We start from the raw sequence: 288,358 nt of genomic DNA, 5'->3' as shown, positions 1-288,358 counted from the left end.
GAGAACGGCCTGCACAGGTGTTCTTATGTGGGAAAGAGCCTGACATGTGTGAGGAGCCAAGAGAAGCCACTGCTCCGGACTCAGCAAGAGGTGGGAGAGGAGAGTAAAGAGGACAGAGAGGTCATATCAAGCTGCTCTTGACTCTATAAAATGGACTCACTCTAGCAGTTTATACATACAAAAACTCTATCTCAAGTTATTAATGTTTTGATGAAGAACAAAAGGCAGAGTATAGATAAGTGATATATATTTGGCGTTTCACAACATGCTGCCTCACACTTTCTCTCATTTGCTCTAACAACATACTCAGAGAAACTGTATTAAGTTCAGTTATCACGTGAAGAAAATGACACACAGAAAGCTAAATTGTCTTGCCCATATTGACACAGCTAGCAATGACTTTCATTTTATGAACAAATCCTCCCCATTTTTCAAACATCTGGTTTACCAAAATCCAGATCACCAATACCCTGTTTCAATTCTCTATCACAGCATAACAAACCTCCCCAAAATTTAGTAGACTAAAACAACCCTTAATACTGCTCAGCAATCTATGGGACAGCTCGGTGACTCTGCTGATCTGGAGCAGACTCACCTTGTCACACTGGACTTGCTCATGCATCTGCAGTCACCTGGCTGGTCAGCAGGGATCCAGTTAGTCTAGGATGACTTCACTAATATGCTGGGCAATTGGATGACTGGTGGCTGGGGCAGAAAACATGATTGGGCCACATGTCTTTTATTATCCAATAAGTTTATCCGAGGTTTTACACACAGCAACAGTAAGGTTCCAAGAAAGCAAGTGGAAAGATGCTATGCTTCTTGAAGCCTCAGCTTAGAACTGCTACCCACCTCTGTTGCTGCATTTCACTGGCCAAAGCAAGTGACAAGGCCACCCCAGAATCAAGGAGAAGGGAAATAGATTCTACCTCATGGTGGTAAGAGGTACAAAGACACATTGCAAGGCCCCTAATACAGGGAGCAGTAAAGGATTGTTATCATATTTACAATCTACTAAAACCCTATTCCTGCAAATAGCAAGAAGTAAATTGCCTCTAAAGGACTAATCATCAGGAATTATTCCCAGACTCCCACTGTCCCCTCTGGTCACTGCCAGGGACTCATAGACACCTCTGGTTGCTGTTCCATCTGTTTACCAATTTACCTGCCCCTCCCTACACCTCTTTCTTAGAGAGTCTTCTTCAGGGCCTCTGGCCCAACCTCTCCACACTGGGCACAGCTTACAGATAGGGTTGCCACTTGACCAGCTGGGCCAGAAACATGATACTCATTTCCTAGGGCTACATAGCAAAGTACCACAACTGGGTGGCTGGAACCAACAGAAACGTATTCTCCAATAGTTCTGGGAACTAGAAGTCAAAAATCAAGGTGTCAGCAGGGTTGATTCCTACTGGAGGCTCTAGGGAAAGCTCTTGCCATTCTCCCCTAGCTTCAGGTGGCTCTGGCAGGCCCTGGCATCCCTTGGCTTGTGGCAGCACAACTCCAGTCTTTGCTTCTGCCCTCACATGGTGTTCCCCCCTACTTTGCCTTCCTATAGAAGCTCCAGTCATTGGATTAGAGCCCACCTCAGTCCAGTATGACCTCACTTTAATGAACTTAATCAGCAAAGACCCTATATTCAAATAAGATCATATTCTGAGGTTCCAGATGGACGTGCATTTTGAAGGGATTCTATTCAACCTAGTAAAGGGATTCTCTGTCCCAGAGAATATACCTCTGTCTTCTCTGGTTCTTGAACAGAAAGGACACATAAGGAGCTAGAATGGCCATTTCTGCCATGTATGTGAAAGCAGAGAAAGTCAGCCTACAGAGAGGAAAAGAATGAGGCAGACATTTAGAGACAAGAAGAGATGACAAATCATACAAAGCATGCTGATACAGACAGAAGGACAGACAGAGAGACAGAGACACTCTGCCTCAGTTTCTGAGGGCTTTCAGAGCCCTGGCTCAGTCCCTCATGGGACCTGATTGCACTTCCTACCCTTGAATTCCAAGATATACCTCTGTATCCTTGCAATACATTTCCCTCTTTGGTATAAGTTAGTTTGAGTAGATTCTGTTTATTGTAATCTAAAAATTTCCATAAAGCCACAAATGACTTCATTATCCTGCCAAGATGAATCTTGTGGCCAACCTGCCTAGGGCTGCAACAGGAAGATGTCAATTATGAGTACAAAGTCTTGTCTTGGATGTTGCCCCTGTATTCGTTCAGTGCACAGTGCTACACATTGATGGTTAGGTTCTGAGGCCAGCCCACAAAAGCCTCTTTAATCTTACATTGCTGTTAGCATGCTAACTCAGTTACAGAGCACATACTTAGGTAAATGTATAAAACAGCACACAAGTCAAATAAACTCATACAATCTCTTAAAGCCTGCCAAAATTACAGATGTCTCCCCTATTTAAACCATTCTTTGTTTTGCTTTTAATTTTCAAAGAAACAAAGAGACAAATTCGTCAAAGGTTTTTCACTCTCCTTTTAATCTCAATTCACTGCAGTGCTTAGTAAAGTCATAATATGTAATGGACATTTTGGCCCCTCACTATCTTGTAAAGGTGTTATAAGCTCATCCTCTCCAAAGAAGTAGCCAGAATTCACTTACCCACCCTCCCTTGCAGCTCAAGTCTAAGCATGTGATGAAGCTCTGCCAATCAAATATAAGCTACCTTTAATCTGGAAATGAACTACATACATAAGGAAGCAGGCACTATGCTTGCCAAATTCATATTTTAGTAAGTGAAATAAATAATGAAAGAATCTAGATTAGGGGGCAGAACTAGCAGAGCTTCTGTAGTCCAGTCCATAGCATTACCAGTGAGAGTGCCGGTAATTATGCTGAGCAGTAGTGCTGCCCTCATTGTAATGCACACAGTGTGATTCGGGCTTTGTTTCTGAAGGAAGAGCCGGCTTCATTTCTGGCCTTCCCTGACTGAGATTCTGTGAGCCTCCTATTAATGAATCCTTCCTTGATAAACAAACAAAAGTAGATTCTGTTGCTTACAACTAAAAACTCTGATGGATAGAAAGATATTTCTGGCATTGCTCCTAATTTCTGCCTGAAGGTAGGATTCCTCAACCATTTAGACTATCCTGGGTACTTGAGTTGGCTTAGCTCACATATAGCCACAAATGCAGGTAATAAGACTGTTACAACCCCTTTCATTGTTTGCCTCTTGAAAGCAATTAGAACCCATGGTAGCACCCCTCATCAAAACTGGAAGACATGTTTTTCATAATATATTTTAAAGACATAAAAGCAAATCAGCATAATTTCTGAATAATAGGGCTTTAAAGATTGATTTTTTTTTTTTTAGAAAATGTGTAATTTGTCCCCTATTGCAAAAAATGCAGCCTATCTTTTATGAGAGGTACCAAAATCTTAGCATATCTTGCTTGTCAACAGTCACCATATGTAGTCTTTTAAACTCATCTGCTCTCATCTGTTCTCCTGTGACAGGTATCTGAGATTCCATAAAGAGTATCTTTCCAGGGGTCTTGCACAGTTCAATCCATTTCTATGTATAAAGTAGGCTAGGCTCCTTTTATTCTGTGAATTTTATCATATCCCTTCACTGAATAGTACTCAAATCATTCTGTACTCACTTTGGAAAAAATCCAAATGCCTTAAAGTGATACGTGAGGCTAGCAATGATGGTCTCTCCAGGCCCATGTCTTCCTATGTTTTAAAATTATATTCCTTGCCTCTGACACCCCATTCTCAGCTACACTCCTCTACTTATGGTTTATTCATTGAATGAAACATACTGTTCCTTATTCCTGTAGCTTTACTCACACTGCTCAATCTACCTTCTATACTTGATCCAAAAGATGAATGCTTAACCTTTGATCAATTCCAACACCAATGTCAATTACTCTAGAGTATCTGCATATTCACATATGGATTATGTTTAATCAAAATTCTTTTCATTTGCAAACTACAAATCATTCAAACTGACTTTAAATGGGCAAACAATTTGAACAGACATTTTACAGAAGATTTACAAGTGACCAGTAAGCACATGAAAATGTGCTCAGTATCATTAGGCATAAGAGAAATGCAAATAAATCCAAAGTGAGTTACAATTTCACATCCATCAGAATGGTTAAAATTACAAAAGTAGATAATAACAAATGTTGGCTAGAATATGGAACAACTGGAACTCTTATACATTGCTGGTGGGAGTGTAAAATGGTATAGATAATTTGAAAAACTGTTTGCCAGTTTCTTCTAAAATTAAGCATATATCTACCAAATGCCTAGCAATTCCATCCCTGGATATTTACCCATGAAAAATGAAAACAGGTCCACAAAAGATTCATACAAGTATATCATGGCATACCTCATTCATAATAGTGTAAAATGGGAATAATCCAAATACCCATCATTAGGAGAATGATAATCAAATTGTTGTATATTCATACAACTGAATACTACTCATCCATATAAAGGAACCAACTAATATGCACAACAGCACAGATGAACCTCAAAAACACTGTACAAAGCAAAAAAAGCTGCACCGAAAAGTAAAGACTGTATAATTCCATTCATGTGAAATTCTGTAACAGGAAAACCTAATCTGTGGTGACAGAAATTAGTAAGTGATTGCCAGGAAGGGGGACAAGGGAAGATTAGCTGAAAAAGGAAATAAAGGATGCCCTTCTGAAGTGATAAAAATGTTTTATATCCTGTATTGGATGGTGGTTGCTGTATTTGTGGAAACTCATGAAATTGAACACTTGATCTGCACATTTTCAAATGTAAATTATACCTCAACACAAAATAGACTGGCTTTAAAAGTGGATTCTCTCTATAGAGTCATATTTGTACATACACACATTAACCCTATAATTTCGGTGTGTTCCAGACCCCAGAAGTTCACACAATCCAGATTAAAAACTCCTGGACTAAATGACTTTATAAAGACCTCCCAACATACCACACATTCGCTGAATTCTCTAAAGAAAAAAACAGGTCTGGAATCACAAGGCAATCACAAGGTCAATGGGGAAAAATGAGTCCCCCAAATGCCATTCATTTGCATTTTATAGCAAAAAAAAATCAAGAAACACACACATCTTTCTTGGAAATTAACTGCAAAAGTCAGTGTCTTTATTCTGGCCCTGTGGAGCAAAGGTAGAATCAGAGGACCATCACAAAGAACCTGGACTGGAGATGGCTGCGAACCAGGTGTCATTGAGACAGAAGCCCTGGTTTGGGGCCTTGGCTTTACCACCACAAGCTGAAGAACCCTAGAAAGAATCTTGGAATCAATCAGGCTGCCTAATTTCAAAGATAAGCACACTGAATCCCAGAGAAGGGGATTGATTGGCTCCAGTTCAAACAGCACGTAAGCGGTAGAGCCGGGATTAGAGTCCTGTCTTAGCTAACCCAATTATGGACCCTGTTGGGGTTTTTTTGCCCCATGTTTGTTTTCTAGGATATTATTCTTTATCCCATTATGCACAGAGCTGTAGTAGATGCTGCTATATTCCTTCAAAGTAATCTACACTACCTGGCCTACAGTTTATGGATCTAGATGTGGGCATCTGATTCATGTAATTTGTCATTTCCAGAGAAAGAAAGAGAGACAGTGACAGAGGGGGAGAATGGGAGAGAAAGAGGGAGAGAGGAAGGAGGAGGAGAAGGGCAGAGAGGAAGATCCCACCTGTCAGTAGATGCCTGCAAGCATAGGAGCTGCTGGCCAATATTTGCCCCATGGTCTGGAAAATCCACAAATCAGAGGTGCCCAAGGACTAGGGTTGCTAATCAGACTCCAGATTCTTTCTGTGGAACTTCTGAGAGTTAAGAGATAATTCAAGAAGATGTTCAGTCCAGAAACCATGAAAAAATTAAACCAAATGGTGGCAACTAAGTGTTGGTATAAAAAAGGAACACCTCTGAAGCTGAGATTCCTTATTCCACGGAAAGGATGTGTGAAAAGATATGACCGTTCACACAGTTATTCATATTAGCAAAAATTAGAAATCACCTAAATATCCAAAATAGGAGAAGTGTTAAATTTTGATGTAGCGCTGAGATATAATATTACATAGACATTAAATATGTTGTCCCAGAAGAATATTTAATCATTTGCCTATTGCTTTCAACATGATGTTAAGTTTAAACAGCATAATACATAGTAATTTATATTATTATATAAAATATAACAATTTCAATTTTATAAAAATATGAATATTTATATTTATATGCATAGAAAAAAAACTGGAAGGAAAAAAATAGCTAACAGACTTCATCCACAGTTACCAGATTGTTTTATTCCAACTGGTCCTTAGTTACCTAACAGAATTAAGGACAGGGAAAACAATTTTCTCCAGTCACCCAATCCACCCAATCAACCTCAACACACTAAACGCCAGATTTCTATAAATAAAAAAGGAACTTATTAGCATTGTAGACAAATAGGGAAGAATTGGCATCAACCCTATGTTTTTGTAAATGCTCTACACTTGGACCCAGGCAGGATGTTTTTAAGATCTTAAGCATCATTTTTAAGCTAATGTGGCTAGCACAGGTTGTTGATCACCCCTTGTGACTCCAGTGATAAGGAACGCTTGCTGCCAGGTTCCTGCCAAAGATGCTTGCTCTGAGGAAACCAAAGTGGTCAAGGTAGCCTCAAGGTGCCATCTGATAAAATGGATGTGACCCACAGCACCCAGCCCATTGCCTGGGCTTTGTCTTCTCATATGCCCATCGTACTCCTACCCTCACTGGACTTCCTGTCACACTATCTCTGCAAGAGTAAGGGCAGTTTTCATTGGTTATTTAATTATAAGCAGGGGTAAGAGTCAAAATATTTAACAACTGCTTAGCACATCAACCATCTCAATCAGAACAGCTGCAGGCAATAGTTCATGGAACATGTTTTGGAGGCCTTCACTATGCCTGGCATTAACCTTTCAGTTTTGGATCATGCAAAGGGCCAGGGAGGTGATCTGATGAGGGCCAGGCAGGAGTCCTGGGGAGGGATCACTCGGGTGTCAGAGCAGCATCTATTACCTACCATGTGGATGTAACTCAGTATTTTAACAACCAGTATGGTCACACCAGTAACCATAGGCCTGCACAAAGAGGGGTTTCTTTTCTGGCCCCCACACTTCAGAAGGTCTCACATATCACAAAAATGTATTTATTAAGAACACATGGACACGCTTGCCTGTGAGTATTCAACACTAGCAAGGCCCATTCCCTAAACACCTGCTCTCAAGACCAACAGGGAGGCAGTTCTGCTCACTCTTGCCCTATGTCCTCAGATGACTGAATCCAAATGCCATGAAGGTTTATGGGTTTTGCCTCTGCTGACATCAAAGACAGACAGTATTCAGTCTGAGGAGGATTTGTGTGCTCAGGATAAAGAAAAGACTAATTAATTTGTCAAATCCTTCCACAAAGTAGAGTAAATGTGTGAGATGCTTACATAATGAAGTATTATTTCCCAGTAGTGCCAAGTGTCCATTTTTTTGCTTCTCTTTTTATTCCAGAATGCTATTCCAGAGGTATTCACAATTTAGCATGGTATTCATAAGTGCACATGGAATGAATAATTAAATAATTCATCTGTATGTACTATGACAGAAAGATGAAAGAAATTTATTAAGTAAAAAAATAATGGTCAGAATAGTATTTACATTATATTCCTGTTTGTGTTTTTTTAAGTTCAGATACATACAGATATACATTTGTATTGTCATGGTAAATTTCTGGAATTTTCTGTCTTTCTGGGAGTTCAGTGAGGAGGGAGCTTACTCTATTTCATGCCCTTCTGAAGTGCTTGAATATTTTTTTTGGCTCATAGATTACTTTTTCAATTTAAAAAATGAATAATAAAAATGAAATTATTTTTACACAGAGTAGATTTCATTTTCTTTTTTGTTTGGATCTCTATTTTCTAATCTTTCTATGTTGCATAAATTTAGTAACTTCTAAATAAATCACTTCTAGTGAATTTATTAAAGTTATAAAACTTAGGGTCACCAGTCACTTTCCCTCATTTATTAGCCCAGTGTACTTCCAATAGAAATTTCTCTGTCTCTGAAGCTGAGAATGTTATGCTGAGAAATGAAGCTGCTGTGCAGTGTGTGCATGTGTGTGTGTGTGTGTGTGTGTGTGTGTGTGTGTGTGTGCGCGTGACAGAGAGATTTAGAGACAGAGAGAGACAGACAGACAGAGTCTAATCATAACAGCTGCCTCACTCTCCCTGGGAGAGAAAACCCAGGAAAGCAGCAGAGGCAACCATGAGAAGCATGCTTCCTCCCGGGGGTGTCCAGAGAATCTTCCCAGCATCATTCTCCTCTAGGAACCACAAGCTCTGGACCCTTGGACAGCATGGAGCTTGCTAACAGCAGCTGGGGCAGAGAAATAATGCAGTCCCATGTCAGCCCTTCAGTCCACACAGCCGCCACCTGCCAACCTTGCCAAGGCCTAAGCTTCCCCGTCATTCCAGCATGCACTGTGGGCCCTCCAGCTTTGTGCACAAGGAGTCCAAAACTCTGAAACCAAAGCCAGGAAGTCTGAGCAGTCCTGTGCTTCATATCTCTAGTTCCTAATCCCTCACTCAGCCTTCTCTTTAAAAAACGCCTATTAGTTCCATTGCATTTCTTCTCATTCTAAAATCCACTATTGCAGCTGGGGAACTAGACTCTTTTGATCTCTGATTGCCTGACCATTCATAACTGATGACCTGCCTTGAGGAAAAAAGAGTCACCATTAGGTGTTCCATTTGATATGCCCCAGAGTTTCAATTATGGAAGCCCCACTAGTGGAACAGAACTTTATTTCAATGAGGTGGATCAATAAGGGATGTAGAGCAAGAGAAAGAGAGACAGAGAGAAATAGACACAGACCAAGGGTCTGACCAACAGACATGGAGAGGGAGGAGAGGGAAACACAGGGGATGAAATCTTCAAACTCCAGGAGCGACAGTGTTGCTCAGGGAGGTTTTCAGCACAATCCTAGATGTTTTCCAAACCCAGACACTTCTTACTTTCTTTACCACATAAATTCCCCTGACACTTCTTTACCACATATGAAAATAGGAAGCAGTGTCCCCTTCTGACAGCTCTGCACCCCTCTGGCATCAGTGACCTTTCCAGCAGCAAACCTAGTACCTTAAAGGCCTTGGCATCTGGCAACCCTCAGGGCAGGCAATAATGGGGAGTCACTGCACACTTAAGGATGCTTACATCAGCAAAGCTTAAGTGTAAGCAGATGAGATCAGAGAAAGAGCGTGGGGGATGGTTCATGGGGTGTGAGGGAGAAACCTGGGAATGAATTCAAAGGAAATATGCTTTACTATGAAGAACTTTGTAGTAGTCAGCTCTTCATTAAAAAAATGTTCTGGTACTATGATCATTTATATGCACCTTGGGTGCAGTTTCACTATTCAAGAAGTAAGTGTTCAGTGTCTAATCACGTCAGTTCTAGTGGCAGTGGAATGCTTAAAATATCTGAGCAGAAAGCCTTTCCTGGAATATTCTATCACAATGCAGAACACCACACACACACATCCAGTGGCCTAACCCCAAGATAGGCACCCCAAAAGCCCCAACAAGGTACCTGAACATACCAAATCCTGCGTACAGAGGCTCAGTAGGGAAGAAAGTTGGAATTCAGCACCCACAAAAAAGACAGCTAGCAAATCACTGCTGCAGTGTTTACTTAATTCTTATCAATTTGTTTTGAAGAGCCCAACACAGGCATTTTTGAGCCCTAAATGGGAGTGCCTGCAGCTCTCAGAAAATTTGATCAGCAAGCTAGTTGCTCAACTCAAAGTCCAAACTTAATCATGGGTAACATGGTTTCAAATAATGATACTACCTAGAAATCGTATAGCACTTTATATTTCAAAGTGCCTTCACCAACACAGTCAGTGCTGGCAGCCAGGGAGGGCAGGGAAGAGGAGGCTGCCAGAGGCAGTGATGTGCCCAAAGCTGCACCCATGGGAAGTGACATCCCAACTGTACACAGTGAGTGAGTCAGGGGTAAAGCCCCAAGTCCAGGGATCTTTCTGCAATGCCCGGAAAACTTTGTACATTACAGAAACTCACATTTTTTTTGAGAGGGCATCTCTCATATTTATTGATCAAATGGTTGTTAACAACAATAAAATTCTGTATAGAGGACTCAATGCTCAATGCACAATCATTAATCCACCCCAAGCCTAGTTCTCATCCGTCTCCGATCTTCTGAAGCACAACGAACAAGTTCTTACATGGTGAACAAATTCTTACCTAGTGAATAAGTTCTTACATGGTGAACAGTGCAAGGGCAGTCATCACAGAAACTTTCGGTTTTGATCACGCATTATGAACTATAAACAATCAGGTCAAATATGAATATTCGTTTGATTTTTATACTTGATTTATATGTGAATCCCACATTTCTCCCTTATTATTATTATTTTTTTAATAAAATGCTGAAGTGGTAGGTAGATGCAAGATAAAGGTAGAAAACATAGTTTAGTGCTGTAAGAGAACAAATGTAGATGATCAGGTGTGTGCCTGTAGACTAAGTGTTAATCCAAGCTAGACAAGGGCAATAAAAAATCCACGGATGCAGAAGATTTCTCTCAAAACAGTGGGGGTGAGGTTCTAAGCCTCACCTCTGTTGATCCCCAATTTCTCACCTGATGGCCCCCCTACGACTGTGCCTGTCTTAGGTTGTTCCTCCCTTGAGGAATCTTACCCGTCTCTGGCTAACCAGTCATCTTCCGGGGCCATACAGGGAAATGTAAAGTTGGTAAGTGAGAGAGAGGCAATATTGAGAAACTCACATTTTAAATATTATTGCACTGCTGGCTCAAGTGAGAATTCACACTATCTCCCCACTCAGGGCCTTTGCTCCTCCCTCTGCCTGGAATACTCTTCCATTGAGAATGATGATTTCTTTCTCATTATTCACATCTTGGCTCAAATGTCACCTCCTCAAAGAGGTCTTCCCTCACTGCCCTTCCTAGGAGGTACGCCTTCACTATCACATCCCTTGCTTTACAATCCACGTAGAACTTAGTACTTCCTGAAATTATTTTCTGTGTTGGTGATCTTGCTAATCACCCATTCCCCCACCAGAGCCACGAAGACAGGAAGCTTGCCCAGCTTGTTCAACACTGCACCTCACATATATACTAGAACAGTGCCTGGTATACAGTAGGAACCCCAAAATATTTTCTGAAAGAATAAACAATTTCATTAATATTAATAAGAAACCTTGCAAGACAAATAGGAAAGCATTGTTACTCCCATTTTACAGATGAGGAAACTGAGGCCCAGAGTGATTAAATGACTTGCTCAGGACCACACAGATAGAAAGTGACAGAGCTTGGAAAAGAACCTTGACATCAAGAGCGTTGATACTAAGTCCAATGCGACCCGTACTATATAGCATTCTTACACCAAAAGTGTAGGAAATGAGAAATTCTTATTAATCAACAATTACTTTATATACCACTCATTTATTCAACAAAAAATTTTGAACATTTAATAAGTCCAAAAAGTATATCAAACACTATGGGAGATAAAAGGATATAAGGTAAAGGAGCAATTGTCAGTGTGACGACTATATGGCCTTCATACTCATTCTGTTTCCCCATCTCTAAAATGAGGCAACTAAACTATGTGATTTGTAAGGGCCTCTTCATCACAGCTATTTTGGAAGTCTGTGAAAGACACGTTAGCCCTGACCCAGAGTTAAATAATTTTCATCCTGGGGGTATTATCTCCCTAGCCAACAGGCCAGACCCACACATTTGAACATAATTATTAAACACCTGGCAAGAAGTGCCACCTCACATACAGTTTAATAACTCACATTCCAATCTAATTACTGCAAGTTTCATAAACAAGTGCTTATTAGAATACAGTCGTTTCCTCTGAACAAGCAGGGTTCTTAGAAAGGAAATTACAATGATTATCTTCAAGATACAGGCATGAATAATATAATCATTCCTCCTCGCTCCTTGTTTTTATCACTTCCCTTCCATGCTGCCTCAGACAGGAGGCCTCTGGCCAGCAGCTGCTCAGTGCAGCCACCTCCCCCACTCTGGATCTTTCAACCCCTTGATATAAGGTCCTCCATGTCTCTTCATCCCTAGCGGAGCTTAGGGATTTGCTTAGGGCCCTACTTATTATTTATTCATCTCTGACTTATATTTGCATGTGAAGTTGAAGGGAATTGGCTGGAAGATGAGCAGCAGACTGACAGTCAAGTGACTGAATGACTTTGCGCATTTGTGACCTCTTTCTGGGTCTCTGAATTCCCATTTTAAAAATAAGGGGATTGATTGGTTTAGACCAGGAATTCCTAACCTGGAGTACAAGGGCAAGCTTTAGATAATTTAAGAATAAGCCTAAATTACATGCAGGAAGTTGTGTATGTATGGGACATCTGTGTCCCCAATTTCTATTTAGGGAATAATTGGTCTCAGGGACACTAACCCCATGGACACTAGCTCCATGGCAGAGCAAGCAATCTCGTTAAGGCAATCAATCCTATTTCCTGAGGTGGATCATATGCCTAAACTTTACAATCAGATCGAATCTTAAAGACCTTTGCTGCAAATGCTGAAACAGAGATACTCTATCCTGCTAGACATAAACAAGTAAGAATGAAGTACCTGGAGCTTCCACTAGCCATCTTGGAACCCACAGGGAGTCAGCCTCGGGATAAAGCTGACATTGTAAGAGGCTGAGCAGGGAAACTAAAGAAATGTGAGTCTTGGTGAAATTGTTGAAGTGCTGGATCAAGGATCACCTGATACCCCCCAAGTTTTAGTTACATGAACTAGTTTCCTCCACTGTTTAAGCTGCTTTGAGAAAGGCTTCCTGTAACTTGAAACTAAAAGCAACTTAAATGACATATTTACATGTGAGATATTCTGAAGAGTTAGAAGCCATAGTTTCCAGGAGAGCTTCAAAGGGATCTGTGACCCCCAAAAAGATTTAAAATCCTTAAACTAGGAAAATCTCAGTACCGGGAACTAGGAAAACTCAATACTATGAATACTATTAGCATTCTGTAGTCTTATAAATCTATGAAGTTCTAAATTGTTGGTTTGACTGATAATGTATAACCCTCACCATTGCAAAAACTATTTTTAAATAAAGTTGAATTTTTCAATACACAAAAATACATGCTTATTGCAGAAAATGTGTAAAATATACAAAAAAAATAAGCAGAATGACAATCACTATTAATAGTTTGGAAATTTCCTTTTTCATTTTTCCATGCATGATCTAAGGAAAATTATAATACAGCTGAGTTCATACTATATGTACAATTTTGGGTCACACTTTTTTCACTTGACATTATCACATAATTCCCACATCATTACAAACCCTTTGTAAATAGCCTTTTTAAATGGCTTAATGTTCTGTTGAATGAATATTGTATAATTTACTTGATCATTCCCCAAATGTTAGACAAAATGAGGCTGTTCCCAAGTTTTGTTTTTTGTTCATTTGCTTGGTTTTTTTTTTTTTTTTGCTATTCTACTTCATTTTGCAACAAAGGACTCCTTGCTGAATGCAAAGGAATCAGGTACTAGCCATGTCCATCACTATATCACACCATGTGAGGAGGGAGGTGGGAGCGCCATCCAGACATCAGGGAAGCCCCAGCCCCACCACGGAGACAATTCATGGTGCCCATATAAGTCCAGTGTTATGCCACCTCAGTCCTTTTCATGACTTCTATTTCCACTAGTGGTGCCCTTGGCCTCTCTCCACCTTTAGGCTGAGTTCCTGCCCTAACTGGTGGGCTTGGAAAGGAGCCCCGCTCACTGCGTGCTTGTGCACCCCTCTGTTCTTCCTGCTGTAAGTCTGGCAGTGGCAGGTGTCTGGGCAACTCAGCAGTGACCCAGCTTTGTCTATGACAGGGTGAGAAGTCTCATTCTGGGGCTCAGAGATAAGAAGTCCCTTCAATCTCCAAAATCAGTTTGATTTGTACAGAGGTGATATTTTGGTCATCTATCTCCTTAGGCTTTGCCTTATTTTTCTGGTTCAGGACTCAGACAAGAAAGAATGATGGTATTTATCCAAGCCCTTCAAAACCATGACTAAGACAATAATATCCTCCACTGTTGGTGAATTTCTTCTCTCCACATCCCAATGTAGGCTATTGGAGTTTGTGATTATTTAGAGGACCTGGCTGAAGGCAAAACTTCTCGTTAGCTCCAGATCTTGGCAATCAACACTATGCTCAGGCAGATATAGCAGGTAATAGAATTATTATCTGTAACACCCATTGGTCTTTACTGAGTGGTAAAAACGCACCCTGAACTGTTAAAATGCTTTACACACTTAGCTCATGCTAACAAAAACCTTATGAGGTAGATGCTGTCACCTACATTTTCAGGTGAGGAAACTGAGGCTCAGAGAGGCCCTGTAATATGTGGATTCACACTGTCAGTAGTGGCCAGGTCAGGATTCACACTTAGATTAAGGTACCTGAAAGCTACCCTCTTAACCTCTCAGTGTTTATGCAGACAGCCCTGTGGGCTCCTCTGAGGCGGCGAACAGAGGCACAGGCCAGAGGGAGTGAGGATCCCTACATTCCCACAACATTCAGTCCAGGTAATCTCACCAGGCTCGGAGCCTGGCCAGAACTTTTATCTTTCCAGAGGACATCTCAACAGCATCAAGATAGTTTTAAACGACCTGAGGGAGTAGGGGGTGGGCATTGGGCAAGCGGGGGTGGGGGGTGTAAGAGGGCGAGTGAGCAGAGAGTGGGAGTGGGGAGGTGAGGAAGTTGTTCTTTTGGGCTTCTATGGGGCATCTGGTTTTTTAGGTAAAATTCACATAGTAGCATAAACTCACCATGTTAACTTGTATAATTCAGTGGCATTTGGTGTGTTCATGATGTTGTACAAACCCCTGTTAATTCCAGAGCATGTTTATCACCCCAGAAGGAAACTCTGTTATGCAGTCTCTCCCCATTTCCCCTGTCCCCAGCCTCTGGGAATCACTGTTCTGCTTTCTATCTATATGGATTTATCTATTGAGTATTTCATAAAAATGGAATCATCTCTGGATTTCTCATGATTCAGAGCAACTCACAGAGCCAATTCATTCTGGAGGTAGAGAAGCAGTTGTCAAAGCAGAGGGCAGAGAGAATTCTCCTCTGGCCTCCCACCCCGACTTCCTGCACTGCCCTTGGCTACTCTCTGACTAGCCACTACCCGCTGCCAGACCTCCTCCTTCCCAGGCACTCTAGAAACTCTTCCCACTCCATGAGCCAGGGATCATGCCTCCTCCTGAGGATGACCTCAGAAATCCAACGATTCACCCCTTTTTCTCTTTGCTCAAGAGGGTTAAGACCAAAATGGCACTGATTTTGACTGGAGTTCAGCAGTCTGAACAGTGACCTACAGGAGTCCTCAGCCCACAGGCACACAGTTGAACTTCTGCCTCCACCTCCACCCCGCTAGTCCTCACCACAGGCATAGGAGCCCTGAAAACGACATACACTGTTCAATGTTCTCTTATTTTGAATTGAATTCTAGTAATTCCTACAGTAGCTGTGACAGTGAGCAGTGAGACTGATTTATCGTTCCTGTCTGGGAATACTATCCCCTCTGGCTGGAGAAGTCAGAGAACTTCAGGACTGACCAAAATCATATGCTAAGAGTGCAGAGTGGGAGAGGCAGAGAAGAAAAAAGTGACAGGGAGGCAGGCCCAGTGAGGTTGGCAGGGTTTGGAAGGATTCTGCACTGGAAAAGGACTTCCACATCTTTCAGTATCATACTGCAGAAACGAATTAAGACAGAGACCACCTGGCTCTCTTTGGGAAATATGCACATGGCATATTCCTCAGAATATTCTCCTGGTCCTCACCTGACTCAAAGGAAGAGGAAGTCACCAAAAGCTTATAAATCCCAACAATTTCCCAAGTCTGTTCCAATTTCTCTGCATCTCAACTCAACAGGAAAACTACCTGCATTCATGTGACAGGGAAGAGGAAGAGGAGAGACTTAGGAGAACTGGAACAAATAAGACACAGCAGCCTTTGCTTTTTCCCTACTGTGCCCCCTCCGTCTTTCCCAAGTGTGCTCTTGGCATTCTGCGATCTTGAACATCAGCCTGTGGTCGTGAGGATGCATGGCTTTCATCAATCATGGTACTCATTTTGCCCACCCATGCCACCCGCTGACACACACATGCCCCTCCAGCATCACTAGGTCAGTAGGCAAATGCTCAGGGTATCTTTAGGAATTATTACTCAGTGGTACTATTCATAAGAAAATGAAGGTTCTGCAGGTAACAACCACAACCCCAGATGTTAAAATGGGAACCCACAATACCCCTCTCCACTGATAGCCTCTATTAGTCCCTAGAGCTGCCAATAACAAACTACCACAAACTGGGAGGCTTAGAGCAACATAAACTTCTTGTCTCACAGTTCTAAAAGCTAGAAATCCAAAATCAAGCTGTTGGATGGGCCACACTTCCTCTGAGGCTCTGGGGAAGTAATCCTTCTTTGTCTCTTCTCGCTCCTGGTGGTTACCAGTAACCCTTGACATTCCTTCGTTTGTGGTAGCATCACTCCAATCTCTGCCTCTGTGTGTCTATGTCTACAAATTTCCCTCTTCTCATAAAGACACCAGTCACTGTGTTAGGGTTCACCATAATCCGGTATGACCTTATCTTAACTTGATTATATCTGGGAAGACCCTATTTCCAAATAAGGTCATGTTCACAGGTACTAGAAGTTAATATTTGAACATACAATATGAACATATCTTTGGGGTAACACAATTCAACTTACCACATCCTCTAATAACGACCAAACCAGAGGCCTGTGACACGTTAACAATAGATTTGTTTATTGTCAACTCCTAGGACCCCAAAAATACATCACCATCAACACCACAAAATACTAATATTTACTGAGCACTCACATGCTGCGGGGAAGTTGGGGTTCCTATGACCAGGATCCTCACTGAACTTAAACCGCCTGGTTTATTACGCTATATAGAGAGCTCAGCCCAGTGCTCTGGGAGAGGCAGAGACACTAGTGCTCAACCTACCGCCGGGAGAACAAGCCGGGTAATAAACCCTTTCACCCCAAAGAACGTTTTGCTGTCAATTTCTTTGGTCACATTGAATCCATAGCGAACTTGCCTGGGGCTGAAACCCATTGGCAAGACACCTGGATTTTCTTTTTAACACAAATATTCACCCAATGAAGTAGGAACTATTATTAGCCCTATTTTACAAGTGAGGAAATCAAAACTTTAGTGTCTTGCCTCTGCCTCTGGGGCCCTCTGTCCAAACAGCTGTCCTCTGGGCCTCTCTGCATAGTCATCCTGCACAGCCATCCTCTGGGCCTCTGTCCTCGGCTCTGCCACCACTCCAGCCTCTGCTCTGCTCTCCTGCAGCCTTGCAGCCCTGCCACCGTGTCATCCAGAGCACTGGGCAGAGCTCTTTTTAAAGAGTCAACAGCCATGTATTGCCCACAGGTGTACAGTGAGCTAGTCAACCAGGGCCAGGTGAGAATCCTGGCCACATTTAGCAAATTGAGTAACCTAATCAAGGAATAAATTATCCACATTTAGCAAATTAAGTAACCTAACCAAGGAATATATCAATAGATTCAGGATTTGAACCCAATGCTCTCTGACCCCAATGCCCACCAAAGTTCTTCCATATGTTGCTTACAACCTAAGCTGCGTGACTTTGGACAACTAAGCACCTGTCTTGCCAATGGGTTTCAGCCCCGGGCAAGTTCGCTATGGATTCAGTGTGACCAAAGAAAATGACAGCAAAACGTTCTTGGGGTGAAAGGGTTATACCCAACTTTTATTTCCAGGTGGCAGGTCAGTCACTAGAATCCCATTCACTCAGAGCGAGTCTGCATGCAGCAAGCCGGTCTCTGCCTCTGGGCCCCTCTGTCCTCACAGCCGTCCTCTGGGCCTCTGTCCTCAGCACTGCCACCACTACAGCCTGTGCTCTGCTCTCCCACAGCCTTGCAGCCCTGTCACTGTGTCGCACCCAGAGCACTGGGCAGAGCTCTTTTTATAGAGTCAACAGCCATGTATTGCCCACAGGTGTGCAGTGAGCTAGTCAACCAGGGCTGGGTGAGAATCCTGGCCACAGGAACTCTCATTTTATCCACAGCACCCCTCTCTAGGCTCAGTATCTTTATCTGTTGGTGGGGGGAACAGTTCCCTGAAACTTCTAAGGGCGCTTCCTGCTACAAGTCTAAGTTCTGAGTCTTTTCCTCCAGGACAACCAATCACTCAGGCCAGCTGAGCTACATTTGAAATCCACTGCAGAAAAATCTTCTCCCTGCCACCCCCTACCCAGCAGCAGCTGGAAATCCTTCCAGATTCTGATTCCTGGCTCTGAGCCTGCTCAGAAGCAGCAGTCATTTGCATCTGCACTTATGCTTCAGGGAGAGCCTACCTCATGCACAGGGAAAGACCATCTCCACTGGCCACACACATCTTTACAGCACTTGGGGGAAAACTTGGATTTCTAACTTGTTTCTTAGCAGCAGTGTGCTTCTGAAACTAAGGGAGGACATCAAGCTGGCAAAGTCTTTCACTTAATTTAAATGAATATTTCATGTTCCAATTCTAGAGAACAGGTTAATGTAAAGGCCTTCCATATTTCCCAACCCCATTCTCCTGGCATTTTTCCTCTACCTTTCATTCTATTTTCTAAATAGGCCACATTATGTGGGGCTCTAGGCCTCATGACAGAATAGAAGCAAGTAAGGGAAGGGGGTAGGGAATGATGAAAATATCACAGTCAGTAAGGGAACTGATGGAAAGATAAAAAACAGTGTTAAGAGCAAGCTGGAGCCAAAATGATCACAAAATCATAAAATGAATCACATTTGTTGGATGAAACTAGTTTCCAGCACATTTTGTTTTTTAATATTCTCAGCAATTAGTAGAACAGCTGTGTTATGGTCCCACTTTGCAGATGCAAAAAAGCAAGTCTCAACTGGTAATTGAGATTCAGGACCAGGTGTGACTAATTCAAAAACCTCTTTCTTCTACAACCAGGGGCCCAAGGATCACAAAGAATAAAACGGTCACTTCCCTTTCCTTACAGTTTATACTGCTATCAGCTGCCAACTTCCAAGAGCAGGTACCTTCGTGTATTTTTCATGGAGAAGGAGACAAGATGGCCTCTAATGAAGCCAATAACAAATAAGACTACCTTAGATCAGGAGTCTCAGGCACAATCAGTGCTTGGGGAGAATGCAGGCGGAAGGGGAGAAATGTTCATCATCCTGGGTTCTCCTCCCTCTTGCTCCTGATGCAATGTCAGAATCAAGGGCTAAATGATTCCTGTGGTCTCTTGGAGCTCTAATACTGTTCTCCCCTGAGCTGCACTCCACACCTCCTCCCCGTGGAGCACTCAGTCACACAGACCTAGATTCCAGCCCTGGCTTGCTGAGCCTCCCTCATCTCTAAGAAGAGGGCATTAGGGCCTACTTCCTAGAAATCCCAGATCCCACCACTCTCACTCCCTTTACCCTCCAACCCTATCCAAGCCCAGTCCCCTCCAATTGCCACCTAACTATTCTCTCTTCTTCTATTCATGCTCCCTACAGCCACACTGTCTACCCAGCAGGTGCAGTGATCTTTTTAAAATGTAAATTAAATCAAGAAATTGTCTTGCTCAAAATCCATCAGTGGCACTTTAGCATTTCCAGAATTTATAAAATTATTTGTCATGGCTCTCACAGCCCTCCATGACCATCCCCGCCCTTTTGATTGCCCCATGCCAACCACATGGGCATTCTTCTAGCTCCTGAAACACACCAAGGTCATTGTTGCCTTTATATTAACTGGTCCTTCTGGCTGGTGTGCTCTTTCCCAGAGTTTCATACACTTCCTCCCTCACTTCAGTCAGGTATCTACACAAATGTCCTTTCTCCAAAGAACCTGCCCCTAATGTTCCCATTTAAAAAGCAGCTTCCCCACAAGTAGTGACCCTATAGCATCTTACTAAGCTAATGGACAGTGACTGCAGTGGGGGTGGAGGGGGCTTGATAATATGGGTGAATGTAGTAACCACAATGTTGTTCATGTGAACCCTTCATAAAATTGTATATCTATGATACCTCATAAAAATAAGATAAAATAAAATATGAAAAAATAAAAAGCAGGTTCCCCATCAAACTCTAGAATCTTATTTGCCTCATTTTTCTTCAGAACATTCAAGAGCTACTTGAAATTCTACGTGTGTTTAAATTGCTTGTCTCTTTCACAAAAACAATTTCTGTGATACCTGGAGTCTTGTCTATCTTGTTTATCTAATTTTGTCATATAGTAGGTGATTAATAAATATTAGTAGAATGAATGAATGAATGAATGAGACCATGTAAGTTTGGCAAAGATTGATTGTTGTCCCCAATATCCACTCTCCACATCTTCCTTTTAGTAATTAAAACCCCAGGGTGCAGTTGGCCACATTATCAGCCACCTGAAGGCTAGGTTTTCTAGACTCTTTCGCAGCTCAGTGTGTCTACATGACTAGGCTCTGGCCAATTAGGTTTGCCAGATAAAATACAGGATGCCCACTTAAATTTGAACATCTGATTAATAACCAATATTTTTTTAGTAAAGTATACCACAAAGGAAAAGTCCAATAATTGTTTTAGTATAAGTATGCCCTATTCATTAAAAAAAAGTATTGGTTGTTTCAGTATCAAACACAAATGGAGACTAGACTTGAAAATTCCATGAGCAAAACTAGTTTAGTCAAACCACCAAAATTTAATTTACCTTATTTTGCAAGACAAGCAAGGCTAACTTGACCTGGGTCACTTTTTGTTTATACATCTGAAAGTCATAAGCAACACTTAAACTGTTCCCCTAAGTTGATGGGAGGTAACCATTAATCAATTCCCTTTCATTTTAAGACAATTCTAATATTGTAACCAATCACTGTGAAAAATAAATAGTTACTGTCTCCATACTTTATAAGCTGCATTACAACAATACACCTCTGAGCCTCATTCCATGTATTTGGTTTGAGTGCCCCCAGTTTGCAAACTGTTTTTTTGGTATGTGTACAATAAACTTTTACTAAGTACTACTTTAGTGATTCATTGGTATTACTACTGATATTTTTCTTCTGTTCTTTTGGCAATTATCTGAAATTCAAATTTCTCTGGGTGTCCTGTATTTTTGTTGCTAAATCTGGCAACCCTATGGCTGATGGAAAATAAGAGGAAGTCGTGTCTGCTACTCCAAGGTCACGCCCTTAAAACTAGGAAGATTCCTCACTTCCCTTTCCCCTTCCTGCTGGCCACAAAACAACTATTAAGGGTGGTGTCAGTCATCACTGACCCTGTGAACCAGAGCAGCATTCTAGGACATGGCGGAGCAAGAAAATGACTAAGGAGCCCAGGCCTTGGGCTGGTGTGATAGCAAGTGTCACTCTACTTCCTAGGCCCACTTCCTAGCTAAGATTCTTGGATGAGAGAAAAACTACTTTACACCTCATTAAGGCCTCTGTTATTTTATTCTCCATTAAAGCAGTGTCTTGCCAGTGGATTTCAGCCCCAGGCAAGTTCGCTATGGATTCAATGTGACCAAAGAAATGGACAGCAAAACGTTCTTTGGGGTGAAAGAGTTTATTACCCGGCTTGTTCTCCCAGTGGCAGGTCAAGCACTAGGGTCTCTGCCTCCGCCCAGAGCACTGGGCCAAGCTCTCTATATAGCACAATATTAGCTAAAGGTGTGGAAGCAGTAGACAAGCACAAGGCCAGTTACATCATACAGTGGTTTAAGTTCAGTGAGGATCCTGCCATAGGAACCCCAACTTCCCCACACTCCACCCCTCCAGGATTCTTGCCTTAAAACCTACAGGCTTTCAATCTTCCGCAATGGTCCCTGTGTGAGAAACGTAGAGCACTGTAACCATATTCCACAACAGCAATAGAGGATAACAACAAAAATTAAGATACAACAAGATTTTGATACAGGTACCAAAAATTGTAATAATCCTCAAGTCAGAGGAAGTTCCTAATCCACAGAGACCTTAGGGGTGATAAGACACATTTTAATGACACCAACATAGGCATCTCTTGTCCATCAGGTAAGATGCATGCAAGAGAGTGGTCCTGTGATAGGACAGTAGCAGGAAGGGGGTCCCTTGCAAGTCAGTATACCATACTTTTACTCCTTTCCCCATGGGGGTTACTGAAGGGTCCATATTTAGTGCTACTGGAGGTGCATGCACTGGCCATAATGATAAAATGAAACTCCCCGTTAAGATACTCCTACCTTCTGCCTGTTCAGGATATACTACTGTGACCCTTGGGGGACACTCTGCTGTTATTCCAAGAAAACACAGGACAGCCAACATCGTTGTTCTGTGTGTCAAAAGGTCCAAGGCCACGTCCACTCAATGGAGTCTTCAGAATTCAGTGCAGTTGGTGCTGGCAGCAAGATATTATTTGGTGGTCGAACCTCAGCTTCAGTGATTCTTCCTTGGTTTGTACTTGCAGTTGTATAGGGGATGCAGCCATATGTGTCAACATATCTATAGGGCTCAGGGCTCCCTTTTGGGGTCTCTCGTACAAACACCATAGCACAGTCCAGAAGCAGACTGATCATCCCCACAGACTATTGGTATCTGACTTTAGTCCGTATTGTAACAAGCCATAGTGCCTCTCTATCACGCCTGCTGCGGTAGGATTCTTTGGCACATGAAACTTACATTTGATTCCCAGCTATCACACCCATTCTTTTCTTTTTTTTTTTTTGTAGATAATTATTTTTTATTGAAGGGTAGTTGACACACAGTATTACATTCGTTTCAGGTGTACAACATAGTGATTCAACATTTATATACATGACAATTCTAGGTACCAGCTATCACCATACCAAGCTGTTACAATATCTTGACTATATTCATTACATCCTGGTTACTTACTATTTTACCATTGGAAGTGTATACTTTTTTTTTTTTTTTGTGAGGGCATCTCTCATATTTATTGATCAAATGGTTGTTAACAACAATAAAATTCTGTATAGGGGAGTCAATGCTCAATGCACAATCATTAATACACCCCAAGCCTAATTTTCGTCAGTCTCCAATCTTCTGAGGCATAACAAACAAGTTCTTACATGGAGAACAAATTCTTACATAGTGAATAAGTTCTTACATGGTGAACAGTACAAGGGCAGCCATCACAGAAACCTTCGGTTTTGCTCATGCATTATGAACTATAAACAGTCAGTTCAAAAATGAATACTCATTTGATTTTTATACTTGATTTATATGTGGATACCACATTTCTCTCTTTATTATTATTATTTTTAATAAAATGCTGAAGTGGTAGGTAGATACAAGATAAAGGTAGAAAACATAGTTTAGTGTTGTAAGAGAGCAAATGTAGATGATCAGGTGTGTGCCTGTAGACTATGTGTTAATCCAAGCTAGACAAGGGCAATAAAACATCCACGTATGCAGAAGATTTCTCTCAGAACAGGGGGGGTGAGGTTCTAAGCCTCACCTCTGTTGATCCCCAATTTCTCACCTGATGACCCCCCTGCGATTGTGCCTGTCTTAGGTTTTTCCTCCCTTGAGGAATCTTACCCATCTCTGGCTAACCAGTCATCTTCCGGGGCCATACAGGGAAATGTAAAGTTGGTAAGTGAGAGAGAAGCCTTATTGTTTGAAATGGTTAGCTTTTTATTTCTTTGCATATTTGTGCCCTGTAGCTTCTATGCCCAGCATTTGTCTTGAGGTATCTTTACCACTTGGAAGGATTATGATACTTGGTAAATTTGATATGAGGCACGAATTCTATTTAAGGGTTGTAATTAGGAAGGAAGAAGAAAAGCTATAGAAGTAGCAGGCGGCAGAAAACATGGGAAGATTGATTGTTTCTTTGACATATCTTCTTGTACAGTAACTTCAGCATGTATAGGTTTTAAGCTACTACTTAAATTGCGCACACACATTAACATAATAGGAGTATAGTTACATAACCAAAGCATACCTGTAATTATCAGCCATCTCCAGTGAAACCAAGAAAACCAGTTAGGCACCTTAGGCATTTGTGAAAACTTATCTATGATATGGTGGATATTGTCCAACTGAACTTGAACAGTCTGAGAGAAATCAGACAAATTAAAACAACCCATTCCTGGGGACTGTTCACACCCCATATATTCATTTAACAGTAAATAGTCTGTAGTTGTAAGATTTTGGAGCGCTACAATTTGCACTTCTCCTAATTCTTGATTGAGTTCCAACAGTATAGATCCAGTCAAATTTGTTGTTTTACTGTATGCACAGGCCAGCTTAGATATCTCCTTCCTCATTCCCATGGCAAGTCCAGGAACTGGTGGGATGAGTGCATCTACAGCTGTAGCAGTGCGCGGATCTTTGTTGGGTCACACCCATTCTTGTACAGTATGTCCAGTAAAAAGGGTGCCCTGATCACTCAATTACCTGTGGTAGGCCATAGGTGGCAGAGAGACACTCCAGGCATCATTTGATCATCTGCTGGTCTGCAGAAAGGGTAGGAAAAGCAACCAGAAGTCCAGTACTGTGTCCACACAAGTCATGGCATACCAATATCCTTCTGACACAGGTAGAGGCCCAATATAGTCTATGTGCCACCTGAAGAGGGGTATCGGCCCCTTAGCTATTGCCCCATGTTGCTGTGGAACTCATTGTAATTCCCTTTTGGAGCACACGACACAGTGCTGCTGAGCTCTACTAACTTCTTCGAAGGTCAAAGGCAAGCCCCACCAACAGGCTACAGCCCACATTGTCTTTTGCCCTGCATGCAACAAATGCTGATGTAACCATTGGGCTACATCAGAGGCAGGCTTTCCTTCTAACCAATGTATCTGGGCCAATTTATCTGCTTCATCATTTCCTGGGGATGCCAGTAGCAAATGACCTGTCACATGGTATACTGTAATTATTTTAGTCTGACCACAGGCCTATAAGTCTTGCCACAATTCTTGCCCCCAAAGGGGTCAGTGACCAACCAGCCAGTTGGCATGGTACCAGGTTGGTAGCCACAGGGTCAAGCCCCAATAGACAGCCCAGCTGTCAGTGAAGACAACTATAGGGGAGGGCTCCTGGCTGATCACAAGCCACATAGCCCACAACTCTGCCCATTGGCTGCTCTTCCCCTCACCATCTTCCATCCATATTGTCTCAGTCTTAGGATGGAAAGCTATGGCCCTCCATTTTGGAGGCTGCCCAAGGCTGGAGCCATCTGTGTACCATGCATCTTCGGGTAGAGGGGCTCTTCCCTCCCAATAGGGACTCTCTGCTACTAATGGTTCAAAAGTAAGTTCTTTCTGCTTTTCACTAGTATATGTTACTGGCTCCAATAAGTGTGGGAGTTCTTCACTCAAGGGGCTACTAGAGAGGGCACTACGCTGCTGTAGGAAAGCACCCCACTTGGCTAGTGTGGGTGTTTGTGCCACACCACTCCTTGGCTTTTGGGTCCAGTCTCGTACCCACCCCAAAATGGGATAGGTGTTTATTACCTTTATCAGGGCCATTCCAGTGATGGGTTCTGTACCCAGCAAGTCACGATACACAGCAGCCAGTTGCTTTTCCATCAAAGTGTATCATACCTCTGCTCCTTTCCAGAGTTGTGACCAGAATCCAATAGGTTAGCAAGTTCATTCAAGCCGCTGCCAGAGACCCCAGCCATAACTGTCTTCAGTCACATGAACGTCCAGCTCACAGGGCCTTGATGGGTCTATGACACTCAAGGCCTACATGGCCTTGACTTCCCATTTTGCTGTAGTAAAGGCAGATGCACATGTCTCAACCCAGTCCCACCTGACACGCTTTCGTACCAACCAGTATAAGGGCTTCAAAATTTGTGCCATGTGTGGGATAAACACTCTCCAGTAGCCTAGAAGACCCAGAAACTCCTGTAGTGATGCTACAGTTTGTAGCGGTAGGAAAGGCCTGGACTTTATCTATAACTGTTTCTAGTATAACTTTAGTTTCACCCAACCAGATGACCCCCAATAATTTCACAGAAAAACCAGGTCTCTGAACCTTGATACTGTTTACAGCCCATCTTTTCTCCTGTAAACATTGCAGCAGTCTAGGTGCTGTACCTTCTAGATCTGAAAGAGGATCGAATGTGAGCATGACATAATCAATATAATGGTACAGACACACCATTGGAGGTTTCTTCCGTGTAGCCATGTCCTGGGCTACAAGTCCATGACAGATGGTGGGGCTGTGGAGGTATCCCTGTGGAAGGACGGTGAAAGTCCATTGCCAATTTGGGCTTGTTTCACTCTGATAACCTTACCCCCATATCCATCTATGATAGTAGGGGTCCTGGGGAACTGCTCAGGGTTACCATGAATCAGTGAATATTCAGCCCCTTTGTCCACCAGAGCCAGGATATGTTGTATGTTCACTAGGGACCAATGGATAGCTATTTCAACATGTGGCCTCCGGTCCTCTCCTGGTCCCTCAGGATAGATACCTCGACCTTCCCCTCAGTCAAACTGTGTTCCCCAATCACCTTCATGTGTAGGCTCAAGTGAGGTTGGCTCACTCTCCAGCATGAAGTCTTGCAAGCAAACAGGCCAGACTTGTGACTCTGTGTCTGACCTCTGCCACTTTGGTCTTAATGGCTGGAACTGCTGCTCTGACTTCAGTTGTTGTCATAGCTCTAGTAAGATCCTATTTGACTTCCCATCTAATTTCCCTCCATCTGCTCCTGCCCGTATTAAATCAACCCACATCTGGGCCCTTGTAACCTTCATGAGGCCCTTTAAATTCTTCTTGAGAGTAGCAGACCTTATTTCTTTCTGGGTTCTCATTGCTTCAGCCTCTTCTCACTTTGCTACTGTGTCACCTTGCTTATGGGATGCCCTAAGTAAGGGGAAAGAATGGCCACTAGAGACCCAAAGAGGGATGTGGGAGCCATTTGAAGCACAGTATTTCTCATCCCAGTAGTGAAAATCTCTTCATCTGGGCCATAATTCTCTGGACTATAGATGGCATTTTTTATGCCTAGCTCTCATAACACCTGTTGGGGCTTAGTATACATCTGCCATCTAACAGGAAAGGATGGTAGATCACCCTGATTGGGCCACACAGCATGAAGTGCAGCCATAAGCCAATCAAGGAGTGACTCCCTGGGGTCTGATGTGCATTTTGTAATCGCTCCCTCAGGGCACTCTGTCTCTCAAAAGACCTACTTACTATACCAATGGCTATCCATACTGCCTCAAATATCAACACCACTTGCCTCTGGTCCTGGGGTGGGGCCCAGTCCTCTAGGAGGCGAACTACTTCAAAACACATACCCACTGGGGGACAATCCACTGTCTCCCCATTCACAGGGGCAGCCCCCTGTAGCACCCCTCCCATAAGGGCAGCCTGTCTTTCTCCTTGGTCAACAACGAACCCTGCCGACTTCACCAATTGTCTTGCCCCAGGCTAGTTCATTACGGATTCAATGTGACCAAAGAAAATGACAGCAAATGTTCTTTGGGGTGAAAGGGTTTATTACTTGGCTTGTTCTCCCAGTGGTAAGTTGAGCACTAGCATCTCTGCCTCCATCCAAGCACTGGGCTGAGCTCTCTATATAGTGCAATAATAGCTTATTGCCTACAGTTGTGGAAGCGGTAGCCTGGCAACAGGCCAGTTACATCATCAGGTGGTTTAAGTTCAGTGAGGATCCTGGCCATAGGAACCCCAACTTCCCCACAAGCTGTGAAACCAATATCTGAACAAATGCAAAATTATAAATGAATTAATGTAATTTGGGTGTCTGGTACATTAGAAAGCCTCAATAACTGTTTGTTTCCCCTTCTCCTCACCAACAGGGTTGTCCCCTCTACCAAATTTCCCAGCCCTAGGAAACTGAATTTTGAGGGACTGCGGCATCTTCATCCCTCAGCAGCAGCTGTCACAAGCCCGGGTTGTTTTAGTGCACTGAGCTGGGGCTGAATTCAGCTGTCAGCAGAGGCTATGCACCCTCTTGGCCCAAGGAGAGGGCTCAAAATGAGGCATACTCACAGGGTAAAGTTAAGCAAAAGGACCAGTAAAGTTAAGACTTTTGTTTCTCCCAACATTGATTCCCAGGATTTAAGAAACTTCTTTTTTCCTTAACACATATCTCTGAGTCTTGAGGTAGTCCATCTATTGAAACCCAGGGAGAAGAGAAGGAAGCTGGAATCCCCACCCCCGACCCCACCCCGACACAGGGCCACACTGGCTCAGCCAGAGTCAGCGTCAGCGCACAGGGAGGAGCCTCTGCGGCCTCCGTGGGAAGTTCTTCCCACCACACCTGCCTGGAGCACTCTCCCCCACCCTCCCATGCCTCTCCCTTCAGTCAGGTCTCTGCTCCAGTCACCTCGTTAGAGAGGCCTTCCATGACCACTCCATCTAGTGAAGCCTCTGTCATCTCCGGCTCCTGCTTTCTTTACAGCACCTATCACTTCCCACTTGTTATCCTGCGTCTACTGGTTTACTGTCTGCCTTCCCCACTGAGAGGTAAGTTCCACCAGGGTATTTGTCTTTCTTACTCACTGCTCTATTCCCAGCACCTCAAACTGCCCAGCGATGAGGCGGCACTGGGTATTTTTGAATAAATAAAAAAAGAAGATAGGTATAGATGTGGCTATGAATACAGACATAGGCATAAAGATATATTGGGGTCACCAACACATCAGACTTTGCCAATGGCTTCCTTTCATACGGTGGCAAGAAAAGTAACAGAACTACTGTGTGCGTGATGACACTGCTCTTTCACTAGAGATAATGCAGACTTTAGTTTAAGGCTACACTCCCTATTGATGTGTAGGGACCTGAAGTCCAAGCTCCTAATGGGTAAACTTCCCAGAGGAGATGGAGCCATGCTTACTGCAGCACTGATATCTGCAAAGCACTTTTTAGTTCAGGAAGCATCTTCACATCCTTTTTTCTCATTTGATCCTCAACCAATTCTTCTGGGCAAGTGATGCTAACATTGGCAGTACTACAATTATGTTGAAATAAAATTTATTAGCCTCCTGAACTGTGTACTTAAAAATGGTTAAGATGATAGATTCTACACAGAACTCAAGAATGGACTAACAGGTACCAAAGGGAAAGGGACTGGGGAGGATGGGTGGGTAGGGAGGGATAAGGGGGGTGCAGAAAAGGGGGGGTATTAAGATTAGCATCCATAGGGGGGGTGGGAGAAAGGGGAGGGCTGTACAACACAGAGAAGACAAGTAGTGATTCTACAACATTTTGCTACGCTGATGGACAGTGACTGTAAAGGGGTCTATAGGGGGGACCTGGTATAGGGGTGAGCCTAGTAAACAAAGTATTCGTCATGTAAGTGTAGATTAATGTTAAAAAAAAAAAAAAAGCAGTTCCTGTGTGATGGCCTCCAATGAGCTCTACACAATGATATAAAGGGCATATAAAAGTGTAGGCAAAGGGTCTGTTTGTGTTTATACAGAGGATCAAAGCCTAATTGGGCTACCCCGAAAATGAACTAAGATATGATATGAAAAAGAACTTTCAACATCAGCACTCTCTGGAAGACTCATGCCAGAAGATGATCATCAAAAAAAACCCAACAAAGATCCACACACTGCTACAGGTGTAGATGCACTCATCCCACCAGCTCCTGGACTTGCCATGGGAATGAGGAAGGAGATATCTAAGCTGGCCTGTGCATACAGTAAAACAACAAATTTGACTGGATCTATACTGTTGGAACTCAATCAAGAATTAGGAGAAATGCAAATTGTAGCGCTCCAAAATCTTACAACTACAGACTATTTACTGTTAAAAGAATATATGGGGTGTGAACAGTCCCCAGGAATGGGTTGTTTTAATTTATCTGAATTCTCTCAGACTGTTCAAGTTCAGTTGGACATTATCCACCATATCATAGATAAGTTTTCACAAATGCCTAAGGTGCCTAACTGGTTTTCTTGGTTTCACTGGAGATGGCTGGTAATTACAGGTATGCTTTGGTTATGTAACTGTACTCCTATTATGTTAATGTGTGTGCACAATTTACTTAGTAGTTTAAAAACTAGACATGCTGAAGTTACTCTACAAGAAGATATGTCAAAGAAATAATCAATCTCCCCAGGTTTTCTTCCGCCTGCTACTTCTATAGCTTTTCTTCTTCCTTTCTAATTACAACCCTTAAATAGAATTCATGCCATATATCGAATTTACCGAGTATCATAATTCTTTCAAGTGGTAAAGACACCTCAAGACAAATACTGGGCATAGAAGCCACAGGGCATAAATATGCAAAGAAGTAAAAAGCTAACCTTTTCAAACAATATGGCATCTCTCTCACTTACCAACTTTACATTTCCCTGTCTGGCCCCGGAAGATGACTGGTTAGCCAGAGACGGGTAAGATTCCTCAAGGGAGGAACAACCTAAGACAGGCACAGTCGCAGGGGGGCCATCAGGTGAGAAATTGGGGACCAACAGAGGTGAGGCTTAGAACCTCACCCCCCCTGTTCTGAGAGAAATCTTCCGCATACGTGGATGTTTTATTGCCTGTGTCTAGCGTGGATTAACACATAGGCTACAGGCACACACCTGATCATCTACATTTGCTCTCTTACAACACTAAACTATGTTTTCTACCTTTATCTTGTATCTACCTACCACTTCAGCATTTTATTAAAAATAATAATAATAGAGAAATGTGGTATCCACATATAAATCAAGTATAAAAATCAAATGAATATTCATATTTGAACTGTTTAGAGTTCATAATGCATGAGCAAAACCGACAGTTTCTGTGATGACTGCCCTTGTACTGTTCACTATGTAACTTATTCACTATGTAAGAATTTGTACTCCATGTAAGAACTTGTTCGTTAAGCTTCAAAAGATTGGAGACTGACAAAAATTAGGCTTGGGGTGGATTAATGATTGTGCATTGAGCATTGACCCCCCTATACAGAATTTTATTGTTGTCAACAACCATTTGATCAATAAATATGAGAGATGCCCTCACACACACACAATATATATATATATATATATATATATATATATACACGCACTTCCAATTGTAAAATAAATAAGTAACCGGGATGTAATGTATAGCATAAGGAATATAGTCAAAATATTGTAACAACTTGGTATGGTGATAGCTGGTACCTAGAATTATCATGTATAGAAATGTTGAATCACTGTGTTGTACACCTGAAACTAATGTAATACTGTGTGTCAACTACCCTTCAATAAAAAAATAAAAAATAAATAAATAAATAAAAAGATGATAGATTCTATGTTATACATATTTTACCACAATTAAAAATAAAAAGTTTATATATAATTATTAGCTACAACTGTATTTTGCACATGAACCAAATAGAACTTAGAGAGGCTGTCACTTATAAAAGCCACACAGCTAGGGATTAGAGAAGCTAGCCTCTACATCAGGACTTCTCAGTCCAGCTCTGGGCCTCCTCCGCAAGGGAGAGAGAACCTTCACCCCACAAACATGCCAAGAACCAACCTAAAGCTAGAAGACCAGTACCATGAGTTTTCCAAGGAGCCTTCTTTGTTTAATCCAGCACAGTGAATCATGCAACTCAGCTGCAGAGGCCTGCCTTTTATGATACCATGCAAAGGGTAGCTGATCCAACAGACAACAGCTCAATACAGACTATGCATCCTCTACTCTCATTTTGTGACAATTAATTTGTTTGGAAACCAAGGGAATTCGGTGGTTACATTAACATGAAAAGAAAAATTAAGCATTTATGCATCCTTTATTTCTTTGTTTCCAGATGGGTAAGTCCTGCAGTGTCTGCAAGATATTCTTGTTGACATTGATTATCTGTTTCACTTGACTTCAAATTACACTTGAGAAACAAGAACTAACACACCGAAGTATTTTTATACAGAAGTGGTGACTACAGGGGGCCTAATATTAAAGGAAAGATATCTAGCCTGAAGATGCTGGTACAGCATAATCTCAGTGCAATATGACACAAAGAATCAGGTCCAAATAGGTAGGAGCTCAATAAAACCTTCTTAGAAAATCCATCTGTGTTTCTTGAATCCCTGATTAACAAGCAGCATGTGCCAGGGATGCAGAAGGGTTTCATGTCATGAGCCAGTTCTGCTTTAATGTCATATCACTGTGTTGAGAAAGAGTCTGAGGCCTAATTAGAAGAGTTACAGTCATAGCGGAGAGCAAATTATGGTCGCCCGTTTTCTTGTCTTCCAGCAGCCCCTCCCACTTCACATAGAACACGCTTCTTTCTTTCATATGGAATGCCAGGTCTCGATTCAATGTTGGGCTTTTCCAGAAAGAGCAGCACAAAGGTTAAGTTTGGAACCAAAGAGACCTGCACTAGAATGACCTGCATTTTTTAAATGACCTTGGCAAGTTACCTAATGTCACTGATCTTTTCTCAAGAAAGGGGATAATGAGAGTGTCTACCTCAACGGATTGTTGCATGAATTAAATGATATTATGTGCAGAGCACTGAGTGCAGTGCCCAGTGGCCACAAAAGTTCAATAAATGGGCTATTAATAGATGGCCCACAATGACTAGCACTGTGTAATCACATAGCAAACACTTTCAGTAAGTACTAGCAGTTGTTTCAGGGCCATGAGAATGAGTGACCTCTTAGGGGTTTTTTACTGTATTTTAGTAAATACTAGTTAGTATTTATTGAGCATGTATAATGTGCTAGCCCTGTTGCAAGTGTTTTCTGTGTCTTGACTAGTCTACTTTCTATACAGTCCAATCATTCCACTGGTCGGGAAAGCAGGACTGTGCACAAAGGCAATCTGGCTCCGGCACCGGCCCTCCTAACCACGACCTTCACTTTTATTGCCAAGGACCAGCTGTTCCTTCTTTTATAATCATAAAAATCAAATCTTATCTTAAAATTATTCAAGATGTTAAACACACATTTGTTGAATGACCATCAACTCCCATCTGAATCTGTAAGAACCTCAAGGTTGACAGACTGACACTTCTTTTCATTCAGACAAAAATTTTTATTGAGAGCAGGATGTTAGGCATTGGGCAAGATGCTATGGGATATATAATGAAAGAAATGATGCCTCACCTTCAGAGTCTTGTAAATGTGGAAGGTGAATTATTATTGCTAAGAGCTGCTGTTCATTTAGTAGTGTCCTAAAAGCTTTGTCTTCATTATCTCATTTAATTCTCATAACAAATGCATGAGATAATACAATTAATACCCCCATTGTACAAATATGGAAACCAAACCCTTCAAATGTTAGTAACTTGTGCAGGGTTCCAAGAGGGAAAATGGCTAACTGCCACGGGGCTGCCACTGGCAATGATTTCTGCCCATCTTTCTTTTCACCACTGTGTCTTAAAACGCAGGCCACGGGAGAGGAGCTTGAAGCATTCCTGGCAAAGAGAATACCTCCAATCTCTAGAAATCAGTGCCTTTATCAGACATTAAACTTAACACAGAGACACTTACAGAGCTAGTGAGTGAAGAATTCCACTCTCTGTTTATGGACCTCTTCTTACATCCTTCCCACCAGCACCTCTTTTCCCACCTTCAGCATTTGGAGATGGGCCTGAAATGGAGAAGATACTGCTGTCTCCCTGCTTTCGCTGACTAATTCTCAATTTCAAGATGTTCTATTACACCTGATGTATGGCTTGACAGGGCTCATTATAGCTCACAACCTTGAGCTTGTAAAATGCACAGGGGAAAATTTACTAACAACCATGTTCATCTTAATGCATTATAGGGGACTTTTTAAGTGAAAAATGCTCAAAGAAGCAGGGACGTTTCAAACAGCTAATTATGAATAACCATCATTCAATGGCCAAGCACAGTAGATCTTCTAGCTCATTCAGTTTTCACCTAATTAAATCTTTCATTTCCATGGGCAGCATGGACAAGCTTATGTTTGCCTTTGTTGGCAGGAGATAATCAATAGGAGAAATGTGGATATATTTCAGCATTTATTAGCAGCTCAATTGGAAGCTGTTTTATTTTAATAACATCCTTGCCTTCATTCTGCTCAGGGTAAATCGACAGCTTTGATGAATAACAGAGGATAGAAAACTGACTTACATTATCCCATTAAGAGTAAAGAAATCAGAGAATGAAAGGGATCTGAGAAATTGAAAAACACTTTAAAGCTGCATTTTCTTTGTCACAAAAAAGAAAAACAAAAATGCTTCCCATTCACTCTAAAAGATCATCAAACCTATTTGATTTTGTCTAGGTATAACCTTCCAAGAACATGACAACAAATTTTTTTTCTGAAGCTATCCACTACTTTTACTTGCATTACTTGCAGCTCATTTTTAGTAATTCTTGGTTAATTTCCACTGGACCTGCAATGTGGATTAGAAAAGGAGAACAGGTACAAAAGGTCACCTGTTCACCAGAAGTGAATCCAAATGCTCACATCCTCAAAAGCACGCTGGCAGGGGTAGTTGCCTGAAGAACAAACAGAAGAAGTCTGCCACAGCGAGGCATTTCTAAACAACCACAACACACCTTGGTCAGAGATGTAAACTGATCTGTGGGCCAGAAGCCCTCTCTTTGGAAATCCCAGCTGGCTGGTGAAGCCAGCCACGTACCTGACAATGCCACGTGACTGTCTCTCATCTAACAATCTCAAAGTTTCACCACAATGAGATACCATTTCATTCCCATCAGGACGGCAACTATCAACTAAGTAAGTAACAAGTGTTAGTGAGAATGTGAAATGGTGCAGCCAACCTGGAAAACAGTTTGGTAGGTCCTCAAAAAATTAAACCCAGGCTTACTACATGACCCAGCAATCCCACCTCTGGGTACACACCCAAAGGAAAGTGAGAGCAGGGACTCTAACAGGTATTTTTGTAGGATGGTGGTTGTCAGAAGCTGGGGTAAGGGGGGATGTGGAGTTAGTGTTTAATGGGTACAGAGCTGCAGATGGGGAGGATGAAAAAATTCTGGGACAGGGAATGGTTTTGGTGGCAGAATGAAAATGTTTTTAATGCCACAGAAGTATACATTTAAAAATGCTTAAAATGGTAAATTTTATGTTATATGTATTTTGCCACAATAAAAAAATCTGAATACTTTAATCCCCAGAAATAGTTGTCCTCTGATATTTCCCACCTGAGTATCCATTCACCCAGCTGCCCAGCCAGAGACCTGGGAAACAGCCTGCCTGGTACCTCCCTTCCCCAGAGCACCCCCTCAACCCTACTGCCTGCATGAGTGCCTAGTCTGTCTACCTCTTGTCATGCCCTACCATCACCCAGAGTGACTGTCCCCTCTCACCTGAATTCTCAGATGACCTTCTACCTGGTTTCTCCAGTATCAGCTCAGGCCCTGTGCCTACCAGACCTCTGTCCACCAGCCACCAGGCTGAGCTTTTACAGACATGAACCAGGTGCTGTCACTCCTTGGCCTTGAAGATTCCTGTTGCGCTTAGAATCAAATCTAGACTCCTTTCCAAACCTACACAGCTCTGAAGCTGGCTGACTTCTCCAATTTCTCTTTGTGCCACATCCACCCCACCTCTGTATTTCTGTGCTTCTCTGCACACTCTTTACTTCTGTTAGTTCCTCAGACTAACCAGGTTCTGTCATCAGGCAGGGTCATCCCATGGCACCCCCTTACCTGGAATATTCTCCCCTCATTGTTTGCCTGCCCAAACATTCCTTTGACTTCAGGCTCTGCATAAATGGCACTTCCTCAAGGGTCCTTCACAGAGGTCCTGTTGCAAAGAATGCCCTGCTGTCCTCACAAGCACTCTCTTTCTCTTCTCCCAAGGCACTTTTATATTTGTATCTTTCTCCCCACCCAGCACACTCTCAGATCCCTGACGTCAGCAACTCATGTCTGCCTTGATCAGTATCCCCAGCACCTCATATAACATTTGGCACATAGTGGACACTCATTTGTTGGATGACTGACTAAACAAAAGAATGCATGTTCTTTTAGGTCACATAACAATGAGAAGCAGAAATCCTGCATGCCATTTTACTCTCTTAGATACCTGGGTAGCCCTTTGCACCTTGATCTGAAACCTGCTCCATCTACACTACCCCACATTCCCACTCATAACCACTTACACACCCAAAGGCCCTCTTGCTTTTCCTGAGAGGGATAACAGTGACACTTATCAAAGACAACGTGATTGCTTGAGTTGTTTCCTGCAATTATAAAAATTCACTGACAAGAGCCACACGATTGTCCCTGTTCCTCGGACTTCAATGGCATGCTGCCTGCTGTCTTGGTGAACAAATTCCTTGAAACAACATGAGATTGGCAATAGAGATGGGATGTAAACTTCGGTCTGCAGCTGCCAAGCACCCCAAAGCAGTCCTGATTCATTCCTTACATCAGCAGCAATGATGAAGCCCTGGGCCCTCTTGTGGTGCTCCCTCCCTTTGGCAAACCATCTTCCTTTGGGTAACGCTCCAACAAACAGTAACTTGGGTAATGACCAATGCTACAGTGATTATTATTGTTATTATGGACTCTATTTTATTCTCATTTAATTAGTAATTATTTTAAATTACATGGCTGAAGAATTGTTACAACGGGTATTTCCTGGCAGTCAGGAGCTAATTCTCCATCAATGCAGAAATATGGGCTATTCTGAGTTCAGCTGTTAGACGCGCTGTAGTGATGAATGCCTCTCAGTGCCATATGGTGTTGTCTAAACCTAGTGTCTTTTTACAACAATAGTTTCACTTTTATTACCATTAAAGAGAAATATGTAAAAACTGTTTTCTCTCTAATCAGAGCTCCGATGCTGGCAGGCCCTGGAGTGTCTGAAAGGAGGCAAACAGCCCTACAGCACAAATCTCTGTTAGTTCCCATCTCTGCCCCTGTCAGGGATGCTCACATTTATGGCTAATATTTAACTGGCTATAAAATGCACACATCTTCTCTGGGGTTCACAACTATCAAAACCGGTAACAAACTGGGAGTAAAATCTCAGACCCACATGGCTAGAAGGGAGTGGATACACATGAAGCAGACTGGCTAGCACTCTGATTTTACATTTTAAACGTTTAGGAGCAGCCTTATTTCTACAAATAAATATGCTCTCTTCATATCACTAAATCCAGGGAAAAAATAAGATGAATCTGGGCTATGTCTTATGTTTTAAAGGAAGGAAGTGCTCAAACAATGACAAAGAAATATCAAAGGGGAAGGGGGCGGAAGATGGCGGCGTGAGTAGAGCAGCGGAAATCTCCTCCCAAAACAACATATATCTATGAAAATATAACAAAGACAACCCTTCCTAGAATAAAGACCAGAGGACACAGGACAATATCCAGACCACATCCACACCTGAGAGAACCCAGCGCCTCGCGAAGGGGGTAAGATACAAGCCCCGGCCCCGCGGGAGACGAGCGCCCCTCCCCCCAGCTCCCGGCGGGAGAAGAGCAGGCAGAGCGGGAGGGAGACGGAGCCCAGGACGGCCGAGCACCCAGCCCCAGCCATCCGGGCCAGAGTGCAGGGCCCTTGATACTGGGAAAACAGGGCAGCAAGAACAGTGAGCAGGCACTGGAGGCTGGGCGACAGAGGACATAAGAAAAGCGCGCGACCAATTTTTTTTTTTTTGCTTTTTTGCTGCTTTGTTTTGGCGAGCGCTTTTTGGAAGTCTTAAAGGGACAGGGACCCCAATACTAGGGAAACAGGGCACAAAGACCGGTGAGCAGAGGCCTGAGGCTGGCACCGGAGAATAAAGAAAAACGAACGACCACCTTTTTTTTTTAATTAAAAAAATTTTTTTTTTTTTAAATTAAAAAAATTTTTTTTCTTGTTTTTTTTTGTGGTCGTTGTTTTGTTTTGGCGGGTGCTTTTTGGAAGTCTTAAAGGGGAGGGGGGGTCACTTAATCCAGAGGTAGGGAATCCGGGATCTCTGGGCACCCTAACCCCTGGGCTGCAGGGAGCAGGGAGGCCCCTTACGGAGATAAATAGCCTCCCAGCAGCTCCTGCTCCAACGCGACTCCACCATTTTGGAGCAGCTGCCCAAGCCAGACCACGCCCACAGCAACAGCGGAGATTAACTCCATAGCAGACGGGCAGGAAGCAGAAACCCTGTCTGCGCGCAGCTGCGCAGCACAAGCCACTAGAGGCCGCTGTTCTCCCAGGAGAGGAGGGCCACAAACCAACAAGAAAGGAAGTCCTTCCAGCCGTCACTCGTCCCAGTTCTGCAGACTATTCCTATCACCATGAAAAGGCAAAGCTACAGGCAGACAAAGATCACAGAGACAACACCAGAGAAGGAGACAGACCTAACCAGTCTTCCTGAAAAAGAATTCAAAATAAGAATCATAAACATGCTGACAGAGATGCAGAGAAATACGCAAGAAAAATGGGATGAAGTCCGGAAAGAGATCACAGATGCCAGAAAGGAGATCGCAGAAATGAAACAAACTCTGGAAGGGTTTATAAGCAGAATGGATAGAATGCAAGAGGCCATTGATGGAATTGAAATCAGAGAACAGGAACGCATAGAAGCTGACATAGAGAGAGACAAAAGGATCTCCAGGAATGAAACAATATTAAGAGAACTGTGTGACCAATCCAAAAAGAACAATATCCGTATTATAGGGGTCCCAGAAGAAGAAGAGAGAGGAAAAGAGATGGAAAGTATCTTAGAAGAAATAATTGCTGAAAACTTCCCCACACTGGGGGAGGAAGTAATCAAACAGACCACGGAAATACACAGAACCCCCAACAGAAAGGATCCAAGAAGGGCAACACCAAGACACATAATAATTAAAATGGCAAAGATCAAGGACAAGGAAAGAGTGTTAAAGGCAGCTAGAGAGAAAAAGGTCACCTATAAAGGAAAACCCATCAGGCTAACGTCAGATTTCTCAACAGAAACCCTACAGGCCAGAAGAGAATGGCATGATATATTTAATACAATGAAACAGAAGGGCCTTGAACCAAGGATACTGTATCCAGCACGACTATCATTCAAATATGACGGTGGGATTAAACAATTCCCAGACAAACAAAAGCTGAGGGAATTTGCTTTCCACAAACTACCTCTACAGAACATCTTACAGGGACTGCTCTAGATGGGAGAACTCCTAGAAAGAGCACAGCACAAAACACCCAACATATGAAGAATCGAGGAGGAGGAACAAGAAGGGAGAGAAGAAAAGAATCTCCAGACAGTGTATATAACAGCTCAATAAGCGAGCTAAGTTAGGCAGTAAGATACTAAAGAGGCTAACCTTGAACCTTTGGTAACCACGAATTTAAAGCCTGCAATGGCAATAAGTACATATCTTTCAATAGTCACCCTAAATGTTAATGGGTTGAATGCACCAATCAAAAGACACAGAGTAACAGAATGGATAAAAAAGCAAGACCCATCTATATGCTGCTTACAAGAAACTCACCTCAAACCCAAAGACATGTACAGACTAAAAGTCAAGGGATGGAAAAACATATTTCAAGCAAACAACAGTGAGAAGAAAGCAGGGGTTGCAGTACTAATATCAGAAAAAATAGACTTCAAAACAAAGAAAGTAACAAGAGATAAAGAAGGACACTACATAATGATAAAGGGCTCAGTCAAACAAGAGGATATAACCATTCTAAATATATATGCACCCAACACAGGAGCACCAGCATATGTGAAACAAATACTAACAGAACTAAAGGGGGATATAGACTGCAATGCATTCATTCTAGGAGACTTCAACACACCACTCACCCCAAAGGATAGATCCACTGGGCAGAAAATAAGGAAGGACACGGAAGCACTGAACAACACAGTAGAGCAGATGGACCTAATAGACATCTATAGAACTCTACATCCAAAAGCAGCGGGATATACATTCTTCTCAAGTGCACATGGAACATTCTCCAGAATAGACCACATACTAGGCCACAAAAAGAGCCTCAGAAAATTCCAAAAGATTGAAATCCTACCAACCAACTTTTCAGACCACAAAGGCATAAAACTAGAAATAAACTGTACAAAGAAAGCAAAGAGGCTCACAAACACATGGAGGCTTAACAACACGCTCATAAATAATCAATGGATCAATGACCAAATAAAAATGGAGATCCAGCAATATATGGAAACAAATGACAACAACAACACTAAGCCCCAACTGCTGTGGGACACAGCAAAAGCAGTCTTAAGAGGAAAGTATATAGCAATCCAAGCATATTTTAAAAAGGAAGAGCAATCCCAAATGAATGGTCTAATGTCACAATTATCGAAATTGGAAAAAGAAGAACAGATGAGGTCTAAGGTCAGCAGAAGGAGGGACATAATAAAGATCAGAGAAGAAATAAATAAAATTGAGAAGAATAAAACAATAGCAAAAATCAATGAAACCAAGAGCTGGTTCTTCGAGAAAATAAACAAAATAGATAAGCCTCTAGCCAGACTTATTAAGAAGAAAAGAGAGTCAACACAAATCAACAGTATCAGAAACGAGAAAGGAAAAATCACGACGGACCCCACGGAAATGCAAAGAATTATTGGAGAATACTATGAAAACCTATATGCTAACAAGCTGGGAAACCTAGGAGAAATGGACAACTTCCTAGAAAAATATAACCTTCCAAGATTGACCCAGGAAGAAACAGAAAATCTAAACAGACCAATTACCAGCAACGAAATTGAAGAGGTAATCAAAAAACTACCAAAGAACAAAACCCCCGGGCCAGATGGATTTACCTCGGAATTTTATCAGACATACAGGGAAGACATAATACCCATTCTCTTTAAAGTTTTCCAAAAAATAGAGGAGGAGGGGATACTCCCAAACTCATTCTATGAAGCTAACATCACCCTAATACCAAAACCAGGCAAAGACCCCACCAAAAAAGAAAACTACAGACCAATATCCCTGATGAACGTAGATGCAAAAGTACTCAACAAAATATTAGCAAACCGAATTCAAAAATACATCAAAAGGATCATACACGATGACCAAGTGGGATTCATCCCAGGGATGCAAGGATGGTACAACATTCGAAAGTCCATCAACATCATCCACCACATCAACAAAAAGAAAGACAAAAACCACATGATCATCTCCATAGATGCTGAAAAAGCATTTGACAAAGTTCAACATCCATTCATGTTAAAAACTCTCAGCAAAATGGGAATAGAGGGCAAGTACCTCAACATAATAAAGGCCATCTATGATAAACCCACAGCCAACATTATACTGAACAGCGAGAAGCTGAAAGCATTTCCTCTGAGATCGGGAACTAGACAGGGATGCCCACTCTCCCCACTGTTATTTAACATCGTACTGGAGGTCCTAGCCACGGCAATCAGACAAAATAAAGAAATACAAGGAATCCACATTGGTAAAGAAGAAGTTAAACTGTCACTATTTGCAGATGACATGATACTGTACATAAAAAACCCTAAAGACTCCACCCCAAAACTACTAGAACTGATATCAGAATACAGCAAAGTTGCAGGATACAAAATCAACACACAGAAATCTGTGGCTTTCCTATATACCAACAATGAACCAACAGAAAGAGAAATCAGGAAAACAACTCCATTCACAATTGCATCCAAAAAAATAAAATACCTAGGAATAAACCTAACCAAAGAAGTGAAAGACTTATACTCTGAAAACTACAAGTCACTCTTAAGAGAAATTAAAGGGGACACTAACAGATGGAAACTCACCCCATGCTCGTGGCTAGGAAGAATCAATATCGACAAAATGGCCATCCTGCCCAAAGCAATATACAGATTTGATGCAATCCCTATGAAACTACCAGCAACATTCTTCAATGAACTGGAACAAATAATTGAAAAATTCATATGGAAACACCAAAGACCCCGAATAGCCAAAGCAATCCTGAGAAAGAAGAATAAAGTAGGGGGGATCTCACTCCCCAACTTCAAGCTCTACTATAAAGCCATAGTAATCAAGACAATTTGGTACTGGCACAAGAGCAGAGCCACAGACCAATGGAACAGACTAGAGAATCCAGACATTAACCCAGACATATATGGTCAATTAATATTTGATAAAGGAGCCATGGACATACAATGGCAAAATGACAGTCTCTTCAACAGGTGGTGCTGGCAAAACTGGACAGCTACATGTAGGAGAATGAAACTGGACCATTGTCTAACCCCATATACAAAAGTAAACTCAAAATGGATCAAAGACCTGAATGTAAGCCATGAAACCATTAAACTCTTGGAAGAAAACATAGGCAAAAACCTCTTAGACATAAACATGAGTGACCTCTTCTTGAACATATCTCCTCGGGCAAGGAAAACAACAGCAAAAATGAGTAAGTGAGACTATATTAAGCTGAAAAGCTTCTGTACAGCAAAAGACACCATCAATAGAACAAGAAGGATCCCTACAGTATGGGAGAATATATTTGAAAATGACACATCCGATAAAGGCTTGACGTCCAGAATATATAAGGAGCTCTCATGCCTCAACAAACAAAAAACAAATAACCCAATTAAAAAATGGGCAGAGGAACTGAACAGACAGTTCTCCAAAAAAGAAATACAGATGGCCAACAGACACATGAAAAGATGCTCCACATCGCTAATTATCAGAGAAATGCAAATTACAACTACAATGAGGTATCACCTCACACCAGTAAGGATGGCTGCCATCCAAAAGACAAACAACAACAAATGTTGGCGAGGCTGTGGAGAAAGGGGAACCCTCCTACACTGCTGGTGGGAATGTAAGTTAGTTCAACCATTGTGGAAAGCAGTATGGAGGTATATCAAAATGCTCAAAACAGACTTACCATTTGACCCAGGAATTCCACTCCTAGGAATTTACCCTAAGAACGCAGCAATCAAGTTTGAGAAAGACAGATGCACCCCTATGTTTATTGCAGCACTATTTACAATAGCCAAGAATTGGAAGCAACCTAAATGTCCATCGATAGATGAATGGATAAAGAAGATGTGGTACATATACACAATGGAATACTACTCAGCCATAAGAAAAGGGCAAATCCAATCATTTGCAGCAACATGGATGGAGCTGGAGGGTATTATGCTCAGTGAAACAAGCCAAGCGGAGAAAGAGAAATACCAAATGATTTCACTTATCTGTGGAATATAAGAACAAAGGAAAAACTGAAGGAACAAAACAGCAGCAGAATCACAGAACTCAAGAACGGACTAACAGGTACCAAAGGGAAAGGGACTGGGGAGGATGGGTGGGTAGGGAGGGATAAGGGGGGGATAAGTAGGGGGGTATTAAGATTAACATGCATGGGGGGGGTAGGAGAAAAGGGAGGGCTGTACAACACAGAGAAGGCAAGTAGTGATTCTACAACATTTTGCTATGCTGATGGACAGTGACTGTAAAGGGGTTTATAGGGGAGACCTGGTATAGGGGAGAGCCTAGTAAACATAATATTCGTCATGTAAGTGTAGATTAGTGATAGCAAAAAAAAAAAAAAAAAAGGGCAGTTCCTGTGTGGTAACCTCCAACGAGTTCTACACAAGGGTATAAAGGGCATATAAAAGTGTAGGCAAAGGGTCTGTTTGTGTTTATACAGAGGATCAAAGCCTAATTGGGCTACCCCGAAAATGAACTAAGATACGATATGAAAAAGAACTTCCAACATCTGCACTCTCTGGAAGACTCATGCCAGAAGATGATCATCAAAAAACCCCAACAAAGATCCACGCACTGCTACAGCTGTAGATGCACTCATCCCACCAGTTCCTGGACTTGCCATGGGAATGAGGAAGGAGATATCTAAGCTGGCCTGTGCATACAGTAAAACAACAAAATTGGACTGGATCTATACTGTTGGAACTCAACCAAGAATTTGGAGAAGTGCAAATTGTAGCGCTCCAAAGTCTTACAACTACAAACTATTTACTGTTAAAAGAACATATGGCATGTGAACAGTCCCCAGGAATGGGTTGTTTTAATTTGTCTGATTTCTCTCAGACTGTTCAAGTTCAGTTGGACAATATCCACCATATCATAGATAAGTTTTCACAAATGCCTAAGGTGCCTAACTGGTTTTCTTGGTTTCACTGCAGATGGCTGGTAATTACAGATATGCTTTGGTTATGTAACTATACTCCTATTATGTTAATGTGTGTGTGCAATTTAAGTAGTAGCTTAAAACCTATACATGCTGAAGTTACTCTACAAGAAGATATATCAAAGAAATAATCAATCTTCCCATGTTTTCTTCCGCCTGCTACTCCTATAGCTTTTCTTCTTCCTTCCTAATTACAACCCTTAAATAGAATTCGTGCCTCATATCAAATTTACCGAGTATCATAATTCTTCCAAGTGGTAAAGATACCTCAAGACAAATGCTGGGCATAGAAGCCACAGGGCATAAATATGCAAAGAAGTAAAAAGCTAACTTTTTCAAACAATAAGGCTTCTCTCTCCCTTACCAACTTCACATTTCCCTGTATGGCCCCGGAAGATGACTGGTTAGCCAGAGACGGGTAAGATTCCTCAAGGGAGGGACAACCTAAGACAGGCACAGTCGCAGGGGGGCCATCAGGTGAGAAATTGGGGATCAACAGAGGTGAGGCTTAGAACCTCACCCCACCGTTCTCAGAGAAATCTTCTGCATACGTGGATGTTTTATTGCCCTGGTCTAGCTTGGATTAACACATAGTCTACAGGCACACACCTGATCATCTACATGTGCTCTCTTACAACACTAAGCTATGTTTTCTACCTTTATCTTGTATCTACCTACCACTTCAGCATTTTATTAAAAATAATAATAATAAAGAGAGAAATGTGGTATCCACATATAAATCAAGTATAAAAACCAAATGAGTATTCATATTTGAACTGACTGTTTATAGTTCATAATGCATGAGCAAAACCGAAAGTTTCTGTGATGACTGCCCTTGCACTGTTCACTATGTAACTTATTCACTATGTAAGAATTTGTTCTACATGTAAAAACTTGTTTGTTATGCCTCAGAAGATTGGAGACTGACAAAAATTAGGCTTGGGGTGGAATAATGATTGTGCATTGAGCACTGACTCCCCTATACAGAATTTTATTGTCGTTAACAACCATTTGATCAATAAATATGAGAGATGCCCTCACAAAAAAAAAAAAAAAAAAAAAAGGACAGACTTCCAATGGTAAAATAAATTAGTAACCGGGATGTAATGTATAGCATAAGGAATATAGTCAAGATATTGTAACAGCCTGGTAGTGTGATAGCTGGAACCTAGAATTATGTATATAAATGTTCTACCACTGTGTTGTACACTTGAAACTCATGTAATGTAATACTGTGTGTCAACTACCCTTCAATAAAAAATAATTATTTTAAAAAAAAAAAAAAAAAAAGAAATATCAAAGGGACACAGGATCCAACTTGCAGTGGTGCCCACTGGCCAAACTTGGGAAATTTTGAACATTAAAACAAGTAATGAATGATAGAAACAGATTATAATCCATTGAATAAAGTAAATATCCATGAATCCATTCTCATAGAAATAAGTGAAAAAAATTTTTTTAATGAGAAGAGAAAGCTCTTCTTTAACAGAAGACAACTTTGTAGGAAGACAACTAGTAAGTGCAGAAGAAATGTTAATGGTACTAGAAAATAACTACTTGGTAACCCTCACGGTAATAATTCAGTCAGGAAGCATCAGTGGATGCTAAACTCTTGTGTGAGAGTTTGATGAGGAAAGAGACATTTACATAGTCTCAAAGTATCTCCACACAAGATACTTACTAATAACAAAGAGACTTTTATGGTAACTTTACAACAGAGATACTGTGGCAGACACCAGCATAATAAGCAATCAACCAAACTGGTTACAAATACCGTTAACAAATAGTCATCATGTGCCATCTCATAGGTTGTGATGAAAAAAAATACATCTGTGACATGGCAACCAAAACACATATTCTGAATCTAACCATGAGGAAACAAGTCTAGACCAAACTGAGGGAGACTCTAAAAAATGACTAGCCTACAAACTTCCACCATGTCCATATCACAAACCAGAATTATCATATGGCCCAGCAATTTCACTTCTGTGTAAATACTCAACAGAAGTGAAAGCAGGGACTCAAACAGGTATCTGTACATGTTCACTGCAGCAATGTTACAACAGCCGAAAGGTAGAAGCAACCTAGGTGTCCATTAATAGGTGAACGGATAAACAAAATGTAGTATATGTACAATGGAATATTATTCAGCCATAAATAGGAAAGAAATTTTGACACATGCTATAGCATGGATGGACCTTTAAGGCATTATGCTAAATTAAATAAACCAATCACAAAAGAACAAAGACTTTAAGACTGTACTTATATGAGGTACCTAGAGTGGTTAAATTCACAGAGACAGAAAGAATGATGGCAGTCAAAGCCTTGGGGAGGGAGAACTGGAAGTTATTATTGTTTAATGGGTATAACCTCAATTGGGAAAGATGAAAAAATTCTAAAAAGGAGTAGTAATGATGCTTTACAACAATTAATAAATGGACCTAATGCCATAGAAGCGTACACTTAGAAATAGTTAAAATGGTTAAACCTTGTATTGTCTGTATTTTAACACAATAAAAAAGAGAGGGAGAGAGGGAGAGAGGGAGAAAGAGAAAGAGGAGGAGAGAAAATTCAAACTTTGGAGTCAAAACTGGAGTCAAAGGAGGCAGGAGGAGTTTCTGGGGGTGATAGAAAAGATCATGGCACTGACACTGATGATAGTTTCACAGGCATATAGTTACCTCCAAATGCATCAACTTATACACATTAAATTTCCACCACTTTTTGTATGTCAATCACACCTTAATAAAGCGGCTTAAAAAAAAAGAAACCTGGGTTCAAATTGTGGCTCTGCCACTTACTTGCTAGTGACTCTAGGAAAATTAAATTTATTTTAAACTCAGGTTTCTCATTTATAAATGATGACAATATTCAAAACTACAAGATAGGATTGTTATGGGGAAGGAGATACTATATTTAGCACAGGGCCTGGCCTATAATGTGCATTTGATAATATAGCAAGACTATAAATGCCCAGAGACATGAAATTGTATGTCATATGTGTTTAGAGAACCAAGGCTAGTTTGGTATTGTTAGAATACGTGGATTAGCAATGATGCTAGAGTGAAAAGGTCTTTCATGCCAAGATGCAGTTTAAACTGAAGCCTGTGAAGTGTGACTGGAGGGTTGTGAACAGTGGAGGAAAACAGAGTAGAAAAGATGGAGAAAAGAGGGGAGTAACACTAAGAGCTGGTTTTAGGGACATAGGCATCTGCGTGTTCCACTCACTCATGGGCGTTCTTCTCTCCATTAATACAGATAATTAACACCATTGGCTTAAGGGAGAACAAATCATTAAGGGAAATGCCACTTAAAACACTCTCACTTTGCACCCAACACCTTATCAGAAAAGGGAACTCAGATATAGAGAAGTAACTAACCACATAATAAAGTCAATTTAGGCTTACACATAAACTACAAAAAGTCTGCTCTCTCCTTATCTCCCACTTTGATCACTAAGTGGAGGGTGCAGGGGCTCCCCCTGCTTCTGTGACTTAACCAAGGCTGCCTGCTGTGTTCTCCACCTGTCCCCCACCCTATGCCGAGCTTTCTGTGGATGCTTAACATCTGTGAAGAGCAGGGCTGGGTCAAAAGACAGTTTTGCTCAGGTTACAACCTGCACGTCAAGGATGGCCTGTCACACAACCTCATCTCACTTTTACATTCTAATATGGTTATTTTCACCATCATTATTGAATGTCCTTCTAAACTGCTGCTCTCCACTGATTTTTCTCTCCACCTATAATGTTTAAGCTTCTATGTGAAAACTCAAGGTAATGAAAGAAGCCAAAAGTACCCATTCCCCCTGGGTAAGCTGCATTCTGGACCTTGGTCTGCTCAGTCCTCTAAATGAGATTTTTTTTTTATTTTACTATTTTTTTCTAACTACCTTATATAATACACAATTCACATAGAAAGTATCAAAAGTATAGAAAAACACAAAAAGTAAAAATGAGTTACCTATAATTAGCCAGATGTGATACTTTTAAAATATTGGTATATATCCTTCTAGTCTTTTTTTTTTTCCTTGCTTTCTATGATTATATTGCTCTTTTTAAAATTGGGCTTATGTTGCACACACTTAAAAGCTTATCTTTTAAATAATAGCTATTACTACAGGCTAGAAACTATTCTTAGCACTGCATGTTTCAGGCAATAAATAGCATATTGGGAGCATACCCCCATGTCATTCAAAATTATTCAGAAACATGTCTTAATGGCTACATACATCACATGTGTGTATCACAGCCATGGTGTCGTATGTACAAGTTGTTGCCTACACAGCTGTGGGCCTGACCTGGGGGTCTCCCTGGAGTAAAAGGAGCCTTCTTTTCTAAGTCACGCAATGGTGCCATTTGGGCTAGAAAATGCCAAGTATACAAAGGTAACATAACCTGGCCAATTCCCTGTCACTAGAATGTTTTAGGTCATTTCCAATCATCACTACTGTAAATATCCTTGTGCGTATCTTGTTAAGTCAGAGCATACGCATTTTTGAGGCTCCTTGTTAATGGTGCTGAACCACTCTCCTACCAAGTGCTTCAGAGTGTTCTTTTTCCCTAAAACTTCCCAATACTAGAAGTTCCCATTCTTTTCAACCCCAGACAACTGGATGTGTGGTATGTGAACACTTTTAATATGCAACTATTCAATTACTAGATAGAATATTTTTAAATGCTTAATAATAGTATGTATTTCTTCCATTAAAAAATGGTCTATCCAGATTCCTTGTGTTTCACTATTAGGATATTGATCTTATTAATCATAAGAGCTTTTTTTTTTTTTTTTTTAATTTTATTTTTTTATTGAAGGGTAGTTGACAACAGTATTGCATTACATTAGTTTCAGGTGTACAACACAGTGATTCAACATTTATATACATGATAATTCTAGGTACCAGGTATCACCATACCAAGTTGTTACAATATTTTGACTATATTCCTTATGCTATACATTACATCCCGGTTACTTATTTATTTTACAATTGGAAGTGTGTATATACATATATATATATATTTTTTTTTTTGTGAGGGCATCTCTCATATTTATTGATCAAATAGTTGTTAACCACAATAAATTTCTGTATAGGGGGGTCAATACTCAATGCACAATCATTAATCCACCCCAAGCCTAATTTTCGTCAGTCTCCAATCTTCTGATGCATAACGAACAGATTCTTACATGTAGAACAAATTCTTACATAGTGAATAAGTTACATGGTGAACAGTGCAAGGGCAGTCATCACAGAAGCTTTCGGTTTTGTTCATGCATTATGAACTATACACAGTTCAAATATGAATATTCATTTGATTTTTAAACTTGATTTATATGTGGATACCACATTTCTCTATTATTATTATTTTTAATAAAATGCTGAAGTGGTAGGTAGATACGAGATAAAGGTAGAAAACAGAGTTTAGTGTTGTAAGAGAGCAAATGTAGATGATCAGGTGTGTGCCTGTAGACTATGTGTTAATCCGAGCTAGACGAGGGCAATAAACATCCATGTATGCAGAAGATTTCTCTCAGAACATGAGGGGGGAGGTTCTAAGCCTCACCTCTGCTGCTCCCCATTTTCTCACCAGATGGCCCCCTGCGACTGTGCCTGTCTTAGGTTGTTCCTCCCTTGAGGAATCTTACCCGTCTCTGGCTAACCAGTCATCTTCCGGGGCCATACAGGGAAATGTTAAGTTGGTAAGTGAGAGAGAAGCCTTATTGTTTGAAAAGGTTAGCTTTTTACTTCTTTGCATATTTATGCCCTGTGGCTTCTATGCCCAGCATTTGTCTTGAGGTGTCTTTACCACTTGGAAGAATTATGATACTCGGTAAATTCGACATGTGGCACGAGTTCTATTTAAAGGTTGTGATTAGGTAGGAAGAAGAAAAGCTATAGAAGAAGCAGGAAGAAGAAAACCTGGGAAGATTGACTATTTCTTTGACATATCTTCTTGTAGAGTAACTTCAGCATGGATAGGTTTTAAACTACTAATTAAATTGCGCACACACATTAACATGATAGGAATATAGTTACCTAACCAAAGCATACCTGTAATTACCAGCCATCTCCAGTGAAACCAAGAAAACCAGTTAGGCACCTTAGGCATTTGTGAAAACTTATCTATGATATGGTGGATATTGTCCGACTGAACTTAAACAGTCTGAGAGAATTCAGATAAACTAGAACAACCCATTCCTGGGGACTGTTCACATCCCATATGTTCTTTTAACGATAAATAGTCTGTGGTTGTAAGATTTTGGAGTGCTACAATTTGCACTTCTCCTAATTCTTGGTTGAGTTCCAACAGTATAGATCCAGTCAAATTTTTGTTTTACTGTATGCACAGGCCAGCTTAGATATCTCCTTCATCATTCCCATGGCAAGTCCAGGAACTGGTGGGATGAGTGCATCTACACCTGTGACAGTGCGTGGATCTTTGTTGGAGTTTTTTTTTGCTGATCATCTTCTGTCATGAGTCTTCCCGAGAGTGCTGATGTTGGAAGTTCTTTTTCATATCGTATCTTAGTTCATTTTCGGGGCATAAGAGCTTTTTGTATTTCAAGAATGTTAACCCTTTATCTGCCATATATTTTAAAAACATTTTCCTCAATTAAATATTGTCTTTCAATTCTGCTTTGACATTTTTAAATTTGTCTATCATTTTTTAACTTGAAAGTAGCCAAATTTATAATCATTTCTTTTATGACTTCTGCCTTTATTTTGATGTTCAAAAAGGCTCTCTCCATTCCAAGTCAGATTTCTCTGATATTTGCTTTTTCTATTAAACATCTCACAGTTGCAACCTAGGTTATTTTAAACTAGCTGTAGTTTGTAAGGTTCAGAGTCTGTTAACTTGTGCCAAATCATGTGGCTGCTTTGGCTGGCACAGCATTGGATAGGGAAAGGAGAGTCAGACCAGTAAATGGAAAAAATTAATTTTCACCAATAGCCTGTCTGTGCCTAAATCCTCTGTATGTACCATGTAGGAAATTACATTTGGACCCCAATTTTACCTTTTTCTTCTATCATAAAATATGGCACAGATACAGAGGGCTGCACGGTAATGAAAAATCATAAAGCAAATGTCCATGGAAATGTCAACAATATTGGGAGAAGGAAGGGAGAGGCAGAGAACTGAGCATGTGCTCCACCACCATTCCAGCTATTCCAGATTTACACACTAGCCCACACGTGGATTTCAATACTATGTTACAATTCAGTCAGTTTCCTCTCACCTGCTTGGATAATGGCAGTGCCTCTACTTGTGCTCTGCCAGGGTGGAGATAGTTTGTGAAGCCCATTCTCTCCTCGGAGGGACTTGTCTCTCTTGGTTGCCTCACAACCTCATCTTTCTCATCAGCCCAACAAAAGTAATGATTTTGTAGTTTGTCTGTCACTTTCTCATTACTATGAGAGGAGCAATGTGCTTACATTAGCAGCTTTGTTTATCTTAAGCAGGAGGGTAAGGACATTTAAATTCCACCTTTATCCTATACCAAATGTATATACTCGAGCCTCTTTGGAAGGCTATTTTAATTCTTACATAGAAATCATGTTGCTTGGATAATAAATCTTTCTTTCTAGAAGTATAAGTCACCCCTTAATCTTCCAAAAATTCTTCAGCCTTTTATTAAGCTTCCCAGGTGACCTTAGAATTATATTGTCTAGTTAAAAAAAAATACTTTTGACATTTTTATTAGAATTGAAATGGCTGAATTATTGAGTTATGCCATCCAAGAATGTGGTGTGCCATACCATTTATTTAAGTCTTCAAGTCTTCCAGTAAAGTTTTAGAGTTTTATTTATATGGGTCCTGCATACTTTTATGTCAAATTTATTTCTAGATATTCTACATTTTAGTCTCTATTTTAATGCCTTTTTAAAAGGGTATTTTCTATCTGATGATTGTTGACTTAAAGGGTAAGCACTGACTTTTGGATACTGATTTTATACTACCTTACTGACCTCTCCTTGTAATAATTTTTCAGTTCATTTTCTTGGGTTCCTAGGTGGGTAGTTACATGGAAGTAATAATTTGTCTCAAGGATTTTTTTCTTATTCATTTTGTCTTAATCCTTTGACTAAAGTCTCAAGAATTACTATATGACCACAGGTAGTAGGCATACTTGACTCATACCTGACTTTGGTGGGAAACACCACAGCTTCACTATTAAGTATAATGATACCTGAGGAAGATACACTAAATTCACTTACTTAACAGCCAAATCAATCCCCTTTTGGTTGTGCTTAAGAAAGAAAAGAGCAGCCCCTGACACTGGGAAGCTGGCCAGACATTCAACATTAGGCCATACTGTTCTCCTGTTGGATATAAACTATCTCACAGAATACCAACTTAGACAAGGTCACTCTGTGCCCATGATTAAATGAGATAAAGCAAATCCACACCATAATTTTGTCCAAATACAGACAAAAATCAAGTCACTGTGCCACCCACAAAATATCAAAGTGTGCCTTTTTTCTCAGTCTAGTTTGCCTTCCCTATATATAAAATTTATTGAGATACTCAATCATAGAATTACACACACACACACACTTTCTGATGGCATCCAGTCTAGAGGGAACCCTTCCGTAGACACTCCACAAATCACCCAAAGCCCAGATTCTGTAATAGGTTTTCTAAAACCCCCTTGTTGAAGGTTCCCCATGGTGTGTGTTCTCCATTACTGCAGCAAGTAGTAAACCCAACTTGTTCAATTACAGTTTTGTTTATGGTGGTCTCTGGCTGGAGGACACTGACATGCTTTAAGAGGCTAGAAAACAAAAAAGTACCTTTCTAGACACCCTTATAGTTAAGGTTTAAGTCATATGACATTTCTGCCAATCATTTTTACCCAATCCAGATTCAGATAAGGAAGAGAACAATGGGAAGAGGTGGTCACAGACTGGGAGAGCATGCATTCTAGCAAGGACACTGCACAGGTAACTGGCCCTTTCAGAGCAGCCATGGTGGAATCCTGGTGTCAGATCCATAGCACCATGGGTGGCCCTTCCACTGAACAGTCCTGTTGTGGTGAAGGGAATTTTCCTCTGGCTGTGTCACCCAGTTGCATTGTTTCTGGCTATGTGGCTTAAAATTATAGCTCTTGGGCCCACTTAGAAAGCCTTTGAGCTGTCTAGTATTCTTTAGTTGTTCCCTTTTGCTTAGTCTTACAAGATGTTGGAATGGGATGCTTGCTGCATTAGCATGGTGTCTTAGACTGAGGCACTACTGTGATAGATATGAGGAGGCAATAATAATTATGAGAACATCATTTCCAACTCCCAAATATTACTCAAGTTCATCTTCTGGCCAATTCTAATGCAGACCCTATAGAAAGGGGGATTCTGGGAAATGTAGTTCCAGGTCAATTAAGCAGACAATAGGATGACCTGGCACATTCCTACACAGGATTCCTAATTTTCTCTGTATGTTTTATGTCTTTTTCTCATACCTAATTGTTTTTATTTTTATTTCTTGATTAGATGCACAGGATCTGTCCATTTCAATGATTTTTGTCTTTTCAAAGAACAAGAGTTACTTCTATTATGAAGTAGACTGTTTAAACTTTCTTAAAGAACAACACATTTCCAGCTGTAGGGCAGTACAATTTTAAAAAGTGGTCTATACATTTGGGAGAATCTACTGAGATCTTCTTTGTGATAAGCCTAGAATTAATTTTACAAATTCTTATAGTCATTTGAAAAGGATAAGTATTGTCTGTATGGTACAACGTTTGAAATATTTATAACAGCTACTGTGAAACAAACCACCTTAAGTTTCAGTGGCTTAAACTGTAAGAACTTACTATTCTTCATGACGTCAGTTGGTGGTGATTTTGTTAGTCTCATCCAGGTCCATTCATGCTTATGTGAGCATCTGTGGGTGGGTGAACAGCTGTACCAATGGAGGCTGGGCTCTCACCAATTAGTGGTTGGCTGGCTGAAAGCTGGGGGCACACAACTCTCCTCACATGGTCCAAGAAAGAAAGAAGAAGTGAGCAAGTCCTAGGCTGAAAACTGCAAACTGTCACTTCTGCCACATTGTGTTGGCTAAAGAAATCACATAGCCCAAATTGAAGAAGTCAGAAGAGATGCCTCCTATTAATAAAAGAACTGCAGTCATAATGCAAAGAGCACGGGTATAGGGAAAGAGCAAATGACTGTGGCGAGACAGATAAACGAACTTACACCATTTAAATCAGGATTTCTTATCCTGGGGTCACTATGAATACCTGGAACTTGCAGAGGACCTTCTGCAGACTTAAAAATTTTCTCAAGTTGACTATAGAATGTGTTCCTCCGTATGCACATTAAACAACCCTATTAGGTTCACTTAGGTGCCTTTTCCTTAAATTCCACTCTGATACTAATATTGCCATCCCTTAGTTGCCAGGAGAATTTTAATGAGGCTCCTTGGCCTGTAAGTAAAAGTAATAATTCATTCAAGTTCCTACTGGACAAGCATAAAAAATATTTTACTTGGGTGTACAAGTATAATTCACCTACCAATATTTCCTCTCTTCTATCCAATGTATTTGTGATTCCATAACAGATATATCCTAAACAATAAACAGAATTCACAGTAGGCTGGTTTAAGAATAAGGGCTAGAACTTTGATGCTCTCATGTAGAGGTTTGACCCTAGACAGTGATATAGGAGACAGCAGCTAAAGAAGAGACGACTACTCCTAGAAGTGTTAATAATGTCACCTAAGCAACTTTCCCCTGCTTTGGAATCTGTTGGGAGCTCACCAACTCCAAAAACATTTCCTGTTTTAAACCCACATATATGACTGTACCCCCTCTTAATCAACTAAAATTGTTACTACAATTTTTTATTTTTAGTTTTAATCTTAATACTCTGTATTTAAGTGAAATGCATGCAAAAACTCTTGATTATTTTTCATCACTTACAGAAAACCACATACATTTTATTTTGCAATGTTTGCAGTATACTTCACGTTTCTTAGCCCTCAGGCATAGCCGGAGCCTAATAAAGTTTGGTAAATCTGAATCAGCTCCAAAGACAATATATTCCCCATTGCATCCCACATCTCACATACATCTTAACTTGTGGAAGGATGTAGTGGCGCTCATGTGCATACTGTTAAAAACAAAACACAAGTTGGTATTCTGATATAACTCTCTGCTGATTCATATGACTTTGCCATATTTACACTTTTTCCCTCATTTTATCTCTAAGGAAATAAACTTTCCAAAAAAACAGTAACTATTTTTCAGAGGGCCCTGATTTCTGTCCCCACAGCCCCATCCCTCTATTTTCATATACTCAGCCAGGTAAACACTTGCAATTACTGATTTACAATGTCTCTCCCATCAGACTGTGAGCTTCATGGGGCAGGGGCTGTTTCCTCTTTCACTGCCTGTATCCTTAGCACCACACATTTAATGGCTGGCCAATAAATTATACTGAGTTGACAAAAAGCAAAAGCTAACCTTTTTTTTTTTTAATCTATCATGTTAGAAGTCCAGATAAGGGCTACCTTTGGGGAAGAGAGGTAGATAGTGACTGGCACAGGGCATGAAAGCGACTTCAGGGCTGCTGTCATGTTCTATTTCTTCACCTGGTTACTTGGGCATATCCATCAGTTGATCATTTATTGAGCTACACAAATGTGATGGTTACACTTTCTGAATGTGCACCCCAACAAGAAGTTTAAGTTCATCATCATTCTCTGACAAAGAAGGAAATTACAATCATTCAGAGATTGCCATTAAAGAATAATTATTTGACATTCATTCCTGAATATTAAAGTTAAACTTTAAATGGGGACCACAATGATCATTTATGTTATGTACTCTCAGCCGTGGAAATTAAGCAGATGTACTCTGCACCAGTCACAGAGGGAAAGATTCATCGAGATAACGTATATAAAGTACTTAAAACAGTTTGAGGCACATAGTGCCATGTTAGTACTACACAGTGTAGCTATTACTACACTTTGTAACACACCAGAAGCAATTTTAAATGAAGTATCAACCATAGATCACAAGCATACTTTCCCCACTAGAATCCAAGCTCTGTTTTGTCCTTAACTCTTTCAGAATAGCTCTAACAGCCTGACTGAAGCAGCACCTTCATTTATGTAATTTATAGTTATGGAGCCCACATTATTGCCTGCTTGTCTTAGTTGCACCCAAAAAGTAGGAACTCCGAGGCTAAAAATCATGGAGCATCTGCACTGAAAGACAGCAGAGACCCTCTGACCAATGATTCTCCAGCAAGCACATCAAGGGGCATTTGTAAAAAGCTCAAGTCCCCTAGTCTCCCACACCAGATTCTGATTCACTTAACCCCAAAGTAAGGCCCAGAAGTTTGCATTTTTTAACAAGTTCTTCAAGCAATTCTGAAGAAGGTGGTCTACAGAGAACACTGAACAACTTGTTTTGGAGATGAATGAAATGGGGGCCCAGGAGAGAACAGACCTGCGTAAAGTCTTCTTTCTGGTTAACGAGCAGGCCAGGACTATAATGAAGGTCACCTTTTACCATTCCAGCATTATTTACATGATTCCATGCTACAGTAGCTTAGGACCCAGAATGAATCTGTCCTAAATCTGTGGCTTATTCCTTCTACTCAGACCTTTGCCTTTTTACCCACACACTAGTTACCTGGAGAGGCATGAAACCCACCTGTATATTCGTTATCTAAGCAGGTAGTTTACAAACCTCCTTTAAATCATAGCTCCAATATTTACACACTAGGTGACCCTAAGATACTTTTTCAAATTTTGAGTGCTTTGATTTCTTCTTTTATGAAATAGCAAAACAGTACCTATGCTTGCAGGATGTTGTGAAGAGTTCTGTAAAATACTATACTGAGCTTGGCAAATAAAGTGGTCCCAGTAAATTGTCACTATATTGGTGCCATCATAAAACATGGCACTAAAACTACATTCTTCATTTGGTCAGAGGAGTGTTCTCAAAGCGTGGTCTGTAAATGCTTGTTTAAAACACAGATTTCTGGAACAGGCCTTTCATAAGACCTAGTGAATAGGAATTACTTGGGCAAGATCCATAAGTCTGCATTAACAAGTAAGTACCCACGTTCTTCTGCATACAAAATGTTTGAGTAACACCAGACTAGGGCTGAGAACAGAGTGCTTTTTGTCAATGAAAATACATGTATGAGTGAGAGCCAGGGAGTGCTGAACACTCTAATTTAATACTGACAATTTTCTGTTAACAAGTGATAAGTGCCACCTACTGCCTTATTTTAGAATGCAGTACTGAGATTGGTTCAATTACTCACTTGGGAATTGAATACACTCTGAAAAATGAATCAATCCTAAACAAGATACCCAGGCAATGTAAAGCATTGTTGGCAGCAGACCCGATAGCAGTCTTTATTTAACTAGAAGAAAACTAAGTTAAAGCATTTTTAGAGTTTTAGATTAAGATATCTAGTAAACTCCTGTAATTTCACATTACTGCTAAAATAGTAAAGAAAAATATAATCCCTCACCCACTGGCCTATGCCAACAATGGAAAGAAATAAAAAAAAGAAATACAAATGCCCTGAAACACTGCAATGAAACAACATTCAGCTACACTCACCTCCATCACCCCTTCGCAATACCAAAGGAAATCAAGTGAAATAATGTAATGACAAGCTTTCTTATCCCATAACATTCTAATCAAGTCCAGTATCAAAACTGCTAGCTGCAGGACACTAGTTGGAGAATTACATTCCTTTTAAAGAGTACTCAGAAAAGCCTTCTGAATTATAGCCTATTATGTTTGAAACTGATTTATTTCCCTTTCCAAGTTGCAAATGCATAAATATACCCAGAGGCTCAAGAGAGATGGGCAAAGTCTTATAAATACTCATATAAGCTAGTAGCTGTACTTGGTATTGCAATAAGTCAATGGCAAATCATAAAAAGCATTTGTCTTTAATTTTTGTTTGTTTCTAGGAAATAAATGGCAAAATATTTACAATGTAGAATCTGAATTCCCCCACTATAGGGTGTGAATGATGGTCCGGTTGCGAAGCTCCTGAATGTACTCTTTGGCGTGCACAACTGCTGTCTTTGGTGCCTCAAGGGGAGGTGGGGGGCCTTCCACCAACTTCACAAAGTAATGGCAAAAAACCTTCTCCATGAGCCCAAAGCGACCTCTGCCGTGGTATCGGATGCGTTTCAGGTACTGGCCTCGCCCTGAGGTAGACTCAGCTAGACAGGGAAGAAAAAGAGAATTACAGGAAATGGTGGTATCCACAAGAAGACTGCAGCCTGGTCAGCAGAGCAATCCTTCCTTCAACTGTATCACACGACGTGAGCTCACTGGCCGGGCAAAGCAAGCTGTCTCAAAACAAGTATCTCCTAAGTACTTACTAAGAGCCAGACTATTCTAGGTTTTGGAGGAAAGAGAGTAAACAAGACTAGCAAGGGCCCTGCCTGTATACATTCTAGAGGCAACAGAAAATAAACATGATCATTGTTACAAGTGCTCGAATAAAAACAGTGATGTGACAGAGACTGACGGGGTGCTGCAGGGCAGCTTTAGATTGGGGGGTGAGGTAGGGGCTATCGAGAGGCATCCTTCAGGAAGAAGCATTTGGTCTAAGATCAGAATAAATCACTCATGCAAATATCTAGGGGCAGGGTATTCCAGGACGAGGGAACAGCAAGTGCAACACCCAGTGGTGGAAATGTTGGCTTGTTTTAAGCATAGAAAGAAAACCAGCTGCTGAAGCATAGTAAGCAAAAGGAAGAGTGGTACAAATGAGGGAAAGAGATCAGAGATCAAGGTAAGATTACACAGAGCCCTGTAGGCTGAGGTAAAGAGTGGTAAAGAAGTGATATCTAAGTGTATAAGAAGCCACTGGAAGCAATGGTTCCCAAATGCTGGTACTCAGGCTAGCTATGTCTGGCTAACCTAGGAAACGTATCTAAAATGTAGTTGTTGAGACCCCATCTCTGGAGAATCAAATTTAATATATTTGGGGTGGGCCTTGGAAATTATATTCTAAGCAAACACCACCACACACCCACTACCCCCAGTAATTCTGATTCACAGCCTGTTTCAGGAACTCCCACATCATGACAGCCTCCTCCTTTCTTCTCTCCCATTCTGTGTATCAGACTGATAACGTAAAATTTGAAGAAATCTTTTAAATGGTACATAAGAAGAAATCTGTTCAGCTGTTCACCCACAGTTAATCAAAGCAGTAACCAACTTCTAGTATTTTCTGAATTTATTTAACATTAGAGTTAATTCAATAATCCCTTTAAAAAGGCAAAAATCTATATAATATATATCAAATCAATCCACGTCAATGCTCACCATTCTTATATACTTACTGTGATATAACTTTATAAGTACAGGGACTATATCCAAGTACATACTTGACTATGATTCTCTCATGAGTGCGAACAGAAGCAGCACAGCTCAACCAAAGAGAAAGTAAGAATAAAAGTGATGATGAAAACTGCCCGGGGTCTCAGTGAGATAAGGAAAGTGCTACTGTCCTTATATCAACTTCATCAACTGGGTACTAAAGAAATGTGTTTAAGAATTTCCAAAGAGAAAGCAGAATTACACAAATCACTTTATAACAGTGCACCACTAAGCTCCCTGGATACCCATCAGGAAACCTACAAATAAGAATGGTGACACTGGGAAAAATACAGAAAACTTCTACAGTGCATTTTATAAACATGATGGCTGCTTCTAGCCAATATGGTGACTCTATTCAACTTGAGCACCAATTTCCAAATACCTGGATGATAAGAAATACTACTCCAGTGAAGTAAGTATCAAAATCAACTAACTGTGCAGTACTACATAACCTTATCAAAATACAATGATCAATTGCATCAGGGTCAGGGTCTATAACCATTTTCCTTTCATCTCCCCCAAAATAGATGCCCAGTATCTGCTAATGCCAGTTGTGATTTCATCTTAAAGCTATAAAATTTCACCTATCTTACATCATATAATGCCATCATTTTTTTATTACGTCAAAATGAAAACATTAATTCTTCTGAACCAGGGTACTTTAATACATTGTAATGGGAATACACAACACAGCCACTTTGAGGTCCAGAAATCAGGACCTAAACTATAGATTCCAAATTGGTTTCTGGTCTCCCCTCCACTAATTCTATATATTGGGGGTTTCAAACTACTTATGTAGGGAACCATTCCAATTAAAGTGAAACAATACATAGATGCCCACTGTCATATGGATCTGTTCCATCTCACACATGGGTGGGGAGACATCCAAAGCTGTGCCATTTATTCACTTAACTAGTATTTCTGATTTCCTACTGAGTGCCAGACTATCCTGGGCTCCAAGGACACAGCAGTGACCAAGACATCAGAGAGCCCTTGTTATGCCCAGGACTCCCAAACCTGAGACCCCACAGCACAATTTCAAAACCAAAGTTTATAGTTAACAGTCTTAAAACAATGCCTTAATAACCTCAATTTCTCACTCAGAAACTTCCTGTGGTTCCTCTTAGGTAGTTTGAACTAAATGTTACAGCCTGCCATGTTCAGCCCTCTAGAATCTAGGCCCAGTCTACCCTTCCAATTTTATCTAATCTAAGTCAACACTCTACTTCCTTCACACTATTCTATTCATTGTACCACACAATTACTGCTTACTCCAACTATGTGCCTTAGTTTATGTACTTACCCCACTTAGGAAATCTTTATTCCTGGATTCTCCTTTGGATACCCAAAAGCCTATCCTCCAAAGGCAGATTTTTCTAGAAAATCCCCATAACTATTCCAACCCCTACTGACCTCCTCTTCTGGACTCCAACAATACCATTTACCTGTATTACTCTTTTTGGTCTCAAACCATATACTTTCTAGGTAAGTCCTCTGTTTCATCTGTAAAAGTCAGTTCCTCAACCAAACTTACATTCCTTTTGTATTGCCCCCAAAGTTCATTCTCAACAAGGAGTAAAAATGACTTTGAAATACATCCTCTGATAATTAGTAACATTTTTTCAATAAAGACATCTCTGTAAAAATTTGCTCAACTTCTAAAATAAGAATCAAAGCTTTCCAAGTATATATATATTAGTAATAGTATATTACTAATTCCAACTCAAAGGATAATTTATGTATTCTTCCAAGGACTACTACTGTAGTTTTATGTTTTAAACTGCTTTAAGAAATATATGATCACTCAACCAAGAATTAGGAAAAGTGCAAGTTGCAGCGCTCCAAAATCGTGCGACTATAGACTATCTACTATTAAAAGAACATATGGGATGTGAACAGTTCCCAGTAATGTGTTGTTTTAAGTTGTCTGATTTTTCTCAAAATATTCAAATTCAGTTAGACAATATCCATCATATTATTGATAAGTTTTCACAAATGCCTAGGGTGCCTAACTGGTTTTCTTGGTTTCACTGGATATGGCTGGTAATTGCAGGTCTGCTTTTGTTATGTATCTGTATTCCTATTCTGTTAATGTTAATTCCTATTCTGTTATGTATCTGTATTCCTATTCTGTTAATTCACATTAACAGAAAATTCCTATTCTGTTAATAATTAGTAGTTTGTTAAAACCTATACATGCTTATATTACTCTACAAGAAGTTATGTCAAAGAAGTAATCAATCTTCCCATGTTTTCTTCCGTCTGCTTTGGTACGTTACCGTGTTCCATGAGGTCTGTTTTTATCTCCAGGTGTATGCAGTCTGGTGTTTTTTCCTGTTGCTCTTTCCTGATTAGTTGTATTGATTATATTTTCGAATTATATGTGGTTTTGGGAGCAGTCCTCTGTCTTACCTCTCATGCCACCATCTTTAATCTCCTAGGTCATGATTTTCAATTGAAATATCTTATTTTAAATCTCAATCTTGTATAACTGATTACATTCTGATACATTTCATAGATGCCGAGGGAAATCAGAATGGCAGCTCAGAAGATACAGGGCCATCGAAGTTGATCATAAACATTTTGTTCTCACAGCAGCATGAATAAATAATTTAAGGGCCTAGAATCACTGGAAAAGTATAAAAGGATGAAGAGAAGACCATTTGCTTAAAACCTTTTGATGACCTTTCATGCTCTGAATATCAAATCAAAGTTAATCAATTTTATTCAGTTTCATAGGAATATGGGCTTCCAGCTGACAGACAAAACTTTGTGTGGAATTCAGATACAAATAAAATATAATTTACTTTTAAATCCTTTTCAGTAATTGTAGTAAAGAGAGAGAGGGTGAGAAAAGAGCAGGAGTTGCAGTACTTGTATCAGACAAAATAGACTTCAAAACAAAGAAAGTAACAAGAGATAAAGAATGACATTACATAATGATAAAGGGCTCAGTCCAACAAGAGGATATAACCATTCTAAATATATATGCACCCAATACAGGAGCACCTACATATGTGAAACAAATACTAACAGAATTAAAGGAGGAAATAGAATGTAATTCATTCATTTTAGAAGACTTCAACATACCACTCACTCCAAAGGACAGATCAACAAGACACAAAATAAGTAAGGAGACAGAGGCACTGAACAACACATTAAAAGAGATGAACCTAACAGACATCTATAGAACTCTACATGCAAAAGCAACAGTATACACATTCTTCTCAAGTGCACACGGAACATTTTCCAGAATAGACCACGTACTAGGCCACAAAAAGAGCCTCAGTAAATTCAAAAAGATTGAAATTCTACCAACCAACTTTTCAGACCACAAAGGTATAAAACTAGAAATAAATTTTACAAAGAAAACAAAAAGGCTCATAAACACATGGAGGCTTAACAACAGACTCCTAAATAATCAATGGATCAATGAACAAATTAAGACAGAGATCAAGCAATAATGGAGACAACTAAAAACAACAGAACAATGCCTCAACATCTGGGGGATGCAGCAAAGGCAGTTCTAAGAGGAAAGTCTATACCAATCCAGGCCTATTTAAAGAAGGAAGAACAATCCCAAATGAATAGTCCAAATTCACACTTATTAAAACTGGAAAAAGAAGAACAAATGAGGCCCAAAGTCTGCAGAAGGAGGGACATAATAAAGATCATAGAAGAAATAAATAAAATTGAGAATAATAAAACAATAGAAAAAATTAATGAAACCAAGAGCTGGTTCTTTGAGAAAATAAACAAAATAGATAAACCCTTAGCCAAACTTATTAAGAGAAAAAGAGAATCTACACACATAAACAGAATCAGAAATGAGAAAGGAAAAATCAAAATGGACACCACAGAAATACAAAAAAATATTAGAGGTTATGAAAATCTATGTGTTAACAAACTGGATAACCTAAAAGAAATGGAAACCTTTCTAGAAAAATACAACCTTCCAAGGCTGACCCAGGAAGAAACAGAAAATCTAAACAGACCAATTACCAGCAATGAAATTGACTCGCTAATCAAAAAACTACCCAAGAACAAAACGCCCAGACCAGATGGATTCACTGCTGAATTTTATCAGACATCAAGAGAAGACATAATACCCATTCTTTTTAAAGTTTTCCAAAGAATAGAAGAGGAAGGAATACTTTCAAACACATTCTATGTGGCCAACATCACTCTAATACCAAAACCAGACAAAGATACCACAAAAAAAGAAAACTACAGACCAAAATCCCTGATGAACATAGATGCAAAAATACTCAACAAAATATCAGCAAACTAAATTCAAAACACACATCAAGATCATACACCATGATCAAGTGGGATTCATCCCAGGGATGCAAGGATAGTACAACATTAGAAAATCCATCAAATTCATCCATCACATCAAAAAGAAGGACAGAAACCACTTGATCATTTCCATAGTTGCTGAAAAAGCATTCGACAAAATTCAACATCCATTCATGATAAAAACTCTCAACAAAATGGGTATACAGGGCAAGTACCTCAACATAATAAAGGCAATATACGATAAACCCACAGCCAACATCATACTGAACAGCGAGAAGCTGAAAGTTATTCCTCTAAGATAGGGAACCAGACAAGGATGCCCCCTCTCCCCGCTTTTATTCAACATGACACTGGAAGTCCTAGTCACAGCAATAAGACGATGCAAAGAAATAAAAGGCATCCAGATGGGTAAGGAAGGAGTCAAACTGTCCCTGTTTGCAGATGACATGATATTGTACATAAAAAGCCCTAAAGAATCCACTCCAAAAACACTAGAATATCTGAATTCAGCAAAGTTACAGGATGCAAAAGTAATACACAGAAATTCATTGCATTCCTATACACTAATGATGAACTAGCAGAAAGAGAAATCAGGAAAAGAATTCCATTCACAACTGCATCAAAAAGAATAAAATACCTAGGGATAAACCTAACCAAGGAAGTGAAAGACCTATACCCTGAAAACTACAAGACACTCCTAGGAGAAATTAAAGAGGACACTAATAAATGTAAATTCATCCCATGCTCTTGGGTAGGAAGAATTAATATCGTCAAAATGGCCATCCTGCCTAAAGCAATCTACAGATTCAATGCAATCCCTATCAAAATGCCAACAGCATTCTTCAACGAACTGGAGAAAATAGTTCCAAAATTCACATAGAACCACAAAAAACCCTGAATAGCCAAAGCAATCCTGAGAAGGAAGCATAAAGCATGGGGTATCTCACTTCCCAACTTCAAGCTCTACTACAAAGCCACAGTAATCAAGACAATTTGGTACTGGCAGAAGAACAGACTCACAGACCAGTGGAACAAAATAGAGACTCGAGATTAACCCAAGCATATATGGTCAATTAATATATGATAAAGGAGCCATGGATATATAGTGGGGAAATGACAGCCTCTTGAACAACTGGTGTTGGCAACACTGGACAGCTACATGCAAGAGAATGAAACTGGATTATTGCTTAATCCCACCCAAAAGTAAACTCAAAATGGATCAAAGACCTGAATGCTAGTCATGAAACCATAAAACTCTTAGAAGACAACATTGGCAAAAATCTCCTGAATATAAACATGAGCAACTTTTTCCTGAACGCATCTCCTTGGCCAAAGGAAATAAAAGCAAAAATGAACAAATGGGACTACATCAAGCTAAAAAGCTTCTGTACAGCTAAGGACACCATCAGCAGAACAAAAAGGCATCCTACAGCATGGGAGAATATATCTGTAAATGACATATCTGACAAAAGGTTAACATTGAAAATATATAAAGAACTCACATGCCTCAAGAACCAAAAGCAAATAACCCAATTAAAAAATGGGCAGAGGATATGAACAGACAGTTCTCCAAAGAAGAAATTCAGATGGCCAACAAGCACATGAAAAAATGCTCCACGTTACTAATCATCAGGGAAGTGCAAATTAAAACCACAATGAGATATCACCTCACACCAGTTAGGATGGCCAGCATAGAAAAGACTAACAACAAATGCTGGGAAGGATGAGGAGAAAGGTGAACCCTCCTACACTGCTGGTGGGAATATAAACTAGTTCAACCATTATGGAAAGCAGTATGGAGGTTCCTCAAAAAACTAAAAATAGAAATACCATTTGACCCAGGAATTCCACTCCTAGGAACTTACCCAAAGAATACAAGATCTCAGATTCAAAAAGATATATGTACCCCTATGTTTAGTGCAGTACTATTTACAATAGCCAAGATATGGAAGCAACCTAAGTGTCCATCAGTAGAAGAATGGATAAAGAAGAGGTGGTACATATACACAATGGAACACTATTCAGTCATAAGAAAGAAATCCTACTATTTGCAACAACATGGATGAGGTTGGAGGGTATTATGCTCAATGAAATAAACCAGGCAGAGAAAGACAAGTAACAAATGATTTCCCTCATTTGTGGAATATAACAACGAAGCAAAACTGAAGGAACAAAACAACAGCAGACTCACCAACTCCAAGAAGGGACTAGTGGTTACCAAAGGGGATGGGCAGGGGCGGGTGAGTGGGGAGGGAGGGAGAAGGGGATTGAGGGGTATTATGATTAATACACATGGTGTGGGGGGATCATGGGGAAGACAGTGTAGCACAGAGAAGACAAGCAGTGACTCTGTGGCATCTTAGTATACTGATGGACAGTGACTGCAATAGGCTTTGGGGGGAACTCAATAATATGGATAAAAGTAGTAACCACATTGTTTTTCATGTGAAACCTTCATAAGAGTGTATATCAATAATACCTTAATAAAAAAATTGTATAAGAAAAAGAAATAAAATCATAATCTACTTCAATTTCAGAAATAGGTGTGGTTAACCACCATCAATTCCAGGAGAGTTGAGGTGAGATTTTTAACTCAGCCAGAATAAATATCTCCAGCAGGGCAGAGGTTATGAGACAAAGTGAAATTTAGTTATATTTTTTCTTACTCTGTTGAAAAAAAATCATAAAGCACAACTAATTTCCCCCATAATTATTCGGCCTTTTTCCCTCCATTCAGAGAGTAGCAATTCCCCATACCTTGAATTTAAAGTATCTTTGGATAAAAGTCCTTTTTCTATGTAGGTTTAGCAAACTGGGAAAATTTTACTTCATCAACATCTTTGATTACAAAACTGCTGAGGTTAGGAGTAACTGCTGCTGAAGTGAGAGGAAAACATTAACTCCAACTTGTGATCTACTTTACTGTGGTATTGGGAGGGGTAAGAGAGCTTTGCAATAAACATCGACCTTTCTGGAAAAGAGCTGTGTGAAGGTACGCTACAAAAAAAATCCCTTACATTTGTACAGTGTATCATGCTTCCCAAAGCATTTTCACTTACATTAATTTAATTTGTTGTGGAACAAGCATATAAAAGCAGAGATAATGCCTCAGGATGTAATAACAAAGGGGAACAAGCACATCTGGGTCATCTGAGACTTCTAAACCCCTCGGCTTTTACAATTTAACAGACTTTCCATTCTGACAATTAGAAGATTACATTAAAGGACACCTTTATGGATCAGGCACCTGGCTTGGCACATTACAAATAAAGATTTTTTTAAGTCCATTTATGATCCATTATTTACTTCAAGTTGACAAAAAATTATTATAAAAAATGAGTTATGTTCTTCCTCAGTTTTATTATAATTAAAAGGCTACTCTATGTACCGTCTTGATATCCATTATTAAATAATTATTGGCAACAGATTTCATGATCTCAGCCTCATTATAGAACAGGTAAAGCATTACAGACTAACAGCATGCTGAAAGCTGCAACAAGCTGTTACCGGCAATCTGCACTGGCAAACCCAGTTAGGTATCAAAGACTTATTAGATAAAGAACTTAGCATCCCTATTGGAAGACATTTTCCAATGCTAAGAATATTAAATACCTTACCTATATATAAATTGGATCTGAATTCCACATTGTGGTCTCTCACTGCCATATCCTGTGCTTCTAAGAGAACCTTTAGCAAGGAAAAGAAAGGCATTCAGAAAGACCCTGAACAGAAATGGATTTAAATTTCTCATTTCTTGTTGTTACCTCAAAAATATGACTGCTAATCACAAGCCTCCATTTTAGAGTGAATTTTTAAAAGAGAATATCAAATGACAATGGTACCAAGGAGAAGGGATACAGTGAGCTTCCTTCCTCAGACAATAATTGCAGGTGCAAGGAACACAGCCCATCTTGCCAAGTTTTAAATGGCCTGTGTAAGCTGTAGAGGAGGAGACAGCAGCGCTGGTAGCTATACCCCTGGTAATGAACATTACGCCTCTGAGTCAGAGACTTGTCGGAAGTTCAAGAAGCTCAAGAGCTAAACCTTACTAAAAAGTTTAAACTTTGGGTCCAAAATAACGGTTAACAACATATGACAAGTAAAGAAAATCATACTTGAAAATTTCCTTTAAGAATTATTAAATTTATACTCTATACATATTTTGAATTAACTTCCTCCAGAACACATTTTTTAAAATAGGATAATTTGTTTTCAGAAATTAAAAAAAATCAGATCACTCCTTGGAAGACAAAGAACGTAGTAGTACAAAGCTGGGCACACAATAGATACTTAGTAATTGCATTGTTAATTGAATTAAATATAGGCACTCCAATGCAACCTCTTAGAAGTCTGAATACAACAATCTCAACTGTTCAACTACCAAACCGAAAACATAAGATCTGACTTTAGGTGACAACTGATTGAAGTATAGAAAATAATGCTGATATCCCCAGGTGTCCTCAACCCAGAACACTCATGTGCCTAGAATGAGTCAGCACGAATACCTTTAGCACAATTGTACATAATGAATCAGCTACCTTTACAGGTACCAGGGTCTTCATCTAATCAGTCCCATCTGGTTTGCAAATACGAAAAATGGAACCAAACAGGTTAAGTGTCTGCCCATACAATTGCAATAGAAATTGCCAAAGAAAGGACTAGACTCCAAGTCTCCTGAGTCTCAGTCTAGTGTTCTTTCCACTCAATTAGTTATCAAATTACAAGCTCTCAGTTGTGGAAGTGACAAAAGGAAAAAAAAAAAAAAATTTTCTAAAAAGTGTATCAAGCCCCAAATCACTAAAAATAAGGTTTATCACTTCATAGACAGACAGTGAATAAATAAACACATAGATGTCTGGTGCAAATAAAGGCATCTCAGAAAAAAAAATAGTTAAAGCATATAATATTCCTAAGGTATAAAGATATTAATAAAATTGAGTGCCCTAAATCATTATTATATAAAGTATGCATTTATACCAGGAATTCACAGAATTCAGGATTTAGGCTGAGCTTACTAATACCTACAAGACAGCTATGTGCTCCCTCCCTCTACATCTTGGTTCACCTCTTTAATTATTTGGGCCCCTTTTTTGTCACTGAATTCCAACTGAGCCAAAGCCTGGTCAATGGACATTCCTCGGATCTAGAATTAAAGAGTAACAGACAAGAAAAAATAAACAAATTAGTTTACAAGATTATGTTCCTTTTTCAATGAAAAGTAAAAGCTTTACATAATCCAAATAACTTCTAAAAATTGCTAATTAGTTATATGTCAATTATATCTCAATAAAACCGGGTAAGGGGGAGAGATTTTCATAAATCAAAAAAACTAACACAGGCAAAGGAGAAGAAAACAAGTTGATAACAGATATCTTCCTTTTTAAGCCAAAATCAAATTTAACCATAAGACACACAGTATAATAATTTCAGTAAACTTAAAAGAGAGCGGGCATGATAGGCTGACAAGGACCACACTAGGCATTAAAGGCATCTCCTCTTCCTTTAGGACAACTGTATTACATAAAGGTTGGCTTCTTTCATCAACTCTCATATATAAATTTCATTTTCTAGGGAGAAAACTTAAAAAGCAACAATTTTGAAATAGTTTGAACCAACTTTTACAGATAAGTAAGTTTGCTTCCTGGATTCTCTGGTTACAACCAGATTCCTGATGCCTTTGTTCTAAGTATCAATATATCCAACATGTTTTAGTTTCTCAGAAAAAAGGTAAAAATTACACAAAAAAACTCACTTCTGAGCAACCATTTTTGGGTTATCTGCCAATTATCTGAATAGATAATTATATTACTCACTTTGTGGGAAATTTTTTCATTTTTTCAAATCCTGGGGGAATACTCAAAGCTTCCTTTCTTAAGTATTATATGTAATAGTAATTTTAACTTACCAGTTTTGCCAAATACCACATCTTGTCTTTGCTGTATTTTATTTGCCTTCGACAATGGTAGATTTCCTTACAGATGAGGGGGGAAAAATGTTATCAAGTTTATCAAAATGACAATAACATACTGTTAATAAAATTTTTACTTTCTATGCCTAAAGAAGATGCTACCACAAGAAATAAAAACATTAAGAATTTGGAGATCTTTTTTCCCTTTACAAAGCTGTATTTTTCCAAAATCTCACTGTTAAAAATATTACTAAGGGATAAGTAGAAACCATAAAATAGCTAATTTGTGACAAAATTTACAACATTTCTATCAAGAGGGATAAATAGATTTAAATGAAAATATTTGAAAACATTTAGCTGGCTAAAAGAACAGAAAAAAGGGTAAAAAAAAGCTTTCTTGTGAGGAGAACAATGGTGAAATGGACAAATATTGTAGGTGTATGGTCAAGAGCATAGGTCCTAGAATCAGACTGCCTGGGTTTGAATCCCAGCTATACCATTTACTAGCTACAGAAGCCAAGCTACTTAACCTTTCTCTGCCTACATTTCCTCTTCTTTAAAATAAAGATAATAGTACCTATCTCATAAAACTAGAATAAGGAGTAAATGAAATAACCTATGTAAAGAAAGCACTTTACTATCCCTAGCACATGGTAAGATACCTTAGTAAATGTTAGCTTTTATTATCTTCTATTTATAGTGGCATTTATATTTAATTTTTTAATCATCATCCATTAAACAATTTATAGTTCACAAGGCACTTTTCAAGCTCATTATTTCATTCGATCTTAACTCTTATGAGTTGGGAGAGGGAACATTTTATCATCATGTTACAAAGAAAAAATCAGAGAAATCAAATGACTTGTCCAGGACTGCAAAGCCTTTGAGACAAAGCTAGAAGTCAAAGTGCCATACAGGGAAGTATGTGACAGGCCTAATACAACATCTGGTACAATGTCTGGCAGGTGTATCTTTATTAAAGTTCCCATGACTCTAAAACCCACGTTCCTTTCACTATTATACTGCCACTTAAAAAAATCAGAAAACATTTGTCAAGGTAAATAATAGCAAGGAGATTGCCTTCAAATGTTTTAGCAACAGCAGAGTTTTCTCAAGTGGCCATCTTTTAATATATAACAGATTTCATTTCAGTTGCAATAGAAGCTGACAGGCTAAGAACTGTAGCAAGGGCCTAATTACATTTCTAGCAATAAAGCATCCTGGGGAGCACAGGGAAGAACAACTGTCATGACTGATAATATTCATCTGCAGAATTAATACACTCAATAAAATCTTTTATATAGAAACCTTTCAATTCTTGCTTTCCCATGGTGGGCTATCTCTAACCCTGAATTGTATATGATTATCTACAAATTAAGAAAAAAAGATAGTGTAATCCTGGCAAGAGCATGGGAAGAAAGGATCAAGTATTTACAAAAAGAGGGGGGAAGTTATTCAATCATGCTCTTCTAAAACTAAAAAGCTCAACATTTACATTACACAGGTGCAACGTCTAAGAGCATTTTCTAAAGATAAGCCAGACAAAATTCTCAGTAAATAAACCTATCACAACAAATACATAAGGCAGCAAAGTTGGAGGTCAGAAGGCCTGGTTAAATGTCACTGCTATTAACCAACCTATACAGTAAGTTAGGTAAAAGTTAATTGAAGATATAATGTACAAAATAGTTATTCAAATGAAGTAAGCATAAATTATCAAATGTCTAAACCAATAACTTTTAAAGAAGTTAATTTATATTACAAGAAATGAAAGCATTAAGAGTTGAGAAATTCTTTTCCCTTCACAAAGTTGTATTCAAACAACAAAAAGTGTCATCTAATAAAAGTCCTTACTAGAGCCTATGGAACCCCCATTAATGACTTCTAAGCATCACTTACTATCAGTTTATCAAGTAATCCATAAATTAAAAATACATCTCTTATAAAAATGGTTGTTCAAATAGTTTTATTATATCCTCACTACACTTTTAATTTAACAGCTTTCTTCAAAGATATTCAAAAGTAAACTCAAGCCCAAGTTAACAAGGTATGACTTTTATGAAGAAAACCTTAATTTCTCTCTGGTTTATTTTCTTTACCATGAAGAAGCCACATGTAAGATAAAGTCTACATAGGAATCTATATTTTTTGGAAACTGGTGCTAGCTGAATTAGGATGGTAGTCTTAAAAATAATAAGAGTGGCCTAAAACATGCCTAAATTGGTGATATTGATTTTAACTTACTGCTACAGGATTTATTCACTACCCCATACACTGTTATTTGTTTAACTACATACTTCAGTGCTGAAGATTGGAATAAGCTAGAATGGCAAATACTACCTGGGTCTCTTTTAAACTAGAGATACAAATAATTTTTAAAACATTTGCAGCTAGCAGATTGGCAAGTGTAGCAGTTATTGCACATTATGGCACAGTGTGTGAACTATGTGGGCAGGTGAGCAAATTATTCCTGCTAATAAACTAGGCACTTACAAAGGGCATTAATATTTCAGTCATAACAGACATAACTGATACATCACTTTGCCAAATGCCAATTTACCAAATATTACTTAAAGTCAGAAAATGCTAAGGTATTTTCTAAAAGTCATGATTTGTCCTAAAAAGGATTATTCACTCAAAAAAAATCCGTGATTTATTGTTAACTATTTGAATTCTGCCATTTGTTATGTCTCCTGAACTACATCTGTCTTAACATCCAAAAAGACTGGTACTATAAAACAAAATTTTGCTTTTAGATTCTAGACCTGACAAATATCATTAGATTTCTTTACTTCCAATTAATATATCTAAGTTCAAAGAGCTGAAGTAAGAAATAAAGTTCATTAATTATAATAAATATTAGTTTATGAAATTTGTACAAATGTGTAATTTCTTCTATATTTTGGTTAATTACAAAATGGAGTCAATTTTTAATAGCACAGATTCTGTGACAAATCTAAATTTTAAGTTCTGATGGCATGATAAAATGCGAAAGTTATAGTTACTTGCTTGAACAATTAGCATCTCTTTTTCCTCTTATTTCCCAGTCAGGTTGGAGCTCCTTAAATTAACAAATTAACTTCCCTAAATCAGAAAATAACAGAAAACATAAAACTGTCTTAATTCAGAACAATATGTAGAAAGCAAATGAATCTTAATAAAATGTATACTGTCAAGTTCATATCAAAATTAAGCAAATGACATTCTTTAAAGGTATAAATTACACCATAGCCTTAAATCCCACAGACCTTTAACAGATGTTTGCTAAATTGAATGATTTATAATTAACACAGCAATTCTGTTTCTAAGTACTTATCACAGTTTATTTTCTTAAGGATTCAAATGTTCCAATCTTGTTTATGCTATTACTTGCTTTAAATTTTTAAACAGATGTGTATATATTCCACAGCAAATTCACATTAAGCTGAAAATCAGTCTCCTACCTCAGACTAGAGCAATCTCTACCAGTTTAGAGAGAGTAAAAGAAATCGGAGTAACTAAAGGTAAAACTCCTTATCACTGGAAGGAATCCAATGATTAAACTAAAACCTTAGTCCAAAGGTTTATGAATTAAAAAATACACACAGTGTGCCTATGTTCAAATATAAAACACTGGAAAAAAATGTATTTGATTTAAATATTGGCCAATGGTTGAAGTCATTCTTGCCAACTCCTCATGTACCATTATCAAGAATCCATTGGCGAAAAAGAGGGGACGTGGGGGCGGAAGATGGCGGCGTGAGTAGAGCAGCGGAAATCTCCTCCCAAAACAACATATATCTATGAAAATATAACAAAGACAACCCTTCCTAGAATAAAGACCAGAGGACACAGGACAATATCCAGACCACATCCGCACCTGAGAGAACCCAGCGGCTCGCAAAGGGGGTAAGATACAAGCCCCGGCCCGGCGGGAGCCGAGCGCCCATCCCCCCAACTCCCGGCCGGAGAAGAGCAGGCAGAGCGGGAGGGAGACGGAGCCCAGGGCTGCCGAACACCCAGCCCCCGCCATCCGGACCAGAGTGCAGGGCCCTCGATACTGGGAAAACAGGGCAGCAAGAACAGTGAGCGGGCACTGGAGGCTGGGCGCCAGAGGACATAAGAAAAGCGCGCGACCATTTTTTTTTTGCTTTTTTGCTGTTTTGTTTCGGCGAGCGCTTTTTGGAAGTCTTAAAGGGATAGGGACCCCAATACTAGGGAAACAGGGCAGAAAGACCGGTGAGCAGAGGCCTGAGGCTGGCACTGGAGAATAAAGAAAAACGAACGACCACCTTTTTTTTTTTTTTTAATTAAAAAATTTTTTTTGGTGGTCGTTGTTTTGTTTTGGCGGGTGCTTTTTGGAAGTCTTAAAGGGGCAGGACGGGTCACTTAATCCAGAGGTAGGGAATCCGGGATCTCTGGGCACCCTAACCCCTGGGCTGCAGGGAGCAGGGAGGCCCCTTACGGAGATAAATAGCCTCCCAGCAGCTCCTGCTCCAACGCGACTCCACCATTTTGGAGCAGCTGCCCGAGCCAGGCCACGCCCACAGCAACAGCGGAGATTAACTCCATAGCAGCCGGGCAGGAAGCAGAAACCCTGTCTGCGCGCAGCTGCGCAGCACAAGCCACTAGAGGTCGCTGTTCCCCCAGGAGAGGAGGGCCACAAACCAACAAGAAAGGAAGTCCTTCCAGCCGTCACTCGTCCCAGTTCTGCAGACTATTCCTATCACCATGAAAAGGCAAAGCTACAGGCAGACAAAGATCACAGAGACAACACCAGAGAAGGAGACAGACCTAACCAGTCTCCCTGAAAAAGAATTCAAAATAAGAATCATAAACATGCTGACAGAGATGCAGAGAAATACGCAAGAGAAATGGGATGAAGTCCGGAAGGAGATCACAGATGCCAGAAAGGAGATCGCAGAAATGAAACAAACTCTGGAAGGGTTTATAAGCAGAATGGATAGAATGCAAGAGGCCATTGATGGAATTGAAATCAGAGAACAGGAACGCATAGAAGCTGACATAGAGAGAGACAAAAGGATCTCCAGAAATGAAACAATATTAAGAGAACTGTGTGACCAATCCAAAAAGAACAATATCCGTATTATAGGGGTCCCAGAAGAAGAAGAGAGAGGAAAAGAGATGGAAAGTATCGTAGAAGAAATAATTGCTGAAAACTTCCCCACACTGGGGGAGGAAGTAATCAAACAGACCACGGAAATACACAGAACCCCCAACAGAAAGGATCCAAGAAGGGCAACACCAAGACACATAATAATTAAAATGGCAAAGATCAAGGACAAGGAAAGAGTGTTAAAGGCAGCTAGAGAGAAAAAGGTCACCTATAAAGGAAAACCCATCAGGCTAACGTCAGATTTCTCAACAGAAACCCTACAGGCCAGAAGAGAATGGCATGATATATTTAATACAATGAAACAGAAGGGCCTTGAACCAAGGATACTGTATCTAGCACGACTATCATTCAAATATGACGGTGGGATTAAACAATTCCCAGACAAACAAAAGCTGAGGGAATTTGCTTTCCACAAACCACCTCTACAGAACATCTTACAGGGACTGCTCTAGATGGGAGAACTCCTAGAAAGAGCACAGCACAAAACACCCAACATATGAAGAATCGAGGAGGAGGAACAAGAAGGGAGAGAAGAAAAGAATCTCCAGACAGTGTATATAACAGCTCAATAAGCGAGCTAAGTTAGGCAGTAAGATACTAAAGAGGCTAACCTTGAACCTTTGGTAACCACGAATTTAAAGCCTGCAATGGCAATAAGTACATATCTTTCAATAGTCACCCTAAATGTTAATGGGTTGAATGCACCAATCAAAAGACACAGAGTAACAGAATGGATAAAAAAGCAAGACCCATCTATATGCTGCTTACAAGAAACTCACCTCAAACCCAAAGACATGTACAGACTAAAAGTCAAGGGATGGAAAAACATATTTCAAGCAAACAACACTGAGAAGAAAGCAGGGGTTGCAGTACTAATATCAGACAAAATAGACTTCAAAACAAAGAAAGTAACAAGAGATAAAGAAGGACACTACATAATGATAAAGGGCTCAGTCAAACAAGAGGATATAACCAATCTAAATATATATGCACCCAACACAGGAGCACCAGCATATGTGAAACAAATACTAACAGAACTAAAGGGGGATATAGACTGCAATGCATTCATTCTAGGAGACTTCAACACACCACTCACCCCAAAGGATAGATCCACTGGGCAGAAAATAAGGAAGGACACGGAAGCACTGAACAACACAGTAGAGCAGATGGACCTAATAGACATCTATAGAACTCTACATCCAAAAGCAGCGGGATACACATTCTTTTCAAGTGCACATGGAACATTCTCCAGAATAGACCACATACTAGGCCACAAAAAGAGCCTCAGAAAATTCCAAAAGATTGAAATCCTACCAACCAACTTTTCAGACCACAAAGGCATAAAACTAGAAATAAACTGTACAAAGAAAGCAAAGAGGCTCACAAACACATGGAGGCTTAACAACACGCTCATAAATAATCAATGGATCAATGACCAAATCAAAATGGAGATCCAGCAATATATGGAAACAAATGACAACAACAACACTAAGCCCCAACTGCTGTGGGACACAGCAAAAGCAGTCTTAAGAGGAAAGTATGTAGCAATCCAAGCATATTTAAAAAAGGAAGAGCAATCCCAAATGAATGGTCTAATGTCACAATTATCGAAATTGGAAAAAGAAGAACAGATGAGGCCTGAGGTCAGCAGAAGGAGGGACATAATAAAGATCAGAGAAGAAATAAATAAAATTGAGAAGAATAAAACAATAGCAAAAATCAATGAAACCAAGAGCTGGTTCTTCGAGAAAATAAACAAAATAGATAAGCCTCTAGCCAGACTTATTAAGAAGAAAAGAGAGTCAACACAAATCAACAGTATCAGAAACGAGAAAGGAAAAATCACGACGGACCCCACGGAAATGCAAAGAATTATTGGAGAATACTATGAAAACCTATATGCTAACAAGCTGGGAAACCTAGGAGAAATGGACAACTTCCTAGAAAAATATAACCTTCCAAGATTGACCCAGAAAGAAACAGAAAATCTAAACAGACCAATTACCAGCAACGAAATTGAAGCGGTAATCAAAAAACTACCAAAGAACAAAACCCCCAGGCCAGATGGATTTACCTCGGAATTTTATCAGACATACAGGGAAGACATAATACCCATTCTCCTTAAAGTTTTCCAAAAAATAGAGGAGGAGGGGATACTCCCAAACTCATTCTATGAAGCTAACATCACCCTAATACCAAAACCAGGCAAAGACCCCACCAAAAAAGAAAACTACAGACCAAGATCCCTGATGAACGTAGATGCAAAAATACTCAACAAAATATTAGCAAACCGAATTCAAAAATACATCAAAAGGATCATACACCATGACCAAGTGGGATTCATCCCAGGGATGCAAGGATGGTACAACATTCGAAAGTCCATCAACATCATCCACCACATCACCAAAAAGAAAGACAAAAACCACATGATCATCTTCATAGATGCTGAAAAAGCATTTGACAAAGTTAAACATCCATTCATGTTAAAAACTCTCAGCAAAATGGGAATAGAGGGCAAGTACCTCAACATAATAAAGGCCATCTATGATAAACCCACAGCCAACATTATATTGAACAGCGAGAAGCTGAAAGCATTTCCTCTGAGATCGGGAACTAGACAGGGATGCCCACTCTCTCCACTGTTATTTAACATAGTACTGGAGGTCCTAGCCACTGCAATTAGACAAAACAAAGAAATACAAGAAATCCAGATTGGTAAAGAAGAAGTTAAACTGTCACTATTTGCAGATGACATGATACTGTACATAAAAAACCCCAAAGACTCCACCCCAAAACTACTAGAACTGATATCAGAATACAGCAAAGTTGCAGGATACAAAATCAACACACAGAAATCTGTGGCTTTCCTATATACTAACAATGAACCAACAGAAAGAGAAATCAGGAAAACAACTCCATTCACAATTGCATCAAAAAAAATAAAATACCTAGGAATAAACCTAACCAAAGAAGTGAAAGACTTATACTCTGAAAACTACAAGTCACTCTTAAGAGAAATTAAAGGGGACACTAACAGATGGAAACTCATCCCATGCTCGTGGCTAGGAAGAATTAATATCGTCAAAATGGCCATCCTGCCCAAAGCAATATACAGATTTGATGCAATCCCTATGAAACTACCAGCAACATTCTTCAATGAACTGGAACAAATAATTGAAAAATTCATATGGAAACACCAAAGACCCCGAATAGCCAAAGCAATCCTGAGAAAGAAGAATAAAGTAGGGGGGATCTCACTCCCCAACTTCAAGCTCTACTATAAAGCCATAGTAATCAAGACAATTTGGTACTGGCACAAGAGCAGAGCCACAGACCAATGGAACAGACTAGAGAATCCAGACATTAACCCAGACATATATGGTCAATTAATATTTGATAAAGGAGCCATGGACATACAATGGCAAAATGACAGTCTCTTCAACAGGTGGTGCTGGCAAAACTGGACAGCTACATGTAGGAGAATGAAACTGGACCATTGTCTAACCCCATATACAAAAGTAAACTCAAAATGGATCAAAGACCTGAATGTAAGCCATGAAACCATTAAAGTCTTGGAAGAAAACATAGGCGAAAACCTCTTAGACATAAACATGAGTGACCTCTTCTTCAACATATCTCCCCGGGCAAGGAAAACAACAGCAAAAATGAGTAAGTGGGACTATATTAAGCTGAAAAGCTTCTGTACAGCAAAAGACACCATCAATAGAACAAGAAGGATCCCTACAGTATGGGAGAATATATTTGAAAATGACACATCCGATAAAGGCTTGACGTCCAGAATATATAAAGAGCTCACACGCCTCAACAAACAAAAAACAAATAACCCAATTAAAAAATGGGCAGAGGAACTGAACAGACAGTTCTCTAAAAGAGAAATACAGATGGCCAACAGACACATGAAAAGATGCTCCACATCGCTAATTATCAGAGAAATGCAAATTAAAACTACAATGAGGTATCAACTCACACCAGTAAGGATGGCTGCCATCCAAAAGACAAACAACAACAAATGTTGGCGAGGCTGTGGAGAAAGGGGAACCCTCCTACACTGCTGGTGGGAATGTAAGTTAGTTCAACCATTGTGGAAAGCAGTATGGAGGTACATCAAAATGCTCAAAACAGACTTACCATTTGACCCAGGAATTCCACTCCTAGGAATTTACCCTAAGAATGCAGCAATCAAGTTTGAGAAAGACAGATGCACCCCTATGTTTATCACAGCACTATTTACAATAGCCAAGAATTGGAAGCAACCTAAATGTCCATCGATAGATGAATGGATAAAGAAGATGTGGTACATATACACAATGGAATACTACTCAGCCATAAGAAAAGGGCAAATCCAATCATTTGCAGCAACATGGATGGAGCTGGAGGGTATTATGCTCAGTGAAACAAGCCAAGCGGAGAAAGAGAAATACCAAATGATTTCACTTATCTTTGGAATATAAGAACAAAGGAAAAACTGAAGGAACAAAACAGCAGCAGAATCACAGAACTCAAGAATGGACTAACAGGTACCAAAGGGAAAGGGACTGGGGAGGATGGGTGGGTAGGGAGGGATAAGGGGGTGAGAAGTAGGGGGGTATTAAGATTAATATGCATGGGGGGGTAGGAGAAAAGGGAGGGCTGTACAACACAGAGAAGGCAAGTAGTGATTCTACAACATTTTGCTATGCTGATGGACAGTGACTGTAAAGGGGTTTATAGGGGAGACCTGGTATAGGGGAGAGCCTAGTAAACATAACATTCGTCATGTAAGTGTAGATTAGTGATACCAAAAACAAAGCAAAAAAAAAAAAAAAAGGGCAGTGCCTGTGTGGTAACCTCCAACAAGTTCTACACAAGGGTATAAAGGGCATATAAAAGTGTAGGCAAAGGGTCTGTTTGTGTTTATACAGAGGATCAAAGCCTAATTGGGCTACCCCGAAAATGAACTAAGATACGATATGAAAAAGAACTTCCAACATCAGCACTCTCTGGAAGACTCATGCCAGAAGATGATCATCAAAAAACCCCAACAAAGATCCACGCACTGCTACAGCTGTAGATGCACTCATCCCACCAGTTCCTGGACTTGCCATGGGAATGAGGAAGGAGATATCTAAGCTGGCCTGTGCATACAGTAAAACAACAAATTTGACTGGATCTATACTGTTGGAACTCAATCAAGAATTAGGAGAAGTGCAAATTGTAGCGCTCCAAAATCTTACAACTACAGACTATTTACTGTTAAAAGAACATAAGGGAGGTGAACATTCCTCAGGAATGGGTTGTTTTAATTTGTCTGATTTGTCTCAGACGGTTCAAGTTCAGTTGGACAATATCCACCATATCATAGATAAGTTTTCACAAATGCCTAAGGTGCCTAACTGGTTTTCTTGGTTTCACTGGAGATGGCTGGTAATTACAGGTATGCTTTGGTTATGTAACTATACTCCTATTATGTTAATGTGTGTGCGCAATTTAAGTAGTAGCTTAAAACCTATCCATGCTGAAGTTACTCTACAAGAAGATATGTCAAAGAAATAATCAATCTTCCCATGTTTTCTTCCGCCTGCTACTTCTATAGCTTTTCTTCTCCGTTCCTAATTACAACCCTTAAATAGAATTCGTGCCTCATGTCAAATTTACCGAGTATCATAATTCTTCCAAGTGGTAAAGATACCTCAAGACAAATGCTGGGCATTAATTCTTCCAAGTGGTAAAGATACCTCAAGACAAATGCTGGGCATAGAAGCCACAGGGCATAAATATGCAAAGAAGTAAAAAGCTAACCTTTTCAAACAATAAGGCTTCTCTCTCACTTACCAACTTCACATTTCCCTGTATGGCCCCGGAAGATGACTGGTTAGCCAGAGACGGGTAAGATTCCTCAAGGGAGGAACAACCTAAGACAGGCACAGTCGCAGGGGGGCCATCAGGTGAGAAATTGGGGATCAACAGAGGTGAGGCTTAGAACCTCACCCCCCCTGTTCTGAGAGAAATCTGCATACGTGGATGTTTTATTGCTCTGGTCTAGCTTGGATTAACACATAGTCTACAGGCACACACCTGATCATCTACATTTGCTCTCTTACAACACTAAACTATGTTTTCTACCTTTATCTTGTATCTACCTACCACTTCAGCATTTTATTAAAAATAATCATAATAAAGAGAGAAATGTGGTATCCACATATAAATCAAGTATAAAAACCAAATGAGTATTCATATTTGAACTGACTGTTTATAGTTCATAATGCATGAGCAAAACTGAAAGCTTCTGTGATGACTGCCCTTGTACTGTTCACCATGTAACTTATTCATTATGTAAGAATTTGTTCTCCATGTAAGAACTTGTTTGTTATGCCTCAGAAGATTGGAGACTGACGAAAATTAGGCTTGGGGTGGATTAATGATTGTGCATTGAGCATTGACTCCCCTATACAGAATTTTATTGTCGTTAACAACCATTTGATCAATAAATATGAGAGATATTGTAACAGCTTGGTAGGGTGATAGCTGGAACCTAGAATTATGTATATAAATGTTTTACCACTCTGTTGTACACTTTAAACTAATGTAATGTAATACTGTGCGTCAACTACCCTTCAATAAAAAATAATAATTTAAAAAAAAAAAAAAAAAGAATCCATTGGCAAGCCTCTTGTGATCACAAATCAATAGGTCTTAAACTGTTAGCTTAGTTTAGAGTTAAGGCCTTAAAGAGGAAGATAAGTCAAAGCAAACAATTAAGTAAAACAAAGATTTTTTTAAACTTCCAAAAAGATAAATCTAGAACATTTTCTTTATCAATTAAAGGATTGTGCAAATTGCTGTATAATTTCTCATTTTCTTAACATGGAACAGTAAGTCACTGCTAGCCATACAAGAGTAAGAGTTCTTTATCAAAATTAAGAGATACTCTACCCACAAACTTACCGCTGGTCTCCGAGGTTCTCCAGGCAGTTGTGGAGGGTAAACAATTTTATTCTTCTTCTCCCATTTTCGAGAAATGTCAAGAGAAACACTTGTGTGGATATGTGACTGGTATAAAACATTGTGAGACGAAAGAAGCCTGTAAAACAACAGAGACTTAGAAATCTTTCCTAGCATGAAGGACATATCTGGCACATGAATACTGAATAAGTATTTAATCCAAACTTAAATACTCAGTTGTACACTGGCAGATTCTCACACAATATAGGCAGTTGGATGATACACTTGGCAAAGCCTTCAGGCTAAAGAATTTTAAAAATATATTCTCCTAGTGGCTCACCACCCCTACTCTACCTCAAGTTCACCATCTACATCCTCATACTAAGTTCAGTGCCGACAAAATACTTGACATAATCTGTACGTTTGCTATCCACATTTAGGTTTCAACATTTTAACTGAAAAGCACAAAATTAAGATGCACAATGTTAGAGGGCAGGATTTCCTAATAAAACTATAAGCCAGGCATTAAGGGCAGAGACTATGGAGTCAAATAGACAAGAGTCTAAATCTCAACTCTAATACAAGGTAAATGGCCTGTGGAAGTCACATAACTTTCTAGATCTGTTTTCCCATCAGTAAATGGAGTAATAATAGTAATTACCATATAGGCATCTTAAGGAGCTCAAATAAGATACTGTAAGTAAAATACTTAACCTGGCACTTAGCAGGAGTCAATAAATTTTAGGTATTACTACTTTTCATATGAGGAGAATAATATCTACTTCATTCTGTTGCTGGTGGATAAATAACATGCCACACCCTGCAGTGTCTAGTACATGGTAAACACTGATGGCTGGTATTAATTTTAAAATAGGCACTCTTAAAGTTCATCTCTCCTGTTTTCCAAAAAAATAAAAATAAACACTGTGAATTATAAACTTCATGTACACAGTTGCAAACCTTCTCATGTTTATAATCATTATTGTTCATTTCTACAAAGTTGTAAATAGTGGACACCCTAAGTCTGTCACCTCTTTGGGCCTCAATTTCTTTCTCTATGAAAAGAGGAATTGGAGTACTTCATCTCCAGGGTCTCTCCAAACTTTAATTCTATCTCTGATCTCATTGTTGACAGCATAATTACAGAAACACAAATCCCTTGGCTTCTATTTAACTCTTCTTCAAAGAAACTACTACAACACTAACCAGTCTGAAAAACTGCTTGCAGGTGAGGACCATGCCTTCTGTATCCCCCACATCTAGCACAGTGCCCCTATAGTCCTCAAAACAAATGAATACCTTTAGTGAATTAATAAATTAAACACATTATGAGTTAAAAATGGCAAAGCTTTCTTTCAAAACCTACAACACTTTCATGGCTCAAATGGTTCAGAAAATAAATTATCAAGCAAATACTAAACTGTAATAAAATTAAATTAAAATATATTCCAAACAGGGTACTTGATTCAGAATTATACTTAATCAAAAGTTCTTATGCACCCTCTCCTGGCCAACCATTGGAAGAACACTGAATTAAAGTAGAAAATGAAGTAACCATAAGGTAAAATTGAAAATAAAACTAATTTAAAACTTAAGGCTTTTATGAAAACTTTTTAAACAAACTCAAGAAAAGGAAGCTGGTGGAATTAACACATATTAGCATGGATTATAATAATATGGCTAATAGTACCCATTTCCTTCTATAAAACTGCTTTCCAACAAATACTAAATTTTAAGTCTGCTTAAAGCTCTAGCTTATTGTTAGCATTCTAAAGAACCGAAGTAAGTTAAAACTTAAAAACAGTAAAATAAACAAACACTGAAAGGCAACCAGGATCAACTTTTATCACTTAGAAATTTGAAATGTTATAAAATATCATTAATAGGAAACCCAAATCCCTTCACCTTCACCAGCTCTGTAAACTGGGTGAGGGAAGGTGGGCATGAACCAGTTCCCCACAGGGCCCGTACAGACAGCATCCACATAAGTCCCCACAGAACAGCAATACTGCCAGAGCTCAAGCAGAGAGCAGGTGGTACACTGTAACTAGCTTATGAATCCCCTTCCTCTCAGTATTCTGCTCCTTTCTATCTACCACTACTTCAGGATTAAGTTTAAGAATCACTTTTCAGATTCTGCCCATAGTCACTGGCACTGAAGAGTAGCAGAGATAAGCCAAATTTTAGGATTAAGAGGTAATTCAAATAAAAGAGGGTATTTGAAATTGTCTAAAGTCACAATGTGAGAAAACCAACACTTCCTATTTATTCCTCATAGTTCATTTTGAAATATGGTGTACACCCAAGGCCCAGGTGAAGGTAGCACTGGCCTCAGGCTCAGTCTTGAGAAAATCATATCATATGCATCAAAGTGAAAAACTCTTTTCCCAAATTTACTTCTGTTAACATTAAGTTAACCCCACCTTGAGACTGAATAAAAGAACATCCTCTGTTTTGCTTCAGTTAAAATCTAAAATAGAGGGCTGAAGCATATATTCCCATAACTCAGTATAATTTTACTTTGTGAAAGTCAAGGACAATCAAACAAGAAAAAGAGTTTAGCAAACAAAAAAACAATGAATTCCAGCAATTTTGGACCATAATGAGTTTCTCAACCTTTGCACTGCTGACGTTTGGGACCAAATCATTCTTTACTGTTCTGCCCTGTACCTTGTATGATGTTTACTAAGGTTCCTCATCACTTCCCACTGGATGCCAGTTGCACCCCCTGCCCAAGCTGTGACCACAATATCTCAGATATTGCCAAATGTCCTATGGAGCAGGGGAAGCAAAACTGCCCCCAGGTGAACATCACTAACTAGCTCAAGGGTGAGTGAAAAAACAAAGAAACAGAAACAGTGCTAGTTTTTGTAAACTAGAGAACATGATCCTCTCTTCCAAAAGGTTTCTGTTACCATGCCATACACATGTGAATGGTTAACAAGCCAGATTTTCTCATTTCTCACTACATAAGCCAAGGATGACTGAAAGCATAAATTTTACATTCTTATTCATAAGCCCCAAGTGGGCCCTTACGTCTGCTTGGCTTTCCTACTACATTCCCTAGTCTATTTACTCTCCTAGTCTCTATAGACAAACTTCATACCTCTTCTTGCTAGTCAAACTTTCCATATCTCTTCCCCCAAACTAAGTCTCAGCTGAAAGCCATGCTTATTTCACTAAGAAAATGAAACAGAAGAGAAAGTCCACAAGCTCCCACCACCTAATGTGTATCCCCACCTGCATCCATGTCCACACATACTACCTTCTCTTGTCATTACAAATGAACTGCCCATGCCCTAGCTAGTACCAATCTCATCCCTTGCTCCCTGGATCCCATTCCTTCTCACTTACTCAGTGACATTGTTCCGGAAAGTCTTTCCTCCCTCTTTCCATCACTTTTTTCCTCTTTACTGGCTCACTCCCATCATTAAACAAATAAACTTTAATATCTCCCAACTTAAACAAACCGTCCCCTGACCAAGACCATCCATCTACTGCCACAAAACTCCTGGTTTCCTAAACTCCCCATCTCTAATTCCACACATCCATTCACCCTTTACCCTCCCCAATCAGGCTTTTGCCTCCATCACTCCACCAAAACTGCTTTATCAAGGTCATCAAAGATATCTGTGTTGTAAAATCCAATGGTCAATGACAGTCCTCATCTGAGAATGATCTAAGTATCTCTAGTAAAAGGGGTCTGACCACCCAACAATTTTAATGTCAGGTAGGGAGGAAGGTTCCTCATATCACCAACAAGCAAGTCTCCAACACCAGCTGGATATCCTACAATTCAACTTAATTCTGACACTATTACCTGTTACCTGTTGCTTCTGGCTGGCTGGCTATAAATCAGAGGTTGTCTTGTCAAGCCTCTCTCCTTGGATGTGGTTAGTATGCTAGGGAAGCTGCCAGAACTTGGGAAACCCATTTATTCACTAATTACCAACTTATTACAGGAGATATTAAAGGATATAAATACACAGTGTGGGACGCCAAACAGAAAGGAGCGTCTGGCCTCATGGAGCTTGGGGCTCCAGCACAGTGGCATTTGGAAGCTCTTTGAACCTCTTCCTTTGGATTTTTATGGCAGCTTCATTACATAGGCATGACTAATTAAATCATTGGCTACGAGTCATTGATTTAACTCCAGCCCCTCTCCCCTCCCTAAATCTGGGGGTAGGTCTGAAAGTTCCACCCGTCTGATCAAGGCTGGTTCCCCTAGCAACCAGCCCCCATTCCTAAGTGCTGCCCAAAAGCCACCTCGATAACACAAACCCAACTGCAATGAAAAGGAGTTGTTATGAATAACGGAACACCCATTTCATCTTTATGGATCTGAAGCAATTTCAGGAACTGAGGACAAGAGACCAAATGTGATGACGAAAGATGCTCTCATTGCTCTTATTGCTCAGAAACTCCCAAGGGTTTTGGGAACTGTGCCAGGACCATGGACAAAGACCAAATATATATGAGAAATATATTTTGGTCATATGAATGACCAAGTACATATATTTCTTACAAACCACAGTATTGCATCTTCCTGAGACTCGTTCTTCCTTGAGACACTTTCTTTACTTGGGTTCCGGGACACCACACTCTGGGTTTTCCTCTCACCTCTCTGGCCACTCTTCCACACTCTTCTTCATTGTTTCCTCACCTCCCTGATCTGTAAATGTTGGCTGCCTCAGGTAAGGAATCAGTGCTTGTAGTCTTGTGCTTTCTATCTGCCCTCACTCTCATGGTGAAGTCAACCAATCTAACAGCTTTAAATACTTTTCATGTACGGATGACTCCCAAATTTACATGCCTTTCCCAAACACTAAACTCATATACACAATTGCCTAATCATGTCTTTACTTAGAAGCTCAGTGGACATCTCAAACCTAACAAGCCCCAAACTGAATTTCTGATATTCACCCCAAAACTGGATCTTCTGGAAATCTTCTTATCTCAGTAAATGGCAACTCCATCCTTCCAGCTGCTCAGGTCATAAGCAAACCCTGATGTCACCCTTCTTTCTCACAACCCACATTCAATTCATCAGCAGGTTCTGTCAGCTGTCATTAAAATTCTGCCAGAATCCACCATTCACCCACCTTCATAGCCACCCAAATCCAAGCCATCATAATCTCTTACCTGTAATATTCAATGACCTCTACTTCCATCCTTACTCCCCACCCCCACTCTGGTCTATTCACTACACAGCAGCCGAAAGAACCACTCATAACCATAAGTCAGATGATGTCATTCCCATACTCAAAACCATCAATGGTTTCCCATCTCACTCTGAATAGAAGTCAAAGTACTTACACTGACCCATAAGGTATCTACATGATCTCCTACTTCTTCCTCCTCTCTGACTTCATCTTCTACTACTATCTCCCTCCTTCCACTCACTGTTTTTGACCATATGAGTATGTTCCCTCCCCAGAGACTTTGCACTTCCCATTCCATCTGTTCAGAATGCTGTTTTCTCAAATGTTGGCACAGCTTGGTAGCTTGCTCCTCATTTCCTTAAGAACTCAAATGTAATCCTCTTGGTGAACCCCCACACTCCCAAATACACACAATTCCTATTCCCATTTTTCTTTCATTTTCTCCTAAGTACTTGTCACTATCTAATGCACTCTATATTGCACAATTTTCCTTATTTGCCTCCCTCACTAGACTCCACTCGATGAGGGCAGAGACTACAGGCCTACCTCACAGATACTGCAGGAGCAGTTCCAGGCCACCACAATAAAGCAAAGAGCCCAACAAAAGAAGCCAAATGAACTTTATGATTTCCCAGTGAATATAAAAGTTATGTTTACACTATATTGTAGCCAATTAAGTATATGATAGCATTATGTCAAAAAACAATGTACATACCTTAATTTAAAAATATTTTACTGCTAGAAATTGCTAACCCTCATTTGAGCTTTCAGCAAGTTGTAATCTTTTTGCTAGTGGAGGGTCTTACCTTCATGCTGGTGGCAGCTGATTGATCAGAGTAGGGGTGGCTGAGGCTGGGGTGGCTGTGGCAATTTCTTAAAATCAAACAATTCCTAAGATTTTACATGGTTACCATATTATTTATACTCTACTTTGTTTTTATATGATCATTTCTCTATTAGAAAATCTAGAATAGGGATTCATAAAATTATACAACTTCAGAACTAGAAAGTCTTAGAGATTATGTAACAAAATCTAGCTCTCTGGTATTACAATGATGAAAAGACTGAAGTCACACTGCTAAGTTACCTGCTCAGAGCTTTCTAGTATAAGTCAGTGCAGAGCAATTTAAACAAACATCAACAAAATATTCACTATGTGCAGGACCCTAGGCTGAAAATAGAATGAGAAACAAAAACTGTCTCCACTTGTCCAACATACACAAGCTAGTAAAGGGCCCAGACACATATACATGAAGCCACTACTGAAGGCACACATGCTAAAGGAAGAAGAAATTAATTTCTATCATTTTTAGTGAGATTTGAGAAAACTTCCTAAGGGGGAAACATTTGAACAGGAGTTTAAATAATTAACACAACTGCTGTTGTAGATAGGAAGTGGGAGCACAGCAGAAAAAAGCCAAGAAGCAAAAGCATATTCAGAAAAAGTCAGTGTGGCTGGGATGGAGTGACAGAAGATTATCTAACGAAGCAAAGTGTGGACAAATCTAACAGCCATTGTCTTCTATTTTATTCTTTAGCCCACTTCTTCATTCCCCCGACCCAAGAACCTAGGACAGAGTTAAATATAATGGGAACTCAGTTCCCATTACTTTCATGTCGTATAGGAGAAGTGAAATTTATAAAGAATAAGTAACTTTTCCAAAATCAGAGTCAAAAAGTTATTTACACACAACTTATCTGTCTCCAATACCTATGAACTAAACCACAAAAAAAGCTAACAAACGCACCAATCAAAAAACTTACAATGATTATTGATCTCCAAATACCAACAGCTCTACTGCAGAAGAGGGACAATGAGAAGAGAACAAGGAAAGGCTTCTTGTCAGTCCTGACTCAATTGCATTTCCTAATCTTAAAGAATGTTTTGTCCTGAGATCGAAGGATGCTCTGGAGACTACAGTATAAAGTTTAAAATTTCCTATAACTGGGATACCTCAGGCAATTAATTTTACTACGACACAGTCCATATTCATGTAAGCAAGTAACTAGAGAGGTAAATAGTAAAGCTGAAGGCTCCCAACATGGTTGGGAGAGTAACATATTCAGAGGGATCAGAAGATTGTTCAGAAAAGGTATTTACAATGTCCGTTGGGTAATAGTTAATCCTGATCTTCTCAGGGTTATGCAATACACTGGCAGAAAGGTGGGAGGACAAAGCAGAGACTCTGGCTATCCCGCTCGCCGCCACAATCCCCGAGCGTAAAGCAGAGTCTGGCACAGAGGCACTTAATAATTGACAGACTGGCAAGGAGGACTTGTGCCCTTCTGCAACTCCGAGCAAAGAAACTTACCCCGAGGCCAACGTCCCCCTCAGATTCTGCATCCATAGCGCGCCTGAAATATCAATACAGTCATTCAATAGACGCCCACCTCCACTCCCTCTACCACTCCTTTACCACTAAGAAATTCTTACCCAAACGTTCTAGCATTGCCGCCATCTTTCTCCCTCCCTCTACGGAAGCCTCCTACCTCACGTGACATCTGGGCAAGACACATGCGCAGTCCTCTGAACTTCTTAGCCCGCAACCTAGTGGTGTTGTCATGGAGACGGCAAAACGCAGCCCAAGTTCAACGTGTGGTCAGGTCAGCCCTGCCTGGAAATGAATGACTTAACAAAGGCCGAAAACTACTTAGTTTCCGGAAATTCACCGGGATCCAGAAAAATTGGAAAACCTCACCACACAAATGGTTTGAAAGGATTAGAAAAACAGAGTCCTTAAACAAACCAAGCTAACCTGAGTGGGCCTCCGTTTTCTCGTCAGAAATAACTATCCCTAGGCCCAGGCTTGTAAAGATCACTAGAAATCGTGTGCGAAGCTCTTGTAAAAAACAAACAGTTAAAGTACAAAGTAAGATGTTCTAATCCCTGTTAATTTGCAGGTTGGCCTCAAGATTTAATATTCATCGGACACTTGCTACCACACATGCCCAGCAGCATTTCACTAAATCTCATGTATTCCTCCCAGCAATCTTGGATTATCATCTTCCTTCTTCAAATCAAGACATAGACTTAGGATAGGTTAAAGTCTCTTAAATAGCTGGCAAAACCAGTAGTCAATCTTGGATTTGATGCCTCCAAAAATAGTGCTTCTACCCACATCCAAATATGTATGTTTGACCTCTCTATATTAGGATATATATTTCAGGTTTCATTTTCTACATGCGGAGTGCCAGGTACCCAGTGCAAACAAGCAGTACAGGAGTAGTAGACTGAAGGCGCAGAATCTGAGCATTTTAGCATGCTTGTGTTGAAAGGAAATTTCCATTCTTTTTCCTCCAAAGCATTTACCATGTACAGTTGGTGCTCAAATCAATGAAATCAAAAGAGAAACTTTATTCTGCTTCTCCTTGAATACCAAGAATCCAGAGCCAGAATTTCCACCCAGTTGCAGAAACTCTTCCTTTCCTTTTTGATTTCCGATTTGAACTTTTACCTTTTTAAGTAGCTCCTTGTAGGTATCTTTAAAACATCTCCAAATGAGACAGGGACTGTGGGTTTAGACAGAGTAGGGTGAGGGCCTCTGGGAAAAGACCCCTATCAAAACTCCGTATTAAACAATTAAGCAAAAGCAGAGTCACATTAATTCTCTAAAGTAATATAAGCATTCTTCTGTGAGATTAATTAAAACTAAAAAGCCAGGAGTAACTTGGCCTGGAATATTTGAATATCCCCCAGATAAGAAAGTATCTCAGCATAGCCTATGTTTTCACTGTGTCAATTAAATCATGCCATTGTAAGATTTACTTTAGCCTGCTAAAAAGCCCAGCCTATTCTTTAACTTAACCTGTATGTTGTTTTTTTCCTCCTCCAGCCCCTAATCAGGTAATTTGCAACCTGGGCAATTAATATGGCAAGCAAGCCCAGTCATGAACAACATAGTAAAAACAGGAAGGACTCCATCTTAAAGGTAAGATTGCATTTTAAAATCCAAGAAGTCAAAAAGTAAGTTTCTTAACATAACAGATAATAACTCAGCCCACCTTGGGAACAGGACAGGCAGTCTTGATTGATATGCTCCCAGACCAAGAAGCTGCTATTCTGGGAAAGAATCGAAGCAGTAAATTTGTGTTAACTTTGCAAAATAATCTGTAAGACTGATAAGAAACTTAGGGTCTCTTCAAAAATAAACATTTGGGGACCATTTAGCGGGTCTGTATCACTAGCCCTTTGTCTCTCAACCGCCTATAAAACCCCTAGACAATGCACAACTACGGAGTCTCTTGTCCCCTCCTGGTGCAAGGCAGGAGCGCTTTCCTCTTATTTATCTCTAAATAAAACCCTCTCACTTGCTCGCCTACTTTGAGTGTTTGTGAAGTTCATCCTTCGACTCCGTGAACAAGAACACCGGCATCACAAAGCTGGTGCATAGCGTTCCAGAAATACTTGGTGGGACAGTGGTTGAACAGATCCAAAGAATGAACCTGTAGTACAGGGAGACGACTCCACCCGTCTAACTCCTTAATTACACAGTTCCTTGTTGCAGGAAGTGAGAACGCCTAACCGCGGGGCTGGGATCTAGCCTCACCAGATCCTACCGCCGCGGGTGAAGTCGGGAGGCCCAGTGCGCTGCCCAGCCCAGCCCTTCCGAGCCCCGCGACAACGGGCGCGAGCAGCGCGGTGCAGCCTGGGCCTCTGCGCGCGCCGTAGCGGCGGGCCGAGGAGGCGGAGTCCCGCACTAGCTCCACCCCCTTCCCGGCTGCGGCATGAGGTTCTGAACAGTCTGCGGCGGAGGTTGCTTTTCTCGCCCTTCTTGGCCGGTGGTCATGGGACCGGAGCCGTGTACGCTGCCGCCCTCCCCTAACTGGTACTGCGCCCGATGCAGCGATGCCGTGCCCGGGGGCCTCTTCGGCTTCGCAGCGCGGACCTCTGTCTTCCTTGTCCGCGTGGGCCCCGGCGCAGGCGCGATTCCTGGGACGCCCCCATTTCGAGGTAATTCTCTACCTCTGGGCCCCGCCTTCCTGCAGTCCTTGCGTTCACTGGAGGTGCCAAGTGGGCTTCTCTAGCCATTCCTCTCTCTCTCTCAGATGGGGAAACTGAGGCCCAGGCCAGCGAAGGGTTTGCTCAGTCAGTTAAATCGCTGTCCAGGTCTCCAAGATTGAGCTACACCACGCTTTGCTGAGCGGTCCCGCCTCCTGGCGCTCTCACGTGGCGCCGTTCACTCACTGAAAAGTTATCCTGGTCTAGACCAAGGCATTTACAACATCTATGGACGCCCTCCCCTACCCAGCGGCGGGCCCCCTAGGAGCCCTCCTGCGGTTGGGGGCTGCTTACAGCTCCAGGCCCTAAGCAGGTTCTGCAAATATGATACTTATCTCTGTAAGATGATTGAGTTTACCCAGATGCTCTCAGGCCCCAAACTTTAGGTTTTGATTATGCGTTGAGATACAGCATGCCAGATATTTATTCGATTCCAGTCGACCTCTGGCCGGATCTAAGTAAGAATCACTTTACATTCTTCATTTGAGCTGCTCCTCAGCCTGTGAACTAGGCACATCAAAGAATATGGACAGCATTTTACAGTTGAGAAGACCGAGGCTCAAAGAGATAAAATGACTTGTCTGAAGTCATGTGGCAGAGCCAGTACCAGCATTTGGGGTTTCTGATTGTTCTGAGTCCCTGAATGTTTTTGTTACACCGTGGGATAAGTGAGATTCCACCCATCTAACAACAGTATGATTCTGCCAGGAATCCTTGGTAGATCTTTAACCTGGAGTCTGGTTTTCCTTGAAGTCATAGGAGAATTGGTGGGACACATGGAAAGGGTCTCTGGCTTCACATTTTCTCATCATCCCGGTCAGTACAACCTCTGTGCCACCAGCTCTGACGATGGGACTGTGAAAATCTGGGATGTAGAGACAAAAAAAGTTGTGACAGAACATGCACTCCATCAGGTACCACAGCTTACTGGTTTCTCTGATCGTTTTTTTACATCTGTGCTAATGGTTCTTTTGCTTCCAATATGGCTTTTCTAGCTCATATGTGCAAGGTGACTTTTATAATGTTGTCCATTAATTAGATAAGAAGCTCTGTATTACAAGGTGCTTCAGAACTTTTTTGGAAAGAGTTACGAATAAACCAGAGGTCAGCAAACAGCACTGCTGCCTGTTTTTGTAAATCATTTCATTGGGATACAGCCACCGTCATTCATTTAAATATTGTCTACAATTTAAGTATAGGCTGCCTGCATACTACAGCAAGAGTTGATGAGTTGCACCAGAGACAGTATGGCCCACAAAACCTAAAATATTTACTATCTGGTTCTTTACATAAAATAAACTGTAAATGAGTGAACAAAACTTGTTTCTAAACCAGATGATGATTTAGTATACCTGCCTTTTGAGAGAATGTAGGAAAGGAAAAGACTCACTTAATCTTAGTAAAAACTGCATTACAGTATTAAAGAAAAAATTTAAATGACTAATTGATCCTCAGTAGCTTTCATTCTCTTTCGTTAATGTAATCTTGCTATACAAGTGGTACGATTTATTACTTACAATGTTTCTGGTATTATACAGGTTAAAAACTAAAAATTCAGCATTGACAAATTAGAAGCAAATATATTTTTGTTTTGTCTTAAAGCACACAATATCAGCCCTGCATTGGTCTCCTCAAATAAAGGATTTAATAATATCTGGAGATGAGAAAGGAGTAGTTTTCTGTTACTGGCTTAACAGGAGTGATAGCCAGCACCTCTTTATAGAACCCAGGGCAATTTTTTGTCTTACTTGCTCACCTCATCATGAAGATATAGTAGCCATTGGGTAAGTACTGAACATCTGCATTTGTAATTTATTTTTGTTTATGATCATATTTTACATTAGCTTTATCTTCTCCTGTCCCTTTACTCCTCAAAGGAAACCATTTACAAGTGTTAACCACTCTCCCTGAACCCATGGTATCATTTATTCCTGTGACTCTAAGGCTTACTCTCTCTCCTACTGTTTTTGTTCCCTTGGTTTCCATGATACTCTGCTTTACTCATTCTTCATATCTAGTTTCTTTAATCAACCTCCAAATGTAAGGAATGTCCTCATTCACCCGTTTCTCCCACTGTACTTGCCCTTGGATATAACATTTACTCCAAGAGTGTCATGACCCAGCTCTGTCTCTCAGGTTCTCAGCACCTCATCTAGAATGGCAAGTGATCTGGCATTGGGATCTGTCCTCTCATTGATCACCAGGATTGTTTCACACGAGCTACCTGGGTGTGCATCCCCCTTTCCTTCACCAGTCCATTTACTTCTCTCCCAAAGCTGTCCCTTTACTCTAGTTTGGAGACTTGACATAAGCACTGCAGTGCTGGAGAAGAAAGTCTGACTGGAATGGAGTCAAGAGATTGTGGGGGGTAAGGTAGTAAAGAAACACATGAAGACAATTTTTTCACAAAGGCTGTTGTAAAACTGTGCATAGACTTGAAGCCAGAGGAGGTATATGGGGGTCAAAGGAGTATTAAATGGAAGATAACAAGGCATGTTTTGATGTTGATGGAAATAAGGAAGAAGAGAGAGTTTGCTGCAGAGTAAACAGTGATAAATGCAGGAGAGATGTTGGGAAGTCAGGAGGACTGGATCCACGTCACAAGTAGGAAAGTGAGAATATGGAAATAGATGCAGGTAGGTTTGTAGATCTGGTTGGAAGAGGAGGGTGTTTCATTCTGATGGCTTCTCATTTGTCAGTGAAGCATAAGTCAAAGAGGTGGAGTCAAGTTCAGGGTAGGGATGGAACTGGATGTCAGTCCAGTAGTCAGAAATAAGGATATGGTCATGAATTTAAAGTAATCTACTCAAACTGATAAAGGAGATGGTTGGATTCATCCAGGTTTGGTGTTTTGTGGAATAAATGTCCCTGAGATATACAGAGGAGATAAGGGTGTTTTTAAAGGAGTCATTATAATGATAGATCCTGAAATCTGTGCTGCATGGGAGGAAGGATAGGAAGACAGGAGTGGTAAATAGTGAAAATGGAAGGGGTCTGTGATGGGTGGTCTAGTAGGAGTGTTGTTGCAGTGAGGATACTAGAGACAGAGCAGTTCTAGGTACAGAGCAGAAAGGGTGGTAAACAGGGGTCAAAGAAGGTTGAGTCAAACTGACCTTCAAAGATTAGCAGGAATTCACAAGAAGATGATTTGTTTTTAGAGGATCTTCAAAACAGTGATTATCCCTGAAGGCTTGATTGAAATTGCAAAACAGCTTGATCAATCACAACCATGTGAGGTTGCACAACTCAGTGGTCTTCAAAGTCCATGTCTTCAAAGATTCATATTATATGATCTCATTTTTTAAATAAAGCAGTAATGGGGAAAGAATTTTAGTAAAAGAAAAATAAATAAAGCCATAATGGTGTTTTTCCCTATAAGACTGTCTAATATGCAGGAAATGTAAAATAGGTGCACCCATTGTGGAGAGCAATTTTGCACTTTCTAGTAAAACAAAGATGTGGGTATCATCCATCCTAGCAGTTCTGTTACTAGACATCAAACCTAAAATTGTCTTAGGCATATATAAGTTTATTAATAGCATTTTTTGTTTGTAATAGCAAAAAAAAATGGAAGCCTTTCAAAAGGAAAGTGAATAAATAACTTGTGGTATCATACAGTAGTGTAAATGATCAGGAACTGGAGTTCCACATGTCAATATGGATGACTTACAAATAGAATGTGAAAAAAGTGAGCTACAGAAAAATACTGTTTGATACCACTCTGTATCTCATTTAGGAATATATGCAAAGAAAAGCTAGGAATGATGTAACACAAAATTCACAAATAGCAACTTATCTCTAGGGAAGAAAGGGAGAGAGGTTTGGTTGGAATGGGTTTTGCAGAGGATTGCAACCATACTGATGGTTTTTTTTTTCTTAAGATGGGTAGTAGATACCTCCTTATGTGTCTGAAATACTTCATAATTTAAAATTTAAAAAAAGACTTATTAGGATTCCTCAGTTTCTTCAGAATTCAAAAAATGACAGCCCTGGAATGTCCACATCTAGAAATTACAGTTCTGTAGCTTTTGTTAAAAGTCCATAGTTAAAACAATAGGATTGCTTGTGAAGCGGAGTTTTTTTTTAGTGTGTTAGGGTAAAATCTTCTCTAATTAGAGGAATTGCTAGGCCTCTAAAATAACTATTTTTCTGTAAATTCTCAAGCAAGCTCAACTGTTCAAGCTTTGTGACAAGAACAAGAGTTTAATCATTGGGATGGGTGTTTTAAAAGCTAGGAAGCACAATAAGCACTTTGGAAAAAGGACAAAACAAGATTGTTTCTTGTTCTCTTCCCTTCTCCCCCACCCAAATGTACTTTTAGAAATGCACAATAAAAATTGCTAAGCCAAATGTTTATTAGAGAGACTGTTGTGTCTTCAATTTTCAATAATATTTCTAACTCTTGTGTTTTAGCTACAAGGATGGTATAGTGGTTATAACTGACATCAGTAAGAAGGGAGAAATTATTCACAGACTTCGAGGCCATGATGATGAGATCCACTCTATAGTCTGGTGTCCCCTGCCAAGTGAAGAATGTTTATCCATAAATCAAGAGGAGAATTCAGGTAGCGATGATTTAAGAGGGTTCAGTACTTCAGACCTAAAGAATAAAGTGGGTAAAATTGTATACTTTGAATTATATTTAAACTGTAGGTTTTACAGATCAGATCTATGCTTTCATAGATCTGAACACTGGCAAACTAATTTTTCTTTGATAAGTGCAAGTTTCATGCAAATTCAAAACAAAATTACCATCTCTATCCTAGAAGAACCTGAAATTCCCAATGGGAAAGTTATAGCACAAACTCCAGTAACAAAAGGCTGCTACTTAGCTACTGGAAGCAAAGATCAAACCATTCGAATCTGGAGCTGTTCTAGAGGCCGAGGTAAGATTATCTGATGTTGCTTTTGTAATATATTCTCTGTTTATGTGGTAGAAAGAGCAGTGTTTTTATTCTTTCTTGTTTAAGGGTGTGTCATCTGTCAGAAAGCAATTCTTTCCCTTCTCTCCAGAAAGTTGCTTCCCCAGGGTAGCCCGGACTAGAACTCTCTAAGCTCTGAACATCTGGCTTTGGTGTTGGAGCAGAGAGTTTCCAATGCATTCATATAGAATGGTCACTCTTTGGCAGGAAGGTAAGATGTTTGTTATGAGAATGAGGAATGGAAAAGATTTCTAGACAGCTAGAGCTTTTAATGCACAAATGCAGAATAAATAATATACTCCCAATGTAGGTGGATGTTTTAAATGTTAAAGCTCAGTTTATCCAAATTAAAGAGACCCTTAGTCATTTATTTAGCTTTCCCAGGTTTCTCTTTTACCTTAAGCTTATAAGTAAAGACGAACTCCAAGCAGAGTGGATGTTTTAATTACATTAAAAATCTAGCCTTTCTCTTTACAAGTCTTCTTTCTCTACTATTTAAAACCATGAAATTTTTTTCATCTTTATCTAAATGCACTAGTGCATGTAAAGCAGATAGCATAATGCTTGACACATAGTTATGGCTTAGTCAACGATAACTAGTAGTATAATTTTGGGAAACAATTTTTTAAAGATCTGTGGACCACTTTTGCGTATGCTACAGCTGATAATTTCCAAGTAGGAACAACATCCGGCTAAGAATTCCTCCAGAAGGATAATCTTTAAGCTTATGGGTGTCTAGTACAGTGGTCTTTAATTCTGATTGTTCAGCAAAATCAGCTAGAGAGGTTTTGGAAAATATGGGTGCCTAAACCCCATCTCAAATCTACTGAATCAAAATCCCTAGGAGTTGGTCCCTGGTAAATGTATGCTTATAAGCTTCACTGGTGATTCTGATACACAGTTGGAAGTAAAAACCACTGGTTAGCAGCATGTCATGGGTAGAGGGACTTCCCTGCTACTGTATGTTGACTGGCTTTGTTGGATTTCTTGCTAACTAGAAAAAGGAATCCCACCCTCTGTCTTCCAACTTCGGAGAATTCTGGGTTATGTTACCACCTGAGTTCTTGATTCTACTTGAAAACTAGTGTTCTATAACAATATTCTTAATGTGTATAAGTTGTCAAGACAGCCTTTAAAAGCTAAATTAGCTGGATTAGTATTAACCACTATTTGTAATAACATTTCCATGAGAAAATGAGGTCTGAATCCTAAGTAACCAAAGAAACTCTTAAACCACAAATTATATAGTGAAATGGTGGGGGCCTCATGCCTGTAGTCTCACTCTCATGAGTGCCCACTGACCTTCTTTCAATGTGCAGGAGTGATGACTTTGAAATTGCCCTTTCTGAAGAGAAGAGGAGGGGGTGTAGACCCAACTGTTAAAGAGCGACTTTGGTTGGCACTCCATTGGCCCAAGGAGCAGCCAACACAGCTGGTATCTAGCTGTTTTGGGTAAGTTTTTTTCTTTCTCGTCATGCTCTCTGACATATTTTATTGTCCTCTCTAGGCTCAAGAATTCCTAAGTTTCTGTGTCTAGACACAGAAGGTGCAGAAAGCAGTAATAACTAAGGCTTGTTTTATCATGGGCCATTTGTAATGGAAAAATCAGGGGACTAATACCTATACTGTCTAGTAACAGAGTTGTGGGAGGATAAGTATAGCCTGGTGGTTGAGTGTAGACTCTGAGTCAGGCAGTAATGAATTGTAGAATTAGTCGGTTATTTACTTGCAGTGTTCATGAGCAAGACCCTTCACTTTTCTGAGCGTCATTTACTTCATGTGTAAAAAGGGGAAGTTATAGTATTCCTGTCTCTCGATGATTCTAGCCATTCATTAAGCCAAATTTAGTGAGTACCAGCTTCCAGTTGCTTGTCTATTAAATGAATTTAAAATGTTAATTCAATTTAAAATGAATTAAACAGACAAGATCCCTGCTTTTAAATGAGGGTAAAGCACATAAAAATCCCCCAAAACATTAGTTAAGGCCCTACTCCCCCCACTGCCTCAAGCAAGAGATATTATGTCTTAAAGCCTTTGGTGCTTTGCAAATTATGATGGCATTTTATAATTAAAGCTATTAGGAAAATCTGTTCAAAAGGTAGTCCAGTACATTAACATGATTAAAAAAGATTGAAAGTATATAATAAAGTATTGCTTCCACTCTGTCTTCTGGAGGAACATTGTTCTCCTCCCAATAGGCAATGACTCCTTGTTTTTATGAGTGTTCTTCCAAGAGATATTTTGTGTATGTTTCAGAATATGCAATTTTTGTCTCCTTAAAGGAACAATTAACAGAAATTATTCTGTACCTGAGGGCCACTCTCTGGCCCACAATCACATATTTTCAGATTGCTTGTGAAAGAGGACTAACGTTTATTTTTCCGTACAGAGGTGAACTGCTTTTATGGGATCTCACTCAGTCTTGGAGACGGAAATATTCCCTCTTTAGTGCTTCATCAGAAGGCCTGAATCATTCAAGAATTGTGTTTAATTTATGTCCTTTACAAACTGAAGATGGCAAGCAGCTGCTGCTTTCCACATCAATGGACAGAGATGTAAGAACTGCTTATTTTGTGTTCAGCATTGTAGAGCAGTGGTTTATGACTTAGATGGGATTACTCGGCTTTTTCAAACCATCCATCAGCTCTCGCACCCCACTTTGCCCCTAGTTCCAATATCAGAGTAACAGTTACTGACGGTCACTGAACACATTAACAGGAGGTAGAGAAAATGAGAGATGACCAAGATGCCTTTTTGTTAAAGCAGGTATGGTAAGAGTAGATGTGTCCAGGGAAAGATGCATGAGATTACTGTACATCATACAGCTTTAAAATATCCTTGGCTGTAGTTTAAGTAGCAGACTCATCTACTCTTCATGAAATCAAAGAGAGAACTGACTTTAAGAGTCTATGACATCACTATTTTTAGTAAAACTCAGCTTATCTGATACTGTTTTCTCCCAAGCCCCTCTGTTAAATAAGTGATGATTAAAAACTTAGCATTCCTCTTCCTTCAGGTATTAGAAGGTATTCTGCTCTTTTTGAAATAGCAACTCTGATATTTCCACTGTCCTGAGGCCATCTTCATTCTTATTTGGAATTTGCCAGATGATATTACCAATGCAGTAATACAGTAGAGTGGAAAGGCCACTGAACTCTGGGAGATGGGAGATCTGGGTTCTGGTTTATTAATTGTGTGACCCTAAATTTACTTGATATTTCTGGGAATAAATGTATTCTAAGGTCCCTTTGAGCTCTACTATTTATTACTGATTTTTCTAAGAGACGCTTTATTCAACTCCTACTGGAGTAGTTATATTACATTAACATTACCTACTCTTTAAGTGCATCCTGTTTGAAATGTTGGTTGTTTTTCTGTTTCTCTGATCTTATTTATATTTAGTCCCTAACCCTTAATTTTTTCAGGTAAAATGTTGGGACATGGCCACTCTGGAGTGCTGCTGGACCCTGCCTTCCCTTGGTGGCTTTGCCTACAGTCTGGCTTTCTCTTCTGTAGACATGGGCTGTTTGGCCATAGGCGTTGGGGATGGCATGATCCGAGTATGGAATACACTCTCCATAAAGAACAACTACGATGTAAAACATTTTTGGCAAGGTGTCAAGTCCAAGGTTACAGCAGTAAGGATGCTTTGTGAACTTTTTTCAAATACGTATTCTTCTAGAGAATACTAGTTCACTTCAGTAAACTGGTGGGATCAAAGGTTTGTTCACGGGTTCTTTCCGTGGAGATTGAAACTGGGAAAGCAGAAGACCCTCTCTAACCAAACCCATCATCTCCAAATTCAGAATTTAAAATTAAAGCTTACTTCAAGTATGTTTTCTAATAGTAAAAAATTAGAAATAACTTAGATGTGCATTCATAGAAGACACATTGTTATAGCCACATGTTGGAATGGTACTCAACTATTAGAAATGATAATGTAGATCTTTCTTTGTGAAAAGGTATTAATGATTCATGAAAAATGCCAATTACAAAACATGAAATGCAGATTACATGGAATGCAGAAAACAGGATGACTTTTTTGTTTTTCAGTAAAGTGATACCTCTGTTACGGCTTTTAGTCTACAATATATGTTGTAGTTTAAAAAGAAAACCAAAACAGTACAGAAATGGAGAAAGCAAAAATTTTTTCCTGCCGTCCACTCCATTCTCCCACTTATACAATCCAGAGAACCACTGTTGATAATTTGTGGTGTGCCTTTCCACATTTTGTTAATTAGTAATAGAATCATATTTTTTTAATTGTTCTGGAATCTTCTGTCCACCATTGAACAGTGTATCATGCAAATCATTTAAATGCTTGAACCTTTTTTTTTTTTTGTAATTGTATGTATCAACTTTATGCACACAAAATGTCTGGAAAGATGCAAAATTGGCAATGGTTTCGGATGGTGAGATTTGGGTGATTTTTACCTTGTTTTTAATACTTCTTTGTTTCTCTCTCTTAAATAATGAGAATGTGTTAACTTTTAAAATTAGAAGCCACCAAGAGCAGTAGGTTTTCCATTTGAATGCTTGAAGGATGACCTAAGGATTCCCCTAACAAGATGCCCCTTTCCTCATATATTTTGTAGCTGTGCTGGCACCCAACCAAAGAAGGCTGCTTAGCTTTTGGAACTGATGATGGAAAAGTGGGATTGTATGACACATACTCCAACAAGTAAGAAATAGATGATTCTTATTTAGCCCACTGACCAAAATGTCAGCGACTGAGATGAATTCATAAACCTAGATATACATCCCATTTGGCCTGGGACACATCTTGAAGATTCTGGCTCTGAAACTGGGTTATGACTTGGAATTTTATTTTTTTTAATTTTTTCAAATGATGGTGGTTCAGCCCATCTGACCTCTGGGAACCACTTAAATAAGCCATTTGTTTTTGTTTTCCCTCAACTTTGTTTAAAACAGGTACTGTCAAGCATCCATGAATGTTGAAAGCCTATTACAAAGAACATCTCCATATCTTTCATCTAGGCTCACCAGTTTTAACCTTTTGCCATACTTGCTTTACCTGTGTACACTTAGGAAAATAAACAATAATTCCATAATGTAGTCAAATATTCAGCCCAGTGGGCTAGAATTGTTTTTCTTAGCTGTTTTGTGTTTGGTTTTTTTTTTCAAATCGGTTTTCAGTTAAGGTTCAGATGTTTCATTTTATGTCTCTTTAGTCTCATTTCAGAATAGTACCCCCACTTCTTTACACAGCATTGCCTTTTCAATTTGAAGATTTCAGATAATATTTTGTAGAATATTCTATATTTTGGACTTGTCTAGTTATCTTTTTGTAGTGACTTCTACCTGTTCCACTAGTCACTGTATTTCCTATAAACTTGAAGTTTTGTCTAGAGCTACATTATTTAAGTCTACTTTTTTTCTTTGAAGATTTTTTTTTAATTAAGGTATCATTGATATACAATCTTATGAAGGTTTCACATGAACAACATTGTGGTTTCAACATTCACCCATATTATCAAGTCCCCACCACCACCCCATTGCAGTCACTGTCCATCAGCATAGTAAGATGCTATAGAGTCATTACTTGTCTTCTCTGTGCTATACTGCCTTCCCGTGGCCTACCTATATTGTGTGTGCTAATTATAGTGCCCCTTAATCCCCTTCTCCCTCCCAACCCCTTCTCTTTGGTAACCACTAGTCCCTTGGAATCTGTGAGTCTGCTGCTGTTTTGTTCCTTCAGTTTTGCTTTGTTGTTATACTCCACAAATGTGTGAAATCATTTGGTATTTGTCTTTCTCTGCCTGGCTTATTTCTTAAGTGTACATTATTAAGTACAAACTACTGAGAATGCTGTAAGTGTAAAACATACTTTTGAGTTCAAAGATTTAGTTCCAAAAAATGTAATTTCAACAATTATTTATTTTGATTATATTTTAAACTATAATACTTTTTAGATAGTAAACTAAATAAAATATACTATTTGGATTTTACTTGCTGCTTTTAATTCTGTTAATGTGGTTATTAGAAAACTTTTAAGTTGCCTATGTGGCTCTTATTTATGGCTCACATTATAAATCTATTGGACATAGCTATTCTAGGTGTTTATTTAGATTCCAGGCCTGCACTGTTAAGTATGGTAGCCATTAGCCACATGTGACTATTTATACTTAAAGTAATTAAAATTAAATGAAAATAGAAATTCAGTTCCTACATCCCGTGAGCCACATTTCAAATGCACAATGTGGCTAAGGGCTACCTTACTGCTCCCCTGTTCTAGGTCATTGGCTTCTAAGTGAGAATCATTTATTATACTGTAGAGCTAACCTTCTTAAATGCAGTTCTTTAAATACTTAGGTATAATCTACATGCATGTAGTTAACAATTTTTCTCCATTTTTAATTCTCAAAAAAAAACACTTTCAAAGAGGCATTTAAGAGAATAAAAATCGATAGAAATAGTCCTGTGTCACACAAAACTGTCAACTAATTCTGCTAAATTACAATCTTCCGGTTGTTATAAACTGAATATTCAAACAAACACTAGAAAAAGTATGTAGTAAGAGGAAGGAAGTAGACATAGACATATTATTAGGCATTCAGCCAGAACTGCTTATTCTATTTCTTTTAGCCAAAGAAATTCTGGTTTATTGTCTAGAATGACAATGATAAACATGTCAGATATATGGAAGTGAATAAGTCAACAGCTAGTTTGGTCATAGGTTCTAGAATTCTGAAATTCTAAAATTATACAAAGAATATGGTCTACATTAAAGGTAATAACCACACTGCCCTTAACTGACACATCACACATCATTAATTACCACAACAGCTTTAAAAAATAGTGAGCAAGTTTTCTTTAAAAAAACAGAAACTTTAAAATCTGTCTCCTCTAAAATCTTGTCTTAGTTTAAGAATGTGATGTTAATGACAGGATAAGCCGAAAATCATTTCCAAACTTACTGCAATATGAGGTGGATACATTTCCGTGGTGATAATATATGCTCCGCACTAACCTTGGTTTTGGACAGTTTGCATTTTCTATCCTGTCATATTTTTTTTCTAGTTGTAATAGTCTTTATAGTGGTATACAGCTACAATAATATTAAAATATTTGACATTTGGTGAAGTGGGCAACTCAGAGAGAGAGAGAGATGGAAAATGATCCCAAACTGACAAGATGAGTTGGGTATATAACATTTTTTTCTGGTTAATGTTTCGAACTTAATTATTTTGGTAGTAGACATCATTACATGGTATGTTTTTAAAAATTACTTGCTTTTTTACAATAGCCATTTGTAGAAAGGTACTATTCAATTGTGTTTCTCTAGTATCAGCAATTAAGTTTATTAATAGGGACCTTTTAGGAAAAGCTGGTCTGTTTTACACTATGCCTTTTGTTTAAATCTTTCTGTTTGTACCTTCCCCCACAGACCTCCACAGATTTCTAGCACATATCATAAGAAGACTGTGTACACTTTAGCCTGGGGGCCACCAATACCCGCCTTGTCATTCGGTAAGTGTCTGAGCCATTCTCTAATGAACACTGAAGGTATTCTGTATCTTTCAGTTTGATCCTAGTATTCAAGCTGGAAAGAGTCATAAATACTCTAGTGCAATGACTGCTTCTGGGGATACTATTCTCCAGGGTCCATGAGGGCAGACCTGGTAAGCTGGAAACTTCCCCCTATAAGAAGCTTCCTCAAACTCTAAAGCATTATTTAGTGTCTTTGAGCTGAATTTTGTCATTGTGCATATAGTTACATCATGTTGGGTCCTGATACCACCTCTCATGTTTTCACTAAAATTTGTTACCACCTCTTAGTTTTATCAAAATTAGAATGTTACTTCACTACATTACTGGAGTAATATCATCTGTTTTCACCTGCAGTTAAAGCAAACAATTTTTCAAATGATTTCTTCTTGGCTTCAATTGTATTCTGACCATTTCCCTCTTCTAGCCCCTTGGCTTGTCTTTCTCTTTCTTATCCCTAAAAGCAGTAAGTCTTTCAGAATACCTTTATAATCAGTGTGTTCAGCACTAATCTTTTGTAAACTTTTCTTAACCTTCTATAATGAAACACCTGTAAGTTTCCATAGTGATTGCATTACACAGAGAGGATAGTGTGAATCACCAGAACTCAGGCAGCATTATACTTGTAGTTCATTCATTCATTCATTCAACAAATGTCTTAGATCTTTGATTTGTGTCAGGCATAGTTCATCAGTTGTGAAAATAAAACTTGCCCTTGCAGAGACCCACCAGAACCACTGTTTGCATCTTAAAAACCAACAAGAGGATTACTATAATACTAAAGAAATCATTGTTCTGAGGACAGCTCCTTATAGTCAGTCATAGGAAGTCCTGCAGCTCCATATATCTAAATGCCCAAAGAGTACAGTTTTCATTTCTAGAAGGAAAGGTAAATTCTCAAAAACTTTGAGAGCATGTTTTCGGATCCCAGGTTTGGTACCCCTACTGTTTTGAACAGTGGAAGAATGTTTAAAGTAAATATGTTGCCTTATAAATATTAATGTAGAATTAACACCTTTTTTACTTCTCCCAACAGCTGTGTTCAGATGCAGACAATGTGACTGTTCCAATGTATTAATAAAATTATTTTTAAAACAACTCATAGTATGGTATGGTTGTACTACAGCAGCAAATAATTAAGCTGGTAACAAACAAAACTGATAAACTTTCCTTTCTTCCTCATGTAGGAGGAGAAGGAGACAGACCTTCCCTTACTTTGTACAGCTGTGGAGGGGAAGGGATTGTCTTACAGCATAATCCCTGGAAGTTTAGTGGAGAGGCCTTTGACATCAATAAACTCATCAGGGACACCAATTCAATCAAAGTGAGTCCTTGTGGTCTAATAAAGTCTGGATCTCTACAACTGTCCTGGTTTCCCATTCTTGCATAATAAATGCCATTATGAGAGATACCTATTATGCTCAGTCAGATTTCTTAGATCCAAATGGCACTTTGTCTCAATTGCAATGGTGATTTATTATAAACTTTCAGGTCTTAGATATAAAGCGATCTTTTCAGGCTAGCCACTTCCTCCAAAGTGAGTCCTTGGCAAAAATAACTATAATATGATGTCCTAGTACAGCTGCAAGGTATTTTGCTTAAGACTGAACTGTCATTTTGTTCTTAATTTTCTAGTGAAAAAGTTACAGGTTTACACAAAAGCTGCAAAAATAATAAAAATAATCCCTTTGTATCCCTGACCGAGATTCCCATAATCACATTTGCTTTACTATTCTATCAATATATCAGAACTGTCTTTTGAAGTAAAACCATAAATGTCGAGAATTCCTTACTCTTTCAAATGAGTATTTTTTATTACTTTTGTATGGCTAGCATAAAAATAACACTTAATCATAAATAGAATTACTCTTATTGACTATATTCCTTCATTGTCTTAAATGTTATTGAACGCTAACTTTGAGCAATGAATAAGACAAAATTCCTGTCCCTAATGAGCTGTTAATTTTGTGGCAGTTGAGTATATGGATCAGATGCTCATACAAGTAGTTTGAGCTGGAAATAGAAATTTGTGAATTTCTATTTCATGTGAATACTAGCTGAAGAAACTGGGGGTCACATATGAGTTGATCTAAAAAAGACAAGAAAAGAAGAGGGCCCAGACAGCATTGAGGAACAAAAACACATAGAATGGTTTGAAAAAGAAATTATTCTGGAAAAGAAACAGAAGGGATTAGAAGAGAAGAAGGACAGTGTACATAGCTTTTGTTAAAGACTTTGACCCCCATCTATTGTCAAAGCCAACAGACACATTTCATTCTTTACCAGAGAATAAAAATCATTTTAATGAAGTTCATTTCACAGAGTTAGACACTGTAGACATTTAGCATTTGCTGGCCTCTTTTTTTTTGTCCAAATTAGGAAATATAATTAGAGTACTTTTCATAACTGTTTGGCTGATTAAGTAGATTATTTACAAAAATAGCTATTGTATAATTAGAACATTTTTTAACTCTAGGGACTTTTTTTTCTCATGCTGTCACCATTGATTGTTAAGATGCCTGGAGAGAAGAACAATGCTTTTAGTCAGGATTGGTTTGTTTTGCTTTCTAGTACAAATTGCCTGTACACACGGAGATCAGCTGGAAAGCAGATGGCAAAATCATGGCTCTTGGCAATGAAGATGGGTATGTGTTTGTTTCTTTAAAAAAACTTTATAATTGCATATATATTTGATCACAAGCTGCTAATGCCATCTGTAATATTAGTTGAGGAAGCCCAGTTGTATTTGATATTCTGGTTTTTCCTTAATATCCTTGAATGATCCAGGAGCTCTCTGTATCTTTGAAAACTGCAGTTAGATATTTTCAGTCCAAAGAGAGTGTTTGCCTACTCTGTGTTTTGACTGTGTAATGTTTCACAAAATGCTTGTCTCCTGCATTGAACTGCCTAAATCCTCCTTCATTTTTTTAAAGTAAGCCTAAGCAGAAATGCTTTTTTGGCCTCACTGTGCCCTTTCCAATGCTGATCATAGCAGCAGCATCCTAATTCAGCCATTGGTTCATTAATTCTTTTACCCCCTGTTCCATTTATTACAGGAGCCTGATAAACACAACTTTCCAGAGATTGTTAGGATTCTTTTGAAGCCAAATGTTTGAGAGAACCACCTTTTCTACCTGGTTCTTTGTAAGAGAGAGTGAGCTTTGCAGTGATAGATAGGGTTCTCCTATTCCACTTCACCTTTCCTTGACTGATGGAATGAGGGAGATACCTGTTAGCACTGGATTATAATTTGATCATCCTTCTTTCTTGTCTTGGTGTGTTTCTTGTTCTAGATCAATAGAAATATTTCAGGTTCCCAACTTGAAACTGATCTGCACCATCCAGCAGCATCACAAACTTGTGAATGCCATTAGCTGGCATCACAAGCATGGCAGCCAGCCAGAGCTGAGCTATCTGATGGCGTCTGGGTCCAACAATGCAGTCATTTATGTGCACAACCTGAAGACTGTCATAGGTAAGTCTTACCTACAGTTTCTTACATACTGGGGGTGGCAGCATGTGTTCAGCTACTTGACATCCCAATCTTGGTACCTTTTTACTTTGTTTTTGGTATTAAAATAAATGTTCTTGTCTTTTTCTGCTTTCAAAGTAATACATTTATCTGATTTAAAAATAAGACTAAATTTTCAAACATGACAAAAACATTAACTTAAAAGGTGAACTTACACCCATAATCCCATCCTTGGGTAATAACCAGTGTTATTAGTTTGGTGAACTTTTTCTCCAGATATTTTAAACTGCAGTCATTGCTAAGTAGCTCTCCAAAAAAACTGGGCCAGTTTATATCCTCTTCCCACAGTGCTCCAGTACCAGGCACTCTTACCCTCTAAACAATATTGCCTGCTGAAAATTACGTAGAAAAGCACATGGTGAACTTTGACTCAAACTTTGGTGTCTTTTTGTTGTTATTAGTAGAAATTATATCTTCCACAAGTAATGAGAGCATCTTACTATGCCGATAGACAGTGACTGCAATTGGGGGGAGGACGGGGAGGACTGGATGATATGGGTGAATGGTGAAACCACAATGTAGTTCATATGAAACCTTCAGAAGGTTGTATATCAATGATACGTTAATTAAAGAAAAAAAGAAATGACATCTTCCCCCTGTGTTTTAGAGAGCAATCCTGAATCTCCAGTGACCATTACAGAGCCCTACCGGACCCTCTCAGGGCACACAGCCAAGATTACCAGTCTGGCATGGAGCCCACATCATGATGGAAGGCTGGTATCTGCTTCCTACGATGGAACAGCTCAGGTACTGTTCTCCATTCTGTGGGTTCTTCACTGTGTACTCCAACTTAAACTCTCTTCTTTTCCCCAGTTGTGTACATTTTTCTTCCCTCACCATTACCTTCTACAGAAAGGGATGTTACTGAGCTCTAGAAGGCATTTTAGTATATTCCATATATCTGGGCCCTTGGCTGGCTAAAGCTGAGGCTTTTTTACTTAGATGAAAGGGAAAGTGTTGGTAGGAACTGGCTAAATCCTACTATTTGTTAAGATTTCATTCAACTTACTGTCAATATGATGGACAAAATTCAGTGAGAAGTGCTCTCTCCTGTTCAAACACAGACATAGTGGCTATATATCACGTAAATAATTTTTAATAAATTGGTAAGTCAGAAATCACCAGGTTCTAAGAAGTAAAGATGAGATACCAAGCCAGAGCTTGTAGGTAGGAATTCTGGATATCAGAACCAGAGCAGACATTAGGAACTGGGAAGCTACCGTCTAATGTGGATGTTTGTTCAGTGTTGAGTTATAATTGAGCTCTGCACAAAGCTGAGAGCCATGAAGGGCTGCCCTCTGTGAAACGGAGACTGGAGTAATTCAAGAAGCAGCAAGGAAATTGATCATTAGTCCAAAGATTTGGGGACAGAGAGTCACCTGTGAGAAATTAGAACCCTCAACATGCACCACAAATGCAGGTGTAGGCTCTGAATTAAAATCCTCTTCAAGATATCAGAATCCCCACACCAAAAAGTAACATACAGTTGTGGTTCAGGACAGTGAAATCCACAGAGCAGCATTAGATGCTCGCTCAAAATCAACCCCATAGGAATGTCTACCTCCCAGAGCACATAAGCCTCCTGCAGGAAATAGCACTCTATGAAACGGAACTCGTGAAAAACTGTTACTCATCACAAAAGGAAATAATTACACAAAAAAACTTCTTTAAAAACTTACACCCTCCAAAACAATAGAATAACCAGAAATTGTCTATGCTTTTGGTTTCAGGTGTGGGATACTCTCAGGGAAGAACCTCTGTGCAATTTCCGAGGACACCGAGGTCGACTGCTTTGTGTGTCATGGTCCCCATTGGATCCAGACTGCATCTACTCAGGGGCAGATGACTTCTGTGTGTACAAATGGCTCATTTCCATGCAAGAACATTCCCGGCCTCCCCAAGGTCAGTCAGAACCTGGAGCCCATAAAGGCTTGTCCAACTCTTCCTCCCATTCTCAATAATTGAGTTGATCAGGATCAAGCAAGGAAGACATTAGTGCAGAGTGGCAGTGACAACACTGCAGGGGTTTGGAGCCTAAGCAAGGAAGGCAGCCATGAGGGACCCAAGGACAACACCCAAATAGTAATGAGTACACCCAGCACCTAGATCTTGATATCTAAGTATCATTCCACATTAAAAGGGACCAACCAGTTTCTTGGAGAATGGCTAATTCCATGTTGAGAAAGGAATACATACAAGATGAGCCTCTGTGTATATCATGGAAGGAATTGCTCAAAAAAGTGAGATACAACAAAGACAATTTGAACCTGAAATGATTAACAGAATTCCATTTCTGGCTATGAAAGATTAACTGGTACCAGACTTGTCCACCTGCCACAGACAGCTAGAAAACCAGACAGAATATATTAGGTAATTGGAAATGTAGCCGCAGAAATGAAACACTACCTACATAAAGACTTGGGAAGGAATGCCCACAGTGGCTTTATCTGTAATGGCGACTAACTGGAATCAACCCAAATGTCCATCAGCTGGTAAATAAACGGCTGTGTCCCTAAAGTGGAATACTACTCAGCAATAAAAAGGAACCACTGTAAAAACAACAAAATGGGTGAATCTCAAAAAACAGTATGCTGAGCAAAAAAAAAAAAAAAAAAAATCAGGCACAAAAGACTACATACTCTATAATTCTAATACATAGTGTGAAATAGAATTATATATAATATGAAATTCTAAAACAGGCAAAACTAAACTATAATAATAGATCAGTGATTCAGCCTCGGGAAAGGGATGCATCTTAGAACAAAGAGGCATGAGGGAACATTTTGACATGGAAATATTTTATATTTATGATGGTTGATAACATGACTATACATCTATCAAAAACTCATCAAAGTATTAAAAAGTGGGTATGTTTTATTGTATTAAAACCTCAAAAGTAACTTTAAAAAAAGCAAAGGATAAAAACTTTAAAACAAGACAAGTAAATAAGTGACAGTAAATATAAAATAAGAATCCATGAGTCCATACTAATAAAAATAAATGAATGTCTGAAGAAATGGAGAGAAGCAAAAGCTCTTCTCTATTAGAATGCTAATAAATTAGAATGAATGATGGAATTAGAAAACTGCCATTTGGCAATAATCAGAGTAACAGTTTTTAGTCAAGAAACATCAATGAATACTAAAACTACTGGATGCAAATACTTAGTAATTACAAAGGAAAAACCATTTTTCAGGGAGAAACCTGCAAGATACCTCCTTAAGTGGTCAAAGTAAACAAATGAGACAAATAGAAATTATTTGCCATCTATAGGTTGCACTGAGAGGAATACAGTATCACTTCTGTGTATTCCAGCTGAAAATGCATAACCTAAACCTAATGAAAACTCAGGCAGACCTAAACTGAGGGAAGTTCAACAAGATGACAGTCCTATAATCTTCAAAAGTTTCAAGTTATGAAGTCAGAAAACAGGCTTTCCAGGCTGAAGGAAACCAGAGAGACATAACAAGCAAGGCAGTGTGTCCTGGACTGAGTCTTTTTGCCAGAGAAGACATTCTTGGTGCAACGGCAGAACTTGAATGAAGCGTGTGGAGTAGACATTAATGTGTCGGTATTTCCTGGTTTTAATGATTGTGCTGTGGTGATGTAAGAGAATGTCCCTGTTTGCAGGATACACACTAAAGTATTTAGGGACAATTGGGCATTGTATTTATGCTTTAATGAAATCCCAAAAGGGCTCCATTTGGTTTGGTTAACATTTTGGTAACGTAACAATTTGGTACTTATAACTTCATTGGGAAAGAAGGGAAAGGTTAAGGATGCAATCAAAAAAATGAGTCACAGAATTTTGGAGATTTCCTTGAGTGCTTTTAACGAAGAATGTATATTTTGGTCTATCCTTTTCTTAATTGTGATTCCTGTAGGCAAGAAAAGTATTGAATTAGAGAGAAAAAGACTCTCTCAACCCAAGCCAAAGCCCAAAAAGAAGAAAAAGCCCACCTCAAGAGTGCCTGTAAAGCAGGAATTGTATGACGGAAATGAAGAAGAGAGCATAAGGGAGGGCTCAGGACCTGTTGAGAATGGTGTGTCAGACCAGGAGCGTGAGGAGGAAGCCCAGGAGCCAGAGGTGCCCTGTGGTGTCGCCCCATTGGGTATGTGGCCGAACTCTGAATCACCAACTCTAGGAATTCATAGTCATCACCAGAAAACTAAGCCACGTCCTTATTTTTCTTACTTGGTTTGAAATTTTCTGCCTCTGACCTATTTACTTGATAAACTTTATAACTTAGGTTGTATCTTTGGTGCCCTTACAAACTTATGTTCATCTTTTTAAAAGTTTTTTTTTTTTAAGACTCCAGTCACCTTTGAAGTGTTAAAGGGGATCTAGCAGACTATTGGAATGGAAAAAAGTTCTGTAGAGAAAACTTGTAAACAACTTGGGCAGGGTAAGACCATGGGACAAAGTGAAGCTAGGGTAGTGTATACACAGAAACATGGGGAATGTTTTCACAACATGACAGCATCAACCATGCATATTTAAAGAGACCACTGTCTCGTACAAATGTCTGACGGAAAAGCTACCACCACTCCAGGAACCTGCAAGTTCTCATCCTTTTACGTGGGTTTCTACCTGGGCTTTTTTGGGGGGGAGGGGCAGGGGTTCTCTCTGAAAATAATTTATGAATTACATTTTTCTGGTCTGTTAAGCTATACTGGAAGTTAACAGACTTCTCCCAAAACAGTTTTTCAGGGTTTCATCACTGATTTCTAATAATGCATTATATTTCTAATTTGAAGAGAAAAAGCTCATTACTAGATAAGAATTTACAGCTTTAATTCCTTTCTATGTTTACCTTAAAGCTATGGTGACTGTTACCTTTAAAATGCACTATTAAATAGCAAACAATATAAATAGAAGCAGTGGTTCATGTTTAATTCTAAAACAGTATTTTGATGTGACAGAATTAAAATGGCCAAGATATATGATACAGAGGCATCTCTGACCCTCTCCATCCCAAGAGATGGCTATTAGACCATAATTTGGGTAAATAAAAAGCTAAAAGTTTAATGGATTTTTTTTTTGGCCCATCAAAATACCTTTTAATCACAAAATGGCCACACAGAATGTCCTTTACCCTGTATTTCAACAGCTATCTTGTTTTACAGTTCACGGTTGTGTATGCTCAGGATTGTGACTATGTATCACATACTAATATTTTTTATTAGCAAAGTTGTTCCTTATTTGTTTAATTAAACATGCAGTTAGTAAACTTTGTCACTTAAATATGTAAAAAGTATAAGCAAAATTTGGGAACTCCTGGGCCTATGGTATAAAATTGTGGAGGTGAGAAACTTATAACTTCTTAGTCAGTCAGTGAAAGTTCTAAGTAATAAACTTACAGATTCCTGGAACACAGACTATTTGTGTTGTGAGGAAGAAGAAACTACCCATGCTTCCTTTCCAAACTATTTTATCTCTTATTTTGGTTAACAGATAAAATCCAATATTAATTTTTAAAAAAGAACTAGACTCTACATTGATCTTATTCACACTTATTTTCTTTTTCCCCATGATATAGTTGCTAACGAGCCAGTTATCTGCACTCCAGTTTCCTTAGGCTTGGAAAAGGCAAAAGCCACCGTTAATAACAAAGTCACTTTACTGAAAAAGGACCCACCTAAAGAGAAGACAGGTTGGTATCTAGTGATTAAAATGTTTTGTTAAAGCATCCTTGGATATTACATGCAACTAAAAACCCAAAAGTGTATATTCTTTGTTTTTTTAGGGCTTAAATACTTGTTTTGATTATGTTTCAATTTTGGGTCATGCTCTTAAACATTTTTTTTAGCACTTGATGAAGTATCATTGTGTACTTGTTGATGCTGCTTCAACAGTGTTCACAGGGACATGTGTGTCTGTTGTGAACACCGCCTCCAGCTAATTTAATTTGAAAGCTTCTTTACAAGGATAGGAACTTTATGCCCATCAGTATCACCTCCAGTAAGTTACATTCACCCAGTGGCATTCAGTTTTGTGTTTCTGACCAGCTCTTCCTCAGACAGTCTTTACTTTCATTACATTCCAGATACCTTAATCAAGAAGCGAAAAGCCCGCTCCATGCTTCCACTGAGTACAAGCCTGGACCACAGGTCTAAAGAGGAGCTTCATCAGGACTGTTTAGTATTAGCAACTGCAAAACACTCCAAAGGTACAAAAAAGGCACTCTCTTGGCCCATCCATAGTCTTCTGGGGGACTGGCATAGAAGAGGTGCTAGTTTACTCGTTGGTGAATGAGCAAACAAATGTCCAAAATTGTTTGTATCCTTACATTCTTTCCCAGCCTTCCCCTACCCAGCTGCCATGCTCCTCATTCTGACCCATTGTCAGCACTCCCCAGTGCCTTCAAGATACAGTGCTGTGCCTTTATTATTCTCAGTCAAGTGGTTACCAGCCACCTGTATGCTGGAATTGATATGACAGCCTACGAATCTCAGCATGGTTAACTCTGTCAACTGTTTTTCCCCAAGTAACTATCTCATGTAGAAAAAAATTATTTCTTATTGGAAATATACACATAGTATGGCAGCTCCTTTTTTAAAAATAATACAAGTTTTTGTTTATAGGTTTTTTTGGTTTTAATTTTTCAAAACTTTCATCTAACACCTGTTATTTGATATGTGACCAACTGTATTTTTCTTAATTTTGAATTTTAAGTGTTGAGAAGGGATGCACATGATAAAATGAAATTCAAATAGTATTAAAAAATAGTAAATCTCCCTCCCACCCTGACACCCTCCCCTCCACTTCTTCCCCAAGGCCATAATATTATCAGTTTCTTCTCTCTCCAGAGATATTTTATGTTCTTATTATACACGTAGCCCTCTTTTTGGGACTGTGGGGTGAATTCCTCTAATTTATACAATTAACCATATAGTTTTAATTATTCCCCTTATTGGAAAACTACTCAACTCACTTTTAAAAACAGTGAATAATGGATGAATCCCTTATTAATGTGGTAGATGTGGTAGATCCTAGCTAACATTAGGACATTTCTTGTTAATTTTTTTGTTTTGTGTTTTTTATTTTGTTTTTTTACTGCATTTAAATGCATGTTGAATTTTGAGATGGCTTTTTACATTCTTTTTTTGCCAAATCTTTAATTGAGCGAACTATAAACTAAATTGTGCTGTTGGATTTTGCCAAGACTAAACTCAACACACTTTTAAGTATTTTCCTATTTTGCTCCCTTTGTAACCAGCAGTGGTGTCTGTTAGAGTAAACAAAGGGCACAGGGCTTTTTTTTTTTCACTGTCTGAAATGGGGTTCTGAACATACATTTGGAAGTAATTAGACAGAAAATGGTAACCTCTGTAATCACTTCATTTGACTTTTTTTTTTTTGGTCTTTTTGAATTAGCAGAGCTTAAGGAGGATGTGTCTGCTGATCTTGAGGAAAGATTTCATCTGGGGCTTTTCACAGACAGGGTTGCCCTGTACAGAATGATTGAGGTTGAAGGTGAGGCAAGTCCAGTCAACATAATCCCTTCTGTCTTTGTGCTTCCCTAATATTTTGTACAAAGCTCTTTTATGGCTGCCATCGTGGGGCATCATAATGGTTAGTTTTATGTGTCAGCTAAGCAGGTTTTACGCTCTCCATTTGCATATTGGCATACACCCATTGGGTCTGTCATAGGACCCTAAACATAACCATGTTCACTGAGTACACGTGAAAGCAAGTGGCTGGATACATGCCCAAGTGGGCTTCAAGCCCTATTATGAACACTGGGTGGTGATTTATCCATCAGCCAGGGACTACACAATCTAGGAGTTTGTTCCTCTCTTTCATCCTGCCTTTTTTTCCCTAGAAGTCAGGCAAACAGATGTTTCTGAAACATCTTTGAAACATTATCTCTTCTCCAAACAGGAAAAGGTCACTTGGAAAATGGCCACCCTGACTTATTTCACCAGCTCATGCTTTGGAAAGGAGATGTAAAAGGTGTTCTCCAGACTGCAGCAGAAAGAGGGGAGCTGACAGACAATCTTGTGGCTATGGCACCAGTTGGTATGTTCTTATCAACAAAAGCTCTGTCATCTCAAGGATATATCCACTAAAGGTGGCCACTGTCTTATTAAAGGACAATTTGGCCATGTCTACTACAATTTAAAATGTATATGCCTTTTGACTCAGCAATTCTAATTTTAGGAATTTAACTGCACTTACACATGCACAGTGACAAAAATACATACACTTTCATTGCAGCAGTATTTGTAATTGCAAAAGATCACATCTTTGCCCAATAGCTCTTTGCCCATCAGTTAAAAGACTGGTAAATCTTATACATCTATACAGTAGAAATTCCTACAGATAACAAAAGAATTGGGCAGCTCTGTGCATTCTGACAGGAATGCAGCTCCAGAGTGTAGTAAGTAAAAAGAATCAGGGTGTACATGCACAATAGAATATTTACTACTCTGTTATTTATATTTATACAATGTAGTTGTGTATTCATAGATTATTTCAAAAAGGTTTCAAAAGAAACTAGTAATAATGGTTGGCTCCAGGGACAGAAATTCGGATGAGTTTGGATGGGAGGGTGCCAGGATAACAAAGAAACCTTTTATGCCATGCCCAGTGTCTTAGCTTTTAATTCAAGCATGCTTATAGACAGAGTAGTATAAAGGTCATGAGTGTACAATGAATTTCATAAACTGAATACTGTAAACAGGCATCCGTATCAAGAAATATAACATCACTAGCACCTGGAAGCTTCTCTCATGCACTCTTTCATTCAGTCTTCACACATCCCAACAATAGTAATTACTGTCCTGACTTATATATTCCTTTGTGCCTTTTGAATTGTGTACTATTTTGTATGTAGTACATGATCAAAGAAATAATTTACATTTCAAAATGTGGGTAAAAGGGAAGCAGATGTAGACTATCTATAATGGCAATTGGATTAGTAACTAAATGTTCTGCTTAATGTAATAACTAAAACAAGGCATTTCCACCCAAATGTATGTGCTTTTTTTTCTTAAATCTGCTTTTATTCAACCACCATCCTTCTTTTCTGTTTTTTTTTTTTTTTTTAAGCTGGCTACCATGTATGGCTGTGGGCTGTGGAAGCTTTTGCCAAACAGCTGTGTTTTCAGGATCAGTATGTCAAGGCTGCCTCTCACCTACTTTCTATCCACAAAATATATGAAGCTGTGGAGCTGCTCAAGTCAAACCATTTCTATAGGTCTGTATGCCCCTATACAGTAGTTGGAGATATGAAATTAATCTGCTTAACAGCTCTCCTTCTGATAACCAGCATAAAAACTTTATTGTAACTAAATATCTCAAGTATACAGAAATATATGTATACTAGGCTTAACAAACATCAGGGCACCTACCACCTATTAATAAAAGTTGTCCTATCAGTTTTTGCCACTTACCTTTTTTAAAAGCTCTTTACAATAAGTTAAAGTGAATTAAAGTAACACAAATAGAGAAAACATAAGACAAAAGAGACAGTATCTGATGGCCACCCCAAAAGCTCTCTATGTGCCCCCAGTTGTTTTTGTTTAACATTCCAGCTTAGTTGAATTGCCTTTCCACAAGTCTGTCTTCATCCCTCCTGTAGAAGTAACCACTCTCTTGAAATTGGTATGAACCTTTCCTTTCCAAGTTATTCTTCCACTACAAAACATACTTAAGTACTTATGTATGTGTGTATTGTAGACAGCTTACAATTAGTTCTTGTTTTTTAATCCAGTCTAATAGTCTCTGCCTTTTACTTGGAATTTTAGACCATTTACATTTAATATAAATGTTGGTATGATTATTTTAAATCTACCATCTTCCTATTGTCCCATCTGTTATTTCTTTACTTCTTTTCCTGCTTTAATTTTGGTGAACTGAATTTTTTTATCTCCAATACTGGCTTATTAGCTACACTCCTTTGTTTTTTTGTTTTTGTTTTTTTATGTAGCTTTAGAGTTTACAGTGAGCATTTATAGTTTTATCACAGTTTACCTCAAATTATGTACCACTTCTTGAATACAACATGTTTCTTTCCTTTCTCCTAGCCTTTCTGCTATTGTTTTCATACATGTTTGACTTGTTTAACCCCTTATTATACCATTAGAATTTTTACTCTAAACACTTGTTTTAAATTTTTTTCCTAAGTAATTTTAAGATATTTTTCTATTTGCCCTCCTACTTACATTTCTAGCACTTTTCATTCTCTTATGTAGATCCAAGTACTTCAATTTTTTTTGTTATGTGGTTTTGCTGGTGACAAATTCCATCAACTTTTAGAGACAAAACTAATTTTGCCTCCATATTAAAGGATCTTTCACTGGATGTAGAAATCTGGATTGGCAGTTTTTGTCATTCAGCACTTCAGAAATGTCATTCTGTGTTCTCTTGGTTTGCATTGTGTTTGACTTGACTGCTGCATTTATTCTTATCTTTGTTACATAAGAACTGTCTTTTTTCTCTTGACTATTTTTAGGACTTTCTCCATCACTGGTTTTCAATCATTTGCTATGATGACTTTGGTGAGACTTCTTGTTTATCCTGTTTAGTTTGTCTTCCTTTAGCGAATGTTGGACTCTGTTTTGACAAGCAGTTAATGCTGCTTGTAGATCAGCTTGATCATTTCTTAGCTTGTTTTTAAGCTTTCTTAGGGCAGGTTTAGAGAAATCCGTACTCTCTAGTTAGTTTGCCCTCCCATCTTCTGGTGTCTTTACTAAATGCCTTGTGTATCAACAAATCAGAACTCAGTATTTGGCTGGTCAAAACTCAACAGTCCCCAAGCCCTGAGTGAGCTCTAGGAATTGTTCAGCCTGTAGTTCCCTGATTTCTTCATCCAGCCTTAAGGAGTTCTTCACACATGCATGGCAACATATTAGCAAAGACTCAGTGGGCTCCCAAAGCAGCGTTCTGGAGTTCTTTCTCCGGACAGTTTCTTCCTTCCTGCCATCCTGCCCCTGAAATTCCAATTGCTCCTTCTGTCAACTCAGTGAGTCTGCTGAGGCTCTCCTTGGGTTACCTATAGGAAAATGACTTTAGGAGGGCCCTGATAGGGCTCACATCATTGGTTCCCTTGTCTTTGGGGTGACAGTCCTACACTGCCTGGTGTCTAGTGTCTGAAGACTATTGCTTCCTTTGTATTTTGTCCAGTTTTTTAGTTTTCTTGCAAGAGAGTAAGTCTGCTCACCATTATTCCCATCGTGGCTAGAAATTGGGGTCTCAAAATACTTCTTAAATATTGCTCTGTCTAGATCATGTTAATCTAAAATGCTTTTATTCCAGCAACAACTTTATGATGGCTGCAACTCAGAAATTCTATGTCATTTGGAAAATATTGTTTCAGGGATATGTAGATCTTCCAAAATATTAACACATTTCATTATAAAATATCAAAAAAAAATTACATTCCTCAATACCACCATCAATCTCATGAGAAATGTCTTTTAACTTCTGGGAAGCTGTCAAGCCTGCAGTGAAAGACAAGTTTTCTAAAATTCTAATTTTCCCATGAAAGCTCAAATTATTGGCAACAATACTTGTTGGTTTTCTGCAAAGTGGCAGACTTTGTTCATTTTTGAGAAAACATCTGCCAAATACCCAGTGCTGAATAAGTGTCATTAGTCATTCTTTCAAAAAGTAATGAGTTTCCTTGAAAAAAAAAGCAGCTAATTCAGCCTGCAATTCTTTCATCCAAGTTTTTCCTAGAGACCACCATCATATTTTGGAATACAGCAAAGAACACAAAAAATGTTCTTCCTATCTTGTCATACAGGGTATTAAAAAGACATGGACTTGAGGAATTTAGTAAAATTAATTATTTTTACTGCTTCATCAAGGGCATTTACCCTTTTGTTTTTTTCTGACTACAAGAGCTACTACCTTGATTTGTGCACAGATGGCAAAAGTTTACTCACCATTGCTTTAAGTCAGTGCAAACATCAAAACAGTAAGAAAAGGCAAATAACCTCTTAGCATTATTATGAAAGTAATTTCAACCTCATGAACCCCCTGAAAGGGCTTAGGGGGATCCCAGGGAATCCACAGATCACACTTTAAGAACTGATGACCTATGTGAAGAACTGAGCTCAGCATGTAGTTTTTACTTCCCATGTAATGCAGAAATACAGTTTTTTATGGGAAGCTGGAACAATATAAATGGCACAAAAAGGATAGTTTCTGTCTTTCAGCCCCTTCCAGGGCCTCTTAGAGAAAAGCCTTTTCAAATTAGCTAATAATCTGTTCTTGCCTCTAGGGAGGCTATCGCAATTGCCAAGGCCCGGCTTCGCCCAGAGGACCCCATCCTGAAAGACCTGTACCTCAGCTGGGGAGCGATCCTTGAAAAAGATGGCCATTATGCCCTGGCAGCCAAATGGTAAGCCTGAGAGGAACAGGAGTGTACCCAAACACAGAGGAGCTATGACACAGAAGGGGAGGACAAGAATAAAGGGGATAAATTTACATGTGAAGGTAAAGTGACTAGGGAAAAAAGGCCTATGTGTATTAAACCCAGCTTCATAAGACTCATCAATGTCTACTTCCTTGATATTTTTATAAATCACATAACTGTTGAAAAACCTTGGTAGGAGACTCAGAAATTACACCTTCTTCGAATGTCTTACACCATCAAATGAGGGAAATAGAGGGAATGACTCCTCTGCTTGGGTTTAGTTCAGCAAGTATTGAAATTCCTTTATGTCCCTATCCACATGATGTTGTCTCTTGTTCCCTGTGCTGTGATGTCCTCGGCCTTAACAGGAACAGCCAGGGGCAGTGACACACTTCGTACCACAGGAAGAAACAGGAGGCGAAGTAGAAGTGATTTGACCCTCTGGGGAGTGCGAGTAGAAGGTCTGTTTATGACACTTTTGGGTTTTCTTTGTATTACAGCTACTTAGGGGCCACGTCCGCTTATGATGCAGCCAAAGTTTTGGCCAAAAAGGGGGACGCAACATCACTTAGGACAGCTGCAGAGTTGGCTCTAATTGTAGGAGAGAACGACTTGTCTGCTTCCCTGGCTTTCAGATGTGCCCAAGAACTGCTTCTAGTCAGGAACTGGGTAGGAGCCCAGGATGCCCTGCAGCTCCACGAAAGTCTAAAGGTCAGCCTGTTATTGCATCTCCTGCTTTTTAAGAGGGAAGGACCCCAAATCCTTTTCTAGTCAAATTCCAAGTGAATAACCCAGTTGCACAAGCTGTACCAATTTTTCAATTATCGTTAGAAGTGTCCAGCAAGCCCAGGCCATAGTGTCTCACTAAAGTACTGTGACTTGTCAGTTGCTGTATGCAGAGTAAAATAATGTGGTCACTCAGTAATTCTCACTGTTTATCAATTTGTGTACAACATCTGTGAACAGATGTTAGTAAGTGCAGCCCCCAGGCTGGCAATCTACTTTTTTCATTGTTACCATCAGCATGGGCTTAGAAACCCTGGTGCTCTACCTGTAGCACCCCCTCTTCAGCTGTAAGCTGTAACTATGTGTGGTGAAATCAACATTTTGTTAAGTGTACTCCAAAAAAAGTAAACTACTAATAGCCTGCTGTTGACTGGAAGCCTTACTGATAACATAAACAGACTATTAACACATATTTTGTATATGTATTATATATAGAATTCTTACAGAAAAGTGAGCTAGACAAAAGAAAATGTTCTTTTCAAAGTGCTGCAATCTATAAAAAGTTTTCCAATACATTGAAAAAAACTTGCATATTAAGCAGACCTGCACAGTTCAAACCTATTTTTGTAGGGTCAGCTGTACTTAAATTTTTTTTTTTAAGGTATCATTCATTGACACACAATCTTATGAAGGTTTCACATGAACAACACTGGTTACACCATTCACCCATATTATCAAGTCCCCCTCACACAACCCATTGCAGTCACTGTCCATCAGCGTAGTAAGATGCTATAGAGTCACTGCTCATCTTCTCTGTGCTACACTGCCTTCCCATGACCCCCCTACATTATATGTACTGATCATAATACTCCTTAATCCCGTTCTCCTTCCCTCCATTCCCACCCTCCCAACCCCTTCCCTTCGGTAACTGCTAGTCCCTTCTTGGATCTGTGAGTCTACTGGTGTTTTGTTCCTTCAGTTTTGCTTTCTTGTTATACTCCACAGATGAGTGAAATCATTTGGTATTTCTCTTTCTCCGCTTGGCTTATTTCACTGAGCATAATACCCTCTAGCTCCATCCATGTTGTTGCCCATGGTAGGATTTGTTTTCTTCTTATGGCTGAATAATGTTCTATTGTGTATATGTACCACATCTTCTTTATCCATTCATCTATTGATGGACACTTAGGTTGCTTCTGTATCTTGGCTATTATAAATAGTGCTGTGATAAACAGGGGTGCATATGTCTTTTTGAATCAGGGATCTTGTTTTCTTTGGGTAAGTTCCTAGGAGTGGAATTTCTAGATCAAATGGTATTTCTATTTTTGGTTTTTTGAGGAACCTCCATACTGCTTTCCACAGTGGTTACACCAATTTACATTCCCACCAATAATGTAGGATGGTTCCCCTTTGTTCGCATCCTCACCAGCATTTGTTGTTCCTTGTCTTTTTGATATTGGCCATCCTAACTGATGTGAGGTGATACCTCAATGTGGTTTTACTTTGCATTTCCCTGATGATTAGCGATGTGGAGCATCTTTTCATGTGCCTGTTGTCCATCTGAATTTCTTCTTTGGAGAAGTGACTGTTCATATCCTCTGCCTATTTTTTAATTGGGTTATTTGCTTTTTGGGTGTTGAGGCATATGAGCTCTTTATGTATTTTGGATGTTAACCCCTTACATTTGGGGTCATATGTATAGGTCTGATCTACACATATGTATATTCTCCCATAATGTAGGATGCCTTTTGGTTGTACTGATGGTGTCCTTTGCTGTACAGAAGCTTTTTAGCATACTGATCTATAGGTCTGTTCTTGTGCCAGTACCAAATTGTTTTGATTACTATGGCTTTGTAGTAGAGCTTGAAATTGGGGAGCATAATTCCCCTACCTTTATTCTTTCTCCGTAGGATTGCTTTGGCTGTTCAGGGTCTTATGTGGTTCCATATGAATTTTAGAACTATTTGTTCTAGTTCATTGAAGAATGCTGTTGGTATTTTAATAGGGATTGCATTGAATCTGTATATTGCTTTAGACAGGATGGCTTGACAATTCTTCCTATCCATGAGCATAGGATGTATTTCCATTTATTGGTGTCTTCTTTAATTTCTCTTAGGAGTGTCTTATAGATTTCAGGGTATAGGTCTTTCACCTCCTTGGTTAGATTTATTCCTAGGTATTTTATTCTTTTTGATGCAATTGTAAATGGAATTGTTTTCCTGATTTCTCTTTCTGCTAGTTCATCGTGTAGTATCATCTGCTAGTATCAAATGTGTATAGGAATGCAACCTATTTCTGTGTATTACTTTTGTATCCTGCAACTTTGCTGAATTCAGGTATTATATCTAGTACTTGTGGAGTGGATTCTTTTGGTTTTTTATGTACGATATCATGTCATCTGCAAACAGTGACAATTTGACTTCTTGCTTAACCAATCTGGATGCCTTTTAATTCTTTGTGCTGTCTGATTGCCGTGGCGAGGACCTCCAGTACTATGTTGAATATAAGTAGGGAGAGTGGGCATCTCCTTGTCTTGTTTCCAATCTTAGAGTGAAAGCTTTCAGCTTTTCAGGTCAGCTGTACTTTAAAAGCATCAGCATTCTCATTTAGTTCCTAAAACACATAAATACTTGGTCCATTTTAGACAACTTTGCTGGTGGGATACTAACATTAAGTTTTAAGTTCCTCTTTCCCTAGTAGAGTAACTGTGCCTAAAGACAGTTCCTAGCTAAATATTCAAAGCCCAAGAAAAATCCTAGGTGAGGAGGCAGTGTTATTAGGACTGCAAGATAAAAATGGAAGCAAAAATAGGACACTCTCAAACACAGCATCACTTGGTGTATTATTTGTAAAATGACCAGATCTAGAGAGGTTTTCATTTTTCCCACCAGAAAAAAGTTTCCAGAATGGTTATTTAGCATTTCTTTTTTCTCTGAACCAACATCCTTATCAAAGCAAGAAAAACTATAAGTTTATGCTAAGTGTTGTTCTGATAAGTATCAGGCCATTTTGCCTGTATGGAACAGAGCCCATTCCAGGCTTAACTGAGAAAATACTATCATAGGGGTACATAGGAATCTCATGGCAACTAAGTACCCAGCAAAAATTAAGATTTCTTCCAGGCCTCTTCTCTGTGCTTCTGTTCTCTTCTCTTTAGCTAACTCCCTCTGTTAAACCTCTTGGACATGGCCCGGAACTCCTGTCCCAGATCTCAGATCTACACAGCTTGTCTGCTCCAGCATCTTCTACCCATTATGCTTTACTTCCATATTCCTTAATCAGAAGTTTGGGCAGGAGGCAAGAATGGATGAGCCCAGCCCATCTTTTCTCAAACTGGGCACACACAAGTCTTAGGTGGCTGGCCTGGATGTGGCTTAAATTGTAGTGCAAAGGGCTGTAGTTGGGTTCTGTGTCACAAGATGGTTGTTTGGGCTCCAAGCTATGGGTGGGAATTCCTTAACATCTGGAAAAACAGTTATTACTCACCTCTTTTCCCCCTCACACAGGACTCACATTGGGTAGAGGCAGCCCACCAAGGGGGTTTGGTTGCTGCAAATGCAAAGGGGAACACTGACAAACTGGGGAAAGCTCTCAGAATAATCGAGCACTTTCCCTATTAATAGTTCCTCTCTTTTGTTGTTGGTTTCCAGGGTCAGAGATTGGTGTTTTGCCTTCTGGAGCTGCTGACCAAGCATCTGGAGGAAAGGCAGCTTTCAGAGGGCAAAAGCTCCTCTTACAACACGTGGACTGCAGGTGCCAAAGGGCCCTTTGTGGAGAAGGTGACTGCCATATGGAAGAGTGCCTTCAGCCTGGAGACCCCAGAGCAGTGTCAGGCAGCATGTCAGCAGCTGCAAAATATCAAGTACCCATCTGCTACAAGTAACACTCCCTCCACACAGGTGCTCTGTCTGCCCCAGCTTTTAGTTTTAAGCACTCTAGTAAGGGCCCCTTAGTCCATGTCTAGTGTAATAAGGAAACAAGCAGAATGTCAGTTTGAATTTCAGGAAAGATTAAAGCAGGTTCAGGCAACCTGGAAAACTCCCTTTCACACTAATTAAAAGCCTTTAGCTTTTAAGTTAGTCTTAGCTCAGCATTCCCTTTTAAAGGGAAGAAAGTCTAAAAATATAGAAAAGCACAGAGAATAATATAAATGCCCATCAACCAGAATTAACATTTTGTCATTTTGCTTTATAGTTTTGTGGGTTTTATATTCTTTTGGGGTTTTTTTTGGTAAAGGAAATACAGTCACATTGAAGTCTCTGGTGTTCCCTTCCTCAGTCCCATTCCCTTTCCCAGCCCCTGTGTCAAACAATATGTATTATTTTGTGTCTTGCTTATTTTAGTGACCATTGTAAAATCTATCCACATTGATGCAAAGAGATCAAGTTGATTGATTATAACCACTATACTCATCCTATGAATATACCTCAGTTAATCTACTTTTTCTTTTGAAAATGGGGGAGCAATATCTTATTTTTGAGGCACGAGACTTCCTCAAATGGTATATACACTTCAGAAAAGTTTAGCAGTTTCTTATAGTTAAAACATTCACATGCCCAGTGATCCAGTAGTTCCACTCCCTAAATATTTCACTAAAGAAAAGAGTTGTATAATGATGTTCCTAGCATCTTAGTTAACAAAAGCTGAAAACTAGAAACAACCCAGATGTCCACCTATACACAAACTGTGGCTTATCCACACAGTGGGGCACTCTACTCTGCAATAATAAAAAGCAACAGACAGCTAAGACACAGGTAATGCCACTGACTCTTGAAAGCATTAGGATAAGCAAAAGAACCAAGACATAGAAGACTACATGCTCTACAGTTCTGTTGATATGAATTCTAAAAAAGACAACATTATAGTGGCCAAAACCAGATCAGTGGTTGCCAGCGGGTGGAGAGAGGGAAGTGACTGTAAAGCGGCACATGGGAATATAGTTCATGATGAAAATGTTCTATGTCTTAATTTTGGTGGTAGTTACAGCATATGTATCTATGTAGATAAATAAATGTATCAAAACAGATCAAATAGCTTAAAATTGCTAAATTTCTTAGTTATACTCCAGGGTGCTTTTTTGTTTTTTAATTACAGCTTTTAGTCCCAGAAACTCACCTTTTGTTTTAATTAAATACAAATGTCAAGGCATTTTCTTAGCATGAGCAGACTTTAACACCAGACAAGTTTATGTTGCTGTGAAACTAGATCAGAGTTTCAGACAGGGAAGCAAATATGGGTGATGGAGATAAGCTGGCCTTTCTTAAATGTGGACTATGTACACTTCTTTCCAAATGCAGCTAATAATGGTATCATGCCAGTGCTCACTGAGAGAGGTTTAACAGAAATTCTGGTTCCTTCCTCCAGCTCCTGCTTCACATTTGTCATGATCTGACTTTGGCGGTGCTGGGCCAGCTGGTGGCCTCCTGGGACACGGCTGTGGAAGCACTGCTTCGGGCTGTGGTCCGGAGCTATGACGCAGGAAACTTCACCATCATGCAGGAAGTGTACTCAGCCTTTCTTCCTGAGGGTAAATGACCCCCACCTCTGCTGAGGCATGCCTATTAATGGATAAGAAAAACACCACCAATGTGTGGCACCAGGAGTGCATCAGTTATTGAAACACAGAGAAAGTTTGAATTCTCTTACCCAAGCTCCTGAGAAGTAGCCAGAATGACTGAGCTGTTTTCTTTCACCTAGCCCTTCCTTCCTTACTGCCTTCTGTAAGCTTTCCTACACAGTTTCAGAGAGAAATAGCAATGTGCTCACAAAGTAGTAAGAATGCAAAAGCACAGCAGAAGACATTGCTTGAGCTGCAGTAGTCACTAAACTAGATGTGATTTTTCAGAGACACAGTGGAATCTTACCCCCAGAGCCTTCAGGTGGACAGATGGAATACTTTTTCTGTCATTCTCTAAATGACTCATAGCCTATAGCAACAAGAACATTGTCCTAGGCCAAGAAATGTTTAGCCCTGGGTGGCTTTGGAGGAAGGCATGTGGTCCCTTGGATCACTCTCCTTTTCCTTGAGGTCCACCTCTTGGTGATAGGAAACAACATGCAGGCAGGAAATCAGATTAATGGCAAATAAAGAAATGCATAATTCTAAACCTTTAATTCTTCTTCCAGGCTGTGACCACCTAAAAGACAAGCTGGGTGCCCAGTGCCCCACCACACCAGCTTTCAAAAGTTTGGAGGCCTTTTTTATTTATGGACATCTGTATGAATTCTGGTGGTCTCTCTCTAGGCCTTGCCCCAAATCCAGTTTCTGGGTAAAGGCTACTCACAGAAAGACGACCTCTATTGAGCAAAGCCAGCAGTTAGACAATGCCAGCCCTGAAGAAAATGACATCAAAGCTTCTCAGCCAGAGCCAAATAGGCCTGTAGAACTAGATGTGAGACTCACCGAAGAAAGTGAACAAATACTGAATGCTTGTAAGGAGCTCTTTTCAGAAAAGCATGCTAGTCTCCAAAACTCACAGAGAACTGTTGCTGAAGTCCAAGAGACCTTGGCAGAAATGATCCGCCAACACCAGAGGAGTCAACTGTGTAAATCCACAGCTAATGGTCCGGATAAGAATGAGCCTGAACAGGAAGCAGAACAGTCCCTCTCTAGTCCTCAGAGCCAGTGGTAAGTACTGAGTCAATACAAGATGGAATTTAAAATACCCTGTGGAATTCTCATGTGACCAGATAAAAATCAGTATATGATGATGCTGATTAAGTCACAGCAAGATAATCTAGTAATTAAGACACAAGCTTTGGAGTCAGATGTGGGGTTTTAATCCTGGCCCTGCTGAGTGACTTCAGGCAAGATTCTTAGTGTGTCTGAGCTTTAGCTCCCTCACTGATAAATGAAGTTACCAACTCCTACCTTGCTTTTTTGAGAACTAAACAGTATCACAAATATTGCTAATAACAATAGTACAATAAAATCCTACCTTTGAGGAGTAAGTTCCCAAAAAAAATCAGTCATGTAAAATGAGAAGTTGTATTGCATCATTAATGAAAACCATTGTGTTGTTCTGTACTAGCTCAAAATTACACAAGCGTAGTGTACAAAACTGCACACTGAACTGAGAAAATCCACATGATAGGAATCCTGTAGCATCCTAATCACTTGCATTGAAAATCGAGGCCAGGTGGATGGCAGGAACCAGTCACCAATCACTCAGGGGCTCATCTGCATTATCACAAGATACTTTTCCAGGGACACTTGCAGTGATTAGCAATTACTGATAGGTTATTATGCTGAGTGCCTTTTACCTTGATTAAGTCCCCCAGCAGAGGACTTAGCAGATAGTAACCAGTACATTAATAAACTTGTAGCTATTAGTACTAACTTTAAAAAATTAAGAAGTTTTGAAGCCCTTATATTTATTGCTGTAAAAATACTTCAACTGAAATCCTGAGTCAGAGTTTTGAGTCACTTCTCCAATAAGCTATCACATTCTAGACAGCTTTAGGTTTGGTTTTACTAAAAAGAAAAACAATAGTGCTCTAACCAGTGGCTTTTAACTTTGAATCACAGGACCCTATTGAGCTTGACACTCTTCCCAGAAAAATGTGTGCCTGTACACGTACAGAGCCCCAGCTCTAACTATCCCCCAAAGGAAGTCTAGGCTCTCTGCCCTTGGTTCAAGACTGAATCCCCTAAAGGTCCTAAATTCTCATTAAAGCTGTGTGTCTAAGAAGTAGGGGTTTTGGAAAATGGTGAGGAATAATAATGCATTTTAGAAACTTTGTATTACCACATCACATTAAATTCCCTTCTCTTGATCTATTGAAAGCTGAGATAAAAACCCAGGTAACTGAGGAATTTTTAATAGGTTAATAGACTTAAAAGTTACACAGGACAAGACATACTTCTACTTTTTTACTATTATTAATTTATTATTTTATTATTATTACTAGCAAAGAAGAGAAAAATGAGACAGTGTCTCTGCCTGAATTAACCAAAAGGCTTACAGAGGCGAATGAGAGAATAGCTAAGTTTCCTGAGAGTGTTAAGGTAAGAATTTTAGCAGTTCATTTAGTAAAATGCTAAAATTACTATTCTTTAAGGTCATCTACTCTGTTCAGTTTCTGAAATCTCTACACATTTATGTGTGCTTAAAATTTTAGGATCCATGTCTTTGGTTGGCTAAAATATTTTGTGAAAATAAACAACACAAGTAATTTTATACCTTAGTCTGAAGATAAATCTAACATTTTATAATTGGGAAGTAAAATTAAAATTGGTATCATGTATAATGATAGTTAGGTATATTTGGATGTGACCCTGGTAGTAACAGAAGCATCATGTTTTGAATTAATCTGAGTAGGGCTCTAGAAAAAGATTCTATCATTTGAGGACATCCCAGCAGCCATCCCAGTTTTGAGTATCATCTCTCCTTAAAGTAAACTGATGAAGAACCTTATAAGGGAAATGGCTCAACATGCCGGAGAAGTATCAGTAGATGAGGCGTTGAGTTACTGATGCCTTTTGTACAGGTATTCATGGCTCTTTTGCAAATGCTTCCTTGTTCATTCCTGTGTCATCTTTCAGAACTGGCCCTTCCCAGATGTGCTGGAATGCTGCCTCGTCCTGTTCCACATCAGGTCCCAGCATCCTGGCTTCATGACCCAGGAGATGCAGCAACAGGCCCAAGAGCTTCTTCAGAAATACAGCAACACAAAAGTTTACAGAAGACACTTCCAGACCTTCTTCACATGAACTTTCAAGGGCCTTGAAGAAATTATGCCAAATTCAAAACGTTTGACACCTTTCACCTCTGCAGTTACACCTCACCAGATAATTTTTGATCCCAAGATATCTTTGCAGTAATACAAATGAGGGTCAAGTTTGAATCAGCTCCACCCTTAAACACAATGGAATCTGACTTTGGACTCAGTTTTCCTACTAGAGGAAAGATCGTGAAAAACCAGTAGTTATTTAGAACAAATACCTGCAGAGTGATTGTTGGTCCATCTCTAAAGCCTTACACAGGTTTCACCCAAAGAGAAACTTTTAATCACCCAAAATATTATGTTCTTAAACACAAGCTACCTTTATAAATGCTTCATCTGATCATTGTGTCATTTTTGTTCAAGATAGAACTGCTGCATTTTCTATTGGTATCATTTTTTAAATTCTATGTTAACTAGGGCTCTCCCTTTCTATTCTTTCAAAGACTTAAGTTTGTGAAATAGGCCTTACCCATCATGTTGACTCTTTACCCTCTCTGGTCAAAAATCTGGTTTTATTGTTTCATGTAATTGCTTATTTGAACAAGTTACTTACTAAAGCTTTAGAAGAACAACTAAAATGTGTCATATCTCTTCAGTATTAGAAGAAATTACTGTGATCACATAGCTCAGAAATAAATCACTATTTCAGTGGTTCTTGATCTTGGATCACAGGGCCCTTTGAGAATCACATTACAACCACAGATGATCTTTGAAGAAAAAGGCATACTCCTAATTTTGCATATGTAATTTCTGGATCAGTGGACTCCAACTTTCAACATGATGGGACCCTACATACTGTTTAATTATAAATCCTTGTTGTTTTTGTTGTTTTCATTTATGAGCATTCTCTTGAGGTCTGTTCTCTCTGAACAATGTCAGAAACAGATGTTTTTGTAATATCCCAGATGCTACGACATAAAAATCAGACAGTCTGTGGTGGGGTTGGAAGGGAGCACTCTTCCCCAATAACTGAACTGTTTTCTTATTGTGAAGGCTTTTCTGCTTGACTGTCCTGTGTATTTTTAAGCTACTTCCTAGGGTTGGGGTGGTTGTGGGCAACAATGAAGTTCATTGACAGGAACTGTCTCTAGGAAGGAAAATGTTTTAAGAGGCAATTTTCAAAACACTCTAACTGGAGTTTTTTGTTTTATTTTGTTTATACCTAGCTTTAGGACCTAAAAATCTTAGCTCAAAAAAGCACTTATTGTAGAATTTAGGTCCTCATAATTTACAGTCAGTTAAGTGAACTTCAGTAAGAAGATACACTGTTCCTACGGACTGGAGAATTTTCTTGGTTGCAAAGCTAGAAATAGGTATGGCTAAGTGGAGAACTAGATACTAGTTGTACAATCTTTGCTAAAATGAACAAATGCTTCCCTGCAGAGATGGAAAAATATTTATTCCCTTCCATTTGAGTGCAGAGCAGTATTATTAAACTAGAAATTCTGAACTCCTGTGTGATCTACTGAAACCATCACCTGTGGGTGGAGGAATCCTGCAAACTCAGTTACTGCTTTCATCAGAACAAGAATTACCACTTGACAACTAAGAAATAAAACTACCCAACAGCAGAAGATAACAGAAATGACATGACTCCATTTCTTCTCAAACTCCTGTCCTCTTTCCAATACTAAATAATAATACTGAAGCTGTTCTAATCTGAATAAATGGTTTTCATTTCTGTCTCCCTCGCTAATTATCAGAACCACAAAAGAGTCAAAGCACTGAGAAGCTGACTCAAGTTTTCTGAGTGGATAACGTATCACTAAGCAACTAAAGAATTTATTTTGGTCCTTTACCCAGCCAAAGTAACTTGGTCTCTAATAGGTAACTGTTAGCTCTAGTACAAACCAGGTATTGGCCCCCATTGTCTCTCAATCTGCACTTTCTTAGTACTGATCAACAGAAATTTAAATCAACTAATTAACAAGCTAATCCACTGTATATGATGGAGTGGCCCCAGGAAATACAATTAAAACCGGTTTCCTAGTAAGGCCCAACAATCAATGGTGAGTTGTTACAAAGTGTAGGGACAATTCCACTTTCACTGTTGCACATTAAAAGTTTACTACAAAGTGAGAGGTTTTCATGCAAGCCAACTAGCAGAAAATCGAGACAAGTTTGGGGATAGACAAGATGGTTCATGTCACTAATGGCAAACAACTATCTTACAGAGCCAGCAATTCATAGCTATGAAAGACCAAACCATCATGCCAGTGGTTAAAAAGAAATCTTTATTTTACAAAATTAAAAACATAAATAATATTTACAAGCATCTTAAATACCAGCTTATAATACTTGACATTTTCAAATCATTTCAAATTGAGTTTTCCGTAAGTTTTTAAAATGCAAGATTATTCACCACTATTTCCACTATTCCAAAAGGGTTTTTGGTTTTTCAAAATTGTCCATACTGTAGTCATTCAAAAAAAATGCAGTGTACTTTTTAAATGACTAATTAAAAAGAAAATCATAATCCTGAGCTTCCTACCCCCAGTTGTGGGATGTTACGCCAAGAGAACTCCATAAACCCAATTTTTTACTGCCCCCTTTACATGTAACCACTCTAGCTTTTTAAAGACTCGTATTCCTGATACTCAAATTAATCCATCTTCCTAATTTCTCAAGTCTGTTGAAAGGAAAAGCAGGGGAAACAAGAGAAGAGAGGTGGGAGAATACAAATGACCATCTGAAATCACATTACTGAAAATATAAGGCTTATGACCTAAAAACCTCATCTTACTAATTCCCTTCAGGATCAAATCAATATTTTATTATATGAAAACTTAAAATGATTTCAAATGATGCACACCTGACAGCAAACCTCAGTGGCACAATGGAACACAGACTTTAAAGACACACAAGTGGTTAACATAATACCCATTCTGGAGCTCCTCGGGAATGAAGGGTAGACAGATCTGGTAGGATTTTGTTTTTAAGAAAAGCTTTCATTATCTGGTCTTCAAATGTCAGCACTAATTCATTTCCACATAATAGTACGTAAAGACTAATAAAGAGTGAGAAGAGCAAAACTCAAGAAGGGTCACGTTAAAAAAAAAGAAGGAAAGGAAAAGACTCAACATCTATAATCCATTTCACAAGACACCATTTTGTTCCACTCTCCCTGGCAGCCCTCAGCTCAGCTGAGAATCATACCAAAGTCTTCACCCTCAAGAAATTAGCAACAAACTTAAAAGAAAAAGAATGACAACAGGTAAGAGTTATATATATTTTACTAGTTTGTTTCTCAGTTGTCCTGGATATTTAAAAAGGTGTCAAATGAGCCATGGATGCTGGTGGCAGGAGGCAACTGGAGAGGAGAGCCTTGGGGAGGAAGAACAGGAAAAGACCTGTTCACAAATTCAGAGCAAACTCCACTCTTCTGGATCTAAAAGACATCTTTTGTCTTCAGTAAAACAAAAGTCTTTCTGTCCCCGCAGATGTTAGCACAGTTTGCTCAAGATGCATTTTCCCATGGGGAGGAAGGTAACTACACTGACAGCACAGTAAGCACCACGCTGGGCGCAGGCCCACCCGAGAGCCGCGCTGCCATCACTGCTGCAGGTTGTTGATGATCGCCAGGATGCTCATCTTCTCCTGGGCAGAGTCCACATCCTCATTCTGCTTCTGGGCCACTCCCGTGCCTAGGCCATAGAGCCGCCCACAGTACTTAGCATCATCAATACTGTCCTCAAAAAACAACTGCAAACAGGACAGAGAACCCATGGTGAGAATCATGCCAGGAGTCATGCCAAGTCTCAACACAACCACATCAGCGTCTCCCAGCTCTTGTAATGCCCCGAAAATCTAGCCAGCTAGAAACTAACTTCATAAAGAAAGGCTCCAAACCTTCCCTTCACAGTCTTCATGCTCCTTTCTCTACACAGGCTCTTCTTTCTGAACAGACTTCTATTTGCCGTGAGTTCCTTCACTGCCAGGGTCCGTGTGCTGCCGTTTAGTACAACTGCTCCCATCTCCTCCCTTCTCTTTAACAAGCAGTACACTGATGAAGAGCTTGGGCTCTGGACTCAAGACTGCCTCACTGGGTGATCTTAGGAGAGTCACTTCAGCTCCCCTTAAGCCATGGCTCCCTATCTATAAAACAGTGTAATATAATAATAGGTTGTTAGGAGTGAGATAATGGACACTAAGCACTTACAGCAAGCAGGGTACCTCACCCTTGACACTACTGGACAGAATTCTTTGTTGGGAGTGGGGAGGTGGGGGTGTCCAGTGTATTGCAGTACCATAGGGTGTTTAGCAAAATCCCTGGCCAGCTGCCCCACCCAGTACCAGGTTATGACAATGAAAATTGTCTCCAGACAATTTGTCTCCAGTAGCCTGCCAAAGGCACTTTGGGAGCAAAATCAGGGATCGTGATCCTGCTTTGTTCTTTCTCAAGATTGCTTTGGCTGTTCAGGGTCTTTAGTGGTTCCATACAAATTTTAAGATTGTTCCATTCTGTGAAAAATGCCTTGGTATTTTGATAAGGATTGCAATGAATTTGTAGTTTTGGGTAGTATGGACAATTTAACAATAGTATTTCTTCCAATCCATAAGCACAGAATAGCTTTCCATTTATTGATGTCATCTTCAATTTTTTTCATCAATGATAAAAGTTTTCAGTGTACAGGGCTATCACCTCCTTGGTTAAATTTATTCCTAGGTATTTTATTCTTTTTGTTGCAACTGTAAATAGGATTGTTTTCTTAATTGCTCTTTCTGCTAGTTCATTACTAGTATATAGAAATGAAACAATTTCTGTATATTGATTTTGTACCTTGCAAATTTACTGAATTCATTTATTCTGTTTTCTGGTGGACTCTAGGGTATTATATATGTAGTATCATGTCATCTGCAAACAGTGATGGTTTTACTTCCTCCTTTCCAATTTAGATGCTCTGTATTTCTTTTTCTTGCCTAACTGCTCTGGCTAGGTCTTCTAATACCATGTTAAATAAAAGTGGCAAGAATGGGCATACTTGTCTTGTTCCTGATCTTAGAGGAAAAGCTTTCAGCTTTTCACTGTTGAGTACGTCAGCTGTGAGACATTTGATAAGTAACAGAACTCAGCATACAATAAGTGGGTGGTCTAATAAATGTGTTCAAAATATAGCAATCAGAAGAAAAACAACCACAAGGATTAGAGCTGCTAGGAACACTCTAGACTTGAGCATGCTTAGTGGCCTCCATTTCAGAATACTTCTTTGCCTCCCAAACTACCTTTAATATATTGAACATCATAACAAACAAAAAACCAATTACTGCTTTCCAAGTGGTCAACTTCCAAGAGAAACTATAAATTTTCAACAAATCTCAGCCCACAAAGATCACCCACCTCCTAAGCCTTACCTCTTTCATCCTGAAGAATGCCATTCCTGTCAGCAGCGAGTCTGAGCCTGCCTGATGCTGTCTTCCAATTCTCTGCAAATCCAACTGATCAGCAACCTCCTGAAGACCTCCCTGGAGATGTAAGGAAAGCAAATATTATGGATCCAACACTCCTTTACTGGAGTCAACTAAGTCCACCCCTGACTTTACTTCTTTTGGTGACGAGAAATGGAAATAGGCCATTTACTTAGCACGCCTAACCCCAAAAGAATCCCTTCTATAGCCCTCCAAATGATATATTGTGTTATATTCCACTTTTCACTCCTTTCTTTTCTATATCATTAATTTTGTCAGGCCTCTGTTCCTTACATGCCTAACTGCTATAAAACAAGGTTGAGGGAACAGTAAATGCCAATCCAATTCTTGACAGGAAAACCTCTTACATCAACAACTTATTATCACAGTGAGTTCTTAAATTGTCTACGATCAAGAATTCCCTGTGAGACAATATAAGTTGGTCACAGGGACGGTGGTACAGCATGGAGAATACAGTCAACGATTCTGCAACATCTTACTACATTGATAGATAGTAACCACACTAGAAGGGGTGATGATTTAATAATATGGGTAACTGTTGAACCACTGTTGTATATCTGAAACCAACATAAGATTTTATATCAATAATATTTTAATTTTTAAAAAAGAGAGTCTGATACACTACAGACCCCAACCGTGACAAACTGCACACACACTTCACACTGCCAAATGTTTCACCAGGTTCATGGGCCCCAGGTTAAGAACGCCCATCCTTCATGTCCAGATTAAAGAGTTTCCACACAAATCCCTGTGCTAATCAGCTCCATATACACCCTGTCTAGGACAATGCTGGCACCTAGCAGGCACCCAAGATCACATGCTGAACAGCAATAAAGCAAAATAACAGATCTGCTTTTTTATCTTTTGTTGTTGTTGTTACTGGTATTAAGAAAAATATTTTTGTACCTTAAGATTTTTGCAACTCTTCATCAGGTATTTCACATCATAAATGGACGGGAAGAAAAGGTTCAGAATATGAAAGAATTCATGTTCTTCTTCTGGCAAACGAGAATCCGTAAGTAACTTTACCATGTAGCCAAAATCATAGCCACTATAGAGAGAATGAGGCAATGAGATAAAAAACCAACAGTTAATAAGTCCCCAGCAATCAACTCCTTTATTTCTCAAAGCTTATGATGCTACCCGGCCTTAGGAACTTAAGTTCTCCAAAGTAGTTTACCCTACTGTAATCTGAATCTTCCATTAAATAACAGACTAATATGGGAGACATATAAAAGAACTCAGGGGTTTATAAATGCGGGTTTTAGTTATCAAAAATGCAAAAACACTGAGAAAGTAAAACAGCAATCTCCTAAGGGAAATCTGGTGTTTGAGGACCTAGGGACCTCCAGGCCAGCCATTAAAAGACAAGAGAAAGATGACCAAATGCTTTGATCCTCCCCACTCTCCATCTTTCCACTTGAAATGTACCCACTGACAGCCACATAATAGAGCCCAATACTGTGCTAAAGGAACCTGTATGAGCTCCAAAGTGTTTTTTGAAAAACTGAAACATTAGAACAACTACAAAATAACAGATTCAATTCCCTACTCCCAAAGCAGGAGAGATACATTCTCTGGACTGACCTGTGAAATGAAAGCCATTTGACATTGTCACAGAGAACCACCCCTGATGTCATAAGCAGCTCTGCAAAGTGCAATGTGTCAATCCCTTCCTCTTCGTGCTTCTGAAACTGCAGCCCCGAGTTAGCAAGGAGATCTATGGAATCCTGGGAGTACATGTCCTCTCTAAAAAAAGAAAGTGTTCACTTCTTAGCTAGTAGATAATGTAACAGGGAAGTACTGGGCAAAAATACTAACATTACCTTATAATTGCAGAACAAGTATTCTTGAAATAATTTAAGAACAGATCAACTCATTCTTTCCAGTATTCCAGCAAGCATGCAAAGTAGATAATCTCTGACAGAAAAATGGAATGCCCCCCACAAAATAAAAGATCCACACATTCTACTGTTTAAAGAAACAGTACCAACCAATACAAAAATATTTAAAATAGCAGAAAATAAAAAAGAATAATGTTCTTATAATGATATTCCATAGATATAACTGTTAGCAACTTGGTTCACATATCCTTGCAGACTATTTTCTCTACCTACACATACACACCTCCATGTACACTTATATATATATATGATAGATCATCTTACTAGGTCAATTCTCATAGATATGCCACAACTCGGGCATAATATTCAACTTAAAGATATATCCATTAATTTAAATATGGGAATATTTTAATACCACATATCATAAAGTAGGGAAATAACTCCTTTTCCACTCCCTTTTACTGTTTTCCTTTCATTTGTTTTTCACAAAAACTCAGAACAGACTGGGAAAACAAAACACCACCATCTTAATTTTTTTCTACTAAATTAAAACCAGTGTTGAATTGCAATCTTCTGTTCCACTAAACAGTTCTTTAAACACATACACAAACTTTGCAATAAAAACAACCCTTACTTTCCCTTGTATATTGTATTACTATTACGGTACAAACAACTGACTTCAGTTAGGGCTAAAAAAAATGCAGTTAAAGTCATCTCCCAAAATTATTCTTTGGACCTCAAGGAAATCTCCCAAACATATGAACAACAATCAAAAAATTATTCCTGAGTTATCAAATGTTTCAGTTAAACAAAGTAATACTAAAGAACTGGGGCCCAATAAGAAATACTCTAACACCACCTCATATAATCAATAAAACAATAGTCTTCCCCAAATCTTCATCCTCAAAAACTTAAAAATAGAACTATCATATGCTCCAGCAATCCCACTTCTGGGTATATATCCAAAGGACTTGAAAGCAGGGTCTTTAAGAGGTTATGTGCACACCCATGTTCATAGCAACATTATTTACAACAGCCAAGAAGTGGAAACAACTGTCAGTCAATGGATAAATGGATAAACAAATGAGGTCTGTACATACAATGGAATATTATTCAGTCTTACAAAGGAAGGAAATTCTGCCACATGCAACAATACAGATGACCCTTGAGGACATTATGTTGAGTGAAAAAGCCTGTCACAAAAAGACCAACACTGCATGATCCCACTTACATTAAGTATATAAAGTAAATTTAGCCACGAGTTTTTTAATTATATCAAAATGTACGTACTGTCAAAGAGGCTCCAGTTTTAGTTACCTATGATATCATCTCCTCTATACCTTATTTCTATTATGAAAGATAATAATAACCCTGTTTTACAGATAAGGAAACTAAAATACAGAAGGTAAAATAACTGACTCAAAATCACCCAGCTAAGAAACAACAGAACAGATCACTCAAACCACAATCTAATAAACTGGAGAACTGACTTTACTTTCTCATTTTAAATAGCCTTACTGAGACATAACTCACAAATTAAACAATTTACTCATTTAAAGTATACAATTTTAGTTTTTAATATATTCAGATTTGTGTAACCACCACAATCAATTTTAAACCATTTCATCATCTCAAAGAAATCCCATACCTATTAAGCAATCACTTCCCATTACCCCATAACCTCCCCACCCCAAACTCTAGAAAAACTACTAATCTATTTTATCTTTATAGATTTGCTTATTTTAGATATTTCATATAAATAGAATCATACAGTATGTGGTTTTTTTGTGTCTAGCTTCTTTACTTTAGTAGAATGTTTTCAAAGCTCACCTATGTACAGCATATATCAGTACTTAAATCTTTTGAACTGTCCAGTAACATTCCACTGCCTGGATATACCTCATTTAATTTATTCATTCAGTTTTAATTAAATTTAAATTACTTAAATGAAAAGTTTTGATTTATTTATTCACAGACATTCAGACTATTTCCTCTTTGGGGCCCTCAAAGATAATGCTACTATGAACATTTATGTATAAGTTTTTGCAGGAATGTATGTTTTCATTTCTCTTGGGTATTTGCCTAGGAATGGAACTGTGGGGTCATGTGATAGCTCTGTTTAACCTTTTGTGAAACTGCCTGTTTTCCAATGAGGCTGTACCATTTTACATTCCCAAATAGCAATGTATAAGGATTCTAATTTCTCCACACCCTTGCTAATATTTGTTATTGTGTCTTTTTGATTATAGCCACCTAGTGGACGTGAAGTGGTAATCTAATTGTGGTTTTGATTTGCATCTTTTCAGGGGCTTACAAGCCATTTCTATATCTTCTTTGGAGAAATGTTATTCAGATCTTGTGCCCGTTTTTAATCAGGTTTTTTGTCTTTTTATTGTTGACATGTAAAGAGTTCTTTAGGAGGGACTTTACTTTCTGAGATTCCTTACTCCATCTTCTGCTTGACTGTTCCATCCAACCCCTAGCTGGGTTTGGTGGAAACAAAACCTAAAATTAATAAAATCAGTCAGAAATCACACTTTGCACAAATGTAGCAGATCTAATAATAATACCAAGAAGTGTCTCAGCCACTTACGTAAGGTTGAATTTAAAGTTGAATTGCCAAGTGTTGATTCCAGAAGGATATTCTCCCTTCTCATTCGTGAATGTAAGGCCCAGCTGGATAATTTTTAGAAGATCAACATTGCACCGTAAAAGCTGATACTGGTAATCTATGGAACTACGAAATTCACCAATTGGTCGTACCACAACACCTGGAAATTCTGTGTCCTAGGAAAGGAAAAAGTCTCTCGTCACACAGTTTCACAGAACAATAGATGCTAAATTAATCATTCAGAAATAAAATTTTACCTCAATTTATTAAAATTATGTGACAAGCTCCAAAACTGGGCACAAAAATCTAACTTAAAATACTTATCTCATTCATATCTACAGAAGGAGCACTAGGATCATGAAATTTAGCATAACAACTTGGAGATCCTAAGCAGGATGTCAAAATTAGTTGACTAAGTATAGGTCTATTAAGAACAGTCTAAGTTGAGAGCAATGTATGAATAAAAATACAAATACAGGGTAGTAAAATAGTCATTCAGAGAAAAACAATAAATAGCAAGTTTAGCTTGAGTAAAAAGCCTGGAACATAATCATGAAGAGCTCTACATACCAAGCTAAAGACTTATTCTATAATATCTAAAGCAGGCATCACAAACTCCAGGCAGCTAATGTAAAAGCATATAGCAGACTGGGTATGAACACGCTTATGAGCAATGGAGACTGGGGTAAACTAGAGAATACACTCCTCCTCTAAAAAAGGCCCTGATATCACCATGGGACACATCTCCCTCTCCAGCCAAGTTCCAGTCAGGCTGGAATGTGGACTCTATAATGCCAGATCTTCCCATTTTTTCCAGAGATGCCAGAAATCTGGAATTTAAGTAAGGTCTCTTGATTTTTAAATGCTGGCAATTAATTTAAAAAAATTTTTTAAACACTGTCAGTCAAATTTAGAGTATCTGTAGGGACAGATGTGCCCTACAGGTTGATATAACTCCTGCTTTAAAGATTTCTGAACACAGAGTAACATCACAAAAAAACTAAGATAACTAGATGTTATATCCTTCTCAGACACACTGGCTACTGTGATGTTTCATAAAAGCATCATACCCTTTCATCAAATTTGATTTATCATGGCTTTAGTGTAATCATTTTTTCAAAATCTCACATTAATTATTCCCCAAGTCTACACTGAAAGTGAATCAAATAGAGTAAAGCTCTTTACCATAGCAATATAACTGTAACTGAGCACGATTTCTCTGATCTTCCTCATCTCTTCTTCTAGATTGCTGGCCCAGACTTCACAGATAACCTGGCTGTTTTCCACAAGCGCTGCAGGCATCCTGAAGAACCCGAGAGGTCACTTTCAGCTGACTACGTAAAGAGGGCAAACCAATGGTTGACCTGATCTAGAGTCAAAAACATATTTTGAAATCATTTAAATTTATGCACTGGCATAAGATATCAACAAAACAAAGACATCAATTCATCAGTTTACCATCACTTTTTATCATCACTTCATCAATTTAGGTTAAAACATAAAGAATATTTTATTTGTTTTCCATTTTATACGATGGGGTCACTTGCCTTTGTCAAGACACACACTACCTCTTTCTCAGTTCTTTAATCTAAAGAAACTAAAATTACTTAAGAAATCTGAAGAACTTTCGCCCAAGCTGCCCTTTAGTGAAGAAGTGAAACCACTACCCTAGAACAGTTCTTGAGCCTGCTCCAGGCTACCTAACTAAAGACTAAAACAGTCCCATGACCACAAATACACCCTTATCCATGACTTTACATCACCGTGCACAGAGACCAAATCATGGAAACATTTCTAAAGGAATAACTTTAGGCAGTTTAAAAGTACCTGTGATCTCTGAAAGCCTGAAGAATGTGGATCTAACTCTCTCGTTTGAGTCTTAATACCCATATGATGAATTTGGGCATTGGACAGCCCCTCTATCTCCCAAAAAAGGAAACTCTTTTTCCTCACAATCCAAAGTCAAATACAACTAGGGATAATTAACTAACTTAATATAGTGTCACTTGACATTTGTGCAAATAAATCTTGAAGGTTTTAAGTAGTAAAAACCAATCCCACTTGCTAATTTGAAACTTTCACAACCACAATGAAAATTAGAATTTGAATTATTAATGTCTACTTTCAAATACATAACATTATAAGGAAACCAAGCAGCAATTCAATAAGAATATTGTTGAAGTCATCCGGAAATAGAATGATTCACAGCACATATTCTGGGAGGAAACTGGGGAGGGGACAGTATGCTCCAAGATAAAACCCAACACGGCTCAGCCTCAGAGTAATGCCGTTGTAAGGGCACTGAGATGTTTGGTCATAGACCAAAAGGAGCTTATTATAAGAGCATTTATTTAGAAGGCAACCCCACCATAAGGATATTCAACACAATTGAAGAGTGGGCTCTCGCGAATATATTCAGAGGAAAATCCCTAAAAACAGTAAAATGAATCTTTGTTTTCTACTTTCAAGATAGGCACAAGCAACAAAAGAATCTAGATCAAAACAAAACTGGCATTCGCAAGTGGCAATCTGTTGGCTTGTTAGCAACTCTTTTGAAGATTCATTTATTCAAGGTACCCTACACTTCAACAGATGTTTCTCAGAAATTATAGTAGACTTAATTTGTAGACTTAATATTAGACTTAAGTATACTGTGAAACTTAAGTAGACTGTGGTATCTTCCTAACAAACATAGGTGGGCACTTCTTAAAGGCAAAATCCATTTCCTCTCGTTTTGGCTCTATACACAATGGGCATGAATTAAAAGCTGGCAAATGAACAAATGAAGATCAGAAAAGCGCAAAAGTTCAGACTGAGTTATGGAATCCACTATCTGGGCATAATTAAGAAAATGCTGGGAATCACAAAACTTTAGACTCTAAACCGTGCTTACAGTTATCCCCTACAAAATGACATAAGACTATCTCTGTGCCAGTTTATGTTAAATCAGTACCACTTTGTTTTCCTTATTATCTAACTGAAACAATATACTTCCTTTTGGTGTCATTTCAAACACAAGCATAAAGTTACTTTAGGGAAAGTGGTTATCATCAGTCTGGGAGACATTTCCATGAAAGCAAAAGCAACTAAAGCAAGCCAAGCAAAAAATGCTTCTGGCCTCCAAGCAGCAGAGGCAGCTTAAAAAGAGAACAATCAGGTATTTTACACTAAACTCTTAGAACCAGGCTCCTCAGCTAAGAAGCTCTGAAGGTTGTGTCAAAAGAACCTCAAGAAACAATGTGAAGAAGCTCCCTCTGCTAAAAGACAGTATAAACATCACTATGGATAATTACTACCATGTAGTAAAACTTCTCAGACAGGCTTAACTCCATGTGTTCATAATGAACTAAGAAAATGAACTTAGCTGATCACAAGAATGCTAGTGAATCAACTTATTTTTAAATATGCTTTCCTAAATAAACTGCATTGCTAAGTAACTAAGTAACTAAGTTGAGGGATATTTTCTCTTTAAAGAAATTATACAGCTAACAAATAAATACAGAATGACAATATCACCATTTTGTAACTCCTAATGAATTTATAGATCTGGGAAGTAATAAGGCATCCATATGGATTATCCAGAAAAGGCAAATCTATAAAGAGAGAAAATAAACTACAGTGTTGGGATGGGAATAGGGATCAACCCTAACTGGGCATGAGGTTATCTTAACTGAGGTGATGGTAATGTTCCCAAACTCAAGTTACCTCGATGACTGCCACATATCATTGAAATTTACTAAAAACCACTGAATGCTACACTAAAATGGATGAGTTTTATAGTAGATAAATTATACCTCAGTACAGTCAAAGCCATAAGCACAATGGTTGTAATAATCACAAAAAGCAATGGCCAAAATATTATGTGCCTCCTGACAGAACACATCACTACTATGAACAGTCTTGCCAAAAAAAGAAATCTAACTTGAATCTGACCAAGCATCTGTAAGTATCAATTTACAGGAAATAAAAAGGAACAGAGGAACATGTTAAAAGGATACCACAGAAATGTAATAAGCAAAATCAAGAAACTACTATGGGGAACTGCCAAACCAACCAGCTTTTTCAACTAATAAACTGTTCCCAGGAGACATATCACCCAAGCAAAATGTAGAGATCTTAGCTGGAACCTGCTTTAAACAGTTGGGACGGGTAGGTATTTTTGAGACAATCAGAAGTCTGAACACGGACAGGCTGGTTTTGTTTTTTTGTGTTTTTCTTTGTTTTCTTTGTGGGGGAGGGGTGTTATATCCTGATTGTGGCTTCTTTTTAAAGCCCGTACTGTTTAAAGATAATGCAAAATAGTTGCTGGTGATAAGATTCAAAATGTGGGCCTTTGCTTCAAAGTATAGGTGGAGAAAACTCAAAACTTTGTACAGTGTTATCTGCCTCTACATTTTACATTTAAGATAAGTGAAATTCAGCGACATTAATTTAAAAAGGCAGCATCATGACTATCATTTCCAGGAAAAAAAAATTTTTTTAAGTTAACCATTGTTACACATATCTGACAAATGGGGAACACAAAAGCAGGCCATTGGCAAAAGTATGTAAGGCATCCTGCACCAAACCCTTATCTAGGAAAAGGGGGTTGGGGATAGAGGGTGGGGGTGGTTGCAAACAACAGCTTGCAAACCCCAAACTACAGTGCCACTCAAAAATTTTAAAGGAACACATTATGCACATTAACTTAGCATAAACTTCTGGATATGCTAGAAAAAAATTAAAATAATAATAAATAATACTAGGAATTCTGCCTGCCACTTTCCACTCACTCATGTGAGCACATGCTCCAGAATGTAACCTAAGATGGGTATTACATATCGTCCCCCTTGGTTAGTCTTCCTTTTAAGCCTCAGTGCCAGAATGGCACAGTGCACCTCACGGTACAGAGTGACTATGCCATTCAAATATGTTTATTTGTGCAACACAGCCCCTAAAGGTAATGTAAGTACTTTATCTGGGTTACAACCAAAGAAATAGTAAAAAGTTTCAAACCTGAAGGAAAAAGTGAGCTTTATTTACTGAGAAAAGGAATGGCATCTCTAGCTTTGCACCTTCCCAAGGAATTTTTACGGACAATTTTGATCAGCACGCAATGTTTGCCTTACAGGCTGACTATAACATTTGACCCCTACATGAGCTAATCCACTCAATGAAAACTTGCCTACCACATTAGTTACTCCACTCTATATAGAAGAAAATACAAGCACTAACTGATACCTGTTGTTTCCCAGTACTAGACTGTAGAAGGAGGAAAGGACACACACAGAAATTACTGAGGTCGCTGCCCTGTACTGATCTATAGTACAATCTGGGCAGACCGTTCCTGATGACCTATAGTGTAAACTCCCAAATAAAACTCATTTACCATGGAAAGCTCTGAAGAGCACCAAATGATAAGGCCACCCGAAAGCGTTCTCTGCAGGTAATCCCGAGTATCAAGCCTTGCTCAGTAAAAGAATGTTTTTTCTGGCTTGGTTATGTTTAAACCAAAGTGTACAAGGAAACAATAAACACCACTTCCCCATCCTAGGGGATTAAACAAAGGCTTAGACGCGCATGGGTAAAATGGAAAAGGAAGTAGCAACCGTTAAGAAATGGCAGCTTGGGAGAGGATCCTCGGCACGCGCCGCCGCCGTCCTCGCGCCCGCCTCCCACCCGCCACCCCCCAGTGTCTAAAGGCACTACGTGGACGGCGCCGCAATTCAACCAGTTCCTCAGCACCCGCGTGGCCCAGGCCTGCGAGCCGGCTCCTCCAGAGTAACGGCTCTGCTTCGGACGGCCGCAGAACGGCGAGGAAAAGTTGTGGAGCCAGGAAGAACCAAGCGGGAGGCCCGCAGGGTTCCACACTCAGGTCCTCTCCTTGGTCTCCCGTCATTATTCTCTTCCCGTTCCAGATCACCCTCCTCCTCCTAACACTCCTTACTTAGTTGTTCATTTGTAAAGCAAAGATATTAAAATCATGCGCCTTAGGGCCAGGCACAATTTCGAAGCCACGCCGACTAGTTGTGTGGCTTTTCGTAAGTCACTTAACCTCTCTCGGGTCTCAGTTTTCCTATCTAGTTAAATGGGTTTAATAATAGTACACACCTCGGAGGGCCGCAAGCGAGGTTAACAGAATGAAGCATATATGGTGTTTTGCAAGGGCCCGGAACATATCACTAGAATATTATCGCGTAGCGGCGGTTTTTTCTACTATTCTGCGGGCCTCTTTCCTTTCACACACCCTGCCCCTCACTCTTCCTCCTCCCACAGGCCCCGACGGCTCCCATACTCATCTCACGCTCCTCTCCGGCATGCGCGGGCCCGCTTACCCTGAGCGGAAGGGCCCGCGAAGCGCGCGCGGGCTGGCAAGCTGGCTGGCTGACTACCCGGGAGCTGCGGCGGCCCCTGACCCGGCGCTCTCCTCCCCCTGCCCCGGATCGGTTCCAGGAACCGAGCTGGCCAGTGAGATGGGCACCCCCGTGCCCAGAGAGGCCATACGCGCCGCCACCAAACAACTTGGGCGCACCACTCTACCCACCCGATCCTCCCGACTCGCCTGCTCCTTCACGCCAATCCAGGCGTGCGCGCGCCTGACCTTGCCTGCTCCTCCCCTTCTACGCGCCCCGGAACATGTGGGAGCAGTGCGCAGGCGCAAAACGAAGAGGACTCCCCGACAACTACTGGGCGGGGAGAACTCAGAAATAGCTAGCGGAACACCGCCCGCCCTAGGCCTTCGCGCGCTTACTTGAGCTAGCTCTATTCAATCGTGAAGACTATCTCCGACATTTCGGTTCTCGTGGCGCGAGCACAGGGCAGGGGCGTGGTCTAGAACCCCCTAGAGACCAAAGACTGAGGAAAGAGCGTGGCCCGTCTCACCAAATCCCCCAAATTGCAACGCCCCCTCCTTCCTGCTTTGAGGGACCGTCGCCTGGAGTGGACCTGGGGGAGGTTGGTAGTGGAGGAGTCCTGACTTCTCTCTCTATTCATGCAGCCCTCTGGCCCCCTCACAGGACGTCTACCGCACTGCCTCCTTTCTGGTAAGTAGTTGGGGGTGGAGCAGTTTAAATACGGGGAGAGGAAATCCCGGGGTAAAATACCTCTAAAAACCGAAATCAGTCAAAGGGAGAAATAAAGCTTAAAACCCATTTGTTGCTTACAAACTGCAGTTTGGGGCCTTCTGTCTTTCCTGCTCCTGCGGAGGCAAACCCAGCACTACTCCTAATCTCTCAGGTGCAGATAAGCCCTCCAATGCCCAGTTAATTACCCACTGATATGGAAATGAACTTCTCTCCATCACTGAGGATATGCATTTTCCACCTCTTAGTGCCTATTGATAGTCAGATGTATAAAGCCAGGTGAGATATTCTGGAAATATTACAATTTTACCCACAGGCCAACCCTCCAGAAATCTCGCCTTACAATTTACTCATTCCCCCTCTTCCAAACAAACTAATGACAGACAATAGCAACAGCAATAAAATCATGATAATCCTCAAGCCAGAGGATTCATCCTATGCATTTTAAGTAAAGGTACTTTACAGCACAATCTCCTACTAAGCACGAAATATGTTTCTACACTTGTTTACTCATTCCTAATAACCATGCTAGATTGCTCACAAAACTTATACTAAACATTAGACAAAGTCAAGCCTCTCTTTAAGCATTTTTTTCTTGACAACAGCAACACAATCATGATAATTCTCCAGCCAGAAGATTCATCTAGGTTCAAAGTTCCATGCAGACTTAAGTCCAAAGCTCATCGGTTCCAGCCATCACACGGCAGCTGCAGCCAGGGCACATCCAGGATGCAAGGACTGTAGAAGCAAATAACCGTGATTTGGGGGGGTCACTTTGCTGTTTTTCCAGGAATACACAGGAGGCCAGCTTCCAGGCCCTTTTCCCAAGGTGCCAGAAGAGCCAGCCATCGCCGGTCCAACAGGGCCATGTTCATTTTATTCCTAATTGCTGCACCCATCCTTGCAAAGCATTTCCAATAAAGTGGGTGCTTTGATTGCGCCTAATCACCTGTAGCCGGCCATGAGCTGCAAAGAGATGCTCTAGGCCCCTCTTGGTAGTTTGCTGATCTGCACAACGTGCAGGGCACTACTCGTTCTAGACTCAGCTGACTTCTTCAAAGGTCAATGGCAAGCCCCACCTATGGGCCACCCCCCCATATTGTCTTTTCCCCTGCATGCAACGAACACTGATATAGCCATTGGGCCACATCAGAGGCAGGCTTTCCTTCTAGCCAGCACACCTGGGCCGTGCATCTGCTTCATTCCCTGGGGGTGCCAAAGGCAAATGGCCAGTCACAGTAGGTGTCTGTGCCATGCCACAACATGGCCTTTGAGTCCAGTCTTGCACCCACCCCACAATGAGATAGATGGTTATTACCTTGGTCAGCTGTTCCGGTGATGGGCTCCCTAGCCATCAAGGCATGGTACACAGCAGCCAGTTGCTTCTTTATCAAGGTGACCTGGACCACTGCTCCTTTCCATAGTTGTGACCAGGCTCTGTCCGGCAGCCGGAGAAGCAGCAGTGGCAGAAGTAGTAGCCTTAGGTTCGGGCCACAGGCCAAGGTTGTTGCAGCCAGCAGCGGTGGTGGTGCCTCCACGACCACATGAGTGTAGACACACATCCCTCCGTGCAAGCGCCACTTCTCCCCATCATTTCTAGGGGCGGCTCTCCCAAAGGCTGCATCCATCATGACAGATTTTGGGTTCAGAGTAATCCTGCCAACTGTGCCAGATTAATCGGGGGGCAAAATACCTCTAAAAACTGAAATTAGGCAAAGGGAGAAACCTGTTTATTGCTTACAAACTGCAGTCCAGGGCCTTCTCTCTTTCCTGCTCCAGCAGAGGCAAAACCAACACTACTCACCTCTCAGGTACAGATAAGCCCTCCAATGCCCAGGTAATTACCCACTGATATGAAGATAAACTTCTCTCCACCACTGAGAATATGCAAATGCACTAAAGCCATACTTTTTTTCCACCTCTTAATGTCTGTTGATATGCAGATGTACTAAAGCCAGGTGAGATATTCTGGAAATATTACAATTTTACCCACAGGCAGCATCCCCAAAACCAGTCTTGGTGACCTTCTCCAAGGCCCCCTTCCCTCCGCCCCGCCTCACAGAACCGGGCACTACCACAGCAACCGGCCAGCCAGGGCCTGCTCAGGTTACTGAGAAGATGCCTCACTGGCCTTTCAAGAAGGTCCGAGTCCTGGCAGACGCTAAGCATGCTCGCCAGATTTTCATTGCAGGAGCAGTGGGGCCGAGGCCTAGACCAGGAGGTCCCTAAAGCCTCCCCCCTGCCCTTTACTCGCTGTGAATCCTGTTTGGAAAGAGGGCTCTTTTCCAATGCCTGGCCTTGGCAGCGACTGACAAGGCTCGGATGCAACGCTGCCTTGTCTTCTCCAGTGGTGCACAGAAAGACAAAGCCCTGACTTCTGGCACACAGCTGTCAATCCCAGACTGCCTTCATCTGCACTCTCACTGCAACACTACCCTATTCCTGAGAGGGTGCAGAGGGCCCAAAGCATGACTCTGGTCATACTCGTAGATGCCTTCACTTGAAGGGGGCATCTTTGGTAAATGGATAGCAAATTTACCGCCAAGGCACTGGGCCTTCCTACTTTTAAACATTTCCCCCTAAGTGATTCTCTAAAATCCTGCATCCATTTCCGAGGCTTTTCGGCAGAGCAGGCCTGCAGGGACAATTTCAAACTGAATTCCCAAAAGCTGTTCTCCAGGGAGGTGAACTCCCACCCCCAGGCCCCAGGGTAGAACATCAAATGTACTTTCTGAACCCCACTCCTCCTCTTCTCCCCTCCACATGAGTGTCTGCTTCCTTAACTGTAACACAGAAATATGAATAACCATCTCACAAGGTGGTTGTTAGCAAATGGAATAAACACCCTTTCCTCAGGAAGAAATATGTGTATTCATAAATAGTTGTTTCTGGCCTGTCTCAATTTGTTATCCCTGAGATATTCAGTATTTGTTAGCTCTTTTGCAGGCTTACCAGTCACTAGGTTAAGCAATACTGTGATGGAGAAGTCAGGCAAGACACTCCCTTCCACTTGTACTGTGGGTTTCTAATATACTTTCACCCACCTGTAAGTAGATTCAGGAGAGGACAGCCCTATCAGGAGCTAGTCGCATAAGAGCAACCTCCATGATCCTTTCTTGGAATTTTGTTTTTTCCTGCATCTCTGGGTTTGGTGGGCCCTGAAACAATCAAACAGTTAACACTACATCCCCATCTCCCCAACCCAACCCTCCCCCAGAGCTGGCTGTTCATTTCTCAGGTTATTGAAGACAAATATAAAACACACATGGCTTGTATTTCAGGAGGTGTTGGAATGGTGGTTGTAAGCAGTGGATTTTATGCTACACTTGCGCTAATGCAAAATTAGAATAATTGTGTAAATCACTGATTCTCAATGGGAGGGATGTACCAAATGAGAGGGTAGTTGGAAAAGAATATATTTAATAATGTAATTTCGTACTTGAAAAAAAACCCTCTATTGTTTTTGAACTACAAAGTATAGAAAGTAAGACTTGAACAAATCTCAGCTGGGAGGGCATAGGTTAAATAAATTGAAAAATACCGGTTGTAGAATTGGTATCCTTAAGAACCAGACTGCATGATATCCTTGGCCAGCCAAGTCTTTGTGATTCCCACTTCTGGATAAATCTAAAAGGATGCATTTCTTAAAATGTAATAAGCATGGAAAGATAAAACCTAAAATATGTATTTGGGATTGAAATATTTTGAAAATGGTGTAAATGCCTCCTTTAAAGGTGGTTAGTACCACTATTGAATCACCCTCTTAGCCCAAATCTCAAAAACCTGTTTTATGTCCCTTAGAATGCTGACACACCTAGATACTTGTCAACTGATTGATTCCATTGTTAAAAATTCCCCTCACCCCCAACTGAACCAAGGTCTGTCACTTTGTGTAATGTTGTCTTTTATCAGATTATATATTTATTTTTATGCTCAGCTGAATACACCCAGCTGGCTTTTTTCCTTGGTATAGTTGAGGTTAACTTCCTGCCTTTACAGTATGTTTGTCCCTGATTTTTTCTACATAATAGAAAAACCTTCTGATTCTTGGAAACTTAACAAATCATTAAACTTCTCCTAAATATAAGGCGAACGTCATGTTTTATGATGAGTATTATTTTGATCTTTTGATTACAATCTGAAAAACCTTCTGAGCTCTGATGAAATCAGAATTCATTTTTTTAAATCCAGATGTAGCTATCAAATCTGTTTTATTCATCTCATTTGATTTTCCTTGATTTTCCTTCTCAGAATCTACTGAAATAACAGAATTTCAAAATCTACTGGTAATAATCATAGACTTTTAAATTTCTAAAACTGAGAGGGTTCATAAAGATGTTCTAATTAATACATTCTCTTAATTCAACAGAAAATAAATAAATAACTGAAGGTCACCCAGCTCCCAGAGATAGGACCAGCATTTGAGTCTTCTGATTCCCAGTCCAGTATGGGATTAGGTGTTCATCCAGTCAGTTTTAGTTATGGTCCCTTTGCTCTGGACAGGGCCCCACGTTTACACTAGAGGATGCCCTGGTGAGTGAAACAGACGTGGTTCCTGACCTTTTGGAACTTAACATTTGGTGGCAGGAACTGACAATAATTAAGCAAGTAAACATGCTTCAAGTAAGAAATGAAAGGATAGGGAGAAATTTTGATGTTATCCTTCATGATAGTATCATGAAGGAACTAATGGGGCAAAGTGACAGCAGATAACTAGGTTGGGGGAAATTACTTAGAGGTCAAAGAAGGCGTCTCTGAAAGATGGCATTTAGGCAGAGATGAGAAGGTCAAGGACCCAATAGAGGGAGAAGGAGGAAGTTGTTTGTTGGGAGCAGGAAATTTCAGGCAGAGGTTTTAGAGGTAATGAAAGGAGGCCAGGGCAGCCACGGACAGGTGGAACAGAGGCAGAGAGGCCAAAACGTTGCTGGAGAGGAAAGCAGAGGCCAGGTGAGGCAAGGCCTGGGAGGCTTTAGAATTATTCAAAGTGCATCGGAAAACAGAACGATTTTATTCACGGGAATGACCTGATCCGATTTGTATTTTTAAAGATCACTTTGACTTCTGTGGACAAAGAATGGAGCAAAGGCAGAGACATCTTAATTTTTTATTTGAATTACACTAAATTTGGTAATAAAAGAAAGTCAGCTTCTCCCAGGCATGGTAAGTATATTGCCTAAAGAAATAATAGGTGACAATTTAGGTGTTTTTACTAGGTTCTGATCGGAATTAACTGTATCTAACTTACTGATTAACTAGATTTACTAGATTCTGATTGAGAATTGACTGCCAGTACATCCTTTTGATTATTGTTATTGTGAAACTGTTCAAGCCTGCTAACTGACTATTCCTTAAATTCCAAAGAAGAATGTTGATCTCTGCCTATACAGAACTAGGCAAATAGAAATATAGGCCAATAGAAAGACAGCAGGTGAGCACATGAACACAGATAAAACTAGTCTTTGAGACTTCTAGTTTTAAAGCTCTCTTCTCTCATTCTCTCTCCCTTTCCTTGTGCATACATGCAACAAAATCATCATCTCTGGTATTACAGCCAGATCTCAAAAACCTCTGATTTTTCTTATATGACCAGCATTTACAATCTTCTTTGGAACATCTGTAACATTCTGTTGTGTTCTAGGAGCAATGGGACTCAAGGGCTTCAGAATATCTCTTATGCTTCTAACTAGATGTGTTCATTTAGAGTGTGGGATAAGGAATATATTCCAGAAAAATTGGTAAGCATAATGATAAATCCCAACATCAGATTATCAGACATTAGAACTGGGAGGAGCCTCAGAGATCCACTAATCCAACTCGGTTTAAGATGAGGAAACTGAGACTAAGAGAGGCCAAGGTCACACAGTTGGTGGGTGAGAGCAATCAGTTGAACCCAGACCCACATTCTTCCAAGATCTCAGAACCTCCCCTTATGACTACTTCCTTTAAAGGAGATCAGCCAGGAAGGGGCCGTCTTAGACAACCTTGATAACAAGAAAGCTGAGCATTCCTCAAAGACAAGACTGAGAGAAAACCCAGGAACAGATTCTCAGTTATGCAGGCTTTACTGAGGGCCTACTGTGTGCCAGTTATTAGTGCCATTGAGACACATAAAGCCCCTTCTTGAAATTATTATAGAAAAAATACCCGCTACTGTAGGGAGTATTCATCACACAAGTTCAGAAAGAAAAAAAAGAAAGCAGAATAGTGGACAGGACCAAGAAGGAAAGTCTGGGTGGAAGATCAGTAGGTATAACCAATGATATGGAGGAAGGGACAACAGAAAATAGAAAAACATTTTCTGCACATAATAAGTGATTAATAAATGTTCACACATGACAGTCATGCTTGGAGCATCAGAAGTAGGAAGTAATAGGAAATGATCTTTAAAGGAGCTAGACTAAGGGGGGCCTTGGAAGTCAGGTAGCAAGGTTTTCTCAGTGTACAAGACAGACTTGCCTGGCCAGGGAATATATGCATTATATAAATATATAGAATATTGAAAAAAATATTGGTACCTCTGAAAGGAGAGATGAGGAACAACATGAACAACTTGTACAAGATGTGATTAATCCGTAAGCAAGCACTGAATGTTTACTGAGCCCTTGCCTTGTGCATGGAATTAGGCAGGAAAGATGAACGAGACATGGTCCTTTATTGGCTAAAGTATGACACATCTAGTCAGTGGGACGCCATGCAGCCCTTAAAAAGAACGTGGTAGCTCTTAAAAGTACCAAATGAAACAATCTCCACCTTTGAGTATTAAGTAAAAAAAGTAAGGAGCAGAATAAGCATATATGATGTGCTGTTTCTAAAGAAGAAGGGGGAAATATATATGTTTGTATTTACTTACACGCTCTGGATAGATAAGCAAAACACTGGTCATAAGGGTGCCTCTTAAGGGAAGTAGGAGACTGGGGGGTAGTGATAAAAGACTTTTTGCTGTACATTCTCTTGACCCTTTTGTATTTTATAGCAAATGCATATATTGCCTGTTCAAAAACAATTTTTAGAAATTTAAGATTTAAAACTCAGTTATTTTTCACAGGTGCTCATCATTTCATGTCATGGCTCCTGTGTCATAATTTCAGTCAAAGTATAAACTTGACCTCTGCAGGTGTCCCTTTCCTGCATCTAGACTTGTTAGGCAGAAAAATAGATGTGAGCAGGGTGGAGAGAGAATAAGGCCAGTTAAACCCACTAAAAGGGACTCAAAGGGTTAACCAGTTTACTAGAGAGCCAGAAAAGATTCGGAGTTAATGAGTTAATCAGTTGAAGCTCCAAAGGCCAGGAGTAACTTGGAATATCCAGATATTCCCCAGATAAAGAAAAGTATCTCAGCCCAGCCCAATGTCTTCATCATATCAATCAGATCGTGCCATTGTAAGGTTTGCCTCAGCCTGCTAAAAGGCCCAGCTTATTCTTTAACTTAACCTATATACTGTTTGTTTTTTTTTTTTTACTCCTCCAGCCCCTAATCAAGTAATTTGCAATTTGCAACCTGGGCAGGAGACAAGGATCATGATTAACTTAACAAATAAGCCCAGATATAAACAGCATAGTAAAAACAGGAAAGATTCCATCTTAAAGCTAAGATTGCATTTTAAAGCCCTGGAAGTTAGAAAGCAAGATTCTTAACATATTCTTTAGCCAACAGACAATAACTCAGTCCACCTTGGGGCAGGGCAGGCAGTCTTGATTGATATGTTCCTGGAGGGAAGCTGCTATCCTGGAAAGGAACCGGATTAGTAAATTTCTTTTTTTTTTTAATTTTTTTATTTTGGTATCATTAATCTACGATTACGTGAAGAACATTATGTTGACTAGGCTCCCCCCTTCACCAAGTCCCCCCCACATACCCCTTCACAGTCACTGAGTAAATTTCTTGTATTAATTTTGCAGAATTATCTGGAGTACTGATAATAGAAGAGACTATAGTGTCTCTCATCAAAGATAAACATCTTGAGACCACGTAAGTCTACACCCCCTAGCCCTTTGCCACATTCCTGAAAAATCCTTAAAAGGGGGAACCCTCAAACTTTCAGCGTGCCTCTCTCCGAGGTCACCTGCACATTCTCGTTTTAAATAAAACTTTCAACCTTTCAGGGCACACCTCCTCTCTGAGGTCGCCCGCACTTTTTCACTCTTTAAGTAAAACGTTTACTCTGCTTCACTACCTGTCTCTACCTTCAATTCTTTTTGCAACGGGAACAAAAACCAAGGAAAATAAACAACCGCCCCCTGACAGACTCCGTAGTAATAGCTGATGCATCATCTCTCCTCCCTTGCCAGCCCTCAGCAGCAACAGGAGCAATTAAAAATGAGAAAACAAGGTCCTTTGGTCCAAGTAAGCTTTTTAATCCACTCGGACTGTCTGCCTTCTCCCTTCTACATTATCTAATAACCACGTCTCTTATTGAACCTGCCTTCTATGGGACAGCAACATTTTCTTAAGTTGAAGACGATGAAGGAAGTTTTTAAAAAGAAGTTTGGCCGAATGGGCTCATTCAAGCCTCTGCTTGCACCACATATTTCCTCTCAGTTTTAAGAAAACGTACTTTGGTAACAAGGGTGTTTTTGTCTCCGATCCTCACAGGCCCGAACTTTTTCTCTCATCACGTGCCTGGCCTGAGCCAGTCGGCTGCCCTGTAACACGATCACCGCGGCCAGCCTCCCGACCCTCCCGAGTAATTGCAGTCAGGCGGCAGCGCCGCGATAGCAGCCGCCCAGCTAGGGGCTGAAAGGGAAGCGAAAGCAGGCTCAGGCTGAGACCTGGACCTTGGAGAATCTGGAAGACAGCCCGCTGCAGAGGTGAGCAGGTGTTTGGGAGGGGAGCTATTTGCCAAGGTCAGGAGGCATCCAAGTTCACCTAAACAAAGGCAAAGTACCTTCTCATCTCTGCCTCCTCCCTGTCTTCTCCACTTAAATACACATGAGATTTGCCTTTGAGCAATGTCCTGGGACATTTTCTTGGTGCAGAGACCCCTACATGTCTCTCACTAATGTATGTGTCCTCTGCCTGTGTTTGTACCGTCTACCTCCTTTATAGTCTTGTTTTTCTAGCACTTGACAGGTAATTCTGTCAAATGGACTAGTTCGGCCATGTGGAGGAGAAACTCCCAAGTCAGAACTCAAAAGAGGAAAATCCAACTGGAAGAGACTGATGGGAAGCCACTGTGGTGGTACTGCTTCTCCCCTCCAACTTGCCAGGAGCTCCTAGACGGAATGGGGACATGACAGCTGCCTTAAACTTGTAAAATCCCAAGATGGATGTGTGGGCTAGGAGCTGGACAGCTAAGTCAAAGCTTTTCTGTTGCAGTATGTTGGGATTTACCAGTGGGTTTAGAATTTCTAGCAGCCTGGTGGTACCTATGGCAGGGCTCCCACAAAGCTTACTGGGTGAGAAGAGAAAGGCAGTGTGTGCACATGGGTGAACAATAGGCCAGTGTGTTTCGGGTGCTCATACAGGCCCTTTGGGGGTTACAGCAAGCAAGACAAGATACAGACTGTTCAGTTTCATGTGCAATGCCAAGTAAATTTCTCTGGTTGGGTTATTAAGACTCAATTCAATTTGTAAAACAGAAAGGCTCTGAGCATGAGCTTCTGACTTAGGAAGGAAAGTCAGTAAACAAGGAAAGGTGCCGACATGTTCAATAGCAAATGCTGAACACATTCGGAGAGCAAAAAACAATACTTTTTACTCATTGCCTCTCCTTTCATTTGTTCAGCAAGTACTTGCTGAGTGCTCTGTGTCAGGCTTGTGTTTGGTGCTGTGGATCTCACAGCAAATAGGACAGCAGGCTCCTTCTCAGGGCACACACTTGAGTGGGATGTGAATGCTAAATGCTGCAAGTGCCCTGCAGCAAAAGCACTGAAGGGGGCACTGCTAAAAGTGTCCAAATGGGCTCCTTTTTGTCTCAGATATTAACCTTTCTTTCATGAATTTTGTCTTCTTGAATGAATGTTTTTGTCCTCTATAAAAAGCCTCACTTACGTACAGACCTTGGTCAGAGTAGCTCCTCAAAACCCTCTTCACTAGAGTCTTTAAGCTGTGCAATTAAATTTCAGGCCAGTCTCAGCCCGGCAGACTGCTCAGCTTTTTCCAAGAATAAAACAGCCTGAAAGGCTGAAGTAATGGGAGTTCCAGTCCTCACATCAGTAGCCCTCTCACTGTGTCATTTCCCACGTATGAGATAGAATTTGTGCTATTCCAAAAACAACAGGCAAAGTGTGAGAAAGTCTGGATTTTGCCAGAATCCATGTGATGTTTTGGAAGAAACTGTGGAGTCAGTTCTGCTATCTAGGCCTATGTACTTAGCTTTAACATGGAAGAGGTAGACCAGATGATCCATGAGGTTTTTCTTTTCACCCCTAAAAGTAAATAATTTCAATGACTTCACAAGATATTTACAAAGAAACAATACACATTCACATAAAGATGATATACCTTATACCTATAAAATGGGAACACTCATCAACCATGCAGAATATTCAAGACCCGAAAATCTCCAAGAAAATCTGAATCAGGCTGTAGACAAATAAAACTTAAAATCAGTCTGTCCCTACTCCTCCCACCCTCACCCCATTCCCCATCCTGCATTCAGATTCTTGAGGTCATGACCATCAGCTGTGGCCTCACTGCATCATTTATCTAGATCAGGGGTTCTGCAGTAAAAAGCTTGCATAGTCAGAATTATCTGCTTTCAAGAAAACCACACTACAAAGTATCTAATTTGGGTAAGCTTACAGTATATATATCAGATTCCCTGTAAGGGGGAATCAATTCTTTGTTATAAAGCATTAGAATATTTACTTTTAGTGCATTTCTTTTCTTTTTCCTCCCTGAATGCATTTCTATAATAAATTCTATTTCATATTCTCTTCCTATATACTCTCTTATTTGGGAAGTCAGTTATATAACATTTCTTTAGTAAATAGGGCAACAAGCAAGTCTTGTTCATCTTTGTATCCCCTGTGGTTAGCATTGTATCTGGCACATAATGTTACTTGAAAGAATGATTAATATTATAGAGAAAACATTCTCTTTTCCCTTTGGAATTTAAAAAAAAACCACACACACTATCTAATCCATTATTCATGACTAACAGAGGTGGATCTCATTCCTACGTGTACCTTTACAATCCTGATGCCTACCCTTTATTCATCAACATCAGCACATTCTATACTCTTTGCAGACTCAGTTGGTATAATGAACACTAAATTCAAATTCTGCCACTAAATAGCTGTGTAATCTGAAGCTGAATGCTGAAAATGTCTATGCCTCCATTGCCTCAGATGGAAAATGGGAATTAGAATAGACGAGCTTTAAGACAACTTCTAGTTCTTAGAGGGGAGACTTCAAAAGGGAGAGAAAGAGAAGAAGCACAAAGATATAACAATTATAGTACCTTAACACTAAATATTTAATAATTGTTGATTTTGTTTGCCAAAATTTGTCACTTGAGCACCACCATTAATAAACAATGTTAAGGAACTTCTTTGGGTGAGGACATGTCTACCTACCGTGTTTGAGTTAAGTTCTCCCCTAGAACCCTTCCAGTGGGCTCTGTTTGCTTAAAACTGAAAATTTGTTTGCAGGCAAGTAGAAAGGCCCAGAAAACAAGCTGCTTTGGCATAAAATATTTAGCAGAGTGATATAGTTATGCAGCTTAGAAGAGTCAGCTACAGATAAATATCTTGGGAGAAAGCATAGTGGGCCTATTGGCTTAGCCAAAGAACAAATGGCATGTTGAGCAATGCTTCATTGCTTCTTATGAAATCAGGTGTCAAGATATAAATGCTGGGACTCCTGCAGCCAAAGGAGCCTTCTGACCACCAGGAAACAGTCACTTTCCCCTTTGCCAGAAGGTTTACCTGAAGCAGAAGGTTCCAAGGTCCAATGTATATATCAGCCCCTAATCACTTAGCTTCAGCAACACTCAGTTTCCCCAGCGTGGGCACAGTGGTTATCAGCACCGCCTGCCTTGTGGAATCAACCCGAGCTGCCTCTTCCCAGGGTCAAGGACTGATTGTACAGACAATCATCCTAGTCTCTCTTAGTTTTGTTTCTAATTTTGATATCTGGTTCTGTTTATTTATACTTTATATCCAGCTTCCATCTCAAAAGACAGCTCCCAATAAAAGGATATACAACAGCTTCAAATAAATAAAAGCCGATTAGGTACTCAATAAATACCTTTCATACTGGTTTGGTGGTGGTGTGATGTGCAGAGAAAAGAAACAGTTGCTTTACTTCCGTTGCTTTGCTTAGGAACAAGTAAAGTTGTTAACAAAAAAAAAAGAAGGAAGAGGAGGAGGCAGAGGATAAATGGGGTGCTCATTCTTAATCAGTTACCTTTAATAATCTAATGACACCTGTGGATCTTTCTACCCTTAAAAATAAACGTGGAAAAATTGGCACACAATTTCAGAGGAGACAGACTCCTCAAGACCCTCTGGGAATTGAAATTAATCTGGTTTACAGTAAAGGGAAATCTAATTAGAGTAAAGGGAGAGCTAATTATGAATCTTCAATAAAATGTGTCCTACAGATGAGCATTGAATTAATTTTAAAACTTTTAAATGTTTCTGTAATTTTCTGAATGGGTAAAACATACAATATAAATTCAAAAGGCATCAGAAGCCACATGGTAGAAAGATAGCTTTCCCTCTCCCCAGGCCCCCTGCTGCCCAGTTCACTACCTCCAAAGCCACCATTGTATCCAGTGTTTTAGATAGTCTTCCAGCAATAGTCTAATATGCTATGTATTATTCTATGGGAACAAACAGCATACACACATGCACACTTGCATATGTTACACATAGTGCTTTTTTTTTGCTTAACACTTCTGGAGAGTATGCACAAAGCTGCTTTATTCCTTTAATAGCTGCAGAGTGTTTCATTAATAGATGTACTATAATTTATTTAACAAATCTTATAAAAATAATGTCATAATAAACATCCTTGTACATATATAATTTTTAATATGAACATTATATAATAGAAAAAAATAATCCTAAGTGTAATTGAACATTAAATCTAACTCTAAGCTTACTGACAGCCAAAGCAAAAAGGCCCAGGGACAGGGAGGCTACTAAAATGGAATGCCTACTTTGTTTTGCATTCCACAAGAAAGCATACCACCTCTTCCAAAGAGGAAAGCTTCTGTGCACTAATTTCTTTATAGGAATTTGTCATCTCTATCTTCATAAAAGTATACTGCTTCCTTTGGGGAACTAAATAATAGAGTAAGGAATATCTTCAATGGCAGTGTTGATGTTCATGTGGCAGATTCTTACAACTATCTCAATTTAAAAAAAAACAGTCTTGTCTGACTGAAACCCAGCATTCCTTGGATAAGCTAAAATGAAATCTGGGAGGAAAAGGTTCAGTTGTGAGCTTGGAGGCTGTATCTCCAAAAGCACAGAGAAAGCCTGGGCCTCGTCGTCCTTTCAAGACTTCTTGGGCATGCCGGGTCTCATGCCCTACTGAATATTTTCTTAGCTCTGGTCCAGACCTCCAGCCCAGTATTTCTAATTTAGATTTGGGGATAATGGGTTTATGTATCTAAACTGAAGTTTCTTGTTCATCTTTGCATCTCCAGGGCTCCTTGCACACGGTAAGTTCTTCAAAAATGCTCCTGGAAGGAATGGATGAGCTTCTAAAGATCACAGACGATGCGTCATTAGCTTTGCAAGCTCTTGACAAAGAAAATGGTGATGATGAGAGCCTGGGAAAAGGCCGGGTTGAGACCCTGACTTGTAAGTGAAGTTCCTGTGGTATGTACAGAAAAAAGAGTCCTGAGAATATTAAAACAAATAAACCCCAAATCCCCTCCCTTCCTTCCCAAACAGAATGGTTATCTCAACAAGTTCGATCAAACTTTTCATACTTCCCAACAAGCACTGAGGAGGGAAATCCATGGTGATAGGAAGCTTCTACCTGTTTGCAAATGGTTTGCAAGTCTTTCCATCTCTGAGTATTCCCCAGCTTGAGACATTTCCTTTGACGTTTGGTTCCTTCTCATTAAGACACATGACAGGCTCAGCCCCAAAGGTTAGCTAGTGCCACAACCTTCCTCATGCTTAAATGTTTGAGCTTTTCAGAACTCCAGGCAGCAGGCCATCTGCCAGACTGAAAATGATCCTGCCTTATCCCAGAATCCTATCACTGTGTGTAGGGTGGCTTCTCTGCATGGGCCCTTATCCACTTTGAGGATGTGGGCCAAACCCAAATTACTAAGTAACATCTGTTGTCCTAGGTGTGAGGCAGGGTCACTTACTATTGGTTTGGGCTGAGACTTCCTGTTCTGAAATGCTTGCTCAGCTGGCCTTCTGGGATCCTCAGATGACACAGAATATGACTACAGATCACCCCCTGACACTCAAGTCAGCAAAGGAATCTGGCTGCCATCTGGATCAGAACAGGATTCAGTGCCCGTACTGCACTCTTCTCTTCCATGGTTTTCATAAGAAACCCAGTGAGGCAGAACTCCACACCTATAAGCCACAACAGGCTCTCCTGTTGTCACTCTTGTGACAGAGGGAGCTGGAGGAGGGACAGGTGGCAAAGAAGCCTGCCGGGGAGTGCTGCTGCAGGATGACTGAAATCCATTCCCACAGCTCCCAGTGGGGGTTGGGCTGACACCACACCAAACATTCTGAAGCCTTTGCTTAGATCAGATGCTGTATCCCTGACTGGGGTATCAAAATGTTCCAGTATTTCTCCCAGAAACAGGCTTTTCTGCTAAGCTGAGTGCACCCCTCCTGCTGTAATGTAATTCACAGTGGAGATGGTGAGCAGGCTTGTCTATCACCTCCTTTTGCTATCCTAACTCCTCAAACCCTTGAAAGCAATTTTCTTCAGGCTAAGTAATCTATAAGAAATGTGGCTTAAACACAGAGAAGACAAGTAGTGATTTTACAGCATCTTACTATGTTGATGGACAGTGACTATAAACGGGGATGTGGGGGGGACTTGGTGAAAGGGGGAGCCTAGTAAACATAATGTCCTTCATGTAATTGTAGATTAATGATACCAAAATAAAATTAAAAAAAAAAAAGAAATGTGGCTTAAAGGGATGCAATATTTCCTAAAGTCATAGTGGTAAACATTCATCTAGAAAAACAAAACCAAATACAATCATACACAAAAGAATCAAATATCCTTAGAGATGCTGGAAGCTGGGCCCTGATCCTGGCTCTGCCATCTGTAATCTTTGGGAGGTCACCCAGCCTCCTGTATCTAGGTTCCTTCATCCTTGTTAATGGCAGGGCAGATGATCTGTAATGCTACTTTTCAACCAGATGATGACAGTATTCAACAGGGACAATAACAAGTGTAGGTGAGGATGTAGAGGAACTGGAACCCTCAAACACTGTTAATGGGAATGTAAAATGGTGAAGTAATGTGCCCCAAAGTTAAATATATTTATTATATGACTCAGCAATTCTACTCCTAGGCAAAAATTCAGGAGCAATAACGATGTATGCCCACACAAAACCTCGTGGATGTTCTGTTCATAGTAACATCATTCATATTAGCCCCTAAGTGACAGCAATCCACATGTCCATCAACAGACAAACAGATAAACAAAATATGATGTATCTATGTAATGGAATGCTATTTGGCAATAAAAAGAAATGAAGGACTGTTAGGAACATGGATGACCCTTGAAAACATTATGCTAAATGAAAGAAGCCAGTTACAAAAGACCATATACTGCATAACCCCATTTATGTGAAATGTCCAGAGCATGCAGTTCCAGAGAAACAGAAAGCAGATTTAATGTTTGCCTAGAGCTAGAGTGGGAGTGGGAGCATAGAGGCTTGGGAAATTGATGGCCAAGGGGTACAGTTTTCTCTCTGGGATAATGAAATATTCTAAAGCCAACAGTGGTGATGAATTCACAAATCTGTGAATATACTAAAAGCCATTTAAATGCATGTAATAGACAAATTGTATGTTATGGGAATTTTATATCTATAAGGAATTTTTAAAAAAGACTGAAAACAAATACAATTTTAAAGTCCCCTCAGCCTCATCAGCTGAACTTTTGGATTTTTGCCATGCTGATGGGTGAGAAATAATATCATATTGTAGTTTTAATACACACTTCTCTTACTATGGGGGAGGATCAACATCTGTTTGATTCAAAGTCCATTTATATTGATTTCTTTTTATCACATACAAAATTCCCATATATATTTTTTAGATCTACTTCTGGATTTTCTAACCTGTTATAAATGTCTGCCTGTTCATGCACTAGTACCACACTTTTAATTATCAAAGCTTCATGATAAAACAGGAAATAGGAAAGTCAACCTAGTCAAGCTGGCAGGCACCTCAAGCTAAGTGTAATCCCCGAGCACCCTCCCACCAAATCCAGCCACTCTTCCAGGCTGTCATCTTCCCAGAAAAGTCATGGCATTGTTTCAAATATGAAGAAACACTCCAGCTTTGTTATGAAAACACTTAATAGAGAAGCCGAGAAATATGATTAGAGAATGAAAAAGGACAAGAGTAAAAATATCATTCAGAAGGGCACATACAAGTTGCAAGGATACTTGCCAAAGACGCAAACTATCAAAAAAACCAGACACTTCATTTCTTGAGACTAAGGGCCCGGGCCAACACTGTGGCAGCCCTTGTCCAAACTGCAGCCACATTGAGCAAAGGCGAGTCCGCAGCCAAGTGCGGCTGGGTCTGCAGATGTGCACTGAGGAGTTTGAGCCTGGACAGAAGCTTTCTGCCTTGAAGGACAAATCTGAACCCCAGTTTGAAACACTGGATGTTCAAATGAACAAATGGAAGACACAGTGAGTAGCACAACAACCTAACACACCATGAAACCATGAGGATATGCCCCCAAAGAGTGGCAGATGCCATGGGCCTTGACTTCAATATAGCAGTACCACAGCATCAGACAGGTGGTGTCAGCACAGGAACAGGATGCACTGCCAGGGACATACCCACCTCCATGATCCAGTGTAGTGTAAATTATTGGTGCTGAACCAGGGCTTCTGAAATACTCCTTGCATGTGTAGACGGATGTGTTATACTAGCCTTGCTGGGGAGACACTTGCTAGGCCAGGTCTCTGTGCTTTCTTTTGGCTTGCTTGCTTACCAAATACATGGGAAAACTCAGAAAGTCTCTCCCTTACCTAATTTTTATAGTTCTGTATAGTATGTATGTAAGTATGGGGGACATATTTTTGTAGGTGTCTTTAGCTTGCTGTAAATGAAATATTCCTCAAAACTTAAAAAAGCCTAGTACCAAAGTAACCTACTTAGAATAAAGATTTTTATTTTTTAATTCAAAGTAGCTTATCTCTGTATGCACTGACTTGTGAGGCATACAAATAAAAGCAGAGAAAAACACACAATATGTTCACATGGCCAAAAACTTCTCATTCAGCATATATAATTGTCAATGCCATTTTTTGTGCTGTTTGCTTATTTTACTATCTAAGTAGAGATGCAATTAGTTTTCAATCTATAATCTATGTTCACAACCTTTGAACGCTGAAACTTTTATCCAGTAGTGTAATGACTATTGTTTGGATTCCTTAAATTAAAAAAATTTTTATTTGATTATTTTCCTCATATAACTAGGAAAATTTTGCATATCACATTAGAAAACAAAAATGAGTAAACCTTAATTTCCTCACTAATTAAATAACAATTTTATTAAGACTCCCAAAATAAAATCTGAAAAGATTTATCCTCTCATAATTTCAAATGTAGATTTCAAATACATCTGTATTGATTCTCCTTCTAGCCAATTCTTATTAGGCTGCATTTTAAAAGTTGGTTAATATGTGACAGTCGTATCCACTTTGCCAGAGAACTGTTGATTCGTTTCAGAAAAGTCTTGCTCCTTGTTTTTAAGCCAACCAATAAAGAACACAAAGACTACAAAATTGAACCAACTTAAGTTAGAGCTACTTTTTAAGTCCTAGTCAAATAATTTTATCTTACGGCAACAACTCTTGAACAACTTAGAGAAATGAAGAGAGAATTAATACTTTTTTTAAAAAGTTTTGTAATATATTTTTATAGTCTCAAGATCTAGCTTCCCTCGTCCCCTTCCCTGTACTACTGTTCTTACCTTCTGCTGTCTCCTGGGTTATTTTTGCTTATTTATTTCTCTACATAAATTTTAGAATCAGTTTGTCTGGTTCCAGGAAAAACAACAACAAGCAAACAAACCAATTGGTATTTGTATAGAGATAACTTTGAATTTACAAATTAATTTCGGGAAAACAACTGCCTTCATGATGCTTAGTCTTCCTATCCAATTACATTGTGTGTCCCCTAGGAGTATTTCATTAAAGTTTTCCTCATGCAGATTTTGCACATTTCTTGTTAAAGATACTAGGTATTTTATCTTTTGTTGCTGTCTCAGCTTTTATTTTTTCTAACTAGTTGTTTATACATATTAAGGTTATTCTGAACCTTAATTTTATATCTTACTAGCTTACTCGATTCTCTTATTATTTGTGGTGTTTTGCAATTGATTTTCTTGGATGTTCTAGGCATACAATTATATTACAGTAGTCACTCTTTATCCACAGTTTTGCTTTCTGAGGTTTCAGTTACCCACAGTCAACCTGTAGTCCAGAAGAAATGGTCCCCTTTCTGGCCAGAAAGTCAGTAGTAACCTAACGCTAAGTCACAGCGCCTACGTCATCACCTAACATCATCTCATCACGGAGGTATCTCACATTACCATGATAAGAAAGGTGAATACAGTACAATAGGTATTTTGAAAAAGACTACATTCACATAACTTTTATTACAGTATATGTTACAATTGTTCTATTTCATTATTGTTATTAACCTCATACTGTGCCTAATTAGTAAGTGAAACTTTATCATAGGTATGTGTGTACATGTAGGGCTCATTACTCTCCATGGTTTCAGGCATCCACTGGGAGTCTGGGAACGTATGCCCCCTGGATAAGGGGAACTGCTCTAACAATAGTGATAGTTTTGTCTTTTCCTGCCCAATTCATTTCCTCTGCTTATTTTCTCTTGTCTACTTGCATTGTCAAATACACATTTAATGTTAAAGTCGTTGTGATAGTGAACGTAATTCTCATACTCAGGATGTTGACAGACATGTGCTATCTTAAATGCAAGTCCAGTTCCTCTCCACCCCAACCCGGAAGCCTTTCCTAGCCAGTCCCTTCTCAGTCTGTAGGCTTCTATTATCTACTATCCTGTACTGTGAGGCTTGGTCCCAACTGGACTATAAGCAATTTGAGGGCAGTGGCCTGAGGGTCTACTTCCCGGTGTGCCCCACGTTTCCCCCCAAAGCCAGGAGGTCTTGGACAGAGCAGGTTCCCAACAAATGGTGCTTGTTAGGTGAGCTAAATTTCATCGTGTTGGTGACAGCATCTGAGAGACCTAGGGAAGTACTCTCCTGCAGCAACCCAAACTTCCAGCTTCTGTTTTCTGCCAAGAAGAGAGGATGGGAGTTGGGAGTAGGTGAGAAGGACCTATTAGAGTAGGTTCTCTAGAGCCAGCCTCTGCCCCACACACCTCAGGTTCTCATTGTCAGTTTTCGTCTCACTCTCCTACTGTTACCTTTACCAACCCACAACACACAACTTACCTAGCCTGGGCCAGAAGTAAAGTCCCTCAGAACCAGCCTTGGAACAAGTCTAAAATGCAGTTTTCTAGGCTCTATACCAAGAGATTCCGATTTGGAGTATAGCCTGGAAATCTGATTTTCTGCAGACCCCTCAGTGACTCTGACATAGGGATTCCTGAGGTATGTCTGGAGAAGACACTAGTCCAGTGAACTGAATCCTCTGCTCGACTTGTCCACTGCACCTATGCTGAGCACCTCCTGTGCAAAGGCCCGGGGAAGGACAGCAGAGAGCCTCTCCTCGCGGCACCTACAGATGCCCGGCAGAGGTCACACAAACGGGAGGTGTTGTCAGTCCCATTCCGCAGCCAAGAGAACTAAGGATCAGAGAGGATAATTTGACCAAGACCACAAAACTAGTAAGCGGTAGATACAATTAAGGGATGACCTTGAGAAAGGTGTCAGATTTCAAGGGTCACTTTCTTAACAATTTCTGTATATAAATATATACCTATCATTTGAATCATGTCCAAAGTTTACAAAATGCTTCAATTTCAGTCAGCATTACAAATCCAGCCCACATGTGCAGTGACCTGACATCACAGAGGTTAAGGAACCTGTTCAAGCGAGTTGGGCAGAGCCCCGGCTTCAGCCCTGGCTCCTTGGCACCATCGGCCATCAGCAGCTAGGCTACAGTGGAGTTTTAAAGGACAGAGATTTCTTCTGAATGAGACAGGGTCATACTGAGGCAAAGAATGAAGCTATTCAAAAAAAGGGTTCGTCACAACTCACTTCTTATAAAGCCAATTCCAGGCAAAGTCCCATTGCCAAACCCCTGATTTATATTAATGATGCCTAGACCAATTTAACCTCCAGAAGTGGGGCCCAGGCAGAGATGTTTGTTTTGTTTTGTTTTTAATTCCCTAGGTGATTTTAATGAGTAGACAAAACGTTAAAAATCAGAGCATCTGTTCATTTGCTTTTTCTTTGAGGGCAAGAGGGGAATGGGGATGGGAAATTGGCCAGGCCCAGGAACATAGTGAAGTCCCTGGTCCTCAACAAGGATTCTGCACATCCTTCTGTGATGGCCATCTCAGCCTTGCCTGCCCCTGGGGATTAGCCGGGAGCTTTGAAAAACATGGAGGCCCAGATCCCAACCCACAGACTCTTATGTAATTGGGGTGGGGAGGAGCCTGAACATTGGGAGTTTTAAAAGCCCTTAGATAATTCCAATGCACAGATTATGGGCATTTCTGTTCAACAAAAGTGTTGGTGATGAAATCCCACAGCTGTTAAAGGACACCTGTCCTCTGAGTGACAGTTGCCTGCTAATTTCTCTGGAGTCAGGTTTGTTCTCTTCCCTCCTCCAAACCTGAGCTCTGATTTTCACAAGCACACCCATGTACAGCCCAAGAGCTCTTGATAAGGAAAAGCCTCCCATAGAAGCTGGAAAAGGTCAGCAGATGTGTAGTGCTGACTGGTTGAGATCCTGATGACACATCACTCCTGCCAGGCAGGAGCTACATAGGAAGGCAGGAGGCTTGCCGGGGCCTGTCACAACCTTGTCCTCCCTAGGAGGGACACATCTGGGACTCCATGAGGAGGACAGGTTTCCTGCTGGGCCCTGGCCTGTGCTTGCTTGTGACCTTCTGGAACTCAGTCACATGGTGAGACTGCTCAGACAGTTTTAATTCAGGAGCTGGGGGCACTGATCTTTTGGTCTAGGGGCAGAGCATGGAGTAAGGAGCTGTCCATCCACCAGTCTTCACCCAGAAACCTGAATGATTTTTTTCTTCAAGGCATCTTCAGAGATTTTGGGGTGCTTCTGGCTGCTTTGGTCAAGTCCAGGTGGGAGAGGCTGCTGTCTACATTCAAAGGGAAGGAGTGGATCCTCTATGCTATTGATGAAGTTCCCAGACCCCCAGCACTTAGGGTTTGGGTGCATGATTAAAGCTTAAAGCTTAATACTTTGTCTATTGTTTTGTTCTCTACTTTGGGACTTCTCAATTTGTTATTCTAAGGAATGAGGACTTAAATTTAAGACAGTGGTAATCCCAGAGAATGCTCAACTTGTGGGCAATCTGGAATGGATGTCTAAGCATATCTGAGAAAGAATTTGAGAAATTGAGAGCCACCCTTCCCCCAAAACTAGAAAAATGAAGAAATGACATGGTTTGTGTGAAAATGAACAAATGTTTAGAACAATAATTCTTCTTCTAGCTGCCGTCTCCACAAGTTCAGTGAACTATCTCATGTGAACTGTGTCCCTGTACATGGTGCAGTCTAGCTCTTGAAGCTTGACAGCAAGTGATCACTCAAATATTTACTGACAGTGTGAAAGGCTTGAAGGATGCCTGAGAAAACACAGTGGAAGAAGAAAGCCATTTCAACACAGGTATTTATAACAGCATTGTGTGCAACAGTCACTGTCCTCAAGCATTCACTCATTCACTCAAACGGTATTTATTAATGTCACTCTGTGCCAAATTTGTGTGGAGGATAGAGAGATATTTAAGATAAAGTGTCTACCCCATGTCACAATCTAGAAGGGGAGAGAAAAGGTGGCAGTTGTCACAAAGCAAAAGTACAAATAAAATGTCCCTGACGATTGTTTTCAGTTAGAAGGAGAACCATGAAAATGGGCTGGACATTGACTATGATGGGTTCAATGGGATCTCAAACAGTCATTGCAAAAAACAATACAAACATGTACCAGGAACATATTTTATATATTTCTGTTACAGTGAAGGGAAAGCCACCTATCACCTCAGTGACAAGCAGATACTAGAGAGATAAAATATATCTGAAGAAAGTTTAAGATCAACTCTTGTTGTGGTATTTATTCTCTATTCCACAAGGGGCCCTTGGATTCGAAGAAGACAGTGTTCCCAAGTAGGCAGCCACCATGATGGGTGGTCCACTAGGCAACCACCAGAGCTTTTCCCAAAATAAAAAAAGTTTGTTATTTCTGAGAAAAAAAAGTAAATACATGCTCATTGTTAAAAGTAAGTCAAACGGGGGGTGGAGCCAACATGGCAGTGTGAGTAGAGCAGCGGAAATCTCCTCCCAAAACCACATATATTTTTGAAAATACAACAAGGACAACTCTTCCTAAAAGAGAGACCAGAAGACACAGGACAACATCCAGACCACATCCACACCTGCGAGAACCCAGCGCCTTGCAAAGGGGGTAAGATACAACCCCCGGCCCGGCAGGACCCAAGTGCCCCACACCCCAGCTCTGGGTGGGAGGAGAGGAGTCAGAGTGGGGAGAGAGAGGGAGCCCAGGACTGCTAAACACCCAGCCCCAGCCATCTGGACCAGAGCGCAGACACAGTGCATGCGTGGGGTCCTGGATACTAGGGAAATGGCAGCAAGACCGGTGAGTGGGTCCCTGCAGCCGGTGCCCTGGGGACAAAGAAAAGCAAGTGCTTTTTGGAAGTCTTAAAGGGACAGGGACCCCACAGCTGGACGGAAGCATCCTGGGACACTTAGCCCAGCAGCTGGGAACTCCAGGCACTCTAAACCCTGGATAGCAGGGCAGCTCAGAGGCCCCACATGGAGATAAACAGCCTCCCGGCTGTTCCCCCTCCAACGCAGCTCTGCCATATCGGAGTAGCACCCCGAGGCAGGCAACGCCCACAACAACAGCTGAGATAAACTCCATAGTGGCAGGGCAAGAATCAGAAGCCCCGTTGGCACGCAGCTGCCCAGCACAAGCCACTAGAGGTTGCTGTTTTCCCAGGAGAGGAAGGCCACAAACCAACAAGAAGGGAAGTTCTTCCAGCCGTCACACATGCCAGCTCTGCAAATTATCTCTATCGCCACTGAAAGGCAAAATTTGAGGCAGACAAAGATTACAGAGACAACACCTGAGAAGGAGACAGACCTAACCAGTCTTCCTGAAAAAGAATTCAAAATAAAAATCATAAACATGCTGACAGAGATGCAGAGAAATATGCAAGAGCCAAGGGTATGAAGTCTGGAGGGAGATTACAGACATCTGGAAGGAGATTACAGAAGTGAAACAAACTCTGGAAGGATTTATAAGCAGAATGGGTAAGATGCAAGAGGCCATTGATGGAATCGAAACCAGAGAACAGGAACACATAGAAGCTGACACAGAGAGAGATTAAAGGATCTCCAGGAATGAAACAATATTAAGAGAACTGTGTGACCAATCCAAAAGGAACAATATCCATATTACAGGGGTACCAGACAAAGAAGAGAGAGAAAAAGGGATAGAAAGTGTCTTTGAAGAAATAATTGCTGAAAACTTCCCCAAACTGGGGGAGGAAATAATCGAACAGACCATGGAAATACACAGAACTCCCAACAGAAAGGACCCAAGGAGGACAACACCAAGACACATAATAATTAAAATAGCAAAGATCAAGGACAAGGACAGTTTTAAAGGCAGCTAGAGAGAAAAATGAATAACCTATAAAGGAAAACCCATCAGGCTATCATCAGACTTCTCAACAGAAACCTTACAGGCAAGAAGAGAATGGCATGATATATTTAATGCAATGAAACAGAAGGGCCTTGAACCAAGGATACTGTCTCCAGCATGATTATCATTTAAATATGAAGGAGGGATTAAACAATTCCCAGAGAAGCAAAAGTTGAGGGAATTTGCATCACACAAACCACCTCCACAGGCTATGTTAGAGGGACTGCTCTAGATGGGAGTACTCCTAAGGCTAAACAGATGTCACCAGAGAAAATAAAATCACAGCAAAGAAAGCAGACCAACAAATACTAACTAAAGGCAAAAAATAAAATCAACTTCCCACTAAAAGCAGTTAAAGGAAACACGAAAGAGCACAGAATAAAACAACCAACATATAAAGAATGGAGGAGGAGGAATAAGAAGGGAGAGAGGAAAAGAATCTCCAGACAGTGTATATAACAGCTCAATAAGCGAGCTAAGTTAGGCAGTAAGATACTAAAGAAGCTAAACTTGAACCTTTGGTAACCACGAATCTAAAGCCTGAAATGGCAATAAGTACATATCTTTCAATAGTCACCCTAAATGTAAATGGACTGAATGCACCAATCAAAAGACACAGAGTAACAAAATGGATAAAAAAGCAAGACCCATCTATATGCTGCTTACAAGAAACTCATCTCAAACGAAAAGACATGCACAGACTAAAAGCCAAGGGATGGAAAAATATATTTCAGGCAAACAACAGAGAGAAGAAAGAAGGGGTTGCAGTACTAGTATCAGACAAAATAGACTTCCAAACAAAGAAAGTAACAAGAGATAAAGAAGGACATTACATAATGATAAAGGACTCAGTCCAACAAGAGGATATAACCATTCTAACTACATATGCACCCAACACAGAAGCACCAACATATGTGAAACAGATACTAACAGAACTAAAGGAGGAAATAGAATGCAATGCATTCATTTTAGGAGACTTCAACATGCCACTCACCCCAAAGGATAGATCCACTGGACAGAAAATAAGTAAGGTCATGGAGGCACTGAACAACACACTAGAAAATATGGACCTAATAGACATCTATGGAACTCTACATCCAAAAGCAACAGGATATACATTCTTCTCAAGTGCACATGGAACATTCTCCAGAATAGACCACATACTAGGTCACAAAAAGCCTCAGTAAATTCCAAAAGATTGAAAGTCTACCAACCAACTTTTCAGACCACAAAGGGATAAAACTAGAAATAAATTCTACAAAGAAAACAAAAAGGTTCACAAACACATGGAGGCTTAACAACATGCTCCTAAATAATCAATGGATCAATGAACAAATTAAAATAGAGATCAAGGAATATATGGAAACAAATGACAACAACAACACAAAGCCCCAACTTCTGTGGAATGCAATGAAAGCAGTCTTAAGAGGAAAGTATATAGCAATCCAGGCACACTTAAAGAATGAAGAACAATCCCAAATGGATAGTCTAACATCACAATTATCAAAACTGGAAAAAGAAGAACAAATGAGGACTAAAGTCAGCAGAAGGAGGGATATAATAAAGATCAGAGAAGAAATAAACAAAATTGAGAAGAATAAAACAACAGAAAAAATCAATGAAACCAAGAGCTGGTCCTTTGAGAAAATAAACAAAATAGAGAAGCCGCTAGCCAGACTTATTAAGAGAAAAAGGGAATCAACACACATCAACAGAATCAGAAATGAGAATGGAAAAATCACGACAGACTTCACAGAAATACAAAGAATTATTAAAGACTACTATGAAAACCTATATGTTAACAAGCTGGAAAACCTAGAAGAAATGGACAAATTCCTAGAAATATTCATCCTACCAAGACTGACCAAGGAAGAAACACAAAAGTTAAACAAACCAATTATGAGCAAAGAAATTGAAACGGTAATCAAAAAACTACCCAAGAACAAAACCCCCAGGCCAGATGGATTTACCTCGGAATTTTATCAGACATACAGAGAAGACATGTTACCCATTCTCCTTAAAGTTTTCCAAAAACTAGAAGAGGAGGGAATACTCCCAAAGTCATTCTATGAAGCCAACATCACCCTAATACCAAAACCAGGCAAAAACCCCACCAAAAAAGAAAATTACAGACCAATATCCCGATGAATGTAGATGCAAAAATACTCAACAAAATATTAGCAAACTGAATTCAAAAATATATCAAAAGGATCATACACTATGACCAAGTGGGATTCATCCCGGGGATGCAAGGATGGTACAACATTCAAAAATCCATCAACATCATTCACCACATCAACAAAAAGAAGGCCAAAAACCACATGATCATCTCCATAGATGCTGAAAAAGCATTTGACAAAATTCAACATGCATTCATGATAAAAACTCTCAGCAAAATGGGTATAGAGGGCAAGTACCTCAACATAATAAAGGCCATCTATGATAAACCCACAGCCAACATCATACTGAACAGCGAGAAGCTGAAAGCTTTTCCTCTGAGCTCAGGAACAAGACAGGGATGCTCACTCTCCCCACTGTTATTTAACATAGTACTGGAGGTCCTAGCCACGGCAATTAGACAAAACAAAAAAATACAAGGAATCCAGATTGGTAAAGAAGAAGTTAAACTGTCACTATTTGCAGATGACATGATATTGTACATAAAAAACCCTAAAGACTCCACTCCAAAACTACTAGAACTGATATCGGAATACAGCAAAGTTGCAGGATACAAAATTAACACACAGAAATCTGTGGCTTTCCTATACACTAACAATGAACCAATAGAAAGAGAAATCAGGAAAACAACTCCATTCACAATTGCATCAAAAAGAATAAAATACCTAGGAATAAACCTAACCAAAGAAGTGAAAGACCTATACCCTGAAAACTACAAGACACTCTTAAGAGAAACTAAAGGGGACACTAACAAATAGAAACTCATCCCATGCTCTTGGCTAGGAAGAATTAATATTGTCAAAATGGCCATCCTGCCCAAAGCAATATACAGATTTGATGCAATCCCTATCAAATTACCAGCAACATTCTTCAACGAACTGGAACAAATAGTTCAAAAATTCATATGGAAACACCAAAGACCCTGAAGAGCCAAAGCAATCCTGAGAAAGAAGAATAAAGTGGGGGGGGGATCTCACTCCCCAACTTCAAGCTCTACTACAAAGCCATAGTAATCAAGACAATTTGGTACTGGCACAAGAACAGACCAGTGGAACAGATTAGAGACTCCAGACATTAACCCAAACACATATGGTCAATTAATATTTGATAAAGGAGCCATGGACATACAATGGCGAAATGACAGTCTCTTCAACAGATGGTGCTGGCAAAACTGGACAGCTACATGTAAGAGAATGAAACTGGACCATTGTCTAACCCCATACACAAAAGTAAATTTGAAATGGATCAAAGACCTGAATGTAAGTCATGAAACCATAAAACTCTTAGAAAAAAACTTGGGCAAAAATCTCTTAGACATAAACATGAGTGACCTCTTCTTGAAGGTATCTCCCCAGGCAAGGAAAACAAAAGCAAAAATGAACAAGTGGGACTATATTAAGCTGAAAAACTTCTGTACAGCAAAAGATGCCATCAATAGAACAAAAAGGTACCCTAAAGTATGGGAGAATATATTTGTAAATGACAGACCTGATAAAGGCTTGACATCCAAAATATATAAAGAGCTCACCCAGCTCAACAAACAAAAAACAAATAATCCAATTAAAAATGGGCAGAGGAACTGAACAGACAGTTCTCCAAAAAAGAAATTCAGATGGCCAACAGACACATGAAAAGATGCTCCACATCGCTAGTTATCAGAGAAATGCAAATTAAAATCACAGTGAGCTATCACCTCACACCAGTAAGGATGGCTACCATCCCAAAGACAACAACAAATGTTGGCGAGGTTGTGGAGAAAGGGGAACCCTCCTACACTGCTGGTGGGAATGTAAATTAGTTCAACCATTGTGGAAAGCAGTATGGAGGTTCCTCAAAATGCTCAAAATAGACTTACCATTTGACCCAGGAATTCCACTCCTAGGAATTTACCCTAAGAATGCAGCACTCCAGCTTGAAAAAGACAGATGCACCCCTATGTTTATCACAGCACTATTTACAATAGGCAAGAATTGGAAGCAACCTAAGTGTCCATCAGTAGATGACTGGATAAAGAAGATGTGGTACATATACACAATAGAACATTATTCAGCCATAAGAAGAAAACAAATCCTACCATGTGCAACAACATGGATGGAGCTAGAGGGTATTATGCTCAGTGAAATAAGCCAAGCGGAGAAAGAGAAATACCAAATGATTTCACTCATCTGTGGAGTATAAGAACAAAGGAAAAACTGAAGGAACAAAACAGCAGCAGAATCACAGAACCCACGAATGGACTAACAGTTACCAAAGGGAAAGGGACTGGGGAGGATGGGTGGGTAGGGAGGGATAAGGGTGGGGAAGAAGAAAGGGGGTATTATGATTAGCGTGCATAATGTAGGGGGTGGGAGAAAGGGAAGGGCTGTGCAACAGAGAAGACAAGTAGTGATTCTACAACATTTTGCTATGCTGATGGACAGTGACTATAATGGGGTTTGTGTGGGGGACTTGGTGTAGGGGAGAGCCTAGTAAACATAATATTCTTCATATAATTGTAGATTAATGATAACAAAAAAAAAGAGAAAGAAAAGGGGGATTACTCCCTGATAGGATAAAACTTACTGCAAATCAACAATTAATGCATGCTTTACATATCCTTAATTTTGATATTTTAAAGGGTGTTGGATGATCAGCTATGGAAGTATATTTTTCTGATAATATTCCTTTCTCTTAAAAAAAAAAAAAAAGCAGTTCCTGTATGGTGATCTCCAATAGGTTCTTCACAATGGTATAAAGGTCATACCAAAGTGTGGGCAAAGGGTTTGTTTGTGTTTATACAGAGGATCAAAGCCTAATTTGGCTACCCAGAAAACGAATTAAGATACAATATGAAGAAGAACTTCCAACATCAACATCCTCTGGAAGAGTCATTCCAGAAGATGATCATCAAAAAACTTCAACAAAGATCCTGGTGCTGTTGCAGTTGTAGCTGCATTCATCCCACCGGTTCCTGGACTTGCCATTGGAATGAAGAAGGAGATATCTAGCTAGCCTGTGCATACGGTAAAACAACAAATTTGACTGGATCTATACTGTCGGAACTCAACCAAGAATTAGGAGAAGTGCAAGTTGCAGTGTTCCAAAATCGTGCGACTATAGACTCTCTACTGTTAAAAGAACATATGGGATGTGAACAGTTCCCAGGAATGTGTTGTTTTAATTTGTCTTGTTTTTTCTCAAACTATTCAAATTCAGTTATACAATATCCATCATATCATTGATAAGTTTTCACAAGTGCCTAGGGTACCTAACTGGTTTTCTTGGTTTCACTGGATATGGCTGGTAATTGTAGGTCTGCTTTTGTTATGTAGCTGTATTCCTATTATGTTAATGTGTGTACGCAATTTAATTAGTAGTTTGTTAAAACCTATACATGCTTATATTACTCTACAAGAAGTTATGTCAAAGAAATAATCAATCTTCCCATGTTTCCTTCCTTCTGCTACTTCTATAGCTTTTCTTCTTCCTTCCTAATTACAACCCTTTAGTAGAATTCGTACCTCATATCGAAAATCACCGAGTATCATAATTCTTCCAAGTGGTAAAGATACCTCAAGACAAGTGCTGGGCATAGAAGCCACAGAGCATAAATCTGCAAAGAAGTAAAAAGCTAACCTTTTCAAAGAATATTGCTTCTCTCTCACTTACCAACTTTACATTTCCCTGTATGGCCCCGGAAGATGACTGGTTAGCCAGAGATGGGTAAGATTCCTCAAGGGAGGAACAACATAAGACAGGCACAGTCACAGGGGGGCCATCAGGTGAGAAATTGGGGATCAACAGAGGTGAGGCTTAGAACCTCACCCCCCCTGTTCTGAGAGAAGTCTTCTGCATCCGTGGATGTTTTGTTGCCCTTGTCTAGCTTGGATTAATACTTAGTCTATAGGCACAGACCTGGTCATCTACATTTGCCCTCTTACAGCACTAAATTATGTTTTCTACCTTTATCTTGCATCTACCTACCACTTCAGCATTTTATTTAAAAAATAATAATAATAATAAGGGAGAAATGTGGGATTCACATATAAATCAAGTATAAAAATCAAACGAATAATCATATCTGGCTTGATTGTTTATAGTTCATGATGCGTGATCAAAACTGAAAGTTTCTGTGATATGACTGCCCTTGCACTGTTCACCATGTAAGAACTTACTCACTATGTAAGAACTTGTTCACCATCTAAGAACTTGTTCGTTATGCTTCAGAAGATTGGAGACTGTTGAGAATTAGGCTTGGGGTTGATTAATGATTGTGCATTGAGTCCCCTATACAGAATTTTATTGTTGTTAACAACCATTTGATCAATAAATATGAGAGATGCCCTCTCAAAAAAAAAAAAGAAGAAAAGTAAGTCAGACAATTCAAATGGGCATAAAGAAGGTTAAAGTTATGCACTCTCCCATATCCACGAAATAACCACTGTCAATATATTAGGATACATCTCATATATATTGGACATATGGCTGACCTTGTACAACAACTGTTTTTTTAACTATTCTTTTTCATTCACTAAATTATGGACATCTTTCCATGTCAGTTAATATAAATTTACTTAATATCTTTAGCTGCCCAGTCTATTCCATTGCATACAAATAATCTATTTCGTTCGTTCCCTACTAATCACTTAGGCTGTACAAATGTTCTGCTGCAGTCTTTTAAAATGCAGTGATGGACATTTGTATGTATAGATATGTGTGTGTCCTTTTTTTCTTTCTGTCTTTCTGTCTCTGTGTCTCCCTCTTTTTTTCACTTCAAACACTGCCAAATTGCCCTCCAGGTTGTTTGTGCTAATACCATGTCCATAGTGCTGGCCAAATATTTTCCAGGCATCAACGCCACAGGTCATTGTGGTTGATGGAGCAAGCAGGGTACTGGAAGAGGGATACAGAGGCACAGAGCTAATACAATGACTGTGACCCTTGGGATACTGAATTTAGAGGAGGACACAAAACAATAACAAAGTCAATAGTGTAAGAGTTACATAACACTGTAACATCACTTCAATAAACTGCCAATTGGGATGGGCAGACAATGGGCTTGTTTGTTCACAGTAGGAGATCAGAGACACTAGAAATGATTTCATGGAAAAGTGGGTTGTGGGAAGATTGAAGATGGCAGTGTGAAAGGTGAGATCCTCCTGCAGTTACAGGCTTCCTCCTAAAACCGCATATAATATGAAAATATATTAACACAACTAATCTTGAAAGAGCAACAGGAAAGAAGACTGTGCCAAACTGCATACACCTGAAGAAAAGAGCAGACCTCACAGAACAGGGTAACACACCAAAACTATGACCCAGCGGGACCCAAGCCCTTCCCCTACCCCAGTTCACCAGTGGGAGGAATAGAAACAGAGTGGAGAGGGAGTGGAGGCCTGGGACTGCTGAATACCTAACTCCAGAGATCTTCTCTGGGAGCACAAACCTACATTTCATGGTACTTACATGGTACTCTCGTGATTAGGGGGTTGCAAAGCTAAGACAGGCAGAATTTCTGGAGAGACTGAGATTCCAGCTGCTTGTGGAAAGCATATCCAGCTGCTCTGGGACAAAAGAAAGGTGGGCAGTCTGAGAGACTTCCTCACAGTGAGAGGACTGCTAAAGGGGCAAGGAGTTCACAGAGCTTACTGCTCAGGAGAAAGGACAGGTAGACAAAATTGTCTGGGTACACTCCATCCAGCAGGTTGGGAGCTTTCAAGATCTCCAGGTGCTCCAGCTCCCTGGCTGGCTACACAGCTCCAAGAACCTCCTCCATGATATGCAGCCTACTGCGCCTTTCTCCCAGCCAGCCACACCGGGCTCGCAAACCAGCAAACACTACCCTGGTGTTATGCCAGCCAGAGGGAAGACCTGTTTACAGTAACTACAAACACAAAGCATAGAGGCTTATACCTGTGTGCTTGGCCCATTGGTTCAGTTAGTGGAGACAGGCATAGCATCCGGGAAGCAGGAAACAGCTCTTTCCTCCCCTCAGGTACCAATACCACTCTCCTGCAACCCCTGACATTGCTCCAGGGGCTGAGCAGCTCCAAAGAGCAGAGCTTCTCGGCACTATAGGGAGCCATATACAAATATGAAACACCAAAGGAACCTGGTTCAAAGTAAAATTATGACTACAACTCCTGAGAAAGATTGAAATGACATTGACCTCATGAATCATCCTGAAAGGGAGTTCAAAATAAAAATCATTAACATGCTCATGGAGGTACAGAAAAATATTCAAGAACTCAGGAATGAATTCCGGTCAGAGATCCAATCATTGAAGAGCACAATGGAGGGTATTAAAGTAGATAAGATACGGTACGGTGGAGGAGACAATAAATGAAATAGAAACAAGAAGAGGAATACAAAGAAACTGAGGCATGGAAAGACAAAAGGATCTCTAAGAATGAAAGAATATTGAGAGAATGATATGACCAATCCAAAGGGAACAATATTCGCATTATAGCGGTAACAGAAGAAGAGAGAGAAAAAGGGATAGAAAGAGTCTTTGAGGAGGTAATTGCTGAAAAGTTACCCAACCTGGGGAAGGACATAGTCTCTCAGGCCATGGAGGTGCACAGATTCCCAATACAAATACAAGGGACCCAAGGAAGACAACACCAAGACATATAGTAATTAAAATAGCAAAGACCAAGGATAAGGACAGACTACTACAAGCAGCTGGAGGGAGAAATAAGATCACATACAAAGGAAAGCCCATCAGGCTATCATCAGACTTCTCAGCAGAAACCTTAGAGGCCAGAAGTGAGTGGCATGATATAGTTACTGCAATGAAGCAGAAGGGCCTCCAACTGAGAATACTTTATCCGGCAAGACTATCATTTAAATTTGAAGGAGGGATTAAACAATTTCCAGATAAGCAAAAGCTGAGAGAATTTACCTCCCACAAACCATCTCTACAGTGTATTTTGGAGGGACTGCTATAGATGGAAGTGTTCCTAAGGTTTAACAGCTGTTGCCAGAGGTAATAAAACCACAGTAAAGAAAGTGGAACAGCTAATTAGTTAGCGAATGCAAAATTAAATTAACTATCCCCAAAGTCAATCAAGGGATAGACAAAGAGTACAGAATATGATACCTAATATATAAAGAATGGAGGAGGAAGAAAAAAGAGAAGAAAAAAAAAGAACCTTTAGGTTGTGTTCGTAATAGCATATTAAGTGAGTTAAGTTACACTCTTAGTAAGGAAGTTAGCCTTGAACCTTTGGTAACTATGAATCTAAAGCCTGCAATGGCAATAAGTACATACCTATCGATAATCACCTTAAGTGTAAATGGACTGAATGCACCAATCAAAAGACATAAAGTCAATGAATGGATAAAAAAAAAAAGACCCATCTATATGCTGCTTACAAGAAACTCACCTCAAACCCAAAGACATGCACAGACTAAAAGTGAAGGGATGGAAAAAGATATTTCATGCAACTAATAGGGAGAAAACAGAAGGAGATGTAGTACCTGTATCAGACAAAATAGACTTCAAAACAAAGAAAGTCACAAGAGACAAAGAAGGACATTACCTAAAGATAAAGTGGTCAGTCCAACAAGAAGATATAACCATTATAAATATCTATACACACAACACAGGAGCACCTACATATGTGAAACAAATACTAACAGAATTAAAAGGGGAAATAGAATGCAATGCATTCATTCTAGGAGACTTCAACACTCCACTGACTCTGAAGGACAGATCAACCAGACAGAAGATAAACAAGGAGACAGAGGCACTGAACAACACATTGCAACAGATGGACCTAACAGACATCTACAGAACTCTACACCCAAAAGCAGCAGAATACACATTTTTCTCAAGTGCATATGGAATATTTTCAATAATAGATCATATACTAGGTCACAAAAAGAGCCTCAGAAAATTTAAAAAGATTGAAGATTGAAGTTGTACCAACCAGTTTCTCAGACCACAAAGGTATAACTAGAAATAAATTACACAAAGAAAATGAAAAATCTCACAAACACATGGAGGCTTCATAACATGCTCATAAATAACCAATGGATCAATGACCAAATAAAAACAGAGATCAAGCAATATATGGAGACAAATGACAACAATAATTCAACACCACAAAATCTGTGGGATACAGCAAAGGCCATGCTAAAAGGAAAGTATATTGCAATACAGGCCTACCTCAGGAAAGAAGAATAATCCCATATGAGCAGTCTAAACTCACAATTAACAAAACTAGAAAAAGAAGAACAAAGGAGGCCAAAAGTCAGTAGAAGGAGGGACATAAAAAAGATTAGAGCAGAAATAAATAAAATCGAGAAGAATAAAACAATAGAAAGAATCAATGAAAGCAAGAGCTGTTTCTTCGAGAAAATAAACAAAATAGATAAACCCCTAGCCACACTTATCAAGAATTAAAGAGAGTCTAGTCACATAAACAGAATCAGAAATGAGAAAGGAAAAATCACTATAGACACCACATAAATACAAATAATTATCAATGAATACTATGAAAAAGTATATACTAACAAACTGGATAACCTAGAAGAAATGGACAACTTTCTAGAAAAATAGAACCTTTCAAGGCTGACCAAGAAAGAAACAGAAAATCTGAACAGACCAATTACCAGCAACAAAATTGAATTGGTAATCAAAACCTACCTAAGAACAAAACCCCTGGACCAGATGGTTTCACTGCTGAATTTTATCAAACATTTAGTGAAGACCTAATACCCATCCTCCTAGAAGTTTTCCAAAGAAGAAGAAGAGGGAATACAATACTTCCAAACTCATTCTATGAGGCCAGCATCACTCTAATACCAAAACCAGGCAAAGACACCACAAAAAAAGAAAATTACAGACCAATATCCCTGATGAACATAGATGCAAAAATACTCAATAAAATATTAGCAAACCCAATTAAAAAATACATCAAAAAGATCATCCATCATGATCAAGTGGGATTCATCCCGGGGATGCAAGGATGGTACAAAATTCAGAAATCCATCAACATCATCCACCACATCAACAAAAAGAAGGACAAAAACCACATGATTATCTCCATAGATGCTGAAAAAGCATTTGACAAAATTTAACATGCATTCATGATAAAAACTCTCAACAAAATGGGTATAGAGGGCAAGTGCCTCAACATAATAAAGGCCATATATGACAAACCCACAGCCAACATTATACTTAACAGCAAGAAGCTGAAAGCTTTTCCTTTAAGATTGGGAACAAGACAAGGATGCCCACTCTCCCTACTTCTATTCAACATAGTACTGGAGGTCCTAGCCACGGCAATCAGACAACACAAAGAAATAAAAGGCATCCAGATTGGCAAGGAAGAAGTTAAGCTGTCCCTGTTTTCAGATGACATGATATTCTACATAAAAAACCCTAAAGAATCCACTCCAAAACTACTAGATCTGATATTTGAATTCAGCAAAGTTGCAGGATACAAAATTAATATGCAGAAATATGTGCCATTCCTATACACTAACAATGAACAAACAGAAAGAGAAATCAGGAAAACAATTCTATTCAGAGTTGTATCAAAAAGAATAAAATACCTAGGAATAAACCTAACCAAGGAAATGAAAGACCTATACTCTGAAAACTACAAGACACTCATGAGAGAAATTAAAGAAGATACCAATAAATGGAAACACATCCCGTGCTCATGGATAGGAAGAATTAATATCGTCAAAATGGCCATCCTGCCTAAAGCAATATACAGATTCAATGCAATTCCTATCAAAATACCAACAGCATTCTTTAATGAACTAGAGAAAATCATTCCAAAATTCATATGGAATCACAAAAGACTCCGAATAGCCAAAGCAATCCTGAGAAGGAAGAATAAAGCTGGGGGGACTATGCTCCCCAATTTCAAGCTCTACTACAAAGCACCATAATCAAGACAATTTGGTACTGGCACAAGAACAGAACCATAGACCAATAGAACAGACTAGAGAGCCCAGATATAAACCCAACCATATATGGTCAATTAATATATGATAAAGGAGCCATAGATATACAATGGGGAAATGACAGCCTCTTCAACAGCTGGTGTTGGCAAAACTGGACAGCTACATGCAAGAGAATGAAACTGGATTATTGTTTAACACCATACACAAAAGTAAACTCTAAGTGGATCAAAGACCTGAATGTAAGTCATGAAACCATAGAACTCTTAGAAGACAACATAGGCAAAAATCTCCTGAATATAAGCATGAGCAACTTCTTCCTGAATGCATCTCCTCAAACAAAAGCAAAAATGAACGCAAAGGACTACATCAAACTAAAAAGTTTCTGTATGGCAAAGGACACCAACAGAACAAAAAGGCATCCTACAGTATGGGAGAATGTATTTGTAAATGTCATATCTGACAAGGGGTTAACATCCAAAATATATAAAGAATTCACATGCCTCAACACCCAAAAAGCAAATAACCCGATTAACAAATGGGCAGAGAAAATGAAGACAGTTCTTCAAGGAAGAAATTCAGATGGCCAACAGACACATGAAAATATGCTCCACATCACTAATCATCAGGGAAATGCAAATTAAAACCACAATGAGATATCACCTCACACCAGTAAGGATGGCCAGCATTGAAAAGACTAAGAACAACAAATGCTGGGGAGGATGTGGAGAAAGGGGAACCCCCCTACACTGCTGATGGGAATGTAAGCTAGTTCAACCATTGTGGAAAGCAATATGGAGGTTCCTCAAAAAACTAAAAATAGAAATACCATTTGACTGGGGAATCCCACTCCTTGGAATTTACCCAAAGAATACAACTTCTCAGATTCAAAAGGACATATGCACTGCTATGTTTATCGCAGCACTATTTACAACAGCCAAGATATGGAAGCAACCTAAGTGTCCATCAGTAGATGAATGGATAAAGAAGATGTGGTACATATTCACAATGGAATATTATTCATCCATAAGAAGAAAACAAATCCTACCATTTGCAACAACATGGATGGAACTAGAGGTTATTATGCTCAGTGAAATAAGCCAAGCGGACAAAGACAAGTATCAAATGATTTCACTCTCTGTGGAGCATAAGAACAAAGCAAAAACTGAAGGAACAAAACAGCAGTAGACTCACAGAATCCAAGAATGGACTAACAGTTACCAAAGGGGAGGGGTGAGGGAGGGCGGCTGGGGAGGGAGGGAGAAAGAGACTGAAGGGTATTATGCTTAGTACACATGGTGTGGTGGATCATGGGGAGAACAGTGCAGCACAGAGAAGGCAAATAGTGAATCTGTGGTGTCTTGCTGCACTGATGGACAGTGACTGCATTGGGATATTGTGGGGACTTGATAATATGGGTAAATGTAGTAACCTTGTATTTTCATATGAAGCCTTCATAAGTGTGTATATCAATAATACCGTAATAAAAAAATTTTTTTAAAAAGAAAGAGAAGTCGGTTGTGGAAAAAAATCCATATCTATATTTTAAGCCTCAGTCAGCATTTTCTGATATATCGTGCGGGCTGTCAGTGTCGTGGGATGTTAATAGGGGGGTGGGGTGGGGTGGGGATGGCCATATAATAAATTATCCAAATAGGACATTTGTGAGAGTAAGTGAGTTATTATTAATTATGGTGGAATGACAGATGTAAAATGAAATGATCCTGGGCAAACAGGGATGCATGGAACCCTATTCTTAGGTGTTCTGAGAAAACAGAGTTCTACAGTGAAAAAAAGGCCTAGGGAAGGTTTCTTCTCAAACAGGTTTCTCTGCTGCAGGACTTCTCCATGCCGTTAACACACTAGTCTGGACCATGAGGCTCTCCAGGACAGTAGGGTGGGAGACTGCTGGACAAAGGAGGCCCTTGGGAGATGAGTTTTCCACTTGAGGAAATGCTGAGTGGACGCCTGAAGATGCACTGCCCAGTTAGTAGGATGACAGGGATGAGGTTCCCCAAGCAGGCCTCACCCAGCACCGTGGCGAACAGCCTGGCCCAGGCCCTCCTCTGCTTCTCCCTTCCTTGGGAATCCCCAAAGGACTCAGTGGGCACACACGCCCGTCTGTCAGCCTACATTCATTCCTATTTTAGAGTGTATTATATACATCTTAACATACTTAGGTGTTTCGGGGGGACTGTTTTTCCCATTTGTGTCCACCCTTAGGTGGGCACACAACTTAAAAAGAACTCCTGGAGGCCAAAGTCTTCAGCCTATTCCAGGAAGGCCTGATCCCTGGCCTAAGACCTCAGAAACAGATCCTCCGGTGGGACTTGCATGCTGCCGGCATTCTGGACACCTGACCCTGGTCTGTTTACTCTCCCACTCTCCTGGATAGCGAGTCAGACCTTTTCCTCTCTCCTCAAATCCCCCCAAAACCCCTCCCCTAACCTTCTCTGAGAGGATGGCTTTGCTTCCTACCCCACCCAACAAGCAGAGGCTCCCACAGACTTCCCAACCACACCCCGGCTTCTCTCCCAGGGAGAACAATCATTTTTTAATTACCAACCCAGGTGTCTAGATGAAAATACTTTTATATTTTGGAGAAGGACAACACCTAGGAGGTTACTGTCCCCATTTTACAACTAAGAAAACAGAGACACTCCTTAAGTGGCCTATCCAACCTCCACCCCAGGACCAAAGGAAGGTCCCCCTGGCCCTGAATACCAGGACCTCCCTGGCGAGGGACCGTGTACAGTGAAGCCTCAGACCCCATCAGTGTGTTTAGTTAACACATGTGCTGCAAGAACCTGAATCCTCTCTGATGGTTTCCTTCTGTTTCCCGACTTTAGGTGCCATCCAGGTACCCAGTCTGCTCTTCTGGAGCTTAAATGGGCTTCTAGTGATGGTTGACACAACTGGTAAACCTAACTTCATCTTGTGATACCAAATTCACGTTGACAGGAGTGAACCGGTAAGTGTGCCTGCAGCTTCTCCTGGTCACAGCACAGAAAGCAAGAGCTAAAGCCACCCTCTTAAAATTCTCACTGCTGGCTCAGTAGAGACCATGGCCGGAGTGAGCCAAGTCACTGGGTACCAGGATCCCCCGACCTAGAAGGTTAGTCAGAGGAAGTAATTGCTCTAAATCTCAGAGCCAACCAGGCAGGACTAAGGTTTTCTGCTCCCCAGTCAGACTCTGTCCTTTCTGTGCTGTGCCACAGCACTGCAGTCAGCATTTTAGGGACAGAAATGATGCGCCCAGCCTGGCACTGGGCTAAGTCCGAGATGTCAGGCAGGTCCCCGTCAGCCATGGGAGCAGGGACAGCAACGGCTGTATGCTGAAACTGTAGGTAACAGCTGTTTTTGTGAGGGAGAGAGCTGCTGCACAATGGCTAACCCACTCTGATAGACGGGTCATATGGACTCTGAATCTGTGGTGGTGGTTGTTTTTTAAGCAGGTCTTCCTTCCCAATTACTCAGTTCAATCAACACTGCATAATTTATCCATTATAAACAAGGCCTGGACCCTGCTTTTGAGGAAGTCCTGGCCCAGTAGGGAAGAGAAGGCCAGCATGTACACCTCCAACTTACACAGCACCGCGAAGTGAGCCTCACTGCTCTCTGAGCCTACCCAGCTTACCTGCTTGGTGCTCTGACTGTCTCCAGGAGCCTTATCTTACACAACAAGAAGTTGATTCTTAAACCCAGGTTCTTTCCCTAATGCCACCCAAACCACATCCTGGCTTCTTTCCCAGGGAAGACAATCATTTTTAATTGTCTACCCAGGTGTCTGCATAAATCCCATCAGCTCTCAGGGCATTCTGCCCCAGCCCAGCCTTCCAGAAAGCAGAATAGGTGAAGAATAGTGCCCTTGACCCAGGCTTTCAGAACAGCCCCTTCCTGAGCCAGAGCCGCTGGCTCACAGTTCCCCTCGCTTGAGACAATAGCTGCCAGCCGGCCAGGGGGCTTCCCCCAGTCCCAGCGGGGCAGGTGGACTGGAGCCCGGGTGTCAAAGCCAGTGCTTGGCCACTGGGTGCCCTTCATCTGTCAGACCCTGGCGGTCTCCTTACAGGTCACCGTGGACTAGATGCTCACGTTTTCAGGGCCAACTACTATAATAATCTTTATTGTTCAGATGAGGAAATGGAGGCTTTGAGATGTGACATGGGTAGAACCATGATTTACATTCCAGCTTTCTGGCTCTAGGGCTTGTGCTTTTAACCACCAGGCCACATCTGGACATCCTCAAGAACATCACCTAATACAGTAACACTTCACAGCCTGCAGTGATTGGAGAGACACACCAGGATGGGCTCTTTGCATTTGGCAGAAGCTGAGATTCAGAAAGGCACAGTGACCAGCTCAGGAAACACAGCCAGGGCTTGTCTTGTCTGACTCCAGCAGGTCCAGGGATCCCACAACATGTGCATGCTTAAGTGGGCACATAGGTTAAACAGAACTCTGCAGAAGTCTTCGGCCCATTTCAGAAAGGCCTGATTCCTGACCTAAGACCTCAGAAACAGATCCTCAGGTGGGACCTGCATGCTGCCAGCGTTCCTGAGACCTGACCCTGGTCTGTTTACTCTCTCCCTCTCCTGGATAACAGGTCACACATTTTCTTCTCAAATCCCCCCAAAACTCCTTCCTAACCTCTTCCAAGAGGATGGCCTTGCTTCCTACCCCACTCAGTAAACGGGAGCAAGCAGAAGTGAGCTACCACAGACTTCCGGCACATCAGCCTCCGGGCAGGGCCCACACACACGCGCCAGCCCTGCCTTCCACCTGATAGCCAGGTGGGCTCCCCTTGCTTCTGTCTGTAGCTGGTCCTCCACTATCTGTGCACTCCACCCCATTACCTCTTGTTTACTCCAGGAAGTTGCTCCAGCAAGTGTCCCTTCTCTTTCTGGTATCTTTTTTCTTTCTTTCTGCTAGATTATTTCTCTCCAGATTATTATATACATGCTGTACTTTTTCCCATCTTAAAATCAAACCATCCCCCATACTCACTGCCACTCATCTTTTTGCTCCCTTAGCAGCAAATCTCTTTGACAGAGTTGTCTATACACTTTCCATTTCCTTTCTGTCCACTCTCTTTTCCCCAACATTTTGTAATTATGAAAAATTGTAAACATCTATACAGACATTGAAGAAGCCATACAATGATCACTTATTTGCACACTACCTACATTCACCAATTTTAAACTTATTACAATATTTGCTCTATGAAATATAAATATCCATACATCTATAATTTTTTGTTTAGCCATTTGGAAGTAAGTTCCAGACATCATAAGACTTAACCCTAAATCCTTCCACCCGCATCTCCTAAAATAATCACAAAACCATTGTCTCACCTCCTCCAATCAGGCCTTCACCCCCACCAGTCCACCAAAATTGCTCTTGGCAAGGTTACCAGTGTTCCCGCCTCAGGCTTGTCTCATTAGATCACCAGGAGCATTTTCACAGTTGCTCATTCCCTTGTCCTTGTAATGGCTTTTTGTGTTTGACTTCCAAGACTCCCCATCTCTCTGTTCCCCACAAGTCTCACCGATCATGCCACAGTCTCCTTTCTGGTTCCTCTTCATCTCTTCAACCCCTTAATGTTGAATGCCCCAGGGCTCAGGCCTCGGTTCTCTTCTCTACCTTTGTTCCCTCAGTCATCTCTTCCAGGGTCATGATTTTAAATACCAACTACATGCCAACAGCTCACAAATGTGAATCTCTAGCCCAGAACTCTCTCCTAAATTCCAGGCAGGTCTCCATCCTGACAGCCCCACCATGAAAAACAGGAAGACCAGGTCACAGGAAGTTAATCAAGAGGCTGGACTGGGCAGCTGTCTGGCTCACCCACTTTTACACTTGGCCTGGTTCCGTGAGGCTGGGCCACATGAGGAAGTAGATGACCTTGACGTCTGCATGTGTTCATGGTCAAGGCATTCTCAATGAGGACGGCCTAAAAGGCTGGGTAAGCCTATCAGCCTGCCCATTGACAGCCTTCTCCAAGCCCCCAGGAGGCTCCCTAAGGTGCCTGTCAGAATATGTCAGGCCTGGCCAGAGAGATGGTGAGGGCTGTGGTGACAGCAGCAGAACCAGGAAGGAGAAGGTAGGCTATGGCAGTGTGCAGGCTAGTTGGCAAGGGAGTGTTCAAGGCAGGGGTATTACCAGATGGTTCCACCCAGGGCTGTGTAGCAGTCAGGGCTCTGGGCTTTAGGCAGGCAACTCTCCTAGCACCCACCCAAGTGAGGGCCTCCTGCAAGCAGGTCACAGTGCAGCTTAGCTTCTAGAAGGGAAAGACCAACTTTTCACACTCTTGTCCACTTCCTGCCTTCCTTCCCCCTGCAGGTGGACATTATCAAACTATGCCAGTCTATCTCACAGTTCTCTTCAACCATTACATGATCTCTTTCCCCACAGCGGCCTTCCTCTACCCCCTATTCAAGTTGTGGGGAGACCTCTGCTGCCGAGAGCTGCCCACCTCCACTGGGTCCTCCTGGAGCTGGCAGTCTTCACTCTGACAGAGGAAGTCATGTTCTACTACATGCACTGGTGAGCGGCCCCTGTCTGAGTGCAGCTGGTCCTCATTCTGCTAGGCTCACTAACAGGCAAGGACCCTGAGGCCTCCTAGTCGTAGGTGCAGCACCGATACCATCTGGTCTCCACAGCCTCCGACTAAACAGTTAAAAAGGAGACAGTTATTTGTTGCATAACCAGCAACTTGCACCCACGAGAATGTCTAGGAAAAGAGCCTTTTCTGATTCCGTGGGCAGCAGGGCAGTTTCCCATTCATTTTCTTGTCACATCCTTTCTGCGCATCATCCTCATTTTACAGCTAGTATCACTGAGGTAATGGGAGGCAAAGTACCCCATCCCCACGTTACGCAACATGAAAGGAGAGGTTAGAACTGAAAGGCAGGTCTATCTCAGAGCCGAAACACTGTGTTTTCAACTCTTCTCCAAGGATGGAACCCCTAGTTTCTACCTTTGGTTTCTCATGGTCTGGTGTGGGAGATTGGCAGGTGATTAGCTATTTTCCCAGGCTCTTTCACCATCCAATATTCTACAAGAAAATCCCCAAGAGACACCATGAGTGGACAGCTCCTATTGGCACAATCAGCCTCCATGTCCTCCCCTTGGAACGTTCGGTGAGTGGAGCTCTGCTCTCCCTAGAGGCAAAGGTGGAGGGTACTGCAGGCCCTTCCTTTCTCCTTCCCATTAAGCTACCATTTATTGTTGACCTAGCACATGCTAGATCCCCAACTAAGTTACCTCATTTAATCCTCCCTGACAATGTTAAGTTCTCATCTCAATAGTGAGGAAGTTGAGGGTTAAATAGTTAATAACTTGTCCCATGTTACAAAGCTGAACAACTCCAGTAAATCAAGGTTCCGAAACTCAGCTTCTCAGATCTGAGTCATCAGGTCTTTCTAGTACCACCCTGGGGCAAAGTGGACATCCAACTGAGTGCCCCCCATGTTCTGGGGCCCACCTTCCAACAGCCCTCCCCTTGCAGACCTCCAACATGCTGCCAGTGATGGTGGGTCCCATAGCAATGGGCTCCCACTTGTCCTCCATCACCATGTGGGTTTCCGTAGCCCTCATCGTCTCCACCGATAGCCACTGTGGCTACCAACTACCGTTCTTGCCCTCCCCTGAATTCCATGACTACCACCATTTCAAGTGAGTCCCCCTACCCCCGTGGGTCCCTGGGCAATAACCTCCACCTTCACTCCTGGACCTTCTGGCAGCCAGTAAGATGCTGGTGTCACAGTTCAAATGTGGGCGCTAATGGAGGTTGAAGTCTGGAGGTGGTGAAAATAGACCACACTGGACCCAGACTACCTTGCCCTTTTCCTTCTTTCTGACACTTGGTCTTCCTGCAACTGTGGTTTTTCACTTTTACTTAGGTCCTGAATCCTTTGAGTATCTAATGTCAGCTATGGACACTTTCAGGACAATGCATAGATGCACAAAACTCCTGCATGCAATTCGTGTGTGCTCTCTGAAAGCCTCGGCTTTTTCAAGTGTGGTCTATGAACCTCCTGGCCCAGAAATGAGATGTTCTCTCAAATGCAGGTTCTTGGATTCTGTAGCAAATATACTAAATCCAAGTGTATTAGGCCTGGAAATCTGCATTTTAAAGTGTTCCAGGGGATTCTGACAGAGGTGGTCCCTAAACTTACCTGAGCAAGCTGAGCTCTTCCATTGGTTTTGACTTGCATGTGTTGGAACCACACAGCTTTTCAAAGGAAGATCATAGATTTCCAGTTGGCAGTGGCCCCGGGAATGTGAGCAACAAGTCCCCTAAGTATTCTGGAGCAGGTGGTCAGCATGGTGGGGACAGGCTTGGGGTAGGAAGGCTGAGAGATGAGAGGCCAGCATAAATGGAATGGAGATCAGCATGCTGCTTACAGCACCTTCCTCTCTCTTCCAGGTCCAACCAGTGTAACGGACTGCTGGGGCTGCTGGACTGCCTCCATGGGACTGATGCCATGTTTAAGCAAACCAAGGCCTAGGAGAGGCACACCACCCTGCTAGGCTTCACCCACTCTCTGAGAGCATCCCTGACCCCCTAAAGTGGCATGAGAGAGGGCCCGAGGGCCATCCCGGCTGTCCCTCAGGACCGGACTACTAAGGAGGCCTCAGCTAACTTGTTCTTTCAGCAATGCCCTCTCTAATGATAGTACCCCAAGGGCAGGGGAAGCTCAGTCTCCTGGAAAAGTAGAGCCAAGGATGGAGCCAGCTGATGGCTCTCCCGACTGCCTGTTGTGCATCAGGATGGACCAAGGGTTGGCCTAAGGAAAGGGAAAAAATGCTCCTCAGTATGGAGGTCAGTTACAGGGAAGAAACCACACTGGGAGGGCTCCAGGGGAATCCCCCTTGTTCTCTGCTGTGTAAGGGGAGAAGGACCCCACATGACTCCTTGTGGTCTAGGCAAAACATAGACAAGGCAAAGACGGCACTGAGGTAGGAGGCTATATGGCTCAAGATGTCACTTTGCCCCTTCCTGTCCCTAAAAGCTTTTCTCATACCCTACTCAGACCAGGGCCACAACATCCCCATTGTACCCCCCCCCAATATACACACACTGTCAGTGACTGAAGTGCTATTTCAGCTCTGTCCCACTGCACAAACATCACTCCCTACGAAAAGAAAAAAATACCAATCACAGCTCTTCCTATATATATGAGATACTAATGAGGTACAGACCAAACCCCAATACTTTCAGCCATACCTGGAAACCAAAGGCCAACTTCTATGGACCTGCTAAGCCGAGGACCCTTTTATCCACAGAGAGTGAGTTGCTGACCTTTGGGGACACAGGGCCGAGATTCCCTATTAGCCCCTCTGAAGCAGCACCAAAGAGAATAAACCCCTCTTCCTCCAAAGAGAAGGCAAGAAAACCATAGCTAAGGAAAGGGCAAAATCCTCATTTTTCCCCCAGCTGTCTCAATACCATTTATTCAGGATGATGTTAGCATTGATGCCTTTTTCAAGTGAAACCTTACCAAACCAAACCATCCCACAAACACACCCCACCCCCTAGCCCACCCCCACCAAACCAAACCATACACACCCCACACCCCACAAACACACCTCACCAAAACACACAAACCAAACCACCCCACCCCACACACCCCACACCCCACCAAGCCAAGCCAAGCCAAACCACCCCACACCACAGTAGAGCAGCTGGGTTGAAGCAGTCTCCCCCGACCCAAATCCTGGCATTCCCTCAGCAGCCACTGACATTGTCAGGCCTGTGGCTTCCAAGAACAATCTGAAGATCACTTTGGCTTGAAAGGCCATTGTTGTTACTAAATTCTTATATATATTTGGTTCAATTCCTCAACTTTCAGTTCTGTCAAGAAAACCACCCACTGTATATTTATTACTTTATATAAACATATTTATAAAATACTTTAACATCTGGTAATGACCAAGTCTTCAGGCAGAACTATCAAAAAGGACCCTTCCTAACGATCCTAGGACCCCCGAGGGCCTACCCAGCAGGCTAACCAGGCACTTACCGGGCAGTACCCTACCCTCCCTAGCCTTCCAAAGCCCCACCCACCCTCCTCAGGCTCTGGGGGGCCCAGCCCTTTGCTTGAAGTACCGCTGCTGGCCTGTCCTCACAACCTGTTCCTATGAATAAACAGTTGGAAAATAATCTGTCTGCAGGGTTCATAACAAGGGTAGGGAATGAGGAGCTTCGAGAAAGGAATAATGGATTGTTTTCTCCCTTTAAGGGCTTTACATTCCAAGGTACTGCAAGGCCTGAAAGGACGAGAGGCTGTCATTCTCTCGCCCTGTCCGCAGGCAGTGCTTGAGCTCTGGCAAACGGGCCCAGCCATGTCCTCTTCTGCATCAGAGTGGCCCTGAGGTTGTTAAAAACAAGCAAGGCTCAAGAATGGCAGAGGTCTCAACATTCCCAGTAGAAAAATGTACATGTGAAAAGACAAAGCATGGAAAATGAACCGGCCTTCTTTTAATTCCAGTCGACACTTCAGTTTTTCCTCTCCACATGACTGGTTCCAATATTCAGTGATAATATGGATTCTGAGAACTCCAGCAGTACAAGGAAGCCACCGGTGACTTCTTTCCCGAGCATTCCTCTCAGGTTATGGAGGTACGGTGGAATCGACTGTCTTTGTGTTTCCATATCAGTCAGCAGGAGTCCTGGTCACTAGCCCCTAAACTCTGCTTTGGCCTATAGGGGTCATTGGTGGTATTAAAGCACCTACCCACCCGCACCTTGTAGGGGCCGGCCTACGGCCGAGGCTGAGTCCCACTATGGCTGAACACCGCCTTTCCACTCTAGTTGACCAATGCCCTAAGATGGCGCCCGCTTAATGGGCGCCACCCTGCCTGGTTAGGTGGCATTAGCATAAGGAAGTTGCTCCTATAGGCTTGCATGATCTTGATCACCATAGGCCAGCTTCCTTTATATAAGGCATAAGCAGGAAAGAGAAGCACTCACTCACTCTCTCTCTGTCTCTGTCTCTGTCTCTGTCTCTGTCTCTCTCTCTCTCTGTCTCTCTCTCTCTCTCTCTCCCCCTCCCTCCCTCCCTCTCTCTCTCTCTCTCTCTCACTGTCACTCACTCTCTCACTCTCTCACTCATTCTCTCTCAATCTCTGTCTCTCTCTCCTCTCATTCTTCCTCTCATTCGCTCCCTCCAGCTGTTGCTTCTTCTCACTCACCTTCTCCCGGCCTTCCGAGCAACAATAAACAACTGAAGTGAACCAGGTCTGTGTACGTATCGCTGTCGTCACCGCCACAAGGGGCGAACGCGGTATCTGGTGCCGAAACCCGGGGGTTTTTCTCCAACCACCCAGAGGAGAAACTGGTGGACGCGGACGCCAAAGAGCTTCTTACCCTGAAGCAGTACCTGTGGACCCCGTTCGGAAGGATTGCTCGGGAAGGCGCCTCAGATGAGAAGGGTGAGTGGACCAACGAGCAAAGCAAATGTAGGAGTAGGAAAGGAGATAGCAAGCGGCTGTGGTGGGGATTTCTGTTTTGTCTGTCCGTCATAGTGTTCTTTGTTGTACTGTTTTGTTTTGTCAAAAATGTTATGAAAAGTTAGGGCGCCAGTGAAAGTTCGCGGGATAGCGACGAAGCCAGGAAAGTTCGCGGGAAAGCGACGAATGCAGGTTAGCGATAAGAGTACCCTTTACCCATAAACTTAGAAGTAGCCTTTTATCCTTTAATCGCTAACATGGGATCTGAAGAGTCTCGAATTAGAGTAGAAGAGCCTTTGAGAGCACTCCTGAGGGCCAACGGAACCTCATTAAAAACAAAAACCGCAAGGGCTTTCCTCCACACGGTGGAGAAGCATGCTCCGTGGTTCCTAGATGCAGGAAGAATCACTACCCCCGTGTGGGAAAAGTTAGGCGAGGATCTGCGCAGCGCAGATCGCAGGGAGCCGCTCCCGGCTGGGACGCTCCCCATATGGGGGCTGGTTAAGAGCTGCCTAAAGGAGAATAAACCTAGTTGTAGAGAAGCCATAAGGGAGGGAGAGGAGATTCTTGAGGAAGTGAAAGAGGAAAGAGCCTCTGCGAGAGCATCTGAAAGTGGATCTACACAGGGGGGGTCCTCTGATGAGGAAGAGGACCAAGAATTATCAGGAGAAGAGTTAGAGGCTAGGGCTGCTCAGAGAGGACATCGGCCCACATTGTGCTCCTCACTGAGCCGACTGAGAATAAGCAGAGAGGAAGGAGAGACTAGCTCAGCCCCTCTCCCCAATAAGAGCAGTAAGGTAGAGGAGATTGTGCCAACCGCCCCAAATTATCCATTTTGCTCTCCAACCTATAGAGCAGAGCCACCCCTTTACCAGAGTTACTCATATTGTGGTGGCCAGGGGTGCCAAGAACAATTGGGCAAGAATAGATGGAGGGAATGGCTAACCATGGAGGGGAATGCAGCCTTCCCAGTAATAGAAGATCCAAACACCCAGCAAAGATACCATCAAGCCCTAGATTTTAAGCTTGTTAAAAGCCTAAAGGAAGCTGCCACCACCTATGGAGTGCAAGCAGCGTTCACTGTGGCCATAGTGGAGTCATTAGCCACTCAGAATCTAACACCAGATGATTGGGCTAATGTAGCCAGAGCATGCCTTACTGGAGGTCAGTACCTGCTATTCAAAACTGCGTGGGCAGAGCTTTCTCAAGACACTGCCCGGCACAACGCTGCCGCAGGGAACAATCAGTGGAACCTAGAGATGCTAATGGGCACAGGACCTTACCTAGGACAGCATAATCAGACAAATTACCCGCCTGCTGTGTATATGCAAATAGCTACAGCAGCTGTCACGGCCTGGAAAACACTCCAGGGCATTGGTGATTTACAGGGTCAATTATCTAAAGTACTCCAAGGACCAAATGAGCCTTATGCAGACTTCTTGGCAAGGTTGATGCAAACTGCAGGCCGTATATTTGGAGATGTTGACACAGCAATGCCCCTAGTAAAACAGTTGGCCTATGAGCAAGCAAATAAATGGTGCAAGGAGGCTATCAAGCCTTAGAAAAATAAAGAGTTAAATGTGTACCTCAAAGTTTGCAGGGACATCAATGACACTGTAGTGCAAAGACAGGTAATGGCTGCAGCCATAACTCAGGGACTGCAAAATGTGCGCAGCAGGGCTACCCCTTCCGGGGCATGCTTCCATTGCAAGCAGATGGGTCATTTAAAGCGAGATTGCCTGAAATTATGGTGATCAGAGGAGCCCGTGTGGGTTCCTCAGTGGCCCCTTACCAGAGAGAAAAAAGCAGCAGCCCACACATTAGTGCAAGAGCAAATTGCCACAGGGCATCTTCAAAGTTCTACTTCCCCATGGAATACACCCATATTTGTCATAAGAAAGAAGTCAGGAAAATGGAGATTGCTGCATGATTTAAGAGCTGTAAATAATCAGATGATTCTCATGGGATCAGTGCAATTAGGGTTACCATTGCCTATGGCCCTGCCAAAAGGTTGGAAATCAATTGTAATAGATATCAAAGATTGTTTCTTTTCCATCCCTCTTCATTCTGAGGACTGTAAAAAGTTTGCCTTCACTGTACCAGCCATCAACCATGATTGCCCAGATGAGCGGTATGAGTGGAAAGTGTTGCCACAAGGCATGGCAAATAGCCCTACTATGTGCCAGTTGTATGTGCATGAGGCCCTGGCAGAAGTTAGAAAAAAGTTCCCTGATGTAATTATCTATCATTATATGGATGATATTCTCTTACGTCATGAAAAGAATAGTAAAGTAGAAGAAGCCCTCTGCTTCTTGCAAGCACACTTTAAGATATGGGGCCTGGAACTAGCACCAGAGAAAATACAGGCAACTTGCACCAAACAGTATTTAGGAATTAAATTGGAAGATACTATTGCTAGGCCATTAAAAATAACCATAAGAACAGATCAATTAAAAACCCTTAATGATTTTCAAAAACTACTTGGAGATATAAATTGGGTAAGGCCATTCCTAAAGCTTACAGATGAAGAGCTCAGTCCATTATATGAGACACTGAAGGGCGATTCTGATTTATCATCTTCGCGCTCTCTCAGTGAGCAAGCCAAGGAAGCCTTGAGCCTAGTCCAATCCCGCTTGCAGCTTGCCCAGGTAGATAGAATAGACTATGGCAAATTGCTATTCCTTATAGTGATACCCAGTAATAATAGCCCAACAGGGGTACTTTGGCAGGAAGGGCCAATTCTCTGGGTATATCTGGCCCACTCTCCAGGAAAAACATTCAGATGGTATCCTCAGAGTATAGCTGATTTGATCATCAAGGGAATCAGGACAGCTATAAAAACATTTGGGATTCCCCCAAACATAATAACGCCTTATACTGCTGAGCAGATTGAATGTCTTACTGCATGCTGTGATGCATGGGCTGTTGCTTACACCATCACCAATGCTTCCTTTGACAACCACTACCCCAAACATCCTTGGCTACAGTTCTGCCTCTCTAATCCCGTCATCTTTCCTAAAAACACAAGATGTAATCCCATACCCAAAGCCAAGGTGGTGTTCACTGATGGGTCAAAGAATGGCATTGGGACTGTGGTCACTGGTGACCAATCTTGGACATTCAGTTTTCCAACCACTTCAGCCCAACAAACAGAGCTGTTGGCTGTAGCACAAGCCTTTACGCTTTTCTCACAGGAACCTTTTAACCTTTTAGCAGATAGTCAGTATGTAGTGACTGCTGTGTCCATCTTAGAGAATGTAAGTTATATTAGCCAGTCTTCCCCCGTTGCCAACATTTTTAGAAAGCTACAACAACTAATATGGACTCGATCAGAACCTTTCTTTATTGGACATGTAAGAGCCCACACTTCCCTCCCAGGACCCATTGCTGAGGGAAACAGACGTGCCGATGCCCTGACCCGTGAGTTTAACATCTTAGCTCTATTTGACCCTGTAGAACAAGCTGCTCAATTTCACAAACAATTCCATGTCAATGCACATACCCTTCGCCTAAAATATAATATTACTAGAGACCAAGCAAGAGCCATAGTAGTCAGTTGCAAATGGTGTGTCACACTCCTACCCTCCATCTCAGAAGGAGTTAATCCAAAGGGGCTACTCCCCAATCACATTTGGCAAATGGATGTTACCCATATTCCAGAATTCGGTAAGATGAAATATGTCCATGTGTCTGTAGACACCTGCTCAGGCATCATTTTTGCCTCTTGCCATACAGGAGAAAAATCTAGAGATGTCATATCTCACTGCCTCCAGGCATTTTCGGCCTGGGGAAAGCCCAAACATTTAAAAACTGACAATGGGGAGGAGGGGCGGAAGATGGCAGCGTGAGTAGAGCAGCGGAAATCTCCTCCCAAAACAACATATATCTATGAAAATATAACAAAGACAACCCTTCCTAGAATGAAGACCAGAGGACACAGGACAATATCCAGACCACACCCGCACCTGAGAGAACCCAGCGCCTCGCGAAGGGGGTAAGATACAAGCCCCGGCCCCGCGGGAGCCGAGCGCCCCTCCCCCAGCTCCCGGCGGGAGAAGAGCAGGCAGAGCAGGAGGGAGACGGAGCCCAGGACTGCCGAGCACCCAGCCCCAGCCATCCTGGCCAGAGTGCAGGGCGCTCGATACTAGGAAAACAGGGCAGCAAGAACAGTGAGCAGGCACTGGAGGCTGGGCGACAGAGGACATAAGAAAAGCGCGCGACCATTTTTTTTTGCTTTTTTGCTGTTTTGTTTTGGCGAGCGCTTTTTGGAAGTCTTAAAGGGATAGGGACCCCAATACTAGGGAAACAGGGCAGAAAGACCGACTGGTGAGCAGAGGCCTGAGGCTGGCACCGGAGAATAAAGAAAAACGAACGACCACCTTTTCTTTTAATTAAAAACTTTTTTTTTTCTTTTAAATTAAAAAAAATTTTTTTTTCTTTTTTTTTGGTGGCCGTTGTTTTGTTTTGGCGGGTGCTTTTTGGAAGTCTTAAAGGGGCAGGGCGGGACACTTAGTCCAGAGGTAGGGAATCCGGGATCTCTGGGCACCCTAACCCCTGGGCTGCAGGGAGCAGGGAGGCCCCTTACGGAAATAAATAGCCTCCCAGCAGCTCCTGCTCCAACGCGACTCCACCATTTTGGAGTAGCAGCCCGAGCCAGGCCACGCCCACAGCAACAGCGGAGATTAACTCCATAGCAGCCGGGCAGGAAGCAGAAGCCCTGTCTGCGCGCAGCTGCGCAGCACAAGCCACTAGAGGCCGCTGTTCTCCCAGGAGAGGAGGGCCACAAACCAACAAGAAGGGAAGTCCTTCCAGCCATCACTCGTCCCAGTTCTGCAGTCTATTCCTATCATCATGAAAAGGCAAAGCTACAGGCAGACAAAGATCACAGAGACAACACCAGAGAAGGAGACAGACCTAACCAGTCTTCCTGAAAAAGAATTCAAAATAAGAATCATAAACATGCTGACAGAGATGCAGAGAAATACGCAAGAGAAATGGGATGAAGTCCGGAAGGAGATCACAGATGCCAGAAAGGAGATCGCAGAAATGAAACAAACTCTGGAAGGGTTTATAAGCAGAATGGATAGAATGCAAGAGGCCATTGATGGAATTGAAATCAGAGAACAGGAACGCATAGAAGCTGACATAGAGAGAGACAAGAGGATCTCCAGGAATGAAACAATATTAAGAGAACTGTGTGACCAATCCAAAAGGAACAATATCCGTATTATAGGGGTCCCAGAAAAAGAAGAGAGAGGAAAAGAGATGGAAAGTATCTTAGAAGAAATAATTGCTGAAAACTTCCCCACACTGGGGGAGGAAGTAATCGAACAGACCACGGAAATACACAGAACCCCCAACAGAAAGGATCCAAGAAGGGCAACACCAAGACACATAATAATTAAAATGGCAAAGATCAAGGACAAGGAAAGAGTGTTAAAGGCAGCTAGAGAGAAAAAGGTCACCTATAAAGGGAAACCCATCAGGCTAACGTCAGATTTCTCAACAGAAACCCTACAGGCCAGAAGAGAATGGCATGATATATTTAATACAATGAAACAGAAGGGCCTTGAACCAAGGATACTGTATCCAGCACGACTATCATTCAAATATGACGGTGGGATTAAACAATTCCCAGACAAACAAAAGCTGAGGGAATTTGCTTTCCACAAACCACCTCTACAGAACATCTTACAGGGACTGCTCTAGATGGGAGCACTCCTAGAAAGAGCACAGCAAAAAACACCCAACATATGAAGAATCGAGGAGGAGGAACAAGAAGGGAGAGAAGAAAAGAATCTCCAGATAGTGTATATAACAGCTCAATAAGCGAGCTAAGTTACGCAGTAAGATACTAAAGAGGCTAACCTTGAACCTTTCGTAACCACGAATTTAAAGCCTGCAATGGCAATAAGTACATATCTTTCAATAGTCACCCTAAATGTTAATGGATTGAATGCACCAATCAAAAGACACAGAGTAACAGAATGGATAAAAAAGCAAGACCCATCTATATGCTGCTTACAAGAAACTCACCTCAAACCCAAAGACATGTACAGACTAAAAGTCAAGGGATGGAAAAACATATTTCAAGCAAACAACAGTGAGAAGAAAGCAGGGGTTGCAGTACTAATATCAGACAAAATAGACTTCAAAACAAAGAAAGTAACAAGAGATAAAGAAGGACACTACATAATGATAAAGGGCTCAGTCAAACAAGAGGATATAACCATTCTAAATATATATGCACCCAACACAGGAGCACCAGCATATGTGAAACAAATACTAACAGAACTAAAGGGGGATATAGACTGCAATGCATTCATTCTAGGAGACTTCAACACACCACTCACCCCAAAGGATAGATCCACTGGGCAGAAAATAAGTAAGGACACGGAAGCACTGAACAACACAGTAGAGCAGATGGACCTAATAGACATCTATAGAACTCTACATCCAAAAGCAGCGGGATATACATTCTTCTCAAGTGCACATGGAACATTCTCCAGAATAGACCACATACTAGGCCACAAAAAGAGCCTCAGAAAATTCCAAAAGATTGAAATCCTACCAACCAACTTTTCAGACCACAAAGGCATAAAACTAGAAATAAACTGTACAAAGAAAGCAAAGAGGCTCACAAACACATGGAGGCTTAACAACACGCTCCTAAATAATCAATGGATCAATGACCAAATCAAAATGGAGATCCAGCAATATATGGAAACAAATGACAACAACAACACTAAGCCCCAACTTCTGTGGGACACAGCAAAAGCAGTCTTAAGAGGAAAGTATATAGCAATCCAAGCGTATTTAAAAAAGGAAGAGCAATCCCAAATGAATGGTCTAATGTCACAATTATCGAAATTGGAAAAAGAAGAACAGATGAGGCCTAAGGTCAGCAGAAGGAGGGACATAATAAAGATCACAGAAGAAATAAATAAAATTGAGAAGAATAAAACAATAGCAAAAATCAATGAAACCAAGAGCTGGTTCTTCGAGAAAATAAACAAAATACATAAGCCTCTAGCCAGACTTATTAAGAAGAAAAGAGAGTCAACACAAATCAACAGTATCAGAAATGAGAAAGGAAAAATCACGACGGACCCCACGGAAATGCAAAGAATTATTGGAGAATACTATGAAAACCTATATGCTAACAAGCTGGGAAACCTAGGAGAAATGGACAACTTCCTAGAAAAATATAACCTTCCAAGATTGACCCAGGAAGAAACAGAAAATCTAAACAGACCAATTACCAGCAACGAAATTGAAGCGGTAATCCAAAAACTACCAAAGAACAAAACCCCCGGGCCAGATGGATTTACCTCGGAATTTTATCAGACATACAGGGAAGACATAATACCCATTCTCCTTAAAGTTTTCCAAAAAATAGAGGAGGAGGGGATACTCCCAAACTCATTCTATGAAGCTAACATCAACCTAATATCAAAACCAGGCAAAGACCCCACCAAAAAAGAAAACTACAGACCAATATCCCTGATGAACGTAGATGCAAAAATACTCAACAAAATATTAGCAAACCGAATTCAAAAATACATCAAAAGGATCATACACCATGACCAAGTGGGATTCATCCCAGGGATGCAAGGATGGTACAACATTCGAAAGTCCATCAACATCATCCACCACATCAACAAAAAGAAAGACAAAAACCACATGATCATCTCCATAGATGCTGAAAAAGCATTTGACAAAGTTCAACATCCATTCATGTTAAAAACTCTCAGCAAAATGGGAATAGAGGGCAAGTACCTCAACATAATAAAGGCCATCTATGATAAACCCACAGCCAACATTATATTGAACAGCGAGAAGCTGAAAGCATTTCCGCTGAGATCGGGAACTAGACAGGGATGCCCACTCTCTCCACTGTTATTTAACATAGTACTGGAGGTCCTAGCCATGGCAATCAGACAAAATAAAGAAATACAAGGAATCCAGATTGGTAAAGAAGAAGTTAAACTGTCACTATTTGCAGATGACATGATACTGTACATAAAAAACCCTAAAGACTCCACCCCAAAACTACTAGAACTGATATCGGAATACAGCAAAGTTGCAGGATACAAAATCAACACACAGAAATCTGTGGCTTTCCTATATACTAACAATGAACCAACAGAAAGAGAAATCAGGAAAACAACTCCATTCACAATTGCATCCAAAAAAATAAAATACCTAGGGATAAACCTAACCAAAGAAGTGAAAGACTTATACTCTGAAAACTACAAGTCACTCTTAAGAGAAATTAAAGGGGACACTAACAGATGGAAACTCATCCCATGCTCGTGGCTAGGAAGAATTAATATTGTTAAAATGGCCATCCTGCCCAAAGCAATATACAGATTTGATGCAATCCCTATGAAACTACCAGCAACATTCTTCAATGAACTGGAACAAATAATTCAAAAATTCATATGGAAACACCAAAGACCCCGAATAGCCAAAGCAATCCTGAGAAAGAAGAATAAAGTAGGGGGGATCTCACTCCCCAACTTCAAGTTCTACTATAAAGCCATAGTAATCAAGACAATTTGGTACTGGCACAAGAACAGAGCCACAGACCAATGGAACAGACTAGAGAATCCAGACATTAACCCAGACATATATGGTCAATTAATATTTGATAAAGGAGCCATGGACATACAATGGCGAAATGACAGTCTCTTCAACAGGTGGTGCTGGCAAAACTGGACAGCTACATGTAGGAGAATGAAACTGGACCATTGTCTAACCCCATATACAAAAGTAAACTCAAAATGGATCAAAGACCTGAATGTAAGCCATGAAACCATTAAACTCTTGGAAGAAAACATAGGCGAAAACCTCTTAGACATAAACATGAGTGACCTCTTCTTGAACATATCTCCTCGGGCAAGGAAAACAACAGCAAAAATGAGTAAGTGGGACTATATTAAGCTGAAAAGCTTCTGTACAGCAAAAGACACCATCAATAGAACAAGAAGGATCCCTACAGTATGGGAGAATATATTTGAAAATGACACATCTGATAAAGGCTTGACGTCCAGAATATATAAGGAGCTCACATGCCTCAACAAACAAAAAACAAATAACCGAATTAAAAAATGGGCAGAGGAACTGAACAGACAGTTCTCCAAAAAAGAAATACAGATGGCCAACAGACACATGAAAAGATGCTCCACATCGCTAATTATCAGAGAAATGCAAATTAAAACTACAATGAGGTATCACCTCACACCAGTAAGGATGGCTGCCATCCAAAAGACAAACAACAACAAATGTTGGCGAGGCTGTGGAGAAAGGGGAACCCTCCTACACTGCTGGTGGGAATGTAAGTTAGTTCAACCATTGTGGAAAGCAGTATGGAGGTATATCAAAATGCTCAAAACAGACTTACCATTTGACCCAGGAATTCCACTCCTAGGAATTTACCCTAAGAACGCAGCAATCAAGTTTGAGAAAGACAGATGCACCCCTATGTTTATTGCAGCACTATTTACAATAGCCAAGAATTGGAAGCAACCTAAATGTCCATCAATAGATGAATGGATAAAGAAGATGTGGTACATATACACAATGGAATACTACTCAGCCATAAGAAAAGGGCAAATCCAATCATTTGCAGCAACATGGATGGAGCTGGAGGGTATTATGCTCAGTGAAACAAGCCAAGCGGAGAAAGAGAAATACCAAATGATTTCACTTATCTGTGGAATATAAGAACAAAGGAAAAACTGAAGGAACAAAACAGCACCAGAATCACAGAACTCAACAATGGACTAACAGGTACCAAAGGGAAAGGGACTGGGGAGGATGGGTGGGTAGGGAGGGATAAGTGGGGGAGAAGTAGGGGGGTATTAAGATTAACATGCATGGGGGGGTAGGAGAAAAGGGAGGGCTGTACAACACAGAGAAGGCAAGTAGTGATTCTACAACATTTTGCTATGCTGATGGACAGTGACTGTAAAGGGGTTTATAGGGGGGACCTGGTATAGGAGAGAGCCTAGTAAACATAATATTCGTCATGTAAGTGTAGATTAGTGATACCAAAAACAAAGCAAAAAAAAAAAAAAAAAGGGCAGTTCCTGTGTGGTAACCTCCAACGAGTTCTACACAAGGGTATAAAGGGCATATAAAAGTGTAGGCAAAGGGTCTGTTTGTGTTTATACAGAGGATCAAAGCCTAATTGGGCTACCCCGAAAATGAACTAAGATACGATATGAAAAAGAACTTCCAACATCTGCACTCTCTGGAAGACTCATGCCAGAAGATGATCATCAAAAAACCCCAACAAAGATCCACGCACTGCTACAGCTGTAGATGCACTCATCCCACCAGTTCCTGGACTTGCCATGGGAATGAGGAAGGAGATATCTAAGCTGGCCTGTGCATACAGTAAAACAACAAATTTGACTGGATCTATACTGTTGGAACTCAACCAAGAATTTGGAGAAGTGCAAATTGTAGCGCTCCAAACTCTTACAACTACAGACTATTTACTGTTAAAAGAACATATGGCATGTGAACAGTCCCCAGGAATGGGTTGTTTTAATTTGTCTGATTTCTCTCAGACTGTTCAAGTTCAGTTGGACAATATCCACCATATCATAGATAAGTTTTCACAAATGCCTAAGGTGCCTTAATGGTTTTCTTGGTTTCACTGGAGATGGCTGGTAATTACAGATATGCTTTGGTTATGTAACTATACTCCTATTATGTTAATGTGTGTGCGCAATTTAAGTAGTAGCTTAAAACCTATACATGCTGAAGTTACTCTACAAGAAGATATGTCAAAGAAATAATCAATCTTCCCATGTTTTCTTCCGCCTGCTACTTCTACAGCTTTTCTTCTTCCTTCCTAATTACAACCCTTAAATAGAATTCGTGCCTCATATCAAATTTACCGAGTATCATAATTCTTCCAAGTGGTAAAGATACCTCAAGACAAATGCTGGGCATAGAAGCTACAGGGCATAAATATGCAAAGAAGTAAAAAGCTAACCTTTTCAAACAATAAGGCTTCCCTCTCACTTACCAACTTCACATTTCCCTGTATGGCCCCGGAAGATGACTGGTTAGCCAGAGACGGGTAAGATTCCTCAAGGGAGGGACAACCTAAGACAGGCACAGTCGCAGGGGGGCCATCAGGTGAGAAATTGGGGATCAACAGAGGTGAGGCTTAGAACCTCACCCCACCGTTCTCAGAGAAATCTTCTGCATACGTGGATGTTTTATTGCCCTGGTCTAGCTTGGATTAACACATAGTCTACAGGCACACACCTGATCATCTACATTTGCTCTCTTACAACACTAAACTATGTTTTCTACCTTTATCTTGTATCTACCTACCACTTCAGCATTTTATTAAAAATAATAATAATAAAGAGAGAAATGTGGTATCCACATATAAATCAAGTATAAAAACCAAATGAGTATTCATATTTGAACTGATTGTTTAGAGTTTATAATGCATGAGCAAAACCGAAAGTTTCTGTGATGACTGCCCTTGTACTGTTCACCATGTAACTTATTCATTATGTAAGAATTTGTTCTCCATGTAAGAACTTGTTTGTTATGCCTCAGAAGATTGGAGACTGACGAAAATTAGGCTTGGGGTGGATTAATGATTGTGCATTGAGCACTGACTCCCCTATACAGAATTTTATTGTCGTTAACAACCATTTGATCAATAAATATGAGAGATGCCCTCACAAAAAAAAAAAAAAAAAAAAAAAAAAAAAAGGACAGACTTCCAATGGTAAAATAAATAAGTAACCGGGATGTAATGTATAGCATACGGAATATAGTCAAGATATTGTAACAGCTTGGTAGGGTGATAGCTGGAACCTAGAATTATGTATATAAATGTTCTACCACTGTGTTGTACACTTGAAACTAATGTAATGTAATACTGTGCGTCAACTACCCTTCAATAAAAAATAATTATTAAAAAAAAAAAAAAAAAAAACTGACAATGGGCCAGCATATACATCCCAATCGCTCCTCAGCTTTTTAAAAACAATGGATATCACCCACACCACGGGCATTCCCTATAACCCTCAAGGGCAAGGCGTGGTAGAGCGCGCCAACCTGACCCTTAAAAATGCTCTCTATAAACAAAAAGGGGGAATAGGGGCAGACTTCAGATCCCCCAGAGACAAACTTAACATCATATTGTTCATTTTAAATTTTTTGACATTGGACAAAGATGGCCACAGTGCAGCAGAGCGGCATAATCGCCGTTCCAGGCCTAAAGACATGCCCGCAGTTATGTGGAAGGATGTATTGGAAGGATCATGGAAAGGCCCGGGTCCAGTGTTAATCTGGAACCGAGGCTCTGTTTGTGTTTTCCCACAGGACCGAAACAATCCCATCTGGGTGCCTGAACGCCTGACACGGAGAGTGGCAAGACCAGAACCAGAAGTGCGAGATGCCGATGCCACTGATGCTCATCCTGCTACTGATTCTTCAGCAGGCGATAGCGGAACCCAGAGAACTATGGGGTCTGGTGAAGGCTTGGCCTATTCCACTCCCGGTGACTGAAACTGCACATACCTTTCCTGCCTTTTTCTCTACCTATAGTACACTTAATCTCCCATATCTGCCCTTTGACAGCTCTATGTGTTGCTGGCATTTCTTTTCATAACCTCTCTAAAGCTGCCAATCGTCCAGGGAATTAGGCAAGATGCTATCCACCAATTGGTTCAGTGAGTTTGACGTGCTCACCGCTCAGCTACGGCTAGAAATACTGAATGTTAGTTCCTAAAAGGTAGAGGCGCTGTCTGTAGCTCAGTTTGCTGAAGCCATGCTAAATGCCACCAAAGCCTGGTCAGGCATGGGTGTTCTGTTCCATGCAATGGCAACATTGGAAAGTGCGGATGGCTCTGGTGCAGGCCATGGCAGCTATAGAAGAAGGCATCTCCCCTAGGGTGTAGCACAATATGTTGGACCAGTAGTCAAAGACGGGTAAGATCAGGAGGTACGCATACCAACCTAAGACAGGGCGCAGACCTTAGCTGTCTGTTGCCTTATGACGGGTAAGGATGCTGCACCTCCCTGACAACCTAAGACAGGCATGGTCCCCGAGCCTCATTGTGCTAAAAAACAAAAAAGGGGGAGATGTAGGGGCCGGCCTACGGCCGAGGCTGAGTCCCACTATGGCTGAACACCGCCTTTCCACTCTAGTTGACCAATGCCCTAAGATGGCGCCGGCTTAATGGGCGCCACCCTGCCTGGTTAGGTGGCATTAGCATAAGGAAGTTGCTCCTATAGGCTTGCATGATCTTGATCACCATAGGCCAGCTTCCTTTATATAAGGCATAAGCAGGAAAGAGAAGCACTCACTCACTCTCTCACTCTCTCTCTCTCACTCACTCTCCCACTCTCTCAATCTCTGTCTCCCTCTCTCCCCTCATTCTTCTTCTCATTCGCTCCCCCCGGCTGTTGCTTCTTCTCACTCACCTTCTCCCGGCCTTCCGAGCAACAATAAACAACTGAAGTGAACCAGGTCTGTGTACGTATCGCTGTCGTCACCGCCACAAGGGGCGAACGCGGTAGCACCTGAAGGACTGTGTAATTCTCTGGAAAAACATCTTGGAGGGGATGCTCAAACACCAGGCCTAACTTTTGGTTTTGTTATATACATCTAGACCAGCCTGGCATTCAGAAATGTCACTACTGCCAGCACCTGGCCTCATGGGTCAGGGAGCTGACCCGGACCCCGTAGAATGACAAAATGCTCAACTGTCATGCCTTTACTCCAGCAGGGAAGTCCGCTCAGCGAAGGGCTGTGCCAACCTCCATGAGGAATCACAGCACCCTTCCCGGCTGTCTCCTCACACAGTGCCAGGCCACAGCCAGAGCACGGAAAACCTGGGAGAGGGAAAAGTGGGCTGAAACCCTGGAATTAGATCTGTTGGACTGGTGCCTGTCTGTGCCAGCAACTGTCACTCCCACGTCGCACTTAAGACCCACGGTGGACATGAATTCAAGGCTGGCAGCTTTCAAGAACACTGTGGAGTTCCCCTGGAAGCACCAGCAGTCTTAGGAGCTGTCAGGAACCCCTTCCTTAGGCAGACCCTCAGAAACCCAGTGGCAGGGTCCTGCAAAGGTTTGAGGTGCATATCCCAAGTATGGGGTTCTCTGGGTCTGAGGGAGTGCTTAACCAGGCTACTATCCCTCACACGCAACAGCTGTAACCCAACATGAAAGACTGGCCAGTATCTTGCCTTTTCAAGTTTTTATTTTTATACATTTTTTTTGTATTAAAAAGAAAAGCATAATTACCACAAATTACAAAGGACTAAAGCAGGACTAGAATAATGAATGAATCACTTCAGCCTGGAAAGCAGATACTCTCAATAATATTAATGTTATAATACAAGCTCATTCAAGTATTTTACATTTTTTTTGTCCTTTTAAGTGTGATATCCTAGCACATGGTAAAGATAATGTACTATGAGCATAAGGTGGAACCTTCTCCGCAAAGCCAGATGACAAGTTTTCCTCTCCAGTGAGAAATGGGCTGTAAGTTCTCATCTTCTCTGCCTCTGCCATCAGCGTGGCTGAAGGAGAGGGTGAGGGCTGGGGCAAATTCAGGGACCCTTCCACACAGGAGATACTTCAGGGTACCAGATGATCCAGACCATTCTGCTCAGGCTTCTGGCAGAAAACCACACCCACCCTCTCTAGCTAGTCGTCTTCCTTGCCCCTTCCTCCTCCCCACTTCCAGGGCCTTCTGCTGAACAGCTTTCTTTTGTAAATCATCATTAAAGGGGGAAAAAAGAGCTACAATGAAACAAAACAAAGACAACAACTTTGACATGGGAGCTCAGCACAGGGATCTGAGCCCCAGGGGTCCAGGGTGGGGCAGCCATGCAGTCCCTCCCTACTGATAGTGCATTTGCTCCCAGGTTCAGGGGGCAAAAGACAAACCTGCCCCTTAGCAGGATTGAGGCACACAGACCTGATGTTCGATGCCCAAAGGTCACATGGGCATGGACCACTCCTGGAAGGGCACAGGGTGAACAGAAGGGTTTGGGCAGGCTGTGGCCGTGTCTCAGATCTTGGATCCCCATGGAAGGATGGTGGGTGTGAAGTGGCAAGCCCTAATGGCTCCTGCCACTCCTGGCTTGCCTGTCACAGATACATCGGTCCTAAATTCAAGTGTCTTCAGAAAGTGAAGATGTAAACTACTCTTTGCAACATTAACTCCTAACATGTTACACACACAAAAAAAATAATCAAGAAAAAAAGCTCCCCCACTCCAAACCCTCATCCTCAGCCTGTGTTGAGATGAAGTCCTCACCTCCCCATCCCAAAGGAGCTTCCTCTTTCTGGGGTGTCTGTGGGGAGGATCAGGAAGAGGATGGCTGCCCCCTGGCCTGGGAGTACACCCTAGACAAGAACAGAATTTCCCAATACCCACCAAGGCTTCCTCATGCCCCCAAACCCAGCAAAGGACAAACACTGAGGTTTCTGTGGTGCTGGATACAGTATAGGGCTGAGCGACCCAAAGGCAAGGGGATAAAGGTAAAGGAGACGGGGCACAGCGTCCAGTGTCTGGTACAATGTGGGGCTGGCACCAGACAGGGCACAGAAAAGACCTCAGATCTCTTTGTCAGAGCAGAGACGAGACATTCATCCTCAGCATTCAGACACCAGGTCACAGGACCTGAGATGGACTTTCCACACCGACCACCAGGAGGGCACAGATGGGGGAGGGCACAGGCCACAAGCAGTGAGGTGCCCAAGGCAGAGGGCGAGCCCTTGCCAGCCTGGGCTACTGTCTCCTACTCCCAACCTTTGGACTCGACAGAGGAAGCAACTGAAAGAGGGCGAAGGAAATGTCAGCGGTTGAGCAACACTATCATGAACTTCTCCATGCTGACAGGTCTCCACTGTGGGTAGACATGTCACCACGCCCAGCCCCGACACACAGCCGTCTGTGTGGGTCAGTCCTTCATCACCCTCCCGAGCTCCAATGTAGCAGACTCCAGCCATTCCAGTCAGTCACAGCCCAACCGAGTCAGTCTGCGGCTGGAGAAGAGAGGTCAGGCATATATAAACCTTCCTGATGTGGGGCTCCTCCAACTGGTAGTATCCCCCAGCCCCCAAATCTTCCTCACCCCTCGTTCCCAGGTGGGGTCATTAGAGGGTGGGCAGAGATGGCCTGCAGAGGGGGATGCAAGAGGGGAAGACCCCACCAGGCTCGAAGGAGGAGAATGGCATCTTTCTCCACCTTTTGTGAGACAAAGCCTCCTTGAGGTCTCAGAGATCTTTCAGGGCAACGCAAGAAACATTTTCAAGTCTCAGCTGCCAGGTGTTCACCTTTCCCCTGAGGCTGGGGAGACGGTCAAGCTGAGGACAAGTATGTTCCAAATCCAGGCCAACACTCTTCTCCAACAGTCTGAAGCAAATTTGGCCTGGGGATTCCAAGAGCAGGAAGAAGAGTGTCACGGCAGGATGGGGCCTGGCGTGAAGAAACAGCAAGCAGAGCAAGGACATGACAGCGGCAGCAGTGCACGGACACAGGACGTCGGCTCCAGTCGCCGCAACAGCAGGGGTGTTTTGGGCACAGCTCTGAGGCGAGCCGCCCCCGACTCTCTTGCCGAATGGCAGGAGGCACTGTACATGCAACTCAGTCCAGAGGAAGATTCTAGCCAGTCCAGCCCAGGCACATCCAGAGAAGGCGGGAACTCTTTGAGTTGACTCCAAGGAAAACAGGCATTTGGGTATTTCAGATTCCCGCTCCACAATAAGGCAACTTTTAAAAAAATATTATTTCGAAGAGCAAAACAAAAAAAATTCCAAGGGTAGGGGAAAGACATCACTTTCTGTGGATTAGGTGGGGTTTTCTGATTTTTTTTTTTTTTTTTTTTGGTTTTTATGGTCGATTTTTTTCCCCTGCCACCACCCGCCCATTTTCCCAAGGATGGAAATGTCAGAGAAAAATAAAATAAATCATCTTTCAATAGTCTTTTCTGGTATGAGCAGCGTCTCTGGGCTGAGAAGTAAGGGGTATGGGGAGAGGAGGATGGGGATAGGCTGAAACCTTCCCCCACCCCACTTTTAGATCCTTTGGTTTCCTTCTCCCAGAAAATGGCAGAAGGGCATGGTGGGACAGCAGGGAGAGAACGTGACAGCAAGCCCCAGATGGTCAAGGGGTTGGTGCTTGTGGGCCCAGGGGCGCTGCCAGAGCCTTGCATGGGACAGTGCTGGGGGGGGTGGGGCCCACAGGGCCTTCTGTGGGCTGCATAGTTGGCTGGAGGGGGCGCAGGAGGCTGTGGGTGAGGACCAGGGATGTGGCCTACCAGCCGCGGGCAGGGCTGCAGAGTGATTTTGGTAATCCAGACGAACTATCAATAATTTAAAACTTGATATATATATATATATATATATATATAAAAAATCTCCCCCCACCCCTCCCCCCCTTAGAAGAAGCTAGGATGTGAAGAGTCATGGAGAGAGGAGGGGGAAGAGGGTGTGTGGAGGCTCCTGCCCAGGGGCACCTCTGATAGCCCAAATGATGCACACATTACTACTCAGCACAAAGGCCCATCCTAATGACTCTAGGCCTGTCCCTTCTCTGTCCCCTCTCCTGGGACTGGGCACCCCTACGGACTCTCGCCCATCCTTCCATCCCCTCCCCACCCCAAAACCCCAGGGCTAAAGGGGCTTTTCACTTTCCCAAAGTCTGTACGTCCGAGTGCTGGCTTGTCCATTTGGCATCTTCCCGGAGGTGCTGTCCAGTGGGTGGTGTGGGGGGTTGGCTGATCATGGTGGCCGGCCTGCTGGAAGACTGGGAGGGACATCGCTTCCTGCCCTCACTGCTGCCACCTCCTGCTGCCACAGGATGTCGCTTGTGATTGCCCTCCTCACCCATGGGGGGCTGTAACAGGAGGGAGTCACAGGTCATTAGGGGACACTACCCACACCCCTTCCTTGCCAAGGCTATCTGGAGACCTCCTACTTCCAAATATAGTGATGAATGGGTTCAACCTTAAAAATGCATCACAAGGTTTTTTTAATAAGCACATCTCCATGCTAAGATGCCAACAAGCCCCATGCAGTTTTATATACACTCACTTATGGGGTCTCTATCACCCTTTGATGTACATGACAAATCCAATTTTACAGATGAGGCATGTGAAGTACAGAACAATAATCTGCCCAAGGTCCCACAGCTTCTAATTGGTGAAGCCAAACTCTGGACCAGGCCTATCTACCTCTAAAGCCCAGGCCTTTATTCATATGAGTTTCTGTGTGCTTCTGAGAAGGGATCACTGCTCAGGCAAGGATATGTGGAATGTGGCATGCCCTGTGTTAAGACATCTCAGTTTCAGAAGGCCCAGATGTCCTGAGGTTGCCTCATTCCCATCAAGGCCCTGAAGAGGTTGGAGATCTAAGTCAGTGATCCACTAAGCAACCATGATCCTGTCTAGCCTCACCACTTTGCAAGACGACTTCAAGACATTTCCTTCCCTTTCTGGGCACGAAAGCTAAGCCCTTTTTGTCCCACCCTGACAGGTCTTCCTATCACAAGGCTTCTCTGCACATTTGTCCCCCTCCAGCCCCCAAAGGTGGAAGTACTTAAGGATAAAAGACAATAGACTCATCCTCACACAGAAGGCCTGAGCAGCACTGCCACTACCTCACCACCTCGTGGCCTTCGGCTCATGCGCCCGCACAGTCACAATAACACTAAACCTGCCTACTTCACATTATCAAGGTTAGATGAGGCCAATGTGAAGTGTCTGGCACACACTACCCAGTCAGTGGCAATTTCATAATAAATGTGAGGAGTATTATTGCTATTTACTTATATTTGTCATTCTGCTAAAAGGTTCCAAGGGAATAAGATGACTGGCATTATAAACTCTTTGAAGCCAAGAGTCTTCATTCAGCTCTGGAGTCCCTGAAGCAACTAGCACAGATACCCACCCAGACACGTCAACTACCCAGGCCCTTGATACACACAGTAACAGTAACTCTGACCCACCACTGGATGTCACTATTGCATCATTGCTCCAAGATGGGGTGTGGGGGTGGGGGAAGAGAATAGGCCCTATTTATAAACTTTTGGAGTTGGAACTGGCCTCATCCAGAAAGAACAAATAAGTTTGTCTGGAATATTCACCTTGTTCAACTAGTAGTGGCTAACTAGGGCACAGCAGCAAGGAGTGTTGTGAGGTGAGGGGGAAAGAGCATCATGACAGCTTAGCCACATTAGGTGCAACCAGATATACAACCCCCTCCAATTAGCCTTCACTGTCCACTGCTTATGCTCTATTTTACAGATGAAGAAACCAAGGCCCAAATTTCAGGGGTGGGGGGCCCTGGGCTAGTAGCACAGCTGGGTCCAGAACCCAGGTATCCTAATCTCCAGTCCCATTTTCTTTACAAGACAATCAGAGTGAAAAAGATGAAAGGCTCGCACTCACATCCACTCGGAAGTCTTCGAGACGTCGGAATTTGCCGAGGTATTCTTGAAGTTTGGGGTCAATGTCCAAGTTTTTGGCTTTGGAATATTTCAAGAAGGCCCAGAACTTCTCCAGCCCATAGAGTTGGCCTGCAGGGAAAGAGGAGAGAGAAGTAGAGAGAAGCTGGGCTGTGAGAAGTTGAAACTAGAGAGGCTCAGAGGTGAGGGAGGTGTGTGCTGTGACACAGACAGATGCAGGCCCAGCTGGGGAGTGGAAGGGGAGGGGGCCTGCCTAGACGGCCAGGGCTTGCAGAACTCCAACTTGGGCTCTCACCGGCTTCATAGTCCTTCACGGTTTCCTCCTGAAAATCCTTGAATATGTCCAGCCGGAACTTCTTTTCCAGGCCATAACTGTAGTATCGAAAAAGGCACTCCAAACCATATCTGTAGGAGAACAGAAGTCAGTCAAATCAGGACACAGTCTCTTTATCTGTAAAACAGGGAAATTCACCTGCATAAAATAAATGAGCTATGGAACAGTTTAAACACATGGATTATTGATGAACTGGTAAATACTCTTTGAGAAAGCTAACACTTAATGCTAGTCTAAGTGGGTGCAGCATTGAATGTTTAGTTTGTCAGCGGTCAGCAAACTCTGGCCAAAGGAAAAGCAGTCCTCTGCCCACACCTATTTGTTTACAAAATGTCATTGGCTACAAGAGCAGAGCTGAGTAGTTGCAACAGAGACCTGTGTCCCACAAGGCCTAAAATATTTATTGTCTGTTCTTTACAGAAAAAGTTTGCCAATCCCTAGGATCAAGTCTCTGCAAAGTCATCTGACCGCACCGATTAGTAGGTTGGGTTCATTTAGCTGACTCTGAAATTTCACTGATAGGTACACATCAAGGAAATGACCAAAACAGCAGACTTAGATTTTACCGATGTGCAAAACTATTCATAGCAGAATTATTAAACAAAATTTTAATGTCTTAGAAACATAGTTAAGAAAAATCATGGTATATCTATGTCACAGAATACTACTATAAGCTATCAAAAATTAAATGTGAATACACACTGATGGGTACTGAGAGATACTTGGGATATGTTATCAAGTGGAAAACACATGTTTCAAAGTGATACATGTAGAATGAGCCCATTTAAAAAAAAATTAAGGTATCATTGAAATATAATCTTATGAAAGTTTCACACGAGCAACACTGTGGTTTCAACATTCACCCGTATTATCAAGCTCTCCCCCAACCCTGTTGCAGTCACTGTCCATCAGCATAGTAAGATGCTATAGAGTTATTACTTGTCTTCTCCATGCTGTATTGCCTTCCTATATTGTGTGTGCTAATTATAGTGCCCTTTAATCCCCTTCTCCCTCCCCAACCAGCCTCCCCAGCCCCTTCCCTTTGGTAACCGCTGGTCCCTTCTTGGAGTCTGTGAGTTGGCTACTCTTTTGTTCCTTCAGTTTTGCTTTGTTGTGATACTCCACAAATGAGTGAAAACATTTGGTACTTGTTCCTCTGCTTGGCTTATTTCACTGAGCATAATATCCTCTAGCTATATCCATGTTATTGCAAATGGTAGGATTTTTTTTCTTCTTATAGAATGAGCCCATTTTTATAAACAAGTATGCATATTTTACATTTACACAGGCATACAAAGTGGAAGAGCGCACATTTGATTATATTAACACTAGTTATCTTTGGGAGGTAGGATACTCAAGTGATTTCATCTGTAATTTCTAAACTTTCAACAAAAAACATGTGATAATTTCTTATGAGAAGGCAAAAAATCTAAATATTTTAACAACTTGGAAAAATGCTCATGCTTATAAATGAATACACAAAAAGGCATTCACAGGATGGTCTACATAAACTAAATAAGACAGAACATTAATAGTGGTTGTCTGAAAATACCCCCCAGCTTCTTTTAACATTTCTGTGCTTTTTGAATTGCTTAGAGAGAACATTTTATTTGGGAAGGGGGGATGTCTTTTAAAGTTTTTTAAAATAGCAAAAAATTTAAAACAACCCAAGTATCTATTAACAGGAGATTGGTTAATTATGGTATATCCATACAGTGTATGACCATACAGGCTACAAAAGAACAAGAAAGTTACCTGTGGATGTGGAATGATCTCTAAAACATAGCATTAAGTAGAAAAGCAAGGTGCAAATAATATTTAGTAGAGGCCATCTTTTGTATAAACAAAAGGAGGAGTGTGGGAGACTTAGGTGGCATGTCCTTGCTTGCACAGGCAATGTATTTTTAGAAAGGACTCACAAGGTTCTAACAGACTGGGTACCTGAGGGGGAAAGGGACTAGATGGCAGGGGGACAGACATGAGGGGACTTCTCACTAAATAACCTCTTGACTTTGAATTTGACCCATGGGTTACATATTACTCACTCAAAAATAACAAAACTGTTTATAGAGTATATATACAAGAGATCTCTAGTTAGCTCTGGAAGCAGTCCGACCAGGGACCCCTTACTGCCCCCAGGCACCAGTCAGAGGTCCCATCCCAATCCTGCTCACCTGTAGCCTTCTTTGGCATCCTCCAAAGCCAGCTGCTTGAACTCTTCATACATTTTTTTGTTGAAGTGATCTCGGAGGAAGAAGGACCAGAAGCGGAAGAGAGTGTTCATCTCCTGAGATTGGCCGATGCCCAAGCGTTTCCGCTCTGATGGGACAGAAAGGAGGAAAAGATGTGTCAGGGCCAGGCTGCCCAGGCTCTGGGGAATAAGTGATTCCAGGGCTCAAGGACCTTGGTCCTTTCTCCTGCACCCCCTCAATTCCCTTGCTCTTCACCAGCCCCTGCAGTCCTTTGGGAGATAGTTCTTGAGCACTAACTACTGTGTCAGGCCCTGCTACTGAGCACTGGGCCTCACCAGAGGCAGGTGGCATCAGCTTCTGGACTAGGTCACCTTGATCTAGCTCTTCACCTCAAATGTATTGCTCTCAAGCCTCACATATAGTTACATCAATGAAAAGGATGAACAAATAATTTGTACATTCCAACAAATTATATTCATTATTCAATACTAATTATATTAGAAGTCTTACAATATTAATAACAAAATGATGACATTAAAAAATAATGTACAAACACCAAAGCACATACAAAAGAAAAAATACATAAACCTGGTGTCATTAAAAGACTAAAAAACTTTGTGCTTCAAAGGACATGATCAACAAAGTAAAAAGACAACCAACTCAGAATGGGAAAAAGAATTTGCAAATCATGTAACTGATAAGAATTTGTATCTAGAATATATAAAGAACTCTTACAACTTAAAAACAAGAACAAATAATCCAGTTAAAAAATAGGCAAAGGATCTGGACAGATATTTCTCCAAAGAAGATAATACAAATGATCAATAAGCACATGAAAAAGTACTCAACATTATTAGTCATCAGGAAAATACAAATCAAAACCATAAGGAGCTATCACTTCACATGCACTAGGATGGCTGTAATAACAAAGATAAGAGAATAACAAACATTGGGAGGATGTGAAGAATCAGAATCCTCGTACATTGCTGTTGGAATGTAAAATGGTGCCACCACTTTGGAAAACAGTCTAGCAATTCCTCAAAGGGTTAAACACCGAGTTACCATATACCCAACAATTTCATTTTTGCACCCAAGGTAAATGGAAACCTATATCCATATAAAAACATGTACAGCAATGTTCATAGCAGTATTATTCATGATAGACAAAAAGTGGAAAACCCAAATGTCTACCAATTGGTGAAAGGATAAACAAAATGTGATCTAGCCAATAATGGAATGCTATTTGGCAACAAAAAGGAATGAAGTACTGATACATGCTACAATACAGATGAACTTTGAAAAAACTGTGCTAAAAGGAAGCCAGCCACAAAGGACCAGATATTGTATGATTCCACTTTTATGAAATGTCCAAAACAAACAATCCATAGAGACAGAGTAGATTTGTGGTTGCATAGGCCTGGGAGGAACCGGTGGGGGAAAAATGGGAAATGAATGGTTAAGAGACAGGGTTTCTTTTTGTGGTAATGAAAATGTTCTAAAATTGATGCCGGTGATGGACATACAATCTTGAATATACTAAAAGCCACTGAAAAACATACACACACACACACAATGTAGATGAACCAAGTCATGTTTTGCTGAATGAGAAGGGGTGGGGTTGGTTAGTAACTACAAATGAACGTTAAGATGGTTTTGAACGTATCAACAGCCAACATGAACATAAACCTACAGATAAGGCGCATCTCCTTTTGTGATAAAAAGAAACATGTGAGGGCATCTATAGAGGTTCTGTCCTTACACTATCTTCTAGAACAGAGGTCAGCAACTTTTTTCTGTACAGGGACAGATAATACTTTAGCCTTTTCAGGCCACATATGGTTTGTTGCAAATTCTTGTTTTACCCCACAATCCCTTAAAAATGTAAAAACTGTTCTTATTAGCTCAGGCACTGTACAAAAATAAAAAATAGGCTGCTAGCCAGATTTGGCCCACAGGCCATAGTTAGGCAACCCCTGTTCTAGAGAATATATACTTCCTCATGCATACCCTTTTGTGATGGACAGTGGGCCATACTGGACAATGACTAAGTTGGCAGTCTTGCCAGAAATTAGAAAACTTTTGAATTTTTTTTTTACCTACAGAGGAAGGTCAACGAATAATGTTCTAAGTACCAAATTCTTTTAGCCTCTCATATTTCAAAACTACCTGGCCTGAGTCTAACGTCAATCCTTCTTGGTAAAATGTCATGTCACTTCTTTAGCCTTTGAGGTCAGAGAAAACAGGATCATGGGCTGTTTTTATTAAAGGCTATTCCACCAGCCCATACAATCTGGATCCAACCACGGACCCAAAGGCTCCACCCCGCCCCTCCGCCCCTATGCTTCTTACCATTAAGGCAGCGCCTACGGTACTTGTGGTAGACGTGTTGTGTGAAGCCGTTTTCCTTGAGCAGCTCATGGGAAGGATGCTGGAATTTGGGCAGTGACTGAGGGGTACAGCCATAGCTGCCAACCGCAGGTGTCCCTTCAGAGGGGCTGGAGCTAGAGGTCATGAGCAAGACAGTGTCATCAGGTTCCTAGTCTTCCAGGGAGACTAGGTCCAGGGTAATGGAGCTACTCAATGTCTAAGATCTACACATTGCCCAAAACTGAGCCTTTAAATCATTTAACTTTCTTTAGTGAGCTATTATCAGTTCATTATCTATATTTTTCTTAAAACCATGCCTATTTTCAATCTACACCATCCTTGCAGGGAGTAGAGTACACAGAATGGACTCCTGAGCCTTGTTTTGAAGAGGGAACAAGGAGCACTTATTCTAAAAATAAAAGCAACCTGGGCCCTACCTGCAGAACTAAGTCAGTACACATAGGGTAGGGTCCAGGGGGCTGTATTTTTATTTAAATACCTGGCTTATGTGAGGTAGACAGCAGATACCCATGTCTGAAATCAATTTATAGACAGCCTCTGAGAGAATCTGGTCCCACAGGGCTGGGCCAACTGAGGCTTTCCTTCGCCCAGGCCATGGATTAAGCTCTCTAGACTTCTTTTTTGGACTTAGATGAGGGCCCCTTCCTTTAATTTTGAGACCAAATAGGTTCTTTCTTCACTTCCTGGCTCTCCCACCCAGCCTGCAGTCGGCAAGACCTCTCCTCTCCACTGCCCCAGCACCTGATGGAAGCAGTCCGAGGTCTGTGCTCTCGGGAGTCCATCACCCAGCCCACGTGACTCTCCAAGGGTGGGTTTGAGCTGTGTCTTGTCTTTCTCTTCCGAGGCATCTGCAAAGGTCAGTCCAGGATTTGTTATTAATCGTACTCATACAACTCTGAGGAGCATCAAGCATTTGTAGGACTAAGACCCCTTTGCATGTGTGAGTTACCTCACAATACACAAAGCATTTTCGTGTGTATTCTCTCATGATACCTACAGCTGTGAGACAGGCACTCACACGCCTATTTCACCAGTGAGGAAACCAAGGCACGGGGGTGAAGTGATTTGCCCAAGGACCCAGACCTGGTCAGTTCTTCACAGGCCTTATAGTGGCCACACGGGGCCACCACTCTCACACCCAGTCTGTTCTGCAGATATGGTCACTGAATCCCAGGTGGGCCCATAGCACTTTCTTGGCTCAGATCGGGCAAGGGAGAGAAGCAAAGCACTGGAATGCAGATAAATGGGCCCAAGACTCACAGCAGCCAAGCAGGAGCACCTCACCTTGGCATCTAGGGTCCGCCCTTCCTTCACCACTGGGTAAAACCGTGATGTCTGGCTTGAGTCTTTGAGCTGAGGTGTCCGGGGAGTGCGGGGGGTCCTGGCATTGCGGTAGTTTGGCGACTCTGGGACAGTGGTTGGTAGAGAGCGGGCAATGGTGGAAGGCTCGGGAGCACCAAACAACTTGTTGGCCAGGGCGTCAGTGGGAACTGACAAGACAAAGCAGGGTCAGTAGCACGGGTGTGCCTCTAACTGTCCCTCGAAGGCTGCCCCCCATAGGGCTCCAGACCCTGCCACCCACACCAGGGTCCCAGGCATCACCTCTCACCTTGCTGGAAGCGGGGTGGTCCAGGAGGGACCTCCTGGTTGGGATCTACAGGGGGCTCAGGGGTTAGTGTGTCAAACTGCTCCCGGCTGATCATGTTGACTTTCTTGAAGTTCTCAACTTCTTGCTGCAGAGGATATGAGATGGGTGGGAAAAGAATATTACTAAGATGGCTGTCTGAGCCTGTTTAGGGATCAAGGCATGCAGGAAGCAGGAGAGGGCAGCTCCACATCTACGTATGTGGAATTCTGGTCCCCAGGCTCTCTGCTGCCCCCTCATTCCTCGCCCCAGTTACCTGGGGCACAAGTGTGCCAACCCAGCAGAGCCAGTCCTTCCTGGCTCCCCTGCAGTAAGGCTGAGATCAGGACTCCAGCTCCCCAGGAGCTTGCTGCAGACCCCTGACTCTCTGCCTTCCACCGTCTCCCCACTCAGCAGCTGTGCCACTGTCCCCTGGCTTCCACCAAACACACGGCTACTCATACAGGCTCACCCAGTGCCCGTGCACCCCGCATATCCACAGCAGAAGCCTACAACAGAGGTTGCAACTGTTTCCAGGGAGCAGTGATTGCTTGTGAGACCTGTCTTTTCTCCATCTTCCACACTCAAAACAAGCTCTTTAAAAAGTCATTTCAACTCTATGTATGCCTAAATATTAAAGAACAGAAATGATGACCTAATCCTATTCTCTTTTCCACAAGCTTCTAGCAGACTGTTACACTCAACATAGATGCTAGTGGTGTGATAACCACCCATCACACACTGGCACAGTTTTCGAGGTGTTTACACATCTCTTCTCACTCTTAATGCCCGAGCAACGCATCAAAGCTCATCCTTTCTCCATATACGAGGACACTGAGGCTCTGCACCCAGGTCACCCAGCTCATCAGCCTTCTGCACCAGACGTTCCAGGCACCCAGGCCCTACCCACCACTGCCATGTCCAAGCCTCACCTTGATCTGGGAATACTCAGGTTCGAACTTCTCAGTCCACAGGTCCTGCTCATAATAGAAGAGCCCATCATTAATGACCTTGGCTAGCTCAGCACTCATCTTGGCCCGTGAGGTGTGGTTGCCTGTGCGGTCCCCCCCCGGGTGCCGGCGCATGTAAGGTGGTGTCTGGGTGACAATGAGGATCTTGTTGACATCCCGGTCATCAATCTCATAGTCGGAGTCCTCGTCAGACCAGGCGGTGAAGGTGTTCTTCCGCCCATCCATCTGCTCCATCTCCTCATCAAACAGGAAGTCCAGTTCCTCTTGCTCGTCCTGATCCTTGGGCATCAGCTGCTGAGAAGGCAGCTGCTGAGGCAGAGAGGTTGGGTGGAGGAACCTGGGCTCCTCAGACTTCTAGAACGGGGACAGACCAAGGGGAGAAGGAGTCACCAGTGGGGGTGGTCCCTGAACCAGGCTCTGTAGCTGTGCCCTGAGAGGCTGTGGCCACATCACCAAGTCACAGCTGTTGGCCTTGGAGTCAGCTTCATGAGGAAAGGATGTCTCATGGACTCCTGGTCTCTCTACTCCCAGCTCATAATACAGTCCTTCATGAACGAGGTGACAAGTTCCTTTCAGGTACTGCACTGGGACCTACCTTTACATCCTACACAGCACCTAGCTTGGGAGTGGACACATAATGGGAGTTCATCCATTTATCCATCTACCCAGCATTTACACATAAACCAAAAGCTTTGTGAGGCAAGGACCACAGCTGCCTTGCTTCCCATTACATCCTCGGTACTTAGAGATTGGAACCTGGCAACAGCAGATGTTCAGCTATGTGATGAATGAGCAAGTGTCCACTGGTACCAAGCCCTGTATGAACAACCTTAAAGCAGAATAATGAACAAGACAAGGCCCTTGAACTTAAGGAGCTCACAGTTTAGTGGGACGAAAAGTCAATCACCCAGCCAGCCAACTGTAATGTGGTATATGGTAAAGACTATAAGTAGCCTTTGTAGAAGTACACAGAGACTTACCCAACTGGGGGTGGGCATGAGGACAACCAGGGAAGGCTTCCTGGAAGAAGCAACTACTAAAGGATAGCTGTAAGCAAGCCAGATGAAGGGACAGAGTGTGCTAGACAGATGGAGCAGCACATCCCAAAGGCAAGGGAAAACAGGCCTTTCAGCAAAGACACTTCAGAGTGCCGATAGGCTGAACTGCTCTGAGACTTTGGGGAAGAGGCATTGGTCTACCTCACAGCATGTATCTAAAAGTCAATTCCCTACTGTGCAAAGTCCCATATAAACTCCAAACCTATTCTCTTTTAAGGTCCAAGATGGGCCAGGTGGGAGTGGGAGCTCTTCCAGAATGGGAGCTAACCCCAGCTCCTTCCTTCCCAAAGCCTTCACAGTCTGCAGGCATGGATCCCGTAAGGTCCTTGTGCGCTTACTACCTTTCTTCTCATGACTCTGGCCTGATCCCTGACACTTTCTGAAGAAACACAGCCAGAACAGACAGGGAAAATGGGGTACAAACAGGCAGGGAGGGAGGAGATGAGGGAGGCGGTCACAGTGGTACAATGGAACAGGGAACACAGAATTCCACAAAGTCCAAGGTCATCTCTGAGGCCTCCTCACAAGCCCCACACCAAGGACACTCTGAAGAGGGGTTGTGGGGCAGTGAGGGATGGAGCAAGTCTGCTCCTAGAGAAGGGGCAGCAATTTTAGCTTGAAAACGCAACATTTCTCTAACAGTGGGCTCCATTTGTACTGTCTGTCTATTCCTTTACTATTTCTAGAGGAGTCTAACTCCTCCTTCCTTTCATTTGAAGATGAGGAAACTGAAACAAGCTTCCCAAGGTCACCAGCCAGCAGGGACAGGAGATCTGTGTTCTAGTTTACACTAACTTTACATCCAGGCTGTCATCTGCTCCCTCTCCCTTTCTTCTTCAGAGGGCCTGAGGGGCATAGGGGACAATGACGACACATTCTGGGAAAAGGCACTTAAAATGCAGCTCCAGGGATGTGGATGGGGAAAAAAGAAAAGCCAAGCATCAAAAAACCTGGGACACTGCTGCCAGAGGCTGCATGGTCTCTTCCTGTGAAAATGCCACCCAAGACCTCACACAGTAAGGGCTGCCCTAAGTAGTATCCCCTACCTGTTTACAACAGACAAAGAAACAAGCCCATCAGCTTCCCTGCAGTCACTGGGGACCTCAGCTCACATTGCAACCACGAGCCCCACACCAGTTCCTCAGAGCCCAGAGCCCTGTGTCTATGTGACGCCCGCTTCAAGAGCTCCAGCCCAGCCCCTAGGACCCAGGGTGAGTGACAGGCCTTACCCACCTTGGGTCGTGCTGGGGAAGGCCGAGGCCTCTTCTTCACTTCAATCCAGTTCTCAGAATCCAGGTCAGGCAGGCTGGCAGACAGCCCCTTGGGCAGGGTCTTTAGGTTGCTGACCTCCTCTGTTTTGGTTGGCACTGGGGTGACTGCACGGGGAGAGCCAGGCGCCGACTCTGGAGGGTGGAAAGGTGAAACCTTCATCCTGCTAGTCCTCCTCCTGACCCAAGAAACACTGCTGGCCAGATCACCAGGGCAACAGGGACGCACCCACATGCCAGCAGGGCACCTACCTGTCTCCTTCTGATAGTGCTGGCGGGGCACAAACTCAGGGCAATTGAGAAGCTGGGAGAAATCAGTCTGGGAATAATCAACTATCGGAGGACCAGGAAGAGGCCATTTCTCTGGCTCCTCTCTCCTTCGGATTTTCTCATCAACAATCTCCACCACCTTGCTGTCCTTTAGGGCCTGCAGTGGGAGAGGAGGGAGAGGATGCACTGGAATGACTTGGATGGACTGAGATCTTAGAAACTGGAAGACTGACTAGGCCCCCACGAGCTTAGGTATGAGTGCTGTGCTGGCAGAAGTATTAAAAAAACTGACACCACTTTCCAGGACTAGTGGACAAATGAGATGTTCAAACTTAGGAGGGTACTAACATGAAAAACACAACTGCCCTTTGGTCCTGCCATTCCAGTTTCAGCAATCTGCCCCAGAGAAATACTTGCACAAAGAGTTGACAATATGTATAAGATGTGATAAAAGGTGATTCACAGCACCATTGCCTGTAATAGAAAAAACTGGAAACCACCTAACTTGCCACATCATAGACAATTTAAATAAATTATGGCACATCCAACTCAATGCAACACTACCCAGACATTTAAAAAAAGGCTTCACATATACTGAGGTAGAAAGAGCTGCCACAAGGTAGTTTTGAGTTTTTAAGTTAAAAACATACAAATACATACACATTTGTAGGATTCACAGGTAAACTGCTCTGAGTGTTTTTATCTCTGGGAGAAAAGGTAAGAATAGAGAGGGGAGGGGAATTTTCTTCTAAAAAATCTTTTAAATGGAAGAGGAAAACATTTCAACATGTGACAACATACTCTGTGGGTGAGGATGGGGAAAGAGGCTGGTGAGAATGCAAGAGACACAACCCCTGAAGAAAGGGAGTAGGGCAACAACCAGCTGAACAACGCACGCACCTGCCCTTCAGGCCAGCCAACGTGCTTAGAGTACCTACAGCAAAGACACAGAGGCAAAAATGGGAATAGACAGACATGCAACTAGCAACAGGAATGAAGAGTATCTTTCCATTACATACTATGCAGTTAGCTCCCAGCTATCTTAAGTCAAAACAATAAAAGAGGTGAAGAAATGTGTTATATGTTACCATTTATCTATGAAAGGGAAGGATACCAATACATGGAGAGGCATTTGCTCATTTTTTTTTTAATGGCAGGATAAAAAAAGGTTGGCTATAGGGGAAGAAAGCAAAAAAGGTGAGAGTTTTAAACTGGACCTCTATGAATGTATCATGTTGACTTTGGAATATACCATACAACTGTGTAAACATTTTATATAAATGTAAAACAAAATAGAAATCACAGGAGGAGGGGGAGAAGCAATCTCTAACTTGAGAGCAAAATTTTCAAACGATTAAAAAAAAGTAAAATATCCTTCAAGTTAAAGAGATAATCACAAAAGATTATTTCAAATAACTTGAAAATATAGTCATTTGAGTACATAAATAGAAAAGACCTGTTTTTAGTAGTAGTACAGGTATTATTACAAGAACAATGTAATGAACTGTGTATAATAATGTATAAATGATAGAACAAATGAGTAATTATGTTGATCTCTCATGTTGATGTTATTAGGAATGAAGATTTTTGGCATGGGAGAAAGAAGTAGTTACAAATAAAAGATCATTGGGGTTAATTAAAGACTGTGTAGTTCTCAATTTTAATAGAACATAGTCTAATCTCATGATGTATTAAAAAAACCCAAAAAATTCTAGAAACAATATCCAATGAAGTATCAATAAACACCCCTAATAACTCAAGAGTTTAGTATCTAAATACCATAAATACCATTTCCCTAAAATAGAAGACCTAGATCCTACAAAAAAAATGGCCAATTCCAAATCTGGGGCAGTAGATGTACAAGATGAACCAGGGTCCTACTGGCCAAAGATGGGACAATTTTTTTCAGCATATTAACTGCAATTGATTGAAATAATTATGTTTGAATCTGTAAGTTTGTAATGATGCTAGATGACAGTGAAACAAAAACCTCACCGGTCACCTTTGAAGGTTATTAAGGGTCAGTTCAATTCTGAAAACTAGTCAAAAAAGGGAAAGATCGAGCATTTATCTGCCCTTTCCGTACAAACCATACTTCTTGGTAACTGAATAGGTGATGAGGCAAATTTCCTTCTTAAAGAGGTATTCCAGCTAACAAGTGAAGACAGATCGATATAATTAGACTATTACCACTTTGCAATCCCTAATGAAATAACGTGCAGTGATCACCAGTAGCAGCTTATACCACAAGAGAGATGAAATGAAATGCTATGTGCCCCTTGGGCAAATATATCATTATATTCTTTACCAGGAGGAGAGAAAAAAACCAGCAAAACCTGAATGCGATCAGGCCTCTAGATCACCAATTTAAAAAAATTTTCAATGGAATGAACATTTGATAATATTAAGGAATTATTAATATTTTTACATGTGATAATGATATTGTGATTATGTTTCTTATAGGTCTTTATCTTAGAGACAGAACCTATTAGAGACAGAAGAACATGTTAAATGAAGCCACTGTACTCTGTGGGAAATTCTACAAGACATAGTCTTGTATGCCTTGTATGTCTACAAGACATCCTCCTTTAAAACCCAGTTCCAATGTTAGTGGTCATTTTCCCTTCTGCTCCTGAAAACACCACATAGCTGGAATGATCCATTTCCTTGTACGGCTCCCCCACTGGGCTGCAGCCAAATTGGTAGTCAAAATGGGCTATGGGGGAAACAGGTGCCATAAGGGAGAGGAGATCCCTGCCCATCGCCCCCACCACACTCCCTTGGACATCCCAGAGTTCAAATAATAAACTGCAAAGAGAGGGGGAAGGGAGACTTAATAAAAGTAATTCACCCATCTTATTTGGATCCTGAGTCTCACAAACTATTAAAAATTTTTTTCACAAGCAGGGTGAATTTTCAATGGAATGAACTTTTGCTAATATTAAGGAATTATTAATATTTTTACATGTGATAATGATATTGTGATTATGTTTCTTAATAGGTCTTTATTTTAGAGACAGAAACTAAAACACGGAAGAAATGTCAGGTTAACTGAGGTTTTTTTCAAAGTAATTTGGGAAGGGAAACAGGTAAGGGGATAGATGGAGTAAGACTGGCATGGATTGAAAACTGCTGAGGCTGGGCAATGGGTTCATTATTCCATTTTGTCTACTACTACAAATGCCTGAAATCTTCCGTATTAAAAGGGAGAGAGAAGAGGAAGGGAGGGAGGAAATGAGGCTGGACAAGCCTTGGAACTTCAGCAGAAGTAATCAGATGGGACTCTGGGAGTTTTCTGCATTGGCCCTAACTCAAGCTCCAGAAGTAAGGACTTTTCTTTCCCCTGCAGCCCAGCCCCGGGGAGGGAGACGTACCACAAAAATGAGTGAAATGTCAGTGGTGAGGGCCTGCACTCGGTGGAAGGAAGCAATAAGAGTGATGGGAAGGAAACCGTCAGCATCCATTTTCCGTCGCAGGAAGAAGTCTCGCTCTAAGTTGTCCACGCTGAAGTAGTATTCACTAGGTGGAGAGGACAGCCATGACTACTGCATCAATCATGAGTATGTCTTCCTTGTTCTGTACACCCCAGGGGCCTCACACACCTCTGACCTACCCTGAACCTATTAAACATACTGTATTTAGGGCTGCAAAGAGATATTATCCTTTCATGGCTACTTAACCTTGGGCCAAACCATTCCCTCTACCCTTCGGCCTCTTTGTATGCCTGGCAAACTCAACATCCTTCTTTAAAACCCAGTTCCAATGTTGTTGGTCATTTTCCCTTCTGCTCCTGAAAACACCACATAGCTGGAATGATCCATTTCCTTGTACGGCTCCCCCACTGGGCTGAGAAGACACCGTACTGGAGTAGTTTGGAGCTAAGGTTTGCAATCAGACAGAAATGGATTCAAATCTGTACCTTGTTGCTTATTAGCTATGAGACTCTAGGCAAGTTACTGGGCTGGTTTGCTCATCTATAAAATGGGAAAAGACACAGCTCATAGGAATTAAGTAGACAACTGCTTAATTAAAGAAAGAAAATAAATAAAGAGAACGCCTGTAAAGCACGTAGCACTGAGCCTCGCCAATAGTGAGGACTCCGTGTTTGTAGCATTCTGACAGTGCTGTCATTACAAACAGAAGCAGAGAAGGAGCTGGCATCTAGACATTTTCTCTCCTTTTTCTGGTAATTTCTAATTTTCTTCAGGTAAATACGGTATGACTTCTGTAACAAATAATTTTATAAAAAAGTAGCTTAAAAGACAAGGAAGTTATCTTTCTCAGCTTCACTGAGGGGTAGCAGCTGTTGCTAGTACCAGAAGGGCCTGTCCAGCCCTACTCTGCCCAGCTGCCGTCCCCTGGCAGCTCCACCCCATTTCCCCTCTCCAAGTAGGCAGCGCCTATCCACTCACATCTGGCGCTTGATGTAGTCTTTCAGCAGCTCCTGGTCCACACTGTAGAGCTCAGTGCTGCTGACATTGTCAAAGTAGTAGGTGATGTTGTTCATATACTTGGGGGTACGAGGCCCCTCCGTACCATCAAACTTCCGGTAGCCAAACTGGTAGTCAAAATGGGCTATGGGGGAAACAGGTGCCATAAGGGAGAGGAGATCCCTGCCCATCGCCCCCACCACACTCCCTTGGACATCCTGGAGCCCAAAGGGGCCTCACGTACTTCGAGTGCCACCCCGGCCGCGACCCCGGCCGCGACCACGCCCCCGTCCACGTCCACGGAAGGAAGCCCGTGCCCCACCAGCCCCATCACTCTTCACACTCGATGTCTCATCCTGGTCATGCCAGGTGGGCTCTGGTTTGGTCTCTGGTTGCCAGGCCTGGGTGGTGGGAGCCATGGGCACGGGCATGTAGGTGGCAAGCTCAGATCCTGTGAGGAGAGGGGACACTGGGTCAGGACCGATGGAGACCCCCATACCCAGGTCCTCCACAGTGGGCAGTTCATACCTTTGATCTCTCCACGGCTGGCAGGTGTGTGTCGTGGCTCTGGTGGGCGAGCAGGGCGCGAGACCAGCTTCTCTCTGGGCACTTCAGGCTTCATGTCAATTTGTAGCGGAACCCATTTGTGTTTGTTCCCTGGAGGGCAGCATGGGCACATGAGAAAGCCTTAAAGGAAAGGTCCCTCCCAGCCATTCCTGCCCCCAGCCCTCCTTCCCCTGCCTGGAGCTTCAGGCCTCATTCACCATCCAGTGGCCTTGGGCAAATTCCTTTCCCATGCTGGGACTTCATTTCATTTTTCTCTCTAAAACAAGGAGGCCATGGGCCTCAGTGTGATGGACACTCCTGCCGACTCCAATACTGATTGCTCCATGGTCAGAGAACCCCCTTCTGGAGGCAGACACATGGCTGTCCAGAATCAAGACTGCACTTCCAGGTTCCCCTTAGACACATGCCAATATTCTGCCTGCAAGGGCTAAGTGAAAGGAGTCAATTCCAGACTGAGTCCCCTAAAAGGAAGGGAGCCACTCTCCCCTTTTTCCCATCCCACTGGCTGGAAAGAGAAGGAAAGAGTGAGTCTCCTTGGACAAGAAGAGCCAACACACCACAGCGAGACGAAAGGAGTGAAGGCTGCCATTCTAGACCTGGCCTACCTGCACCAAGCTGTCAGCTGAGAGCAACAAACTCTGTCTGGTTTAGACCGCTGGTACTTTGGCTCTCTACTACAGCTGCCGAACTTGTGCTCTCACCACTTCAGTCAGAGTGACAGGAACTCTTAATGAAATCTTACCTGGGCCCGCAGAACGGCAAGACACACAGAGAATACTCTAAGGCGGGGACCTCACCTGTTTTGGGCACTGCCAGTCAGCCCGACACCCCTCGAGCAGCCGCCGCATTCTGACAGCTCACACTTCCGCCCTGCCACCTTCTCCCCAGTGGTGCTCCAGGTCACTCACCTTTCTTCTTCTGCCCCGCTCGCTGGCAATCCTCGTCCCCATTCTTCTCCTCCCCTGATTCATCCGACTTGGTTTTCGGGCTCTCCTTACTATCACTCCCCTCTTTCTCCTGTTCCTTCATGTCCTTTTTGGGTGGCAGCTTGCGGGCAGGCTGAGGTTTGTGGGACTGTGGCTGCAGTGGGAAGTAAAGTAACAGGAGATGAGGTGAGTCTAAGAGCCTCTTGGGATGGGCTGGAAGGAAGCTCCCTGTCAGCAGGAAGGGCAAAAGGAGCTGGAGCATGCAGCAGCAGGCTGGACTGGATGAATCCTAAGGTCCTGTGTTCACGCCTGAGAAGCTTTCACTGGAAAGTGTGGTCAGTCAGTGAGAAGGAGGGAGATAACCTGTCTTTCCAGCTTCCTAGAGTCTCTAAGTGACAGAGACAACCACCAGAATAGAGTGGCTAGGCCTACAGGGGCCAAATGGTTACTCCCTGCACCAAGACTCCATCATCCAGGCAATCAGGGGGATGGAGAGGTGCTGACCCCTAGCTGTCCACACAGACCTTGTCTGTGAACTGAAGGCCAATGGCCACAGAACAAAAGCATGGGAAGGTGAGGATTAGGAGTTCCTTCTCCACTGGAATGAAGGAGAACTACATAAGCTTCCCTAAGATATGGTCTGGAGGTGGGTACCTGGCCTACTGACCACTTTCTCCTGCTTCACTCGCAACCCAAGGGTAGTGATGGAGAACACAGGCTCTGGTATGATATAACACACTTGACCCAATCCCCACTTGGCCATCAAGGGCTAGCTATTAACCTCTCCCAGCTCCAGTGGCCTTACCTGTAAAACAGGAATTATCAAAGGACCTATCCTGGAGTAACCATGAAGGTTACATGAAATGTTGAACAGATAGCACTTGGCAGCCCCTGACAGAGAGCATGGGTGCAAATGATAATGATTCTTAGCAATTTCAATGTTGCCTATATTATACCAACTACTCCCCTTAAAAAATTGAGAAAGGTAAGATTGAGGCTGTGAAAGGCTGAGAAGCCGTATGTGTATTTGCAGATAGCACTGAAACCTGCCCGTCACTCCCCACAGACTCACCTGCGCACTCTTGTGGGCTATCTCTCCAGGTGTGGGCCAGTTGATTGCATCTCCAAAGTCACCAACCTGCAACGCACATTCCATGAGGGCCCTGCAGTGACCCTGCCTCTGCCATTCAGTTCCTCATCCAAATTCAGCTCCACTGAGCTATCAGAGGTAAAAACCCATCTGTCCACTAGGACCATCCACACTGGAGGCCCACAAGGGGCTCCCTCACTATTCAGAGAGAATGCAGAACTACCTGGCAACTCAGAAGTACTCACTAGAACAGGAGAGAAGCCATCACCTCCAGAAAGTCCCCTCTGGTTGCGCACTCCAACTTCTTACCTTGCTGCCTTTGCGCTGTTTAGGAACTGCTGCCCTCACCACCTTGGCTGGAACAGAATGTTCTGAGGGGATAAGAAGGGAAAGATAGTCATGCAGAGCCCTTAGGAGGGGGGTCACTGCCAGCTCCTCACCCTCATCACCAGCTCCATTCCACAAAACATTCTGTAGGCTACTGAAGGAGGAATGCAATGGTGGGCAGGGGAAGGACATGCTCAAACACCAGTAACAATTTTACCTGTCTTTCTAAAGAAATTTAAAGATGGCAGCATGAGAGGAGAGACAGAGGCTTCCTCCTAAAACTGGATACAATTAGAAAATATAGTTGGCACACTAATCCTGAGAGCGCAACAGGAAAGAAGACAGCGCCAGACTGCATCCACCTGGAGAATAGAGCAGACTTCACGGAACAGGGTAACGTACCAAAGCTGTGGCCTGGTGGGACCCAAGCCCTTCCCCCACCCCAGCTCACCAAAGAGAGAAAGAGAAACGGAGCGGGAAGGGAGTGGAAGGCCTGGGACTGCTGAATACCTAGCTCTGGAGATCTGCGCTGGGAGCACAAACCTCCATTTTATGGTGCTTTCATGATACTCGCATGACTACTGGGTTGGAAAGTTAATACAGGCAGAATTCCTGGAGAGACTGAGATTCCTGCCACTTGTGGAAAGCAGGGATCCATATCCAGCTGCTCTGGGACAAACGCTTATACCTGTGTGCTCGGCCCACTGGTTAAGGTAGTGGAGACAGGCACAGCAGCCGGAAAGCGGGGAACAGCTCTTTCCTACCCAGAGGCACCAATACCGCTCCCCTGTGACCCCCAACATTGCTTCAGGGACTGAGCAGCTCCAGAGTAGAGCTTCTGGACACTAGAGGGCGCCATATACAAACATGAAACACCAAAGGAACCTGGTCCAGAGTAAAATTAATGTAACTCCGGAGAAAGATTTAAATGACATGGACCTTACGAATCTTCCTGGAAGGGAGTTCAAAATAAAAATCATCAACATGCTAATGGAGGTATGGAAAGATATCCAACTCAGGAATGAATTCAGGTCGGAGATCCAATCGCTGAAGAGCACGATGGAGGGTATTAAAAGCAGGTTGGATATGGTGGAGGAGACAATAAATGAAATAGAAACTAGAGAAGAAGAGGAATACAAAGAAGCTGAGGCACAGAGAGAAAAAAGGATCTCTAAGAATGAAAGAATATTGAGAGAACTGTGTGACCAATCCAAACAAAACAATATTTGCATTATAGGAATACCAGAAGAAGAAGAGCGAGAGAAAGGGATAGGAAGTGTCTTTGAGGAGGTAGTTGCTGAAAACTTCCCCAGTCTGGGGAAGGAGATAGTCTATGAGGCCATGGAGATCCACAGATCCCCCTACACAAGGGACCCAAGGAGGACAACACCAAGACATATAGTAATAAAATTGGCAAAGATCAAGGATAAGGACAGACTATTAAAAGCAGCTAGAGAAAGAAATAAAATCACATACAAAGGAAAGCCCATCAGGCTAACACCAGACTTCTCAGCAGAAACCTTACAGGCCAGAAGAGTGGCATGATGTATTTAATGCCATGAAGCAGAAGGGCCTGGAACCAAGATTACTTTATCCAGCAAGATTATCATTTAAACTTGGAGGGATTAAACAATTTCCAGATAAGCAAAAGCTGAGAGAATTTACCTCCCACAAACCATCTTTATAGTCTATTTTGGAGGGAATGCTATAGATGGAAGTGTTCCTAAGGTTTAATAGCTGTCACCAGAGGAAATAAAATCACAGTAAAGAAAGTAGAACAGCTAATTACTAAGCAAATGAAAAATTAAATGAACTATCCCCAAAGTCAATCAAGGGATAGACAAAGAATACAGAATATGATACCTAATATATAAAGAATGGAGGAGGAAGAAAAAGGAGAAAAAGAAAAGAACCTTTAGATTGTGTTTATAACAGCATATTAAGTAAATTGTTAGACTCTTACATAGTAAAGAAATTAACCTTGAACCTTTGGTAACCACGAATCTAAAGCCTGCAAAGGCGATAAATACATACCTATCAATAATCACCCTAAATGTAAATGGACTGAATACACCAATCAAAAGACATAGAGTCACTGAATAGATAAAAAAACAAGACCCATAGGCATGCTGGACTCACTTTAAACCCAAAGATATACACAGACTAAAAGTGAAGGGCTGGAAAAAGATATTACATGCAACTAACTAACAGAGAAAAAAAAGCAGTAGTTGCAATACTTGCATCAGACAAATAGACTTCAAAACACAGAAAGTAACAAGACACACAAAAAAATACATAATGATAAAGGGGTTAATCCAACAAGAAGATATAACCATTATAAATATCTATGCTCCCAACACAGGAGCACCCACATATGTGAAACAAATAGTAACAGAATTAAAAGGGGAAATAGAATGCAATGCATTCATTCCAGGAGACTTCAATACTCCACTCACTCTGAAGGACAAATCAACCAGACAGAAGATAAACAAGGAGACAGAGGCATTGAACAACACAACAGAACAGATGGACCTAACAGACATCTACAGAACTCTACACCCAAAAGCAACAGAATACACATTCTTCTTATGTGGAACATCTTCTCAAATGGAACATTTTCAAGAATAGATCATATACTAGGCCACAAAAAGAGCTTCAGTAAATTCAAAAATATTGAAATTGTACCAACCAGTTTCTCAGATCACAAAGCTATGAAACTAGAAATAAATTACACCAAGAAAACAAAAAATCCCACAAACACATGGAGGCTTCACAATATGCTCCTAAATAACCAATGGATCAATGACCAAATAAAAACAGATATCAAGTAATATATGGAGACAGATGATAACAATAATTCAACACTGCAAAATTTGTGGGACGCAGCCAAGGCTGTGCTAAGAGTAAAGTATTTTCAATACAGGCCTACCTCAAGAAAGAAGAACAATTCCATATAAGCAGTCTAAATTCACAATTAATGAAACTAGAAAAAGAACAAAAAATGAGGCCCAAAGTCAGTAGAAGGAGGGACATAATAAAGATTAGAGGAGAAATAAATAAAATTGAGAAGAATAAAACAATAGAAAGAATCAATGAAAGCAAGAGCTGGTTCTTCGAGAAAATAAACAAAATAGATAAACCCCTAGCCAGACTTATCAAGAAAAAAAGAAAGTCTACACACATAAACAGAATCAGAAATGAGAAAGGAAAAATCACTACGGACACCACAGAAATGCAAAGAATTATTAGAGAATACTATGAAAATTATACGCTAACAAACTGGATAACCTAGAAGAAATGGACAACTTTCTAGAAAGATACAACCTTCCAAGGCTGACCCAGGAAGAAACAGAAAATCTGAACAGACCAATTACCAGCAACGAAACTGAACTGGTAAGTCAAAAACCTACGTAAGAACAAAAGTCCTGGACCAGATGGCTTCACCGCTGAATTTTATCAAACATTTAGTGAAGACCTAATACCCATTCTCCTTGAAGTTTTCCAAAAAGTAGAAGAGGAGGGAATACTTCCAAACTCATTCTATGAGGCCAGCATCACTATAATACCAAAACCAGGCAAAGACACCACAAAAAAAGAAAATTACAGACCAATATCCCTGATGAACATAGATGCAAAAATATTCAACAAAATATCAGCAAACCAAATTCAAAAACACATAAAAAAGATCGTCCATCATGATCAAGTTGGATTTATGCCAGGGATGCAAGGATGGTACAAAATTCGAAAATCCATCAACACCATCCACCACATCAACAAAAAGGACAAAAACCAGATAATCATCTCCACAGATGCTGAAAAAGCATTTGACAAAATTCAACATCCATTCATGATAAAAACTCTCAACAAAATGGGTATAGAGGGCAAGTATGTCAACATAATAAAGGCCATATATGACAAACCCACAGCCAACATTATACTTAACAGCGAGAAGCTGAAAGCTTTTCCTTTAAGATCGGAAACAAGACAAGGATGCCCACTCTCCCCACTTCTATTCAACATAGTACTGGAGGCCCTAGCCACAGCAATTGGACAACACAAAGAAATAAAAGGCATTCAGATTGGCAAGGAAGAAGTTAAACTGTCCCTATTTGCAGATGACATGATATTGTACATAAAAAACCCTAAAGAATTCACTCCAAAACTATTAGATCTAATATCTGAATTCAGCAAGGCTGCAGGATACAAAATTAATACAAAGAAATCTGTGGCATTCCTGTACACTAACAATGAACTAGCAGAGAGAGAAATCAGGAAAACAATTCCATTCACAATTGCATCAAAAAGAATAAAATACCTAGGAATAAACCTAACCAAGGAAGTGAAAGACCTGTACTCTGAAAACTCATGAGAGAAATTAAAGAAGATACCAATAAACAGAAACACATCCCATGCTCATGGATAGGAAGAATTAATATTGTCAAAATGGCCATCCTGACTAAAGCAATCTACAGATTCAACACAATTCCAATCAAAATACCAACAGCATTCTTCAATGAACTAGAGAAAATAGTTCTAAAATTCATATGGACCCACAAAAGACCTCAAATAGCCAAAGCAATCCTGAGAAGGAAGAATAAAGCAGGGGGAATTACGCTCCCCAACTTCAAACTCTACTACAAAGCCACAGTAATCAAGACAATTTGGTACTGGCACAAGAACAGAACCATAGACCAATGGAACAGACTAGAGAGCCCTGATATAAACCCAACCATATATGGTCAATTAATATATGATAAAGGAGCCATGGACATACAATGGGGAAATAACAGCCTCTTCAACAGCTGGTGTTGGCAAAACTGCACAGCTACATGCAAGAGAATGAAACTGGATTACTGTTTAACCCCATACACAAAAGTGAACTCGAAATGGATAAAAGACTTGAATGGAAGTGATGAAACCATAAAACTCTTAGAAGACAACATAGGCAAACATCTCCTGAATATAAGCATGAGCAACTTCTTCCTGAACCCATTTCCTCGAGAAAGGGTAACAAAAGCAAAAATGAACTCATGGGACTACATCAAACTAAAAAGTTTTTGTATGGCAAAGGACATCATCAAAAAAACAAAAAGGCATCCTACATTATGGGAGAATATATTTGTAAATGACATATCTGACAAGGGGTTAACATCAAAAATATATAAAGAACTTACACACCTCAACACCCAAAAAGCAAATAACCCAATTAACAAATGGTGGAGGATATGAAGAGATAGTTCTCCAAAGAAGAAATTAAGATGGCCAACAGACACATGAAAAGTGCTCCACAGCACTAATCATCAGGGAAATGCAAATTAAAACCACAATGAAATATCACCTCACACCAGTAAGGATGACCAGCATTGAAAAGACTAAGAACAACAAATGTTGGTGAGGATGTGGAGAAAGGGGAACCCTCCTACACTCCTGGTGGGAATGTAAGCTAGTTCAACCATTGTGGAAAGCAATATGGAGGTTCCTCAAAAAACTAAAAATAGAAATACCATTTGTGACCCCAGAATCCCACTTCTTGGAATATACCCAAAGAATACAACGTCTCAGATTCAAAAAGACATATGTACCCCTATGTTCATCACAGCACTTTTACAATAGCCAAGATATGGAAGCAACCTAAGTGTCCATCAGTAGATGAATGGATAAAGAGGTGGTACATATACACAATGGAATACTATTCAGCCATAAGAAAGAAACAAATCCTACTATTTGCAACAACATGGATGGAGCTGGAGGACATTATCCTCAGTGAAATAAGCCAGGCAGAGAAAGACAAGTGCCAGATGATTTCCCTCATTTGTGGAGTATAACAACGAAGCAAAACTGAAGGAACTAATAGCAGCAGACTCAGAGACTCCAAGAATGAACTAGTGGTTACCAAAGTGGAGGGGTGTGGGAGGACGGGTGGGGAGGGAGGGAGAAGGGTTTGAGGGGTATTATGTTTAGTACACATGGTGTGGGGGATCACGGGGAGAACAGTGTATCACAGAGAAAGGACATAGTGGATCTCTGGCAACTTGCTGCACTGATGGACAATGACTGCATTGGGGTATGGGTGGGGACTTGATAATATGGGTAAATGTAGTAACCACACTGTTTTTTCATGTGAAACCTTTAAGAGTGTATATCAATCATGCCTTAATAAAAAATTAAAAAAAAAAAAAAAAAGAAAGAAAGTGGTAACAACCAGCAACCAAAACCCCAGGAACTCACCTCTGAGGTGGGAGGGCTTGCACAGCTCTACATCCTCTTAAAAAAGTGACTGAGGCCTGGAAAGGGAAAGTCCCTGGTAGACTGAGCCATGCCACAGTATATAGCAGGTTCCATAAAGGAAGGGTCGAAAGACCCTCCCTGGCTCTAACACACTAGAAGTGTGTGTGTGAGCTGACCTGGGCTAGTGATCACAGGGGAGGTGAGATAAAAATCCTTAGTGGGCAATCAATGAGTCCAGGAACTTCTTCTAACCGCCCCCCACACCACGGCCACCTCTGTCCTCAGTGAACTGTGGTCATCAGGAGGGTTAGCCACTCATGAAAGATCTGTCTGCCTTCCAAGCTTCCGAAGGATGAGACCCCATTTGATGCAATGATTCTACCTTTAGGAATTTGTCCCAATAATACAAATTAGACATGGATTTAAAAGTTGTAGAAAGATGTTCAGTAACAGTGGAAGTGCTGCTTTTAACTTCAAAAACATTGAAAACAACCTACGAGTCCAATATTAGGGAACTGGCTAAGTAAATTAAAGTTTAACAATTTTTAGAGTAGTCATTAAAAGATAATGATCTCTACTGATGTGAAAAGAGAAACACAATAAATGAGAAAAGTTACTCTATTTTTGTAAAAGAAAAAATGTATATATGCATATACATACAGTAAGAACTCTGGGAGGACATATGTAATTATTATCACAGGTTAAGTAGTGTATGTTTACAGTGATTTCTGTTTGGAATTCTCCAGTAGTTTAAACAAAGACAGACATGGGCTTCTTAGAAAGAAAACTTTTTTTAAAGTAAGTGGCTCTAGTAGGTCTGGTCCTTTCTATACCTATGACTTGTTTTCCCAAAACAGTTCTGAAGAACAAGGGCTTCTGAACCTTTCCTCCCCTGGAGACCCACAGGAAAAAATACATCCTGGGGTTCTGCTCACCCACTTCTCTCCCATCACTGTGCCTCCACTGTTGGCCGACCATGCCAGGGTGAGTTGCTCCCAGTCCCTGAGCAGAGAAATTTGTCCAGCTGGTCTCAAAAGGAATGTTCTCCGTGACCAGACCCGTGTTCCCTTAATGAGTAGAAAGAGTCCCTGCCTTGTCCTCCTAACTGTGAGGCCACAGCATTCTTGGCTTGCGCTCCCAACCAGAGCCACTGTTCTCTCAAGACCTGAGAGGTGGAGCTCTGGAATCCAGACCACAACAACCCCGACCCCCAGTGCCTGACAGTGGAGAACCAGAAAATCTCTCAATCCCAAGAGGATGGAGACTGTAGGCCCTGAGAAATACTTCACACCACTTTTCTTGCTAATCCTGGGTTGGCCCAGAGAAGCCTAATACCACCCAGTTCCGTGATCAGGCTGCCTGGATCATCTCCCTGGATTACACCTGAGCTATGGCTATAAACGCTTCTCAGGGACCCATCCTCCAGCTCGCAGCAGCACTCCAGCATACTACCAGCAAAGCTGCAGGCCAAAAGGCCTGTGACACCAAGTCCATTAACAAGCTGGAAAAGGGAACAAGGTTCCTGGGGCAAGGTGCTCCTGAAGACTTTCCTCTAAAAGGTGAGGCACAGTTTTTCAGGCCATTGTCTATTTCTTCTAATAAAAATAACGTTTTTCAAAATTGGGAAGAGTCAGATCTTAACGATTACCCTGCGTGATGTTTTGTTCAACAAGATCACATAGGGACAGGGTAAAATACTGAAAGTTCAGTCTCCAATTAATGGGAGAACTTCCTGCCACTAAAAGACCTCACTGATTCCCTCCTAACCCACCAATCCCAAGCTGTCCAAGGGAATGTGTCTAATCTGAGCATACACAGAACTTTCTTCAACTAGTCCTGTGTGAAATTTGTTGGAAAAGCCTCTAACATTAGCTACCCCCCCTCTGCCCCAAGGACACACAGTGCTGTTCTTGCTCTGCTCCCAGCTAAGGTCTCCCCGACTCCAAGGAAGAACAAAGTCCCCCAGAGAGACAGAGAAAGCCACTAGAGAGAGAACTACTTCTGCCTTTAAGCAAAATTCCTAGATGTATTAAAAACCCTGTGGGGCCTAGGGAAAGCCAGGAAAGCTCAGGTGAGCTGCTGTCAGGCCCTGTGGGATGCCGGAAAAAAGACAACTTCAGTTTCACATCCCCTTCTGGGTTCCCTCTCAGCTACCAGGCAACCAACACTCACATTCATACAATACAGCTCCGCAATATACAGGGCCTGCCATCTGAAATGGCTCCCAGTGAAAACCAACCCTTTGTGCAGGTGCCGGTCCCTATGTCCAGCACCATCCCAGTCAAATCAGGGAACAAGCCCCCTCCTCTCACCTCTGCATTCGGGAACTTGGGCCAGCAGCCACTGTCCCAAGCCCAGCTCAGAAATGCTAAACTCACCACCCTGCATCTGCCCAAGAAAGCAGCTGTAGAATGTAAGACCATGGTTTGAATCCCCTTTATTTGCAGATAGGGACCTGAGGCCCCTAAAGGGTAAGGGGTTTCCCCAAAAAGAGCCAGGACAAGAGTTTAAGTGTCAGCTCTTTGTCCAGCACGCCTCCAGCTCACCAGAAATCCCATGCATCTACTGGTGGGTCAAATGAATGAGTCAAAAATCCTTCCCAATGCAATCTTAGGGCTCTTCCTTGGTGCTTCCTGGTACAGAATAGCTGATGGAAGGGACAGGTTCTTAGGTAGACAGGGAGGAGGTTGGCAGCCAGAGGCCCTGAGAATGTGCCTTTCTCCCTGACTGAGGCCAAGTCAGGGGTTAATGTATATCTGGAAAAGAAAAGCCACATTCTGTCCCATAGGACCACAGTCAGCCAGGAGCCAGTACTGAATCCAGTTCTAGGATCCAATGGGCTTCCTAAACACACAAATGCACGTATGCATTAAACAAAGCACACAGAATCTGTGTGTGTGGTTGTGGGACACAAGGACACTTTTTGTGAAGCTCTATCTGCAAGGCAAGCTGTTTTTACTTAAGATTATGTATGGAGAGTGACAAGGAGCTGGGGAGCTAAACCACTATGGCTAAGTAACAGGCCAAAAAGGGACAGAAAGTAGGCGCTAAGGGGTGACAGGGCAGAGAGTGAATAATGAGTGGCGTGGTAGGAGCAGAGAAGGCAGCTCCTCTATGAAGTGGAGTGGCTGACAACACAACCTCAACTGTCCAACCCTTTGAGATTCTTTGTTCCTCAACTGTCAAGCGTGTAACACCCATTCATTCAAATACTGTCTAGGAAAGCAAGACAGCCCATTTGTTACACACATGAACTTTGCTATGTGATGCATTTGGGTTGGAGTCCCTACACAGTCTGCCCCTTCCAAAGCCTCTTTGAACTTGTTTTCTCATTTGTAAAACTGAAGTCATTATTTCATAAGGCTGTTGTGCCAGTTAATTGCATAGAGCAGAGTGAGAGTGCCCAGCACACAGTAAATGCTCAACAAAGCTAATTACTACAATTCAAACTCACAAGGAAAGCTTAATATTTCCAAGCAATCCGCGTCCTCATTGTTAAGGGAAGAAAGAAACCATCCAATCATCTCTCAATATAAAAAGAAGCATAGTATGTGGAAAAAACTCTTGGGGCTCAAGTAACAGATTCAGATTACAAATGAGCCCGCCTCTCCCAACCCCTATCCTGGCTCTACTGGACAATGCCCTCCGAGACAGGCTGGGCTCCAGGGCAGGCTTCCCCAGGGAAGAGGAAAGAAAGGAGGAATTTACCCCAGTCTCCAGGGAGGCTTTGGCGACAACCTGGAGAGGAGGTCATGCTAGAGGAGGTCCTGGGGTTCCCTTTCAGCTGAAGAAATTTAGTCACTCAGCATGGAAGAGGAGAGCCTGGCCCCAAGGAGTCTCTTCAGACTACAAAGTGGCTGAACCATGAACACGCTTTGATCAAAACATGTTTTCTATATTGAGTCGTTCCAGGAAGATCCTAAAGCCAATGACCTTTTGAATTAAAGGCTACCCATGACTTGGTCAGCCAATGGGAAACTGCCTGTGGCCGAAGTTTGCTCTTAGGTGGTCTGCTGGGTAGTGAAGGCGTTAGGGAGAGAAGGCACATGGGTGGGCCAGACTCCTCAGTTGTGGTAAAAAGAATTGGTACAAGGAAGGGAGAAGCTAGGATTGAAACTAAGGGACCAGCTCCGGGGAGAGGTGAGACAGGGCTGAGCTGGATGAGAAAAAGCTTGTAGAACTGACAGTGGGTGGCCAGGGAGGAAAACTAGATTCCAGGGCTTAGCGCCACGACAACGGGGAAGGCCAAATGTTTATTTGGGGACTGGCATCATCTCCTGGCAAATGGCATCTGAAAAGGCTGAGTTTACCCTGGTTACATAGAACATCTACCCTGGGGAGCAAGGTAAGTTGTTAGGCTTAGGGGTTGCACTACTTGAGTTCACACTCACCCATCTGCTGTCCTAACTGACCATTAGGTTGACCTCCTTGGGGTGTCCTCCCAGCTACCAGATGAAGATCCCCTGCTACGTGCTCCCAACAGCACTGACTCCCTCCCCACCCCTGCCTCCAATCCAACTATGTGCTCCTTGAGGGTGGAAAGCAGGCTGCTTTCACAGCAGTAATCCCGGTGTCTAGCTCAGGGCCTGGCTAAAGAGCTGACATTTGTTTAATGAATGGCACACCCATCTCTATGATTTCACACCAGAGAAGAAAAGAGGCTTTGCTTTCCAACTGCTAATTCCTGAGGCTATGGCCTCACCCCTCAACCTTCAGCCAGAGCCCACCCACGGCAGAAAGGAAGGGTTCTAGGCTCTGCTGGCTCCCAGACGAATCTATGCAGGGGTATCATTTTACACACTGAGGAAAATCAAAACCCAGTGCAGGGAAACAGACACTGCTTCTGGGCCCACCTCCCAGTTCGTCCACTCCCACCTCTGCCCCCGACGAAGTTCCTGGGGGCAACAGCAGGTCAGGGGTGTGTGGGAGCTGGCATGGATTCTGCCTCCATCCTCAGCCTCCTGAAATGGGTAAGGCCACCACCATCTGCCTGAGCTGCAGCTGGAGACCCCAACTGTGGAAGGCAGTGAAACCATCTAAGAAGAGGGTGAGGCAGGCAAGAAAGGGAGTCTTGGTTGCACATCCCACCTGTGCCTCTCCCTCCCAGGCCAGCCTTGGGGCAGATCTGAAAAGCCTGGTATATTCTCAGCAGTCACTCAGCCTGGGGAGGGGTGGAGTCATGGAAAAGGAGCTTGGGTACCACAGGCCTTTCACCCAACCCCACTGATCCTAACACCCCCAGCACCACTTCTACAGAGGAAAGAGAGTATTTTCCTGCCCTTGTTAACCCTCCTCACCTTGTTCACCAGTTCTAGCTGCTGCCATTGCCCCCACCTCTCAGAGGCCTCTCCCACCCAGCCCTCTCACCTTGATTTCCCCCAGACCTGCAGATGAAACAAAGGAGGGGGCTGAAGGGCCCCCTTGTGGGAGAAGTGGGCAGAGAGGAAGGAAAAGCTTCATAAGGTCAGACCATCTTGAGGCTCAGCTCAAAGGAAGCTGCTGGTCAGCAGCCAGCCCAGGAGTGCAGAGTCTATACCCCCTGGCCTAGGAGAAGGGGAGGGGCAGCAGGGCTCCAGTCACATGACACCACCGGCCCAGCCCAGGCCAGCCCTACTCGACTATCTTTAGCCTGTGGTGGCCCAGGTAGCCCAGTGTCTCTACTCTCCCTGTCTAGACATGGACCCTGCCGCTCTCGGGTGGCTGTGGCCACCCACACTGCTGGTACCAGTCCCTAAAGTCCTGCCCACATGCTAATTAATAATCATCAAAGCTGAAATGTATCAGTAGCTAGTGAAGGCCCTGGTCTCCAAGCACCAGCTCCCCAACCCAGCTTTGGTTCTAGTTAGAACAGTAATAATACTACTACTAACCACCTTTTAGAGGGTGCTGACTAGATGCCAAAATCTGGTCTAAGTTGCTTTCCATGTGTGATTTCACTTAATTGCCTCAAAAAGACACTATTATTCCAGTTGTCCAGAAAATGAAACAGGGGAGGGACTTGCCCAAGGTCATATAGTGTATATTGTGTGACAGTATTCACAGGTCACAGCATATATTCTTCCAAGGAGGTTTTCCCTGACTGCCCAGTGTAAACTGCTACCCAACGAGAAAATCTGGATAAAGTTCTAATTCAATCCATAATTTGGGGCTTCAGAAAACTCACCAACCCCTGAAATGGTTGCATTTGTGTCTATCTCAACCCCATTAGACTAATCAATTACTGAGCCTGTACCATGCCCTGCAAGGTGCCAAGTTCTTTACATGCAACCTATGTATTTTTCACAACCACTCAGGAGGTAGGTATGATAGTGTTAATTCCCAGATTCTAGATGAAGAAAACAGGCTCAGAGAGGCTAAATGACTTGTTAAAGGTCACCAGGCTACTAGGTAGCACAGCTGGGATAGAAACCCAGGCACAGCCTGATCCACTCATGGGCTTCACTAGCCTCTGGGTTTTGGAACCCAGGACTGCAGCCTGTACATGGCAGACCCACAGTAAACATTTACTGAAAAAGGAATTTACATAGGTATAGATGCTTCTCAAAGAGCTCCTACAGCAGAGATTAATTGCCCCCTTTGCATTATGAACGGAAAACACAGCTATGCAGTCCAGCAGCTGCAGGTCCTTTAGAGTCTAGATCTATGCTCTACTCTCCTCTAACAGTGTGCTTCAATCCACACACCAACCAAGAGTCAGCTGTTGGAAAGAGATAGCAAGGGTATGCTGCAGACAAAACAGCACACAACTCCCCAGAGGTCCCAGACGTAAGTCTCCAGACCCCAAGCCATACCATAATCATGTGGTGGCTGGCAACCTTGGGGAGGTGGAAAACACGTGCACCAACTAGCTAACGGGGCAGCACTCACTCAAGAGCAGCTGAGGCCACACCTCTGAACAGAGGCTTGGTGTTGCTCTGAGCTTTCACGTAAAGATACAAGCATAAAGTAGATATTGAAGAGAAATTCCTGCTTTGTAATTAATCAATTTATATTTTTAAAAACTCTTCTATGAACACTATTCCACTTACGGGCTTGCTTGTGGGCTCACACATGCTTTCCTTGACCCTAAGAGATAGTCCAATTACTGGGCAGCTGGGCCCTTCATTTTAGGAGCCACACCTCTAAGGAAGGTTGCTAGGCACATGCAACACTCTGCAGCCTGCCCTACTGTCCTGATGTAGGAGGCTGCTGACCTCTACGCTGGTTTTTCTGTCCTGGTGGTCACCCATTACCTCCAATAATGCAAACCCATTTTAACTGTCCTTAATCTAGGGCATCTTCTACTTCAAGAGGCTCCTGAATCCCTAAGAAATTATTTTGAATTACCCTGTTTTGGGGAGTGGAGAAGCTCCCAGATCCAGCCAGGACTGGAAGGGACTTGAGCATCACCTTGTATAGATGGGAAAACTGAGGCCCAGGGGTTACCAGAGGGTACCCAAGGTGACCAGTGAATTGTTGTGGAGCTGGCACTGGACATTGAGTCCCTGCCTCCAGATCCAGAGCTTTTCTGGCATGTGGGAAAGCCAATTGCCCCCTCCACAACAAAATATGCTCTGTGCACCACTACAGCTACTCACAGGGCGGGGGGCAGGGCCTCAGGTATTGCCCCTCCAATTTTAAGAAAAACGACTTCTCACATGGAACTGAAATACACAACAGAAAGACAGGGTGTTCTGGCTGCACTGGATCTGTGGGGGTGGGGTGGGGGGGAGGATTCCACCAACTTTTCTTCTTTGCATTTCTCCAGAGTAAGCTGACCTTTCAGCTCCTTGGGAAGACATAGGTACACAGGCCCCAGGCAGTTATCTACCTGGTATGGCAGACTGGGCCCCCTCACTCACCCTGTTTCCTACTCTCTGAAATGACCAGGCCCTAATGGCTCAAGCCCTGCAGGCCAGAACATTTAGCAACCGGAAAACTCCACAGAAATGGGAGAGACTTGCCAGATATCCCAGAAGCAAATGAGGAGTTGGAGTTCCGAGATTCAGGGCAACTAGGATGGCCCTGCCTCCCAGAAGCAGCTCATCTGCCTTTCTTGATGAGTTTGGGGCAGCCTTGGGGGCTCCTTCATTGCTACTAGTTACACCTTACTGGGAAAGAGCAGAGCTCTGGGAAACAGTGGACGTGGAGACGGGCTGCCCATCTACAGACACCCCCATCCTTGCCCAGATGCCCTCGAGGAACTGGCAGGCACACTATTCCACAACCCTTTCCCTTCAGCCAATATAAGGGGCCTGACGCCTCGTGCAAACCCATCCCACCACCTATTTACTAGGCCACTGCCTCTTAGAGCACAAAGCAGCATGAACTTTGGAGTCCACTTGAGGATGCTCTGACTACCAGCCATGATCAAATAAGTAACTCACAAGGCCAGGAAAGATGGTCAAATCAGACCAATCTCGCATGCAGCTTGTAACAGATAGTAACTGGGTCACACAGGAATGAGGGCCAAGCAAGCAGGTTCATGAGGAGGTAGAAGGGCACCTTATGTGGAAAAATCCTAGAGTCAGACTCAACCTCTCATTTTTCTGAAACTATGAAACAGGTTCATGACAGTTGCTAGCTCACAGGATTCTTTAACAGCTTAATTGAGGACATAGTTAAACACAGAACTATCATAAAATGCATGATAGCTTTTAATTGAGGGAATTCTTGAACCTCTCTAATGCTAAGAAAAAAAAAGAAAAAAAATACGGTCTCCAGATTTAGCAACTCAAGGCACCTTATTAAATTTGAATTTCAGATAAATAGCAAGTAAATTTTTATGTTACATGCAACATCTGGGACACCTTGTACTAAAAAATTATGTGCCATTTATCTGAAATTCAAACTTAATTAGGTGTCCTGTATTTTTATTTGCTCTCTCTGGCCACCATAGAAAGGAAGGTGCACTGCTCATGTTCCATGACGGTGGGCTAGTGAATGAGCAGAGCCCTGGGCTAGGAGTCCAGAGACTAAACACAAGTCCTGGCATATGTACTACAGCCCTTGCTGTGGGAACCTGGCAAGAATTCCCCTCTGGGTGTCTTCAGTTTCTCCATTCAGAGGCCTGTGGAAAGGGGAGCAGGGGTCCCTGTCATCTGCAGTCCTTTCACCCTTAACATCCTTTGATTTTATCCTTATATCCACTCATCACCCCAACCACAACTTTACATGAAGCCAGATTTCTGGGGGAACAGGCTACCTTTGAAATCACTGCTACCAAGGACATTAGACCTAAGATTTTAGTGTGTAGAAGAATAATCTTTAGTCTGAGGAGCTTATCAGAATGTAGATTCCTGGGTCCTGTGCCCTCCAGAGATTTTTGCTCAGGAATGGTGAGGCCAGCAATCTGCTAGGTAATTAATTCTAAAGTAGGTTTTCTCTGGACATACTTGGACTGATTTTGATTTAACCCAATGACTTTCAGCTGTTAATCTTCACAGGGGTTACTACCCTGAACCACAACACTGCATTAATATTTTAAAAGCAGTGCTGCACTTAACTAGTAGTATGTACATGAGTTCTCATTTTAATTTTTTTGTTTTATATTGACCATCTTTTAAGAAAATATATAGGGTTTCTTAAAAAAATAAAAATATCAGAGCTGTTCTGTTGGAAATGGAACTCAAACCCCTCCTCCCCACCCCCCACACCTTTATCTCCCATTCAGCTGGAGCTCCTGAGCAGAAGCCAGTATGAAAACCCCTCACTTCACGGCTGTGGTAACTGGGACCAGAGAGATACCAGGCTTGCAATACCATGGCAGTGGAGGTGGGGGGTTCGTTTAAAATACAGATTCCTGCCTTCCTCCAAGTTCCAGAAATGTTTGAGGAGAGAGAGCAGAGGCTGGGCACCTGCAGTTTTAAACAAGTTTCCTGTGCAATGCTAATGCCAATTCATGTTTGAGAACTGAACTGCCAACCAATAACTGAGATTTCCAGGAAGGGACCCTGGACTCTGATCCCCAGTCCAGGGTGTCACATATGAAGACATGAATGAACGGGCTCACAAGAGCATGAGGTTGCATGTCTTAATTACATACACAAACAGCAGACAGAGGAGGGGTGCACGAGGAGCTCACCCCCTCCATTTACCTACCAGTCCAACATCAGGAACCAAGACTGGTCAGGCCAGGAAGCCACAAGCTGAGTATTTTGACAGACATGAGGGCACAGAGGATCAGTCTGGGCTGGGCCTGGGGTTCAGTTTCACAAGTTCCAAATGATGGCTGTGCCAGGTGTGCCAGGAGGAGAATGCGGCTTCTGAAGGCACTCTCGCCTGTCTCCTTCACAGCCAAACAGCCTCCACTCTCTTTTCCAAGCTTGGCTGTTTGCTCACCCAATGTCCTGAGATCTGGGGCCGTTAATAGAAGGCAACCTCAGCGGAAGCACTGACCTCAGGTCTCCTGCCGCGAGGCATTTTGTATATTGTTTTTTACTCCTTACAATGGTGGAACTACTATCCTAGTTTTAGGGACTAGGAGGCTCAGTGGGCAGCCAAAGATCACACATTGAGAAAGGTATCTGATCCCAAGGATCTGAAATCCCAGGACACCCTAAGCCTCTATCAGCTGCAGGAGACAAACACTGGCTCCTTTGGGAGTTTAAGACTGCAGGCACTACAGTGGACTGAGGCCACACTGGTAACAGAATCCACTTCTCTGAGACTACTTAGTTGCTACCTGCCAGGTGGGGATGTCACCACTCAGCATAGGGAAAGAAGATCAAAGCACAGACAGGAATCAAAGAACTGTCTATGGCAAAGGCAATGAATGCTCCAGGCCCACCCGGAGCCCGGAGTCCCGGGCTCTGGCCAGCACCAAGCCCGGGAGCTGCTGATGCCTCCTCCAGCAGATCAGAAAGGAGAGGATGCAGGAAGTGCAGAGACCCTACAGGACAAAAGACAGGCAGGAGTGGGAGAGGTGGAAAAGCAGGGATTTTATACAGACCCTGCTCTGGGCACAGGGGAGAGCATAACCACGCATCCAGGTAAATTACCCTTCTTTACTCTTGGTGACCTAGGCTAATCAGCTCCTAAGGTACTTCCTCATCCATCACTGCATCTAAGTCTCATAAAAACAGTCTGAGGCAGGATGGGTGAAATGTACTTCTCCCCACACCACATACTACAGAACTGAGCCACAGCAGGCTTCCTGACATGTCCCAAGGTTACCAACTTGTTTTTTGAGATTCAAGACTTGGGCTCCTGACACCCTATCATGAAACTTGACCACTGGTAACATGGCTATTTAGGGAGGGGTCTGTGTGCCAGGTACTGGGGCAGCACTGGTGAACTAGAGAGTCCCTATCCTCTCAAGGCTGTTTATGTAAATCTTAAAAATCCACCCGTGACTGGTTGATCTGGATTGCCTGGGATGCTGTACTGAGGATCCTCAGGCATGAAACAGGCTTGGGAAAGGCCTGGGATGAATTAGCAATGCCTGCTGTGGGCAGGAGAAAGGATGGGAGCCACAAATGTGTTTCTTTATCATCTGGCAATGACTGAAAAATGCTCTTCATCTCAACAACCATTTAATTTAGCCCATATCATGTACTGTGGATACAGGAGGTAAGATCGCCAAAGGTTCAGCCCATGAAACGAGAAGCTGATGTGAGAGCTGATGTAGGTGACATGGGTTCAGTGCTCTTTCCCTCCAGGGGCCACTCTAGTTTCACCTCAGGCAAGACCTGCAACCCTCAGGCCCCAGCTGTTTTGAAAGATTAAGGCAAGGTCCAGGCAGAACAAAATGCAGAAACACAAGTGAGAATTATGGAATGGGTGCCTCTGTGGACACTGGGCTGGGGGTCAGGAAAACTGCCTACTTCCCCAAGGTCAGTGGGATCACACTACTTCCCCAGCAGGCAGTGCAACAGTTAAGAGCCTGGGCTCCACTGGCCTGGGGCTCTGCTACTTTACCTCAATGACTCTGGGATTCTGTAAAAGGGAATAGTTTCTAACCAAATGCAGCTGTGAGGATTAAATGAGTTGATGTTTGTAAAGTACTTGGAAAAGTGCCTAGTGTATAGTAAGCACTCTTATTAGCTATTTAACTTGAAGTTTATAGATGTCTCTCAATATCTCATTAGGGCCACTGACAAATTTTTCCACTACAAGCTCTGTGGTAAGCCTGCTATTAGGGTCCCAGACCTGTATGTTTGCTTAATGCCCCTTATCTCTCCCACACCCATGTTTTGTGCTCTATCCTGAAGGGCTCCTCAGTAAGGCGGAGTGGAAGGGCGGGCCTACTTTCAGGAAATACAGTGTTTCTGGGCAACACCCCCTCCATTTGGGCAGACTTTCCCCGGCCTTCTCAGGGCTCCGGGTGTGTCAGTGGCTGGTGCAGTGTGGGAGAGGCAGGAAAGCTGAAGACTTAAGTCCGAAGGACCAGGAGTGACAGCATTTGTACCGGATCAGCCGTGGGGTTTGTGCTGCCAGGCCTGGTCCTCACTAATCTCCACCCCTGCAGCATCAACCATTCAAAGGGGCTTGTGCTGCTTCTTGAAGGAACAAGGCAGAATGAAGAGAGACCTAGCATGGACACCACGGTTCCCTGGGTGCCACCCGCGAGACTGCCCAAGAGATGGCCTTAGTTTTCTGTAAAATGACAAGCCATCAAAGCTTCCGAGGCCCCTTTGGTTTCGGGGCTTCCTCAAGTTTAGCCTCTCCGAAGAACTACCGCCTCAGAGAGAAAACGACATGGCGATGATGCAGTCAGGGGTAGACAGGGGAGACCTGGATGGTGGGGAATACCCCGGAGCCACGACAAACCCAGCTGCAGCCCCATGGGGAACCTCCGCAGCTTCTCCACTCCCCGCCATTCCCAGGCTCCGACTGCCCTCACACCCTTTCCCCATCCTTGGCAAGAGGGCCTCCCACTCAGTGGACACACTGCTGTGCCCCAAATTCCTGGACAGAAAGGTCAAGAGTCAAATATCTTTTTAAAAATGTTTACAGAGGTACAGTTGAGCCCTTAGTATGACCTATCACTCTAAGTACATCCCTTACAGTATCTTACTTAAGAAAACTGATGCTTATCTTCTTTTTACTCTTTTTTCCTTGTTGTGCTTTAAAGGAAAAGGACAAAACGAACAAAAACAAAACAACAACAAACTGACTTTGCTGGTCTTTAACTCTGACCCTGGTCAGGTCTCTTTATCTCCATAAGCCTGTGGAGAAATTGGGGGACAACTATCACTCCCCTCACGGGCACTTGTGAGATATAAATAAAGAAGTGTTTTGTAAAATCTTACAGGCCATCTCAAAGGCAGTACCAACCCTTTCAATCCAAGAACTTGATGAATAAGACCAGACCCCAGAAGAAATCAAAGGATAGTGGCTCAGAATCGTCAGCTCTGACAGGCACCATCTCAGACGGTACCCCATCCCGGGGCAGTAGCACACTGGAGGAGTATGCACCAAGTCACCACCTCATTCTCTGGAGTAGGTCCCTCCCCTGGATTCACCCAGTCTCCAGAACCCCAGTCAGCAGTAATTTGGCCCCTCTTACCTGAGGGTTAATCCAAGGTCTGCTGTTCACCCCCAGTCATCCTTCAGAGAGGTAAGAGGTAGCCAGCAGCAGGTAATGACATACCTAGAAGGCAGTCCCATTTTACAGGCTGAAAACTGAGGCACAAATTTGGGTGTGGAGGAAGGAGGAAAAGAAATGAAACCAGGCTTGCACAAACCTGACCTGTTAAGGAATGAGGAGGCTCTTGCCACAAAAGTGGCCTGGTGTGTAGCACATGCACCCATGCCCTAGCACAAGGGAGGTAGAATTATTTGACAAACCAGAGATTTCTAAGTCCTGACCTCACCCAAGCCAACACATGTTCCTTACTGTATCCCCTGCTTATCAGCCTCCCATTGGAGATAAGCTGTGGACTTGGGGGCACCCAGGACAAGCCCAAGTAGAGGCCTCTGTTCACCCTTGACAGCTTCCTTTTTGTACTGTGGCTAACTGCATAACCAAGCAGTAAGCCCTGGGAAGACAGACAAGGATGGTGGAAAAACCACTGAGCTGGGTGTCAGAAGTACTTGTGTTTTGCACTGCATCCCTGTATGGCAGCCTTGGTCTGTAGCTTCCCCTGTATGGACCTGTTTCCCTCACTAAATGGTGTTGTGGGTGCACACAAGCATGTGGTATGTGAATTCTGGACCTGGCCCAGTGGTCTTGGATCAACTCCAGGTGCCTGCAGGAGGCAGTGAAGGAGCAGAAGCCTCGTGGGCAGCAGAGCTGGGTGTGTGTGCCTGCAGTCAGCAATAAGCACTGGCCAGCTCCTTAACGTTTTTCAACTGGAAACTGTTACCTTCCTTACAAAGCTGGCTTTGAGGGTTACAAGAAGCTAAGTGCCCTTGAAAGCCTGTGTTTCTAAGTGGGAGGGAAAAAACTCACAAAGTATTAGGATTCATTTAAAGAGGTGAGTGAGAGAGAGTGTGTGCAAATACATACTCACATACAAAGTAAATTCCAGAACTGTACTGTACAATACAGTAGTCACTAGCCACATGTAGATACTGAGCACTTGTAATGTGGCTAGTCCAAACTAAGTACTTTAAGTGTAAAAGATACACCAGATTTCAGACTCAGTACAAATATAGATATTTCACTAATAATTTTTATACTGATGTGTTGAAACAATACTTGATTATGTGGGGTTATATTATTTAAGTTGACTTCATCTGAATTTTTAAAAAATGACTACTAAAAAACTTAAAATTATACACGTGGCTCACTGTATTTCTATTAGGCAGCATTGGTCTAAAAGTGTGTATGGTTGCTTAGCAGTATTCAGTGGCTGTTGGGACAAATTACAAAGGATTTGTTTTTTTCTTTGCTAAAACATATTTGAACATTTTTACTTATTTTCATGAATTGGTGTTAAGTTTCAAAGATGTCCCTTTCCAAATAAATGAAAAGGCCCTACACTTGATAGTGTTCTTCCCATCCCCTTTGGGAAGAGACAGAGAGAGCCTCCCAATGCCTGTAGAGAGCTGCCCCCAACCCCTTCCCACTGCCAGAGACCCCCTCCCACTGAGAACAAGGTCAGCACCGCTCTTTCCAGCAGGCTGCATATGGCCTCACAGAGCTAAAGAAGAACACCTCCAGGGGAAGAGGGCCAAGGCTCCCCAGCAGGATCAGAAGTTCCAGGGCCTGGCTCACACCCACTCAGAGTGGCCAGGGGGCCAGAACTGGGACTTCAGGCAGGGCCACAAGGGCCCTGTACAGATTCCTGCTGTCTGAAGATTTGTGTAGGTCCTCTTCCCCCCCGAAACAGGTTTTGGGTGGTATACCTCTATGGTCTAGGAGAATACAAAACCGGATGAAAAGGCAGGAACTCTGAAATCAGTCTGCCATGGGCTCAAATTCCAGCTACTTACTGATTACTGTGTAGCCTTGAGCAAATTACAGAATGTCTTTGAACACCTGTTTTCTCATCTGTAAAATGAGGATCATAACTGTAGCTAGACTCCACAGAGTTCTTATGAAAATGAACGAGATGTGTGTGGTGGCTCAGAAGTTTGATAATCACGTGAGAAGTGGAGGGTCTGGGATAGCTGTCCTGGCTCCCTTTAACAAATCAAGCTACCTCGGAGGCAGATTCTAGGACACCTAGATAAACCCAGGAACAGGGTAAAGGCAAATGAGTGATAGAAGAGCAACGCGTTCATAAGCACAGGATCCAATCCCTTCTACAAGTTGTGAGAAATGAAGGTCCAACCAGGAGAAAGGAGAGAAAGGGGTTGAAACCAGAACTTAGATCCCAGACTTTCAGCTCAGGCAGCTTGCACTGACCCTACCCTCAAGATCTTACCTGAAACAAGTTCCTAACCAGAAATCAGAAACAGAAAACTGACACAGAAACCCCATACTGGGCTCATTTCCTATCTCCAATCTCCACCACCATCCCTGCCCCAGCTTCGTCTGGTACCTCCCCATGCTAGTCACCCACACCCTCATTCTACCTCTACCTGAGGCATGAAGCCTGGGACGGGCCAAGGGAAGCTGGCCTAGGCAGGGAAACACCAACACTAATCCTGGCTCTGGGGCCAAGACTCAGAACTAAGGGAAGAATACCAGCCTGCCTCAAGCCACGCTTCTAATTATTGGGCACAGTACAACTAATTTGGATTCTGGATAGTTTGAGAAGAGAGAAGGAATCAACTGCAATCAGAAAACTCCCTCTTTGAGTGGCCTAGTCTTGGAGGAAAACAGCTAGTTAAAAAAAAAAATCAGGCCCCAGTCACTTTGCCATCACCCATGTCTTTCCATCTTTTTCTTGGACTACTGCAGAACACACACACAGCCATTACCTCCACAGAGCAGAGAAACAGAAAAGCAAAAATCAGATTATGCTACCTCTTCCACTGCTTTCAGAACAGGATCCAAATTCCCTAAGATGGCCTCCAAAACCATCTTGCTTTGGATGTTTTGAGTCCTTTGCCTCTCAGTTACACAGGCCTCTCTCATCTGCTCCTTGGAGAACTAAATACTCATTACCACCCAATACTGTTCCCTCCAGGCTAGGATGCTCACCACAAGCTCCCTATCAGTCCCATCTTGGTTCACCCTTAGAAGCATCCCCTAACACCTTGGTTCAAGCTGTCCCCAGCCACACACCCCCAACACTTTCCTATTGCCTTTATACTGCTTCATTCACAGCACTTACTACTATCAGATGCTGCCATTTAAAGATGGCAGCAAACTGACACTCCTCCTTGCCACTGAAAGGCAGGGCCCACATCCCCTTCCCTGAATTCTTGGCAGGATCTGTGACTTCTGTCAAAAATAACGTGGTAAAAGTGGTGTTGTGCCACTGCTTGGGTCCAGAACCTTGGAATACTAACATTACCTGCTTGGAAAGCTCTCTCTGGGAGCCCTAAGCCACCGTGTAGTTAAGTCCTACTACCCTGAAACCATCATGCTGTAAAGAACACCGAAGGCACTTCCGTCCCAGCTGAACTCAGCTTTCCAGCCATTCCTGCCAAGGGTCCAAATGTGGGAGTGAAGCGGTGGGCCCTCCAGACCAGGACACCTGCCACCTCTGCCACTGCCAAACAAAAGAAATGCCTGAAAATAGAAAATAGCTGAACCCTGTCCACATCCTGACCCTCAAATTGGTGAATAAAATGGTTGTTTTTTTTATGCTACTAAGTTCTGAGGTTGTCAGGCTGCAATAGATACCCAGAACTACCCTGTTGGTTTCCTGTGCCTCCAACCAGAATGAGGGCAGGCCCCTTTTGTCTTGTGCCCATCAGTATTCCCATGATCAAGCACTTAGTAACTTACTCAATAAATGCGTAAAATGACTGGTTTTCACTTTGGTGGCAAGCAAGTTAGTTCCTTTCACTTGGAATGGTTAGGCTCAAGTCCTAGTGCTTCTCTACAGAAGCCTGAGACTCTGCATACTCAGTCTCTTGAGATGGGTCAGCTTGCCTTCTACTGAGTTGGTCTGTGGCCCTGGGCTCTTAGGTTTTAAATCTCAGGGCAGAAGGGGTGCACATGGTGTGTGTTTGTCAATAACCACCCAATCTAACAAGATACAGGGCGTCAGAATCTTCTCAATCACATCCTGCCAAGAGATGGGCCACCACTCTGCTGAAGATACTCACAACCTTCTGGGGCAGCTCATCTATCCCAGCACTTTCCAGAAGCCCCATAATGCCCCACATCTAGGTAGAAGAATCCCACAGCCTTGGCCAAGCTGTCAAGGATGACACTCTAAGGCCAGTGCAGTCAGGTAGGGAAAAGCAATACCCATTGGATGAATTATTTCTCAACACACTACAGTCTTGCTGATCTCCAATTTGATATATTGAACTTCATCCTAGTGGGAAAGGACCTCAAAATTCTTCTGGCTCAACCATTTTTATTTACAGAAGAGGGAAATGAAATCCAGGGAGCACAGTAAGTTGCCCAAGGTATCTTAGCAAGTAGGCCAAACACCTGGAACTAAAAGCTGGTCCCCAACTTTCCTGGCCAGAGTTCTGCACCTACAGGGCTCCCCAAATAGCAGGACCACGATACATGAGCCCACTTAGTCAGGATCTTTCCCCTTTCCACCCTGAGACATAATGACATCTGTCTTAGCTGCTCTCATGCCTACAGGGTATCTGAGCTGGAAGGGGCCTTAGAGACTGAGATCAAAGATGTACCCATTTCACAGATGGGGGGAAGGGGCAAAGGCTCACTGGGGCCTAGCATACCCCAGTTTCTCTGGCAAGGCCATCTCTTAGCTCTCAGACAGCTTTCTACCACTACTCTGGGATGTGAGGCCACAGTGCCTGGTGGCATCTTGTCTCCCCATCACACCCACTCTCCTACCAAGTGGTGGGGAAGGAGTCCCCTCTAGAGACTGCAATTCCTGCCCTCAGCCTCAAAGTATTCCCCATCATTTCCTTTCAAGCTCTTCTCCCATAGAGTGCTACTCAGCTTGTGGGCTAGACAGACAGACAGACAGCTGTCCTCAAGCTGTGTCCTTGGCCGAACGGGTTAAATCTGCCACTGGACAGCAGTCAGGAAGAAACAGGCTCAGTGTGGCCTAGCCTTTTCATTTTTTTCCCATAACAGCTTTACTGATATAATTTACACACTATACTATTCACCCTTTCAAACTATACAATTCAATGTGAATTTGGAGGGTTATATTCGAGTAAGACTTTTTAAAGAGAAGATGCAAATCGCTAGGTTTCCAGAAAAATTTTCGTGATTTTAAAATATGGGTGACTGCCTTGAATTGTTTTCAAATATTAAGGCCATTCAAAATCTGTCAGTAGGATGGACTGAGCCTGAAGAGGTAAGGTGAGGGATTACCATTTGTGGCTTTGCCTTTCCAGATATAAACCCCATCGTGGCAGCAGTGAATTGTTTGCGCCCTGAATTCTGGGGCCTCATATCTACAAGCACTCAAAAATTTCTGAATGAACAAATCTGGGCAAGTACTTTACAAATTTGTACTGCAGAACCCTATAGCAAATTGCCATCCAAACAGCTTAAATATCACCACGTCAAGGAACTCGGTACTTCCTATGGTAGCTGAATTCATTGGGAGCACTGGTGAAAGTTAACTACGTGACCCTCCACCTCACACCTGCCAACAGAGCTTTACCCATAGGGCCACACAAAGCAGGTCTATTCAAATCCTGTATTTCAGAAAAATCAGCATTTCCAACCATCCGAAGCTTTGATCCTCTGGGTAAAATAATCCTAGTTCCTTCAACCATACTCTCTTCATAAAAAGGTGCACGCATCCCAGTGAGCCACCTCACCTGTGTGCTCCTGATTTCCTGCTTCCCTCCCACATACATTCCCTAGAAGTGGCATCCAGCCTTCTACACCCAACCTCGCTCTCACCATGTCCAAACTCTACCGCTATACTCAGCTCCACTCGGGAAAACCAAGTCAGGCTATTCCATCCACATAAGAGGTTTCTCTTCCTCTTATCGCTGCTATTATATATATAGAACAGGAAAAGCAAGGAGTCCTGTGCTTTACCAAACAAGACCCCCAAAGCTGCAAAAAGACACCAAAGATGGAGTGGGATGATTTCACTGCAAAGTACCTGAGTACAGCATCTCTGCCATTCTACCACTAGGGCACTCCCAAGTGCCACAATGTGGGCTCCTCTCTACAAGATCATAGTCCCCAGTGACTCTTTAAATTCCACTCTATGGAGTTGCATGACAGCCTGCGGAAGGGTCAGAAGAGCTGGCTCTTAAGAAGTGGCACAGGCTACCCTTCTGTGTACACTGAGGACCAAACATCAGAGATCAAGGAGCAGAAGACCCTGGACAAGAGAGGAAGGCTGGATTTCGCACCTTACTTCTGTTAGCAAACTGAAGACCTGGGTCAAATTCAAGGCCTCAAAAGAATAACCATCAACACTCTTACAGTTATCACTTATTATTACTTGCCAGGCTCTGGCTGAGCACTCAGAATCACCTACCTCACTTTCAACAGCGATCCTAATACATGGGTCCTCTAGATAGAACTCCATTTACTGAAGTCCAGAAGTTACGATCCTGTCTGTCCAAGGGCACCTGGTTAAGTGATTGGGATAACTCAAACTATGGGTGACTGATTCTAAAGTCCACAACCACCCCATTCTACTTCTTCCTACTTCCAGCTGCAGAGTGAAAACAGAACTGGAACAGGAACCAAGAGACTTGGGTTGAAGTCTCATCTTTGTTTGAAATGACTGTGACCTTAAGCAACTTCTATTTCCTTTCTGGGCTAGAATTGAAGTACCTAACTTATGAGGCATTTAGATTCAGTGACCTCTGGGGGTCCCTTCCAGCTCTAAATATTCTTTCCTCTTTGAAAGAAGGGAAAGGAAATCCAATCCCCAAGGGCACAGCAATGGGGACAGAGTTGACAACTAGGTATTGGGGTAGGCAAGCCTCACTTTCTATAGCCCAGAATTCTCAGTGACTCACTACAGCAACCTATCTATTGGCAGATGCAAACTCACTGTTCTCACCACAGGTGCCCAAACAGCTGAATTCAGATAAGGGAAGGTGGCTCTGATGGGCAGGAAACCTTGTGCATGTGGCTATCTGTGGAAAGCCCACAAGCCAGGATACAGAGTGGCTAGTAATGTTAGGCAGCCTAGAAACAGACGTGGGCCAACATGGGCTGAGGAAGTTCGGCCCAGTGGGTGCCTCCCCTGGGAGAGGCTGGGAATGTCACCTGGAAACTCGTCCCCCATCACTACGTCCAGGGCTACCTCCTCTTCCCAACTAGCCCGCTGCAGCAGGTGCAAGCAGGTTGGTGGCTCTAAGCTCAAGCAGAGCTCAGCCTAGGTCAGTCCATCAGCAATTGTGCAGCTTCTAGCAACTGAGATGCATTCCAGCTAACCTGGCGTTCTGAAAGGTCAGAGGAATCCTATAAACTGGAGCCACTCCCTGCCCCTAAAGGATAACAGCTGATAATTGCCCAAGACCTACACTTGGATGTCTGTTCCCCTTTTGTAATCTGGGAACCATGCCTCCAAGGATCAGACAGGAAACTACTGGAAGGTTCTTCCATGTGGCCAGAGTAATCTTGCAAAAGGAGAAATCTGACCATGCAACTTCCTCACTTAAAATCTTCAACGGTTCTTCACTGCCTTCCAGTTAAAATCACAATTTACCTTTCCAGTCATCTACTACAGTCACAGGGAGTTACTCAGTTCCCTGAACCCCAGGGTCTTACCTCAACCAAGAATAAGCTCTCTTGCCAGGCCTCTCCTCAGAGAACTCCTGACCATCTTTCCCATTTCAGCTTAGCCATCACTTGTCCCAGAAAGACTTCTCTGGCTCAAACTGAATTGGGAGTCCCTGCTAAACCTCCGAAGTATCCCATATCTTTCTTAAACAGCACCTTCCATACTGATTGAGAGTACCTGTGTTCCTTGCCAACACGATTTTAATTATTTACAGTGGTATTCTTTATGCCAGACTCAAAATAGGCTGCATGACGCTGTTAAAGTATGAGTGTCATCCATTCACTCACTAATTAAACACTCACCAAGCTGCCCACTATGTGTCAGGCATGCTGAAAGTGCCTGAGGTACAGCAATGGTCAAATACCTAAGGTACTATGAGCTAAGAAGAAAAATGGAGCAGGGCAGAAGGGATAGAGATAACAGAATACGGTGGCACCCTGCTTTTACACAGGGTAGTCTGCAAAGGCCTCTCCATAGGAACCTGAAAAAACTGGGGGTATGAGGCATGTGGCTATCTGGAAGGACATTTCGGAACAAAAGCCCTGACTCACAAGAGTGTATAATGTGCTCCAGGAAAAGCAAGGACCAATGTTGTTGCAAGGTTAAAGTGGTGAAAGATGAGGTCAGAGCTTCGGGGGGAATGGGTAGTGTGGGGAGCCCTATCAAACATAGTTTTAAAGGACACTCTAGCGGCTCTCAATTTTACTCTATGAGAAGCCATGACAAGATTTTGAGCAAGAGTGATAGGAGACCAGTTAGAAGGCTGCTGCAACAATCTAGGTAAGAAGTAACAGGGTGTGGACCAGGCTGGCAACACAGGAGGTGGTATAAGGAGCATTTAGCTTTGGACACAGTTTTTAGGAGCCAAGAGGATGTACTGATCAATTAGATGTAAGGTGACAGAGAAACAACCAGGGATGGCAAGGATGACCCCAAGGTTTTAAGTTAGAGCAGTCAAAAGGATAGAGCTGCTTATTAACCTCTCCTGAGTCTCACTTTTCTCTTCACAGATACCCTTGTTGAGCTGATTAAGCAGGATAGGACAGGTAAAGCACTCAGTATGTGGTAACTGTGGTATCACCTGTACTTATCTCAGGGTTATAGGAGCTTCAATAAGCTAGTGTATGTGAAAAGGAAAGCAAAATGGAGCCCGGGAGCACCATTCATTCAGATGGTCTTCCAGGTCACTGTGGGGCTTTAGCTCTTCTGAGAAGCTTGCAACTTCATTTTAAAGCAGGGAAGAGAAAGGGTACCTTGAGTTGCTAGAATGTATGTCTGGAGGGTATGATGGTTACAGATCTGGAGGGCTATTACGAAGTACCCTGTAAACAAACAAGGCCTCTGATAAAAGGGGCATCTGGGTTTACTAACAGCACCTTAAACTGAGATGGGGAAGTCCCACACATGACAAGCTTATACGACCAGCTTTATAAAATTCATCAATAAAGGCCCACACTCCTCACCCCCAACACTTAGGACTGCCAGTCCAAAGGCTCAGCCCAAAGAAAGATGCCATGTCAGTAACATCCCTCTGACTCTGGGAAAATTCCTCAGGGATACACCATGGCTATCTGCCACAAGCAGTTGGCCAGCTGGCCCTGGTACCTACTCAAATAGTGCTACTTGAAAATTAAGCTAACTCCTGATGATCCCTTCTCATTTAGAAAAGGTGAAGATAACCCCCTCAGAAGAGGGAATTACCTCAAACTGCATATATCTAGCTTTGGAATTAATCTTCCGGAATTAAATCACTTACATCAGTGTGGACATTTTAATTCATGAACTAGCTACCCCATTCTCGTGTCAATTTGATCCTCAAAACAACCTCAAAACAGGGATTAGTCCCATTCTGTGAATAAGAAAAAGAGAAGTTGGGTAAGCTAAGGTCGCAAAGTGAGAGCAGTAGCCTGCGCACGTTCTGATTTAAATCCTATCACATACCCCCTTGGCTACTTCACCCCACTGTTTCCCAGGCTTCCATTAGCTGGGTATCAAAACTTAATTCCTTTAATGAATCCCAAGCAAGGTAAGGCCATCTTTGCTCCTGACCACTCCCTTATATCACTCTGAACTGCCAAAAGGTTTGTGAGCCTGGACTGAGGCACCTGTGAGCCCTCTGGTGGCCCCAACACCCTAATTACTCCCTTCCAGCCGGGCTTGGATTTTACAAACAGGGGCACTCCCATCTGCCAAGCTCTCCAATTTAAAGAGGTTTTTGTGGTTTCAGAACAGCTCCTCCTCCTCTCCCTTCCCCCTTCCAAAGGGAGGGAATGAGTGCTGAGTAACACCTCTAAAATGCTTACTCTAGCCTAGGTCCCACTGCAGACAGGGAGGGGATGGGTCAGTCAAGAGACTCCACCCCTCAGGAGGTTCAGGGTTCCCAAACCACTGACTGAGGCTATCCCACCACCACAGGCCTGGAACCCTCAGGCAGGCACCTCTCCCTTTCTAGCAGGTGCTTACTTCCCCATGGTGTAAAACTCAAACTCCCAGTCCAGGAGGGGGCAAGGTAAAGGGCCCCAGGGAAGGCATATCCCCTGCCCCTTCATAGGGTCCTAATAGTGTGCTTCATAGGGTCCTAATAGTGTGCTTTCTTTAGAAAAGGAGGAAGTGATCTAAACTACAGTTAAAGAGCTTAAGTCCTCATCTATCAAGGCTAACCTAGCAGTTCTTGGCCAGAGGTGCAAAATATAAAATTACGGAGTTTAAAACAAACAAAAACCATCATAATGCTATTACTACTCCTGACAAGTAATTCCTTAATATAATCGAAAGTGATCAGATTCCCTTAACTGTCACCAAAATGTTTTCTTATAACTGTTCAAATCAGGACCCAAACAACATGCACACACTGCATTTGATGTCAAATTTTTCATCTACAATTCCCTTTTTTAAAAATGCCATTTATTTATTGACAATTTGTCCTATAGAGTCTCTCACATTCAGAAACTAGATAACTGCTATCTTATGACCAATCAATTTGTTCCTCTATCCCCACAGGTCTATGGTTCTATTAGGTTTGGGTTCCATTTTTACTGGGGGAGGGGGAAATTTTCACAGGCAGTATGGTATACTTTCTATTAGTGCATTGCTAAGCATGTAATGTCTAGTTGCTACACAATGTCTCAGCCTATAATTACCAAAAGTCAGCCTATGTTCCTGAATCCAGAAGAATCTAACCCTTACACAGCTTGTATTCAAAACTGAAATTCTTAACGACTATGGCAGATATAAACCTAACACATATAAAAAGCTCTGCTTTGGTTTCTTTCTTTTATAGGGAGGTTACTGGAAAAAAAAAAAGTGTTTTTGATGTTAAAAAACTTTAAAAGTCATTTAGACCTAATCCAATCTCCCCTCATTTTACAGGAGAAAAAAACAGAGGCACAGAGAAAGCATGAGAGTTGCTGGTGTCCGCAATGCTAGTCACAAGCAGAATCAGAAGTATCATGAACACACCTAATAATGGTAATCATTTATTAAAATATTTTTAAAACAGCTATTTTAAATAGGTAGCATTTATTAGATAGCCTGTGCCTGGCACTATGCTACAGGTCTATAAACATTACCTTCTATAATTCTTACAACCCTCTGAATAGTAACTACCATACTTATTTTGAGAATGAGGCAGGGGTGGTTCAGAGAGGCTGAGTAATTCACCCAAGACTGCACAAGTCAGACACAAAGCTGGATGTACACAAATATCACATCAGTATTTTGTATGCCTACAACTAATATATGTCAATTTATACCTCCAAAAAATAAAAATAAAAAAGCAGCAGCAAAGTACAAATTATATGATTCCAGGGGCAGAGCTCTCACTTCCACTCAGTCGGCTTCCCGGGGTGGGGAAGGACAGGGCCAGGGTCTGCTGGAGCTCTTCACAGTGAAGACTGATGCTCCAGACCCACAAATAATCCACCTGGTGCAACTGGGGCGAGTCATCAGGGAAGGGCCCAAAGCCAGGAAGGGAAGAAGAGGAGAGTAGAGATTTACTGGGATCCAGTTCAGTGGGGCGGGTTACCGTGGGTTAATTGGGATTATAGCCCTTTTTCATTTTGTGCCATCAATTAGCTGCACTTCAAAGGAACATAGAAAAAGCGCACAGAACACAAACACTCAAGTCTCAGACCCTGCCCCCGACTTTCCTTTAAGAAGATATCAAGAAAAAGACTATACGACTGGTTAGTTTTCTTACAACATAAAGTAACCAACCCCCTGAATCCCCAGGTTAGGTAGGTGGCTGTGGTGATGATACACTCTCGAGCCTCACCCACTGCATGCGCACTCACGAGCAGCAGAGAACAGTTCAGTCAGCCTGGCCTTTCCCCACAGCCCTCAGAGCACACATCCTCTCCCAAAAGGTAATCTTTACCAAAGGCAAACAAACAAATTAAAACCTATTGTTAAAACACTCTTCAAAGGACATCCCAAAGCAAAAACAGCCAATTTTGGGGGTTGCCAGCCTTTAAGATTATCCATACAATGACCTTCATTATCTGTAGATAGGCAAAAGTTCATTTTAAAGAAGATGGATACCATACATTTCATGGAATGTTGATATAATCCCAGAAAAGGAAAGTACTGCATTCTCCAACCCCCTCATTTTACAGATAAAGTGGAGACCCCCCCCACAAAAATCACACTAAGTCCTACAGTCTCTTTCACATGTCAAGCACAGGGCTAGATGCTGTATAAATTTCATCACAAAAGCCCTATAAGGCAGATAATCATAATTTAATCCCTATTATACAAACTCAGGAGCTGAAGTACAGAATGGTTAAGTAACTTGCCCAAGGAGGCACAGCTAGAAAGTGGAGCAGAGCTGGCATTTGGATCCTAGAACTGTTGCTATATAGCATTTCTCCTTTTAACTAACATGTCCAGCCTCTCTCATAGTTAAGGAATCATAGCTAGGATAAGTAAAAAATTTGATTTTCAAAATATTCTAGGAGAAGGAAATACAGAAAGCCAAAATGCAAATCTTGACTTAAAACTACAAAAGATGTGGAAGCTTAAACCAGAATACAAAACCCCACAAGAAAGGGGGGATATCCAACAAAATCTTTTATTACTAGTAACTGCATGTGTCCCTTAAAGAACTAAAACACTAGCATCTGGGCCAAAAGGAGGGCTAAAAATAGGCATCTGCAAAGAGTGTTGGAAAGCTCTTTGCTTATGAGGCACTCATTTCTGTAGACTCCCAAAAACATATGCATCACAGAACACAAAAATTCCCAAGACCACACTGCCACTCCATTGGTGTCATATTTAAACTTGTCCAAGCTGCAAATAAAATCAGGGCTGGAAAAGGGCCTTAGCAACCCATGTGGACTCAAAGAACGGGCCACCATCTCTAACCTTACCAGACAGATGATTCAATCACAAAATTCTCCCTCAGATACAATCCAAGACCTAATAACTGGCTCAAACAGAGAAGCTACTGAATTAATTCAGTTAGTCGGTCAAAGAGTTAGTCCAAGAGTTCAAAATCAACAAGTACACATGACACTTTCTTGTCTTAAGATTCCAGAAAAACAAGAACAGAGCAAATCTACCAGACTCAGAATTTTGCTTTGGGCACTTAAAGCAAGTTGTCTTCTCCACTCAAGGGAAAGGCAAGATGCCAGCCAAGCTGTTCTTCCCACGATCAATAACCCCAGTGACGCACCCTATCAGGGGCCCCTGAACTTGGCACAAAGTGCCAGCTCAGGCACCCAATACCACCTGATGTCATGGCTGATTTAAAACTCACAAGTCAGGTTCAACAGAAGCTAAGCAGCAGCAGCAATGGTGAGTAGCCCCATTTAAACTCCTGAGGAGTGCTCTCTCTTGGGGATGATTACTCCCATTTGAGTTTAAAGAGTGGGGAAGGACCAAAGAGTCTTAAAAGTTGCTTTCCCTCCCTCTGTGGGTGGGTCAGGAGGGATATGCAAGAAAATGGAGGTTTCAGCACTGCCCTTTGCATAAGAGGGTTCTGGAAGGGAAAGGGGGGGAAGGGTAAAGGGGTGAGGGCAGAAGGAAGAGAATATGGTTTGAGGTACTATTAGTAAACCCCAAATGTCACCTCCTCCAAATGAAGCAACCTTAAAAGAAATAAAAATTGCAACATGCCATTTTCCGAAATTGGCTGTTCTGGTTTCCCTAGGAGTGATTCTACTCCCTCGAATGTGATGGCACTAAGCTCCTCTTTCAACTTTCCCCATTTTGATGGTTTAAACCAGTCAGCCTCAATCAGCTACTGCAGAAGGGGAGGGGAGTTTTGAAAAAGCACTATGGCTATGACTACAGGCCATCATTCTAGCTACAAGCGAGTTTTGATTCCAGTCCACTTCATAAAGGACCCCAAAGAATCCACCTTACCATACACCCTATACGCCGGCAAAGGGAGGAGGGAGGGCGGCATGCCCCCCACTCAAACCAACGACCTATTCTAGGCAAGGGAAGGCCGAGACGCACCTCCATATTCTGCACCGCCTTTTTCCCCACGCTAACACGGCTCTGCTGGGATTCCCTGCACGCCCACCTTCCTCAAGGAACCAAGGCCAAAAGGTCCAAAAAGTCCAAAAATCCGACGTGAGGGAGGGCGGACGCGGGGAGCGCGGGTCGGCGGTCACATGCAGCTCCCCGCGCGGGGAGGCACCACGTTTTCCCGGCTGCGGAGGAATGCCGGGAAGGGGGGAACGCGCACACGCACACTCCCAGCCGCGCCGCGCCGCCGGCCCGCACCCACCTTCCACCCCGAGCGCGGCTGCGGGAGCCGAACGCAGAGGCCGAGCAGCACGCGGGTCCGCGCCGCATGGCGCCCAGAACTGTCACCCGCCCGCCCAGCTGGCCACTCCCTCCCCCGCCGCCGCCACACGCCCCTCGCGTCGCCGCATGCCCCCTCGCTCGCCTCACATTTTCCGCCAACCCCAAAACTGGCTCCCCCGCACACTCGCCGTCGGGCTCCCTCTCAAGGCGGAAGGTCCCCGGGATCGGGGAGGGAAATCACCGAATTCAATGACACGTTGGGTTTCCTCTACTCCCTATCCTCCCCGTAACCGACCCTTCAACCCGTCGCCAATGGCGATTCCACCGCCTAGTATCACCTACTAGAGAACAAAACTTGTTAACTTTCAAATCTCGATTCCGTATCGTCGTTATGAACTCCTCTCCCGGCGCTTTGCTACCCATGACATATGCTCATTAAACATTCACAACATGGGGACGATCGCAACGCTACGAGAACCGAGAGCCTGGGGCCGGGTGGGGCGAGGGAGCTACCCGAGAAAGGTTTAGCCTAGAAACCGTCTCTAAACAGCAATACGCGAAAGGGCCTTCTCCACCGAAACGAGCGCCCACCCTCTCCGGGAAAGCTAGGCCCGGGCCACGCCGTTGCCCACTAACCGCTGAGGCCCAGGAGGTGGCAGTGGCCTCCCCGAGGCCCGGCCCTACGGCAAGGGCAGGTTCCCGAGTGTGTCGGGGGTGAGGGCACAGCAACCCTAAAACAGCCAGAAGGCAATTTAAAAAAAATCCCGAGTCACCACGACCAGTGGCGGACCCCCGGGCCCTGAAGGCCGCTGGGGGAGGGGACGCCCATGTCCCCGGAAGGGGCCCCGGACCCAGGATAGCAAACAGGGATACCCACCTGGAGGTGACTGCCCGTTCACGGTGGCCAGGACCGGCGGCAGCGCGTTCTTAGTCCACGGGTTCACCTTGGGCGGAGGGGCCTCCACGAAGTCTCGGCGCCCGACGCTCGCGGCTCCGGTCACTCCTCCGCCAGCGCCCGGCTCGCCGCCGCCGCCCTCCTCCCCGTCGCTGACCGCCAGGCCCTCGGCGCCGGGCGGCTGCGGCGGCCGCGGGCTCTCGCGTTCCTGCTGCCCGGAGCCTTCCTTGTGTGGCTTGGCGCAGGGCTGCCGAGGTCTCCGGGCGCCGCCGTCCGGCTCCCCCCCTCCGACGTCGTTCGCCCCAGGCTCGCCCTTGCCCTCGGGTGGCGGCGGCGGCGACTTCTTCCTTACCAGCCCCCCGTGCTCTTCGGCCTGCAAGAGCGGGGCGCCCCCCGGCAGCAGCGGCTCCACCTGAGTGGCCATCTGCGCGCCCGCCCCCCCGGAGAAGCCGGGCGCGCCCGAGGCTGCCTCCCCCGCCTCGAACTTGGCTCTCAGAGCACCCGCGACGCTTTCCTCCCGGGCGCTGGGCCCCAGTCCCTGCGGAGAAGGGTCGGGGTTCACGCTAGGCGCGGCCCCCCCTCCGGGTCGGATGCAGCCGGCGTAGGTCCGAGGCCCGCTGGCGGGGCGGGGGGGGGAGGAAGGCCCCCCACTCTGCGGTCCAGGCCTCCTCGGCGCGCGTCCCCCCCCGCCCGATCCTCGCAGGGCGCCCCCACCCCGAGCCTGGCAGGCTTCTCGTCCCGTCCCTCCCTCCCCCCCGCCCCCGGGGCGGCCCGGGCTTCCCGGCTCGGGGGCTGCAGCAATATGGACGGACGGGGGGAGAGGCGCGGCGAGCAGAGCCGACCACGCGATCCGCGGCAGGCGGCGGGCGGGCGCGCGCCTCCCGACGCGGCGGGCGAGGGGAGGGGACGGAGCAGCGGGGGCGCGCCCGCCGGGGCCGGCCTTTGGCGACGGGCAGGCGAAGCCCACGGGAGCGCGCGCGCACCGCCTCGCGGGCCCGCCCCTCGCCCCGCCCCTCGCCTCCGATTCCTCGGAGTACCTCCGGGGCTGCGGGGTGAGGGGTTCTCAGACTGGACGGGGGCGAGCACGTGCCTGATGCAATTCGGGAGGGAGGGCAGGAGAGATGAGGGGGGTGAGGAGCGGGAGGTGTCTTAAAGGGCCAGCACGTGAGAGCGCCCGCAGGTGGAGCACATGGGAACGGGCCATGCGGCCTGCCGGGCCTGCTCGCTCTTTTTAGATTGGGTGCGCCCGAATCGGGGGAAGGAACCATTAATATCACTCCCGATTTACAGGATGGCGGAGAGGGGTGCCCCGAGGACGCATGGACGCCGCCGGCTCCCCGCGGGCCTAGCCTCTCCAGGCTCCACCCGGGTGACCTTGGGCGAGCCGCCCTCACCTCCCCGGGTGGTGCTCAGCTCCTCCCTGGCCAGGACACTGCCCCGAGAAGGGTTCGATGCCCATCCCGGAAGGCGGGCCCTTAATTCTTGTGGGCAGCTGGCGCCTAGGAAGTGGAAACTGAATTATCAGTAGACACCCCCCAAGAAGGCCAAGGCCAGAATACAGAGTATTTATGAGCAGGAAATGTCTTTTCTTTAAAGTAGATACTGTTTTTTCTAAAGGACTGCTTTGGGCGGAGTTGAACTAATGCCCTGTTAGGAGTCCGGATATCTGATATTTTATCCTCGCTGGGCCCAGCCCCTTACCAACTCTGCAGCAGTCCCTCAGTGGGCCTCAGTTTCCCTATTGTAAAACGAAGGAGTGGTGTATGAAAGTGATTTCAACAGTGCACATTCAATTCAATAAATATTTACTGACCCAGTACTGTGGGGGCCTGCAAGGTTCCAGGAAACGGGGTTTAGCAATCAATCAGGCCGACAAGGTCCCTATCTTCATGGAATTCACATCATAAGGTGGAGAAAGAAACAACGTGCTAAAACAAGTGCTTGTCTAGTACCTATGAAGACAGTAATTACCACAGGACTAGGTTAGGTTAGACCAGCTACTTCAGTTCGGATGATGAGACAAAACCTTGAATGTAGATTGCAAAGCATTTGAAATCAAGCATGTCCAGGATTGGACCCAGAAAACTGCATGTCTAACAAGCCCCCTTGGGTGCTCATCCACCAGGTGGTCCCACACTTCGCTTAGAGAATTCCTGGCCACTGACTGGCTGTGATCCCACCTGCTCACGACAGAACAGACTGGAATGTTGGCCATCTCCAAGACAAGGATTAGAACACACGACCTGCTGGATAGAGGAGAAGGCTTTTGAGAAGCCTCCAAGAAGTGCCCCAGCGGGCAAGACTGGTTGGACAGTCGTAACCACGACTATTGGGGAGCAGTGCTGTTGGGACCACAGCCAGGCTACCTGATGTCTACTCCCAACTCTTCCATAACTTGCACCTTGGCCAGCTCTCTACACTTCTCCTGGACCCCCTTTCCTGGTGGAAAAATGAGAGTAAATTATGCAGGACTTACTTCTACCCTTTCAGCTTTTGTGAGGAGTCAAGTGAGACAATGTTAGTAAAAATGCTGTGTAAATTACAGAGAGACTGAGGCCAGTGCTTCAAAAGAGGTACCAAGGAAGGTAATAATTAAAGGGATCCCAATAAATTTAAGTAGGATTCTTTGTAATTGCATTACATGTGCCTTTAATCAGAAGGTAAATTATTGCACCTTGCTGATGGAATGCACTATTTTTTATTGTATTTATTGATAAATATTTCCTGAAGAGGTTATTCACATTAGATCCTGTCTGAACTTTGTTAATAGGGGACATAATGGTCATTGTTGGTCATTCTTCCCTATATTCTTGCTATTGGAGGTAGAGGGGAAAGATGCCCCCATACAACTTGTGAGGGCACCAGGGCTCTGACACTGGATAAGAAACCGGTTCACACTAGCCAACAGTCATTCTGAGCTGAGCAAGCACCCCCGGGCCCTGCTGAATGGCAGTGGAATCTGCACACCTGGGGCTTGCCCTGTTCAAGAGAGCAGCTGGGAAACACAAGCATACCATTTTACAGAGAAGCAAACTGGGGCCAGAAAAGGTAAGACACCTGTGTGAAATCACATCCTGGACTGAGGCTGTCAGAGAAGGAAAGATGAATTTTAACTCAATCACCTTGTTTTGCAGATGAGTACAGTGAGGTTCAGAGAAGTACAGTTACTTAACCAAGGGCATACAACTAGCTCATGGCGGAGCCAGGTCTCACACCTGCATCTCCTGACCCTAAATTTGGTAGCTTTTTCTATGTAAAATGATGGAATTGGGATTTGAATTCCTGACCCACTGTGGCATTCTATATGTACAAGTTCGGTTCTGAATGCTAACAATGACCAGAGGTAGTGAAGAGGAGCAACTTTTATTGAGAAACTGCTATATGCTAGGTTCTATGAGAAATACTTTGCATTCATTACCTTATTTAATCCTCACAATAACCCAATGAAATAGGTATTAATACTTAGCACAAATTTCTATTGAATCCCTACTATGTCCAGGCATTAAGCTAGACCCTGTAGCTGTTATCTTCAATTGACAATTAAAAGCAATTAAAGTTCAGACAAGAAAGTAAGGTAGGTGCCTAGGGTGCAGGCAGCAGCTAAATATCACAGCGGGCCTTTTCAGGGCCGCCTAACCCCCCAGGCCTTGTTCTTAAGCACACCACACTGTAATGCCTGCCTCTCTCCCCTCCATTGCCAAATCCGCAAATATTTATGGAGAACCCATCAAATACATACGCCTGGGGAAGTTACTAAAGAAGTTGAATCATGTCTCTCTAAAAGATGAACTCTAATTGGGGGAACCAAATAATTAAGGAATATGTGACCTCAGGCCAAAAAAAGGGTACACTTTTAGTAGAAAGTAAGAAGGATTAGACAAACTTGTACCCACAGCTTCAACACATCATATGGTTAAAACACATAGAAACACAGATTGAGAAAATCAAATTTAAAAAACAGAAATTATAAAGTGGGTCCGAATGACTTTCTGTAATTAATTATGTGCTTGTTTGTTTCTGGTGCTGACAACTTTCTAAAGAGAGAGAGAGGAGGCCAGAAGAAGGACTAGTGAACCAGGAGACCTGGTTTATAACCTGGGTGCCATCTGTGGCTTTGTTGAATGACTGGGCAGCTGAGCTTCCCTGGGCTTCCATTTTTCCATCCACAAAATGGGAAGCATAACACTTGTCCATCTGGTTTATACATGTGAAGAGGAGGGGACATAGATACAAGAGGAGGATGTTTCCTTGAGTCATCTGTGCTTATTAGAAAGGAAAATGCAACACACTTGGAACTGCAGTTTTATTCCTCTTTTGAGTTTGATTTTCCAAAGGACCTTGTGTTTCTGAAAGAACTTGGGCTGTAACACGTGTCTTCTGATATGTGGGTGTGGAGCTCCTGGGCAGGAGGAGTGGGCGTGGTTAGCAAGGGAGGGGCCTTGACCAAAATAAACAGTGCCAGCTGGGGAGTGTTTTTTCAAACCTTGAAAATTCTTGGATCTTCTGGCACATGCCAAGAAATTGACTTCAGTTCATGGGAGAAGGCTAGCCTAGATCTCTTGTGAAGTAGATGCAAACAGAAATAGTTACCTTGAGGGGATTTGGGCAGAGTTGGGGCAGGGGGCCCAGAAAGACTTGGGAAGGGTCCTGAGTGTTTCCACATACCTGATTAAACCCCCAGGGGTAACCCTTTTCTGTAGGTATGATTATTCCCATTTCACAGATGAGGAAGTAAGCTCAAGGCAGCCCAAACTGCCCCAGAAAGTTGGTAAAGGAGGAGAATAGGTTTGCAGTGAAGAAGATCTGGTAAGAGATTTCACTTTTAACGCATTCACCACTCAGTTAGAGACAGGTATCTTCCCAGTTTCTTCTCCTGCATTCTCCCTATGCAGCCTCTTACCCCAGCCCTGTTACCCTTCCCAGCATGCCTAAACTTCTCAAGTGGTCTCATGATGGGTTTCCCCACTAGTTGTTCTCCTTGTAATGCAGCCTATCATACTGCCTGAGCCAGTTCTCTGACTCTTTGATAGACTTTGACAGGCCCTACATCTGTTTAAAATCTCTGCATTCACATCCCCGCATGGCCTGAAGCCTTCCAGTCATTCATCCCACACTCCAGCAGCCAGGGACCACTCACTGTTTCTTTCATTCAACAAATACTTATTAACCATCTACCATGTACCAGCTACTACCCAGGCCTTGGACGTGGAGAGGTGAGCAAGACACACATGTTCCTGGTCTTAAGAAAGCTCCCTGTCTAATCCCCTGTGGACCCCATGTTTTCCTGCCCCAATTCATGCTATTTCTCTCATTGCAGTGTAGCTATTCATAGTGAGGTCTTGAGTGTGAATCCCAGATCTACTAACTTGTGACTTTGGGCAAATATTTAACCTCTCCCTAAGCCTCAATTTCCCCATATGTGAATTGGAGATGATACTACTACTTATCTCACAGAATTTCAGTGAGGCTTAAGTGAAATAATGTGTGTAATTAGTAGCCCAATGCCTGGCACATAGTGTGTGCTAAGTACACATTACCTTTCATTACTTTTATTATTGCCAATAATGCCTTTCCATTTCCTCGTGTCCAGAATTCAACCTGTCCTTCAACGCTCAGCACAAAATGCCAACTTCTTTACAATTTGTTTTTAATCTTCCAGCTAGATTTTTCTCACTCTTAATTCCTATCACAATTTCTCTAAAGCATATAGTATTCTTTACTTGCTACCCTCCATTATGGTTATTTATGAGTATGCCTTATCCTCCATCTAGACTGTTTCTCGAAGGCAGAGATTGTACCCCATTCTTCTTAGTATCTCTTACAATAATCACCAATGGTACCTTTTACACAGCAGGCCCTCAGTGTATTTTCTAGACAAAGGAATGAATGAATGAATGAATGAATGCAGGATCACTCCTGATCACATCAATGTTTTGGTACTAGAGCAATATTCTCAAGGGTCAAGTGCTAAATTTTATGTATACAAATAATATATAATGTATATTACATATACTTAGTATATAATGAATACAATAAATATATAATTATATACTTTTAAATGATACAATATAATATAAAAATAAAATGTGCTAATTTTAGCAACTAAAATACTTTTAAATCTAGCAAAGCAAAACCCACATATAAGCCCACAACCCAGAGGCAATCATTGGCAATATGTTGGTATATTTTCTTCTGGTCTTCTTCTAGTCTTCTCTATTTATTTTCCATAGTTGAGATCACAGTGCACATTCAGTGGGGTTTTTTTGTTTCCCCAGCCCAACACTGTATTATGAGTGCAGTCTCCACATATTGCAAATCCCCTCCATGTATCTGTGAAGTAGCATCTATTGAGCTCCTGTGGTATGTCACACCTCATGGCAGCCCACCTTCTTTTTCTATCACACTGCATTTCCCAAAGGACTTCCATGGAGACAAGACAGATGTGATTGTCCCTAGTTGGCAGCTAAAGAACTGAGCCCACACAGAAGTTCTGTGACTTGCTCCAGGATACTGGGCAGCAGAATCAAGCTCAGAACCCAGGTCACATCCCTCCCATTCCAGACCCCTATGCCACAACACAGGAGAAACAGCACACATTGAAAATGCAAAACCCCCACAGTCAGACAAACTCAGGTAACCACATTTAAACCTTGTAGGTTTTGGAAACATTCAAGTTTATGGAGACAGTTGGAAATCAGCAGTCAAAATGAAGGCAGAAGGCAATTTTCCTGGCCACATGACCCTAACTAGGCACAGGTACTGAGCTCCCAGAACAGAAGGGCCCTCACCTGGGGACCAGAGTGGAAACAGTAAAGGGCAAAACATATTCTCTGTTCCAGGAAACAAAACTGTCTACATCAGCTCAGTCTTCTCTTCACAGACAGCTTGCCTGTCCTGTCCCTATGGCACAGAAAGAGGGCAAAAGGTTTGGGGGTCATTGAGTTGGGTTCAGGCTCATATTTGCCTACTTCCTAGCTGTGTGATGTCAGGCAGGTTACTTCATTCTCTGAGTGTCTGTGTCTCCATCTATAAAATGGTGAAAAGGGAGATACTTGCCTGATAAAATTCATTATGTCTTTGAGAACATTAAATGAACCAATATTTGTGAAAGAGTTTTATAGTTCCAGCTCTGCCTTCTACCAGCTCTGTAACCTTGGGGAAGTTCCTTTGCCTCTCTCTGCCTGTTTTCTCATCTGTAAAATGGAGATGGTAATAGTACCTACCTGTTAGGGTTATTCTGAGGATTAAGTGAGTTAATATATGCAAAGTGCTTAGAACAGTGCCTGACAAATAGTAAGTGCTGAATAGATGCCCACAGTTATTATAAAAGGGGTAATGGTCGTTGGCATAAAGTCAAGAGAAACATTCTTCAAATCCCATGAAGAAAGCAGAGCAAGTATGACCCTACTCTACAGATGAGGAAACTGAGGCTCAGAAAGATGAAATGTCTATCTGGAGTCATGCTGCTCTTTGATAGCAGCTCCAAGACTTCTAAAGATTCCAAGTGCAATGCCTTCCTCCTCCAGATAATATGCTAGCTGTTACCCCTGGCCAATTTCAGCCCACAGGCATGTTTTGTTTGGCACACACAGTATATTTTTTAATTGAATTTAGCTATGATTAGATGGACCCGGCACACACTAGTGAGCCTTGGGCCCAACTTCTCCTGTGGTATTTGTTTCTCCCAGTCAACTACCCTCATTTAGATCCCTGTACAGGGTGATGCCATGCCAGTCACTAAATACATGGTACAGACAAGTACAAGAGACTAAAGGGGAGGCAGAAAGGATCACAAGCCAGAGGGGCAGGGAAGAAGTAGTCAGGGCAGCCTTCCTGGAGATGGCTGTACATGAGTTAGGATTTACAGTTGGGGAGTGGGATTTGTCCGATTAAAAGAGAGAGTAGGGGTAGGGCAGATTGCTTTAGCATTTGGTGACCTTCAGGGATGTTTATGAGTTTCCCTACCAAGACTTCCCCAGGCCTTTTCCTTGGTGGAGGAGAGGAAAGAAATGAGCTGCCTTTCATCTTAGATGAAGCCAGGTAATTCAAGAGGTCCAAGAGTCAACACACTCAATGTTTGTTGATTGAGTAACTGATCTGTGTCATCATCTCTGAGAACTCAGCACTGTGTAAGGCAGCTAGAGGAAAGGGTGTGATCATATGAGCCAAAGTATGAACTGTGGTGCCTGATCTCAGAAGTTCTGCACTCATAATACAGTGTTGGGGTGGGGAAACAAAAAAAACCCACTGAAGGTAGTAAGAAAAATAATAACAATAGCAGGGACTATGGAGAGGGAATTTTTTTACTCCTCCGCAGTGTAAATAGGTAGTCCACCAAGATATTCCATCATTAAGTCATAATGTGGGGAAATCATCATAAGTTGGGAAAACATTGGGTTGAGTAATGTTAAGTGAATATTTTTACTGTAGGATGTCTCAGGGCCTTTACTATTCACTGTGAATCTCCAAGAAGGAGGTAGTGATACAGAGCAAACCTGAGTCTAGAATTTATGAGTCTAGTATTCGTAGTATTCTCCTTTTTGAGAAACAGTGACTCAGGTTTGCCAAGAGGCCTCCCTTTCTGGGGAAGTACCAGACAGTAGGATGTAGCAAGAGGTTCTGCCTTCCAGTTCTAGCTCTGCTGCTATGGATCCTATGAAAGTCCCTTTTCTTCTCTGGACTTCAGTTTTCCCATTTTTAAAGAAGTCTGGATGTTGTGGAAATGTCTTCCCATCCTAGCAGTCTTGATAACAGTTTCTAACATTTCATACCTCCAAGGCAAGGAGGATGAGTGATGCTCAAAGGAATGAGGTGGGGAAAGGCTGTTGCGAGCGACAGTCACTAGATCAGAGAGGTTTGCCACTTCTCATGGGGACCCACAGCACTTGGGTCTCTGCATCTGTGACATGGTAGGAAGAGGGAACATCAGTAATGTGAGGGGCCTAATTACCTGATGTGGTAAAGAGCATAGACATCACTAGGTAAAGACCAGGCAAGGCCGAGCTCATTTTGTATGGGTAGCACTGCATGGTGTTTTTTTTTTCAAGCTTCCAGGATGACAGGGCTTCCAGGGAGCCCCTCAGCTGGGAAAAGCAGGAAATGTTACAGCATGTCTGCCACTCTACCACAAAAAATTCTCCAATAACTTTGTGTATAACAAGAATAACACAATAAACTATAGACCTTTAATCTCCACCCACATGACCCCATGGGCTCCAGACTCCATCCACCTCCAACTTCCCCTTTCTATGCCCTCTCCCCTGTCCTTGTCACATGCCAGCTCCTCAAACACATGGAGCCCAGCCCAGCCTGGGAGCTCTAGGGCACAGAGTTCCCACTACCGGAATGCATCCCTCCCAGCAGCAGCGATGACAACACACTCACACGCACACCATACGTTTCTCATCCTTCAAGCCTCAGCTTAAGTGGCCCCTTCTCATACCTCCCTTGATCAGCTTGGCTGAAGCAGTCCATGTTCTTCATAGCAAAGATCACAATCTGATTTTATGTGTTTACCTGCTTTTTGCCCATTTTCCCCACTTATGTATAAACTCCATGAGACTGAAGCTTGTGGCTGTTTTGTTCACCCTTAGTATTCCCAGTCCCAAATACAGTGCTTGGCACAGTGAACACTTAATATTTTGCTGAATGAATGCTGTGTGGCTTCAGGCAAGTTGCTTTCCTTCTCTGTGCTTCCATATCCCTACATGTGAAATGCAGTGCTCGGATGCGGTGCTCCTGAGAGCCCTTAGAGCTCTGACTCTGGTTCTGTGACTGCCATCTGGTCCTTGGGCCCAGGAGTGAGCCTGGTGTGTTGCACCTCCCCATTACAGCACACAGTGCAATGATTTAATCAGGTAGCAGGCACCCTGTAATTGGCTGTTCTCCTGTCCCTTCTCCTCAGGCCCTAGGCTGGGGCCCATGCTGTCAAATTTCCAGGATGAACCATGCACAGCCGCCTGTTCTCCCAGCTCACTGACCCCCGAGCTCAGGATGGTTGGCAAGCAGGATGGGCTAGGAGAGGATGTTCAAGCTCAAGGGCCAGGATAACTCAACAGTATCCTGAGCTGAGACTGGGATCTTTGAGAAATTTCATCAAATCCTGTAATCTCAGGTTAGAAGGAACCTTCCAGTATGCTTTGCCAGCCCTCTGCCTTAGGCCTACCTGCCCTCTAAACATTGCTCATTAGTGATCACAATCACCTTGATTCGGCTGGAGGTGATCAGAATAAGGGCCTCGTCGCCTCTCAGAGCTGCTCACCTCTCCAATGAATGGCTTTGTTTAGGAAGTTCTGTAATCAGCAGCATGGTGAAACACAAGGCAGTGCAGCATGCGGGTGAAGGGCCTGGGCTCTGAGCTGCGTGGTCTGGGCAGAATCCTAGCTCGGCAACCTACTTGCTCCGTGAGCTGGAGCAAGCCATGAACCATCTCTGTGCCTTCATTTCCACAGAGGGAACCCTTGTTGGGTCATTGGGAGAACTGCAAATGTTAATACCTAGTGGGGCAATAAATGCCTATTATTGTTAACTGCTACCTATGAATGTTCTTCATGTCATTTTATTGTTTTTAAATCTTCTCGGACTGGGTCCCTCTGGATTGGTTGGTTTATTTGCACAAGAGACAGTGGGGCCCTGCCCAAAGATACAGGGCTGGAATTCAGAGGCGCCGGCTTGCTAGTGACTGTGAGAATATTCACTTCATTTTTCTGGGCCTCACTTGAAAAAAAGAACAACAATAATCCCTCTTTTGCTTCCTGCCACAGAAGCCAGGTATAGATCAAGGGAGAAATGGACAAGAAGGCTTTGAAAAATGCAAAATGTAGGGTAAATGTGAGGGAATCATCTTATTTTATTGAGTAAGGCATATCCTCTTTTAACAAGGCACATAGGCATCTAAACAGCAAAATAGCAAAACTCAGCTTATTTGGCAAACAGTGTGTTTAGGGTACTTGAAATGAATCTGAAGCTAATCCCTTCAAAATCTTCTTTCATTAATGTACTGAAGCAAACAAATTTGAGAAAGGTTTATTTACAAGCACTGGTACATTTTTCCAGGATGCAGGGCTTGTTTTGGTTGATTTCGGCCATCTTTGTTCCTTGTTGTAATATTGATTATTTCACCAGTTTCTCCAGGAATTTGATTGGAAGGATCCAGGTGTGGTGCATTTGCTTTGCAAATGTCCACGGGACATAGTAGCACTGCACAAGTTCAGAAAGTCTTATGTGACCTTTGTTCAATACCTGTCATGTCGAGTAGACCGACAGCTGGGAAAGGCCCCTAGACTCAGCCTTTTCATTGTACAGATCAGAAACTGAGGCCCAGAGAGGAGAAGGCTCTCACCCAAAGTCACACAGCTAGTTAAAGGCAGAAGTTTGGCTAGGTAACCAGGTCTCTTGACTCTAAACTCCATACTCTTGCCAACAGTTCTATGGAATCTTGCAACTTCTCTAAATAGCTGATTGTATATCCAAACCTTATAATTCATAGGGGTTTACATTGGTCAAAGTGTAAATGTAATTGAAGTGTATACTTAAAACCCATACAGTATATTGTTTTAAATTTAACTCAATTTTAAAAAATGACAAAATGTTAAGGCAGAATTCTATTTCATGTGGGAGTCTGTGTCTAAGGACAGCATTTAGTGCAAAAATAATGTAAAATCTAAAAGGCTTAAGAAAAGCCCTTAGGAAGATAGCATAGTCTGTCAGACAGTGTTTCTGTGGGCATTGTTACAGCCTGCTGTTTCTTCAGAGGATCTAGATTAGATGCTGGCTGGCACGTAGGGGTTAGGTTTGAGCAAAAGAATGTACCTCTGCAATAGGGTGATATTCAGTGTGCTGAGTTGCACATGTGGGAACCTGTATTCCAGCACCCACATGTGCATGCACACACACAAACATACACACAGCCTGCTGGAGATAAGGATGGATCTTAGGGTTCCTTGGGATCCAGAGTGTGAGTGAAATCAGGGAATTTCTGGGCCTTTCTGGGGAGGGCTGAGGGGAAAGGGTTGGAGCAGGGTTAGAAGGTTGGAACAATGGAGAACCCCTCATTCAAGAGGAGAAGGCAGTGGTGGGGAACCAGGGAAGGAGGAAGTGTAAAAAAAACTGGAGGCCACCAAAGAGACATTTAGAGGTAGCTTGCTTTTTGAGGAGGAAAAAGCCAGAACCAAGGTTTGACTTGCTGCAACATCATAAAACTGACCATTGTCCGTTGGTAAGCAGACACTCTGAAATGTGAAGAGATGGAGGTGCAGGAGACTAAGCCACAAAGCAGTATATGTTTAATGAGATTAAACTGGGTAAGATTCAAAACAGTTTGTTAGGCATTTATATGTAAAAAGGAAGATTCCATACTTCTCAGTATCAAAAGGGTTTATTCTTTTGAAGACCCTAAACATTCCCCCTAGAATTGTGTTCAAATAATATGGTTTGTTCACATCACACCATTTAGGATGGCTACTGTAAAAAGGAAAGAAAGAAAAGAAAAAGAAAACAAGTGTTGGTGAGGATGAGGATATGGAGAAACTGGAACCATTGTACACTGTTGGTGGGATGTAAAATGGTGCAACCACTGTGATAAACAGTAGGTAGCTTCCTCAGAACTTAAAAGTGTAACTACTGTATGATCTAGCAATCCCACTTCTAGGTATATGGCCAAGGGAATTGAAAGCAGGGTCTCAAAGAGGTATTTATTATTTATAATAGCCAAGAGGTAGAAACAATTCAAATGTTCATCAATGGATGAATGGATAAACAAATGTGGTCTGTACGTTCAATGGAATAATATTCAGTCATGAAAAGGAAGGAAATTCTAACACATGCTACAATATGGATGAACCTTGAGGACATTGTATGTCCTCAAGTGAAATAAATCAGTCACAAAAGGACAAATGTTGCATGATTCCACTTCTGTGAGGCCTCTAAAGTAATCTAATTCATAGAAACAGAAAGTAGAATGGTAGTTGTCCAGGACTGGGGAAAGAAGAGATGGTGGGCTTGTTGAATGGGTATAGAGTTTCAGATTTGCAAGATGAGAAAGCTCTGGAGATCTGTTTTACCACAATGTGAATATACTTAACATGGCTGAACTATACACTTTAAAATGATGAGTTTTATGTTGGTGTCTTTTATTACAATAAAAAAAGAACAAACTAGAACCAAATACATTTGTCTGTAGACCTTCCTTTTCTTGTTGAAAAATAGCTACTTACAAAACAGACTGTTCAGTATGATCCTATTTCTGTCAAATGTCCTTTGCCAAACGTGTAATGTTCCAATACATGTACATTATTTGTATTAGGATATATGTCAAAAGATTAACAGTGGTTTTTTTCCCTAAAGTACTGATTTTGTTCTCTGTGCCAACCTGTGTTTTCTAACTTTTTTTAAGGGAGCATTTTGTTACTTATTAAAACAACAACAAAAATGTCACCCCATTCTAGCCCCTGTCTTGATGTCCACAAAATTTACATAAGTGGAATTCATATTTTGGTGGTTTAGTTTTATGTAATTAGAAGTCACTACTAAAAATTAATTTTAAGATCATAATAGTAATATTTCTGATGTAGAGCAAGCTAAGTCAGTGCCAGACACTTGTGCTTTTCATGAATTATCTCACACAGTAACTTTGAAATAGATACTATTATTAAAGCCATTCTACAGATGAGAAAACAGAGGTTCACTAGCTGGTGCAAACTCATAAGTGTCAGGGCTGTGTTGAACCCCACAGCAGTCTGATTCCAAAGGCTGTGTTATTGACAGCCTGACTATTCTGCTAGACCCACATGAGATACTCACATGGGTCCCCTCAGCAGCCAATAACATAATTTCTGTGTCACTTAAATTGTTCAAACAGCACTACTACCACTCTTCCAATGGCCGTAGGATATTTGTTTCAAAGATAAGAGAAAAATCAACCTCCCTCCAGAAATCCCAACCTACATACACTCCAAAGGGGTCTAGACAGAGCTAATGAGTGACCTAATCCAAGGGACTTTTAGCAGTCTGGGCTTGTGAGACTGGACCCAAGACATTCATTCACCTTATTCACCTATATACTGACTCCACTGCCCATTACAACCGATCCAGACACATACCCACCTCTTAGGACCAACTTCAACCTGATGGTAGGGCAATGGGTATACAGGAAAAACTGTCAAATATGGTAATTGTTATAATATGATTTATCTCAAAAGAAAGACTACAAAGATGTAATTAACAGTTTGTATTCAGACACTTTCATCTCTAAGGAACTTTGAGAGTTTTACAGATGATTTAAATATATATCACATTGCTGGAGACAAAGTCTATACTTTTGGAAGATAATTAAAATTCCTTCCCCTTTGGAGTTAAGACAATTGCCTGTGGGATGAAGATTATGCCCACCAGACATATGAACAGATCTAAACCTGGGAACTCTGAACACAGGGTTAGAAAGGATCTCGAAGAGCAATGTGTCCAGAAAAGATGAAGATGTACCTAGTAATCATAATGCCAATTTCAATTCCCCTGCTTATGGCAGAAATTATTAATCAATCACAGCACTCTTCCCCACTATGCCTGGGCTTGTCCTCAAAATTCTCAGCATAGAATTCTAGTCAGCCACTGCCATCTAATCAAAGTCAAACCCTGTTTGCTATCCTGGAAATTAGTCCACTCTCACCCCTCTCAATCATTCTCCAACAGAGAAGTAAATTAACTTGCTCAGAGTTACACAGCCAGTGATGCAAAGCTGATGTTTCCATTTTTGCTTTTTTACTTAATCCCCACTCCTGTCTCTGTTTTCTCTGTTTAAAATATACTTGGTAAAGCATATGTTTTGCTCTAGATCCTTCTTTCTTGACTGAGCTCTTTAGAATGCCTCTACCAACGATTTGCTGAGTGGCAATGGGCTTGTTGCTTAACCTCTTTCAGCATCAGGTGTTTTCAAGTTGAAAATGGAGATAATATCTGGGTTCGTATTCCTGCCACACTTACTGGCAAGTTGGGGTGCTCTTTTGGGAAAGGTGAGCCACTGCTGAAATTTCTGACTATAGGGAAAGGATCAGATATTAGAAGAGCATCTTCTCTAGGTAAGGGACTGTGCTCCTGCTGCATGGAGTTTTTGCTCTAGAGAGTGTAAAAATAAAGTAAGGCTGGCTGTCAACAGTTATCTGGCTACGATAATCTGGCTATGGCAAGGTTATTTGGAAAGAGGTAGCATTGGTGTAAAGTCTTTGGAGATCAATAGAATTAAGTGTTTCTTTTGATTATAAAAGTAATACATGGTCATTACACAATTATTGGGAAGGGCAGAATATCAAAATGAAAAATCACTCCTACTTCCATTGCCCATAAACCATGTCAACATTTTGTTTTATGTTTCTCTTCTAATATCTTTTTACTCCATTCAGAGATGTTTGGTTTTTTTTCCCCCTTTCACATGCTTGTTAATCTATGAATTTCATTTTGCATTTTGGTTTTTAAAAAGTTTTAATATAAGAGTGCTCTATACCCCTGTAATTCTAGCCCTAGGAATAGCCAACAGTAATACATACAGATGCTCACCAAGAGGCATGTGCAGTGGCACTTTTCATAATAGCTCCAAACTGGACACAACCTGCATATCCATCAACAGATTGGATAAATAAATTGTGTATATTCACAAACTGAAAACTATACAGTGATGAAAATAAATGACAGCTATGCATGCAACATGGATGAATCTTACAAATAGAGTGTTGGACAAAGGAAGCCCGACACAAAAGAGAACATACTGTATGAACCACTGATGTAAAGTGCAAAACCAGGCAAAACTAATGATGGTACAAGAAGTCTGAAGGAGATATGGAAGCAACATAAGTGTCTATCGGTAGATGAATGGATAAAGAAGATGTGGTACATATACACAATGGAATACTATTCAGCCATGAGAAGAAAACAAAACCTACCATTTGCAACAACATGGATGGAGCTGGAGGGTGTTATATTCAGTAAAATAAGCCAGGTGGAGAAAGACAAGTACCAAATGATTTCCCTCATTTGTGGAGTATAACAACAAAGCAAAACTGAAGGAGCAAAACAGCAGCAGACTCATAGACTCCAAGAAGGGACCAGCAGTTACCAAAGAGAAGGAGTTGAAGAGGGTGGGTGGGGAGGGAGGGAGAAGGAGGTTAAGGGGCATTATAATTAGCACACATAATATAGGTAGGTCATGGGAAAGGTAGTATAGCAGGGATAAGACAAATAATGACTCTATAGCATCTTACTATGCTGATGGACAGCAATCACAATGGTGTTGGGGGGACTTGATAATATGGGTGAATGTTGAAACCACAGTGTTGCTCATGTGAAAGCCTCATAAGATTGTGTATCAATGATACCTTAATTTAAAAAAAAAGAAGTCAGAAGGGTGCTTACTCTTGGGGCATGACTAGTAACCTGAAGGTAGCCTAGGGGAGGCATCTGTCTATAGGTTACACAGTATAAGCACTTGGTATAGAGGTTTCAAGGTGTACCTTTATGACTTGTGTACTTTTCTACATATGTGCTATAGGTCAATAAAAATATCAAATAATTAAGTAGTTACAGGAAAACATATCCATCACATGAACAGTGCCAAAAATGTCATTTTGAGCTGAGAGAACAGCACAAATGAAGAAAGTTTCGAGAGTGAGAAATGGGAAACAATCCAGCTTGCCTGCAACAGTGATGTCACAATATTGTATGTACATGAAACTACCCAAAACTTAGAGCTTAAAAACAACAACATTTATTTGCTCATAATTCTAAGGGTTTGGGCTGGGCTCAGCTAGATAGTGCTGTTAGTCTCATCTAGGATCACTCGTGCAGTTATAGTTATGGAGATTGCCCAGGGCTGGATAGTTTGAGGTGGCCTGTGCTGGTTATCCTTTTTGCCTGCTCTGGGAAGATGTATCTGGGCCCTTTAAATACTCTTTTCTCTTGCCAGCTTGCAGGATTTGTCAATAGAGGGAACTGGAAAGACATTAAAGTAATGGAGAGTTTTTACTTCCAGGTCTCAGTGTGCCAGCTCGCCAGTTGCCTGCAGTGTGTGTGGGTCCCCCACACCTTGCTGCTGTAATGGATGCTGCTCCTCATTCCTGCAGCATCAGGCTCCTGCATGCACAGTGGCCAGCAGCACCTGGCAGCCAGCAGCCTCTCCCAGGGATCCCTCTCCAGTAACAAAGTGTCTCTCATGAGGCACTTCCTTATGAATGGTTTTCCTGGCACCTGAAAGGGCACAATGCCAGCAACTTTAAAAGGATGGTTTCTACCAAGTCCACTAGCTTGGCATGGTACCATTCACTGGACCACAGCCATGTCCCTCGTCAGTGAGATATGGATAGCAGAGCTGGGGACTCTTATTCAGGCACTCTATGTCAGCCCTGGAGACAGCAGCTGCTCTTATATCTGCCATTCTTGTATTCTTTAGCATTCTCTTTACTTCTTATTAGTCAGTCCCTTGTTACTCCAACCCCCCCATTATAATTAATAATTATAATTAATAATTAATAAATAATAAACATATAATTAAACTTTCCCTGTGCAAAGTATTGTGTGGTTTCTCTCCTCTGGTTGGACCCAGACAGATCCATGCCTCGCTCATGTATGTGGTGGGTGGTACTGGTCATGGGCTGTGCCTTTCCACGTGTCTCCAGTATGATAGGCTCAATTTGTTTACATGACAGCTGAGTTTCAAAATGGTGAATGCTGAATATGCAGTGTCTTTTGAACCAAGACTCAGATGTCCCAAAATGTCAGTTCAACTGATATCTATTAGTCAAAATAAGCCATAGAGCAAGCCCAGATTCAAAACAAGGAAAAATAAGCTCAGTATCTTGATTTGAGGAGTGACAAAGTCACACTGCAGTTAGGTGTGGGGTACAGGAATGAGAGGAATTCTTGCAGCCACCATTGCAAACAATCCACCACAGACTCACTGCCTCAGAAGCAGCAGAATCCTCTTGAAAGTAGATCCTTGACTCAACTCCAAAGCTGCTAATCCATATCTCCAGGGTGGGATCTGGGAATTAAAAATTTTAACACTCCTCTGCCTAACCAGCCCAGGTGATTTATACTCATTTTAAAATTTGACAACCATGGACCATGGATGCTCACACAATGTTAATTTTCATTCTTTACTCTGAAAATATCATTCCCTTGCCTTCTGGCTTTCATTATTTCTGTTGAGTACCTGTCAATTTATTACTCCTGTCTTCAAGATTTTCCCTTTATCTTTGGTTTGTATTTGGTTTATCTTCAGCATTTATACCATAGTAGGCCCTAGTTCAGTTTTCTTTTTAATTATTCTGATGGGGGTTTAAAGTGATTCTTAGGTACATGGCTTGGCTTAATGTCTTTTGCCAGCTTTGGAAAACTATTGGCCATCATCAAATATTGCTTCTGGTATCAATTTCTCTTTGATTTACTCCTCTCTGCCCTTGTTCCTCCTTCCTCTTCTCCTCTGTTTTCTTTTCTTTCTATATCCCTATGGGACTTCAATTACACATATTCAGACATTTTTACCATGTTCCATATGACTCTCTTCTCTATCATATGTGCTATAGTCTGGATACTTTCTACTGACCTGTCTTCCAGTTTTATCTTTAATTTTATCTTGAGATGTGTTAACATATGGTACTATTATATCCATCTATTGAGTTCTTAATTGTATTTCAGGCTTAAAATTTCCATTTGATTCTCCTTGCTAGATTCTACTTCTCAGCTGAAATTCTCCATTTTGTCATATAATTTTTTGAATATATGAATGACATGTTTTAAAGTCCATAACTTATAATGCCAATATCTAGATCTTCTGTGGGCCTATTTCTATAGCCTATACTTTCTGTTGTATTTTTCAGTGATTTGGTCTTGTCTACTATGATGTCAGATGAATTTTGATTGAATGTTATATATTGTGCATGAAAAAAATTATAGGAAAATTTAAGACCATGAATAGTATTATCTTTTTTTCTTTCAAAGAGATTTTTCACTTTTTGCCTCTGGCAGGCATTTAAGCCTAAGTCCTATAAGGGACTGAACTGATTAGATAGTAGACTCCAGTTTTGTTGGGGCTGGTCTATTTCTAATTCATCTCTATTCCTAGGGTATAGCCCTTTGAGGGTTCAATTTGAAAACCTGGGGTGTTTATTAGGTATTTTTTGATGGATTCAGATCTCCATATCCCAGCTTCATAACACCTCTGGATGCTCTGCTCAGCTTCTGGGCCATCTCTTGAGAAACAGCATATGTCTTGAAAAGCAAAGTGGCAGCTGAATATGGGGTTTAATCTCTGCATTTCCTTACCTTGGAATCTTGGGCTCTGACATCCTTGTTGCTTTGGTAGTTCTCTAATGCCTTCAAATACATACACACATGTTCTAGGAGACTTCAACACTTCACTCACCCTGAAGGACAGATCAACCAGACAGAAAATAAGTAAGGAGACAGAGGCACAAAACAACATATTACAACAGATGGACCTAACAGACATCTACAGAACCCTACACCCAAAAGCAGCAGAATACACATTCTTCTCAAGTGCATATGGAACACTTTCAATAATAGATGAGATACTAGGCCACAAAAAGAGCCTCAGTAAATTCAAAAAGATTGAATTGTACCAACCAGTTTCTCAGACCACAAAGATATGAAACAAGAAATAACTTATGCAAAGAAAATGAAAAATCCCACAAACACATGGAGGCTTCACAACATGCTCCTAAATAACAAAAGGATCAATGACCAAATAAAAACAGAGATCAAGCAATATATGGAGACAAATGACAACAATAATTCAACACCACAATATCTGTGAGATGCAGCAAAAGCCATGCTAAGAGGAAAGAATATTGCAATACAGGCCTATCTAAGGAAAGAAGAACAATCCCATATAAGTAGTCTAAACTCACAATTAATGAAACTAGAAAAAGAAGAACAAATGAGGCCCAAAGTCAGTGGAAGGAGGGACATAATAAAGATTAGAGCAGAAATAAATAAAATCAAGAAGAATAAAACAATAGAAACAATCAATGAAAGCAAGAGCTGGTTCATCTAGAAAATAAACATAATAGATAAACCCCTAGCCAGACTTATCAAGAAAAAAATTGAGTCTGCACACATAAACAGAATCAGAAATGAGAAAGGAAAAATCACTACAGATACCACAGAAATACAAAGAATTATTAGAGAATACTATGAAAAATTATATGGTAACAAGCTGGATAACCAAGAAGAAAAGGACAACTTTCTAGAAAAATACAACCTTCCAAGGCTGACCCAGGAAGAAACAGAAAATATGAATAAACCAATTACCAACAAATTGAACTGGTAATCATAAACCTACCTAAGAACAAAACTCCTGGACCAGATGGCTTCACTACTGAATTTTATCAAACATTTAGTGAAGACCTAATACCCATCCTCCTTAAAGTTTCCAAAGAGTTGAAGAGGGAATACTTCCAAACTCATTCTATGAGGCCAGCATCATTTTAATACCACCAGGCAAAGACACCACAAAAAAAGAAAATTACAGACCAATATCCCTGATGAACATAGATGCAAAAATACTTAACAAAATAGTAGCAAACCGAATTCAAAAATATATCAAAAAATTATCCACCATAATCAAGTAGGATTTATTCCAGGGATGCAAGGATGGTACAACATTTGAAAATTCATCAACATCTTCCACCAAATCAACAAAAAGAAGGACAAAAACCACATGATCATCTCCATAGATGCTGCAAAAGCACTCGACAAAATTTAACACCCATTTATAATAAACACTCTCAACAAAATGGGTATAGAGGGAAAGTATGTCAACATAATAAAGGCCATATATGACAGACCCACAGCCAACATTATACTTAACAGCAAGAAGCTGAAAGCTTTGCCATTAAGATTGGGAACAAGACAAGGATGCCCACTCTCCCCACTGTTATTCAACATAGTACTGGAGGTCCTAGCCACAGCAATCAGACAACACAAAGAAATAAAAGGCATCCAGATTGGCAAGGAAGAAGTTAAACTGTCCCTGTTTGCACATGACATGATATTGTACATAAAACACCCTAAAGAATCCACTCCAAAACTACTAGATATAATGTCTGAATTCAGCAAAGTTGCAGGATACAAAATTAATACACAGAAATCTGTGCCATTCCTATACAGTAACAATGAACTAGCAGAGAGAGAAATAAAGAAACAATTCCACTCACAGTTGCTTCAGAAAGAATAAAATACCTAGGAATAAACCTAACCAAGGAAGTGAAAGACGTATACCCTGAAAACTACAAGACGCTCATGAGAGAAACTAAAGATACCAATAAATGGAAACATATCTCATGCTCATGGATAGGAAGAATTAGTACTGTCAAATGGCCATCCTGCCTAAAGCAATCTACAGATACAATGCAATCCCTATGAAAATACCAACAGCATTCTTCAACAAACCAGAGAAAATCATTCTAAAATTCATATGGAACCATAAAAGACCCCAAATAGCCAAAGCAATCCTGAGAAGGAAGAACAAAGATGGAGGGATTATGTTCCCCAACTTCAAGCTTTACTACAAAGTCATAGTAATCAAGACAATTTGGTACTGGCACAAGAACAGACCCACAGACCAATGGAACAGACTAGAGAGCCCTGATATAAACCCAACCATATACAGTCATTTAATATATGATAAAGGAGCCATGGACATACAATGGGGAAATAACAGCCTCTTCAACAGCTGGTGTTGGCAAAACTGGACAGCTACATGCAAGAGAATGAAACTGGATTATTGTTTAACACCATACACAAAAGTAAACTTGAAATGGATCAAAGACCTGAATGTAAGCCTTGTAACCATAAGACTCTTAAAAGAAACATAGGCAAACATCTCCTGAATATAAGCACTAGCAACTTCTTCCTGAATGCATCTCCTCAAGCAAGGGAAACAAAAGCAAAAGTGAACTCATGGGACTACATCAAACTAAAAAGCTTCTGTATGGCAAAGGACACCATCAACAGAACAAAACGGCATCCTACAGTATAGGAGAATATATTTGTAAATGACTTGTCTGACAAGGGGTTAACATCCAAAATATATAAAAAACTCACACGCCTCAACAGCCAAAAAAGCAAATAACCCAATTCACAAATGGGCAGAGGATGTGAGGAGACAGTTCTCCAAAGAAGAAATTCAGATGGCCAACAGACACATGAAAAGATACTCCACATCGCTAATCATCAGGGAAATGCAAATTAAAACCACAATGAGATATCACCTCA

The 288,358-nt window shown here is 41.8% G+C and overlaps 5 protein-coding genes and 1 long non-coding RNA gene across 16 annotated transcripts; 3 read left to right on the top strand and 3 right to left on the bottom strand.

Moving 5' to 3' along the window:
• Window positions 1–57,907: 57,907 nt before the first annotated feature.
• On the bottom strand, window positions 57,908–91,467 carry MRPL22 (mitochondrial ribosomal protein L22). Of its 4 annotated transcripts, none has more exons than XM_057491087.1 (7): window positions 91,348–91,467; window positions 89,113–89,155; window positions 81,642–81,777; window positions 69,578–69,643; window positions 68,738–68,815; window positions 67,290–67,359; window positions 57,908–58,205 (listed from the first exon to the last, which is right to left on the bottom strand). In XM_057491087.1, exons 2-7 carry the CDS (start codon window positions 89,142–89,144, stop codon window positions 57,994–57,996), a joined length of 594 nt encoding a protein of 197 aa, XP_057347070.1. In that variant the 5' UTR covers window positions 89,145–89,155; window positions 91,348–91,467; the 3' UTR covers window positions 57,908–57,993. The 4 variants fall into 4 exon arrangements, with proteins under 4 accessions (XP_057347070.1, XP_036766897.2, XP_057347061.1 ...); XM_036911002.2 differs by lacking the exon at window positions 91,348–91,467 and adding an exon at window positions 89,235–89,274; XM_057491078.1 differs by lacking the exons at window positions 89,113–89,155; window positions 91,348–91,467 and adding an exon at window positions 89,235–89,332.
• A 118-nt stretch (window positions 91,468–91,585) lies between these two features.
• GEMIN5 (gem nuclear organelle associated protein 5) lies at window positions 91,586–130,234 on the top strand. 2 transcript variants are annotated; one of them, XM_036910297.2, is made up of 28 exons: window positions 91,586–91,751; window positions 92,553–92,713; window positions 93,402–93,583; window positions 96,213–96,364; window positions 96,566–96,685; window positions 98,041–98,173; window positions 99,111–99,276; window positions 100,147–100,359; window positions 101,317–101,402; window positions 104,130–104,212; window positions 105,418–105,554; window positions 106,802–106,875; window positions 107,524–107,705; window positions 108,370–108,509; window positions 109,493–109,664; window positions 111,647–111,874; window positions 113,303–113,416; window positions 113,810–113,932; window positions 115,144–115,239; window positions 115,648–115,785; window positions 116,818–116,965; window positions 119,996–120,115; window positions 120,631–120,841; window positions 124,507–124,755; window positions 126,221–126,383; window positions 126,983–127,484; window positions 128,768–128,864; window positions 129,402–130,234. In XM_036910297.2, the coding sequence occupies exons 1-28, from the start codon at window positions 91,586–91,588 to the stop codon at window positions 129,567–129,569; spliced, it is 4,524 nt and encodes a 1,507-aa protein (XP_036766192.2). In that variant the 3' UTR covers window positions 129,570–130,234. The 2 variants fall into 2 exon arrangements, with proteins under 2 accessions (XP_036766192.2, XP_036766099.2); XM_036910204.2 differs by having other exon boundaries at window positions 115,141–115,239.
• A 2,564-nt stretch (window positions 130,235–132,798) lies between these two features.
• Window positions 132,799–146,051, bottom strand: CNOT8 (CCR4-NOT transcription complex subunit 8). 7 transcript variants are annotated; one of them, XM_036910391.2, is made up of 8 exons: window positions 145,780–145,982; window positions 140,651–140,834; window positions 139,448–139,641; window positions 139,285–139,359; window positions 136,598–136,759; window positions 135,917–136,061; window positions 134,936–135,046; window positions 132,799–133,285 (listed from the first exon to the last, which is right to left on the bottom strand). In XM_036910391.2, exons 2-8 carry the CDS (start codon window positions 140,765–140,767, stop codon window positions 133,136–133,138), a joined length of 954 nt encoding a protein of 317 aa, XP_036766286.1. In that variant the 5' UTR covers window positions 140,768–140,834; window positions 145,780–145,982; the 3' UTR covers window positions 132,799–133,135. The 7 variants fall into 7 exon arrangements, with proteins under 7 accessions (XP_036766286.1, XP_036766630.1, XP_057347049.1 ...); XM_057491066.1 differs by lacking the exons at window positions 132,799–133,285; window positions 145,780–145,982 and adding exons at window positions 133,296–133,678; window positions 145,989–146,051; XM_057491064.1 differs by lacking the exon at window positions 132,799–133,285 and adding an exon at window positions 133,296–133,678 and having other exon boundaries at window positions 145,740–145,982.
• A 55-nt stretch (window positions 146,052–146,106) lies between these two features.
• LOC130680465 (uncharacterized) lies at window positions 146,107–161,502 on the top strand. The gene is made up of 3 exons (XR_008993501.1): window positions 146,107–146,487; window positions 155,120–155,334; window positions 160,128–161,502. It is a non-coding gene; the product is annotated as an uncharacterized LOC130680465 (long non-coding RNA).
• Window positions 161,503–163,376: 1,874 nt separating this feature from the next.
• Window positions 163,377–192,163, top strand: FAXDC2 (fatty acid hydroxylase domain containing 2). The gene is given in 12 exon segments (XM_057497499.1): window positions 163,377–163,517; window positions 167,694–167,785; window positions 167,918–167,966; window positions 167,968–168,019; window positions 185,496–185,620; window positions 188,989–189,016; window positions 189,019–189,120; window positions 189,123–189,192; window positions 189,683–189,788; window positions 190,157–190,323; window positions 191,078–191,184; window positions 191,187–192,163. Coding segments are annotated over 12 exon segments (1,131 nt in total). The 3' UTR covers window positions 191,279–192,163.
• Window positions 192,164–208,336: 16,173 nt separating this feature from the next.
• Window positions 208,337–266,720, bottom strand: LARP1 (La ribonucleoprotein 1, translational regulator). Its single transcript, XM_036910101.2, has 19 exons — window positions 266,060–266,720; window positions 230,999–231,060; window positions 230,672–230,737; window positions 229,582–229,753; window positions 228,635–228,763; window positions 228,351–228,557; window positions 228,089–228,251; window positions 227,051–227,195; window positions 223,659–223,833; window positions 223,372–223,541; window positions 221,042–221,434; window positions 220,095–220,218; window positions 219,770–219,975; window positions 219,227–219,333; window positions 218,447–218,598; window positions 216,080–216,224; window positions 213,867–213,976; window positions 213,555–213,682; window positions 208,337–212,002 (listed from the first exon to the last, which is right to left on the bottom strand). The coding sequence occupies exons 1-19, from the start codon at window positions 266,499–266,501 to the stop codon at window positions 211,793–211,795; spliced, it is 3,306 nt and encodes a 1,101-aa protein (XP_036765996.2). The 5' UTR covers window positions 266,502–266,720; the 3' UTR covers window positions 208,337–211,792.
• Between the last annotated feature and the right edge of the window lie 21,638 nt (window positions 266,721–288,358).

The sequence above is a fragment of the Manis pentadactyla genome, chromosome 2 (genome assembly GCF_030020395.1).
Source record: "Manis pentadactyla isolate mManPen7 chromosome 2, mManPen7.hap1, whole genome shotgun sequence".
Classification (NCBI taxonomy): domain Eukaryota; kingdom Metazoa; phylum Chordata; class Mammalia; order Pholidota; family Manidae; genus Manis; species Manis pentadactyla.
The sequence above is the reverse complement of the archived record's forward strand: the minus strand, read 5'-3'. Positions and strand labels throughout refer to the sequence as shown.

Bases quoted from the DNA above. Each gene is read 5' to 3' on its own strand.
- MRPL22 (XM_057491078.1), bottom strand. From the start codon at position 89,317: ATGTGTCTTGCCCAGATGTCACGTGAGGTAGGAGGCTTCCGTAGAGGG. The intron at 81,778-89,234 runs GTAAGAATTTCT...GTTGTTTTACAG, and splicing joins GGCAATGCTAGAACGTTTGG to GCTTCTTTCGTCTCACAATG. The intron at 67,360-68,737 runs GTGAACCAAGAT...TCCTTGCTAAAG, and splicing joins GGGCCCAAATAATTAAAGAG to GTTCTCTTAGAAGCACAGGA.
- GEMIN5 (XM_036910204.2), top strand. From the start codon at position 91,586: ATGGGACCGGAGCCGTGTACGCTGCCGCCCTCCCCTAACTGGTACTGC. The intron at 108,510-109,492 runs GTACTGTTCTCC...TTTTGGTTTCAG, and splicing joins CCTACGATGGAACAGCTCAG to GTGTGGGATACTCTCAGGGA. The intron at 128,865-129,401 runs GTAAGAATTTTA...GTCATCTTTCAG, and splicing joins AGTTTCCTGAGAGTGTTAAG to AACTGGCCCTTCCCAGATGT.
- CNOT8 (XM_057491066.1), bottom strand. From the start codon at position 140,767: ATGCCTGCAGCGCTTGTGGAAAACAGCCAGGTTATCTGTGAAGTCTGG. The intron at 135,047-135,916 runs GTACAAAAATAT...TTACATCTCCAG, and splicing joins AGAGTTGCAAAAATCTTAAG to GGAGGTCTTCAGGAGGTTGC. The intron at 133,679-134,935 runs GTAAGGCTTAGG...ACTGTTTTATAG, and splicing joins CATTCTTCAGGATGAAAGAG to ATAGGGAGCCATGGCTTAAG.
- LARP1 (XM_036910101.2), bottom strand. From the start codon at position 266,501: ATGGCCACTCAGGTGGAGCCGCTGCTGCCGGGGGGCGCCCCGCTCTTG. The intron at 223,542-223,658 runs GTAGGTGCCCTG...TCCACCCTCCAG, and splicing joins GCACTATCAGAAGGAGACAG to AGTCGGCGCCTGGCTCTCCC. The intron at 221,435-223,371 runs GTGGGTAAGGCC...TCCCCGTTCTAG, and splicing joins CTTCCCCAGCACGACCCAAG to AAGTCTGAGGAGCCCAGGTT.